Raw genomic sequence first — 288,358 nt, 5'->3', positions numbered from 1 at the left:
CCAAATAATTTTTTTAATATTGTGGATTTCTCATGTGCAATGGTTTGACAAACACAATGTACGGTGCTGGAATAGGCCTCTGCAGCCCTTCCACCGGGTAAATGAATACTCCTCTGGAATTCTGTTTTGGCGTCACCTACACACTCAATGAACTGCGCGACAACCGCTGTATGTTGGCACTAGTTTAAGGGATCCTTTCGTACATAGCGTGAACAACGCGTTATATTCACTTTGCCCTCTCTGGAGCAGTCTTGAATCTCACAGAAGAAAGAACAAACCTAAATTCAATGTAAAGTTTATGAAAATGTATAAAACAGTGCTTATTAAAGTGTCGCCATTAAGTTTAACAGCTAAAATTAACAATGAAATTTTCCACAAATCTGTTTTGGTTCAATCCTGTAAGTGTTCTGCGTATTTATAAATGTCTGACTTACCAGACTTTCATTAAGCAAATAAGATCAACCTATTGTAACAAAAGAGCATATATATGTGCTTTAAAACAGCTGCTTTCTATGTTTCTGTCAACCCAATCCTCAGTCCAATAAATCCCCCTCTCCCCACACACACAATTTCGTTGATACTGATGGACGGTATGTCGGTCTGATGTCATCTGTTCATCAAATGTGGAATTTTGCTGCATGCAAATCTTTCCGAAACAAATATACGTACACTGTAGACACATATTGGTAATTGGTGGCGGCCATATCGAGCGCGAAATTCAAAATGGCCATAGGACAGAGGGTTGTGCTAATCCACGTAGATTTTCAAGTTACCAAACAAAGAATTTTCTCCGGAAATATAATGTACATGTCACCAAAAGAACCCTTCATCAGATGGTAGCTCCATAGCTGCAAAAATTACCAGAAAGTGTATAAAATGTGCACCTATGTGTGCAGCCAAAATGTTGAAGGTTTTGCGATATCAGCCCCTCAAACGCCAATCAATATCATCATTGGCGAGGGGCTGATTTATCGGCTTACCCAACCCCATGTGCCCGATGTTACGGGGAAAGGGGACATGATATGATCAATAAAAATATTTTTTTTTTGTGGTTGATCCAGTACACTGCTTTCCTTTACTCCGTGTGAATACGGGTAAACAATTCTGCTATTATAATATAAATTTGTCACAGTGTGCGAAAGACAGTTCCAATATTGTCAGACAAATCATTCTGTTTAAAGCGTACATGCCTGTACACCATACCATAGTATACAGTGTACATTTCTTTATAACTGTACTATAAGGAAATAATCTTTTACTGCAGGAAATAATAATCCGAAAATACGCGAATGTAGAGTCCCAATCTAACAAAGACGACGATCTAGCATCCACTAATAAGGAAACTAAAATAATAATTTTTAGTAAACATAATGATCTTATTCGCTCCATGATCATCGTTCTTAAAGTCAGACATATTTTATAGCGTCTAGAAAAGCACCTGGGACAGGTTATAAGTTCGGTTCAAAACATTTTTGCAAATTTTCATTATTAATGTTAGCAACTAAAATTGGGTGCGACATTTCAAAGAACAATGCTCTCTTAATATTCGTAGATTTCACTTCGCATTTTTTTCTATTCGATTCAAATTGTGAAAAGTCGTGATAATAAGATTGTGTTTCATGTAAACTGGCTGAACATCCCGTTTAAAGTTGACACGTACATAAAGCTTGATAAGTAGTATGGTCACTTGAAGCCGCTATGTATAGTCTTAGAAGGAAATAGCTTGTAGACCTCGAGTGAGATTTTGAGATTACTGAGAAGATGCTTGAGCGTTCCCACAACTTTACAGTTAGTTTTTGGCATCAGGGTGTTTTTGGTATGTTTTATTCTCTAAGCACCATATAAATGATTGTTCATTTTTAATAGTTTCGTCAGTTTTCTGCAAATAATAGATACAATTATTAAATTGCAGTTCCATTCTTACGGGCTATGCAATTTTCACGACACATTCAATCGTATGGAAATGCGGTGGGTTTGTTTTTAATCACGCATCTTGTATATATTATTGTGGATACTTTTCATCATTTGGCATGTAAATTTAATAAATAAAATTTCCGAGAGAAAAGAAACAAACAAACAAAAAGGATAACACAAAATGGCTTCGTTGTAGAGGTTACGGTTAAGAAGTAGAAAAACCGCAAAATAGTGTAGGCCCAATACTTCAAAACGGGTTCATCCCAACCAAATCATTGCTTGAAAAGGCGTTTTTGTCCCACACCAATACCACTTTCAGTAACCAAATATAACACATTTATAAATTAAGTTCATATATAATCTTAGAATGAAAACTATTGGATAGGTAATATCCAGACGATATTCCTACATGTTTCTTTTAACAGACGTTTCATTTCCGAATAAACAACATTAGTTTAATTACACGGGTTTCTTTCCCCCACAACACAGCCCGCTGTTCCCCTAGGCCACAGGAAAGTTAAATGCCGATGGGATGAACTAGTTTTAATGCACAGTAATGTATTCTCCAAAGAATAAAGCATTTTTGATCTGCTATTTTAGAGCAGTAAATAAAGCGAGTAGTTTGTTGTTTTAAAAAAATGTGGCCTCTCTCTCTCTCTCTCATTATAGCAGTTAGATATATCAAGGGATTATAATTACTTTGGCAAAGTACCGAGACACGCATCATGGTTTGTAACTAAATTTCCTAGATATTGCTGCTTGTATGGTCAGGATTCCTATATTTTTCGCAAATTAAGTAAATCTTTGATGCCCATAACAACTAAACATTGCATGCAATATTCTACATTTCTTGCTAGAATGGCAATGCCATGTTTTTGGATTGCGTACTGTACAAGCGAAGCGGGAGAGACACATCATTGAATATGATTCCTGTTGGTTTATTCACATAGGTGACCTTCAATTTTGTATCCATTTATACGCGTCAAAGATAAGAAACATCTTTCATTTGGATTGAGTTCATAAATGGAAAATACAACAAAAACTATTTGTATTCAATGTTTCACTCCTGTTCTCTCTGGTGCCCATTCAGTTCTTGTTATTCTATTAGATTGGGAGGTTGAAGTGATTGTAGACCAGCCTTGAAATGTTCAGGGTCTGGTCTATTTAACAGTTTAGAAGTAAAACGGGCAGTTCGAGACAGTGAATTCATATAAGTTCTACTACAGCTTTAGTAAAATACACTCAACAACTCTATGCTGAATCATTTAAATTTTGGTCAATGTGTCACAAGATTGACAAATGACTAAAATAAAGTCAGTGGTACTGCTGATTTAAAACGTATCGATACATTTAATCTGCGTTATTTCAACAGCAATTTCTTCTCATTGGGAAGATGTATTCGTAGTTCACAAATACTATAAATCAGTGTTATAATACAAATTTAGAATATATAATTATTTTGAATTATTTGTTCCACCAAGTATATTTGCTAAGCTTTCTTCCGAATCATTGAGAGAAAACAGACTGACTATTTGGATTAACGTCTTTTTCGCCCGTCAGGGCATGTACGACAAAAGAGAAAACAGTTTTCTCGCTTCAGCTTTATTATTTCCATAAGCAGATTGGTTTACAATTTTCAAAAAGTGGAATATATTCTTTTACAAAGTCTGCGAAGCAGTCAACTGTCATGGCGGCTTCCTCAAGTGTCGAGTGTTTGACAGTGAACACACCTCCGGAAGTTTGCACTCTTCATCTCTGTTGACCCTAATACAGTTTATATTTTGAACGGCCGCTTACCGACGTGGACTGATTTCGGCTTTTGGGTTAAAGAGCAGTCATCTTACAACTTTAAGTAACTTAACATTTAGCCCGAAAATATTTAAAACGTTTTTAAGTTATGGAACCTGGACAGGTACACTATTATTTATTGTATATTGAAGCACCCTTGTACAGTTTTAATAGTACCGATAACTTTACCCACATGGGCTCGTATCGTTGCTTACAATTTACCTCTCATACATGTACTGTTGTATAGTCTATGTATGACAAGTAAATTGTAAGCAATGATAGGAGCCATTGTGACTTTACCAAGGTGGTGTTCCTTGTCTGGATGCTCATTAACTGTTACCTCTTCTATACCTGTGATTCTCACAAATTGGATATAGTTTTAGCAGACACATATGTGGCTGAATTATGAAAGGCTGGACTATTGTTTTAGACATATGTGAATATTTTCATTAAAAAATATTTTAAAAATAATAGATTTTAACAACTTAGATTTTGCTATTTACTTTGAGTTATAATTTATGTTAAAGAAAATTGCATACATAATATAAATTTAATCCACGTTGAGTTTTAGGTCTGATTTTCATTAATTAACCAGAAAGATAGAAAGGCTGATTTATTTGGTTGTCTTAATTCTTTATTCTGAAGAATGATTCTAGGTTGATCATATGTTAAGCTTTTAAGCACAAGAATTAATTGGTTATGTTGTCATTTTACCTTACAGATTGGAAATGAAAATAAACCAATCTTTGACCATACAATCCTGCATAACTTGGATTTTTCCAAAAGTACAACACAGTACAACCCAGCTGTGTCGGTGCAGGACCCAGGGGAAGGACTCTGTATGAGGCCACTATGCAGGGGTGACTATGATAAAGGTACATCGATTGGAATTTTAAAGTATTAGAGCTGGGCAGCCTAACCACCTGCTTGATCTGTTCTGGGAGTTTCAGGGATGATTCTGCTAAATTACTTTGGGTCACCTTAGCAGCACCAATTTTCATTGGCATCCCCATAATTTTTATTTTGAAATATTGCAATCATAAGTTAATAAATCTTGCTTGCCTGGAAAACAGGTCATAGCAGTAATCTGAGTAAAAATTTGTCACTTGGTATGATTCTTTTTTTTCTTCTTCCTGGCTACTGTTTTTTATGGGATGGTCTTTTGTCTATCATCTGTCCTTTTGTTAACACAAGTTTGTTATCAGCACTTCTCCTAAACTACTTGGAGGAATGCCTTGAAACTTTACACATACATTCATCCCAGGGTCTGTGACGTGGTTTTGATTTTTAACATAGCTTTAACAATTTTTCAGTCGTATTGCTACAATGTCTGTAGTGTGGAAGTTTATAGTGATGTCTAGTACTGGGGCATCATGCTGCAGACATGTAGCATGATGTCCCACCCAGTCACATTATCCTGACACCGGGCTGACCAGTCCTAACACTATCCTCTTAATGCTGAACGCCAAACGAGGCAGCTGTTAGTACCATTTTTGTACGTCTCTGGTATGACTTGGCCAGGGATCCTCCTTGTTCCCATCTACTTAATGCGCATTTACATACAGTGTATTGTGCACATGATAAAATAATAAGCATTGATATTCATATATGGATATTTTGTAAAAACATGCTCCATCTAAGCATTTATATGGGAAAATATGAACGAGTTTTTCTCTTCACCTTCTGATGATCCATATCATGGATTTATGACCTTATGTTTCATACTTTTCTGTTGAATAGGGAAAATATTTTCTAGCCCATTCAGTCCTTCCAGCCCTTTCAGCTTTTTCTAGCCCCTCCAGCCTGTTCAGCTATAAATAGACCAAACTGGCCATCGTAATACATTGAATAAATACATGTATTTCTGTTCCTAAAATATGAACATCTCTTAAATCATGACCAACATATAGAAATACATGTATAAACTGCAGAAAATAAAAACCATCCATGAAATATATGCTACTCTCTATTTTCTAAGTCAATATAAAGCCATCATTAATTAATTACATTAAATCATTAATTTTCTATACCTAAATACTGTACAATTGTCAAGAGTTTTAAACTACAAGAATGATAGATAAAAAAAACAGTTTATCAGTATGCGGCATTTAAAATACAGATACAATTACAAATTTGATTTCTATTTGATCTACTACTTACCCTATGGCTGCAATACGTCATCTAGTATAGACACTCCCTGACATGATCCAGACAATCACTGTGCCTATATATGACAATATGTCACCTATAAATACTAAAAATAAGTATGCAAAACCAGAGGTAAAGTACCAGTGCACATAGTGATATATGGGCATCTCGCTGCAAGCGACCTACGATGAGATACGTGTATTACTCTTTCACCATTAGATGAACAGAAATAAAGGAAAACTACCCTAGATAATGCTGTATGCATCTACGAAATCAATTGCACAAGATTGTTCAAATGCATTACCAAGTTATTTTTTTGTCTTATTCCATGACACCCCATGCCATCATACTTAGGTAACACTAAAAATCTTTTCAGTTTGGAGAAAATTTCTGGGGCTAACCATCAGCCAGATCTGTTGTTGTTCATCACTCAGTTACAGTTAAGGTGCTTGCTGAAAGGTTTAGTAAGGGCCAGGAGTTTGATTAAAACCATAAGGGGGTGTCTGCTCCCCTCCATCCCCACATTGAGACCCTTGGTCTCTGCATCAAGCTATATGGTTCATAACCATTTCTTGGCCAATGAAACCTCCTTCCTTGGATGCTGAAGTGACTCAAGTGAATATTTCAATAGTACATCAGCCTGCCTTCCAGTATAAACACTGGAAACTTTAAGATAAAAGGCTAGAGCACTAGAAACATTAGCCTCCATACTGACCTCTCTTCAGAGACATCATTCTACCTACCAAGCATGGAATCTCTGTTGCCAATTGCCCATCATCATTTGTTTGAAGCAGTGGCAAAAACATCTTGGCATATTTTATCCTTGACCATGCCTTATCAGTGGAACTTTTCCACCTCCACATGGATTTTGCTCTGGACACTGTAAGAACCTTCTTAGGGCTGCTCCACTGGAAGCAGAGATTGTCTTTGCAAGGCTATCCCCGCCTTGGTTCATTATCTCAGAAACCAGCAGTTCAGATGTGCTTCTGGTCTATAAAATCAGCCAAGAAATTAATTCATCCTGAATGGCCATAGGGCCCATCAGTGAAGTTCTTTAAAGCCATGCAGCCCAGTCAAAGCAACAGCCTCATTTAAGAACTCGCCTTCTAAGGACACAGGTGGACATCCCTAGAGACTCACTCCCTCCTTTCAGAGGCTGGCTATGGCATAACCATAAATGGCTGGGTCCTTTCTATGATAATGGTAGTGGCCAGCTTTCATTTTAAAATCTCCCTTCTCTAGTTCAGTCCCTCATGTTCTTCCACCAGTTGAATCAGGTGTAATTAAAGGAAGAGGTACACTTTCTTCATCAGAGGGTTGCAGTTTTGTAAGGTTGCTCAGCCCATTTAAGGTCGCTATGTATCCAAGTCCTTTATCTATAATCCTTGGTCCACAATGGCCTTCTAGAGTCCTTCAGTCTAGATATGCCTTGTTGTTGGCCCATAGTGACCAGGCTGGATCTTCTACCCAACCTATATAAATTGGAGCTTATCCCATCTCTGCATGGGAATGAATTTCCTCACAAAGACGATTAGTCAACATCCTGTCCCTGTTGAGAACAATGACCATGTCAGCTGACTTTTTTTTTTTCTCTGTTGGGGACTTTTTATATGGATTTGATTATCCCAAGCAGATTACTTGCATTTTTGCCAGTTTCTTATTTTGGCAAACTGGAATCTGCACAGGGACCCAGTGTTACAAGAATGTACTCTTCAAATAAGTGTTATGTATATTTAATTTAATTGTTTGTCTGTTAGTTTTAATTATTTTTTTTATTTCATTACATGTTATTGTAATGTAACATTGTATGCAGGACTTGACCTTGTCCAAAGTTGAGTTCATTTCTGCTTGGCTTGATTGTCTTTTTAAAAAAACTTTTTTGTTTATTTCATTTATGTAAACAACTAATAATAGCTTCATTATTTTCTGTGTGTATTAGCTTATTATCGGGATTATTATTCAGGTAAACAAAGGAGTAATATGTTGATCAGAGTCAGGTTTTTGGAGATTCCTAAGTGAATTTTGTAGGCTATTGTGTTGTAATAAACAAAGCTTATTAGATCATTTTAGAAGGTTATTTTCCATTAGGTAATGGCTGTTTTTAGAAAAGGATAATTGTGACCTGAGGTCAAGCAGAGAACTATATTATCTTATGACTGTGAGAATTTTGCTAGTCGTGCTTTAACATCTAGCACATTTAAGTATTATGCTGTGACCAGTTTTGGGGTGAATTTTATTTTCTTAAAACTATTGAATTCAAGTGATTGTTTCCTCTGTAAATACAAAAGTGCTCTGACAAAATTCTTGGATAAAGACATTCACTGGAGTTTATACTGAATTCATACCTGGAATAATATTTCTGTGATTCAACAAGAGATGGTTGACACATCAGCACTTCGCAGGCCATAACAGACACGTCATCATCTTCAATTTTGGATCTCTTTGGGACTTGAACTGAGTTTTATTGAGGACTTTTTATTACAAGGACTTGTGTCTTTAATTCTTGGATTATTTTTGGATTTAATTCACAATACCGTAAGTTCATTTCTCATTTTTCACTTTGTATTCTAGGGAAATAAATTATTTGTTAAATTTTACAAAGCTTATTGTCTTCATTCTTTTCTGTTCCTTATTTTAAGTGCATAGACTCATAACATAAGTAACAGAAAAGAGTGAGGGAAATAAGTTTTTTAAAATTCAACAGATAACATGGTTTTCTCAATGTTTCACCGGGATTTTCAAAGAATTCCTCAAGGATAAGAAGCAGTGTCACTATTACTTGCAATGAAATGACGGTATCAATATTTTACTAATTGAACAATACAAAAATTGAGCTTCAATGTATAATTTTGTTTCACAAAGTAAATTATGCTAGTTTTTGAAAAAAGTAATCTTGTTTGGTGACATATCAAAAGTTAGTTTGGTTCCCTTCTTCATGACTCCCTGTTTTAAACTCAGTTACCACATACCAAGCAATGAACCAGACTGATCAACAACAACAATAAGCAGTGACATAATGCACAAATGCTTTCACACACACATGATGGTTGTTGAATCCAGTTGGAATAATGTTAATGATCTTTCAGATGTTGTGCAGTTTAAAATAAATGTAATTTATAAGAATAAAGAATAACTCTGTTATAAAAAGCACTTTATTAATAATGATTCTCAACACGATTATAAAACAAGTATTCAGTCATTAAACTGGTTGAAAATTGTTTTTCCACAATGATTTGTATCTGTGAAAGAAGCTTTTTATTTTACGAAGTAATCATTTCACTTGGTTGTCTTGCTATCTTTGATGACATTTATGACTGAGTAGGTTAATTTAAGGTAGTTTGATTATATTATTTAAACAATTATAAAACAAGCGATATATCAGAGTTTCAGTTACCAATTTTGATCATGATTTTCTTCAAGTTCAACGAACAGGGATTATTTTTAGGTGAGGTTTTCTGTTTAAAAAAATGGGATTCATGCCCAACCCCACATTACAAGTGGGTTCGCAAGTTATCAAGGGAGTGGTGTACTTGGCACAACAATAATACAGATTTTGTCAGCTTTATCTTAAGCATCGATGAATAATTTTTCCAGTAATAAGATTATGTAGACTCCTACTTGAACCTCAGGTCACAATTAAAATTTCTAAAAAAAAGTCCTTTACCTAATGGAAAATAACCTTGTAGAAAGTTTTTAATGTTTACAAAATAAAATGTTAGTTATAATTAGAAAGTTACTAAAATTATTAATATATAACCTGGACTATGTCAGATACACCGAGTAAATTGTAGGGGAATTCCAATAACCTAGACCCAGACTAAAATAAAGATATTTACTTCTGTTAATAATGATCCTGATATTAAACCCTTACCCATAGATAATATTTTAGCTTTGTATTAGTTATTTAGAGAACAAAATATATAAAAAATCAATAATTCAGGGCAAGTAGAAAATAAACTTGATTTGGACAGTGTTAAGTCCAACATGCAATGTTACATTAAAAGTGCATATAATGAAATTTAAAATACCTAAAAAATACCTAACAAACAATGCAAATTAAATATACATAACAGTAGTATCACATTGGTTATTGCTGAATTTAGCTAAAAATTGCCATTTGTATGTTTACTTACTGCATATCTAATGAGTATATTTGTGTCTTCCATAGGATATATGTCACTGTTGTCCCAACTGACAAAGCATATCTGATCAGTATATTTGTATATTCCATAGGATATGTCACTGTTGTCCCAACTGACAAAGCATATCTGATGAGTATATTTGTGTATTCCATAGGATATGTCACTGTTGTCCCAACTGACAACGCAGATCTGATGAGTATATTTGTGTATTCCATAGGATATATGTCACTGTTGTCCCAACTGACAAAGCATATCTAATGAGTATATTTGTGTATTCCATAGGATATGTCACTGTTGTCCCAACTGACAAAGCATATCTGATGAGTATATTTGTGTATTCCATAGGATATGTCACTGTTGTCCCAACTGACAAAGCATATCTGATAAGCATATTTGTGTATTCCATATGATATATGTCACTGTTGTCCCAACTGACAAAGCATATCTGATCAGTATATTTGTGTATTCCATAGGATATATGTCACTGTTGTCCCAGATGACAAAAGTAGGAGATGTATCCAGAGAAGAATTTGAAGGTAAGCCAATCATCAATTAACCAGCTGTTTTGAATACTTTTCTTCCTGTATTATATTATGGGATGTACAATATAAGATAATGAGATTGTGTACTATTTGTATAACTCACATACTGTGACCCTGGAATGAAAAACGTAGACCCTGCATATTATGAGATGTAGTTGGGTGTACTGCACACTCTTGTAGGTATTTTGTATAGCAGCACACATTGCTGTGATCAGTTTATATTATGGGATGCTGGGTTCAAAGTATACTTTCGTGAATTTGTTGTATAACTCATTTGCTCTGATTTAGATCCTGGTCTGCTGGCATATGTAATGTAGTGCCCAGTATATACTTGTACATTTTTGTATAGTGTAGATCCATATCAGCTGGCATATTATGGGATGTAGATTGGGGTGTAGTTTACACTTGTAAACTTGTTTTCAAGCTCATTTGCTGTGATGCATTTTGACATAAATATAGAAAAGTAGCAATATACTTTGTTTCTTCTTTCAGCTCGGTTCAATGCAATGGAGGCATGTCCAGATAGTTACTATATTGTTGTCATCGAAGACACAATGACAAAGCAGGTGATAGGATCAGGAACGTTGGTTATTGAGCAGAAATTTATACGGAAATGCTCATCTGTAAGTCATTGATGTTTACAGTATTTTTCCCTGGTATTAGGGAAGTGCATGCATAAACTACTCTAGGTACAACCCCTAGCATCCACACTGATAAAAGAATATACTAATATACACCTTCACTGAGTGTCAACCATTCTATTTTCCTAGGTCACAAGCAGCAGTTTGGAGTAGGTTTCATAGCAACTTGCTTCAGGGTGGGAACTGGGGTTCTAAATTTGTACATGTATATATGTTGCACCTTCTTGGCTAAGTTTTCATGTCTAGATTAGGTTTTTGCACACTGTATAAATACTGTTATACCTAAAGACATGAAACTTGATGAAGGGACACATCTTGATGAGTACTACTCGCTCACTGCAAAAGTATATCACTGATATATATTCCATACTTCACTGACTTTGGTTATATTTTTAACTTTAAGTTTATGTATTAAGCACTGTTCATGATCGAATCATCAGATTATATAAATGCATGTATCTCTGTTAGTATCACAACCTTGCCACAAAATAAAGTCATTGTGACCTTTATTTCTAATTTTGACTTTGTTACAGATATCTGTATTATATATTAATTTATAATATATTTTAAGTTATTTGGGTTTATTACATTTATATTTTAATTCTTTAAGTTCAGTGGCTGGCTTGTGTTACAGTAAAAGTTGGTGTACAGTACACGTAAAATCTCACTCATAAATCAAGGCTGATTGCCAAGGTCAGCCTCATACCCTTGGTATCCTCGACAGCATGTTACCTGTCTCCAGCTGACCAAAACTAGGCCATGTGGTACTTAAACAATTATAAAGCCATGTGCTACTGGTAACGATGAATATCTTATTGAATAGTTTTTACGACACATGTATGTTGACGATGGGATAGATCAAACGAGGACTAAAATTTTTTTTTACTTACAAGTTGTTATTTGTGCTTTCTAACATGATGTGAATGACATAAATTTTCTAACATGTGTTCCATACTTGACTTTATGGATTTTTCATATACGTGTACAGTACTTTACACATTATGGGTTCTTCTACACAGTTGTAAGTTGTCCATACACGTGTATTTCAGATCAGTTTTGTCTTTAATAAATCAAAATTTCAATTTGTTTATTTTCTCTCAGTGTAAGTCCTACTTGCTGACTTCAGGCCACCTCTTGCAAATTTCATTTGTGTGCAAAATTTGATTTGTGTAGTCCTCCCCCACTTACCTCTACATCCACATAAGTCAAGAATATTTCCTTGGTAACAGGGATATTGAGATAAATGGGTGGTACTGTATTGTGAAAATGGCAACATTTTTTTAAAAACTGGTGACAAATATTGAAGTTGCAGATTTTTTGGCAACAAATTTATTAATGCAAGCGCCATCCCTGAAGTCATATGCCAACATTATAAGAGTGAGGAAATCGTGATTTATTTATAATTGTTGGACTAGGATTAGTAGAATGAAAAATATTTATTCTAAAACAGACAGCACCTGCTTGATTATGTTAAATATTCAATGACTTATGTGATATTCTGCTTCCGTGGAATTTTCCTTGAAGTATGTACTTTTGGATTTAGAGCCATGATTTTTTATATTGGGCTAGCATGTTAGCACATAAGCACCTTAGAACCCTCATTTGGAATACTGTGGATGGTTTCCACATTAATGTTAGTACATTTTAGGATAATATTCTAGGAATTCACACCCTAAATTATTTTTAATTCTTTCACTTTGTTTGATTTTTTATTGTAGGGAAATCAATTTATATTTTGGAAAATTGAATGCTTTTTGGGTTTCACTTGTTTTGTTGCTTAATTTAAGTCTCTAGTCGTAACAGCATGCTTTGGTTATGTTTTTTTGCATTTAGCTTCTGACCAACTAGTTTTGCATCCTGTATATATTTGCTCTTTTAGCTAGATTCAAGAACATTGGTGAAGGGATGCAGTGTGCAATAAACCTATGCTAAATGCAAATACTAAACTAATAAATGTCACAAAAATGAGCACTGTGACCTATATTTCATGCTTCAGTGACTTCAGATTGTGTCTTTTAAGTTTATATCTGAAGAATTGTTCATGTTTAGCCTAGGTGATTGAATATATTTCTGTTTGCACCACATTTTTAATTCAAAATAACGTCACTTTGACCTACATTTTACATTTGACTGGTTTGTACAGTACAGATACTTAGAAATCATAAAATTTCACATTCTCAAAACAAATGAAAGACGTCAACTTACAAATTATCCGTTACCATGTCTTTGACACAACACGGCATCATAACTTACATTCCAAAATCAGAACAAATTTATGCCAAAATGTTTCAGTTCTACCGTTTCACCTCAAGTGGGAATGATCAGTGTATATTGTAATTCATGGTAAAAGTTTGTAAAAAGAAATCACCAATTGTTTTTCTTAGAATTTATCTCAGTTATGTAAATAGGTTTCATTTGAGAATATTACATTCAGAAATATTGATAGAAACTTGACAAAAGGCCAATTTTGTCATAATCAAGCTGTTTATTTTACAACATTAGTGTTTTACCTATTTATGAAAGTGTTACATCAGACACAAAGCATATGGATTGGAAAAATGGCAGATGAATAGGTGTAGTTTTATTATTTAAGAATATTATTTGAGAATATTACATTCAGAAATATTAATAGAAACTCAACAAAAGGCTGATTTTGTCATAATCAAGCTGTTTATTTTACAACATTAGTGTTTTACCTATTTGTGAAAGTGCTACATCGTCCACAAAGCATATGGATTGGAAAAATGACAGATGAATAGGTGTAGATGTATTATTTATGAAAGTGTTACATCAGACACAAAACATGGATTGGAAGAATGACAGATGAATAGGGTGTAGCTGTATTATTTATGAAAGTGTTATACACAAAGTATATAGATTGGAAGAAGGACAGATGAATAGGTGTAGATATATTATTTATGAAAGTGTTACATCATACATAAAGCATATGGATTGGAAAAATGACAGATGAATAGGTGTAGATGTATTATTTATGAACGTGTTACATCAGACACAAAGAATATGAATTGGAAGAATGACAGATGAATAGGGTGTAGCTGTATTATTTATGAAAGTGTTACATCATACACAAAACATATCGATTGGAAGAATGACAGATGAATAGGGTATAGATGTATTATTTATGAAAGTGTTACCTCATACACAAAGCATATGTATTGGAACATCATACACAAAGAATATGGATTGGAAGAATGACAGATGAATAGGGTGTAGATGTATTATTTATGAAAGTGTTACATCATACACAAAGCATATGTATTGGAACATCATAAACAAAGAATATGGATTGGAAGAATGATGGATGAATAGGGTGTAGATGAATTATTTATGAAAGTGTTACATCATACACAAAGCATATGTATTGGAACATCATAAACAAAGAATATGGGTTGGAAGAATGACAGATTAATAGGGTGTAGATGAATTATTTATGAAAGTGTTACATCATACACAAAGCATATGTATTGGAACATCATAAACAAAGAATATGGATTGGAAGAATGACGGATGAATAGGGTGTAGATGAATTATTTATGAAAGTGTTACATCATACACAAAGCATATGTATTGGAACATCATACACAAAGCATATGGATTGGAAGAATGACAGATGAATAGGGTGTAGATGTATTATTTATGAAAGTGTTATATCAGACACAAAGCATATGGATTGGAAAAATGACAGACGAATAGGTGTAGATTTATTATTTATGAAATTGTTACATTATACACAAGGCATATGGACTGGAAAAATGACAGATGAATAGGTGCAGATGTATTATTTATGAAAGTGTTACATCATACACAAAACATGTGGATTGGAAGAATGACAGATGAATAGGGTGTAGATGTATTATTTATGAAAGTGTTATATCAGACACAAAGCATATGGATTGGAAAATGACAGATGAATAGGTGTAGATTTATTATTTATGAAAGTGTTACATCATACACAAAGCATATGTATTGGAAAATGACAGATGTATTATTTATGAAAATTGTTACATTATACACAAGGCATATGGAGTGGAAAAATGACAGATGCATAGGTGCAGATGTATTATGAAAGTGTTACATCAGACACAAAACATATGGATTGGAAGAATGACAGATGAATAGGGTGTAGATGTATTATTTATGACTGTTTCATCATACACAAAGCATAATGATTGGAAGAATGACAGATGAATAGGGTGTAGCTGTATTATTTATGAAAGTGTTACATCATACACAAAACATAAGGATTGGAAGAATGACAGATGAATAGGGTGTAGATGTATTATTTATGAAAGTGTTACATCATACACAAAGCATATATTTTGGAACATCATACACAAAGAATATGGATTGAAAGAATGACAGAAGAATAGGGTCTAGATGTATTATTTATGAAAGTGTTACATTATACACAAATCATATATTGGAACAATGACAGATGAATAGGGTGTAGATGTATTATTTATGAAAGTGTTACATCATACACAAAGCATATGTATTGGAACATCATACACAAAGAATATGGATTGGAAGAATGACAGATGAATAGGGTATAGATGTATTATTTATGAAAGTGTTTCATCATACACAAAGCATAATGATTGGAAGAATGACAGATGAATAGGGTGTAGATGTATTATTTATGAAAGTGTTACATTATACACAAAGCATATGAATTGGAAGAATGACAGATGAATAGGGTGTAGATGTATTATTTATGAAAGTGTTACCTCATACCCAAAGCATATGTATTGGAACATCATACACAAAGAATATGGATTGGAAGAGTGACAGATGGATAGGGTGTAGATGTATTATTTATGAAAGTGTTATATCATACACAAAGCATATGTATTGGAACATCATAAACAAAGAATATGGATTGGAAGAATGACAGATGAATAGGGTGTAGATGTGTTATTTATGAAAGTGTTACATCATACACTAAGCATATGGATTGGAAAAATGACAGAAGAATAGGGTGTAGATGTATTATTTATGAAAGTGTTATATCAGACACAAAGCATATGGATTGGAAAAATGACAGATGAAAAGGGTGTAGATGTATTATTTATGAAAGTGTTACATCATACACAAAGCATACGAATTGTAGATGTATTATATATGAAATTGTTACATCATACACAAGGCATATGGACTGGAAAAATGACAGATGAATAGGTGCAGATGTATTATTTATGAAAGTATTACATCATACATAAAGCATATGGATTGGAAAAATGACAGATGAATAGGTGTATATGTATTATTTATGAAAGTGTTACATCAGACACAAGACATATGGATTGGAAGAATGACAGATGAATAGGGTGTAGATCAACGTTCCCTCTAAGCTGCGCACGCTCGCGCAGCTGCTTAGATATCCCTGCACAGCTGAATTGTTCTCCGCGCAGCAGATCAAAATTACCAAATATTCAATCCAACATTAATGATAAAATTATCGTAATGCTTGCACAGTGCAGCACACATAGTGCGCACATATACCATTCGCTTAGAGGGAACGTTGGTGTAGATTTATTATTTATGAAAGTGTTATATCAGACACAAAGCATATGGATTGGAAAAATGACAGATGAATAGGTGTAGATTTATTATTTATGAAATTGTTACATTATAGACAAGGCATATGGACTGGAAAAATGACAGATGAATAGGTGCAGATGTATTATTTATGAAAGTGTTACATCAGACACAAAACATATGGATTGGAAGAATGACAGATGAATATGGTGCAGATGTATTATTTATGAAAGTGTTACATCAGACACAAAACATATGGATTGGAAGAATGACAGATGAATAGGGTGTAGATGTATCATTTATGAAAGTTACATCATACACGAAGCATATGTATGGGAACATCATACACAAAGAACATGGATTGGAAGAATGACAGATGAATAGGGTGTAGATGTGTTATTTATGAAAGTGTTATGTCTTACACAAAGTATATGTATTGGAACATCATACACAAAGAATATGGATTGGAAGAATGACAGATGAATAGGGTGTAGCTGTATTATTTATGAAAGTATTACATCATACACAAAACATAAGGATTGGAAGAATGACAGATGAATAGGGTGTAGATGTATTATTTATGAAAGTGTTACATCATACACAAAGAATATGTTTTGGAACATCATACACAAAGAATATGGATTGAAAGAATGACAGAAGAATAGGGTCTAGATGTATTATTTATGAAAGTGTTACATTATACACAAATCATATATTGGAACAATGACAGATGAATAGGGTGTAGATGTATTATTTATGAAAGTGTTACATCATACACAAAGCATATGGATTGGAAAAATAACAGATGAAAAGGTGTATATGTATTATTTATTAAAGTGTTACATCAGACACAAAGCATATCTATTGGAAGAATGACAGATGAATAGGGTGTAGCTGTATTATTCATGACTGTTACAGCTCTTGAAAAAACTGTTTCTCTATCAAATGTTGCTCAAGACAGATGGAAACATTGCCTTTCTAGTCATAAATTGGCAAAGGATTTAAGTTACTTAGCATTTTGCTTGAAAATTGTTTGGAAGAGATTTTCTAACGACATTCAAGGAATATATATTTTCCACCTGCTGTTGGTACTGGCTGTTCTTGTTCATTGTTAAATGTTTGTTAGATTTTTTGGTGCTATTCTCATTCTTTTATATTAATTTTTATGATTGTTTTGTAACAGTATTTCCGTGTAAGGAAGAACCTGTTTGTCTTGTTTAGTTAGCATGAGTAAACCATCATGCCGAGTTCAAGTTAGATTGTGGATAGAGGATACGTCACATAGGCACAATCTAAAATGTCCTCATTTTGTGTCCATGTTTTCGTCTTCATTAAATTTTATCAATATAAATAACATTCTTATTCGTTGGTTTGGGTATATTTATTACAACTAATTTGTACAGGGGAAAAAAGATAACTTTCACATGAGGAGCAGTGTCAAGCACCAGTCCCACTGTAAAATCTGATGATTTTAAAAGTAAAGCATTACAATACTGCAAAACTGAACTTGTTATACAATTTCAAGCACACAGAAGTTAAAAACTGCATTTCCTATCAATGTTCAACCATAATGACTGTCCCCCCAAAAATCGTGTTTAGCAATTTTAAAGAAATTAGATATTCAATGAGATAAAAATTGATGCATCTGTCATTAGGTTTTCTCATACATTAAGAATTGCATGCCAACTAGAGGTATTCAGTCAGTTGCAGCATACCTAACCAGCTTTCATAATTCTGTGTATCATTTAATTTTGGTAACAAAAGAGAATAAACTTTGAAACATAAAGAGTTATATTTCTACTACTCAGAATTAATAATAAGCATGCATTGTGTGGCTACCAGTTTGCTCAATGGCTGGTATAGTTAATAAGCATGCATTGTGTGGCCACCGGTTTGATCAGTGACTGGTATAGTTCTTCCAAGATATAGCACAGACATTATTAGTATCAATGACTGGTATAGTCCTTCCAAGATATACCACAAACATTTATATTATTTATAGCATATGGAAAAAGTGTCTTGAACTTACTTAAATGACATATTGTTGCTATTGCTTATCCCATCTGTTGAATGTCCAAGCTGTTGCATAACCATTGACAAGATATCATTTCTTTCTACACAGTATACAATATTTTATCTTTTTCAGAGGGGCCGTATAGAGGATGTAGTTGTACATAACCAATACAGAGGAAAGCAGCTAGTCAAGTTGTAAGTATTTATTAGTCCTCGGGTACAAATTGGTATCCTTGGGTACGTATTTGTAACCTCGGGTACACAGTTGTATCCTAAATGTTTGTGTATCTGAATTAGGTTTCATTTGTGACTAAATCTTTAAATATTGTGAACTTGACAAATGTAACCTAATGTCAGATGAAATTCCTTGGTTGATTGACTGGATAAAAATAACCTGAAGTCAGCAGGAATTCCATGTTTGATGGACGGGACAAAAAGAACCTGATGTCAGTAGGGATTCCTTAGTTGATGGAATGGACAAAAATAACCTAAGGTCAGCAGGAATTCCATGGTTAATAGAGAATTTATGGGATCCGAGTTAGACAATGGCTTTGGAATGGCTGTGACTACAGCCTTAGGACAAGTAAAGCTTGATTGTATTTAACATCTTGAGATAAAATGTTACTCTTCCAGCACTCTAGTCATTTCCATGATAATTCCATATTTTGAAAAACTGTTTTCAAGAATATGATCAAAGTGTCGTTACTAAAATGCAGCAATAATTCATGGTCTCTCTCTCTCTCTCTGATGACAAGCCAGAATTCATGGTCTCTCTCTCTCTCTCTGATAAGCCAGAATTCATGCTCTCTCTCTCTCTCTCTCTCTCTCTGATGGCAAGCCAGAATTTATGGTCTCTCTCTCTGATGACAAGCCAGAAAACTGTAATTTGTCTTTTAAAAAACAGGATGCAGTAGTTTCAATAAACTATATATTTTGAAAAAATATAGCATTCAGCAATTTTATTTTTATTATTTGAATTCAGTTATTTTAATAATTTTACAAGTCACATCGATTAAAATCCTGTCCAGAGACCAACTTTATCAGCACCATGCTTCGTACAACTGGGTAACTGGCAAAAAGAAAGCAATGTGTTGAAGCAAATAATTGATTACATCTTTTTTAAACCTAAACATTAAGTCTTTATAACAGTACATCAGTGAAAGGAACATTATGACAGACTTATTTTGATGAAAACGTCTGTTATCATCAGCAGACATTAATGTAAATAAAATGGCAGCTGTTTACTAGCAACACTTTCAATTTAATGCTTATCACAGTTCATAGGAATGGGATAGTCTTAGCTGGAAGGAAGTTGATTATGGTATTTATTAATGGGGATGTATCAATAACAAAAGGCTGAATTTCACAGAGTCTGAAAGTTTTAATTTTCTGCCGGAATATATAATGTGCTTTTAATTTGGGTTGAAATGGGCATTACAGTCAGCTCCTCTAGTAAACAGGTAAATAAATTATCTGACAGCATTCTGTCGTGTGTCGGGTAGAGAAATTATATGATAGTATCCTGTCGTGTGTCGGGTAGAGAAATTATGTGATAGTATCCTGTCCTTTGTCCTTATTACAAATTGTTCTGGGCCTCATTTACCATTTGCCATTCGTTTTTTCTTCCAAAATCACTGTTTTTTGTACAGTTTAATTAAAGACAATATAATTATATATTATTCATTAAACTTGCACATAATAATGTTGACATACCGCTTGATGAAGAAAATCATCGATGGGAAGAGTGATTTATTTGCTGTATTTTTTCCAATCAAACAGCAGATTAGTTTTTCTCATCCTGATCTTGCATGGACATGAGGTGTATCTTGTATGTGGAAAAACTTAGAATAACACAAGAAAACCACTATGTCAGCTCAGATAATTAAAGCTAGGACATCAAGCACATTATTTAGACCCCTGAACTTAGACCATTAACTGATTATGTTGTATAATGTTTCTTTTTCATTGCTGTAAATTTTATGCAAAGAGGAAGAGAACAGTGGATGATTTATTACTTCAGGTGTTTTCTTTCGGAATTGAGTAGTAATGGATTTTGATGTATCATTGTTTAGCTGTTTGCCTCTTTATGAATAAACTAGGTGCATCCAAATTAGTACAAATTTAGCAGTGCAGATAGTGCATGTTGTACATGATGAACAGCTGTACCACCTAAACTTTGATCATGCTTCCCCTTTATACAGGGAGTAGAGTATATTTCTTGTTTGTACAAGATTTTTTGTTTCTCTGAGTATTGCATTCAGCATTCCTTGTCTAACTGCAAATCATTTGTTTAACATGCTACTGACATGGAGCATGGTAGAATTATCTGCCCATTATTTTGACTGTTTCTTTTATAGGGAAAAATGCCCTACCTGCAAAACGTACCCTATGGGGCATATTGATCCTTTCCGGGGAAAACTTCCTGTATGGCATATTCACCCATGTTACACATCAAGTTTTTGTACTTATCCTCAAGTTTTTGTAAGAACTCCTTGTGAGGACTTTCCATCAACTAGGTGATGGCATGAGCATTGTTTGTGAGTGGAGAGCACTGGTAACTACAGGAACCAGGAATTTGCCTTTGCTATCAGAAGGCTAATTTGCTTATTTTACTTTAATATACTGAAAGGTCAGTTATAATAACGATAAACAGTGCTCCCCCATCACTATATATTGCGTACAGTTTGTAAGTCAGAGAGCCAATTATCAAAGTAAAATTCTTGTTTTTTGATGGAACCAGTTAAAATGCAGCGATGCTGCCAGGCCATCCAAGTAAAGTTATTATGTAAGATTAAATGTCACATAGTTTGAAATAATCAGTGAGCAAAACCTCGCTCAATGAAATCTCAGCTCCTACAAATAAAAATACACACTGTGATAATAAACTAAATATCTGGCTCTGTTTTGCTTTGTGTTAAGTTGTGCTTTAGCTTTTATGTTTATTTGTCAGCATTTTTCATACATCTTTCACACAGTATGACTGGACATGACTAAAAATGCATTTAGATGTACTCAAGAAAATAGATGGTTGTTTGCTTTAAAGTTCCCTATGTTGGGACTAGGGTAAGGATACTAAATTTGTCATTGATAACTTGGAGACTGTTAATTCTTTGAATGCATCTCCAGGGACTTCTATAAGAATGGAAACAATTGAAGTCTCTCAGAATGGCATGTGTTCTAACCCCTTTTTAGAAGTCATGGGGCTAGCCATGCTCAACTTCAGCCGATTCCTCACAGCATCACTGAAACTGCAGTGAATGAAGTTTTCATAAGTTCAGAGCAAACTCAAATCTATACATTCTTTTCAACTCATATGAATTAGCTTTTTTACAATTTTTTTATATTATTTGTTGAATAAACAAGTCTCAGACTGATTTATTCTCACTGGAATTTTAAGATTTACATTGGTCCATTTGGTGATTTCCAAATATGCACATATAACAATAGAGAAAATAAGAAAACATAAATACATTGGCAACAAACATGAGCTATTTATGTACAAATAAAACCACAATTTCATCTCAAAATGATCACACTAAGGTATGCATTGTTTTCAAGACAGATTCAGTAGTGATGCACATAGATTATTTGTGTGAAAACAAACAACAGCATCATTGATCAGGTGGTCCCTGCCTATTTAGCACTAATCTGCCTCATTATTGATATTATGTGATTGAATATCACATTTTTTAAAAATGTTCTGTTTTGGGAATTCAAAAAGATTATATGAATTTCAGCAAGTAATATGACACAAATACAGACACTGCAACTTTAATCATCAATTTACTGTACTGTATGTTTTTGGTTAGCATAGCAATTTCCCCACATTTGAAATGATCCCAGGACTGTTTGGTAAAATGCTGGGGAAAATGTGAAAATATCTGGATTTTTTCATCATGTTGTTGCTTAGGCATGAGTGTCTTTTAGTCAGAGACATTGTTATAACTAATATTGTCATAATCATTATTGTCATAATCGTCATTGTCATAATCAGTATTGTCAACATCATCAGTCATAATCAGTATTGTCATAATCAATATTGTTATAATCATCATTGTTTTAATCATCATGGTTATAATCATTATTGTCATAACCATCATTGTCATAATCAATATTGTCATAATCAGTATTGTCATAATCAATATTGTCATAATCATCATTGTTTTAATCATCATTGTTATCATCATCATGGTCATAATCATTATTGTCATAACCATCATTGTCATAATATTGTCAACATCATCAGTCATAGTCAGTATTGTCATAATCAGTATTGTCACAATCATCACTGTCATAATCATCGTAGTCATAATCAGTATTGTCCTAATCATCAATGTCATGATCTGTAATGTCATAATAAATATTGTCATATCATCAATGTTATAATCAATATTGTCATAATCATCAATGTCATAATCAATATTGTCATAATCATCAATGTCATAATCAGTAGTCATAATCAGTATTGTCATAATAATCAATGTCATAATCATCAATGTCATAATCAATATTGCTGTAATCATCGGTCATAATCAATATAGTCATAATAAAAAATCATAATCAGTATTGTTATAATCATATTATCATAATCAATAATGTCATAATCATCAATTTCAGTATCAATATTGCCATAATCATCAGTCATAATCATCAATATTGTCATAATATCAATATCATAATTAGTATTTTTCATAATCATTATATACTAAATACCAAACTTTTTAAAATGTTTGTTATCAAAAAATATATTTATTCATTTGGTCTCTATTCAGATGTTCTTTTTTTGTGTACAGAATGATGGATACCTTGATGGTATTGAGCCAGCAGCTAGGATGTTACAAGGTGTCACTGGAGAGTGAAGATGACAGGGTTATGTTTTACTCCCAGTTTGGACTCATCAAGGAGGCGGGACAAAATTACATGTGTCGACGATTCAAAGAAATGTAGAACCACAGAATTGATCTTAAAGAAGATCTTGGAGCTCATCAAATCACACGCATGTTAAAGAACGGTGCAGCACATATATATAGGGTATTAAAATATCACCTGTTTAGTGTCATGTTTCACTTCATGGATAAATGTAAATCCTTGGCAAAAATGATGTATCATGTAACTGAGCTCTAGATAAGAATTTAATAAATTTTATGCTCTTATTTAAAACTGTGTTTTAAAAAATTCTTTGGATATTTTTCTAATATTCCAAAGCTCAAACAAATATCATTCTTAGTCATCTAATCATTCTTAATTATCAAAATGTTAATCATGACTTACCTAGATTATTAGCTACACCAGTTTGGAGTGCATATTGTTGATACAGGTGTACTTGATGTCACTGTTCTCACAGTGACTAACTACTGTCATTTCAAACATGCACAGGACATCTGGAACTTGTCTCAATAGCACAGTTGACATTGATTGAATGTGCTTTCATAAAACATAGACTTTGCTTACATGGGAACATTATAGTGCAGGAAATACTTTGTATTATATTGTTTTGCATAATTTGAACATATTAAAAAATTTCTTTATGCATTTTGAGTCATTTTATTTGCTTGAAATATGCAGCCGATCTAGAAGAATGTTATCAGTTTTACTAATAATTGGAGATCACCTTTACTTAATCAAAGATTTTGCTTGAAGAAAACGAAAAGTTTTGACCTCCATCCTTCTGCAGAATCCATTAAAACTAATATTAAGTTCCTTAGCTTGTTACTGTGGTTTTAGATTCATTGTCACACTTTATATAGACAGACTCTGACTGACAAAATTACTGACAGTTGGGACTAGTTGCAATAAATCAAAGACATGTCATATCCCAGTTATCTGTAAAATATTCACAAGCATTTCAAATACCTTGCCTTGTAAGTATATGACATCAACTTAGAAAAGTGTTCAAACATTTAAAAATAACAAGACTGAGGACACGGACCACATAAGTATTATCAGTGACTAAAGACAATAAAATACATGAACCACATAAGTATTATCAGTGACTAAAGACAATAAAATACATGAACCACATAAGTATTATCAGTGACTAAAGACAATAAAATACATGAACCACATAAGTATTATCAGTGACTAAAGACAATAAAATACATAAACCACATAAGTATTATCAGTGACTAAAGACAATAAAATACATGGACCACATAAGTATTATCAGTGACTAAAGACAATAAAATGCATGGACCACATAAGTATTATCAGTGACTAAAGACAATAAAATACATGAACCACATAAGTATTATCAGTGACTAAAGACAATAAAATACATGGACCACATAAGTATTATCAGTGACTAAAGACAATAAAATTGTACAAAGTAGTTGCTGGTTTGGGGCTTAAGAATGCTTCAAAAAGGAAAAGTCAGCTGTGACTCCTAAAATAATTTCATGAGTGACCCTATTCAAGCTTGTTGCATCTTTGAGAGGAAAATGGCTACTAGAATCTGTCTAAAACATTATTATTTTTATGGAACTTATCACATCCTATGTTTTGGTTAAATTAGCCTTTGATCCTACCTGTGCTTTATGCAGTGCAACCATATTGGAAGAGTGATTAAACCTTATCAGCAAGAGTAGCAAACATATATAAAGGGAGTTAACTCATCTAGCATGTATACAATGTGGTAGTGACCAGGTTCATACTTTTGTTGATGTACACTTGCTATGATGAACTTAAATGTCATGCAGATTACCCAGAAGCCCACTGTGGGGGTATTAAGTTGAACACACTGATTATTTTAATTTTTTTTAATGACTTAAAGACCTGGTTGAAGGGTCAGTCATAATACGTTCCTTTTTAATATATTAAGTTAAATACTTTATTATAACAAACTATATTAAAATAAAAGGTTTATATAACAAAGTGTATTAAATTAAAAGTCTTATAGTTTGTCTTTTTGAAAAAGGGTAAAAAGATATTTTTCTTAACAGTTTCATTATTACTGAGCAGGAGATATTTGATTTCCATATAAATATATTTTGCAAATTATACAAAAATCATCCATGATCATAATTATACATGTATGTATATCATCATTTCTCTACTGGCCTTGGACATGTAGAATAGGCTTAGTGATTCCCACTGCAAGTCAGTTGAGGATGCTAGTGGAAGCAACTTATATAATCTGGAATGCATCCTGTAATGAAATTCATGCTGAGAAGTGTTCGGCTCTTTAAGAGTCTGGTTGATATATACAAAATTTTCTTTGTACAATGCATACATATGTATGTATGTGCCTACCTACCCCTAACCGCAAACACCCATACATCCTGAAATTACTACGATTGCCAGACATGCCCAGCAGCAAGCTCAAAACAGTCAAATGACCTTCTGCTAACTTCTGGACATGGATATAAAGTGCTGATAACTATTCGATGCATTTCTAAAGTTAGTGTGTTACCTGATGAAATAATCTTCACCATCAAACTTTAATGGAAATGCCCATCAAATAGGTTATGTACTTTTGACTAGAATGTCTTCTTACCAATTAAAAACAGTACAATGAAATAAAATGCTGTTATTGAGTGAAATTTATTAAAATAGATTTTTAAAGGTAAAAATTAATTTTGGTCAATAATTTGAGAGGAAACCAGTAAATCAAGGAAGGACTATACTGTTACTAAAGCAGCAACAAATCCAGAAATAAAAGTCACACATTTTCTGGTATATTTGTTAGATATATCACAGTCAGTAAAAGTGCAAACAAAAACAATTCAATTTGTCAGCATATTAGAACACAAGGTCAATCATTTTGATCAACTTCCTGTTTCACTTCTACTTCCATGTAACTTCCAGTGTTAACATTTCCTACAAACTCCTCTTTCAGGAGCATTTAAATAAAATCCACTCAGGAAACTTTACTTTTTTTGTTAGAGAGGGAACATGTAGACTTCTTCTGGATACAACCTTACAATCTATGAATTTCAACCTTATTTATGTAATACAAAGAATGCTTTCCACAAAACTGTCATACACTTAAAATTAAAAATTTGTTCTTTTTCCACTGAGCTAAATATAATTTACCTAGTCTAGGGTGTAACTCAATCTTGATCTTGCAACCACTCAGACATATCGAATATTAATTCATAGTCATCACTTGTCCCAAATTACTATATAGCATCTTCTATCTTGTGTCACTTGTTTAGCCTCGAATAAACAGTAACACAAGAAAGAGTGAAAACATCAAGCTTTTGAAAAATACAATAATTTATTTCCCTGTGAAAGTTCTGTAGAACTGAAAAAATATGAACTTATGGTTTTTATAGAATCAAATCCAAGAATAATCCATGAATAAATTTTTTAAAGTCCTAATAACAAAATGTTCTACTGATCTCAAGTTTGAATCCTGATGAAGAATCAAAGATGGAAGACGATGACATATGGTGAAATCTGTAGTGTTGAATTCTACAGTTCCTTGTAGAAACAAGAATTATCACTCCAGTTTCTGATAGTTGAATACATTTTTATAAAAAATTGTCTTTGTTCAACAATTTTCCAGAAAAATAACAGAATTAATCCTTTTGAATCAAAGTAATTTGAAATAATTCCAATCCAAGTAATCTGAAATAACTCCAAACAACACAACATACAACTTCCAGCGTAACAGCCCAGCTTCTACTGAGAATAATTCTCCAAAACAGAGGTTATATGGTCTTCTAAACTGAAACAGCGGGTCATGTGATCATGTTCTGGAAGCTTATAGAAAATAAGTACTTGTTAAAGGTCATGTTCACCCAGTGTGACCCTGAAAAAAAAAATAATTTTACTCTAAGAAATAAAAAAAATGCTTTCATCTTAAACACGAAGTCCCATCATGACTTTGACAACAACCAATCATTTTAAAATAAAGATAGAACTTGTTTACGTGATTGCTACAAATTTTGAAACTAGATCAGGATCCAGATCAACACCTGGTGTTTATAAAACAAACAGTTAAGGTCAAACTATTTTCTGAAAAAAGTATCATCTCTAGTGAATACATTTACATTACAGTAGCATGTAATGAAATATAATACAAAAATTTAAAATGACAAACAATTAAATTTAAACAAATATATATTAAATCAGATAGACCTAAATCAAATATACATAACATATAATTTGGTCCAATGGAAGCTGATGTACCATTTGTAGTGACCAATGGTCATGTAAAGATGTTGATTTAATCTTTATTTTATTGGAACTGTTAACATTGAAAAGTACTTGGTGAACCCTTCATCCCAAATGCCATCCCTTTATATTGCTAAATTCCATCTGGAGTCACAAATGCTGAAATTTCCTTTGTTCTTTCTGTCAGTGGAATTTGCCAAAATCCTTTCAGGTCAAATTTGGTGACATACTTTGCATTTCCAATTTTATCAATGCAGTCATCGATTCTTGGTAATGGAAAGGAATGTTTTAGTCACTGTTCACCTTTCTATAATCAGTGCACATGAGGAAAGTATTATCTGGTTTCAGAACAAGTATACATGGTGAACTCCTGTCACTTTTACTTGGTTCTATGAAATCATTCTCCAGCAAATACTGAATTTCTTTTTTCAAGTATTCCTGTTTGAGAGGGTTCATCCTGTATGGGTGTTGTTTTACAGGTGTGGAATTCACAATTTCAGCATCATGGTAAATTTTGTTTGTTCTTGAAGGAACATCTGGAAATAAGTGCTCATATTCAAGTAATAACTGTTTAAGTTCATTCATTTTTTGTTGTTGCAAATGTGAAAATTTCTGGTCCAGATTACCGTACTTATAATTTCTGAGTTCCAAAGATTTGTTACTCCTAACTTAATAGAGTCTGATTGCATTCCCTTGCTTAAATCCTCACTGAGTGGGACAGGTACAACTAAATTAATTGCATGATTAACCTGACTATCTCAACATACTGGTACTCCTTTTAAATTATTTACATCCCAGGAGTACTATTATTAAAACTCATTAATTTCTTCTTTTCTTTGTATGGGCTGTAATACCTAATCTGAAGAAAATTTCGATGAATAAGCAAGAGAGACAGAACTCTATTACCAGATTCAAATGTTCTCTTTATTATAGTTCTGTCAAACCATAATTTCACTTTTGACTTGAATTGATGAATGCCAAATTAAGCATAATTAGCTGGAAAATTCCACACCTAAAATTTGACCCTTGATCAGATTGGACAGATTTGGAAAGGTCAAATTGTGTAAAAAAAAAAACGTTTCAAAGCTTTACTATAGTTTTAGTTTCAATATTCCTCAAAGGAATTGCCTCTGGGAATCTTGTTGATGCACACATTATGGTCAACAAGTATTGGTTACCTGACTTGGTCTAAGGTAAGGTGCCAACACAATCTACAATTATTCTGCTAAATGGTTCATCAAATGCAGGAATAGGTTGCAAATGAGCCATATGTATAATCTGATTGGGTTTTCCTACCATTTGACAAGTAAGACAAGATCTGCAGTATTTACAAACATCACTTTTAATTTTTGGTCAATAGAAGTGATTCAAGATCTTGTGATAAGTTTTATTAATCCATAATGACCAGCCAAAGGAGTTTCATGGGCCAGGCTAAGAAGTTCCTGTCTGTATGATTTTGGAACAAAATTTGATAGTTCACTGACCACTCATCACCAGCAGGTACCATAGGAGGTTTCCATTTTCTCATAAGAATCCCATTTTTAATGAAATAACAGACCGGTACTTCTGTGGCTTCAGTTTCACTAATGGCCCTTTGAAACAAACAGGAGATATCAGGATCTTTTTCCTGTTCAGCAACTAGTGATTGTCGTTTGTCACCCTGATTAGAATAAAGATAATGAGTCATTAAAAGAGGTTCACTGTCATCAATACCCTTTGATTTTTGTAAGTGGTTTAAACTGTTTTGCAATGACTCTAATAGTTGTGTTATAAATAATGGACATATGTCATCTTCTTTAGACTTGAAAGAGGATGTCATCAAGGAGATCCCCTTGCACCTTATTTGTTTATCATTGGGGTTTAGATTTTAGCTATAACTTTAAAGCAAAACGTGGATGTACGGGGAGTAATCTTTGACGCCAGTGAATATAAATTGGGTCAGTATGCCGATGACACTTTTATTCTTCTTGATGGATCTAGTTTTTCTCTTGAAGCAACTATGAATATCTTGCAAGGTTTCTCTCTATTATCGGGACTTAAATGTAATATAACAAAAACAAAAGCTATTTGGATTGGAAACAGGAAATTTTCTAATGAAATAATATGTCCCGAAATGGGCCTAATTTGGTCCTCTTTGAACTTTACACTCCTTGGCATAGAATTTTCTCCAGATTTACAACAGATGGTGGAAATTAATTATATGAAGAAACTAACAAAGGCAAAATGAATACTGGCAAGCTGGAGTCAAAGACATCTGTCAATAGTTGGTAAAGTAATTGTTGTAAAGACTTGTTCTGCCCATATTCATACATCTTTTTTCAGCACTCCCTAACCCATCAGCAAAAGTTGAAGCAGAACTAAATCACACGTTATTTAAATTTGTATGGGGTGGAAAAGTAGAGAGAATAAAATGTGATATACTAGTTTCCCCAGAAAACGAGGGAGGACTAAATATGATACACATATTTTCATTCATTAGGTATATTAAAATAAGATGGGTTAAAAGATTGCTGGAAAAGGAAGATGGAACGTGGCAGAACTTAGTCAATACAACTATACTCAGAAATAAAAAGGATATTTGGAATTTAGGGAGAAGGAAATTAGAAGAATTTAGTAAGTTCATTAAAAACAGTTTTTGGAGAGATGTAATTTTGCAGTATCTAAATGGAAAGAAGAACCGCAAAGTCCTAACGAGTATCTATCCATGAGTAAACAGGAACAAAATATTGTAATATCACAAAGGCCATGTCACCTAGATTGTGTGCCATATGCATATGTATATGCGTGTGTGTGTGTGTGTGTGTGTGTTTTCTTTTTTACTTTCTCTGTAGATTATATTTATTATCCCTAGATTATCTGATAACCAGAAATGTTTGATTGTAAGGTGACCCTGGGATGGTTCCCCAACCCATAGGTCAACCTATTACGGGGTTAATAAAAAAAAAATTTAAAAAAATACTGAAAAAAAACAAAAACAAACAAAATACCCTTTGATTGATCCAAACAAGTTGTGAAAGTGACCTCATCAAAAGCCTGACCAGCATATGTGTCAGCTAAAGGAATACTTTCCTGATCAACATCATTCTCAAGAGCTTTCTTTGCCATAGCTCTGGTAACAACACAAGTTGGGTATAAATCAGGGAATTCTTTTTCAATAGTATCAAATTTCTGAGCCAAACAAGGCTTGTCACTTACAAGTGGATTAACCATAACCTTGTCTCCAGCCAGGTCATTGCCTAGTAATAAATTAATGCCCTCAACTGGTAAAGAAGACACTGTTCCGACTGTCACGGGTCCTGAGACTAAGTCTGAGGGATGACAAATTTACACAATGTAGAGGAACATTTACAAAGCCGCACTCTACTCCCTGAATAAGAAGTCTCATTAGAAGAAGGCTTCTCAGAAAAACGCAAAGTACCTGACAATAAAAGACTCTGAGAAGCTCCTGTGTCCCTTCAAAGTTTAATAGGGATGGGACTGTCTGAATCACCCATGAGTGATATTGAACCCTTCAACTTGAATGGATCATAACTCTCCATAATAAAATCAGACTGGGGTTTATTAGACCCAACAAATGTACTTCTTTCAATACATGACCATGACCTTGACCACTTAGAAATAAGAGCATTTGGAATAGGTCTGTCTTAAATCTGTTGCTCATTTTTCAATTTGTAGCAATCAGAAATAATGTGTACTTTCTTCTTACAATAGGGACACATAGGAAGAGATAAGAATTTCTGATCATTCTTATCAGAAACTTGATTTCTAAAAGTTGTGCCAGATTGAAATTAAAAGGGCTTGTATTAGGCTGAAATACTTTTCTACCAGATGCAGATGATGGCTGAGTGGAAGACGTACTTACAAAAGAAACTTTATGAGCTAAGGAATACTCCTCAGCAGTATGAGCAGTATCTTCCAAGGTTTCGACCGTATGCTCATCAAGATAAGTCTTAATGTCACTATGGATACAGTTCCTGAAGTCTCCAAGTAATACGACTTGTCTGAGATTTTCATAATCTTTATTATTAATTTATAAAAGAGTACCACCTACCAAATTATCATGCTTTTTCCCATGCAAATTCGACATAGGTCTGGTCAGTTGATTTTCTAGAATTCCTAAAACCTTGTCGATAAGCCTTGGATACCAACTCATAACCCTTCAAGATACAGTCCTTAACCACATTATAATGAGCACTCTGCTGTAGTGACAGTGAAATGTAAATATCATGAGCTTTACCAGTGAGTACACATTGTAATAATAAAGTCCAGTACTCTCTTGGCCACTTACAAATTTCAGCAATTCTCTCAACATGAATAAAATATTGATCTACTTATTCTTCCAGAAATTGGGGTAATAACTTAATATTTCTTAAAACATCTCGTTTTCCATTTGCCAGCTCTAAATCTTTTTACCTAACTTTAAATCACATTTCTTCCTTCTCTCTTTGCATGTGCATTAGCCTATCTTCTTTTTCTTTCTCAAATTGCTTTTGTCTTACACTTCTCTCTTTTTTTCCATTTGTATTGTTTCTATCTGAAACTAAACATGTCTTATCTCTAATTCCAACTTTTTTAGCTGTACTTTCATTTTCAAAATATATACCCACTCCTAGTAGAATTCAAACAAATTTCAACTTTAGATGATGTTGTAAAAAGCTCTCTGATTTCACTAAAGATTTCTAAAATGTGAAATAATACTTGGAATTTAACAAATTCTGAAACTAGGGAAATTTAAATTTCAAAAACAAAGTTTTCTGGAATATTTAATCTAAAATTTGTATCCCAAGGATGAGTGCCCTGATTTCTGTTATGAGACTACACTCTTAAAATAAGTAACAGAAAAAGTGAAAACAATAAGCTTTGTAAAATTTAAAAAATAATTTATTTCCCTAGAATACAAAGTGAAAAATCAGAAAAAAGAACTTATGATTTTACTAAAATAATAATCCACAAATTAAAAAACACAAGTCCTATCAATGAAAAGTTCTAAGTGAATCTCAGTTCAATCCCGATGAAATTCAAGTTGGAAGGCGATGACGTCTGAAATAGCCAGTGTTATACTGATGTGTCAACAGTCTCTTGTTGAATCACAGAAAATTTTATTCTAGTTTTGAATTCTGTATTAATTCCAGTAAATGTCTTTGTCCAAGAATTATCAGAGCACTTTTGTATTTCCAGGGAAAACAATCACCTGAATTCAATAATTTGAAGAAGAAAAAAAAATCAGCCCAAACCGGTCACAACATAATACAACTTGTCAGATGCTAAAGCATGACTGATTGAACTTTTCTCAGAACATCATTTATAAACCTAATTAAGATGCAAAACAGATTCCTGGATGGGGGTCAAAAGTTCATCCTTCTGGAAAAAATAGAAGTTTGTTTACCAATTTAAACATGCTTAATTACACTTAGTCCAGGTATGACTTTAACTCAACTTACTGATTCTTATTCTGAAAAAAATTAAAAAAAAAAAAAAAAAGTTGTTTACCAAAACTGTCACTGATTTTGAAGGTCAGCAACTAGTTACAATATTTAAATTCTGGACAATGTATAATCCTGCAAACAATGTTACATTACAATATCATGTAATGGAATTTTAAAAAATTAAAACAAACAAACAAACAATTAAATTAAATATACATAACACATGGGTAGGTCAGTCCTGGCAGTACAGTGATATATAAAGGGTATATACAATAGTCCTAGCATTAACATGAGTGTATTCACCCTCTCTAGGACAGTTGCTGGAAATAACATGGAAGCATATAGTGTATCTAGTGCAGTCATGGCCATGCTGTGACATGATGTGAATGTAGTGTATATAGGACAGTTTTGGCAGTGACATGATAGGAATGTAGTGTATATAGGACAGTCTTGGCAGTGACATGATGTGAATGTAGTGTATATAGGACAGTCTTGGTAGTGACATGAGTATATACATTTTATCTAGGAATTTTCTGGCAGTAACAAGGGTACACATAATTTTATGATTCTATGAGCATGAACAAAGTAACAGAAAGACACAAAACCAACACGTTTGGTAAAACCTAAAAAATAACTAATTATCAAAGTAAAAAAATTAAAATGTAAGAGGACCTTACAGTATTATGAATTTAATCCAAAATAATCCTAAAAAGTTCAAGTCTGTTTTGACTCAATGGTCTTAAAGTAAATAACAGAAAAGAGTGAAAACCAGCAAGTTTTGCAAAATTAGTGCGTGTGTGTGTGTGTGTATGTGTGTGTGTGTGTGTAGGATTTTTAATATAGCTTTAAAAAAATTTCAGTCGTATCACTACGATGTCTGCAGTGTGGCAGTTTATATTGATGTCTTAGCACTAAGGCATCATGCCAGAGTCATGTGGCATCATGTCCTGCCCAGTAACATTATCCTGACACCAGATCGAGCAGTCCTAACACCAACCTCTTAATGCTGAACACTAAGTGAGGTACCATTTTTTATAAGTCTTTGGTATGACTTGGCCAGGGTTTGAACTCGTGAACTCCTGCATTTGAGGTGGACACTCTAACCACTCAGGTCAATGAAGTGGTTTGCAAAATTAAACAAATAATTAATATCCAAAGAATACAAGCGTGAAAATATAAAAGGAAAGTATAGTATTGTGAATTAAATCCTAAATAGTCCTAAAAGTTCTATCACAAGTCCAAATGTATAAGGTTCCAATTGAATTCCAGTGCTATTCCAAATAAGTTCAATTATTGAATTTGATGTCTCTAACATGCTAATGTGCCAGTGGCTGGATTGTGATAATGTACTAAGTCTTTGGATATATCACAATAATATAATCCAAAATGATCTTGTTTGAATTCACTAAATACCAAATTAATGTTCTGTCCAAGAATATTATTGAGCAATTTGTAATACCAGCGAATACTAATTTGAATAAATAAATCAACCTAAATGAAAAAATGAACACAAAAATAAGACTGATTTGGCTTCAGATGCAAATACAAGAAAGAATAATTTTTAAAGAAAACAACATCATATAAAAAGCTAAGACACAGTAATAGAGTCAGGATGAAGATCAACCACCTCTCTAATACATTCAATGTTGTCAACAAGTTCAGGAATTTCCAAGTGGAAATCTGATGTCCTAGACCAGGCCGAAATAATCATGTTTACCTCCATTGATAATGATCTGATTTTTCAATCCACACTCATAGAGAAATACTAGCAATGTATTATGTTGTTTACAAAATAAATTTCCCCGGTCAGGTAAACCATGAACTTGATTTTGAACATGGACAAGTACAAAATACAGATGTAAAAAACATAACCATTAATAAAAACCAACAAACAATAAAAATTAAAGTCCAAAAGAATTTAATATTTAATATTCTAAATGATGTTTAGATCCTTGAATACACAAGTCCACCAACAGTCTGGATGTATCAAAATGGCATTGTCCAGGACTTTTTTGAATAATTCACAATAGTCCCATAATAGTAGTTTTGCCCAATGAGCACTTTGTAGTACCTAGTACCAATGAATAATATAAACAAATGTTTCCTCTCAAATAATATCTAATAATAACATTAAATATGTCTGAAAATGTGATGTTACAACAAGAACATAAGAAGAAAGACTGACTAAAATTGTCTAGCTCCACATACTTATGCACAAACATATGGGGTGAAAATACATTTTGCTACTACTATTTGACTCTTTGCAAATATCCAGCATCTTAAAACAACCCACCTGACCTAACTCATCCAAGGAGAAATAACTTAATTCTTCTAAGAACCCACTTGACTCCATTAGCCCATGAGAAATTACCCCAAAGTTGTCAACAGGTTTTTTTATTACAAACCGTACATCTATTTATAGATCCTATGCAATCTACACACTCTTAATACCCTAATTTAGAATCTATACCTTTGTACAAAATTAGCTATGTGATATCATCTTCATAGATAATCACTACAATTTAGTCATGAACAAATATTGCACATAATATAGATTCAGTCATGTGCCAGGAGTTAAAAAAAATAAAGATAAACATAACATCAGCATCTAGGACAGTTCTGCAGTGTATTTAGAACAAACCTGGCAGTAACATGGTGTATTGCATGGCTTGTTATATCTAGTTTTGTCATTTTCACTGCTCACTAATGAACTATATCCACTATATCAGGTTCTTTTAATTAACTTTAATTTTGTTGAGCCCATTTATGTAGAAGCTAATTGACAGATAGATCACTTTGATGTCCATTTGTGTATAGACACTCATAATGAGGGTCCATCCTAATTTTTGTTAAAGATTAAGCTTGATGTTAAAGATTTTGCTTTCAAGCCAAATGAAAGGCAGACTTGAAAGAAATGGAGTTACCTATATATGTGTTATGCTTCCTGTTATATTGTACTAAAATGTAAAATTCAGAAAATAATTGTTCCTACGAATAAGCAATTTTATTCAAGTGCTGGTCTGTTGGGAATATGTTTAAGCTTGAATCTCATTCCATCATTTAGCCCATCTCTATGAAGTAGAATTAAGCTATTGTACAAATCCCATCATCAGCATCAACATCAACACAAGTTTTAATATATGTAAATCATCACTGAATGTCAAACACTCTTTCTTCCTAGGTTCTAGGCATGTTTTGAATAGATTTCACAGGGGACAGGAACAACTTTGTACATGTACATTAGTTTTTCCTTCTTGGTACCAGTCACAGTTTGGCACATATATCTGGTGTGTCTTGATATATACCACTGACCTTTAGTAAACACTTCACTAACTTTTCATAAATGTTTTAAGATTATATCCCAGCTCTGTACACACTACAGCTACCTCAGAGGTAGGTCACATTTACTGACTCGGGTCAAGTTTTCCATCTAGCTCATGAAAAACAAAAACAAAAGTTTTTTTTACAATACACACTGTATATTTAATTTGCTATGTTTGTTTGTTCTTTTTATAATTTTTCACAAATTTCAAAACACAATATTATAATATAACATCATATGTTGGACCTGATCTTGTCCAAATTTGAGTTCATTTCAGCCTGACACAAATTGGCTTTTTTTCTTCTTCTGCAAACAACCAATCGATAGCTGAATTATTCTCGGTGTGTGTGGGTTTAAAATTATTAATAGAAGTAAATATGTTTATTTGGGTCTATGTCTAGGTTTTGGAATTTTCTTAGTGTATTTGACATAGTCCAGGTTCTTTTTTCTAATAATAACAAAATCTTGATGCAAATTATAATGTCTGTTCATGGTAGAATAAATTTTGATGACTATTACTTCTACACCCTTACGAAAAATGATGGCAATGGTGACCTACGTATCACATTAACCATCTCAGGTTAAGTTTATGCATTTAAGTCATAACAGGTTTTTAGCACCATGTATATTGTTGTTGTAGAGTTTAACGCAATTTTTCAGCACACGATATGCTATACATGGCGGCCAGTATTAATGGTGGAGGAAGAACCCGGAAAAACCCCAGAAAAAACCACCGATTCACAAGAAGTTACTGTCAGACTCTGGGGATAAGCTCAAATTCAACTTGGGCATGCTCAAGTTTCAAGGTACTTGCCCATAGGCAAGTTTAAAAATTCAGAAAGAGAGAGAGTGAGCAGGGGTCATGTTCCATTCTTAATGCTTTATGTTCTGCATGCATTATACCTTGAGATCTAGCAACAGTACATATATCAGCACCTTTAGTGTTTTTATGTACTGCATTCTTCTATAACTGGCCAGTTTCTTTTGTCCATGGCTTGTCAAAGATTATTGTTATGCATGTTGCCAATTTCAGGGTGACTAGGTGTTAATTGTTAATAATATAACTTGTGAGTTTTCTTTGACAGGTATGTTTGTAAATAAATGGCAATTGTCTACAATGATTAACCACCAGAAAGATTTCATTCAAAGCATGACTGATGTACCTAAAATGGAGCACCCGCAAAATGTGTTTATGATCTGTTGTTTATATGATAATTGCAGGAGACTGATGCATACTTACTGCTGAAAAACAATTAAATGGATAAAATAAATAAAGTGTTCTCAGTCTCATTAGTCGGCATGTCACATGATGCATGCTGGATTTCAAGGTGACTAATTCTACTTGTCATTGGATACAGTAAGAGTTCACAAATATTTCAGTTGTGAGTGTAAATAAATACCAGTAGTCACGGTCTAGCTTTAATTACAGTTGCTGATAAGAAAAGTCTGTTATCTTTTCCAGGCAAAATAAGGAAATGATGAAGTTTTTAGCTCAAAGAAATGTAACCAGTATGATGCTATGCAAGAAAGTTCCAATACCTCTGTATAGAAATACATTATTGGTTGTTTAATTTTTCAGTTCCAAGTCTGACCTAAATATCATTCTCAATTAAATGTCCAAATCCTATTCTACCGATCCATTTATCTGTTCACATACATGGAAGTCTATTTTTGCTCTTCTAACTATATCTGCATTTGAATCCTTTTATCTATATATCTATCTACATGTATTATTTAAATAAATATTTTTGATATCTTTAATCATCAGGTAGGTACCAACAAAGATATAAGAAAACAGAAGTTAAAATATCCCACATTTTATTTAAACATTCGTAAATTGCTGGTTATACCATAACACATGAAACTTGGTGAGGGTATGTAATTTGACAAGTATTACACCTTTGCCACAAAAAGTCACTGTGACCCATATCTCATCCCTCACTGACTTGGAATTAGTTTCAAATACTGTTCATCCCAGAGTCATCAAACCAGATGATTGTATGTCTCTATGACCCATATGTTAGTATTCCACCATTACAACAAAAGGTAATAATGACCTACATTTCATATTTCATGGTTTATGTTAAGCTTTTGCATTTAGCTAATGACATTTTTTACATTTTTGTTGATCAGCTGTATAATACTGTTATACCAAGATTCAAGAAGCTTCGCATGAGGCTGGATCTTGATGAGCATTGCACCTCATCTTGAAAGTAGATCACTTTGATCCATATTTCACTGATGGTTCAATTTTATGTCTGTAATGTTCATGCTTTCACTATTAAACAAGATCGTTCTATGTACCACTCTTAGTTCTATACCCATACATAACAGGTCACTGTGACCCATATATTGAAATTTATTGTCTTAGGTCAAGTTTTACATTTAGTGCATGACAACATTGAGTTTTTGCATATCATGTACAATATTCTGTCTAAAATCACAAAACCTGGGAATGCATCTTGATGGATGCTTCTCCCACATTTCAGTAGTTGTGATGTATAGATTATATTTTATGCTTCACTGACTTGGGTTATATTTTGTGTTTCATCTTCATTTTTTAGGCATTGTTCATGCTGATATAAAACTGATAATGATACACAATTTCTGCTTCTACCCCACCCTTAAAAGAAAAAAGGCTCATCATACCGGTAACCCTTGTTTGGGGTTTTACTTGCTTTAAATTACATTTTTGCATTTAGTTTTTTCGACTGCCTAGAATCATGAAAATTGCAGAGTGATGTATTCCACATCCTTTTTGCCAAAAGGTCTCTGACCCATTTCAAGCTTAAGTGACTTTGTTGTAATTTTCGTCTAAACATTCATTTAATGGATACTGTTTATGTTTGAATCATAAAGCTTGAGAATTGGAAGCATCTCTGTTACTACTACATTCTTTAAACCAAAAGTCACTTTGACCTAATTTTATCCTTTGTTGAATTGTGTATTTTTGATTACAATTACATTGCTTCATCCATTCTAGATTTGTATATATCCTAGCCTATGTTCAAGGCATGTTCTGACCAATGCAGATAGAAGTAGAAGTAAATATATGTATTCTGTGGTAATCTTTCCATATTAATGCACTAAATATTAAATGATATTGTTCCCTCAGCAGATTAACTTTGGGTTTTACAGGAATTACACCAAATGACTGCATACCTTTCATGAGTCCTCTCCTGTAGTGGTTAGTCAATTAATGATGCATGCATTATGAAGTGCTGGATGTCACTCCAAGCCTGTGACTTTCACCAATAAAATCTGGTTTATAGATGTGGACAATATAGATAATAACTTGTCAGTTATATTGTAAGAAAATAAAATAACATGAAATCAAAATGAACAGCTGGTTTTTATATACTGACTACACTACTTCTATTGTGATACCATTGTAAAGAATCTTTCTTTTTTTAAATTATATCAAGACTTTTATTCCATGTCAGTAGACAGGAAGGCTATAAATTGCCAATGAAAAGTTCCAATTGTAAATTTTAAAATGATTAAACCTTCTAATTTATAAATAAAAAATTGCCAGAAAATCTAACTTAGAGAATGGGCCATAATCACCAGTCTAAATCTATCTCCGTAATGACATAATTTATAATAGCTACTCGATACTAGTAAAATCAGCGGCAAGCTATGAAATCATTGATTATACTCTGGTTGAATGAATTATTAGGGCTATATCAATAGTAGATCATTGTAAAATACATTTGACTTCAGAGTTGCATTTCACCAACTATGAAGTAATTCGTGATTAATATATAAAAAGTGCAAAATGTGATGTTCCTCATACAATATCACCGTAACAATCTTGCACAGGGGTCCCCAGGAGGCCAAGAGTAAAGATCACAAACATCTCATCTCTGTCTGCATTGGTTCAAGTCTTAGCGCAAGCCAATATGGGCATGTGAGAAAGCATGCCAGCAGCTGGCCATGGGTCAGTGGTTCTTTCTCCACCAAAATATACTGGCAACCATATATAGCCATTTTTGCACCGAAAAATAAACTCACAAAACAAAACGAACATTGCACAAGTCATTGAGAAAAATAAATAAGGGGCACAAGTGAGCCTCAGATCAATTGCATGACTGACATCAAATCAGTGCCAAATGCATGAGTAGTTGGCCATGAAATCAGGGTTGCATGACTGACATCAAATCAGTGCCAAATGCATGAGTAGCTGGCCATGAAATCAGGGTTGCATGATTGACATCAAATCAGTGCCAAATTCATGAGTAGCTGGCCATGAAATCAGGGTTGCATGACTGACATCAAATCAGTGCCAAATGCATGAGTAGTTGGCCATGAAATCAGGGTTGCATGACTGACATCAAATCAGTGCCAGATGCATGAGTAGTTGGCCATGAAATCAGGGTTGCATGACTGACATCAAATCAGTGCCAAATGCATGAGTAGCTGGCCATGAAATCAGGGTTGCACGACTGACATCAAATCAGTGCCAAATGCATGAGTAGTTGGCCATGAAATCAGGGTTGCATGACTGACATCAAATCAGTGCCAAATGCATGAGTAGGTGGCCATGAAATCAGGGTTGCATGACTGACATCAAATCAGTGCCAAATGCATGAGTAGTTGGCCATGAAATCAGGGTTGCATGACTGACATCAAATCAGTGCCAAATGCATGAGTAGGTGGCCATGAAATCAGGGTTGCATGACTGACATCAAATCAGTGCCAAATGCATGAGTAGCTGGCCATGAAATCAGGGTTGCAGGACTGACATCAAATCAGTGCCAGATGCACGAGTAGTTGGCCATGAAATCAGGGTTGCAGGACTGACATCAAATCAGTGCCAAATGCATGAGTAGCTGGCCATGAAATCAGGGTTGCATGACTGACATCAAATCAGTGCCAGATGCATGAGTAGTTGGCCATGAAATCAGGGTTGCATGACTGACATCAAATCAGTGCCAGATGCATGAGTAGTTGGCCACGAAATCAGGGTTGCATGACTGACATCAAATCAGTGCCAAATGCATGAGTAGTTGGCCATGAAATCAGGGTTGCATGACTGACATCAAATCAGTGCCAAATGCATGAGTAATTGGCCATGAAATCAGGGTTGCATGACTGACATCAAATCAGTGCCAAATGCATGAGTAGTTGGCCATGAAATCATTGTTGCATGACTGACATCAAATCAGTGCCAAATGCATGAGTAGTTGGCCACGAAATCAGGGTTGCATGACTGACATCAGATCAGTGCCAGATGCATGAGTAGTTGGCCAAGAAATCAGGGTTGCAGGACTGACATCAAATCAGTGCCAAATGCATGAGTAGTTGGCCATGAAATCAGGGTTGCAGGACTGACATCAAATCAGTGCCAAATGCACGAGTAGCTGGCCATGAAATCAGGGTTGCATGACTGACATCAAATCAGTGCCAGATGCATGAGTAGTTGGCCATGAAATCAGGGTCAGTATGATGCTTTCCTCAGAAATTTCTCATGAGTTCTGTTGTTGCATGGGTTGAAAATATGTTTCAAATTGTCAGCATTTTTGGTATCTTTTATTAATATTTCATATCAGCATCATTTAAGGTCTCTATTCCAGAATACTATCTGTCAAAGTTGGTCAAGTTCTGTTAAGATTTTAATATACCTGCCATAAGGCAAGTTTATGTCTTCTCCATCCATCCAAGGACACCTATTTTATTTCTGCACAGTAACTTCAGTTGTCCAGTATCTACAGTTACCAAACTTTTTGGATGGTTTGGGGTAAAGCACAAAGATCACACTCACTGTGACTAGCTGGTTCTAAATGAAAATGGTGTTGATCTTGTTTATTATAGCCACCACAGAGGCCATTTTACAAATCTTGTTATTGAAAGGATAGTCATATCAACATGGAGTTTTCAGTGAAAGGCTTCTTATGATATCTAGTTGGTCCTGAACAGTGCATCCCCTAGGGGTGCAAGACTGAGAGTCAAAAATATCCTTGGTGTCAAAACTGGGGGTCAGACTGAGTAAAAAACAAATTTTGGTATCAAAACTGGGGGTCAAATTAAAATTTTGGGGGTCTCTGAAGTGCAAATGAGGGTAAAGGGAAACACTGGTCCTGAATAAAATTTGAGCCATCTGATATCCACTGTAGACACTTCAGGACCATCCTGAAAATCTTGCTGCCACTGATAAAAATTTCACTTTGTCATTGATTTTTCAACAGAAAACTTCTTGTGTCTAGTTGGTCCAAGACGAAAATGGTGTCTCGCAAATCGCATATGGCTACCACTGCTACCATCTTAAGCATCTTGTTATTGCTATGTCTCCTGAATAGATGGTTGTATTAACATGGGGTTTTTCTTCACAGTAGCCATATTGAAAATCTTATTATGGCTATTTCTCCTGATCATAACAGCATGGGATTTTCAATGAATGACTTCTTATGGTGTCTAGTTCTTCCTAAATGAAAATTATGCAAATTGACCCTCATCTCAAAAATATTATTATTTCTACCCCTTGCAAATGGATGGTTATATCAAGGTTTTCACCATCAGACTCCTAGCTTGTCCTAAATGATCATACATCCAAAATGGCTTCCAAGACAGTTGTGTTGAAAATCTTGTTGTCAGTACTCCCCCTGAATGGTCATATTAACATGGAGTTTTCACTACAATGCTTATAACAATATCTACTTGCTCCTAAATGAAAATGGTACCAATCTGACATCCAATATGTCTACCACAGCAGCTAATTTGAAAATCTTGTTATCGCTGAAGAATATCAGAAAATGGTTTCAACACTTTGCAGTTAAAAGAAGGAATCAGCTCATTCTGAATTCCTTTAAATTCTGTTCAGCCAGTAAATCATCTATCTTATTAGGGACACTTGTTTAGAAATATTTTTAAAGGATTTTATGTTCTTTAATGGTGGCCATATCTGATGCATGGCTCTGATGGATTTTAGGTCCAGCATCAAATTTATATGGGACACTCAATGGACTCTTAGGTCCGGCATGAAATGAGCATGAAATCTGTATGGGGCACTCATTGGACTCTAGGTTCAGCATGAATTAAGTATGAAATTTGTATGGGACACTCAATGGACTCTAGGTCCAGCATGAATTAAGTTTAAATTTGTATGGAACACTCAATGGACTCTAGGTCCAGCATGAATTAAGTTTAAATTTGTATGGGACACTCAATGGATCCTAGGTCCAGCATGAAATAAGCATATCTGTATGGGACACTTGGTTGTTATCCATGTATCCCTAAGACATACTTCAATTTTACCATGATGCACCTGTTCTGATCATATCTATTTACTAATTAAGTGTCTCCTGCCTTTTTTCTCTATATTTACAGATGTTCAATCTGTACTTGTAAAAATTTGTTTCAGCAATCCCAGTTGTATTAGCAAATGAAGTTCAATCCATTGATGTTCCACCAGCAATCCCATTTGTTTAAGCAAATGAGTTCAATCCAGAAAGAATCCATAAGCAATCACAGTTCTTTAAGCAAAGTGAGCTCAATCAAGTGAGGTTCCACAATACCTGCATTGCATCAATGGGATTGCCGTGTTCCATTCTCAGTTTTGGCACATGAATCCAACTGCACAGACCCAAAACTGCTGTGCCTGCAGATCTTGATCTGTGCAGTTTTTCTGGTGTATGGAGAAAACCAATAACATATATCCTGACCTGCCAGTGTATTATGAAACAGCAGATTAGGGTATCTGATTGCAGTTCAATTCGACTTGTGAGTACATACAGAAGATCAAGTTTGTCCCTGACTCTTCTATAAAAAAGGGATAACTGCTATCATCAAAAGCCTCAATGTACTAGGTTCATTGTATACATCATAATTACCAATCAGACACAAACAAATGACTGCAAGGTGCTTGGTTCATTGTATGTCTTAATTACCAATTATAATCAAATAAATGACAGCAAGGTGCTAGCTTCATTATAAGCAACTTAATTACTAATTAGAACCACTTCAATGTTTGACAGCAAAGTGCTAGCTTAATTGTATACATCTTAATTACCAATTAGAACCAAAAAAATGATAGCAAGGTAATTACTTCATTGTATATGTCTTAATTGCTTAGCAGAACCAAATAAATGTCAGCAAACAGTATATCAATGACTCCAAGTTTTCAGCATTCTCTAGTTTCCGAATTTTCACCAGAACCATAGATAAGTAGAGTATTTGCATATTTTATGTTGACAATTTGACCAAATATGCATAAACATATCTTGTTATACATTAAAATTAAGCAAAACAGTTTAATCATTTGGTTCAAAGTTGCCAACAAAATCACAGTCCATTCTGGGTGATGTCACATCTGATCAATATAACCTATGCTAGCCTATCAGTTAAAGCTCTAGATGTTCAGTGTATGTCTGAAATGATATTACTTGATCACTGCGAGAACACATTCTTAAATAGTCATATAATAAAAAACATCCTGAACTAGTCATGGCCAACAAACCAATTTACACATTCACTCCTCAACTAGGCATGGCCACTAAACCATTCTACACATTCAACCCTCAACTAGGCATGGCCACTAAACCATTTTACACATTCAACCCTCAACTAGTCTTGACCACTAAACCATTTTACACATTCAACCCTCAACTAGTCATGGCCACTAAACCATTTTACACATTCAACCCTCAACTAGGCATGGCCACTAAACCATTCTACACATTCAACCCTCAACTAGGCATGGCCACTAAACCATTCTACACATTCAACCCTCAACTAGTCATGACCACTAAACCATTTTACACATTCAACCCTCAACTAGTCATGGCCACTAAACCATTTTACACATTCAACCCTCAACTAGTCATGGCCACTAAACCATTTTACACAATCAAAACACGATTAACATTTTGACAATTTAATTAAGACTCAGTCACATAGAACAAGTTTTGTGTTTTGCAGTGGTCACAAAATATTCCATCAAATTTAAATTTAAAAAAAACACAATTAGTTCCAAACCCTGAGAGAAAAATTTGCATAAAATTTTTATCTTGAACTTTGAGATACATCTCCATTCAATATTAATACAGGTATTCAACAGTGAGAGCCATTTCTTCACCATAAGTAAGAATTTCATCATTTTAAACTTTAATAATTTTTTATCACAATCTTTCAACAATAAAATAATGTTTATTTATCTGTGATTAAGTAGTATATTGATTTCTTGATTTATTAAGGAATAAATAAAATCATTAAAAGTCTGTGATGCAGTGAATTAAAATCCTATGTGAGATGGTTCTGCCTGATACATCTCATAAGCAAATTCTTCATCATGGTTTGTATCCAGTACAAGGCCAATATAGTCTATCTCCAGACTGAAGGGCCCATCAATGTTGTCACCCAGGGTAATGGATAGGAACCTTATGTTGTTCTGGGGAATTTGGCTCTGTTTGTCTTGTATTCTGCCCTTATGGGTTAGGAAGAACTTGGAAAATGGTATCTGAAAAAGAGAAGTTAAAGATGATTCCAAATGGTAACAAAGATGAAATACCATGTACATATTAATTTTGTATTGTCTTTCTATTTGCTGTCAGCAGGACAGCTAAAAAACCTATTGAGCCAAACTAGACCATATCTGATATTTAAATTTCTTTAGTGGAAAAAAAATCCTCAGTGTATCTGTTTACCCTCATTTGTTCATCAGAGACCCCCAAAATTTTAACCTGGACCCCATTTTTTATACCAAAATTAATTTTTACTCAGTCTGACACCCAGTTTCAATACAAAAGGGATGTTTTTGTTCTCAATCTTGTGGGATATACTAAAGCTTGTTAGCACAATAAAAGGAAACCATAAAATTGGCTAAACATAGTACTCATATCTGAATTTCATTATCAGACCATTACAGCTATTTCACAGTTGTGTTGTATTTACACATTTTAAAACTTTTTTTGACAATACCGTGTAAACTCAATTTAGCACAAAAAATTTGAGGCAGGCAAAAGAAATATGACATATTTTGTTGGCATTACAACTGTTAAGTTTATTCTACATTTAGTTTAACTTCTTTATTACAGTCAGCAGTGTTGTATGAACACAAATCAAAACTGATACTAATGTTTGCAAAACTGAAAGTTGTGTATGCTTTTTAAGTTGATGAAATAGAAAGGAAGATTAAGATCTGGGATTTTCTATATCAATCTACAAACAAAATCTCATTTTATTCACCTTTCTTGTTTATAACTTTCCTTCTGTCAAATGCCAGAGTGACTGTTACATAATGACACTGTCATGGAGGAGGGGGTATACATTTTTGTTTTCAAAAATAAAGATTCATCTTCTTTAAAAGAACCCACCACCACAAACAAAAATTAGCTGACACCTTTATCAATTAAAACACCTGACCTAAATGCAAAAAAAATGGTTTGCAAAAGGTATTTGTGTAACTATCATAACTTAACTTAAAATGCTGATTAACTGGAATAGACTGTCAACTGTAACATGTTGTTCAATTGTGTAATATTTTTATCTGGGTTGGCAGGAATGAAAATGCAATTTATAATCTGTACTGAACTCAAGCTTGTTATTTTGATATTAAAAAAATTCACAAAACTTCATCTGAGTTCTCGATGGTTGTATGATACTGGGGTTATTAACCTCAATCTTTCAAAAGAAGTGGTTTATAGGAAACTACAGAGCTGTTAAAAGAACATTTCACATCTGCCCAGTGTTCAAATTACCCCTCTATGGAGACACTAATAGGGTATTGTTGACTCTGCAGATTACTGAAAACTGGTCTCAGTGACCTTGACCTTTAGTCATATTTGATTATGAGCTAAATGTGCTATGTAGAAAGCATTATTTTCTTATTGACTTGCACAATGATTTGGTTTAAAGTCATTATCCCCAAAATCCAGTGGAGACAGAAGAGTGACGAAGTGGCAGGTATGGGTACACTGACAGTTGTAGCCACAGATTCGCACAGAGGCAGCTCAGGCCACATGGTCATTCTTCACTGACACAGAGCAGCAGTGGAGTTCAGCAGCCTCGTGAGTGACTGAGCAGCCCTTTTCATTTTAGGCTGCACACTACTCACCTCCATGGCATGAGGAAGGGGCTAAAAAAGGTACCCTAAAAATTGCCTACTCCATCTTTCCTTAGCCAGCTAACTGTGGCTGGCAGGTGCCCTACATCAGTGGTGGAAACACTACAAAGAATATGACGAATGGCATTATTTTTTAACAGAAATTATGCTGACAGACCTCAGAGGAGAACTGCCCTGATTTGAGGAGAGACTGAACTTTGTGAAAGGGGCGCTGGTTACAATTGTTTTGAAGCAGAAGAGGAAGTGAGGAGCAATGTGAGGCTAGAGTTGGCTCTGCAGTGAAGTCAGTGTTTGTTTGCAAGCTAGCTGGACTTCCAAAAGGTGTGAATAACAGGTTCATGGCCATGAAACTCCCCATGCTGAATGGAAGAAAGCATGTCAAGATTGTCTGTACCTATGATCCAACCATGACTAATCAGGAAGAAGTACAAAATTTATTATGAATTCCATTCTATCACAACCTCTGTTCCCAAATCTAACAAGCTCATCAACCTTGGAGACCTCAATGCAAGTGTTGGCTCTGAAAACATCTCTTGGAAAGGGGTCATTGGAAAGTATGGCATCAGCTACTGCAACAGCAATGGTCTTCTATTGTTTTGGACCTGCACAGAGCATGAACTGCTCATCACCAACACTGTCTCCTGCCCCCTACATGCAATAGAATGACACAGATGCATCCCTGATCAAAGCAATGGCATATCACTATCTGATAGGCTGTATGTACATGTGACCAATTCCATCTGTGGTGCAGAATGTTGGACTGATCACTGTCTTGTAGTCTCCAAGCTAAACATCCGTATCTAACCTAAGAGACGCCTGCATGGCAAGAAGATTCCAAAATGGCTGAACATAACCAGGCTGAAGAACTCTAACTCCCATAAAACTGTCAGCACTCTAGAAAACTGTCTTCAATCCAACCCTCTGGACACCCAGAATGTGGAGGCAGCCTGGGTGTCTACAACACCACTATATAGATCATAGAGCCATCATCCAGAAAGCACAAGGACTGGCTTGATGAGAATTGCAATGACATCAAGCAATTGTTGGCTGAAATTCATCGCCTCCAAAAAACGAACATAAATGATCCAAAGTCCATCTCAAAGAAAGATGCCTTCAATAACCTCCAAAGGACTGTTTAACAGAAACTCTGGCTAATGCTGGACTCTTGGCTGAGTAGCAAAGCAGATGAGATCAAAAGCTATGCTGACAAGCATGATATGATCTTTATGACCATCCCCTCTCCTCAGTGTGGATGGGAACACACTAATTACTGACAAAGATAAGATCCTCAAAAGGTAGGCTGAGCACTTCAACTACATCCTGAACTGCCCAACATCCATCAGTGATTAAGCCATTGATCGTCTGCCCCAAGTGCCAGTCAGTGAAACACTGGATGACACATAAACCCTGTCAGAGACCCAGAAAGCAATACATCTCCTCTCTGGCAGCAAGGCTGCTGGCTCAGACTCATAAGTGCCATCAGTTGTTTCAGCACATGTGGCAAAAATAAATGATTCCACAGGACTTCAAGGACACTACTGTTATACACCTGTATATGTGCAAAGGAAATCATCAGGCCTGTGACAAACATCAAGGCGTTTCTTTGCTCTCCATTGCAGGCAAGAGCCTTACCAGAATTCTCCTCACCCTTCTCATATTACACTTTGACCAAAGACTCTGACCAAAATGTGGATTCTGGAGGGAGCATGGAACCATCAACATGTGTTCACTGCTAGGCAGTTGCAAGAGAAGAGACAGGAGCAGAATGCTGACCTCTTCTCCACCTATGTCAAACTAACCAAGGTCTTTAACACTGTTAGTAGGGAAAGCCTGTGGAAGATCATGGCCATGTATGGATGCTCAAAGAAATGTATCACCATGGTGCAGCAATTCCATGATGGCATGGAAGCTGGAGTCTGGGGCAATGGCGAGACATCTGAGCCGTTTCCTCTCTTGAATGGAGTCGAGCAAGGTTGTGGACTGACTCCAACACTTTTCAGTCTAGAGTTCCTAGCCATTCTCACTGATGCCTTCAGAGGTGGTGACGTGGGAAGCAGTATCAGATAGTGAACACTTAGGTTATAACATATATCATCAGAGACTTATTTTTTGCTGGTGACCGCACCCTCAACACTGGCTCTGAAGCTGACATGCAATTCAACGCTGACAAGTTCTCTGATGCTTGCACAAGTTTCGGCCTTAAAATCAACACAACGAAGACTGAAGTACATAAAGTTTTGTCCAAATCTGTGACACAGAATCAATATTGTGCAGAAAATGTTTATCCTCTTTTGGTCAGTCACCTTGACCTTTTGACCACAAAACCAATAGGATTTTTCCTTATTGTTAAGTAAAAGCCATCCACAAAGTTTGGCCCAGCATTTATGGAAATAATTTTTTTCTGTCTCATCTACAGTGACCATGACTTTATGAACCAAAATGAACTGGATTCCACAAAGTTTGGTAATTGTTGATCATGAAGAATTGAAACAAACATGCACAAACAAAACTGGTAACAAATGAACAGACACACTAAATATAAAATGTAAAAGTATAATATGCAATGAGGTATACTAAAGTATTTAATAAATAAAACTTTATGTTTAAATGGTAAATATGCATACTTTTTTTTATATAAATCTCCAAAGTAATTCAGAATCTTCTTGGCAATGTTCTGTAGGAAATTGACATCAATATATTTTTTCTGTCTCAATTGTTAAAAATCAATATAACTTATCAGGATCTGTCTCTTTGTGATTGGTATGCAACACATTGACTGATGTTCACTCTTCAAAAAGGAAGATGAAATCTGATAAGTGTTTCCTATGTGAAAGTTACACAGAACAACTCCATCTTGGTCCAGGGATCTGTATGTATTACTTACATCTAAGTGCTTGGATCTGTCTGTGTTACTTATATAGTACAACTCCATCTCAGTGCTTGAGTCTGTCTGTATGTGGGCTGCCATCCACTAAGCATAGGTTTGAGGTTGTGGAGCTTATTAGCAGTTCCTGCATTTTAATTCATTTGCCAACTGTTCGTGAGATGTTTATTTATGTACAATTTATAGTCGTATAATCAGAGTATGTTTCAATCAGAAATAGACCAGCGAAGAAAAAACTGCTTGGACAGCTTTATTGTCCCTTTCATTCCCTCTTATACCATCCTGACTACGTGTTTCATTTTCCCCTCTGTGAGAAGCCTTACGTGTTTCATTTGGAGTACTATAGGATGATATGATCTTACATTTTTAAAAGCATATAGTGATGTTAGCTAGTCAGAGAAAATGACAAATCAGATTGTGGTGGAAGATCTATCAAATTCCATAATTTAAAAAAATAGTCAAGGGGATGTTCTGTGCTTTATCAGGTAAACCATTGGATGTAATTGGTAACTTGTTTATCTGATCCTACATTGGGTTCTTAGAAGCATTTCATTTACTGTGAGTAAATGGTTTGTTATGTTCCTCAACATTTCAAAGATCTTAGGTTCAGAGATTTCAATTCCTCCAGAGTTTTTTCAAGTGTTCTACACAGCTGCTATTACCCTTGCAGCTACTTTTTTGTGCTTCATGTTTTATTGATGGATGAATAAGATTTCAGTCTGGAGTTGTAGGATCTCCATGCATTCTCTCTTGATATCCCTAATTGTTCCATACAGTCTCTCTTGATATCCCTATTTGTTCCATGCAGTCTCTCTTGATATCCCTAATTTGTTCCATGTATTCTTGCTAGATATCCATAATTGTTCCATGCATTCTCTCTTGATATCCCTAATTTATTCAATGCATCCTCTCTTGATATCCCTAACTGTTCCATGCATTCTCTCTTGATATCCCTAACTGTTCCATGCATTCTCTCTTGATATCCTTAACTGTTCCATGCAAGCTACCCAACAGTATAAACAGTATAAGCAGTTATTCTATTAGGTTGGCAAGTTTATTCTGGTTTACTGAGGTGTGTGGTGGTATGTAGTTAAATTTCAGAGTGAAATTTGGCCGTGGGGAGTTTTACTATTGAGGGGAACTCCATTGGTGACCCTCTCAACATTTGCTGAAAGTGCTTGTCATGCTTTACAATGTTAACACCAATCTTACTGTTATCTGTTCGGAATGTTTCCTGAATATATAATGCTATAGATTTATGTTCTTTCCAAAACAAAGACTTATTTAATCAATATTTGCCTGTATAGCTCAACAATTCCAATGAATTATGGTGTTATTGTTCATTAGTACACCTCTCCCTCGACAAGTTGTGCACAACAGGGTCCAAAAACAGACTGCATTGTAAGCGAGGACACGAGCTACCAAGGGACCTCCAAAAATCCGCTAGACATCCAAAGAACTGTGGAATGGGGGGGGGGGGGCTGGGCTGTTTAATGATTTGATCTTTGTTTTATAATCGTGTTGAGAATAATTGTCAGTAAAGCACTTTTTCTCATAAAGTTGTTCATTATTATGTGTAAATTACATTTATTTTCAAAATGTCCAACATTCTGAATGATCGATAATATGATTCCAAAACTGATTTCAACAACCAACATGCATAGGTGAATACATCAGTGTATTACGTCACGGCTTTTTGTGTTGTTGACTAGTCTAGTTCCATGAGTGTTGTATAGGTGGCGCTCTACAGTAACTGTTTTGTATTTTGCATAAGGAGGGTTAGACTTTTAAAAGAAAAAGAATTTCCCTGGCTTTCCTCACTGGTTATACTGGCTATTTAAAAAAGACCTTGTAGATCTTAGGTATAGTTCAAAGACCCTTTAATTCCCTTTATTTTGGTGTGTGATTGATGGGTGTAATATGGATTATAGAGTATACAGCTTGGCCTTACTCCAGATGTGTACCTTTAAAAAAAATGCTAGCTCTGCTTTGTCATTTTCACTTCCTGAACCTCAGAGGTAAATTGTATAAAAAAAGAGCAGATAACTTTTTTTTACATTTTATATATTTGGTAATTCATTAATTGCACTTTCAGAAGCTGGACTGTCTAGTCTGGCAAAATTAATTTTCCCTATTTTAATAGCTACTACAGATAGTGTACTTTAGACTAATTCAGGCTGATTTTTTTTGTACAAGGGAACAGTCATTTTAGTTAGCAGTGTGCTTAGATCATGTACAATTTCCAAAAGTACAATATCCAAAAAAATATCATCCACATTATATTAATGTAGCATAGAGGTATGCCAACATTCTCTCAATTGTGCATGTTTTAAATACAAATGACATCACCTTACAAATGCACTCTCTCAAAAGTGCCTAATAACTGGTGAGTGCCTCCATAAGCATATTTTGCAAAACAAGGAGTTTACAAAGTATGGAACTAGACTATCAAGATTCCTTTTCATCAACAACAAAAAAAACCGCTACATTTCGTGAGACAATTGTGTATGTTGAAACTCATCTTTTGATTTGCTCAATTAGTAAAATATCGAAGCTGTGATTTCACTGCAAGTAACTTTTGAAACTTCTCATCCTTGAGGATATCTCTAACCGCCAATTCTGGAATTCTCTGAAACTCGTTTTACCCACAAAGGTCCGTATCTGTGAAACAAAGCTTTTATTTTAGGAAGTACTCATTTTGCTAGGTTGCCTTGCTATGTTTAATCAGCTATGATTGAGTAGGTTAATTTAAGTTTGTTTAATTAGATTACATACACAATAACATTTATAAGTGTTCAATTAATGAACTGAAATGAGTTACACAACATACGACCGGGACCGCTGGTTCTTAAGCATGTAGGATTTGTATGCCTTTTAAATTTTTTATTTATTCCACCTCCTTTATTTGATTCAAAAGATGTAATTTAACATGATAATAGAAAAGGAGGCCTGCTTTTTATTTAGTGCAATAATACAACAGATGCTTCTGCTAGTCTGATATGAAAACACGGTCAGCACTTAATTAGGTTCTCAGTGAAACGCTCGTGAACATAGTTGTTACGGTAGATTGACACATTTTACAATTAATTACAAGAGGACACATTGCATTTATGATTATTACATTTAAAACGAACTAAAAAAAACAAAACTAGTACACAAATTTCAACTTATAAAAAAATTATTTAATTGTTTTTTTTTTATAAGTACTGCCTCCAATAGGTGTAAGTGACATTTTCATTTATAAAAATTTCCTCGAATAGCGTTAATTATAGTGTTTGGAAAGAAAATGTAAAAAAACATTATGACTTTTTTTTAAAGTTGATATTTCCTAATGTTGATTACAATTTCTAGGTCCCATCTACCGTTTTCGAGGGGCCTCGAGTGGCTGAGTGGTCTAAAGCGCTCTTCATTATGGATCACTGCCATCTCACCTCTGTCTGCGTGGGTTTGAGTCTAGGTATCGGCCAATGTGGGTATGTGAGAAAGCTTGGCAGTAATTTCTTGTGGGTAGGTGGTTCTTCCCGGGTTCTTCCTCCACCATTAATACTGGCTGCCATGCATAGCCTATTGTGTGCTGAAAAATGGTGTTAAACCCAACAACAACAACTGTTTTGGATGATAAAACGAGCAATATATCAAAGTTTCCGTTACCAATTTTGATTACAGTTTTCTTCAAGTTCAACAAATAGGGATCAGATGTTTGGTATTTTTTGGTCACAAAAATGGGATCCATGCCTGACCCTGCGTTACAAGTGGGTTCACGAGTTATTAGGGCGCGAGTTATTGAGGGAGTTGTGGTGTAACATGATAGTAGTATGGTACTCCTGGGAGGATTTCCTGTTAGACAATCTGGAACCTCACCAGTGTTCATGAATCTAATCTTCAAATTTATTAAAAGACCATTCAGGAGTAATATAATAAGATTTTCAAGAGGGTTGCCATAGCAGCCATGCTGCATGTTAGATGGGCATCATTTTTATTTAGGATCTTCTAAATGTTCTAAGATCTTTTATTAAAAAAGACCATGCCGATATAATCATCCATTTAGAAAGAGTAGCAAAAATTGCAGACAATAGACAAGTTAGCAAATAATTTTTAATTTTGTGGATATGTGTACTTCACAGGGAGATCAAATAGGTATATACATTGAGGAAAGAGATCCATTCACATTATCCTTAATGAAAAGGTATTCAAGATATTGATGTATTCATGGGGACAAGTTTCAATTTCCTTTTAACATCAATTCAAAATCTTGGTGAAATTTATTTTGTAATCCTCAATTAATAAACCATGTCTAAAAAATGACATGTACATGAAATTTGATTTGGATCTTAGTGGGAAAAAACCTATCAATTTAAAAGGGGCCAAAAGGCATATTAAAAAAAAAAATTCAGGGGACAAAAGCCCTATTCAATGCAACATCATTCTCAATAATTACTTCTGAGATATTTTTCTTTAGGTTTCCTTACTTTGGTTATTTGCCAGTAAGGCCCTCCCCTGGTGTGTAGTGGAAATTGGTACTGGTCATTCCACAAGAGGTCAAAATAGTGATTCATGGCTAGTGTCACCATGTATGTCCGTCCATCTCCACGCACCTTCAGGTACAAGTGTGTGTACCTGCTCCAATCATAGCTCACTATCCTGTGGAACGACTTCTGTAAAAAAAGAAAAAAAATATTCAAAATAAGTACCATATACTCTTGATTATAAGTATGTACCACATACATTTGATTATAAGTACCATATATACTTGATTATAAGTACCATGTACACTTGATTATAAGTACAATATACACTTGATTATAAGACAATATACACTTGATTATAAGTACCATATACACTTGATTATAAGTACAATATACACTTGATTATAAGTACCATATACACTTGATTATAAGTACCATGTACACTTGATTATAAGTACAATATACACTTGATTATAAGTACCATATACACTTGATTATAAGTATGTACCATATACACTTGATTATAAGTATGTACCATATACACTTGATTATAAGTATGTACCATATACACTTGATTATAAGTACAATATACACTTGATTATAAGTACCATATACACTTGATTATAAGTCAAGTCCTAAATCTGTTTTGTGAAGGTCATGTCAATTTTTTGATCAGTATCTCTCTGTACCTTTATCCACGTCCTTTAAATCTGCATTAACTACCATAAGTATAAGACTGAGACAATGACATTAGATGATTTTGTTGTTGTATAAATGATGAATAATCATAAATATTTTATAAAAAATTTACACTAAAGTCAAGGACCTGTTCTGTTCAGACAGACAAAAACATACACTAAAGTCAAGGAAAAGGTATCTCCATGTGAGGACCCACTCTGTTCAGACAGACAAAAATGTACACTAAAGTCAAGAAAAATGTATCTCCAAGTGAGGACCCATTCTGTCCAGACAGACAAAAATGTACACTAAAGTCAAGAAAAATAGAGTATCTTAGTGAGGACCCATCTTGTTCAGACAGACAAGATACAGCATGAAAACAAGCTGCGGTGATTATCTGTAGGATGTATGCTATGCATACATATCAAGATGCATACAAGCTGGCAAAATGGTCAGCATGGCAGAGATAGTTTGTTTCATACACCTTGACTGAATATAATATTAAAAATCATGAGTATTACAATACAAATCTAAATATTTAGACACTAATTTCAGCTGAGTAATGCGTATTTTCACACTAATTTCAGCTGAGTAATCAGTATTTTCCCATTTTCACACTAATTTCAGCTGAGTAAAGAGTATTTTCACATTTTTCACACTATTTTCAGCTGAGTAAAGAGTATTTTCACATTTCCACACTAATTTCAGCTGAATAAAGAGTATTTTCCCATTTTCACACTAATTTCAGCTGAGTAAAGAGTATTTTCACATTTTCACACTAATTTCAGCTGAGCAGTGAGTAATTTCAGACTAATTTCAGGTGAGTAATGAGTGTGTGTGTGTGTGTGTGTGATTAGGATTTTTAATGTAACTTTAACAATTTTTCAGTCATATTGCTATGATGTCTGCAGTGTGGCAGTTTATATTGATGTCTAGCACTAGGGCATCATGCCGCAGACATGTAGTATGATGTCCTACCCAGTCACATTATCCTGACACCAGGCTGACCAGTCCTAACACTAACTTCTTAATGATGAGCGCAGTAGCTTCTCGTGGGTCGGTGGTTCTTTCCGGCGTTTTCCCAGGTTCTTCCTCCACCATTAATACTGGCCGCCATGTATAGCCTATCGCGTGCTGAAAAATGGCGTTAAACCCCACAACAACAACAACAACAATAATGATGAGCGCCTAGCGAGGCAGCTGTTAGTACCATTTCTGTAAGTCTTTGGTATGACTCGGCCAAGGATCAAACCCACGAACTGCCACTTCCGAGGCGGACACTCTAACCACTAGGCCACTGGAGCGGTTGGTAATTAGCATTCAGACATTAATTTAAGATCAGTAATGAAATTCTGACACTAATTTCAGCAAAGTATTGAGTATTTTCATATGTTTATTTTCACACATCAATAAGTTCCAATGATGGATTAACATTCACAGTTAATGTAGTGAAGAAATGCTGTAATAACCAACACATGTACAATATGAATTTATAAGATACCTGACAATCAACATAGACTTATCAAATTTCACACCATTTTCATCTTATGAAGTAATAATTAATTAGAAAAGTGGTTAGATTCAGATCATAATAAAGTGCAAAGTAACTGTATTAATGAGTGAATGCTAACAACTGTGTTTCAGAAAGTTCATTCTAAATGAAGTCAGTAAAAATCACATATATAAACAATATAGGCAGATGATGGAATTTACTCACAGACAATCACAAAATTAAATAATCCATTCAAAGTAGAGAGAGAGGGAGGGACTAGTAAAATGAATGAATACAAACCACACACACAAACACTGATTGAAGATAAAATTAAATAATCCAGTCAAATGTGAGAGAGAGGGATTACATTAATACTTGCTGGATAAAATAAATAAAATTCACACACAAATATGCCTGAATATTTATGAGAAATGATAACAATTACAGTCCTTTACACTTGACCTCATATGGACACTTGAAATCTGAAAAACCCAACAATGAACAATTTTTGATGAAATATTTTGGAGCACTTCAGTTTAAAGTTTTAAATAAAATTATCTCAAATACTGATTGACTTCTACATGTCATTATCTTTTTTGTAAAATTACTGTTTCTAATGCAACTGTTTTGTCTTTGTGCATGCTAACCTGTCTTTTGTTTCAAAATGACAGTTTATGTTCAGAGTAATGTACTGTTATATCAATTGTAAAATGTTTTGACTTCACTTTTTATCCCACATGTTAGTAAGAAAGATGCATGTAGATTTTGAAAAGACGAGGGCCTCAACAGAGACTAGATACGTCTGTATTCTAATTGAACTACCTTTCTTAAATAAATTATTATTATTATTATTATTTTAATGCATACACACAAGATTCAATAATCTAGTTAAATGATGCAGAGAGAGAGAGATTTTTGTACTGGGTAGTGTGCTGATTTTCTGTATTTAGACATGTGTCCTTGATATGGAATGCATGAAAATTCGAGTTTGGACAGGATTATAGATGTTAAATTACTCAAGTGGTGTAAACCTGGGTCAGTTTGACTTCAATTTTTAAAGTTTGTTAGATGTTTCAGCGTGCCAATGCCAAAACATCAAACTCCAAGCAGCCAAAATATCACAGAGAATTCAATGGTGGCTGAAAACGGGAATTTCAGTGATCACAATAAAGTTTTAAGAGCCATGAATGTGCATTCTGCTTTTCCTGTAAAGCTGATTTTAAAGTCTATTACAGTGGCAAGAATGACATCATGCACCATGCAAAATCCCCATCTCGAAAAATGCTGATTTTAAAGTCTATTACAGTGGCAAAAATGACATCATGCACCATGCAAAATCCCCATCTCAAAATGCTGATTTTAAAGTCTATTACAGTGGCAAGAATGACATCACGCACCATGCAGAATCCCCATCTCGTAAAATGCTGATTTTAAAGTCTATTACAGTGGCAAGAATGACATCATGCACCATGCAAAATCCCCATCTCGTAAAATGCTTCTTTTAAAGTCTATTACAGTGGCAAAAATGACATCATGCACCATGCAAAATCCCCATCTTGTAAAAAGCTGATTTTAAAGTCTATTACAGTGGCAAAAATGACATCATGCACCATGCAAAATCCCCATCTTGTAAAGAGCTGATTTTAAAGTCTATTACAGTGGCAAGAATGACATCACGCACCATGCAGAATCCCCATCTCGTAAAATGCTGATTTTAAAGTCTATTACAGTGGCAAGAATGACATCATGCACCATGCAAAATCCCCATCTCGTAAAATGCTGCTTTTAAAGTCTATTACAGTGGCAAAAATGACATCATGCACCATGCAAAATCCCCATCTTGTAAAAAGCTGATTTTAAAGTCTATTACAGTGGCAAAAATGACATCATGCACCATGCAAAATCCCCATCTTGTAAAAAGCTGATTTTAAAGTCTATTACAGTGGCAAAAATGACATCATGCACCATGCAGAATCCCTGTCTCATAAAAAGCTGATTTTAAAGTCTATTACAGTGGCAAAAATGACATCATGCACATTAATCACAACAACAAATATGCTGTCAATGAAATTCATGTTTGTGGAATCTCTATCAGACATGGATCAAGTTACATGTGACAATAGTATTTGCCAACTTTATAGCAGAAATTAATATGTTTCCGTTAGCAGATGATTTGTTTAGATTAGGTCAAAATAATGTTCCCTGAATCCTAAATCGTACAAAAGTTTTCATGCAATGGAGTGAACTACTTATATAGTAACTATTTTATTGTTCATGAGTAATCATAATCTTAACTGTGTAATAATAGTAGCAAGGAAATTTCGGGCAGAATCTAGAGGAAACCTGAATCCAATATTCCTAACAATATATAATCTCCGAAGTGTTAAGATCCAGCAGTGATATAAAAATGTTACTAGAAATGCTTGTGTTATTTATATAAGAGTATAAATGGCAAAAAGTTTGTGTGAAAGGACTGATCTGATGTGCATACTTTAGTTGATGGAAAAGGTTAAATGCTAAAAATCAGTTCGATGAAAATTCTCTCCCTTTCACGGTAAACACAGACCAAAATTTGGAAATCTCTTTTTTCCTTTGTCTTTTCTGTCACATGGATGATATTTTATCAATGTACAGATCAATGTACTTTCATGACACACATAACAAGTAGAGTGAGTTTCTGTAATGTAATCAATTTGTTCAGTTTTTATGTGTGATTGTTTTGTGACTGATTTTCTATCCAAATTATTTTGCTGACCTCATACTGGATGTAAGATCTGCACATCATTAGAAGAATTTTGGTAAAACCCATGACAGTATGACTATCCATTTACAAAGAATAACAACAAAGATTTTCAAGATGGCTATTGTGGCAGCCCTATTTGAGACACGATTGTCATCATTTGCATTTATGACCTATTATGAATAGTGACAGCAAGGTCTGTAAGGTGGCTGATATCTTTTAGGTCAGATCCACACCATTTTTATTTACGACCAAATAGACATCATAAAGAGTCCTCTGATTAAAACCACATATTGAGATGCCTTTCAGTTTATGAAAAGGAAAAACAAGATGCTTGTCAAGATGGTTGCTATAGTGTTAGCCTTAATCTATTAAGCTTTCAATCTCTCAAATGTTCTTGGCAGTAAAAGTAATCAAACATTCCAAGTTGGATTAGAAATGATATACCACCAATCAATGTGGATATATGAGAAAGCTTGCCAGTAGCTTCTCATGGGTCAGTGGTTCTTTCCGGGCTTTTTGCCAGGTTCTTCCTCCACCATTAATACTGGCTGCCATGAATAGCCTATCATGTGCTGAAAAATAGCATTAAACCCTACAACAACAACAACAACATAATACCACCAATAGCTGCTTTATGTTATGCCTTCACTTGGGTTTCAGTTCTAACAGAAAAATACTCTAAGGGCAGCCTTGTTCCTCTTCACAACTGATCTGATATCTTGTAGATATAGTATAGATCGCCTATTGGAGGTATTCTTCAGTAACAAATAACATTATAGCTGCCATATTTGATTCTGATAGGCACCATTTTCATTTAGCATCTACCATGTAACATGAAAAGTCTTTTAGTGAAATCATAATGTTGATATGACCGTTCAATTAGGAGAAGGAGATACATGATTTTTAATATAGCTATGTGGTGGCCATACTGGATGTCTGAACAGCACCATTTTCATTTAGGTTTAGTTTTGTTTCTTTCTCGGTTTAATACAATACTTGGCTGCCTGGATATTTGGTAGAGGAAGAACCCAGTAAAACCCGAGGAAGAACCAATGACCTACAGGAAGTTATTCAAAAGCTTTCTCATATACATGGTAAGAAGTGCAGCCAACCAGAAAGAGAAAAAAACCCAAATCGTTAAAATGCATTGATCTTACTCATAACTACACCCATTCAAAATCTTGAACATAGAAGCCTCTTTAATAAGATAGCTCAAACTGGATCGGTACCAAAATCGCCAGTGATGAAAAGATTACCTCATTACAGTAATATGTGTTTTTTTAAATAACTGCAATCCTACAGGATCTTAATACAAGCCTATTTACCAAGTTTCATTAAAACTGGCTTGCAAATATTCTCAGGTCACATTCTAAGTCAATCCAATGCAAGACAGTTTCATTGTATGAATGGATCTTGCTCATTATCAAACTCATCGAAAAGCTTGAACACATGACAACTTTGATTTAACTCAGATCAGAAATATGGCCTCCATAAAAAAGTAGCAAGCTAAGCCAACCAGAGGCAAGATCACCTCATTAATATGCTGCTCATATCCTAACTCATCTAAGAACTTGATCACAACTGAAACAGTTGTTGTTGTTGTTGTAGTAGGGTTTAACGCCATTTTTCAGCACACGATAGGCTATACATGGCGGCCAGTATTAATGGTGGAGGAAGAACCCGGAAAACCCCCAGAAAGAACCAACGACACACGAGAAGCTACTGGCAAGCTTTCTCACATGCCCACATTAGTCGAATCTGAGACTTGAACCCATGCAGACAGAGGTGAGATGGCAGTGATCCATAACGGAGAGTGCTTTAGACCACTCAGGCCCCCCAACTGAAACAGAAACAAGGTAGTAAAAAGCACAGACAATCAGATGCAAGATCACGTTTTCTATTTGTAGATCTGACTCATTATGGAACTCAACCAAGATCTTGATGTTATAAGCAAACACTCCAAGTGTGATCAAAATCAGGTCAGAAAAATGACCTTTGGTAACAAGCTCTTCAATCAGATTAAGATCACTTCCTTAATACAATCACTTCCTTAATACACAACAATACTGACACTGTCCAAGTGTTTGATGACATAAGCATACATGCCAAGTTTAATCAAAATCAGAGCAGTAATATGGCCCCCCGAGAGGTTACAAGCTCAGCCAAACTAGTTCAAGACTGTCTTATTAATATGCATGGATCTCACCCAATATGCCTTATTAATATGCATGGTCTCACCCAATATGCCTTATTAATATGCATGGATTTCATCCAATATGCTTTAATAATATACATGGATCTCACCCAATATGCATTATTAATATGCATGGATCTCACCCAGTATGCCTTCTTAATATGCATGGATCTCACCCGATATGCCTTATTAATATGCATGGATCTCACCCAGTATGCCTTCTTAATATGCATGGATCTCACACAATATGCCTTATTAATGCCACCTCTGTCTGCGTATGTTCGAGTCCAAGGCTCGGCTAGCGTGGGTACGTGGGAAAGCCTGCCAGTAGCTTCTCGTGGGTCGGTGGTTCTTTCCTGGGTTTTGCAGGGTTCTTCCTCCACCAGTTATACTGGCCGCCATATATGGCCTATCTTGTGCTGAAAAATGGCGTTAAACCCTATAACAATAACAACCTTATTAATGCATGGATCTCACCTAATAGGGAACTTGTCCAAGATCTTCACAATATTAGCCTACGTTCCAAAAATATATCAAATACACAGCAGAATTATGCCCTGCAAAGTGGTAACAACCACCTGTGGACCATGGATGATACATAGCAGATGAATGGATGATATATGGCAGATGCATGGACAATACATGACATGCATGGATGATACATGACATATGCATGGTCATAATAACATCCAGGTGAGCTAAACATTTTAGCCATACTCTAAAAATTATTCAGTCACTTGTCTAAGGGTGACTTAAGAATAAAGCAGACTAAATATTCCAACTGTATACAGTTTAAACATAACTTAAGTGAATGAAAAAAGCTTAGCAGATAACATGATCTGATTCTGAACAAGTTTATTGATCACATCAAATCATGTATTTTATATATATAAATAGCATTTCCTATGTGCACAATTTTTGGTACATATATTTCTAAGAAGTTGATTTGAGGTCTTTTATTGTGACTAAAATTGATGTGAAATTTCATTTCTACCCAACTCTTACAAAAATTATCAAATACAAAAAAAGCTGCACAGAAATGGACACTCAAGGGACCATATAATTCTGATCCCTTTTGGACTGTTGTCCTTTACATACACCCGAAATATTCAAGAAACTTTAAGAACAAAATGTGTCATTTACACAGAAGTGTCATTAAGGCAGGTTCCAATGTACACTTTTCTGTTGGGATATCTCTAACTAAATGGCATAAAATACAATCATAATTAGTAGTCACTCCTGTCATGATGTTCAACATACCGTATTGAATGGTGATCTGAGGTTCACATAACCAGCTCTTTTGATGATACCATCCTTGGGGACATCTGTAGACAGGTATCCATGAAAAAGAGCTTTATTGTTCTTACTGACAGTGAGATTACATGAGCTACTCCCTTCACTGTGGTCTTGGTCTGCTGTCACAATCCACGGGTCTAGACTTGCTTTACCATTGAACTTCCAAAAATATTCATAGTCCCCATGATGACTAATGTAATAACCATCACAGCTAAATTTCTCAATCACTTCCTGCTTAAAGCGCAGGCTTTCTGTGTAAATCATTTTAATTCCTTTCTTTATCATGGTAGGAATAGGTTGTTTCTGTCTCTTTGGGTCATAACCACTCTTTCTGTCAATTTCATACACTGTAACACTGGATGCTGCTGGCTGAACAAGGACATTGTGAATAGGACACAGAAATCTGTGTCTGTTTTTAGTGCAAAGACTGCTGATGTTTCTGCAAAGGCGAGTGGCCATGGTCTCCAGTTAGATGACACTATGCCTACACTTCACCTGAAAAGAAACTAAAAGGAGAATCAGTGCTCAAGAAAACAAAATACACTAAATAATCAGTCTTCTGGTCAATATGACTTTCCATTCAGGAGGAGCAGCTATAACAAGAGTTTCACAATGCCTGCCATTGTGGCAGCCATACTGGATGTCAGATTACTACCATTTTCATTAAATATGAACTAGATATCATAAGAAGTCTTCTGGTAAAAACCTAATGTTAGTATGACTTTTCAATCTAGAAGCAGTGACAAGATTTTCATGAGGCCACTGCTGTGGTCAGATCATCACATTTATTATTCAGGACTAACTAGACACCGTAAAGAATTGCCCAATAAAAACCACATGCTGATATTGAGTATAAAACCCCAAAAATTTTCAACATGCCAGCTGTGACTGCCATACTTAACATCAATCATACAGACATCATAACAAGTCTTTGAGTTAAAAGCTCATGCAGATTCGACTTTCTGTTCAGGAGAATGTATAACAAGATTTTCAAGATGGCTGCTGTGATGACCATACTAAATGCATGAGCATCACCAGTTTCATATAGAACAAACTAGACCTTGCGATAAATGTGTGGATAAAGTTTCAAGCAATCCTACAAGTATTTTAGTAGGAGTAGCAGTAACAAACTTGTGTTGCATAAGCTCTCCTTATTAATGTTCCCACAAAAACAGGAAAACATGCCCATCAACAATCAACTAAAATCATTAAGGGAAATATATTTCCCCTACCTTCATCTTCCCAAGTTACCTTCATGCCATTTTCGGATATCTCCTAACACCCTATATGAGACATTCTAGCTGTTTATATGTATCCATAAGAGATCACCATATCATCCAGCCTCTGCCAAATAAGGCTTGCTGTTTATACTCTCTTATACATCCAGATCTATAATAACATAATGCAGTCGCAGACAGAGCCCGTGTTGTTTGTTCTACTGACTAGTCCTAATAAACTGCTGAGACCAGAGCTGCTGACAAGTTATGCAACAGCAGATCTGGGTCTGTGCAGTTTACAGATGGATGTGACTTTAAGTGAGTATAGATATTTCATTTTATTTTTTGTATGCATTAATTTTTTGTACACCATCAAGCTATAAAAATAATAATAAAGTGCATCATATTACAAAGCTGTATTTTGTGTCAAATCTTATTTTTCATACAAAATTGTTCTACTGTGAAGATTCATGTCTGCCAAAGTGATCTAAAATATTGCCATTTTAGTTTTACAACAAAGAATAATAAAAATATAGTCATATTAAATTCATTTGACTTTTTTTCTTCTTCAGATAGCTTTAGCACAAGTATCAGTACATTAATACTGTCCTAGAGCCATGTCAAATACATTATCAACACCCCATGGGTAGCCTCATTTCCCTAGAGCTAATAGACATGTCAAACACATTATCAATACCCCATGGGTAGCCTCATTTCCCTACATAAAGCCTCACTAATTTGAGCTGTTCAGGCATATCTGGTCTTTAATCCATTATTTGCTGGAAAAGATCAAGCTAAAGGTAAAAGTGTATTTAATTAGCATGTATAATATATCTACATAGCCATGTGGCCTACTGACAATGGATCTCATAATTACAATACAAACAATTTATTTATTCAGATTTTAAATACAATGGAACATAATAGTGACCTTATAGTGTTTTACATAAGGAATAACACAACGGTCAGGTAAATGAACAATAATAATTACAATCACCATATAACTCTTCTCTCTCTCTTGTATGTACATAGACACATTCACTGAAACAAATATTTAAAATTACAAGTAACGTTACAAGCTGATTTGACTTCATGTGTCATCTTTGTAAATTTGCCCACAACAACAAATATTTTATAAAAATACACTCTCTGCATATATATAAAAATTTAAACATTAACCCCTCTCACATACACACATCAGCACATATTAATTTATAACATATGTGAGTACTTTAAAAAATAGTAATTTGGATGAAAGCAATATTACACAAAACACTATTGTTTACTTTTTAACATCAGTGCTGTTAGTGCCAAGCATCGTGTGTTACATAAACAATGTTTAGGTCTGAACCCTTTATTTCATACACTGTCAGTACTCCAAAATAATATATTTTTTTGCAGATAATTTTTCAGTCTCTGAAAAAAGTAATATTTTTCGACTAAAAAAAAAAGAAAGAAATACAGCAGTATTGGTGAACTTTTCTACAGTAAAAGTCATGTGTGAGGACCCTGGTGGCAGAGTGGTCTGTGGCACTCATCTTTACAGATCACTGACGTTTCACCTCTGTCTATGTGGGTTCAGATTCAGTCAGTATGGATGCTGAATGAAAAAGGTGCTGATCTGACACTAAGTATGGCAGTCACAGCAGCCATATTGAAAATTTTGCTATTGCCACTCCTGATATGATTGTCTTATCAGCATGGGGTTTTCACCAGACCATCTTTTCTATGGTGTCTAGTTGGTCCTAAATAAATGATTCTTCAAGGAATTTTCTAGGTTCTTCCTCCACCAGATATACTGGCCACTGTTATAGCCTATCATGTGCTAAATCATGGCGTTAAACCCAAAACAACAACACGACAAACAGGCATTCCAAACAGACTATTTATATTATATGATGTGATTACATATGCCTTTAAATGCCAACTGCTCACGTTCTTTAGATCCTCATACATCCATATTTCTTTGAATACATGCTAGAGAAACATCCTCAAGTATTTGGACATGTGGATGAGGTCAGCCTAAATGCATGATCCTGTACAAACTCGACTGAATGTCATGCACTGTGATGTGACAATGAAAGATGCATGTCTTTGAAAAAATTATACAACCCTGTTATTTGTTATGATAGATCTGACATCCTCTTGCCTTGACCCAATACAGTACCTGGTGACCATTGTAAAGGCCAATAGCAATAAAAAAAATTGTCAGGAAAATTTTGACGTTTAAGATGCCGAGTATCCATTAATCTTGATTAAACAGACTTCAATTAAATCATATTAGTATTTAATTTTAGAACAAAAATATATAATTTGAGTAAATGCACATATATGACCACACTGACATACAGTTAATCAGTTAATGTTAAGTAATGTTTAATATCTTTCCACACCAAGTTTTAACATCTCTCGTGCATTTAATTATATATATATATATATATATATATATATATATATATATATATATATATGTATGTATGTATGTATGTATGTATGTATATATATATATATATATATATATATATATATATATATATATATATATATATATATATACCCCACCATAACACAGTAGTTGGGAGCCATAGAACCAGGCTTTATTACAGACTGAACTGTGTTATATGCAGCAAGGTCAGTTTGCTGAAGAAAATAATGCATGTACCCTAAAAAATTTGAGGGGGAGGGGTGGGGTGTAGGTAATAAATGTGGGCAGTAAAAATATGTGCTTCATTGGCACAGTTAAGATCTTAAATCGATGCATATTAAATGAGAAATACACCTGTAGTGAAAACAGAGAAGGCATATATAATATTTTACTTTATTTAGGGAAACTATGGACTGGTATGTATATGTGTATAATGTTTATATATACATGTCTAATGTATAGCATGAAAAGAGTATCAACACCATGTACTCACCCGTGAATCTCATCACATACACTGAATCCACAAGTAATTCCATCAAAAATATGCACACACACACACATTTAAAATATTCAATAATTTTGTCACAGGTCATATAGGTCTGAATTCAGTGGAAAAACATAGCACAATCACATAACAAATCATGAAACACATTTACTTTTCAGTATGTCCCAAGTCAGCAAAAGTTAGTTTGCATTTTAAGCCACCGTTGGTAGCCTTTGTAAGCATAAACTTTTTCCCTGCAAAAAGGAAACTTTCATGGCACAGTAAATGTGTTCCAGTCACATTGGAAATAGATAAAAATTTAAGGGTGCATGCATTATTGAAGTCACCGATAAAGGACAGCTTTTGAGAACCAAACAAATGCCCGTTTCTTATTGAGGCAGCAACATCAAATAATTGTACTGCATGACTGAGACTGATTTTTTTCTCCATTTGCTTAGTTCGTTTTCATCACAATTGGTACATTAAAGGTAATCTGTTTTCTTTGAAATTTCAGCAAACTATTTTATCTGGATACAATTTTAAAAAAGGAAGTGGCCATCATTTGGATTTGGTCAATTTTAGTTACTTTTCCTCCCTGCCTATTGAATAGACCAACAAGTAAGATGTTTGTTGTTTTTTTCTCTCATTTTTTTTACATTTGTGGTAGGGGAGTGAAGCTGCCTTCCACCCATGTGTAAGAAATTTAACAAAGGGTCAACAGCCAATAGAGACACTGGTGTTCTGGTCTCATGACTGGAATTACTACAGAAAATGGGAGTGTTCTGAAGGATTTAATTCTGTGTGGAACGAAGAGGATTTTTACTTACCATCCACATACAAATGTCAGTCTATGCAAATATATTAATTACTAGTGAACAGCTGAAAAATCCGACGAAAGACAGATTATGAGATAATGCCTCATTTGGTTGATCTCTGCTACCAGAGGCGTCAACAACAAAAAAAAGCAGATAGCTGACAACATACATGCTAGATGTCAACATAAGCAGATTATGATACAATAATGCACTTTTTAAGATGGTTTGTCAATATGGACAAAGAATTTGTTCATGTAAAATAGATAAATTTCAGTGCATTTTATATCCAGTTTGCAGCTTCCTTTCATGGGCCTCTGAATTTCGCCACTCCAAACCAATGGTTGTATATAAAAGTTTAAACAGCCATCAATGTTGCCAATAAAAAGAACCACCAGATGGTATATTCTGCCTTCAAAAAGGAAAAAAGAAATCGCAGTTTGCGATTTTGGTAAAACCCTATGTGATAAACTTTTTCCCCTACTTTTAAGAAGAAAAAATTATAAAAAAATTTTGTGTACAAGAAAAATATATATAAAATTTCAGGAGCCATGCCACGATGTTGTATTATTCATGAGCAATCTCTTCCCCAAATTGATAATACAATTTTTATGTTTTTGTCTACTTTTAAGAAAGTTTTTTTTCTCGTATAAGAGAAAAAACAGATATATAAAATTTCGGTAGCCACACTACGGCCATGTAATATCCAAATTTGTGTTATAACAGAGCGTGCTGTAGCGGGGTCACACTGCAAGCAACCCTGATAAAAACTTTGTCCATATTTAAGAAATACAAGACTTTGGACAACTTAAACCATGCAGACATAAGGTGACAATCACACTGTACCTTGTGGCCACGAACTTCACAAAGATGTTTCTAGTTCCCTGCTAAACAGACCTTGAAATCATTCAACTTTCAAGTCTAAAAAGTCACTCCAAACAGAGAACAACCACCCACAAAGTCATTAATTATAACTGCATGAAATTATATACTCTAATTACTTTGCTGCAGAAAATCTGCGTTTTTGCAAATATCATACCCTGGTTTGGTTTTTATTCCATAGCTCATACCAATTCACAATGCCTGTTCAAGGGATTAATGACACTAATACAACCATGCAACCTTGCCTTTTCCAGCTGCAAAATTATATATTAGTAAGTTGCAAAGCACAACTGTTACATAAAAAACTTTCTGGCGAACAACAACCATTTTTTAAGTGTATACAAATTTGTGATGATAATATTTAGACATGTCCATAAACTTTAAATTCTTAAGATTGTTATTTCAATCCAAGAAAAGATCAAGAACCAAAAGTACAGTATTCCAATTAAGATGGTTTAAACTTTCACCTTCAGTCATTGTGTTGACACTTGATACTTTTATTCTAATAGGAGAGCTACTAGCTACTTTGACCATATATTCAAGCATAAATGTACTACAAGAAAAGTCAGACTTTATATTGTTGAATTATGTGTTAACCCAAATTATCATCAACCACTTTTGATTGATTCCGCTTTAACTTGCATTGATGTAGGTATGTATGTTGTTGTTGCTTTTGGGTTTAACACTTATTTTTTAGTGCATGATATACTATACATAGCTGCCAGTATTAATGGTGGTAGAAGAACCTGGGAAAACCCTGGAAGAACTACCGAATCACACGCGGAAACCGTGTCAAAGACCAGACCACTAGGGCCTGACTTAAGATTGGGACAAAGATGATGTTACTCTAACAAAGAGGGATTTTACTGTCCACATACAAAGGTCACACTCAGTGAATTTACTCGTGACAAGCCTGATAATCTGCATGATCAAAACAATGACACTCAAGCACAAATTGTACAGTTGGTCTCCGCCACCAGTGATGTCGGAAATAAAGTGGAGTAGAACTTGTTGGTCTAACAGAAAGCTACTGGCAAGCCTTCTCACACATCCACACTGGCCTAGCCCACGACTCAAACCTAAGCAGACATAGGTGGGATAGCAGTGACCAGTGAAGGCAAGCGCTTTAGGCAACTAAGCAGCCTTGGGATCCAATTATACATAAATTCATGTGTTACTAGTGTATTGTACGCAACCAGGACTGTCTTATATTGTTCATTTTAAGTATATGTCATTGTATGCAGTCCATTTATCTTTATACGCAGTATTAACATCTTTATATATAGTGCAGTTGTCATTATGTGCAGTCCATTTTTCATCATATGCAGTGCTAATGCCTTTATATGCTGTCCATTTATCAATATATGCAGTGCAAACACCTTTATGTGTAGTGCATTTGCCATTATATGCAGTCCATTTACCATTATATGCATTTATCATTATATGCAGTGCAAACATCTTTACATGGAGTGCAAAGGCTTTTATATGCAGTCCATTTACCATTGTATGCAGTACAAACACCTTTACATGCAGTGAGAAGGCATTTATATGCAGTCCATTTGCCATTATATGCAGTCCATTTATAGTTATATGCAGTGCAAACACCTTTACATGCAGTGCAAAGGCCTTCATATGCATTCCATTTATCATCATATGCAGTGCAAACCCAGGTGATTCTCTATGACTGAAAAAAAAGATCTGGGGTCTTCCTCCACCATTATAACTGGATGTCATATACAGCCTAATTGACCTGCTGAGAAATGATGTTAATCCCATCCCTTCTGATTAAACAATTGGGGAGTATGCTTCTTATCAACTTTTTCATATGTCCACCTTTTACATTATGAAGAGGGCACGACAAATGTTGTCTAAGTTGACTCTGTACTGATTAATATATAGCAAAATAAATAAACCTCTATTAGATATGGTTCCCCTAATGGCTATATCCAGAGTCCCATCTTACACCAATTTGGTCCTTCTTATTTTATCCTTTAGACTGCATATAATGATAAAAAGACTTCATATAAAGGCTTATACACTGCATACAATGGCAAATGCACTGCATATAAAGACTTCTACACAGCACATCATGAAAAATGGACAGCACATAATAAATAATGAAAAATGGACAGCACATAATGAAAAATGGACAGCACATAATGAAAATTATACTGCATATAAAAGTGCACAACATAAAATGAACAATCATGACTAATTCACTGCATACAAAATGGCGCTTGGACTGCAAATAAAAATAAGTGGACTGCATATAATAACCAATTCACTGCATACAAAATGGCGTTAGGACTGCAAATAAAAAAAAGCGGACTGCATATAATGACAAGTGAACTGCATATACTTAAATGAACAACACAAGGCAAGAAGTATTGCCAAATTCAAAGTCATGTTAATTACAGGCAAAAATATTACAACTGCCTTTACTTGTAGTCTATCTGAATTCTGTTCTTATTTGGGTTTTCGTAACTTTGGTATATTTGATCATAAATGTTAGGTGTGATATCTTGGCAAGAAAATGAAGCCTAAAATCGTTATTGGCATTGCAGTATCATTTACAGAATTATGAAGAATTAATCTTCTGTGCATAGCTTATGCTTGGTGAAGAATTGCCCTTTACAATAAAAACTCACATATCACAAACTCTACAAACAATATTATTTGAACTCAAACATACTCGTGTTAAAACAAACTCAAATGTCAGACCATAGTTTCATGATTTTTTCACACTGATGGATGTTGCTGCATGCATGCTTTGTTTTTCTCCGCACGCAGTAAAATAAGCTTCTAGCTCACTCGGAATGGTCTGGAATAATGCATTAAGCAAACTGTGATTTAAACAGCGGAATAGTAGCTACCACATGTCTTTTATGTTATTCACAGTAATTTTGTCTGCGAAAAAAATGCTTGAATGAAAAAGACCACCAATTATTTTAGTATATCTTTCCTACATGCATTTCTCCAAGCTAAACTCGGACCAACATTCCAATGACATTAGGATTCTCGGAATGACTGTGACATTATAGTTCATTAACACACACTGAAACTTCTCAGGAGCTAGTCTGCAGTTATTTTAACCACAGATGATTCATGCCTACTGGGGTCATCATGATTTAATTTCCAGTACAACAAGCACAGTAAAAAGCCCGTTTAAAGGGATGTAAAAATATATAAATAATTAATACTCCTTCCTAATCATTCCATTGGAAAAATAAGTCCCTGTAATGAATATTTCACATCCAAGCAACATCTCTAAATTTTTATAGAACTACTTGGCTACACACCAACTGGAATTATGATATTGTGGTCTGCTGCCTATATGTGGACATTTATGTTGGGGAGTAGTGGCAAGTTGGCCCCCCCCCTCCTTTTACTTCCTGTTAGGGTCCCTGATACATGTCAGAGTCTCTACCCCATGACTTTTTAGGCAATCAATATATCATGTGCAACCTATGGATAATTAATATTATTCTACGCATGTGACCAGTCAAGGGGGTTGGGGTAGAGTCTATTACGTATATCAGTGCCCCAAGACCCCCAAAAGGACAAAACCCAGCAATTTACCACTACTGTGCTTGTTATGGATGTGGTTGCATACGTTACTATTGATACTGCAAATCCACAATGAATTACTATGGCAGCAGTTGTTTTGATCGATAACCAGACCTATCTTAAGTATTATCAGTGCAAGTGAAAAAAAAAAATGACAGAATAACCTGGTGCTTAAATCAGAGCAGATCGTCTCATAATTTGGAGAAAGATAAGTTATTTTGATTAAATTCGGGGGTATTGATTTTGACATGCTAAGAAAATTCAAAGCGAAATTGATATACATGCTGAATTTGCACTGATTCTTAATAAAAAATAGTCTGCTAATATCATAAGATAACCAAGACTATTTTGAGTAAGCGTGCTGGAAATAGTCTAGTGGCATATCATATGATATTGGCCTCGTTATGGGAGGGCTCACCACATGTTTCTCCAAGCAATTTCTTAAGGTCCAAATATGAGAATTTTCATTCATTCTCTCAAATGTGACCATTTAGCATGAAAGTCAGGGCATCGTACTGTGAAAGACAATATAGCCGGATCGAGACTAACTTTTGGAGTAAAAAAAGAATTCTTTAAATAAATATGTAGACAACCAAATCCTGCTGATGAAATGTAGAAATGAAAGTCAATTTGATGATTGTAAAGTAGATAGTGACAGATGCATGGCACGCATAATCTTTTAATTGTATCTAAAACTGATCTAGACTACATGACACTAATTAACCATAAACCTCACATGAATTATGCTTAAAATTAGTTGTGTCAGTAAATTTAAAGAACTAATTCAAACAAGATTTCAAAGAACTAATTCAAACAAGCACAGCTTGGACGAAGAAATTACTTTATATAAATATCCATGGCCTTGGGACTTAACAATTTTAAAGCTGTCTGCCTTGCAAAATATGAACTCTTTGACAGAATATGTAATTACGAATAATGTCAAACACATACGCAGGTGTTGTGTAATGGTCCAGGTGTGCAGCCATGTCTTAAATGCAGCATTGGAGTAAAGTCATATAATCATTTTTGCTGGCCCTGTGGATCTGTTCATCAATGATATCAGGTGTTTAGAAATAAATTGCATAAGAAGCACAAACATCAGTGGCTGCAAAGATAAATAAAAAGAAAATAAAACAGAAATAAATAAAATAATTACTAGGATTGAAGCGATTGCAGTTTCTGATCTTGGTAAAATACAAAAATGAAAAGAAGTCATTGCCAGACTTATTAATTAGAGACGCCTTCCTTCTTATATAAGCATGCCAGCCATCCCTCAGCTTAAACAGATTGCACAACGACACAGAATGTACATGCCAAGTCATATGAGAAAGGCTGACATACTTGAATAATTGAGACCTATAACTGCTCTGAATCCACCACAATCAGCTGCAACTGCAACAACTGTTGGGTATAAAACTAAAAGAATTTGCATGTGAACATGATATCCAAATAATAAGAGGTGCAAGAAAAGCTGACATTTTTGTGATATTAGGTGAGTATGAACAAAACTGTCATTGTATTGAGGATAAACAAAAACGTCTTGCATCTACTATTGCTCTGAAATGGCTGACTTAAGTTCTTGCAAAAGCACAGCATTCACAAGTACTGAATTCAAATTTCAAGTTTGTAATGGAGAATTAGAAAATCAGGTGACGATTAACCCAACCTCATACAAACCAGGTAAAGACACTCAACAATATTAACAAATATGATTCCTGGAATTGTACCGGTTTATAAAACTTAGTTCACTCTGTGCATCAAAGCAGATATTGTCCTTAGCGCACATTTGGTTATATCACTTGAGAAGGATTAATATAAAAGGACTACCCCGTGGATTCACAGCGGTGCACTCGTAATCCTGAACCGCAAAGACAACAGCACCATTAGTGATGAAACTGACAAAGAAATTGATAAGATTTTCAAAACGTTGGAGAAATGTACCAATATAGGATCGGGATGGACTCTCAAAAGATGTGCCCAAGTTTAGAGGTGTATTTCTTACAGTATCAACCATTTTGTTGATCCAATAACATAGCAATATTTCCGTGGGTCCTGCCAAGGTCAGTGATAAATGTGAAGAATTTGGACAATCACTGGTTTGAATGGGTAATTTTAACAGCATTAAATCCTGCAAGTGTTAATCAAGACTTGCCTTGAAAATATCAACAACACCTGAGTGAACTCAACTTTGGTGCTATTTAATTTCCTGTGCAGGTTATCAAAGCCACACTGAACAAATTTTAAACACTTAACCCAGATGTCTCAGTTAATGTGTTCACTTACAACAAAGGCTTTTATATGCTTGCTCTATCCCCACATGGCCAGCATGGACGAGTCCAGATGGATTTATTGTTGCTGAGTGAAATGAAAGAATAAGACTTGGTATCATACTATATATGGATAAAGAATCTTGCTCAAATACTTAACCTACATGGCAAGTATAAGGTTAATTAGTTTCTATGCAGATGTTGCAAACATGTATTTAAATGTATTTAAGATCCAGCTACTGCTCACCAACGGTGACTTTTACTGTTGTGGTATCAGTAAAATAAACATCAGTGAAAAATAATGCCAGAGCCAGGTCAAAAGTTTGTAAAATTGACTGCAGAGCAAGGAAAGATGAAAGTCCCTCATATCTTGCGGATTTTGAATGTTTCAGTGGCAGACGCGAATGTTTCGAAGATATTAATGCTTCCGATATCGATCAAATAGTACACGTTGCTGAACAAATCCCATCTGGGTTCTGTAGTATAAAAGTTCGGTCTGATGGGCAAACAGAGCAACCAGTCCTTTATCGTGCCCAGAACGCTAGCGCTCTAAACACTGTTGAGGTGTTTTCTTAAATCGATCGAAGTTTCGGCAAATCGGCTTCTACAGCAGCTCTATTCACCAGCAGACATAATCATGACTCTATGGTTTTAAAATAAGTAATAGAGAGAGTGAGAAGCAACAAACTTTGTAAAATTCAACAAATAATTTATTGCCCTAGAATGCAAAGTGAAAAATGTTAAAAGAATTTACGCCATTGCAAAATAAATCCCAAATAATACAAAATTTCGAATACAAGTCCAAATAATTAAAATTATGAACAAACTTTAGTGGTATTCTAATATAAATCCAATGCTGTAAGTATTGATGTGCCTCTGGTGGCCCGTATCATAGTCATGTGATAACAGTCTTGGATCACAATAATAAAATCCAAGAATATATCCTTATTTGAATTTCACTGACAATCAAAGTCTCCATTTCCAAGAATGTTATTTTTTATCACTTTGTATTTACTGAGAAGAATCATTTGAATTAGATAATTTGAATAAATAAATTCCAGCTCAAATGAAACACTGGACACAAAAATAATATAACTGATTTTTCTTAGATCTCAAAACACGAGTGATTCATTTTTAGAAAACAGTTTATATAGTTCTCTACTTGACTTTAGGTCACAATTAGCATTTTCTAAGAAAAGCTATTAGCTAATGGAAAATTTCATTTTGGAAGGTTATAAAATATTTACAAGATAAAATATTAGTTACAGTTAGAAGGTCTGTTACTAAAAGTTTAATAAAGAACATGGAAAACACTATGTCTTCGACTCAGACCAAATTAAATATGTTTACTCCTATTAATAATAATCATAATATTAATCCCATACTCATAGGTAAAATATTAGTTATTATTAGTTGTTTACAAAATATAAAAAAGACAATGATTCAGGTCATGTAGAAAATCAGCTTGATTTTGGAAAAGTTACAGTCCAAAATACAATTATCCATATCATATAATGAATAATAAACAATACAAATTAAATTTACGTAACAGACGGATGAAAAAATTCATGAATTCTCTGCAGCCACATATTGCTGAATTTGTGAAGGTACTTTTACTTCCACTGATGCCATAGTTTGTAACCACTGTTGAAACACTGGCATGTGCAGAGGTGCCACACACAACTCATGCAATTTGCAGTTGAGAATTTACCATAACAAAACAAATATGCCTGTAGTGCTTCATAACCTAGATGGGTATGATGGTCACTTAATACCCAGTGCAATCTTGGCTTTCATACCTCCTTCAGCGACCCATCTTGCAAATTGTTATTCGAGTGTGCATTAATCGAAATAAAGTCATGGATGAGGTTGACATAGGATCGTTGATGTGCACGGATATTTTTTGAAGCTTTGTATGCAGAGTCATGTCTCTAACACACAGCATAAATGTGGTTGATAGGTGCTTGACCTGGCTTTGGCTGATTGTTAGAATCAAGTCGCATATCCAGCCATATACATGTACCAGGCCCATGGTAACTGTATCCAATGATTTGTTTTTCTCGGGGTATTTACTGCACTATTTCCCCTGCAATTCGTTTTAATGCAGCTGCGATATCACTGCTGGCATTTTTTAAACCCTGCACCTTTGCAGCTTTTCTGGCAAAAACGTTTTAGCTCCACATTGAACATAAGTTGCAATAATTGCTGTTAGTTCATTAGGTATCTGAAATCAAATTAGATTTGCGGTATGTGTTTTGGAGAGTCATCACACATAATATGAAAAAATGACCGTATTTTGATACTGTATTATTCCAATGCTATCACAAAAAAGGGAAATTGGCAGATGCTTTCAGTAAAAACAAAGATTTGAGGAAATAAAACCGAAAGATTTGAAAGGTCTTCTTTAAAAGTCATTGCCTTTTGTGCACAAGCAATACCTAAACCATTCAAGCATGGTGATGGAACCATAATTCCAAACTGTTTGTTTGTGTGCTATTCATTGGTCCTGCTGGATCAGGAAAAACTGAGCTGTTGCTGAATATGACTTTGCGATGGTTAACATGGAATCAGTTGTGCATGATTATGCAATCGGCTGAAAACCAGCCGAGGTATGATGTTTTAAAAGATTTTCAAAAAGCATTACGTGATAAAAGATTGCTGAGAAGTGGTAACACCATCAACACAAATTTCTTTACCATTATCGATGAAGCACCTACCATTAATGATTTGAATGCAAACAAAAACAATCTTATAGCGTGCGATGATGTTATGCTGAGAATTATGTTAATCCCGCACAAATATTCTCATGAGGTCTGTACAAAAAATACTGATATAATCTATTTGAATCAACAGTATGCACATGTGCATAAAGTAATTCATGTCAACCGTACCATGATGTTATTTCGTAGTGTTGACACACATAGCATATAAAGCATCTATTGGACTTGGTGTGCCGCTGACCGCACATGGGATAAATTATGAGATATGTTTGCGTGGATCACTTAGGACCTGTATAGTTTTTCGCCATTGATTTGACCAGAATTTGCAGAGGTAAATATCATGCAGCACGCTAATTTAACGATCAAGAACAATCATATAAAATGCCTGCCAGTGCTCTTATAAAAGAATGTGGGTAAGAATGCTGTAAAGCCTCTCAAGAGCAACAATAATTGATTCAAAATGAACAAACGTGATTGAACCCATAAAGGAAATTGTTGAACGTGCCAAGGATATTACAAATTATAGAAATGTTTCAGTGATACAAATGACAAAGCTAACTAGAACAGATAGCTAAGCATACCAAGGCCATCAAAAAAAAATAATTCAAGCAACTGCAGAGGTTATTACACACTTGTGAGAAGTGATGGCTGAAGCAAATAAAAGAAGAAGGTGGAGAACTTTAAGAGCGATCCATCAAAGAATTACTTCCACCATTACTCAGATATCAGTCATTGATACATACATGAAACAAAACTTTATTTAAATGGTGGTCAGTGGAACAAAATGATCTCTTCTGTGCAGGTCGTAGAATACACCCCCACCCCCCAATAGACAGATTTAGTGATCAAAGAACCATCAAATGTTATTAAAAAAGGGTTTTGGTCAAGTGGGTAGACCTGGAATTTACTGGATCTAAAAAGACTTTAGCAAGGTGTTTGATTTCTATAATAAAGTTCTTGCTTTGATGAAAGCTGGAAAAGGTAATGAAGCAGCTCAAGCAATGCATTATTTTATGACTTATGCATGGGACATAAGAATATCTATGAAACTGAGACAGAAGAATATATGTATCGATTAACCTTTGAAACTATGATAGAAGAATATTTTTATCACCCATTATTTACTCCTGAAATTGAAACAAAATAAAACTCCATGAAAGAAAGAAAAAAGCAAAATCACTTTAATCTCGTACATTGGAAGAACAATCAGAATGGATCATTGAACAGGTACAAAGGTTGGCACAGCAACTGTTACCAGAACGTTCACCCACAAAGGAAGAAAAAGTAAAGAAAAGTGAGGGCCCTTTTTAAATGTGTGACCCTAACAATCAGCCTGATGGACCTCATTAGGCCTTTGGTTATCAAACCAACCACGTGAAATCTTTCTTGGTACTGGTAAGTAAATTTGCCACAGTGCTTGTTTGGCCAACCATGTTACTGTTTGATCAGAAACACTCGCGGGATCAGTTTGTATGGGCAGCAATGCATCAGAAGTCACTAATAAAGCTGCGTTGATGTGTTAATGATTGCTCACTAATGGCATCATAGAGACACATATTGTGCGTTGATGAATGAATTTGTTGAAGATATTCATGATGTGTACAACACTGATGACGAGTTCTGGTGATATGCTTCATGGTGAAACACTTTCTGTTTTGCTTGCAACTTATGGTTCAATGCAATGGGTTGTTGTAAATACAACCCAGAGTGTTACCAAGATGATTACAATCTCATCAATTAAAATAGAATTCCGCGTGACCGTTTCTGCACCTGTTCCTGCTGGTGTAATTATGCATAGTTGAGATCATCCTCGCTAGCCAAGGTTCCTATGTGATAACCCTATCTACACCTTGGCGTATCAAGCAGATATTTCAGTGCTTCAGATCTGTGGATTTCATTGGATATTATGGCAAGCCAATGATGAATAAGTGAAAAGTAAAATCTCACCAGGGTTCTGTTCAAAGATATATCTGATCCAGCATTTGACATTGACGCTCCTGTATTGGTGGATCCAAGCAAGAGATATTTTTAATATTACTCATAACTGGCCCAATCAATTTAAAATAGAACTGCTAGTGCAGGACATGTTGAAGTTTACCTTCCCTGTAAGGCATTCTTGGATGTTGAGGGAGAACTGGTACAGGATGACAATAACAAGTATGGTGCCAGTGCCCTTGTGGGATTTGTCAACAGTGGTATGATGGCGTTGTTCAGCAGTGCACATTATTACACTGATGGAAAGGAAATTAATTCTTGACAACGTTGACATGGCCACAACAATTATTGGGCTTGCCAGATATAGCAATGATTACACAGAAACGTCTGGTCTAACAATGATGTTTGACAAGGATGCAACTGATCACGCAGATAATAGACCATATGATTAGATGACCTAATGACCGTGCTGGTCCACCTGACTCTGCAGCGATAGAAGATATGATTTTTATTACCAACCCAATTTCAACTTTGGATTTGCACTATGCCAATCACAACTCACTGGTCCAACATTGAGGTTTTCCTGCGCAATTCCCCTCAGTCAAATATTTGGGTTTTGCAGAGAAATTCACATGGTTATATTTGGAGCTAAACACACAGTCACCTTGTTTTGTAAGAATAATTCTAAGGATTCAGTTTGGCATGATGCAGATGCGCTGCTGGTAAAGTTGTATTAGATACACTAACTTTGTGGATGCCCGTGTTATCCCATTCATTGAGTAGAGAGTCACGCATGTTATTGTTTATGCAGTCAGGAACCATTTCAACGTTGTTGATTCTCATGCATGCCATGAATGCATACCGACCCACTGCTATTGTGGGACAGTTTACATGACAAATAAGTACACAACATGGTCTTACTGCACCAAAATGCGTGTTCTTGATGTTTCAATTTACAGCATGAGATAATGACCAGGCACAGAGTAAAATGATATTTGACAACTTAGAAGTGACTGAGGTCTCTCTGCGGTTAAACAATCATCAGGAACGTTTTGAAGAAATTCGGTTAACTATGTAAAAACCACTCCTCATATTGCACATGCATATCAGTCTGAGGTTGTACATGGACCGACATCAAAATGTTGAAACTGGTTTGCAAATTTCCCAACAGGATTTTTGTATGTTGTACCCAATTTATTATTTTTCATTGGAACATACAGAGTTGTTCTGGTAAACTGTTCTTGATATGTATTTTCATGCATGGGTTGGTAACGCTGGCATTGGTTATTGATGTTATGATGTGATAGTTTTTGACAAGACACTGTTGATGGATGTTACTGATGGTTGAATGAGGGTGATCGATGTACCTGTGGAACATTTATAGAATCCATAATTAAACTGTGAGGATTAGTTAGAGAAGGAAAAAAAACGCAACAAAAAACAATTGTATAGAAAAGGAAAAGACCTTCAGTTACCTGGAGTTAGTTGATGAATACTTTTGTGCAGAGGTCTTCCATTACCTGGTTGCAAAAGACCGAACATCTATTGGCAAGTGTTGATTTACTCATGATGGCTAAATCAGTCAAACATTTTCATGCTTTTTTTATGCTAAATGAACTTGCATCTACGGCATCATCAACTTGGTTTCATCAACAAGACCTGGCACTTAATAGGTCAAATACGTGGTAACACCTCAACATCGTTTGTATTTTGACTCATATGGACACCACCAGTTGAAAGCATTAATTATTTAACCAGGCATTGTGAACCTGGACGACAGTGTTCTCATCTACCACAGTTTTCTTCAGCTATGCCAGTCAAAACTCAACTCTGTTTTACCAAACCCTCATATGACTTGTCATATAATTTTTTTAAGGGTCAGGTATAATCACAACCAACTCACGGCCAGCTTGGAATCATCGCACATGAACGTATAAACACAGATGCAAAAGCATCCTCGGATAGCTTCTAAAATGGCTATGTGGTATTCACCGATGTATCCACCCTTGTTAGTTCAGCAACAAATATTTTGTACCAGCATTGACTCAGCTGAGAAAAGAAAGATGTAGACTGTATTCACTATAAGTCCATATTAATGTGCAGTCCAAGAATATTTTTTATGAGCACATTGTATTTATAGTGAATAATAATGTGAATAAATATTTCCACCAAATTAAAAAACTGCACACAACAGTAAGATTGATTCTGCTTCAAGATGTTAAAGCAATTATGAGTAAGTTTTAGATAAGCAAGACTTGATTTGGTCACAATTACGAAAATAGTCACTTTAAGAAATTGCCATTCAGGACGATTCTGTGGTCAGAATCAAGACTTATCTTTTACTTAAATTCAGGCAAACATGTTTACATTAATAATAATCTGAGCGTATAATCCACACTCATAAAGAAATGTCAGCTTTGTATTATATTGTTTACAAAATTAATGTCCCTGATCAGTTAATTTATTTTACTGTTTTCTCTTATGTTCACACAATGAACATGATTTTGGACAAGGCCAAGTACAAACTACAAATGTATTAAACATATAATCGTTCAGAAAAGCTAAACTATAATAAAAAATTAACTTTACATAACATAGGATATTTATATCTATGCATCTTGTTTGTTCCCACTAATTCTTTATCGGGCCAATTATTTACCGGATGTTATAGCTTTACAAATAAAATTCCACCGAAGTTAGAGTTAGTGAGTAATTTTAAGTTGCGACCGAAAAAATTTGACCTTGACCTTCTCATACTTCCTGTCTTGCAAGAAGAGAAGTTGGATGTTATAATTTTTTTTAAAGATAAAATGGGGACAAAGGCATCTATTCAACTTCAGGAAGAAGAAATACACGAAATACAGGAAGAAACAGGATGTGAGTAAATGACTTAACAATCTTTTAACTGTAAAGGGAATGTTCACTTACTTTGTATTGTACCTAGAAAGAATTACCATTGCAGTTTTCCAGTTGATGTCAGTGTTTCGTATTTTCGAGGACTTTTTTGAGCAATGTTAGCACGAATAATGATTCCATTCAAAATGCGAGCCTAAATATAGTAAAATTCATACAAATCATGTAAACGTATTTACTGGCATAAATGTAAAAATTAAAATGCTAGTTATATAATTTAATCGTACAGGTCTAACAAAGTGTTTACAATCGTGATTTTTTTGCGATCTGCACAATAATTGTGATACATAAATTTCCGTACGAATATTATCGATGGCTACAGATTTTTATAATAGCAGTTCGGAAATGGACTGGGTCAAAAAAAGCTAATATTGTATTGAACTACTGTCTTTTACGTATATGAAGGATGTATGAATTGAATTATATGACATGACATGAAATGACATATACAAGATCAATATATATATATATATATATATATATATATATATATATATATATATATATATATATATATATATATATAATTTCATTACCTACAATTTATTGGACTTATGTGCCATACTTTTTCCAGTGGGTGTTTTCCCAAGCATTGTTTATAAATGACAACATTGTTGCATCTCTGTTTATGTCTGTAGTGTAACTTCTTCCCAGCAGCAGGCACTTTCTCTGTTACTTCATAGCATAACATAAACTAGTTTAAACAGGATCACCTTGCTTGGTGACTGTAGCTAAAACTGTTGTATGTTATCATTGAATTTGACAGTAAGCACTTTTCAAGAAATTGACACAATAATCTTAATTGCTCTGGTCTCCTTGTGGTTAGAGCATCTGCCTTGGATGCGGAAGGTCATTGGTTCAACCCCCGGCCGAGTCATACCAAAGACTTATAAGAATGGTACTAACATGCAAATGCTGCCTTGCTTGGTGCTCAGCATCAAGAGGTTAGTGCTATGACTGGTCGGCCTGATGTCAGGATAATGTGACTGGGTGGGACATCATACTACATGTCTGTGACATGATGCCCCAGTGCTAGGCACTATAAACTGCCACACGGCAGACATCATAGTGATATGACTGAAAAATTGTTAAAGCTACATTAAAAATCCAAATCACACACACACACACAATAATCTTCTGTAAAGTTTGATGTACAAAGAGTGAAATAAAATAAATAAATGCCATTTAGATGTATGTGTAATCAGATTTTCCAAAATGACACCTATAGCTGCAAAAAGTCACTCAGTACATACATTATTTATGTGAGTTATACTATAAACACATGCTGCTGCTTCTCAACTACACCACAGTCAAGCTTTTGTGTGCATGTAAGGTTTCCATCACCAATATTGGCACAAAACACTAGTAGAATTCAACAGATTGATGAAAATAAAATACTACAGTGCTTAGGGTTTGAAAAACAGTTATTGTCACCAGAGCATTATGTTAAAAATAATACTACTTCTGGACACACGGTATACTCCTCATGTGTTTTCATGACTTGCCATATGTCGGCTTATTCTGAGCATATCTTTGAAAACATGTATGCTTATGCGTCTTTTTATTGAAAATGCAGCTGCTCGATTTACCTCAGCCTACAACAGTCCACTATAATCTGCCACAATCCACAGTACTATACCACAATCCACTACAATCTACAACAAAAGACTAAGAAAATACACAATCTTCTATAATCAAGCATGAAAATACCACAATCGACCAGTATACATACATACGTACGTACATACATAACATGCATACATACTCCCTCAATAACTCAGGTGTGGATCCCATTTTTTAAACCAGAAAATACCCCAAAACTGGATTCCTATTTGTTGAACTTGAAGAAAATTGCTTGTTTTATTGTCAAAAATGGTATAAATGTGGTGTGTCCTCTTGTAATTAAACGTAAAATGCATCAATCTACCGTAAAAGTTATGTCCACTAGCATTTCTCAGAGAACCTAATTAAGTGCCAGTCGTGTTTTGATAACTGACTTCCGGAAGTATTTGTTGTATTGTTACACTGAATTAAAAGCTCCTTAGTATTATCGACTTAGTTATATCTTTTGAATCAAGTAAAGGAGGTGGAATAAAAGAAACCTTAAAAGGCACTAAAATCCTACAAACTTAAAATCTAGCAGCCTCGGTTGTATGTCAGATGAATTCACTTCATTTGATCAATCAAACAGCAGCAGGGAGGGCGTACAGACCAGGTGGCTCAGATAAATTTAAGCCTCCCACCGAACATTTCTCCGTAGAAGCCTCAGAAAGCAGAAATAACGCCTCCTACGCAAATTAATCCGCAAAATTTCAACCCAAAGTGCATTTTCAGGCATAAAAAAAACCAGCATTTTTTGGGGGGGGGTATTGTAAAATTTGTTTGTGATTGCAAATTTCGACTGCAATTTTATGAGTAAATCTGATCAAGACCGACTCGATACCTACTACGCGGATCATGAAGATTAATCGTGACAAATCCGTGTGGTGTTGCCTGAGCGTGACTGAAGAAATTTTTGAATTTATTTATGTCCATGTCGCCGTTGCACCAAGTTTGATGGATATTCCTCAGCGTGTGAGTATCAACGCCATTAAAAACTGATAAAATATTACAATTATCTCTAATTACCTTCGGAATTTGCGTATATCGTTGTGTCACGTAAATCACATCTGTGTTCTTGTGTCGGCCACGCGAGAATATCCTAGCTGGGTTAGTTTGCTTATCCAGCATCACATCATCGAAAACAACAAGATTATTAGTATCGCCGTCTAAACTTTCCACTGATGGAGCCTCATTGATATCCGTTATAAATTCTATTGTGCCATCCTCAGTATTATCGCTAAATTCCTTTAGTACTTTATAACATCGCTGATCATCAACGGATGGCGCAACCAAATACAATTTATCCCATTTTAACCATCTCATTATCAAATTTAGCAACAATTGCGTTTTTCCAGAACCAGATGGTCCAATGATTATCATTCTAATCGAATTTGGTAATGACGCGATATGTTTTACTTGCTCGCGTTTCTTTGTGGCTGAAAAATCAATTACATTCATGTTATTAGAATATTATGGATTCATATTGTGTTAAGTGTCGCACTCGAACTGCTACGATAAATCCAATCGAAGTCGTTACACGCAACAACAGAAATGCAATCAAGGGAGAATGTGAAGTTTGCAAGACAATTAAGTTTAGATTTGTAAAAAAAAAAGTAGAACCGGAGGAGACATCGCAACCTCCTTAACAAATCTGCCTGGAGCTCCCTGGGCGAAATATCCCGGAGAGAAACATTTACCAGGATATAATTACTGCGGACCTGGTACAAGGCTAGATATAAGACTTAACGATAATAATCAACCAAATCCTGGCGAGGATCCAGTAAACGCCATCGATAACGCATGCTACTATCACGATCTTGCATATCGTAGCGGAGATTTACAACAAAGACATCTCGCTGATATTAAATTAATTCACGCAATAGATGCTATTCCTGATAAAAATTTCAAAGAGAAATTGGCAACTTGGTTAATAAAAGGCGCGATGAAAGGTAAATTAGTACTAGGTGCTGGTAATTTATAATGGAGCAAATATATTATTCTCCGCGAGGATTTTGGCGAGGAAAATCAGCAATAGACAAACTTGCTAAGGCAGCAAAAGTAAAGCAATCTGTCGCTGAATCGTGGCTATCGAGGCAAGCAGTCTGGCAAATTTATCTTCCTCCGCCTAAGAAAATATCATATGCGAGTTTCTCTGTCAGCGTCCCTAATGAAGTCCATCAGGCTGATCTTATGTTTCTTCCTTACGATACCGTTGACGGAGTTATATACAAATATGTTCTGACGGTTGTTGATATTGCAAGTAGGTACAAGGAAGCAGAACCGTTATCGAATAAAACAGCAACAGATATTGCTAAGGCGTTTAGCGAAATTTATTCACGATCTCCATTAACATGGCCGAAGCTTCTCCAGGTTGATCCAGGTCGAGAATTTCTTGGCGCGGTTACTTCACTGATGAAAAAGAATAATGTTAAAATCCGTCGCGGTATTGTAGGTGTTCATCACAATCAAGCTATCGTTGAGAGATTCAATAAAACTCTTGCAGAACGATTATTCGGATATCAGTACGCGAGAGAATTTATTCAAGATAAACGATCTCGCGATTGGGTAACAAGATTACCTCACGTGATTAACGCGCTAAATAACGAAGTAACACGAACAATATCAATGAAACCCGCAACTGCAATTACAAAACCAAATATACCACTAAAGCGAGATTCTACTATTCCACCTGTGCTAGGTAGCGTTATTGTAAGGTATTTGTATAAAGAAGGAGAAGCCGAGGGTGGCAAAAAAAGAGCAACCGATCCAAACTGGAGTGTTACAACACATAAAATATCGGCCGTAACAAGATCATCGGGAAGGCCAGCAATTTATTTTCTAGATTCATTAGCACCACAACGAGGATTTACCAAAGAGGAACTACAAGTAATTCCAAAGGATACTCAATTACCGCCATCTTCGTTAATGTGAAATCTAATTCTACCTAACTGAGATAATTTTCTTACTCGAGACACGGCCAGATAAACTAAATTTGACCAGGAAATTCTATCATCGACAATCCAAACTTGGCCATCTACTGTTAATCCCTGTGACGAGTGAATCGTTGCTGCGTATCCAAGTTTCCATGGCGATCTTTCTGCGTTTATCGCATCATTGACAAGATTAATATCAACGAAAATAATATCGTTTAAAACTAATATTTTTTCTTCTCCACATGGCAAAATAACATTAATATTTTGTTTTCTAGTATCAGCGGGCCTGTAGCATAACGGAACCTTCAACGTTGGAAATTTCTCACAGTGAAGTTTGAATAGTATTTCCTGAATAGTATCACGAATAATTTTTCTGCTAGCAACAATCAAATGATCTGGACGCCACAAAGTTAGAAAATTATCCATCGGAGTCTCATCAATTATTTTTCTCATCACATCACATTGAAACTTATTAGGTTGCAACCGAATCATTTTTTTAAACTCGGTTAGTAAAATATCATTAGATCTATAATCAGTATCAATCTCTTCATAATAATCCACAAAATTTCTAAGCCATCTATGAGGAGATTCGCCATCAATAGGATCAGGTTGGCCGTGATCGCCGCACATTATTACTGCGGTGTTTTTCTCTTCCAACCAACTTAGGAATGATTTTAGTATAACTAAATTTACTGTGCAAATTTCATCAAATATTATAATCTTATTAACGTACTTGTTTCCCATTCGAGCCGGATCCCACAATCCACCACTATATTTGAAATAACTGTGATAAGTACAAGAATTAACACCACGCTGCTTTATTTCTCTTGCTAGTCTGTGAGTTGGAGTTAACACGATCATATCAGAATTTGAAAATAAGTTTATTGCTCGTGTTGTTTTACCACTACCGCCAGGACCATTTAGGTAAACGAATTTGTTTCGTGAAATCGGATCAAACGCAGATGATGCTGTTGATATTTCATCACATTTATCTTTATGAAACTTATCGCAATCTTCTACATCCGCGTCCTCACAATAATCTAGAATATCCTCGTTTTTTATTCTCCAAGTTCCCCAAGAACCATCGGTGATTAAATTTTCTAATCTGCACTGATATTTCTTATCAATATAAAATGAATCCGTTGCAACCCTTACCGCGATATCAGAAAATTTATTTATCATTGACAGCAAATTAATACTCACATAAGCGAGCATCGATGATCTTAAATGAGTATACTGCGCGGATTCTCCATCGAGATAAGTGATCACTGTACCCAATTTTTCTCCATCAATAATAATATTTTCTCTACTGCAAAATATTCCACGAGACACTGTATCAGCAATAATAAAATCCATCTCGGCATCATTGATAAATAACCTAGCGTGGCGATGTTTATGATCAACTGATCCTCCTTGAGTAAATTTACCAATTATTTTTCTTCCAATATCTTTCGCGTTCTCACAATCCGTGGGTAACCACACCTCGGTCTGCTTTCTATACGATATAATCGCTTCACTTACCGTCAATGATATCAACATCGACGAATCCAACATAAATCTCAACAATACCGTAGGGACCCATCTGCGTTGAGATAAATGCCGACCAAACCAAATATAACAAATTTTATGCAAATTTTCAGCAAGTTCGAATGAAGTAACATGAGCGAATCCTGTCATTACAAAATCAGGTAATTGTCCGTTAATTGCAACTCTAGTCATCTCGTTGGTGGGATGGCCGAATTTAGCAAAGTAATCTGCACAATCGCCATACCCAAGGAAACTTCCAGGATAGCATGCGCTCATATCAACGGAAATCATATCTTCGAAATAGTATTTGGTATTCCATAGTCCTCCATGGCCGTATTCGATACAGCTAAGTTGAATATCATTGAGAAATTCATTTCTTGTAGGTTTCCACGAATTTCTTTCTCTAGCAGCATGAGCAGCAACAGACGAAATGGTAAAGCAATTTGTCAGTAATCGATCTGGATTTGATGAATACTTCACCGCGATATTTTTCATCGATTCATGTAATATTTCATCTCGGTAAATATCTCCGCGTGGCAAGATAAATTGATCGTATCTTTCTTCGCTCGAGAATAACCAAATCGATATTGGATCGGACTTGGCTAATAGTTTGATATATCTAAACATTGCATCGGAACTATCTTTGGATTCCACGGGATAAAACTTAACAACACGATCTCGTGGGAATATCATTACCGACTGACTCCACGCATGTGAATTATGATCAACAATTTCGATTGGTGTTCCTCGAGAATTATACGGCGATGAATATAATATTTCTCCCGATAGTGTTTTAACCGTAATAGGAAATTTAAGTTTCTTACTTAACGCAGCAACATCATCGATTGATGCGCCATCAGCAACTGTCTTTGCCCATGAATTAATTTTATTCAATCTCAATTGAGTTAGACCAGATCCGCGACGAGCATTTTTCATATGTTCGATAACTCGCTCAGCTACACAATTTATCATCGGAGATTCCCTCATCGCAGGTAGATTTTTCACATCAGGATTATTATTCAGCCGATAAATTCCATAAACAACAGCACTAGAAGGATACGCCCTAACATAATAAGGACCATCAATCCCCAGCAGCAATCCTGGTTTCGAATTTTTATCAAGAACAACATTTTTCTTACCGCCGCGTACCGGATCTCGTTTATCACGAATAATCCAAATGTCATCGGGCATTTGTGCAATAAATTTTATTCCGAAAATAAATCTCTCTTCTTTGTGTGAGTTTTTTATATGTTCGATTATCTTCTTCGCTCGCTCCAGATTCATCGTAGCATCAACGAAATTAGTTTTCCATGTCGACCAAACATGAATCGCTCCATCATCGAAAAATTCCTTCTTCGCACTATCAACTTCAGGAATGATATATTCTGCCTCATCAAGATCAAATAAATCCATTATTATATTTTAGACAAATATCTAAATATAATGAAGCAATGCGCGTGGATAACAGTTGGATCAACAAAATCATGTAACAAATCCTGCAGAGGTGAATATTGTGGCGCTCATATATACGAAATTCGACGAGGTAACAAAGGACCACAACGATGTTTAGTTTGCCAAGTTGGTATTCGAGGAAAAACAAGATTATGTTTCTCTTGTGGAGGGAAAAAATATCGTGAGTTACGGAGATATTATGAAAAAAGATCCTCGTCAGTGATAAAATGTGAGGAAGATTATATTAATCGATTCAAAGCAAATTACGATTTAAACAAACAGAATATCATATATGAATCACAAATCAACGATCCCTGCAATGAAAATCTCACACGAGTATAGATCTCATCCTACCATTAAGAATTACGAAGCATCTGCCGATGGTAATATCAGAAATATCAAAACAAAGTATCATCTCGGTAATGTTTGTAATTCGGGGTATTTGGCGTGTAACTTCAACGAGAATAAAAGAATAAATTATCTTTCTCACAGATTTATATTCGAGTGTTTTCATGGAATCATCAAGGATAATTTGGTTATCGACCACATTGACGGAAATAAACTTAACAACAAACTTTCTAATCTTCGCGCGGTAACTCCGAGTGAAAATGCAAGATTTGGTAATACCAGTAGCGGACGGCGACCAGCTAAGGCGGTTAAATCGATAAATCGAGAAACAGGTGAGGAGATCGCTTTCGAATCGATGAAATCAGCTGCGAAATATTATAATATTAGTTCAGCATCAGTGCGGCGAGCGGCAGAAAAAATAATCCACGCTACATTTTCATATAATCTCGGCAATTGGATCGAATTTTCTTATATTCCGATAATATTTGATTCGGAGAGTGACGAAGAATAATTGAATATCTCCGCAAAACAAAAAAAAAGATTAATTTTTTGAAAATTCTCCTGGGTTTTATTTATTTTTTTCCCCAGAAATATTTCTGGGATACAGATTTGGAAAATCTCACTTGTGATTTAAAAATCAGAGATTCTCACGATTTCACCAAAAGATTGATACTTACAGTTTCTCCTCGTATATCAAGTAAATTTCCTTTCTGATCCGTTAGTTTGAAATTTATTCTTGTCAATAATCGATTATGACATCGCAGGTAAAACGGATTCATTGGTTCTTTTATTATCAAAAAACCAGGAGATGCGCTAGGTGAAAATGAATATAAAATAAAACCCTGATGAGCTTGATTTGATTCTGACGCATCAGCATTATAACTACCCTCGACAACATCCGCGTGAAGATAAATCGCGATAACTTCCGTTATATTAACGATACCCGGCGATATATGCCGTCCACCTTTGTCAGGATCGTTATTGTGTTTAAGAATCAATTCTGAATGTATTTTTTTGGTCCATGTGGCATGTAATTTCGGAAATAAATCATCGATGGTATCAGTGACGGATTTTCTCATCGCATCAAAATCAGAATTAGGAAATTTAAATTTTGGTAGTGTTTCCTCGGTTAATTCAAATACTCTCATGAATTTTTGTTTCTCACCCGAGTTCTTGATCAACTCGAATTTGCTAATAGGAAGAACATAGTCGGCAATTGATATATCGTCGACTATCGCCTGAATAAACATATCATGATAATATTCAATATCATTCGCAAGTTGATTTAAAATTTTCACGTGCTTTATAATTTCGCTACATGAACCAGATTTATTTAGGATGCATTCATGAAATGATCCGCGCAATAAATTTAATTGTAATTCGTGTTCTTGAATAAACTCGTCTAGTGTTCTTCTTACCAAGATACCGTCTATGGGGGCTATTATCCTGTTAATGTGGGTAGCGTCGAAGATTTTCACATCTGGGGGGATTTTAGGAAGAGGCAACCATGAGAGAATTCTTTCGTTAATAAAAGTGAAAGCGAATATTACTAGGTTAATTTTGTGGTTATTCATGAGATTGATGGCGCTGTGGATCAGAGGTTTGTGTTTTATATCTCCATACCATCCTTCGTTGGTTGTAAAATCTTCCTTTTTTGGTTCCGGTAGTTCTGGAAGGGTTTCATCATACCAACCTGGAATAATAACATCCGATTTCTTTGGTTTTATCAGAGGTGCGACCTCGGGCCAACCTAATATATTTCTAATCGATGATTGGTAAATATCTACCACGTACGGTGATTTCACTTCTATCATTGACGATAGTGTTGGATCATGTGAAGATATCTTTATTCCCGGAGTAGCATCGCCGGTTAAATTTGATATTCTAGTGGTAAACTCATTATTCAGCTGATCAATTTCGTAACTACCGGTTGGTATACCAACGACGATCCAATCGGGTGTTCCATCGGGTTTATTCTTATTTGCAAAAACAAGTGAATTATTTGGCATCAAATTACCGAATGATTTCGATCTAACATTAGGCCAGCTATTGTAGACACGCAACTGTGTTAATGCAATTTCGTTAACGCTAATTGGTGTTGAGAAATTAATGCTAAACTCTGGTTTCGTTGAACTTAGTGATATTAACGTTGTTGTTGGCGGTGTCGTGTTTGTCACGATCTGGGCTAACTCGGACATTATTAATATTCATTTGTTCAATCTCCGAGTAAATACTAATCATTGAAGAAAATTCTAGATCGGATATAATACCATCGTTGAGACTCTCAGAAAGTAACAATGATAACTTCGAGTATGCGTCATTTACCTTAGTTAGTTTACTTTTGTACGATGATAATTTTTCACTTGTGCACGAGGATATTTTTTTCGCGATGATATTAAGAACACCCGCGATTGCTGTTGTTGACGAGATTATTATTGTTGCTACGATTGGCGTTATCATTGTTACCGCGGATAGAATTATTCCTGCACCAGCGACCACAGCAGATACTGCGTAAACAGCAACATCAATGATAACTAATTTGCGCTGGTATTTATTTATTTTTGTTTGATAATCGTCGAGGAGTTTTTTTAACGAATCCTGCCATGATCGCGCCTGATTATATCGGTAATCCGATGCGGTCATTTATTAATCTACGATAACAATTGCGGAATTACTGCCTATATTCGGATAAAAATTCGAAAATTGCAAAATAATTCACCGGTCCCATGGTGGTTCTATCTGGCGGTTCTAGCGTGAATGTTGGATTGCCATATTCACTTAACGAAATAATAAAAAATCCAGGGCAGAATTCATAAATTTTATTATTCTGATCCGGTTGTACCTTAAATTTTATATCGGAGATAATATGTGCTCGATATACGCCAGCAATTGGCGCGGTAAAGCTAAATGTGTTATTCTGGGGTGTCCAGGTAAGATTATTTATGGTTAACACAAATGTTAGATTGCATCGTATAATTCTGTCTATCAAATGATCTGGCACATAAAATTTCGCCAATCTTGGGATATTCAATGACGATATTTTTGTGTTGATATTGTTAATTTTTGTGGTTGTTTCGATAATTTCCCTACCTAATTGCTTTACGTCAGTGGCGTGACCAGTTTTATCGGCGGATTGATCAATTTTTGTTGTTGCAGCAAGAAGTTTCGTGTTTAAATCTCGAATTTTTTCGTCGTACGTTGATGTATCTAACTTTTGACGCGCCAATTCACGTACCACGTTAATTTCATCGTTGATGGATTTTATTTGTCCTTGCATCACGTTAATCCCCTTGGTAAATTCAGGAACAACAACATTACCGAGTTTAATAATTTCCTCGTTGATTTTTTTGTTGAGATCGTCGATCGATGGTTTCTGACCCATCGAGATATTTACTTCGTTAATTTTGGCAAGAATATTAGTAATTTCCTCGTTGATTTTTTTTATTTTTTTGTTGAGATCGTCGATTGATGTTTTATCGATTTTCTGACTCATCGAGATATTTACTTCGTTAATTTCGGCAAGAATATTAGTAATTTCCTCGTTGATTTTTTTTATTTTCTCGCTAAGATCGTCATGTGATGCTTGATCGGCTTTCTTATTTGCTAGTTCGTTTGCGGCGGAGGAAGTATCACTGGATGTTTTTATATTCTCGTCAAATTTTTTGCTAAATTTATCTAAAGCATCGTCAAGTTTTTTAAGGTCGTTATTTAGCCTATTAAGTCTTTTTATCATTCTATCCTGAAGATCGTCGTGTAATGCTTTATCGGTCTTCAGGGATAACTTTGCTATAATATCGGCGATATCAGCAATAGATTTTAATACCATCTCCGATTGGCGAGTAAATTGACTAATGTGATCGCGGTATTCGTCTCGCTTGATTATGTCAGTTATTTTAACGTTACTAGTTTGTAATCGCCCTTCGGTATTTTGAAAAACAGCAACTTCGCCAGGATCCACCTCTGACAGCGATAAAAGATTGTTAATATCACTCTTGGTTGCAAATTTTGATGTATCGATGTCGACTGCGTCTTTTTTTTCTTTCCTAAAGAGAGATCTACCGTAAATATCAACCATGATATTTATCTACGGTATATTCAAATAAAATTTTGCGAAAAGGACGAGATGATTTTGAAATTGCATCAAGGACGTTAATTGACTCCGGGCCGCATATTGGTGGATCCGCTAATGTTTGTGTTGGAAGTGTTGAATACCAAATTGGAAGTTTTAATTTTGACACATATTTGATAAATTCATTTGGCGGTGCTAATCCGTATGAGTCGAAGTAAATGATTTCGCGAGGATTAATCGCATACGCAACCCAGTGAGTGCCAGGACCAGAATTTTTATCAAGATTTATTATTCCTGTCTCGGTGGGATTTGGTTTATCTGGTAGTTGATCTCGCATAAATACGCCTCTGAAAAATTTTATTTTCTTTTTTTTTGCTTCACTTATTAAATCTAAATTTGAGGCTGGTAGACTCGACTTAGACCGGATCCGTATGGGGGTCGTCTTAGGTAAAGTCCTGATCCTTGTTGCGGCTGCATCAATTTTGCGAGAAGAGAGGGGAAGAGAAATCCTCCCTTTTTTTTGCGATATCTTCCTCCGACGACCTTTCTTCCTAATGCAGAACCTATCCCTCCAAGTGCACCTAATCCTACTGCCTTTGCAATCGCGGGAGCCGCCGCAGCTATCAATCCTGGAATAGCGGCGAATAAAGGAAAAATACCACCTACTTTGATCATATCTCTGATTGCACCTATCGAGAGATTCAAGCGAATACCAGTATTTGCTGATCTGGCTCTGGTGAAATGTCCATGTTGATTTTTAGTTAACGATAGTTTGTTAGGTCCACCGTGAAGTTGATTACTTTTTAAGGTTAAACTTAAACCTCGTCGCGCTGTTGTTGCTGCATGAAGTTTTTTCACCTGACCGGGGGTCAGAGTTACGCTGACGTGATCGTATGGCATATTAATAATCACTTAATCTAAATTTAGAATTTATTACATGTTCTCTACGGGTGCATCGATAACTCTCATTCTACCGCTGATGCCTTCCAGGATCATTGTTCTATCACTAAGAATAACCGCGATTGCTCTTGCTGGTCCTCCTGTGTTAATTCTGGCTTTGAAATGAATATCGACAACCGACTGCTTTACTAAATCGAGATGTTCCAGGGAAAAATAATAGATAGGATAGAGTGTATTAAAATCTAGTTGTGATATTTGCAATCCGGTATCAATATTTTGATCGCGTCCCATAAAACTTAATAATCGATGATACGCGCGTGCCGTCGAATTGTTCTCAAAATCGATGGCTATTTCCTCGGATGGCTCCTGTTGGCCATTTATTCTCAACGATACATTTGTTGCCTCTAATCTATCGAATATCATGTTACTATGTAATTGATCGTCTCTAATCATGCTTTGCAGAGCAACAAAGATATGTCTAGGTGCGGAAGAGCCTTGCTGTGAAGCAATTCGCCAAGTAAATATTCCGTCCAAATTAACATTTTCGTTGGAGTCAGTCATTGTTGTCAACCAAGACATGATGGATTTTCCTCCTTGATTCATAAATGATAATAATTTTTCTTCTATGATCATCGATGGAACTATTGCTGGCATCCACAAGGTAATTTTTTCAAGGACAACTTTACCAGGATCACCAGGATCTCGCCAAATGGCTCTGTCATCATTGGCATCTCGAACGAAAGATATCGTATGCTTCGCTCCGTAAATAACTTTTCTGAAATGTCTGCAAAATCCAAAAATATGAGATAATGGAATTGCACAGGAGAATTTTCGTTCATCTCCCTTCAACATATTTTTTCTTATGGCAAATCCAAGATTGTAATTGCCATTGGGGGCAATCATCACTGAATGAACATCAGCGGGTTGGCCAGCGGGGTCTACCGGTCTACCAATATCAAATGGTAAATGTTCAGGGTAGTTGGAATTATCCTTGGCAAACATCATACTAGGACCGGCTGATCTGGTAAAATCATCCGAGTATCTTGCTAGACCTATGATAGTCGTTGCTATATCAACGTTGTTCGTAATTGATTCAATCTCTCTTCCATCAATCATGTAAGTGGCATTCTTGAATAATGCCATGATACCATTATTGACAAAACCAACACCAAAATTTGCATCGTAGTTGGTACCATCAGCTGCCTTTACAATTTTTCCAACAAATTCGATATACGCCTCAGATGGAAGAAAATATCTTGTTGTATCGTGGACTTGAATTTCCTTCCGATTTCTTGAATCTGGCTCAACTACATCGTACGAGAAATACTGGAAATCTCGCACTGATGTATCCCTACCTACTGGCTCGTCCATATCAAATACTTCATTTGACACTTGTGCGAACATTTATTATTAATAATATCGTCTAAAACGAAGACCACTACCTGAAACAAAACTTGTATTTGCTAAATTTGTATTAGCAACATTCTGCGCTAGATTTGTCTTAGCAACTTCCTGCGCTAGATTTGTTATAGCAGCTTCCTGTGCTAGATCATTTATTTTTTTATTTGCCGCATCATTTATGACCTTACTAACTTCGGGTGGCATTTCTCTGGTAATGGGTAATTTAACAGGTTGCTTTTTACGTACTAAACTTAATATTTTATTTTTGATAGCGTTGAAGCCTTTACTGGCCAAATTACCGATACCAGAAACGGCAGTCTCACCTATCTTTCCTATCGCTTTTAATCCTAGTTGTTTTACCATTGGTCCAATTTTAGGTACTATTCGCGTAACGAGACTTCCAATGATATCGCCGAATCCATTACCGTGAATATATTTGTACACTGGCAATCGAGAGTTTACTATGCGAACCTGATTAGGTCTGCGTTGATGTTTATGAATAATCATATTATTTCAATTGTATTGATTTAATCGATGAGTTCATCAACAAACTCTTTATAAATATGAGAATCGATGATACCACCACGGAATAATCGCTGACAAATATCTGATGCTTCGTTGACTATCTCACGAGAATTATTTCCTGCTCGCTTTCCTCCGATTAATACTTCAAGGCGAGATACATCGTTGACAACACTATCGGGACAAACTGAATATCCACTTCCTGTTTTTTTTGTTTCTGGAGATTCCAATGGCGTTACGTAGAATAAATCGTCTGACGGCGATGAAGATTTCTTCTCCTCTGATGGTGATCCCGGCGATGTCCCTGACGACGTCCCTGGTGAATATTGTTCTAGTGGAGGTGAAGGGGTACCGCCCCTAAGTGTTGCACCCTCCCCGGGGTGAATTCCCCATCTTAATGGTTTTTCAGTGGGACCCCTGTAGTTTGACGCTGTTGGTTCCACAGGTGGGGGTCTCCAAGAGGGGAATGCAGAAGGTTCCCTTGGATATAATGTAGGAGAGAAAAGAGGAGAGTGGTGAGGATCAAAAGAAAATGATTCAGGACTATCACTTTTAGGCGGTGAACCTTTATCTTTAGGTGATGAACTTTTACTTCTAGGTGGCGAAATTGTCTTTTTTGCACCCGCAAGTCTGTATTTAATAACATCTGATGAAAATTTTCTAAAATTTTCATCATCATATTTTACTGGTTTTTCTATACTACCAAAATACATCATTGCTAGCCAATCAATTTCCTCAATTTTATCAACATCAATATCTTTTCGCAAAAGTAATCTTTTATTTTCCGGAGAATTATCCGCAGCCATTTGAACTGTTGAATCATAGTTGCGAGTTAAATGCAACATGTTTTCATCCAAATAATTTTCAGCAGATATTCTAGGACTAAGAACAAACGAACTACTAGCCGGTAATGGTACATATTCGGGTACAATTATCGGTTCATCACTTTGATCTTTTTTCTTTCTTGATTTTCTTTCTTTTTTCTGTGGTGGAATATCTTCCTTTGGTCTAGCTCCTAATTCCTCTGGTTGAAATATTGGCTCCTGTGGTTGAATATCTTCCTGTGGTGCTGCTTTTCTTCCTCGTGTTTTAGTTTTTTCCTTCTTCTCCTGTTGTTTTCTTTCTTTTTCCAGTTGTTTTCTTTCTTCTTTTTCCTGTTGTTTTCTTTCTTTCTCCAGTTGTTTTCTTTCTTCCGCCTCTTGCTTATTATATCTTTGTGTATCTCTTGCTGTTTCTAAAAATCTTCTGTAACGCGGATCCGTTGTCTTACTTATTGATGTTGTTTGTGTGTAAATTTTATATACCATATCATACCAATTACCGCGAGTTGCATATCTTTTTTTCCCCACTGCAGTCAAATATTCAGTTCGACCACTAAAATATTCCTCCGCAAATTGGCCAACCTCATCTATGTTATACAATGTCGAGAGGGGCTGCGATATTATTTCCCATCCCTCATCGGTGAAATTTTCTCTTAAATTATCGATATTAAACTTCCCTTTTATCATTAAAGGTTTTCCTCCAGGTTTTTTTCCTCCAGGTTGTCCTCCATCAGTAATTGCAAGTTGTTGCGCCGCTGCTGCTATTGCTAATCGCTCGGGTAATGTTCGTGATTGATCCTCAATACCTTTCAACATAGGAAAAATTCCACGTTTTCTAGCATCTGGATCTTTTTCGTCGCCATATACAACCTGTTCAATTGTTCCGGTTACTGGCTTCAACCATTTTGCCGAAGTTTCTGAAATTCCATGCTGCATATCTTCGTAACCACGAACATTTCTCTTAAATAATTGTTTTGTCGGAATGAACTTCTTTAATGCCGCTAATTGCTCTCGCGCTAATCTAGCAGAATGAGGTTCTCCAACTGTGCTAACTTTTCGACTCATCTTATTTTCAACGATATTGTTTTAATGTGAAATAAAATTAGTATCCGCAACCCAAATTCAATTACGGCAAATAAATTTTACAATACCCCCCCCCCAAAAAAGCTGCCATTTTTTTTATGCCTGAAAATGCACTTTGGGTTGAAATTTTGCGGATTAATTTGCGTAGGAGGCGTTATTTCTGCTTTCTGAGGCTTCTACGGAGAAATGTTCGGTGGGAGGCTTAAATTTATCTGAGCCACCTGGTCTGTACGCCCTCCCTGCTGCTATCAAACACTTATAAACATTATTATGTATGTAACATAAACTACCTTAAATTAACCGACTCTTTCATAATTGTGATCAAAGATAACAAGATAGTCAAGCAAAATGAATACTTCATAAAATAAAGAGCTTGATTTCACATATACGGACCACTGTTTCAGATAATTCTTGAACTGGCCCTTAGAGATGTCCTCAAGGATGATAAGTTTTATTATTACTTCCAACAAAATCACTACATCAATATTGTAATAATTGAACAATAAAAAAATTTAGTTTTGCCGTAGATGCTTGTCTCACAAAATAAATGGCTCATGTTTTTGAAGAGAAAAAAGGAAGATTGTTTGGTGGTGTATCAACAGTTAGTCAAGTTTCCTGCTCTGTGGACTCCCGGTTTGGCAGGATAATATTAAACACCAGTAACGGAACCAGACTCATCAAGAAAATGAAATGCAGTGTCGTAATACACAGATTTTTCGCATACACATGATGGTTGTTGAAACCAGTTGGAATGATCTTTCATATGTTGGACATTTTGAAAGTAAATGTTATTTAAACAGAATAAAGAACAACAAAATAGAACGAAAATAAACTTGGTCAGATTTGTGAAAAAAATCAAACAAAAATGAATACTGTGTATGAAGATGTAAACCAAAAAAGAAAAAAAAAGGATAACTTGCCCACTCCATCTGAAGCAAGTGAGGTTTTGATGAGTTCAGTGATGAAGATGTTTCAGAGCAGGCCAATTGGACAGATGCTTTGGGGCCATAGGTAAACATATGGCATCCCAACTCAATTTGTTTTACAGAGCATATTATGATGCCACAAAGGAGAGACAGTGCAATTATGTAATGAAATTTGTATATGCTCTCTTTAGAGACAAAGTGAATGAAATTCCTTGTGGGAGGTTTAGTATTTTATTGGGTAAATATGACATTCACCTGACAAAATTTATGTTGCTTTTGTACTCGATGATAACTCTTTTGTGCTTGTTGACTTGGACATGTTCCTGGAAAATGTTTTATTCAGCGTTGCAGGATGTATTTTTATAGATGATTGTGTTAGATTGTAGTGAATTGTGATAGACTATGGTAGATTGTAGTAAATCATGATGCCCATGGAAATATAAATATTAATTTTGACTATGTTGGTCAGCATTTCAGCCAGTGATTTATGTCAGGTTCATACACTGTAGTTGGTTTTAGAAAATTCAACATAACAAAATGGCAGGAAATATTAAACAAACTAAATCAATTTGAAAAAAAACATTAGTAGAGGTTCAACATTTTATAAATTTAACAAGTTATTAAGTTGGAGAGAAAAAAAACAGTAGATTGGATGTAATGTGTTCACATCTTGTTTATGGAGAAAAAAAATCTACTGAAGAATTTTGAAACACGCTATACGCCTGGGAATTTCTTGAAAATCTTGAGTGGCAAGTTGACAAGTTGTGACCAGACATTATTGTGGGTATGGGACAACTTGAAAAATTTAAACCTGGATTAAGATGTGCATTATTGTTCAAAACAAAATATTTTTATTAGATATGATTGTATGATTCTAAATGATAAATATTAAGTCAGTTTTGATGAATGGGAATGTATATGGTATAGATTCTGGTTCACAAGTTCAAGAAGGTAGGTTTTTGTGTTGACATTTAGAAGGTACGTTTTCATTTGCATTCAAAATAGAAATTGACATTTTTATACACTTTATGAATATCTACTACCTAAATTTAAGGACAATTGTTCTTTTTTTTTATACAAATTGGATTTCTGACCAAAAATAAGATGTGATCCAATGTTTACAGAAATGATGTATTGTTGTGCAGAAGAGACTGACATGTTGGTTATGTCAAAAACATGTAGGTTGATAGATTCCACTGAACTAACTGTAATTGTCAATTGTGTGTTTGAGGTTTCCATTTATTGTGTATTCAGTTTAAAAATGTGCAATATAGCGTGAGAGGCTACTTGGTGGTTGTTTGTTCACTTCATTTTACTTCAAAGTTAGGTTTAACAGTAAGTTATTTTGTGGCTTCTTAACACTGCAGTATTAACTGTAAAGCAGGCATTGTCCTGCAGTCCAAGTTTCCATTTTTTGCATCAGTGTCTTACTGCCTAAATAATGGTGTTGTGTAGCAAGTTCCCCAGTCAAATTACAGGGGAACAAGAAGCCAACTTTTTAGGAATATCTCACAGTTAGACAGAAGCTGGCACATCTTCAAAAAAGAGCATTTTGGCTAATATCAATCCAGAAAGAAAGCAAGGAAAATTTAGCTGGTAAGTTAAAAATATCACCTATTAAAGACTGAATCTGAGAAAAGCCAAATAAATGTACAGGACATCCAATAATAGTCGCTAGTGCTCCTGAATATTTACAATCACTATTCCAGTATAGGCTACCTGGCAATACTCCCAACCTGTGCTCGATGTCTACCAAATAGTATAAAATTCCCAAACCAAATAAGGAATTACATGTATTTTAAAAAAGTTTCCAATTCTCTGGAACTTTGCTTTGGAACAGTATTCCAGTTGAGATAAGAAATGCCCACTCTATTACCTTCTTCCAAAACCAATATAGCCAGTGGCTTCAGAGATGCAGCTAAAATAAATAAATTTCTTTGTATGAGGGCCTCGAGGTAGATTAGGTCTTATCTAATTGGTTACCCTCTTTAAATTAAGTCATTATTACAATTGACAGCCCGTATGGATTCTTTTCCATGAAGTTAAGTCATATTGTCATTGTATGACTTTGCTTACTCTAATGGCTTTTACCTAATGGATTCAAATTTTGGCACAAGCAGATCAATGTGTTTTTAAGTTCCGTTTACCAATATTTCAGTTGCCTGGAATGCAATGGAAGCCATTAATGCCAAAATTGGTTAAAGGGATGATATGTGTCTTCAACAAAACGAAGCTATCTAAATACTTTCTTCTACATGATTATATTTTTTATTCATTTCATTAATGATACATACTTGAACTTAGTCTGGTTTTGGCACTTCCAGTTTCCATCACATTCCAGCCAAATCAGCCAAATGAAATGTAGGTCAATAGAACTTTAAGCTTGTCTAAGTGAAATGCACATTAAAAAGTCCATTAATACCCTTTGATCCAGGTTAGTATAAAGCAGTGCAGCCAGTTATTAGATGTTATTTCAGAAGTCCAATTAAAGATTAAAAACAAGGATTATTGCAACAAATTCTGAAGTAATTAAAAAAATGATTTATAGAAAATGACTCATATCTGTTGTTCCTAGTCAGCAGAAAGAATGAGGTGGATGTATATTATAGAGATATGATGAGGCCAAAACATGTCTTATTCATATACATTATCAAACAAGTTATTTCACCCAGCTAATTACAAACACAAATGCAGTTTTGTATTTATTACACACCACATCTTTTACAAATATTTTGATCTGTACAGTGAATGAATATTTATGAGCAGAGATCAGAGAGAAATATGACTTGGGTGTGATATGGAACTATGAATTGAACATGTGTATGTAAATAGGTCACATTTGGGTATGATATGGAAATATGAATTGAACATCTGTATGTAAATAGGTCACATTTGGGTGTGATATAAAAATATGAATTGAACATCTGTATGTAAATAGGTCACATTTGGGTTTGATATGGAAATGTGAATTGAACATCTGTATGTAAATAGGTCACATTTGGGTGTGATATGGAAATATGAATTGAATATCTGTATATAAAAAGCTCACATTTGGGTGTGATATGGAAATATGAATTGAACAGCTGTATGTAAATAGGTCAGATTTGGGTTTGATATGGAAATATGAATTGAACATCTGTATGTAAATAGGTCACATTTGGGTGTGATATGGAACTATGAATTGAATATCTGTATATAAAAAGCTCACATTTGGGTGTGATATGGAAATATGAATTGAACAGCTGTATGTAAATAGGTCAGATTTGGGTTTGATATGGAAATATGAATTGAACATCTGTATGTAAATAGGTCACATTTGGGTGTGATATGGAAATATGAATTGAACAGCTGTATGTAAATAGGTCACATTTGGGATTGATATGGAAATATGAATTGAATATCTGTATATAAAAAGCTCACATTTGGGTGTGATATGAAAATATGAATTGAACATCTGTATGTAAATAGGTCAGATTTGGGATTGATATGGAAATATGAATTGAACATCTGTATGTAAATAGGTCACATTTGGGTGTGATATGGAAATATGAATTGAACATCTGTATGTAAATAGGTCACATTTGGGTGTGATATGGAAATATGAATTGAACAGCTGTATGTAAATAGGTCACATTTGGGATTGATATGGAAATATGAATTGAACATCTGTATGTAAATAGGTCAGATTTGGGATTGATATGGAAATATGAATTGAACATCTGTATGTAAATAGGTCACATTTGGGTGTGATATGGAAATATGAATTGAACAGCTGTATGTAAATAGGTCACATTTGGGTGTGATATGGAAATATGAATTGAACATCTGTATGTAAATAGGTCAGATTTGGGATTGATATGGAAATATGAATTGAACATCTGTATGTAAATAGGTCACATTTGGGTATGATATGGAAATATGAATTGAATATCTGTATGTAAATAGGTCACATTTGGGTGTGATATGGAAATATGAATTGAACAGCTGTATGTAAATAGGTCAGATTTGGGTGTGATATGGAAATATGGATTGAACATCAGTATATAAAAAGCTCACTTTTGGGTATGATATGGAAAAATGAATTGAACATCTGTCTGTAAAAAGCTCACATTTTGGTGTGATATGGAAATAATGAATTGAACATCTTTCTGTAAAAAGCTCACATTTGGGTGTGATATGGAAAATGAATTGAACATCTGTATGTAAATAGGTCAAAATTTGGGTGTGATATGGAAATGTGAATTGAACATCTGTATGTAATGTAATAAGAAATCCTAAATGAGGGCTATGTAAAAAAAAAAGTAGCAGTAAAGAAAGAAGTGCATTTAAGTTTTCTTCCAAGTTGACTGAAAGCATTTGTTTGATATGTAGTGTATGAATACATTTTGGTCTTACAGCCTTGAATCCCTATGCCAAATCAAATCTCTTCCTTCTACCAACAAAACATGTATTTAGTTTTAATGTACAAAATCTTTCTTTTACAGTTTCCCACAATCAGATTGAAAGACTATACAGCAGATTTGCAAGTTTGGACAAGAATAACAATGGTTTTCTGAGGTAAAATTACTTCTTTTTTTTACTCAAGTGAGCAAATTTGCCAGTTCTTATTGTATGTAGTGCATTTGACTAAATGGAACAGCATCTGTTATTGAAATCATAAATGCTTATTTGGATCTTGAATTATCAGACCTAAAATAGTTTGAAAATTTGCAGCAAATATTTGTTGTACATGTTAAAATGATAAAGATGTAAATCAGATAAATGAGATTTATGTACACTTTCACTGCAGATTTATTTTCTTGTATGCTTCTCGGGAAATCTTTGGTGATAGTTATGATTTCTTTCATTTTCCTGACTTGTTTAAAACTAACATTTAGCTAATCTTGCAGAAAATATTGGATGTTGTTTTGTGATTTCTTTAGAAAGAATGCTTTGAAGATAAAAAGCTATATTCTGTTGTTAAATGTTTTAAAAGAAGATACATTGATGAATCTAAAAGTGAATATATGTACTGTATCAGCATTTTTGCTTTTACTTTTGGCTCTTCTAGTAAAAGACCAGAAGAGTTAAAGTGATGGTCTGCCATCTGTTGTATGTTTAACCATATATCCATTTGTTATTGCTACTTTTCCTAAGCTACTCTTCAGATTGCCATGAAATTTAACAAGTGCATTCAACCCAGGATGTAGTTGGGCCTAATGAAAATGTATATGCCTATGGGTCATCTAATATAAAAATACTGGTCGTAAATGGATGGTTTTATCAACATAGGGTTCTCACTAAAACACATTTTAAGATGTCTAGTTGGTCCTGAGTGAAAATCGCGCCAATCTCACATTCACTATGGCTGCAATGACAGCCATCTTTGAAATTTTTTTAAAGCTACTTCCCCATAAAATATAGTTGTACTGACATGGTATTTTCACAACATGGCATACAATGTCTGGCATTGACATGGCATTTTCACTATATGACTTACGATGTCTGGCATTGACATCGTATTTTCACTATATGACTTACGATGTCTGGCATTGGCATGGTATTTTCACTATATGACTTATTATGTCTGGCATTGACATGGTATTTTCACTACATGACTTATTATGTCTGATTGGTCCTGAATGAAAATGATGATAAGCTGAGCCTCAATATGGCCAATGTGGCAAATGTTGTGAAAATATTGTTATTGCCACTTCTTCTTGACATATTTATTTTGACATGGGGTTTTCACTGATAGACTTTTTATGATACATAGGTTGTCTAATCAGACCTCCAATATGGCTGCTGTTGAGTCCATTTTGAAGTGCATTATTACTGTTTGTCCTGAAAAGATGACAACAGCAACATGGAGTTTCGCTAAATGACTTCTTATGATATGTACTTCCTAAACAGCTGCCTTGATGGCCCTCTTAGAATCTTTAAATGTCTGTTTCTCATAATGAGATGGTCGGCTTGATATAGGGTTTTTATTCAAACACTTAAGCATGATTTAGCTGGTTCTGAATGGTTTATCTGACCTCCAACATGACACCATAGTGCTATTTTGAAAATCTGGTTATTGCTGCTCATGAACAAATCATGGCATTGACAAGGCTCTTCCACTAAAATACTTGATACAATATGTAATTGGTTCTGATTGAAAATGGTGCACATCTGACCACCAGTATATCCACACTTTTGTGAAGGAGTTGGAAGATCAGATTTTATCTTGGTTTGGTGTTTGATAGCACAGCAACATAAGTTGGTTATTTAATGCAAGGCCAATTGGAGGAAAGTATTTTGTTGAAGAACACACCATGGTAGCTGACCCTGGCTGATTCAGTGATAGGATTTGAGTCTAGCATGCTAACCACTCAAAGCTTCACATCTGCTGCCTCCCTTTTATGACATTCAGAATAGCATATTGGACTTGCTTGGTATCCCCTGCAGGAGGATTGAAAACAATATTAATTCACCTTGGACTCCAGTCAGAGGTCATTGCTCTCATTTTTCACTTCACTGAACTTATGAACACTATAACTCGTAGATGTATAAATATATTTTGACCAGACATTGTGGGTTTTTTTTGCATGCCAATAGATACATTTATGGTCAGTACACTGACCTTGATTTTAAGATCAAAGATCCTTGACTCATGTTGTTCGCTTTACTGCTTCCTAAGCATAACATACACACAAGTATAAATTGATTTTTCTCAAGACAGTTTGCAGATGTATTTGAAGAATGCCTTGAATGATACAAGTTCAGAAACTTGGGTTCTTTCTCCCATAAATACTCAACATACTTCATGAAAATATTATTTTTAATCTGAAATGCTGTTAATGGTACTAATGAGAAACCTTGAAAACAGGCAACCATTTTCAGATATATGTGATTAATGCTTGTTTAAGGCAAATCAGACATCATTCTATTTTCTTTTCAGGTAAAATATTGGATAAGTGTATTCATTTGTCATATTCTGTTAGGTAGGTTTCAGATGTCAACAGTGTTTTCACCGAACTGCACATTTGTACCTTTTAGCTGTCAGATTGGAAAGTATGCATGAAAAACATCAGCTGTGTGTAATGAAAAGAACAGAGTCAGATTGGTGTGTTTGTGTGTGTAATGAAAAGAGCACAGTCAGATTGGAAAGGATGCATGGAAACATCATCTGTGTGTAATGAAAAGAACACAGTCAGTTTGGAAAGAATGCATGAAAACATCAGATGTGTGTAATGAAAAGAGCACAGTCAGATTGGAAAGGATGCATGAAAACATCAGATGCTTGTAATGAAAAGAGCACAGTCAGATTGGAAAGAATGCATGAAAACATCAGCTGTGTGTAACGAAAAGAACACAGTCAGATTGGAAAGGATGCATGAAAACATCAGCTGTCTGTAATGAAAAGAACACAGATTGGAAAGGATGCATGAAGACATCAGCTGTGTGTAATGAAAAGAGTGCAGTCAGATTGGAAAGGATGCTTGAAAACAGCAGTTTATAATTAAAAAAAGCACAATTAACAACTGCCTTGATGAAACAATGGGTTATGGCCCCTGAATGGTAAGACAGCCTAAATTCAGCTCAGGGGATAAAATGCTATCTTTTCTTACAAAGCTGCATAGTCACAAATGTTACCTGGTTTTGCATCTGTATGTAAATAGAGAATGTGGTAAGTGTTCATGGCAAGGTGAAGTCAATTTCACTTTCCTGACATGTTAAAGTGTAAATGGAGTGTGGGATAGATGTCTTTGGCAAGGCAAAGTCGACTTCACTTTCCTGACACATTGTTTAAAGTGAAATTTGAAGGAAACTAATTTGTTTGGTAGTGAGACTTCTTTTCAAATAGTTTGTTATCTGAAATTCTGTAAACAAGTATGACCTGTAAATTTCTTTTTTAATTAAAAAGTGGTGTTAATTTTTACAGCCGTGAAGATTTTCTTCGAATTCCAGAGTTGGCCATAAATCCACTGGGTGACAGAATAGTGCATTCCTTTTTCCTTGAAAGGTAAGGCATAATAAATGGTGTGGTATAATTCAGTTCAATCCTGTTTTTGAAAGCACATGTCATGTTATTGTTTCTTTTAGCTATATCATAATAAGACAAGAAGAACAATAATAAAAACTGCCATAGCAACATGAATGACATCATTCTCAACAACAACCATTACAACATAGGTTGTGTTATGCAGTATGCCTTATACCAGCAGCAGTAATAGCAACTCCAGATGTTAAATTCTTGAATGTAACCCCATGTGTCATTTGTTTATGTAACCTGTGTGTTGTTTGTTTATGTAACATCGGAATGCTTATTATTCCATTGCAGACCATCCAAGAAATAAAGTGGGTTGCTAAAGAGTGTTTTGTACAAATCAAATGACTAGCAAATAATCAAATGTAAACCTGTTTTAAGTTGTTGACAGTGACTCAGAGTTAAGTGGTTTCTCTTTTGAATACATTCCCTGATCACATTAATATAGGAAAATTGCTCCTCTACCTGTCAGATCCAGCAATTGTGGAAAGATGCAGATATTTTGTCTTTCTTATCTATGTACCATATCTCTTTCCCCCCACAAAAGTGATGTGTCCATTGCCCATGGTGACCATTATGCCAGGTCAGCTGTGGATGGAAAAACAAGGGGTTGTTGAGTTACCATTCACCCATTCTTCACATGTATTGTTGGAGACACAGATGCAGCAGATAGTTGAAAAGATGTGTATACAATTGCTAGTATCATGTCAATTTGCTTCTGCTGTCCACTTTGTTTTTTCAGTGATGGCTTACAGCCTGTGGGCTGCATTGGTTTGAGGCTGGGGCTCGGCCAATGTGTGTATGTGAGAAAGCTTGCCAATAGCTTCTCGTGGGTCAGTGGTTCTTCCCAGGGTTTTCCCTGGTTCATCCCCAACCATTTATACTGGTCATCATGTATTGCCTACAGCAACAACAATAGCAACCTGTGGGAGATTGTCCTCCTTTTTTCTAGGCTGCACAGTTGGCACAAGTCCCCTAGCATATCTCTGCATGGTATTAGGACTTGTAAGTCTGGGTGCATGTTTATTTTTTGCCATCTTTCAGGCAACAAGCCAGTCTAGTGATTCAGCTGGCTGTAATCAATATTTACCAGGATTCTGTCACATTGAGAAGTTGTTTCATATACTCGCCAGTCACAGAGTGATATGTAGTTTAATATGGGGATCCAGTTAGTTGATTCAGATGTTTTGCCCACATATACCAGCCAGCCAGACATAGTGCTGTTCATCCAGTTGATAGCTTAGCTGAGGGGCCAGCACACTGTCTGGCAATTTACACTGGCTAGAGTCTGGCAGTCGATGAACTGCTGGTTCAATTCTTAATGGCTTACCCATTGGCTAGATACCAAACCATACACCAGGGCGATGGCACTGCCTAGTCACTGCTGGTATGTTTTACTCTGATCAAGACAGAGTACCAGATGAGGACAATCGACATAGTTAGTGTTGGGATAACCTCCATGACTTGCTGTATACCAATCCCAAAATGGAGCAGATGAAATACATGTTTAAAGTAGCCATGGTGAAAATCTGCAAAGTTCCACCGATTTCCAAGTGCCCTGCCCTCTCAGCTGCAAGACAGGCTTATAAATTTAAGGCTTTGGTGGAATTGGAAGATAATGACATACAGCCATCATTCTGTATTCTACAGACAGTGAAGATAAAGTAAGTTCCAGAGTGCCTTACTGACAAAATACAGGACCCAGGCTATTCCGAGGCTTTCTTTCCTGAGAGCCAACTACCAGTGTCATTTTTACCATGCTGGTACTGCACATGTTAGCTGATGTTCAACACAGTGGTCTGTCCTTGTACAAGAACACTGTGGTGGTCAATATGACCAATCCACATTTTTTTTTCAGGTGCACAAAAATGTCTTGTGAAACATGGTTGCTTCTTCCAATATGTTAATTTGATTTTGCTAGCAATTTTTCAACTGGCTGACAAAGCATGTAGCAGTCATGCTTGGGAGTTATCAGTCTGGTTGTTGTTGTTGTAGGGTTTAATGCCATTTTCAGCACAAGATAGGCTATACATGGCGGCCAGTATAAATGGCAGAGGAAGAACCCAGGGAAACCTTGAAAGAACCACTGACCCACGAGAAGCTACCAACAAGCTTTCTCACATACCCACATTAGCCGAGCCCTAGACTCGAAACCCATGCAGACATGTGAGATGGCAGTGATCCATAACGGTGAGTGCTTTAGACCACTCAGCCACTCAGGGCCCAGAGTTATCAGTCTGGACTACCAAGATTATTAACAGAGTCATACACCACATACCAAATGCCCAGATGGTTTCAGCTAACCTGGATCTTGTTATATGAGACACCTGCTTGCTCTTATCTGCTTTTGTGAGCTGCATCATGGCTTGGCCCTTTGGTCTGCACTCTTTAACAGCCATTACTGTTTGGTGGCAAAATTGAGGAAGTGCACAAGCAGGCATGACAAGAAAGATCTGTTCAGCTCACCTTGCTACCTGCATCCACTTTCAGGCCAAACTGGTCTTAGCCATATTGGAGACAATTGTCTGAAGTGGCCAAATGCTGCTCAGAGGTAATGATTTCAAATTCAGTTAAACCAGATGCAGTTTAATAAAGGGGAACGAAAACAAGGTTTCTCCTTTGTCAATCTTCCTTGCAGCTGCCATTGACTTGCCACCTTGAATGCTTACAGACAGCCTTCTGATTGGCACCAGATACATCATTTTGAACCATGTTTCCCAAAAATTAATTTTTCATCCATGTTGTTTCAGAGAGGGTTCAGATTTTGTTTATCCACCCACCCCTCCCTTTTCAACTTCCCTTTCCATGATGGACATGCTGTAAAGTCTGGAGAAGGCAGGAAGTTTGCAGAAGGAGATCTGGTCTTTAATTGTCAAACGGGCAATAGAGATAGTTTCCAAGCTGAGCTCTCCAATGGTTTTACTCCAGCTATTTCTGGTACCCAAGATCAACTCAGACCAATCATAGACCACAGCCAGCTTAACAAAGTACATAGCCATGCTGAGGTTAGAGACAGTAAGATCAGTCAGCCTTTCTGTAAATAAAGTCTCAATTTGTATTCAGTTTGTTCTTAACTGAGGTATAAATCTATGTCCCTATACATGAAAGTTTCTTCTGTTTAATTTCCAAGAAACTATTTATCAGTTGCGCTTTCCCATTCAGTTTCAATCAGCCCATGCTTATACATCCTCCAAAAACATGTGGTAAGTTTATCTTTGGTCAAGGGCAGATATTATATTTCTTTTTTCAGTCATTTAGGGTTTCTGGTCAATTGGAACAAGTCGGGTCTCACTCCTTCCCAGTAATTTGTCCATCTGGGCATGGAATTTGTTAACAGTATTAACCTGGTTTGCATTCCATAGTTGCCCAGTACAGATTATCAACTTTGTGGAGTCAGTTTCCAGCAAGTTGTGGATTTCGGTAAGAGAGTTTTTGCAGTTCCTCAATCAGCTAATGTTGATCTGAAACAAATTGGTATCTTTCTTACATAAGGGGAACAACAAACAATGACTCACAGCAGAAATTTCTCAGGAATTTCCCTTACTGGACCTGACAATCTGATTGGATGCCAGTTTGGTTGGGGAACCCATCTTTTGCCCAGCTTCACCACAGGCTGAGGGGGGCCGGAAGAATAACCTTGCCACATGACCATTCTAGATATGAAAACCATAGTAAATGCATTTCTTTTCTGGAAGGACCAATTATATGGAAAGGCAGTTGTCATTTTGGCAGAAAATTTTGTAATAATGGTCTCCTTAAAACCGAAGAACAGTGACATCAGACCTATGATATGCATTCTGGTTTTTATGATTTTCAGCACTGGTGCACACAGAAGAATGTAATGGCCCAGATCAGACATATCCCAGGCAGGCTCATTTTTCAGACCAATTTAAGTATCCTGACCACTTCATTGTCGGAAGTGGACCAGTCTCTTCACACAGAGTGGTCCATCCATCGATCAATCTATCCACGGATTTGTGCACTTTGGGGCCACCTGGTGATAGATCTGTTTATGATAATTTAAAATCACAAACTGTCGATCTTCATCTGTCCAGTCCCAAACCAGAAGAATGGGCTGTTTGGAGTCTATTCCTACCCTACTCCCCAACAGTCCCCGCAATGAAAATAATTCCAAAAGGGAGGGAAAAAAGATGCAAAGTTATTCCAATAGCTCCCATCAGGTGCAACAACTACTTCGTAAATAATCTGCTCAGTATAGGTTCTCAAGAAAATTCCCCTAAAACTGAACATGCTCTAATAACTGCAGTTGCAGGTATTTCGTCCTTGCCAGAACAGGCTACTCCAGTATTCTTGGCATTTGACATCTGAGCTGTGCAAAGAAAAGAATTTAAACCTTCCATCAAGGAGAGACTCTCAGTAGCTAAGAATGCCTTCCACACTGCCATTAGCATTGTCCTTGCATCAGTTACACATTTGGTTAATATTTTTCTATGACATTTTGATGAGGAAAGTTTGCTCCTGCTATGATAAAAGGCTTCTGCTCCATGATCTCAGAAACGGGGGCCCCAAGTGGCCGAGTGGTCTAAAGCGCTCTCTGTTACTGATCACTGCCATCTCACCTCTGTCTGTGTGGGTTTGAGTCTAGGATTCGGCTAACGTGGGTATGTGAGAAAGCTCGCCAGTAGCTTCTCGTGGGTCGGTGGTTCTTCCCAGGGTTTTTCTGGGTTCTTCCTCCACCATTAATACTGGCCGCCATGCATAGCCTATCGTGTGCTGAAATATGGCGTTAAACCTAACAACAACAACAACAACCTCAAAAACATTCAGGCATCCTGGAGGAATGGATATTGGTTATGGTAAGGATTTATCAGACCTACAAGCCATTTTTGATCTGAATAAGCCAACATTTCACACCATGTTTCCTAAGTGGAATGTGTTATTAAAGTTGGCATGGCTTAATTTATATCGGTTCTATATCCTAGCCAGCACATCCTGAAATTTGTTAACAAACAAACTGTTTCTTGATAACTTTAGCTTTGACACCCAGAGTGAGCGAGTTGCATGCCCTCCCAATGGACTCAAACTGTCTCCATTTCAGATCAGATTGTTCTGTGGTAATAATAACACAAAAAGCTTCATTGCAAAAAGAAGTTGCAGTCAGCAGTAAATCAAAGAATTGTCATCTGTTCCTTCTCTATAGATGAGTCTAGAGAAACTTTGATGTAGGCCATGATCTGTGTACATAAACACTTTGTAAAGCACAAAGAAAATTGCCTTGGTGCTGGGTAAAGCCTCTTACTTCCAGTGTAGCCAGGGAAATGGTATATAACCACCCAAGCCGTGGTATTGTGGCTAAAGAGGGTTATACACTCGGTATAATCTGAGACCTGGAAAGATCAAGTATGTCTCATGAAAATCTCAACTTATCTTAGCATGAATCTTTCCTAAAAGGAACTGTTATTTTATTTGTGTGATCAAACTTTTCAGAGACAAGAAATGAATCTGGTTAGTTCTGTGGCTGCAGCTCAGCCCTCCAGACCAGTTTGAAGTCAGCATAGCCTTATCATGAGTGTACAACAGTACTTTTGCTAGATTCTCCCAGGAGTTTAACTTGGTGAGAAAAAGTAATTTGGTTTAATTTCTCTAAACCGGTTACTGTAGTCACAACTTAAATGACCATCAGTTGAAATGTGATTTAATCAGCATACAAGGAAGAAATCCTTTATTCCTGTGAAAGGTGACCATTGCCTCCTCTTATTAGTTATTTTTTAATGCTAAGGTAATGAGAAAATGTGTTCAATGCAGAAAATAATGTTTATAAATTATATTTCTCTAAAAAAAATAAAAGCATTAAGCCCTTCCACGCTTCTATGAAAATGCAAACATCCTGATTGATAAATCTAAACCTTAGTAAACAATTCTAGCTACCTAGAAATGGTAAAGGGAGTTAAAAGGAAATGTGGGGAATAATTTCTTCTCTATGTTTATATAGCATATAGACAAGAATGACAATTTTTGTCTTTCTCTGATTGCTGGATTCTACAAGGTAGCAAGAGCTTTTTCATACAATTAATAAAATCAGGTACATATTCTTCAACAGACATAATCTGATTTCTTGGAGTTATAACTTGGCTGATTCTTCCATGATTTTCCACAATATTGGACCTCATTTGGCCAGATGGTTAAAGGCACTTGCCTTCACAAGACGCTTGCACATCTCACCTCTGTCAGCCTGAGTTTGAATCTTTTCTCATCCAGTGTGGGTACATGAGAAAGCTTGCAGTATCTTAACATGAGTTGGTAGTTTTCCCCAGGTCTTCCCAGGTTCTTCCTCCACCAGATATACTGGCTGTAATGTTATGTGTTAAACCTTACAAAACCAAATCAAACTTCCCACAACATCCTTTTAAAACCTGTTTATCATCAGTGTACTGTCAGCACTTGTTACAATGACCAAGTTCATTTCAAAGGAATTTTACCTTTGTAGCAGATGTATCATAGAAATGAGCAGGCCTTTACTTAGATGAGTTATTGCCCCTGTTGTATCATTGTTAAACCAGCATTTATAAGAATGAATCATAACTATAAATCTGTACTCCATATCTTGTATTATCTCAATTAGTTTTTAAGTTTATATAAGTTTTTGTACATTTCAAACTCTTATTTATAAAAATGAAATGTTTACAAAACATCCTCTGATATATATTTCTAGTAAAATTAAACTCCAAAGACTTTCTTTACAAAGAATAAGATATTAAGGGAATATGCTGCTTGTGTACATGTACTTTGAAATTCATGCGATAGTCAATTTTAAAGATCATTTAAAACTTTTTAGGACACTTTAATTCCAATCAGTTTTCAGATGGAACACAAATATTTTATTGCAATGAATGTCATTGTAATGGAAGTTGACTGCATATTGATTTTTTTTTGCATTATATTATCAATGCGACATTTTAAATTGTGTGAGTTTATTTTAATTTGTATCAGTTGTCACATTTTGGGGAAAGGGTCCTATTGCCTCCTTAGAAGAATCATGGTTCATCGAGGATTGAAATACATTGTTTATACCAAGCCATGAGATCCACAAAAATTGACACCCTGTAAAAAAAACATTTGATTTCATGGTACTGTAATTCTCCAAGACAGTATTTCTCAGTGGTAAGCTGAAGCAGCCAGCCATATTAATTTGTTGAAAAAATGGGGATTATTCTTAATGAAAAATTGGGAGACTTTTTTAAAACTGGGAGTTGGTCTAATTATTATGCATAGGTTCATGAATAGAGAATTCCAGTATTTTCTTTGAGGCTTCAAGATTTATGAGAAGCCCAGTCATCCAGACATCAATGATCCAAACTTTCTTTTTTAACTATACTGTATTCATGATATCAGGGGACGGGAGGTAAATGTAAATAGCACATCCATTCCTGACAATACGGATGTCATAGTGTTGCAAGCTTTGAATTTTTCTGCCATCATGATCCATATGTTGCAGCCTTACAGATTATGTGATTTTCTTGCTTTTACCTACATCTGCTGTATCCTTTGAGGCAGTGGTTCCCAGCCTTTTTTTCCTGCAGCCCTAAATTGACCTCCAGCAGGACCTCCTGACCCTCAAGCTTCGGATATAATTTTTAAAATTATTTCCTTTGGAGACCCTTCATGACCCTGCTGAGGACCCCATCCCCTTTACCCTGATTTGGGTTGTGACCTGAGGTTGGGAACTGCTGATTTGAGGAAATATAATTAAAACAAAACAGTGAACACTGTATATTGCTGTTAGCACACTATTGTATAAAGGCAGAATAATGCAAATTCTTTTCCTGAATTAAATTTTTTCAATGGATTAGTAGGGGGCTTGAGTAATAAGTGGCAAATTTGGTGTCATATTTTGTAAATGAAATTAAATATTGTTCATCAGATATGAAAATAATAAGTATATTTCAAGTAATATCAGCATAGAGTTGATATCTCATATTGTTTTTCTTTTTCTTTCATGTTGAAATAGTAATGATGAAACAGTGAACTTCAGGCAGTTTATGAGGGTCTTGGCAAGATTTCGTCCAACCAAAAGTAATCACCACAAAAACAAGTTGAATACAAGGGAAGAGAAGTTGAAATGTGAGTTAGAGAAAATTTATGTATATTTTATGTTTTGTCTTTAGTGCATTATGAAATTTAAATCCTGAAGTTGTACATTTTCATTTTTTTAGCCCTATTGGCCCATCCATTAGCACAGGTTTGTTATCACTACTCCTCCTTAACTTGGAGGATTGTGTTGAAACTTCATGCATATGTTCATCCATGGTCTAGTTGAATTAAAAGTTAAACTAGCCAAACCTGTTTATATGTACATATGGATCTGATTTTCCTGGGCCAATTAAATCAGCTAGGCATGTCTTTATGCACATATAGATATGATCAGATCTGGATGCCATTTAAGGAGAAAAAAAAATTGGGTTTCAGACCATTTTTATTGTAAAAACCCTGTTCATGTAATTACTCAGAAACTGCTTGAAATGTGTGCAAATCACATTTGGTTTATTGTATTTGCCAGCCTATAAGACAATATTTTTTGTACCAGAAAATCTTAAATTCATCTTACACTTCAAATTGACATACATATGGATTTTGTCATCCGAATCGCATTATCATAAGTTTTGGTATGGAAAAAAGTTCTCCAAAAGTACAAAAAATAATGTGTTAAAAATATTTCATTTTGGGGAAGAAATCATGTATGAACAAATACAGGACCCCACATTGAGAAGGATTTTAAAAGTTACATGATCATCAGTATTAAAAACTAACATACATCAGATGTAATTGCGCTAAAACAGCATGCATTAGTAATATACGTTGTTTGTAATATATGTTGCCTAAATTAGATATATGTGCATTTGATATGACAAGTTAGAAGATGAATAACCATGACAAAGACATATGCCATAAAATTTTCTTATTGTACCTCATGATCATCTAAAAAAATTGCCCCATTGTGAGAGAGAGAGCTGGAGAGAGATTTCTTGATGATTGTACAGTAATCTGTATTGTTCACTTACTTGATGATTGTGATCTTACTCCTGTACAGAAGTGCAGTACCATATTCCATTATCAATTAATACCACTAGGTAAGCAATTCCTTCTTGTTTTAGTTATCACTTCCATTGTTCAAGAATCAGGTAGCTTTGAAGTGGCATTTACATGCTAATTAAGTATGATAAGCTGTAGTCTGGTTTTACAAGCTAACACCTGCTTGAGGTCAAGATTTGACAGACCAGATCAGATTAGTGAGGCTACCAATAGGGAAATGAGGTTACCTATGGGTATTATGAATACAGTACCATATAATGAAAAGAAATACCAGGTGCTTATTCCTGTAAATTCTCAACCTCTTTTGAACTTGCCAATAGGACTGATAGCAATTTAAAGAAACATATAGCATGAGCAGAGATCAAAGATGAAAAACAATTGCTGCCTATGTGCAGGAAGAGTACATGCACCTTAAAATAATATAATCATATTAGTTGGGAATGGAGAGGTCGTTGTACAGTGCGACATCGCCATAACGCGCCCTGTGATAACACAAATTCAGATATAATGCGGTCGTGGCATGGCTCCCGAAATTTCGTGGATTCATTTGCACATGAAACAATATTTTTTGTTCAAAGTATTTGAAATAGTGTATAATAAATTTATTATCATATTTGGGAAAGAGATCGCATATAAATTCAAATATAATAGATCATGGCATAGTTTCTGAAATTTAAATACATGTATATGTGTTTTTCTCATACCGAAAAAATATTTTTTTAAAGTATGAGAAATAGTGTGTAAAATGTTTATTATCATTTTGGGGAAGAGTTCGTGTATGAATTTGAATATGATATGATCGTGGCGTAGCTTCTGAAATTTAACAATTTCACCACGTTTTGAAGTGTTATGCCAAAATAAATATTATTGGAAAAGTTACTTATTACTGATTCTTGAGTAAAGCCCTTAAGTCGTCTTTGTGGTTAATTCAATTTATTCTGTATACAATCATTGCTCAAACAATAGCCAACATGTGTTTCTTCTTTAACTGCATACACAACCAAGCAGCAGACAATGCAGTGGTTGATAAAGTATTATCACAATTTAATACACATAAAAAACAAGCCACCAACATGTTTGCTGGGCTTGGTGGTGTTATTAGATGCAGTCAGTTGACTGATAAATAATGTCTGCTTTTTTCAGCTGGAAATTGAAAGGGTATGGAATTGTACATGAGTTCATGACATCTTGACCATTCTACGGCACTTAGTTCTCAGGTTTTACATGTGTATAGTGTTTGCTTATGAACTCGTTATTAATTTCCAGTTTTTTATAAAAATATTTTACCCTTATGGAAAAGCAAGTTCACAAATGCAATGCAAGTCATTCTTTGTACTTTGTGCAATGATTAGTATAGTAGTTTTTACACGTTTCTTTCAGTATTCCCAAAATATGAAGTAAGCATGTGTTGATTGCTAATTAGTCTTGCTGTAGTCATTCAAATGTACAAGCATTAATTTTTGGAAATTTACAATGGATAAATGTACACAGAAATACATATGAGAAAATTTTAGCAGTATGAAATTTGTACAGACACAGTTCATGAACACTAGGACAAAATGAACCGTACACATGCTTCATCATTCTTAACCTAATTTTGCTATTAAATTTTCCCATTGACACAATGATCTGTGACAAAATTATTGAATAGTTTAAATATGTATGCAATTTTTGAAATGGAATTACATGTATTATGGATTAATTGCCAGTCCCAACCGTAAGATATCAGATTGCTTATAAACGGTGTTAATACTCTTTTCATGCTATATATTAGACGTTGAATTCAGACACAATGATATGGGACAAAATTGTTGAATATTGTAAGTATGTGTGCAATTTTTCAATGGAATTACATGCATCATGGATGAACTGCATGCCACGATGGCATGATAGTAAACGAGTAAATGGTGTTGATACCCTATTCATCATATACATTAGATATGAATACACTTCTATGTGCCAATGAGTTGTTCTCTGAAAATAGTGCAAAACCCTGCATTAACACAATCCAAATTTTTTTACACCATTTATCATGTTATGGAGGGGTTCCACTGTACTTGCAGAGAAAATTAAACAGCATTTGAAATGGTCATTCTTGGAATTTAACCTAATTGGAGTCTATATGGATATAACTAATGTGAATATTTTAATCCTGAAGGAGTATGGTATGTATTTTCATAGTTTACATTTACTATTTAATTTATTATTGTTTTCTCTCTTTGACAAAAGCTGCAGCTAAATAGGGGCAATATGTTTTTTTTTTAAAAAAACACGAAGAGCTGGAATATCTCTCTCTCTCTCTCTCTCTCTCTCTTATATATATATATATATATATATATATATATATATATATATATATATATATATATATATATATATATATATATTTGATTTTGATCACTAGGTGCAAGAAGAAAAATGCAATGGAATACATATGCATCTCTGTATCTGTCTTCTAAACAAAATGTGGAAAAAGCATTATAGCATCATTGATGCAATTTCCATATTGCTGGTAATCTGAAATAGCATACAGTGACATTTTTAATATTTATGAAACATGGCATCACAAATTTTATCCTATCTGTAACTCAGTAAATTTTCGGGTCAGCATCATTATATGTGGCTTAAAGTACATAATACATTTAAAATACTTTAAAACGTTACGGATAGGATAAAATTTGCGATGCTATGTGGAATGAAGTAAAAAAGTAAAAGCCGCAGTATTGATCTGGCCCCTTCTTATAGTCATCATCGACTTATATATGGATGAAGGATGGAAAATTTACCAAATTTGCTCATTTGACTTATTCTCCATGTTGACTTATAGGCCGGCAAATACAGTACCTTTGTATTGGCATATTTGATATGATTAATTTTTGCCGTTTAAATAAATTTTGCAAGTTTTCTGAAATAGATTGTAAACTTTTGCTTTGTTTGGCTGGTGTCAGATTTTTTGTATCGTCTTGGATTCTAAACAAGTTATCCTTGTATGACATTATTACATTGTTTATCACATAAGTATGAATGTATTAATGACCTGTATATTGTTTTTGTCACCAGTTGCATTCCATATGTATGACCTGGACGGAGATGACAAGATCTCCCGAGATGAGCTTCTGGCTGTGCTCCACATGATGGTGGGAGACAACATCTCAGAAGAACAGGTAACAAGAACAAAATATATAAATAGAACATGTACCCTTTGGTGTATTTAGGACAAGCCCAGGGGATATTTGCCTGCATAGAACTGCACAGGTGACCATAAATTTTCCAAAGCCTCACACTTTAATCACTTTAGAAAAAGGGATGAAAATTTAATGAGGCCAAAGTTTCCGACCTTGAAAATTTCAGCTGGGACTTCTCATGGATTTAAGTCTTTTGGTTCTGTATTGATGACTGCATAAGCACTAGTAAGTACAGCAATCACTGTCTTGAAAGACAATACCTATTGCCAAAACTTGTGGTCTCTCAAGATCGGTGGTGTCTCAAAACAGGTTGTAGCACCATATAACCAATAAATCTTCATTAAGAATCTGGTATTTCCTAGCAGTGGTTTTTTAAGACAGGTTTCACTGTATGTTTTCTGGATACGTTATGTTACCTATATTATTTTACAGTATCTTTTTGTTTTGTTATCTGGCTTTTATGGTTTTTATTTATGGGGCCCCGAGTGGCTGAGTGGTCTAAAGTGCTCACCATTAAGGATCACTGCTGTCTCACCTCTGTCTGCTTGGGTACGTGAGAAAGCTTGCCAGTGTGTTGGTAGTTCTTTTCTGGGTTTTCCTGGGTTCTTCCTCCACGTTTATACTGGCTGCCATGTATAGTCTATTTTGTGCTGAAAAATGGCGTTAAATCCTACAACAACAACACCATCACCATCTGGCTTTTATAATGCATACTTTGACACAAACAGCTCTTTAAATAAAATATTAAGTTCCCATTTAAGGCAGAGTTGGCTATTGAAAATATTCCCCAAACTGTTCAGCTTAGATACAGAATTGTGCACTCTATGCATGCATAACTGATTTCTTTTGTAACATAATGTAGTACAGTTTTGTTGTTATTTCTTGATAACTACAATGAATAAGTCTTCTCCAGTAATATTCATTGAGGATTTGATGATTGCTAGTTTTCAGCATCCATTTAAGATTCAAATATTTTAGCAAATGACTTCTTTTTCCAGACAGAATAAGGTGTAGTTGCTGTGAAGTGAGTTTGGAAGCTCCAGTTGTATAAAACTGGGTGAAGTGAGTGTAGAAAGCTCCAATTTTATAATGTTGAAAATAGTCACTTTGAACTTATGCTTTGCATATTTTCGTGTCAGGTTATTAAAATACTATTAAATATTTTTTAATTTAAATTTTTTCACCACAGTTGAATTTAAAACAGCAACCTTGAAAATAGATTTCAGTATAAATTGGTAGCTTATTCTTTAGTAAAATCACCTCAATTCATGTTTATAGAATGAAATATTAGACAAAATGATTAATTTTTATTAGTAATGGAATTGGGTTTGTTCTGTGAGTTGTAATTTGCTTCTGATTGAGTTGCCAAAAATTAATTGTGTCCCCTTGTTTTTAATTATCATTAGTGAATTTTGGGAAGAAATTCTGTTTATAGCAGTGTAATTTCTGTTATTTATGATTATCAAATTAGCACCAGAATTGACTACAGGACATAAAACATCTTTTTTAACTTTCCAGTTTCCATTTTGAAGTGAAAATTGACATAAAAGTCAACATTTTACTCTAATTACTAATGCATCATATTGAAACAAAATGTGGGAAATAGTGTGAAGTTAAGGCAAGATGAAGTGAGCTTCACTTTTTGGGCATGTTGAGGTGAAATGAAAGATTGAAGGGTGACTATTTTGACATCATCACCCCCTAGCATAGAAATTGCTTGCCATGTGAGTATATATCAAAATAGTGGTATCACTTTCCACCAACTGCAGCAGCAACAACATTTCTGTTTTCTTTTTAACAAAATTAATCTACAGTATGATATTTTGTACAATGATTGTCCATAAATTGAAGTGTGGTAAAAGGATAGATAATGCAATTGTGCAATAGATGTGAACTCACGTGAATGGGGAATGGAAAGAAGAAACATTTATTAAAATAACAGCAAAAATCATTGATGCACAGATTTCAAGTATGTTCATTTTCTTTTGCAGTTGTGTAGCATAGCAGACAGGACCATTGTGGAGGCCGACCTGGATGGAGATAAGATGATCTCGTTTGAAGAGTTTGCCAAGGTTTATCATTGACAGTTGTCATTAATTATGTTGTAATTCATAATAGTATGTTGAAGGGAATGTTAAACACTGCTAAGAGACATTTTAGAGCATTGTGTTCCTAACATTTTGGCTTAGCCAGTTGACCATATGCAAGACAGGTGTCATACTCCAGGGACAGGAGTGGCAGCATCATTTTATGTCCATTTTTTCAAGGTCATTGTCATGCATAATACATGTAACATGGATTTTACACTGTATGATAGAGGTGGAGAAAATATTTAAATGTAGACAAAAGATTTTAAGTTGTTATATGGAACTGATGGATTTTCCTTAATTTAGAAAGAAACAGTCAAAGATGCCAGAACATTTGATGGCCATAGTTTTTAGCTCATCTGGCCATAATTCCATGTGAGTTGTTGGCATGGTACTGTGCCCTTTGTGATTTATCCATTTCCTGTCAACATTTCCTATTTCTTTCAACTTCTTTTCTAAACCACAAAAGCAGATTCAAACAAATTTGGCAGGGTGATACTGGTTTGCCATCAGACACAAGCACTGTTACTAAAAGTAGATAATCCTTTGCACAACTTTTTCTCTAATAGACCCACATCAGAATTTGACCCAGTTTAATAGCATAAATTTGCATAAATGATGCTGATCAGCCAATGAATATGGGCACCTCTACTAACAGTAGAAAAAAAACAAACTTAAAACCAACACTCATTCAGTGCAATTTGAACATTGGGCATCTTAACATAAAGCCTTTCAGGGTTGTACAAATGATGCCAAGTCACCATCATGTATGACCATTGTTACTCAAAGCTGAAAAACCATTAAATGACTTTTTCTTAAAAACTTGTCAGCAGAATTGGTAAATTGTGACTGAATAAGGCAAAACTAGAAACAGTAGTAAACAGTTACATCCGAATCCCATGATACTTTCTGGTCCACTAATTTCTCTGACCATATTATGACAATCTTCTTGAAAATTTAATAGAACCTTTCAGACTTCAAAACTAAGTACAGAAAATGACAAATTCTTTGTCTAATTACTAGATAAAAATGCCCAAGTTATTAGAGAATCGCCTAATTGAAAGACAGTTTGGTTTCGCTTGTCACATTTGAAAATTTCCTTGATATATCATCACAGACTAGAAAGGAAATCTGGATATCATGATTATATTTTCTTGAAAAGTAAAAAAAATGCAATATTGGAATAGTTTTATTTTGTTTTAAACCAGATATTTGTGTGTCAATTTTGTTACCCAATTTTGGACAGAATTTTTTTTCTTTCAAGGTCTTTACAGTGAAACACATAAATGCAATAAAATGTGAGGGAAAGGATCTGACAGCTGTTGAGATCATTATTTTTGACACCAATAGTTGTTTTTCTTTCTTCTGATTTTATATTTCTTTTGTAATAAACTCACGGCCATGTAGGAAGCTGGCATCACTTGTATTTGAATTTAGTCACAATCAGAATTGATGAAAGTGGGTATATTTGTTTTTTTTATTTTATTCATTTCCCAGTGTAGACAAATTTTTGCATTGTCATAGTAATATTTTGAATAAACTGAAATTTTATATTCAAAATAGTTTCACTCTTTAAAACTTAAGTTCGTTTCAAAATATGACATTGGTGTATGGAAGAGAATTTTGTTATTATTTGTTTATTTAAAATAAGTATTTATTTCATTACTTGTTTAATTGGTACATTTATATATTCACATTATGTTCAAACTAACATGAATTTTTTATAAAACTTTAAATGTTGTTGTTGTTGTAGGGTTTAACGCCATTTTTCAGCACGCGATAGGCTATACATGGCAGCCAGTATTAATGGTGGAGGAAGAACCCGGGAAAACCCCGGAAAGAACCACCGACCCACGAGAAGCTACTGGCAAGCTTTCTGACATACCCACATTAGCCGAATCCGAGACTCGAACCCAAAAACTTTAAATAATTAGCTGAGAAAAAATACATGAACGAAAGTGCAGGTATGAAAATTTTGACTTATTTTGGCTAAAGTGATTAATAAGGCCTAATTCTTGAAGGAAAAATTTCTTCTTTTGACCGTTTGACAAAATTAGTTAAATGATTCATAATTTAGGACTATTACCAACCATTTAGAAAAGGTTAAAGAACAAATTAATCAGTCTGAAATAAAAAGGAAAAAAAACTGAATGATAAAAGTAATGACACTGTAGCATACCCAATTCACCAAATTTATGTTTGCACAACTGATAATGATATGCAGTCCAGTATGACTGCATTGCTAAAAAAAAAAACTTTTGACCACATCTTTTTAAAATAAAATACACTTCAAATTTTGATCAGAATTTGACAGAAAGCATCATTGTATGAGGTCTAGAAAAATGTGTACAGCTGATGCAGATCAGCTGGCCAATATGGCAGGTTGTTCTTAAATACAGAAAAACCTTTTAATTACTTATTGGAAATGACAGGTACTCACCCCCAGCCACCCCTGGACAGTGACCCAGGATTTCCTCATACAAAATCTATTGTCTGGCTATAACTGCAAGCATAGTTTGATCAGAAAATTGAAGAGCTATTGTCATTTAAATGTTTTACAACTGATCGTTGACACCCTACCAGGGATTCTGGGTTTCAGCCAAGCATGACACCCTTCATGCAGATGGTTACCAGTAGCAACATGACTACAAAGTTGCATGAATTTCCACCTAGTATTTTAGGAGGTGTGCTAATGGACAGACAGAAGGTGTCACAATGGCTATCATTGAAGTGAGGGCATAATATAGGCTGATGATGATCCACCATTGAATATCACTAAAGATAGTAGAGAAACCTTCAGATTTTTTATCATCAGTCACAAGAATTTGAAGAAATCTGACAGTAAATACCCAACTAAACTTGATTTCTTCACCAATTGACCTTCCATTTGGCATTCATTGTTTTGTCAGACAATTGGATTTCTTTACTATTTGTTCTGGTATTGGCATTCATCGTTATGTCAGGCTAGTTGATTTCTTCACTGATTTCTCTGGCATTGGTATTTAGCGTTATGTCAGATTGGTTATTGATTTCAGACCTGCTCTGGCTTTGGCATTCAGTGTTATGTCAGACTAGTTATCTATATCAGACCTGCCTGTGCCTCTTGTTCTTTCATGGTCATGTTTTGTAATTTTTTGTTATATTTAATTCTAATATATTGTATCTAACATACTATTGTTTATTGTCACTCTGCAGGAAATATTTATTTTGAATTTCTTGACAGTAGCTAAATATTTTCTTAACATTTGTGTCATTTTCAGGTAATGGAAAGAGTTGATGTGGAACAGAAGATGAGTATACGATTCCTACACTAGGCACCAGGGGACTAGTCAGAGATAGAAAATCCATGAATGGGATGCTAGAAATCCAGATGATACTATAATTGTAAAGCAGGACAGGAGTCTTCTGTATAGTCAGAGAATATTATACAATTATTGACTTTTGCTGAGGTAAACATGAAATTTTATGAACCAGTTAGTCTTACAGTGACTGTAGTGAAATGCATGTCATGGAAATGGTGCACATGTTCATAAAACTTCCTGCTCACCTAAAGCATTCTGTATCTGTTTTATTTTGGTATAATGAAAATGGTTTTTCAAGGGCATCTCTACATAAAAATACTTACCATGTCATGACCCTACAGTATCATGAATTATTATATGCTCATTTTTTTCCCCGTTAACTTTACATTGTCAGAATCATTCAGTATTCCCCGATACTGAATGCGCGCGACAATACACATATAGCATTCACGTGAATAAAGGAACTACTTTTTATTGTAAACAAACAATGACACAGACACCAGCACTTTTGATTTTTAAACAAATCATATGCACTCGCGTAAGAGGCTCTTTACGTTGTGGTGGTTATTTAAATTTGTTTCTGAATGAACTAAAACATGTTTCGTGGACTGCAAAAAACCCCAGCTGTTTTGGCACATTCCGCATTGATACAATGTTACGGATTTAGGCTAGCTACATTATATAAAAGACGGACGATTATGTCCTTACAAAAAACATACAAGTGACCAGGCATATACTGTCTTCTTTATCTGGTGATAAGAATGGCAAAATAAAATATACTTACAGTTTTACATCCTGAATTTCCTCAAAATGTTTTTTCTTAATTCTGCAAATCCGAATTACATAAGCCATGTCATAGGTTTTCAATCTGGATTACACATTTCGAAAGTGTGCTGTAATTTCGATGATAAGTGCAATTGCATCCTCCTTACTGCACTCAAAATGAAATACACATTAAATTTCATAGCGTTTTTTTGAAAATTGCAATTGAAAGACTTCGTATTTTTCCCACGTTATGATTTCAAACATTCAGTGACAGAAACAGAAACACATTTGCAGATGTAAACAAGCTTCTCCCGCGCCACTTCAATCCAATGTATTTCATGTATAATTTGCACAGACGAATCCAGTCCAAAATCACAAACTTTCGTCGAATCGAAACAAAATACCAAAATATATTCACTCCAGATCAAATGGAAAAGTTGTTGCAATGCGCATTCATTCACAATATGACTGCAAATTGTAATTTTAACTAGACACGCCATTTTCTTTCGAAAGTTATGTCGACCGCGCAACAAGTTCAAATTTGTCTGGGCGGAGCTATATGCACATTAATGATGTCATTTTGTAATGTCAAATCTGCGCTTGTGTATTTAGTTTGGAATATGGCATTCATTCATTACGTTGTTTATTGTAGTGTATTTTGTTTATATAATTAAACCTTAGGTAGAATAAAAAAATGAGCATATAATAAAAAGGTTACTGCATTTGTATGGAAAAATATGAACTCGTTTTGTCAGAAGGATATACTGCACTCACAAGTTTGTGCAGTATTCATTCCGAAAACTCGTTCATATTTTCTGATACAAATGCAGTAACCTATAAATATTACCTATCACATGACATATCAGCCAGTAAAAAAGCATGGGAATCATGTAATAATCTTGTTATTCTATTTATTATATATGTTAAAGTGATTTATTATTTTTATTGTTTACAAAGAGAGAAATTGTTTATAGCAAAAATAAAGGCTTATAGTTCAGCCATTTATGCCATGCATTCATGATGCAGGTCTTTTGATTTAGACAAAAATTGTAGAAGTTGAAATGAGTCAGTGAGGACTGATAGGGTAATGGGTTATTATTACTAGTTAAATTTATGAATGCAGGAATATTGCATAAATTTATTATTATGAGTGCATGTATGTGCGTTTTTGTACTTGTTATCTGATAAGAAACAATGGATAAATGAAATGTTAAGATATAAAATGTTTATTTATACTCAGTTATGTCAACTACAGTGTCATCAGAGGCTTTTTATTTTCTTCACACAATTACATTGTCTTGGTTGAGATACCTCAAGCTACTAATGCATAAGGCAGTCACATTTTCAAGGCTCAATCAGTTTGGTTTTGTTTTTAAGGTAATTTAATACTCTGTATCAAAATTACTGTTGCTAATTCCATACCTGTAAAGGAGATGCTTAAATCTTATTTCTGTTGTACATTCAGGGAATACGACTAAAAGAAATTCTCATTTTTCATAATTTAATCACTCAGTATCAATTACAGATGTCACATGTATTATGCTGACACCATTTATCTTGTGATGTGTGATGATATATCCTGCCAGCATTTCCAAATTTTGACTTTTTGATTTGGTTAATTCTTATTGTTATCCCATCTTAGGTTCAACAGATTTGTTTTAGCGTTTAGGGAAAAATTATTGCCAATCAGGACTTTATTTAACTCTTTACCTCATGTGAGCGTATATTTGGATGCCTTTATCCCATTGTTATGGAAGCGCCTTTTGAGGCCTCTACCCACTTTGCATGGAAGTGAGTTTGGATGCCTCTACCCCCTTCTCATGGAATGCCTTTGGATGCCTGCTGTAAACATCAGCCCTACTAGATACTACATTCATTTCGGTAATTGACCATTATGTCAGATCACATGATTGCTATTTAAAATTTAGTCTTAATCTGCTAATTAAAGTAACTGTCTTGGATTATCCACTCTCCAGAAAGGAGACCATGGATTTCATTCAGTACTTTCTGGAGTTTGGATGCATGAAATCACCACTGAGAAAGCTCCAGTAATTTAGGTAAAGGCTTTGATGTTGATGTAGGCAACACTGAGTTTTTTTGACTTATCAAATTCAAATGATTTAGTGACGTAGACATTGACAAAGAACTGGTAGATTTTGATGTTGAGAAATGGCAGCTTCACTTGTTTGATGGTGAATGAGTTCTCTCAAGATTTTAAAGCACAAAAAGTTCTTCAATGAAAAATAATCATACATCTACAAAGATCAGATTTTTCTAAAAAAATTCCATACATAATGTGTACCAAAAATATAAATGGTTAAAATTGATGTTAAACGTAACATATACTACACTGCTATAACAGTTAATGGACATGCTTATGAGCATTTAGTCAAATAGGTAACGTGTTATATTTATAGCCCACTGCACAGTGTGAATTAGGTAAATGTGTATCAACTGCCTACAAAGCCATACACTCTATGAGGTAAAGGGGTAATGTGTCATTGTGAATTTATTTATGCCTAGACCAGTCTGTCTCATGATTTTTAGCTAAGCTACACGGACACATAAATGCTACATAGTGCTTCTAAATCCACCTCATCATCACTGATTTCTGTTCTGTAAGTACATCAAAAACTTTGAATGAATTCTTTTAGAGAAATTTTTAGGTGGTGTTAAATTCTAGAAGTATAGACATGAAATATTACAATGGAATGATGGACTTGGTCTGTACTTTACAGGCCATGTTTTTTTTTACATCAAGTTTACAAGAAGAAAGGATAAATCAATAACCAATGAAGAATCTTTGCATGTACATGGCACTTCTCGCTCATTACTGTGTCTGTTTTTCTAACATATCTGAGACGTTCCATTCTTCATATCCATGACATTTCTACAGATGTCATAACACCTGTAGTATTGGCTTATCTGTATGCTTCAAGGCAGAAGATGGTAATCGAATGATTGTTCTACATCAAGCTGTTCTTATGTTGTATATAGGTATATGCTATTTATTCCAATAAAGTATGACAATTTTAATATTTTGTTGATTTTAATACGTTCCAAGCCCTTCATCATGTTTTGGTCAGCCAGAAAGTCTAATCACAGCTCCATGCCAGTGTCGGCATAGGGATCTATAAATTGATCCTGTCAACATGCTTAATACAGTGTTGAGGTTACTTTAAATTCATTTATCTTTGTAGGTGACAGTTTTCAACAGTTTTTATAACACTTCATACAGTATCTTTATCGGGATCTATAAATTGATCCTGTCAACACACTTCATACAGTGTTTATATATGGATCTATAAATTGTTCCTGTCAACACACTTCATAGTGTTCATATAGGGATTTATAAATTGATCCTGTGAACACGCTTCATACAGTGTCCATATAGGGATCTATTAATTGATCCTGTCAACACGCTTCATACAGTGTCCGTATAGGGATCTATTAATTGATCCTGTCAACATGCTTCATACAGTGTCCGTATAGGGATCTATTAATTGATCTTATCAACATGCTTCATAGTGTCCATATAGGGATCTATTAAGTGATCCTGTCAACATGCTTCATACAGTGTCCGTATAGGGATCTATTAAGTGATCCTGTCAACATGCTTCATAGTATCTCTATAGGGATCTATTAATTGATCCTGTCAACATGCTTCATACAGTGTCCGTATTGGGATCTATTAAGTGATCCTGTCAACATGCTTCATAGTGTCTATATAGGGATCTATTAATTGATCCTGTCAACATGCTTCATACAGTGACCATATTGGGATCTATTAAGTGATCCTGTCAACATGCTTCATACAGTGTCTATATAGGGATCTATTAATTGGTCCTGTCAACATGCTTCATACAGTGTCCATATAGGGATCTATTAAGTGATCCTGTCAACATGCTTCATAGTGTCTATATAGGGATCTATTAATTGATCCTGTCAACATGCTTCATACAGTGTCCATATTGGGATCTATTAAGTGATCCTGTCAACATGCTTCATAGTATCTATATAGGGATCTATTAATTGATCTTGTCAGCATGCTTCATAGTGTCCATATAGGGATCTATTAAGTGATCCTGTCAACATGCTTCATACAGTGTCCGTATAGGGATCTATTAATTGATCTTATCAACATGCTTCATAGTGTCCATATAGGGATCTATTAAGTGATCCTGTCAACATGCTTCATACAGTGTCCGTATAGGGATCTATTAAGTGATCCTGTCAACATGCTTCATAGTGTCTATATAGGGATCTGTTAATTGATCCTGTCAACATGCTTCATACAGTGTCTGTATAGGGATCTATTAAGTGATCCTGTCAACATGCTTCATAGTATCTATATAGGGATCTATTAATTGATCCTGTCAACATGCTTCATACAGTGTCCGTATTGGGATCTATTAAGTGATCCTGTCAACATGCTTCATAGTGTCTATATAGGGATCTATTAATTGATCCTGTCAACATGCTTCATACAGTGACCGTATCGGGATCTATTAAGTGATCCTGTCAACATGCTTCATACAGTGTCCATATAGGGATCTATTAAGTGATCCTGTCAACATGCTTCATAGTGTCTATATAGGGATCTATTAATTGATCCTGTCAACATGCTTCATACAGTGTCCATATAGGGATCTATAAATTGATCCTGTCAACATGCTTCATAGTATCTATATAGGGATCTATTAATTGAGCTTATCAGCATGCTTCATAGTGTCCATATAGGGATCTATTAAGTGATCCTGTCAACATGCTTCATACAGTGTCCGTATAGGGATCTATTAAGTGATCCTGTCAACATGCTTCATACAGTGTCCGTATAGGGATCTATTAATTGATCTTATCAACATGCTTCATAGTGTCCATATAGGGATCTATTAAGTGATCCTGTCAACATGCTTCATACAGTGTCCATATAGGGATCTATAAATTGATCCTGTCAACATGCTTCATACAATGTCCGTATAGGGATCTATTAAGTGATCCTGTCAACATGCTTCATACAGTGTCCATATAGGGATCTATAAATTGATCCTGTCAACATGCTTCATACAATGTCCGTATAGGGATCTATTAAGTGATCCTGTCAACATGCTTCATAGTGTCTATATAGGGATCTATTAATTGATCCTGTCAACATGCTTCATACAGTGTCCATATAGGGATCTATAAATTGATCCTGTCAACATGCTTCATACAGTGTCCGTATAGGGATCTATTAAGTGATCCTGTCAACATGCTTCATACAGTGTCCGTATAGGGATCTATTAATTGATTTTATCAACATGCTTCATAGTGTCCATATAGGGATCTATTAAGTGATCCTGTCAACATGCTTCATACAGTGTCCATATAGGGATCTATAAATTGATCCTGTCAACATGCTTCATACAATGTCCGTATAGGGATCTATTAAGTGATCCTGTCAACATGCTTCATAGTGTCTATATAGGGATCTATTAATTGATCCTGTCAACATGCTTCATACAGTGTCCATATAGGGATCTATAAATTGATCCTGTCAACATGCTTCATACAGTGTCCGTATAGGGATCTATTAAGTGATCCTGTCAACATGCTTCATAGTGTCTACATAGGGATCTATTAATTGATCCTGTCAACATGCTTCATACAGTGTCCATATAGGGATCTATTAATTGGTCCTGTCAACATGCTTCATACAGTGTCCGTATAGGGATCTATTAATTGATCCTGTCAAAATGCTTCATACAGTGTCTATATAGGGATCTATTAATTGGTCCTGTCAACATGCTTCAAACAGTGTCCGTATAGGGATCTATTAATTGATCCTGTCAACATGCTTCATACAGTGTCCATATAGGGATCTATTAATTGGTCCTGTCAACATGCTTCATACAGTGTCCGTATAGGGATCTATTAATTGATCCTGTCAAAATGCTTCATACAGTGTCTATATAGGGATCTATTAATTGGTCCTGTCAACATGCTTCAAACAGTGTCCGTATAGGGATCTATTAATTGATCCTGTCAACATGCTTCATACAGTGTCCATATAGGGATCTATTAATTGGTCCTGTCAACATGCTTCATACAGTGTCCGTATAGGGATCTATTAATTGATCCTGTCAAAATGCTTCATACAGTGTCTATATAGGGATCTATTAATTGGTCCTGTCAACATGCTTCATACAGTGTCCGTATAGGGATCTATTAAGTGATCCTGTCAACATGCTTCATAGTGTCCGTATAGGGATCTATTAAGTGATCCTGTCAGCATGCTTCATAGTGTCTATATAGGGATCTATAAATTAATCCTGTCACCATGCTTCATACAGTGTTGAGGTTACTTTAAATTCATTTATCTTTGTGGGTGTCAGTTTTCATGGTTTATTTATACTTTTGTCTGTAATTATGCCTCAGACAGAAATGGCATTACCAGGAAAGAATTTAATCATTTAAATTTTGATTTGTAACCATGAAATCCATGCAATAAAGTATACACCATAGATACAATTTTGATCAATGTATTTGAGATAATTTATTTGGAAAAGGGTATGGCCATTCATCCAAGTAAGTGATTTGCATACAAAATTCATGTTTGTAGACTGACAAGAGGTTCTGTTGCATCCGATATTCACATTTATGAATAGGAATACATTTTATGTATGAAAGTATGGGATATGAATTTAGAAAATGCTTTGTTACTCAGAACTCTCCAGATAGAAAACTCTGACTTTTAAAACAATTCAATCTTCTCAAGTCTCTGAGGGTAGCATGGTTCCAGGCAAATTGTTCTCTTCTTCTGTCTGAATTTCAGAGTTCAAATCTACTGTGTCCACATGTGCATGCATGGAGATTTTAGTATGATGTTGTGTCATTTACACCTAGATATGGTCTAATTTGAGTTTGTGCTGAGCCTTAAATAATTTGAGATTACTATCTTTATTTTTGCATTTTTCAAATTCAGTGACCTCTTCCCACAAGCAACATTACTATTATAAATTTGTTAAAAAGATGGGATGAAAGATAGTTGGACCCACATGTTTGGTGCCTTGTATTAATTGTTATAGCAAACAGCTGAAATGGTATCTATTTTAGGATCACTTGTAATTGCAAGCAGCTGCTGTTCCCGAATGAAATCATATACTTTTTTATATATTCCCTTTTTAGATCACATATTACATTGTTCTTATATGAAAATGTTTAAACTATCATCTTTTATTAGAGTTTTCAGACATCCTCAATTATTTTCTTAAAAGTTTGCTTTCTAACTTCTGGACAGTCATGCTATGTAATTTGATTTTTGACCACAATAAGATCACAGACTGTTTTCATTAGGAAACCAAATTAATTTAAATCTGTGACTGGTATTTGATAAGCGAATAAGGCATATACTGCCACTGTGAAAATTTGTTGCAATTTTCATATTATCAGTCATAGTTTCACACAAATACCGTTTTTTTTTAAAGTTTGAAAATCATTTCAATTATACTTTATATAAATCTATTAATTGCAAGTTGGTATCAATTAATTGGCATGAGATAAGAGTGGTTCTTATTGGTTGTGTGTTGAAATTGTTTCCTTGAACATTCATAAAAAGTAAATTATAAAGTGATAAAACTGGTATGCATAAACTTTAATTATTGTCATTTAAATAAATTTTGGACATCATTTAATTTATCCTATGTAAGCAATGTCATGGTCAGTTCCTTGATAAATTGTATTGTTGGTGCCTTATCTTAATTATTAAATGTGCTCTAATAAATATTATGGATCGATAAGAGAAGTTGTGATTAAGTACATTATGAAATTCACATAACACTGAATCTTTTTGTAGATATGCAAATCAGTCAAATGAAATATTACTTCATTCAGGTAAATTACATTGGTTGTATATATTGGTTAGTGAAAGCACTTTCTTGAATGTTCAGTGAGAGAGCTTCTGACCATGGTGCTAGAACATGAATACAAACTCTTTTGCATGTAATCATGAAAACCTGAATTGTAAGAATAACACACAGCTTGCACTTCATGCTCATGTTCACACAACAGGCCATTTTATCAATGACTGTTACTTTGCAAGCTTTTTCTTCAGTCTGTTGGAAAATGAAGGTATACATCAGAGTGAACCATACTTTAGGTTACTGCATTCGTATGGGAAAATACGCACAAGTTTTTCTGAATAATACTGCGTGATTTTTGGAATGCAGTTTTAGTTCGTAAAAACAAGTTATAATTTGCCATACAAATGCAGTAACCTTTTTTTTCTATACTCATTTTGTTTTTCTATCTAAGGCTTATTAATAAAAATTAATACACTACAAAAAAAAATAATCGAATTTATGCTGTATTCCAAAATAAATACACAGCTGTAGATTTACCAGTACACAGTATCAATATTAATATACACATAGCACTGGCCTGTGACCTTTGAAATTTGTTGCGTACTCGACATTAGCTTTAAAAATTCATAGTTTGGTCTGCTTGAAATTTATTGTCATATTGTGAATGAATGTGCATTGAAACAGCTTTACCATTTGGTCTGGAATGGATGGATATTGTTTTTTGTCTTGATCCAAATCAGTTTTGCTTTTCTGCTTTTGATGGACTGGAATTATTAGCCGAGTCAATTCTGTAAGATGTAATTTGAGCAGTGGACTGGCATTGAATCAACTGCACCTCTGTTCCATCATTGACTGTTAGAATCATAATGTGTGAAAAACATTCATTCTTTTAATTGAAATTATCAAAAGATGCTATGGAATATCAGTCATTTCATTTTGAATGGAGTAAAGAGAATGTGATTTCTGTTGGAAAATGCATTCGAAATCACAGTCAAATTTTGCGGTATGTATCATATTTGGAACCCATGAAATGGGCAATGTAATTCAGATTTGCAGAACTAAAAGTTAATTGGAGGAAATTCAAGATGCAAAAATAAGTGCATTTTATTGCCATTCTTATTACCAGCTAAGAAAGATGTATACCCTGTCACTTGCATGCGCTCTGTTGGAGAGACCCCGGCTAAGTATATGACATGTATAGCTTCTATCGCTACTCAAAATCCAAACATTGTATCAAAATCTTAAATGGGGAAATTTGCAAAGCAGCTACTGTGTGACAGCTAGCAGAAATAAAACGTTTTATGTTGGCTTATTGGCTCTGAAGCTCATAATTTTCTACCAAAACCTTCAGTTCCCTTTTTTCTTTCTTTCAAATTTAGTATTTTGACTAACTTGTAAAATGGTATTATGTGATAGATACGTGATAGCCCATGGTCTCATTATACTATAGACCATATGGGTGTGATAGATGTGTGACAGCCCATGGTTTCAATATGCTAGAGACCCTATGTATGTGATAGCCCATGGTCTCAATATACTAAAGACCCATGGTATGTGATAGCCCATGGTCTCAATATGCTATAGACCCTATGTATGTGACAGCCCATGGTCTCAGTATACTATAGACCATATGGGTGTGATAGATATGTGACAGCCCACAGTCTCAATATGCGAGACCCTATGTACGTGATAGCCCATGGTCTCAATATACTATAGACCCATGGTATGTGATGGGCCATGATCTCAGTATACTATAGACCCTATGTATGTGACAGCCCATGGTCTCAGTATGCTACAGACCCTAGGTATGTGATAGCCCATTGTCTCAGTATGCTATAGACCCCAGGTATGTGATAGCCCATGTTCTTAATATACTATAGACACTAGAGCACTGGTTATAATTTGAACCATTCTATTTATAACATTTTTGAACATTTCTCCTAAATAACTGTTTAAATGATCAGTGGTATTTTCAATACTGTGTCTCATGTTTATTGTGGACATTGCGAATATCATGTTCATTTGTTGTGCTTGTTTTAAAGTTTCATTTGTGACTGTGAACTCATCTTTATTTCTTCTGAGTGACTGGTCATATCAGCATAAGGTTTTCACCGAAAGACTTGTTAGTAAATCTAATTGGTTGTAAATGAAAATGATGCTTATCAAGCGTCAAAAAGGACTGTCATAATGGCCATCTTGAAAATCTTATCACTGTTTCTCCTAGATGGCTGGTCAAGGTGACATTGTGTGTGTGTGTGTGTGAGATTTAGATTTTTAATGCAGCTTTAACAATTTTTCAGTCATATCGCTACGATGTCTGCAGTATGGCAGTTTATAGTGATGCCTAGAACTGGGACATCATGCCACAGACATGTAGCATGATGTCCCACCCAGTCACATTATCCAGACACCAGGCCGACCAGTCCTAACACTAACCTCTTAATGCTGAGCGCCTAGCGAGGCAGCTGTTTGTACCATTTTTTGTAAGTCTTTGGTATGACTCATCCAGGGATCGAACCCATGACCTCCTGCATCCGAGGCAGATGCTCTAACCACTAGGCCACCGTAGCGGTCAAATCAAATTAGGGACTTGTCCCACTGCAGCATTGGGTATGATGTGAGCTCTGGCTCACTAATAACTTTAATAGTTTAAAAAGTTGCTACTTGTACAACTAAGCATTTTTCTGTTTTTTAGTTTTAAGATTATCAAGGAAATCCACATTTGGTAAAATGCTGAAGTCTGTATACTTCTCTGAGTTGTCATCTTCACTCACAAGCCATCGCTGTCACCCTCCACAAGTCAAAACCTTTTACTTTTACATTAAATAAATGTTGGAATATCAACTTATTTATTGAAAAACATACAACCTCTAGTCCAAATTCATTTGGATGTGTACAAAATCAAGGTGTTCATTCGTTTAAGGAAATATGATAATGCCAGCAGTATACTTGGGAGCTGCCCGTGAGATCAAGCCTGTTTTTCAAACTTGTTCACAAGTGTGCAGACGTGTTGATAGTCAGATCTGAACTGTTTTGATCCATGATCAACTGCACAGTGCAAAAAGCTGTTGTAGTGAAAACTCCATGTCAATACCACCACTCTTTTAAAAAGAGTGGTGATAAGATGTTAGAGGTGGCCACTATGGTTCCCAAAGTTGGAGGTCAGATAAGTACAATTTTCAGTCAGGACCTTTTACATACTTTTTACCATCTTTTTGTTTAATGACTGTTGATAACACAAACCATTCAGTAGCCAAAAATTTCATGATGGCCACCAAAGCAGCTATTTTAGAGCTTTAATTAGCATCATTTTAATCAAGGACCAACTACACTGCATTGTGTTTTTGTAACAATCCCATGTCAATATGACCAGGTGGATTTTTATGATACTTGCTGAGGTGGCCATATTTGTGTAGTCATATCCAGCTGCACATCATAATAAGCCTTACGGAAATTTGCATGTCCATTGGACCATTCATTCAAAAGTAGCTACATATCACAGTAAGCCTTAGGGAAATTTGCATGTCTTTTAGACCATTCATTCAGAAGTAGCTACATATCACAATAAGCCTTAGGGGAAATTTGCATGTTCATTAGACCATTCATTCAGAAGTAGCTGCATATCATAATAAGCCTTAGGGAAATTTGCATGTCTATTAGACCATTCATTCAGAAGTAGCTACATATCACAGTAAGCCTTAGGGGAAATTTGCATGTTCACTGGACCATTCATTCAGAAGAAGCTGCATATCATAGTAAGCCTTAGGGAAATTTGCATGTCCATTGGACCATTCAATCTGAAGTAGCTACATATCATAATAAGTGCATGTCCATTGGACCATTCATTCAGAAGTAGCTACATATCATAATAAGCCTTAGGGAAATTTGCATGTCCATTGGACCATTCAATCTGAAGTAGTAATAAGATTTCCAAGACTGCTATCATAGCAGCGATGTTGGACATCAGAAGGTAATATTTTCATTTCAGACTAACTACATTTGTAAAACAAATAATTTATATAAAAAAGCCCATGCTGAATTGATCATATGGGCAGACAGAGTAGCAATGACAATTTTCAAGATGGCTACCATGTTGGGCATCAGGTTGGTATTTTGCTCTACTGTTTAGAAACCAGTAAAGCTTAATGCCCTTTACAAGCTATGTTCATCTGTTGGACAATCTGTTATTATTGCTTCGCATGAATTGTAGCGGCTCATTGGTTTGCATGCTGGACATGCAACTGAAAAGGTGCAGGCTCAAATTCTATCACTGCATCAGCTTGGGTCAACAACTGTAGCATGTCCTTGGGTAATGCACTTTACTCCAATTACACTGGCACAAAATAACCTACACGTGTTGGTGTGCTGTAAACAACAAACCAACAATAATTACAGCTCTTCTTAAACTACTGGGATGCTTAGCATGATATTTTACATGCACATTCATCCCATGATCTATTTAGTTCCAAGTGAAAATGGTGACTCAAGACAAACATCATGAAAGTCTTATCCATGACATGGCATCCATTTTTAATACTAGTTATAGCTACTCATCCTGAATGGAATTTCATACTGCCACGAGGTTTTAAAACTTCTTATGATATGGTACTTCTTATGTCTAGTTGGTCCTAAATAAAAACAGTACTAATCAGGTTTCCAATCTAGTGACGGACTTCAAAATCTTTCACTATTTCACCCCAATTTTTCATGGTGTCGAAAATGAGTATTTGCTCTAAGACATACGACATGTACTTGGTCCTAAAAGAAACTGGTGTTGATCAGACCTCCAATGTGGCCACATAATTATTACAATTACTACTTTTCCTGAAAAGTTAGTGCTATCAGTGTGATTTCCACTGAACGATTTCTTATATCAAGTTGGTCCTCAATGAGAATGGTGATAAATAAAGAAAATTAAACTGTCAGAGAAAGTAAAAACACTAATTTACGTGATACATCATTACTCAGAACTGATGGGTGGTTGAAGTTAAATGGAAGTTATTGAAAGAAGGGCAAAAACATTGGTTTTGATTTATTCACACAGATATATATATATATAAAATGTACATTGCAGAGTTTGGCAAGGAAATATATCTTACAATACCTTCATTGTTCCAAGAGATAAAAGATTGGTGGGCATGCACATGTAACTTATTACTTGCTCTTATCTAAATCATAAATAATATTTACATGGCATAAAAGCTTTGAAGCATAAAAATATTATCTGCAAGGGCTTATTTGTGAAGAGTGAAGCATTTTAAATACAGGATAAATTTAAATAAATATCAAAAATCTCTGAGGGATATGCCTATACTGGAAATAAATTTACTGTTATGTACACTGTTGTAAGTTGGATCCAACTACAAACAACACAGATCCTGTTTTGCCATAGCATACTGTGACAGCAGATCAGGGTCTGTGTGGCTTGCAGTAAGATAGCATACTGTGCCAGCAGATCAGGGTATGTGTGGTTTGCAGTTGGAAACACTATACCAGCAGATCAGGGTACATGTGGTTTGCAGTTGGCAAGCATACTATACCAGCAGATCAGGGTGTATATAGTTTCCAGCTGGATACCATAATGTACCAGCAGATCAGGGTCTATGTGATTTGCAGTAAGATAGCATACTATGCCAGCAGATCAGGGTCTATGTGATTTGCAGTAAGATAGCATACTGTGCCAGCAGATCAGGGTCTATGTGGTTTGCAGTTGGCAAGCTTACTGTACCAGCAGATCAGGGTGTATGTAGTTTACAGCTGGATAGCATACTGACCAGCAGATCAGGGTCTATGTGGTTTGCAGTTGGATCCAACTTATAAATGAGTATATACAGTACATTTTACTGGACTTGAACAAATAAGTTTTATTTTTATAAAGGATACTTTACAAAAATACCACATGATAGAATAGTCAAACATGTCCTAACAGTCACCTTTACTTATCTAACACCTCTTCATGATGGCCATTCTAATTTCACCATGGTAACTTTCCTATATAACTGTCCTGTGTGTAACAGTCAACTGCCTCTGCTAGATGTCTCCTAACCAATCCATGGTTTCTTCCTTCCTTAAGAGATCACTGGCACTTATCTACAGTGCCATCTAAATCTATTTTTGCATATTTTAGATAAATAATAAAATAATATATTTTATTATTTTACTAATTCAAGTTTCATTAGAGACTTGTGTATCTTTTAGATCCTGATATATATTCATATAAATATATATATATATAAAATTGTTATGATGATGCATATCATGTATGACGTTATGTAATGATGTAATTGTTGTTTTAAAATAAAAGACATCATCTGTTACTTTCAAAACATTTCGTGCCCAAAGAAACAGATTAAATGCGAAACTAGCTCCACAGAATTTTCGGCATTTGTGTGTTTTTTTTTTATATCACAATTGTTTAGATAAAGAAATATCATGTGAACTAATGTTCAAACATTTCTTGTCCTGGTTGTACTCTGTCCTCCAGGCACGCTGACATTGTAACTCAATATGTACAATTCAAAAGCGAGGCAGTTTTTATCATTAGAGTAGAAGTTGGAACAATTCATTTGCTGTAAAGTGGGAAAAATACCGTATTTTCGCGTATATAAGACGTGTCTTATACAAAATTTTACTTACCCCGCACCCAGGGTGCGTCTTATATTAATGGGCGTCTTATCTAAATATTTTTTAACACGAACGAACGGTACAGTGTGTGATATTGAAGGATGATTATTGCGGTCGATATTCACGTTTCACGATTATCATTCCTAGTTGCAAAAACAATTGGGTAAGTGTTCAGTAATTACCACGTGTACCAATCCAATGCAGGCCACTTCAAATTTCAAATCCTTTCGTTTCAACGTTTTGTATAATTATTGCAGATCTAAGTTTAGTAGGAGTAAATGTTTTAAATTTATATCATATAGTATGTTTAAATAGTTTTGTTTGTTGTTATTAATTATCACAGCAAAAACTACGGTGGCTATATTACCTATACATCCGGTTGGGTTCAAAGATACTTAAATTTTCAGTATCTTTGGCGGGTGCGTTCGAAAACAAGACAAGACTAAATAGTTCGAAAACAAGATAAGAATTTGTTCAATATAGGACTTAAATATGAAAATCAGTTCTACCATATATTTAAAAATTTTATTAAACACAATATAATAAACTGTTAGTAAATAGTGTTTGACTTGATCAAAAATCAATGTACCGTATTGTTCTCATTTATATATACCGGTAATAAGAGACTGTTCCCACGTTTACCGGTATATATGCTAACCGCATACATCAGGCATTTATTGGTCTATGTACGGTACTAATCCCACCCGCTGAAGACTTGGCCTAGCAGATCAATGAAGCCACCTTTATATCTGGCGTTTATTGTTCTAGAATCTAGATACCAGGTACTCAACCCATCCGCTATTGGCCCAGCGGGAGATAAGAATAAACGATAACTGTTGCGGTCCTGCCTCAGACAATTCTTTGATTTCAACTAAAAATGGTAATGAAGCCTTGTTTACATCCAACGGGTGATGAAACATTGGACAAATTTTCATTTATGATAAAGGAAAGGAAACCACTGGAGATAAATTGCTCAGTGCGGCAGATGGCTAGGCCGTGTGCGTCTTATATTTGTGGGCGTCTTATGTAAAATATTTTTTACACAAATCGTCAAAACCCGCGTCTTATATATGGGTGCGTCTTATAATTAGGTGCGTATTAAATGCGCGAAAATACGGTAACTGTATTATCACAGTGTCCTTTTGTTCCAGTTTAACAGTAACAATTCAATATGTACATCTGTTTGCTTGTGAACTGAAATTATTTAGCAGGTGTTACCTTTATGTTATTTTACATACACTTTACCGAATATCTTTAGATTTTATATTTGATCTTGCTGTACATAATTATACATTTCTTTGGAATGCTTTACCTTCATACATTTTTGTACACTTAAACTTAACAAGTTTTGTCACCAAACCTGCTTCAGAGCCACTTTTGTGCTGAGGTACCATTGAGCAACACGCATGCAGGCATGCACACACACACATTCAAGATACAAGTTACATCCATTTTCATTAGAGTCAGTGGTCATTCGGTGTTTAAAACTCATCAGTAAAGGCATGCAAAGTTTCAGTACATGGGTGATAATGAAAAACCATATATGGTTTCCTCCGATTTCCTATTCCAGAACTGCTCCATGGCCTAACTGGTTAGACCATCTACCTCGGATATGGGAGGTCGCAGGTTTGAACCCCATCCGAGTCATACCAAAGACATATCAAATTTGTACCAGCAGCTGCCTCGCTTGATGCTTGGCTTAAAAAAGTTAGTGCTAGGACTGGTTGGCGTTGTTTCACGATAATGTGACTGGGTGGGACATGATGCTACATGTCTGCAGCATGATGCCCCTGTGCTAGACATCACTATAAACTGCCACACTGCAGACATCATAGCAATATGACTGAAAAAAGTGTTAAAGCTATTCATCACAAGCTTTTTTACATCAGCCAACTGTCTTTTGATCTCGGTGAGATGAGTAACTAGTTTAAAGTTAGTCGAGATATTATTTTGTAGCTTGAACAGCTGTTTCCAACCCAACCTACACAAGCTGTTTTTCAAAATTGTCAGTCCTCTGTAAGATGTCCATCTGTAGTAAAATTATTGATTTGTCATGATGTGCGAAACAAACTAAGATCAGTGATTATTTCAAGTCAGTGATGATTTAACTTATAGGACGGATTAACAGGATACAGTGATCTAGTATTTAACATAAATTAGAAGAAAACAACATATGTGCTTATTTTATAATGTTGATGAATAGTGCATATAAAACAATTTTGATTAACAGAATTGTAATAATAATAATAATAATAATAAATGATAATGATATTCAGTACATGGAATTAGTTCCAAAACCAATTTTAAAAGGTGAACATGTGTACACAGGCCAGTTTTGCCTTTTCCAGTGGGTGGCTGCTATTGACAGGTTTAACTGTAATTGAAACAAGGCCTGTGTACACAATGATGGTTCCTGTTTCAAATATGTATTCCAATGTGAATAACGAAATAAAAATATTGGAAAAAAGTAAATTCAAATCCAGCTCAGCATATCCCTATTTTTCTAGACTCTGGCCAGGCGACAGTCATGACAGTCAATCTGTGCTGATCTTTATTGTCATTCTGATGTCAATTCTTCACAAGATATTTGACTCAAATTTTTAAAGACACCCAATGTGAGTATTCACAAATTAATTAAATATACTTAAACAAGATTAATACCCTAAAGGGAATTTTGTTCAATGTCTGTTTCAATTTTTCATAATTTTTGTACAAGTCTGAAATATGTATAATTTTAGCAAATGTACAATTTCCCAACAATTATTGCAATCCATTCTGCAAGTTAAAATTTGTCAATTTCAAGGCTGGTCAAAAAAAAAAAAAAAAATTAACCAAATGGAAATTTCCCCATACACAGTAGTAAAATGACTTGCTTTTTTTTTTCACTTACAGAAGAACACACTACCCACTTTTTACAAATGTGTACTTATAAATAACGTCAGCTGATTAAGTGTGTAATTTTTTTAATATAATTAACATGTTCATACATTTACCTTTAAAATAGATCTATGGAGTACTGTAATCACAGTTTTAATTAAGAATGTATACCACATAGTGAAAGTTTTCACACACTTGAAATAAAATCAGAAATCTTTACAAATACTTCCAATTTTCATCTTGTAATAATGGAGTTTTACATCATGACATTAAACATAATTATGTATGGCAATCAATTTAGATGAAAAGTCTACTGTAAGTACAAGTACAGTCTTACATCATGACATCAAACATAATTAAGTATGGCAATCAGTTTAAATGAAAAGACTACTTAAGTACAAGTACAGTCTTACACCATGGCATCAGACAGAAGTATGGCAATCAATTTAGATGAAACATCTACTGTAAGTACAAGCAGTCTTACATCATGACATCAGACATAAGTATGGCAATCAGTTAAATGAAAAGACTACTTAAGTACAAGTACAGTCTTACATCATGGCATCAGACAGAAGTATGGCAATCAATTTAGATGAAAAGATTATGTACAAGTACATTCTTACATCATGACATCAGACATAAGTATGGAGATGAGTTTCAATGAAAAGACTACAAGTACAGAGTACTGTAAAGAAAACCCTACTTCATGCATTATTATGCCATTCTATGTGATACAATTCAATATAAATGAATCACAGTAAAGTTGCCTGCATCCTCTAGATAACTATCAATAATAATATTTCTCTGTATAAATAAGCAAAATGGTATTTGGGTTCAAATTTATGAAGTACATATAAGTTTCTTAGTATTTTATTTGGAAGTGTGTGACATATGTTCCAGTGACAAGCAGTTATCCTGTATTCTGGTGACAAACAATTCACACTGACATGATGTGACATTACTGTCCCATTACAGAAGCAGTTATTATTGTCCTAAGGTACTTGTGACTAGCAATTGTCATTGAGATTTTGTGACATTACTCTAACAGTGCAGAAACAGTTATTCTCTAATGAGGTATTGGTGACTAGCAATTCTCATTGATATCATGTGACATTACTGTCCCAGTACAGAAGCAGTTATCCTGTAGTAAGATACTGGTGACAAGCAATTCACACTGACATGATGTGACATTACTGTAACAGTGATGTACACAGAGTTATAATCTAATTACCTTGACTCATTAAAAGTAGTCTGATATGTATCTTTCTTTCAAGCTTGTAAGTAGATCACTGGCAGTAAATTTCTGCAAAACTAGGTTTCCACAGATTATCTGGAGGTAATAAATCAATGAAATACATAGAGTTTGCAATTAACCAAATCTCACTAGATAAATAGTAAAGCAGCTTTAAATTAATATGTGGGTAATGTATGGGTACTAGGCAAATAACTGTTAGGTACATGTACAACTTCTATGCGCAATTTTATTGCATACTTTTGAAACAATTACTTATTCAAGACAATAATGCAATACCAGTAAAGTAAACTACACGTTTATTAACATCTATTGTAACATTTAATTATAGCTTTTCATTATGCAAATTATGTAGCAAAGCATTACAATATTTCTCATAATGATTTTCATAACAGTTAACTGGACAGGTATGTAACACTGGTTTAAACAACAGGATTGGAAAAATTGTCATCACTTCAAGTTATCCAGACAAAATATTAAATTCAGGGTCTATGAGCAAAATTTGTGCTAAATAAAAGTCTAGTAACCGCCACAATTGCACAGTTGTTACTGATCACATGAGTGTAATGGTTTTGTCATCGATGGGGTCTGCACTGATGTTACCATGACCACTGACATCACTGATCACCTGACCTGGTGACCTTCAGGAGGAGGTGGAGACAGCAAGCTTCTTAAGGTGTTCCATAAACACCTGCAAACTGACATCATCTGTCAGCACTGCTGCGTTGGCATCCTACAAGAGAAGAAATCAATACAGTAACACGAGTTGTACTGACCTGCAACATGAGTGACCATGGCATTTATGTTAAGGCTTAACTTACATAAAGACTGCACCCACTTGCACATTGCTTGGTGCATATGTAACTGGTGGAAAATATTGTTTAAATATAAGTTTAGAATCAAAGTCAATAATACGAATAATAATAATAAGAAAACATGACACTGCCTTTGAAAGACAAAATAACATGTACATGCACTAATATTTGAATCAGTTCCAAAGAAGAACTAGATTAGCATAGTTATTTGTGACATTCTTCTATCATCATAATGTAACGGATAAGTTTTCTGGATTTCCCAGAGCTTTAAAGCTTTTATCATAATGTAATTAAATAGTTTTCTGGACTTCCCAGAGCTTTAAAGCTTTTATCATAATGTAATGGAATAGTTTTCTGGACTTCCCAGAGCTTTAAACCTTTTATCATAATGTAATTAAATAGTTTTCTGGACTTCCCAGAGCTTTAAACCTTTCATCATAATGTAATGGAATAGTTATCTGGACTTCCCAGAGTTTTTAATCTTTGGTCAAATTAAAGTACTTAATTTCAGATCAACTTCAGGTGGCCAACTGGTTTCCATGTAAAAAAAATTACTACTCAAGACCCAATAAGGCAAGAGAAGATTATAGGATTATTTTTGTGCAAACTGAGACTTTATTGGCAAAGACACTTTCTGAATGAACAGATTCCAAGTGCTGATAACTGAGAGAATGATGTGAATTGCATGATGTAAGTTGTAATGATTCAGACTGAGGTAGAATTGCATGATGTATGTAGTAATAAGTCAGACTGAGGTAGAATTGCATGATGTATGTTGTAATAAGTCAGACTGAGGTAGAATTGCATGATGTATGTTGTAATCAGTCAGACTGAGGTAGAATTGCATGATGTAAGTTGTAATGATTCAGACCAAGGTAGAATTGCATGATGTATGTTGTAATAAGTCAGACTGAGGTAGAATTGTATGATGTTTGTAACAGGTCAGACTGAGGTAGAATTGCATGATGTATGTTGTAATAAGTCAGACTGAGGTAGAATTGCATGATGTATGTTGTAATAAGTCAGACTGAGGTAGAATTGCATGATGTATGTTGTAATAAGTCAGACTGAGTAGAATTGTATGATGTATGTTGTAACAGGTCAGACTGAGGTAGAATTGCATGATGTATGTCATAATAGGTCAGACTGAGGTAGAATTGCATGGTGTATGTTGTAATAGGTCAGACTGAGGTAGAATTGCATTCAATGGATGTGTGATTTGGATTTTTAACATCCAGTGGATGTAGATGCCTCGTTAATAATACCATAAAGCTTCACAAAAATGTGAAAATCAAACTTGTCTCGCATTTTCTTGATATTAAGGCTTTTATGTAACCTGATGTCAATCCATCAATCCTTAAAGATTCATCAAACAAATAGAATGTGTGTTGTAAGGGCAATTTTTTTTAGACAAACAGGGGCCATCAATTTGCCAATTTCTGTCATCCCCCCAGAGATAAGCATCAAACTGGGATTTAGTCTTACTGACAATAAGCCCTTTTCAAATATGGTTTGAACTTATGAATCTGTTTTCAGAGCAGAAAGAAAAGTCAAGTCTTGAAGAACAGATGTACTGATGGACTCACAGCTGTAACATTACCTTCCCCCCACCTTGATGGTGGGAATAATGAATTTGTTATTTCACCATAAGCTACCATTTTATACGATTTATACGTGCCCATCAGCTATAGGGGCAATCTAGAAAAATGATAATAATATGAAGATTTGAATGGATCATTATCATAAAAGTCAAGTGACACTCCAAGGACATTGCTGAAACCATCACCAATTCCCATGTTCCCAGGCTTTCTATATTGTACATGCTGTTAATGAATACCTGAACATCATCAGGCAGCAGAAAATAATATGCATTTTAATAGAGGTTAAAATATCTAGGGAATGTCAAATTACCTATCTCTTTTGGTTATATAGTAAACCTGTCTTGAGAGGCCACTGCTATGAGAAACCAGGGTCTTGAAAGACAAGGTTATCCATGCATAGATTTATTAATTATACAGTTTTATGACCTATCATGAGAGATTGCGTAGGAGAGGACTGGTCTTTCAAGACAGGTTATACTGTAATGATACTGTCATTACATTGCTGCCAGTATTTGACAAAACACTGCACTGTTTACCTTATTTTTAACAAATAATACTAATTAAATCACTGAATCAAATATTACAATACCAATATTTTAACCAAAATAAACCCACATTAAAACAAATGAGATAATGTTCTCTTCAATATTATCAAATGAGATTACAGCTCATAACTAATTTCTGGTTGTCAAACTTGTTTAGTTTATAACTGCTTGCAAGTCTAATAACTGCAGAGATCCAGATCTATTATCACATGTGCCAGCAGATGTGGGTCTATGCAGTCTCTTGGGAGTTCACAGTAGAACAAACATAATCTACTGGAGCTGTCTATGTTGTTTTTCTTTGTTGTTTGACTTGACTTGTACACAGGTAAAGACAGTACTTAACAGTAAGAAGTTGTCTGCTATCAATTCTGAAGCTGAAGTTTCGAACATCATACCAAAATTCCCTTCAGATTGAAACTAGCTAATAGCTGCAGACTGACAATAATTTTAAAGCAATTTCCCATTCCTATTATTCCATTTTGTGAAGCCCATTTTATGTCCATCACCAACAGACAAAGCATGATGTAATATTTGTACCTGAGCACCATCCCCTGCTACTGTCACTGGCTAATGATAGAAATAGCAATATAAATGTACATGAATGTGGCTATCTGCCCATAGTAGTTTGTATATACCCATTCAATACACTTGGTCCTTGTATGAGAGAGAGAGAGAGAGATAGAGACAGAGTTCAACTAGGAATATGCATTAAAAGCTGAAAGTTTAAAACAGCATTCTCTATGTTGTGGTTTAAAAAAGTGAGGTTGAACAGACCTTTTCATTGACAACTTCAAAAGGACATTGTATGATCTCATTTTAAATGCATGAAGATAAATGTATTCTCAAAGGCATGCTAATGTTTGCCTTTCACCAGATTCCAGTTCACTATATTCAGGGCTGATGTTTTGTTGCTGAATAATGATGCATTGGATACTACTCCCTAAAGTTCCTCTCCTACCTACCAATTAAATCTTCCCCATCTCCCAAATTGTTTACATGGGAGAATTTTAACTTCTCCAGTTTCAGAACCTCCCAATGAAGAGGCCTATTACCGACAGGACAGTAAATAAAACAAATGTTGGTAAAACACGTGATTTCATTCTAGAACTATCTTTTGTGGATGCAACCTGATATGTAAATATATGCTTGGAATATCCAAGGTAAAGTGTAAACCCTGCTAGTTGACACAGTACTAAATGTGCTAGCAGTGTTTTACATATAAATGCATGCTTGATCTTTCACATGCAAGACCACCTCTTCTTTCATTATATATGCACTTTCCAGATATTATAATTGGTCATGTCCATCTATTGTTGTCTACCCGTCACTAGACTCATTATGCAACCTTATCCATCTACACCAGTTGAGACAGGGTGATAATATATATTTGGTGTGTGTGTTTGTGATTTGGATTTTTAACAGATCTTTTATAATTTTTCAGTCATATTGCTATGATGTCTGCAGTGTGGCAGTTTATAGTGATGGCTAGCACTGGGATATCATTCTGCAGACATGTAGCATCATGTCCCACCCAGTCACATTATCCTGACACCAGGCCAACCAATCATCACACTAACCCCTTATTTAGTATGATGTTTTAGGAGGATGAACAGATAGCAATGAAGACTTGATATCTAAAATAAAACCAATGGGGGAGGGTGGATGTCAAAAGTAACATGCCAATGTTTTTTAGGATCAGATAGAAATCAAATGGTTCTCAGTGAAAACTCCATGTTTACTGTACCATCTGTTCAAAAGAAGTAGCTAAACAAGGCTTTTAATACAGATGCCATGGCAACCATACTCTGATCTGCTCCATTTTCACTTTGGACTAGTTAAATACAAAGTGTCCATGTGTCACTACAATTACTGATTTTTCTCTTTAGCAGCAATAACAAGAATTTAAAGACCATAGCCATGAAATTGGATGTCATTTAAACACCATTTTTTTAAAAATTAAGGACCACAAAACATTATAAAAACTATTACTGTATGTGTGATGGGAGCATTTTCATTTATAACCACCTAGATATCATAAGAAGTCTTGAACTAAATCCTTGCATCAGTATGTTTCATTAAGGAGAAGTATCATTAACATGATTTTTAAGATGGTTGCCATGATGGCCATACTGAATGTCAGATAGAAACCATTTTCATTTAGGACCAAGTAATCATTATAGGAAGTCTTTCAGGGAAAAATCCATGTTGTTGTAACCATAACAATAAGCAAGATTTAAGGCCATCTTCATCATAGTGGCCATACTGGATGTCAGAGTGTCACCAATCTAACTTAGAACCAAACAGACCCTGAATAAATGTATGTGTACAGTTTCATGGAAATCATCCAAGTAGTTTAGAGGTAGTGAACAAATCTTGTGCTAATGGACGGACAATGGATGGAGAGATGGTAGATAATAAGTAACAGCATATCATCAATATAAAGAAGTGCAGATATTTGCAATGGAATAGGAAATAAAAGAAAGATCAGGCATACATATTTTTAACTGTATTAGAATCTACTATTGCTTGCAAACATTTGTCAAAAATCTTGATAATTAATGTGTACAGTATCAAAATACAAACCCCTCCGCCAGTTGACTGCTCAAAATGAAAAAAGAGATGGGAACATTATATGAGACTTTCTACCATATAAAATATTGTTTTGTATACTTTAGTGTATGCTTGCCAGAACATTAGTTCAGGTTTTTAATAATTCTTGAACAATCAGAATAAAATAGTGAAAGTATAGATCATAAATGTTAAAGTAACTTTGATACTGGGAGAACTGGGCATTAATCAAATGCTCTAAATAGGATCAATGCACATATTTCAGATTTCGCCTTGGAGAACATTAAATGTCACATGCTGTAAAGCTTAAAAAAATGGATGTCATATGCAAACTGAATATAAAAAAGCCATTTAGTCTGATTAAAACTATTGGCAAAACAAATCAGGAGGCATGTATATAAATTTTATTTGCAACAGGAAAAGCAAACAAAGATGAGAAAATTTAGTTTTTTCAAAACGAATACCAATATATGCTAGAATGAGAAGTTAGAATATGTAGGTATATGTATGTATAACTTTTAATATCATGTCAGAACAATACTGGCTAAATGGTGATGTTTAAAGGTAGGTTCTAAAAATGTATGAGCAACAATTGCATCCAATAAAATATAGTGAGGAAGATAAACATACAAATATGTTGTAAACAACAACACAAAGAAAGAGGTAAAGATGTTCAAAACTATGTAAAACAGATACAGCAAAAATGAAGGTAACAAATACAAAGAGTCAGATATTGTTAGATAAACCATCTTCCCTCAAAACAAGTCCAATATTTTTTCTTTAGTGGTAAAGTTTCTAAACTGAGTTAAGAAGAAAAAACAAAAAGACTTTTTTCTCAGAGTGGAAAATAAAAAGAAATCTGCCTTTATAGCTTAGTGTTTGCCTGTACAACATTAAGTCTCTTAGCAACCTATTTTTTCCTTCTTTGAGACAGTTTGTTCCGATTCATTATATTTTTGAATTTTGAGAAAATGTCAAGTCTGCAACTATAGATGTGCAAAGATGATAAAAGTAAAATGTGTGACTACACCTGTGAATAGTTTTAAAGAAATTTTCAGGAAAAAGTTTCATATTGACAAACTAAATGGACAAGTATACATGGTGAGGCAGAACAAAAACATAAGAAAGAATGGCATCATGGGCACTTATGTAAGAAGCCAGTAGCAGACTATCTGTATTAAATGTAATAACTAAATCATATAAAGATTAAATTTCACTGTTTACAACCAATAACATTAAAAGTACAATTTAAAACATGAGGATTACTATAAGGGGAAAAAAATAAATGAAAGATTGTTTAAATGGAACAAGAGTCCCCAGTTTATATGTAAAGACTAGCTCTGAAATGAATGTCAGGTTTTACTATACAAATATACTTTGTTCCATTTTTAGTCATATATTCATGATAATGTTATCGTGTAATATTTATCATTGTCACTGCCAACTTTGGTTGAATCGGAAACCACGAAGCCAAAATTTCAAAATTCTATGAACAAATGTGGCCCATATGACTAGTGTTCTAAATTGCTGAATTACAAAGCTACATAACTCTTCCATGATAAAAAGAGAGAGATGATATTTTAAAAACATTTAGAAGAGATTTTATTTTCTGAAATATAGACCCGTTCTTTATAAACTACTGTTGCTGTATCTGCAAGGTTCATGACAATGAAAACTCAGAATGCATGGGAGTATTATTTGAGGGGCATTCTCAAAAATATCTTCCTGCATCAGTTAAACATTTATCATTTTTGTCTAAACCTGGCCCTGCTTTACAAAACATGTATAAAAACTTGTCAAAGCCTGGCCCAGCTTCACAAAATATTTCAAGTACATACTTATCTACTCAATTAAAAAAATTCTGTCCCAATAATGATAAGCAAATTCATGAACAACTGTTTTGAAAACTTAGTTACCTGCAGTTTATTTGTTGTAATTTTGTATAAGATCTGATCCGAAAGATTAAACTGGTTTTGGTTTTGAAAAGGATAGTGTGGTATGATTTAAGGCTGAACTGTGTAATATGCTGCAAGAATAATGTACTTACTCCTCCCCAGGCATACATGTTGTTATGTGTCATAGAAGGATTCACTCTGGATAACAAGAAGCGAGCCTGAAAATATAACAAAAATACCTCTTATGAAACTTAAGATTAAAATTCCTCATCTCTGTCATCTCTTATAATTTATTGAAAATAAGTTCTAGCTAGAGCTCTTAGCAGCAGGTGCCCCAGTCATAACAATTTGCTTAACAGTGCCTGTAAAAAAAATTTTTTTAGGTGAAGATGAGCATTCTGAGGTCATAAGTCTCCTAACCGACAATGTGAAATACTGAAAATCCAGCTCATTTAAGGTCTCATAAAAGTACAGGTGCACAACAACTCTGTTTAAAAATAACATTCCACTGTAAAGTTATGGTGCAGAAAGCAAAGTTACGACGATAGGCAATTAAAGGGGTACAACTCTTGTAAATCATGTTGTGGAATGTTGGAAATCTCATCAATATGAAGCCAATTTGGTTGAATTCTAGAAGTTGATATCTCCTTCTCATTAGCCTCATCAATTGTCAAATTGTAAATTTGCTGAACCAATAATAGTTCCACAGGTTAATGTGCAGAAATGAAAGTGGGTGGGTTTAACACTCAAGGGTTATAGTTCTTCTAAATGATGTAAAATATTGACAATAAAACTTGGGCAAGGTCTCATGAAAAATCAAGCTGTGGAAATTCGATAATAAATAATAAAAGTATCATATGGAAACAAAGGGGACTTATAATCAGGGGCAATAATTCTGCTAAAAGATGACACAAATGGCTCGAACAACAAACTCCACCAAAGTCACATCAAAATGTGAAGTTAACTGTGATGAAATCTTAAAAAAATAATTAACAGAGCTATTGTGCAAAAATGAAAGTGGGTGACTCCACCAATTACTAAAATATACATCTACACTAATAGCCTAAAACAGACAGAATGCTGACAACCAAACTCATAGGTCGTAGGACTGATAATCAGGGGAAATAACTTTGCTAAAAGATGACACAAAAGGCTGGCAACCAATCTCAGCTATAGCCTCATCGGTATAAAATTGCAAACCAAATATGAAAGTAGATTTAAGGGAGTTAACATGTGGAAATTAAAGTGGAATGCAGGAAAGGAATAAAGTAATGATTGAAGCATGAAAGGATTGATACACAGGCTTAATTTAATGTCCTTACTTGTAGTAGACAACAAAGCTTAGTAAAATTAAAATGTGGAACCAAATTAAGTTAGAAGAATAGAAAGGCCATAACTCAGGTAGATAATGCTGTGGAATGCTGGACATTAAATTTATTTAAGTTCTCATCAATCTGATGCTTCATGCCACATCCGGTCAAAATCCTAAAATTTTGGTGGAGTTATCTTCCAGAAACCAGGAGGATGAGGAATCAGATGACTTTAATTCATCTAAACAAGTCTAAATCCATATAAGGATCATGCAAGTCCACAAGACATTGTTCATACCAAATTGCTTCAGAATGTGTTGAATGGTTCTTGAGCTATGCCAGTTGCAAGCAACATTCTACGCAAAGATATGAAGTTCCTTGTCAGGGGCTATAACCTTCAAAGGCCACATCTACATGTAACAGACAATTCGTCTACCAAAATGACATCCAGTTATGTACAAGGGTTGTCGAGCTACTGGTGGTCACAATTGTGAATGGATAAATGGATGGAGGTGATTACTACTGCTAACCTAGAATGGCAAGATACACAATATATGTACTTTTAAAGTTTACTCTTCCTTTGTTTTTAAACTAGAAGACAATGTAAACACTTATTAAATATCATTTTATCACCAATAACTATTAACTCCATTATACTGAATATAATTCTTATCGTACCATTTTTAGTTACCTAATTGTTTTGCTAATAAAGTCTTTCAGCCAAGATCCTTTGTCTTGCATTAACTTGCTGAATAAACCCTGGATCTTGAATCCTAAAATTAATTTAAAAGTATAAATGCTAACTCACCTGGGAGCCCCCAGCATCAGTGTCTATATACCTCGGCATTGGGAAACGAGTCTGAAGGATTTCCTGTGCGTCATCCACTGGAGCTTGGAGTAGCTGTTTGAAATTCTCATACTCGGGCAGTTCATGATATCCCTGCTTTCTCCACTGGGCTATTGTCTGTAAGTCAGATGATAAATATTTACATTGTAACTATGATCCTGATATTTTCTTAATTCCATGAAAAATAATGCAATCATATTTTGGCATATCCTAAGACAGTCTCAAACCGATATTCACATATAACAAATGCACACAATAATATACAGAATATCTTTTCTGTTATTAAAGAGTTCACAAACATGTGACAACAGCATAAAAGAAGTGATGATCTATATTCAAAATGAGTAAACAACTTCAGTATACTTCTTTTCCACTTTATCACATACCTATTTTAAACTTGTTTTGGCAGATTATATCAGACATTAAACATTTTATCTAACATTTTTTATTACTGATATTAATTCTTCAATTTATGCCATAAATCAATGCCATGACATGATCAACATCTGACAGCTGTTAATTCACACAACTAGTAAAACAGTCCAGTTGTGAGCAGAATAGCAAGTTATCAGTGCTAAGAGATATTAAAAATTCTGACCTCTCCATGATAGATGACAATCTGGAAGAAAGTGTCCATCAAGAGAATCCGGTCAGGTTGAATACTGCTGGTGTCTAACAAAACTGGCTGAAAACACAGAATAATGAATTGCTTAAATTCCACCCATCAACCAGCAATTTATTTGCTTACACACACACACACACACACACACACACACACACACACTTATATAACAAGATTTTTTATCTGACCAGTACCAGTCTCCTTAGGACAAACTATATACCATAAGGAGTGTTTACATGAATAATCCATGTCAACATGACAATGCCTTCAAGACAAGTGACAACATTTATTCAAAATGACCATCAAGGCATCCATTTTAGAGTAAAGATCACCTAATTTTAATGTATGAATAACTATATACTGCAATGAAGATCTGTTTTTTTTTTATGTTTTTCAACAGCTGGTATGATCATCCATTTGAGAGGTAGCTGTCACAAGATTTTACAAATATAGTGAGGCCACATTATTTTTATTTAGGACTAAATACATGTAGTGTTCAAATGAAACCTTATGTCAATATGACTATCCCTTCAAGAGTAGGAATTAGCAAACTTGTCTGTTTTGACAATGGAGTTAATCTGACCAAATACATAAAAAGTATCAATAAGCTGGGGACAATGCGCATACCAAATTGCATCAGAATATGCTGAATGGTTTTCAGTTACAAGTATCTGATGCAGTGGTGATTTTATATTGATGAAAAGGGCAATCACTCTATCACAATCAGACCAAAAGAGGCAAAACATTTTAATGTTCGTATAATAGGCATCTCACATCCAAATTGTGAGCAAGAGTTGCAAAGCTATGCTGGTTATAAGTATGGCTGATGGACACACAGATGGAAAAATATAAATGATAATTATTGTAGATTTAGCACAACTCTATTTAGGACCATAATTATGAGAGAAATATTTAAGCGTACCAATAAATTGTGACCATATTTTCAAACTGAGTGATAGCTTTCATTTCAAATAATATATAAGCTCAAAAATGTGACTTTGTCTTAATGCTTTTTCTGGACTTTAAACATTACAGATGGCTAATTTATTTGTATTGAAATTTTACCTCAGAAATTCATGAAAAGATTCATGAAAAAGAGAAAAATAAAGGTCCTACCTCTGGTGTTCCACTGAAGGAATAGGCATAGAGAATTGGCTGTATCATAATTAATGACTGAGTCAAGTCTTCAACATTTAATATATGCCTGAAAAGAAATGAAAAACATACATAACTAATTCTAATTACAAGTTGGAATCAGGTAGGTTTTTATTCATTTTTTATGAGAAACATGGCACTTTATAAACTCACTATGTACAGGGATTGTAGAAAAAGCTTGAGGCATCTTTAGTGATAAAAAATTTAATGTTTCCACAAATCTGGATATCTGTCACCATTTAATGTTAATCCAGGGTTCCTGCAGACTTAACAAATACAAATTCCATGACGTTTCCAAAACCTTTTCCAGGCCATTTCACCAAGGACAACAATATCTTGCATTGTTGATTATAATATTGTCATGTTCAAACAAGTTTTTTTTTAATCGGTGCTGTGTGCTCATGAAATTAGCAGTTATCAATTTTGTTAATTTCAGTGACCAAAAACCAAAAATCTGCTCCCTGTGACCTGACCTTCAAGCTCCTTTGCTATCATCCACAAGAGATATTCCATACCCCTGCATGCATTTGTTGGCACAGTCTGATAATGATTCCCCATTGAATACAGCTCATATTGCCATTACAAAAAAATTTAAACTAAAGCCGATGCTTAATGGATGGGAAGACGGACTGCTATATCTTGCTTCTACCAGCATTTGTTGTAGGCCAAACAAAAATGATGCTCATTCCTTTTCATGTTTACACACTAGAAATAAAACTGAAAAATTTGTCAATATAAGATGGATATGAAACAAATGAATGCCAATGCTTTAAATGAAAACCAAAGGTCAGAACCCAAAAATGTGTGTTTCAAGCTTGACCTATCTTATTTAAAGCTTCATTTGAAAATCTTCTAAGTGCAAGAAGTCCTTGAACTGAGTGGAAATGAAATTCTGATGCAATGTAAGGCAATGTTCTGTCAATAATGAACTATAACTGTCCAATATGTTTGGAAACAAGTGAAAATCAAACTTATCACAAGGATTCTTAATGCAAACCTCATACTAAATTTGGTTTGAATCCATAAGTTCTTCGAAAGTTATTTTGTGGAAATGAATCTGCAACTGAAAGACAAGTTTTGAACATAACAGGGGCCTTAAATATATTATAATGCAAAATGATGGAAATATAACCTGACCTTGGTCTTTTCTTTTTTTAAGCCTAATACCAAATCTGGTTTCAATCCATGAAGTATGCAAAAACAAAATTATAACGCAACTGAAAAGCAAAGTTCTAAGTCAAACAGGGGTCATAACTCTATAAAATTTTGTTGGAAAATGGTGAATATCAAATTGATATAGGTCTCATTATAATGCCTCATAGCTTTAGGAATTTTTCATGCAAAGTACTGGGAAGTGCTTTGTAAAACAAAGGACCATAACTCTTATAACAAGTTGAAAAATGGTGAAAACTGAACCTAACCTAAAGCTTTTTAATCCCAAGCTTCATCCCAAATTTGGTTTGCATCTGTCAAGTTCTTCAAAAGCTGGCAAGTAGAGACAAAACAGACAGTTTGGGATACATCAACATGAACAACACATATATCCCCTAAAAATGATACAGCGGTACATACAAACATTTTAAACATGTAATAGATTATTAAATTAGAAATTCAGAAATATACCAATAAAGTACACAAACTATGTCCATGAAAACAATGACCATCTTTGGGCATAATGATTTCTGACATGCAAACAATGTTCCAATAAAAATTCTTAACAAGAAAAGCATTATTTGTGAACATTGTTATCAGGTTGAAACTCACATCAACCACTGAATGAAGAGTGAAGAAGATCATGTAATGTGCTAGATGATTTACCATGCTCGTTGTTTTAAGGATAACTCTAGATGCTAGAGCAATTCAGAACACAAACATATTTATGAACATGTTCTTGCTTTTTGAGAAAACATCCAGAAAGAGGTTAACAAGAAATAACCAATGAGACAATAAAGACCCATGATAAGTTTTGGACCTAGTTTTCATAAGTAAAATGATGATCACTGAGCATGAGCCAATCCCTTGTACTATTTATGGAAATAATGAAACACAAATTGATATGCAAAATATGATATAAACATCTTACATATAAAGCAGTGTATTTTCCCATGCATGACATGCAACCAAACACGATATCAACATCTTACATATTAAGCACTGTATTTTCCCATGCATATGACATGCAACCAAACACGATATAAACATCTTACATATTAGGCACTGTATTTTCACACGCATGACATGCAACCAAACACGATATCAACATCTTACATGTTAAGCACTGTATTTACCCATATGACCAGCAACCAACTGCAAACAGCATCTATCCAGACCCATTCACTTAAGACAGATCTATCCAGACAGTTTGCTTAAAACAGTAAGCAGAACAGCAGAGAACCTGATCTGCATTAGAGTTGGGTATGTTTTATTATATGTACCATGATGTCATCTATATGATATGCATCATAAATTAATAAACTGAAAAATATACAAGCTAGTCCTGGTTTGTAAAACAAATGCATTGTGGGGATATGCTTGTATAAAAAGAGCTTTCCTTTTCTTTGTTTATGTTTTTAAAATGTTCACCAAGCGATAATCAGACACACTATAATGACACTGGTCAACAGTGAAATCATTACTGACTTGAAAAGGCCCTAATCTGTAGTATTTTGGTGTGCCGAACACGAATATAACCGTGAAAAATTTGTATTGGCTCTCGTTTTGAAGATATTCATATACCTCATTTTCTATGTTTCACTGTGTAAATTTCTCCAGTAGGACTGCAGCAACATCCGGAATAATGATGTAACATTGCATAATACCATCATGCTCACATCATCCACAGTTGATTGCATCATTTTCTGATGCAATGCAATACTAATGCCATGCGGCTGCTGAAGTAAGTTGACGTCAGCAGTGTACTATACATGTGTAGGCCTATTATACTAATGCCAGGCGGCTGCTGAAGCTGACGTAAGCAGTGTACTATATAAAGCCCAATCAGATAGGTTCAGCATTTAAAATATTTTAGACGTTGTGCGAGACAGTTCAAGCTACTGTTACATAAAACTTATTATTTTATCCATTTACGTACAATAAAGAACAGTAATGCCTCGAAAGTGTGTTAATACCGCGGACAATTTTTGCTATATTTGTGGGGAAGTGACATTTGCCAACCAGAAGAAAAGTATCAATTCTCAAGTGAAGAAGGCATATCATCTTTACTTCGGATGCAAGGTTGGTGACCAAGACAAGCCTTGGGCTCCGCATATATGCTGTGCTACATGTACAACACAGCTTTCACAGTGGTTGAATTGCAAAAGGTCATCAATGCCGTTTGCAGTCCCAATGGTGTGGAGAGAGCCAAGCAACCACCTAAATGACTGTTACTTCTGCTTGGTTCCTCCTCTTTCCGGCGGAATAACGAAGCGAAAGAAGTCGAGAATAGTCTACCCAAACATTCCGTCTGCATTGAGACCAGTTCCACATGGTGAGGGACTTCCTATTCCAGAACCTCCAGCAGAATATTCTCTTGATTCATCTGACGAAGACAAAGGTGAGTCGACCTGTTCTTCTCCTGGTCCATCAGCATGCAGTGATCCAGATTTTCACTGTGGTGCATCATCAACCCCACACAGAATAACACAGGAAGAACTAAATGACCTGATTCGTGATTTGGACTTATCAAAGAACAAGGCAGAATTGCTAGGATCAAGACTCCAACAATGGAATCTTCTAGAAGAAGATGTCACAATTACTGCATATCGAAAGCGCCACCAGCAATTGGAGCCTTTCTTCAGAAAGGAAAGTAATCTGATATTCTGTTCCGATATTGAGGGCCTCATGAATGCTTTAAAAATCACTCATGACCCACAAGAATGGAGACTATTTGTGGACTCTTCGAAACTGAGTCTCAAGGCTGTGCTTTTGCACAATGGAAACATTCTTCCATCTATTCCAGTAGCGTATGCTGTCCACATGAAAGAGACATACGATAACTTAAGGCAGCTACTGAATTCCATTGAGTATAACAAGTACAGCTGGCACCTCTGTGGTGATTTGAAGGTAGTTGCCCTTTTAATGGGACTGCAGCAAGGATATACAAAATACATGTGTTTCTTATGCGAGTGGGATAGCCGAGCAAGGGAAATGCACTACATGAGGAAAGAATGGACTCACAGGCAGAATGTAGCCATTGGAGAGAAGAATATCCAACACCCAGCTCTGGTTGAGGCTCAGAAAATCTTGCTACCACCCCTTCACATCAAACTAGGTTTGATGAAGAACTTCGTGAAAGCCATTGACCGGACTTTGCCAGCATTCCGATACCTGCATGAAAAATTCCCTCGACTCAGCGAAGCAAAGATTAAAGAGGGAGTTTTTGTGGGTCCTCAGATTCGAGAGCTTTTCAAAGATGACCGGTTCAACAACTTGCTGGAAGGTGACGCGAAACAAGCATGGGATGCTTTTCGCCTAGTTTCTACAAACTTCCTCGGAAATGTTAGGGCAGAAAACTATAAGGAACTAGTAGAAGACATGTTGATGAAGTATAAGAAACTTGGCTGCAATATATCTCTAAAGATTCACTTCCTTCATTCCCATTTGGATTTCTTTCCTAGCAACTGTGGTATTGTTAGTGATGAACACGGCGAACGTTTTCATCAAGATATCGCAACAATGGAACAAAGATACCAGGGAAAATGGTCCACTACAATGCTGGCTGACTACTGCTGGACACTCCTCAGAGATGCTCCCGAACAGCTGTACAAGAGACAGGCGAAGAAATCTAAGATGTAGTCAATGACTTGATTTTTTATAGGTAGGCTATTACAGTTGACCTTTTACTATTGGAATGCATTTCGTTATGTAAACATTAATTTCTTGCAGATTACAAAAAAACTAGAGCCAATTTTGCAATTTGACTGTCATATTCGTGTTCAGCACATAAAAATTGATAAGAATTGACTAATTTTATTTCAGTAACATGACTTTTGTAAAAATTTGTTGTCCAGTGTGATCTAAAAACACATTTATTACTGTATTCTACCAAACAGATGCATCTGGCATATGACAATAAGTGAAGTCAGTATCTTTTAAATGGATGTAGATCAATAATTAATCTAAGTGGTAAGCACCTGTAAACAATATTCAGGTGGAAAAAATATTTACCAGAAAAAATGAAAATGTACATAGGCTATTATTTGAAACATATTTTCAAGGGACCATGCAACAGTCTTTCAATTTAAAAAGAGTAAATACCAGATAATTAGGAAGATATAGTGAGTACAACGAGATTATCTGTAAACATGCTGTTCTTTACTTTATTCCAAGGGATAAAAGAGACAATATTTAATTTGGACAGTTGTATCATTTAGTTTCATTTTATTATCAACCAGTAACATAATTTTGATTTATGTATTGTTGTGAGTGATATGTTCTGAGTAAATATTATGATTTATTGATACCAATTATGTCTTCAGTTTGTTGCTTCTTGTCCATGAAGAAATACAGCATGTGAAACTACCCTTCATAAAGTACATGCAATTGCCCTTTATGAACAAATACAATATGTAAAATTTGCCCTTCATTAAGAAATATAGCATGTGAATACCCTCTGTTGTTCCCTTACCTGTAGTATGATGTTTCATCAGGGCTGTTATTGAAAACTTGTAAGAACTGTGATCTTCTCAAGTGGAACATAAATTGGGGGTATAAAGAAAAGTTTTCTGAGAATCTAAACGAATTTGGATCATCTTTATGATAATCACCAAATTTCTGACACTGAAACAAAAAGAAAGAACAAGGTTCATTAGTATACATACACAGAAACTAACTATTCGCATTTGATGGGAAAGATAAAAAATATGTTGATGAAAAGATGTTTTGGAAAGTTCTATTACTTGATCTCTATCTAAATAACCTGACATCTCTTCTGACTGGTCAGATGATAGTACTAAGGGAAGAATGGTCTAATAGCTTGAAAGACCTTGTAAGATCATGTACCAGATGGGACCTTATCCCAGCCCTTCATCTGCATAATGTCATGTAAAACTAAGCATCCAGTTAATAGAACAAAATAATTTAACTTACCTATGTGAAACCATTTCATTTAATGGCATAAATTATATGTCACTTCTCTTCCAAATGTTGTGAGTGGGGGAAACTATTTTTTCCCCATGTAATTAAATGACCAGTGTGCATCAGAGATGCAAAACAACATTTTTAGTCTGGTCAGGCCAAGCCTGCTTTAAGGCATTTCACTTAAGGATACAACAGCAGACCCTGCCTGACAGGGGAATCAAACCCATTAGTCATGTGTAGGAATCCAGCACATTCATCACTTAGCTAAATCACTATTTATTGATACACGTCAGACAAACAATAACATTTGGTTTGGATGGACTAAGCCCACCTTTAAAAAAATTCTGAGCTTCACCATCATCTAGTTTTAATTAGCATTACTGCACTCTAACATCAAACTAGGTTTAAGAGGCATTACAGAGCTCTAACATCAAGAAGATTTAATTGGTGTCACTGAGCCATAACATCATCTAGTTTTAGAAGGAATTATGGTGCTCAAACATCAACTAGTTTCAGAAGACATCACCTTGATTTATAAGGCATTACTGAGCTGTAACATCATCTAGTTTTAGAAGGCATTACTGAGCTGTAACATCATCTCGTTTTAGAAGGCATTACTGAGTTCTAACATCATCTAGTTTTAGAAGGCATTACTGAGCTGTAACGTCAACTAGATTTAGTAGGCATTACTGAGCTGTAACATCAACCAGATTTAGATGGCATTAGTGAGCTGTAACATCAACTAGTTTTAGAAGGCATTACTGAGGTGTAACATCAACTAGTTTTAGAAGGCATTACTGAGCTGTAACATCAACTAGATTTAGATGGCATTATTTAGCTGTAACATCAACTAGTTTTAGAACGCATTACTCAGCTGTAACATCATCTAGTTTTAGAAGGCATTACTGAGTTTTAATGTCATCTAGTTTTGGAAGGCATTACTGAATTCTAACATCATCTAGTTTTGGAAGGCATTTAACATCAACTAGATTTAGAAGGCATTAATGAGCTGTAACAACAACTAGTTTTAGAAGGCATTACTGAGCTGTAACATCAACTAGATTTAGAAGGCATTACTGAGCTGTAACATCAACTAGATTTAGAAGGCATTACTGAGCTGTAACATCAACTAGATTTAGATGGCATTACTTAGCTGTAACATCAACTAGTTTTAGAAGGTATTACTGAGCTGTAACATCAACTAGTTTTAGAAGGCATTACTGAGCTGTAACATCAACTAGATTTAGATGGCATTATTTAGCTGTAACATCAACTAGTTTTAGAAGGCATTACTGAGTTTTAACGTCATTTAGTTTTGGAAGGCATTACTGAGTTCTAACATCATCTAGTTTTGGAAGGCATTTAACATCAACTAGATTTAGAAGGCATTACTGAGCTGTAACATCAACTAGATTTAGAAGGCATTACTGAACTGTAACATCCACTAGATTCAGAAGGCATTACTGAGCTGTAACATCAACTAGATTTAGAAGGCATTACTGAGCTGTAACATCAACTAGATTTAGATGGCATTACTTAGCTGTAACATCAACTAGTTTTAGAAGGCATTACTGAGCTGTAACATCAACTAGATTTAGAAGGCATTACTGAGCTCTAACATCATCTAGTTTTAGAAGGCATTACTGAGCTGTAACATCAACTAGATTTAGAAGGCATTACTGAGCTCTAACATCTAGTTTTAGAAGGCATTACTGAGCTCTAACATCATCTAGCTTTAGAAGACATTACTGAGCTGTAACATCATCTAGATTTAGAAGGCATTACTGGGCTCTAACATCATCTAGTATTAGAAGGCATTACTGAGCTGTAACATCAACTAGTTTTAGAAGGCATTACTGAGTTTTAACATCAACTAGATTTAGAAGGCATTACTGAGCTGTAACATCATCTAGTTTTAGAACGCATTACTCAGCTGTAACATCATCTAGTTTTAGAAGGCATTACTGAGTTTTAACGTCATCTAGTTTTGGAAGGTATTACTGAGTTCTAACATCATCTAGTTTTGGAAGGCATTTAACATCAACTAGATTTAGAAGGCATTACTGAGCTGTAACATCAACTAGATTTAGAAGGCATTACTGAACTGTAACATCAACTAGATTCAGAAGGCATTACTGAGCTGTAACATCAACTAGATTTAGATGGCATTACTTAGCTGTAACATCAACTAGTTTTAGAAGGCATTACTGAGCTGTAAAATCAACTAGATTTAGAAGGCATTACTGAGCTGTAACATCATCTAGTTTTAGAAGGCATTACTGAGCTGTAACATCATCTAGTTTCAGAAGGCATTACTGAGCTCTAACATCTAGTTTTAGAAGGCATTACTGAGCTCTAACATCATCTAGTTTTAGAAGACATTACTGAGCTGTAACATCATCTAGATTTAGAAGGCATTACTGTGCTCTAACATCATCTAGTATGAGAAGGCATTACTGAGCTGTAATATCATCTAGTTTTAGAAGGCATTACTGAGCTCTAACATCGACTAGTTTTAGAAGGTATTACTGAGCTCTAACATTGACTAGTTTTAGAAGGCATTACTGAGCTGTAACATCATCTAGTTTTAGAAGACATTACTGAGCTGTAATATCATCTAGTTTTAGAAGGCATTACTGAGCTGTAACATCATCTAGATTCAGAAGGCATTACTGAGCTGTAACATCATCTAGTTTTAGAAGGTATTACTGAGCTGTAATATCATCTAGTTTTAGAAGGCATTACTGAGCTCTAACATCGACTAGTTTTAGAAGGTATTACTGAGCTCTAACATTGACTAGTTTTAGAAGGCATTACTGAGCTGTAACATCATCTAGTTTTAGAAGACATTACTGAGCTGTAATATCATCTAGTTTTAGAAGGCATTACTGAGCTGTAACATCATCTAGTTTTAGAAGGCATTACAGAGCTCTAACATCTAGTTTTAGAAGGCATTACTGAGCTCTAACATCATCTAGTATTAGAAGGCATTACTGAGCTGTAACATCAACTAGTTTTAGAAGGCATTACTGAGCTGTAACATCAACTAGTTTTAGAAGGCATTACTGAGCTGTAACATCAACTAGTTTTAGAAGGCATTACTGAGCTGTAACATCATCTAGTTTTAGAAGGCATTACTGAGCTGTAACATCAACTAGTTTTAGAAGGCATTACTGAGCTGTAACATCATCACATTTTGGAAGGCATTATTGAGCTGTAACATCAACTAGATTTGCGTTCTAAAACATCATCTAGTTTTAGAAGGCATTATTCAGCTCTAACAGCATCTATGTTTAAGAGGTATTACTTTGACTGTTAACATCTATAAAGCTCCAACATAAAAAATTAAATGTACTGGTATTAAGTTTTGATTATAATATCTGATGTAGTTAAATTCTACCATAGTATAATATTATGAAAATTATAAATGTTGTTTATGTCAAATTTTTGTGCTTATCTATAATTTGTTTCAAGGAAATATATGCAAAAGTGCTGAAAATATCAATTTCTATGTATTCCTGATCAAATTTGTTTGGTAGAGATTTCTCAATCAAAGCTGTACTGCATGTATGTATCAGTAATGAAAATAATTCCAGTAAATACTTTTTTTTATATGAAAAGTGATCTAACTAAAACTACAACTCAGGTATGGAAGCCTGTAAAAACTATGCACAATATCTAACAATTAATACATTAAAAAAACAAAAACAACACTTCATGATTCTTAAAATATTAAATGTACATGTGTGAATCATCTGTCAAGAATACATACTACAAATTAGTCAACATGTCACAGCCAATATGATGCAATATGGCAATGTTTTATGTCAAAAGCAGGGACAATAATTCTGTCAAATTCGGTACAATCAGTGATAAGCAACAGTCTAGATCTGGATAATGCAAAGCCTTGTATCTAACATGGTTTAAATTTATCAAGTACTTCAAAAGTTACTGAGCAAAAATGAAATCGAAAGGAAATGTTTGAGACAAATTCTGTTTGAGAATGGTGAAAATCAAACTTGAAATAAATCTTCCAAATGTAATGCATCAAAGCAAACTTGGCTTGAATCCACAAGTCCTTCAAAGATCAACAAGTAAGAATGAAGATTTTTATGCAAATGTTATATTTTGTTGGAAAATCTAAAACTGGAAACTGACCTAGATATTCTCAATGTAAAGCTGCTTACCAAATATTGTTTAAATCCAGCAAGTCATTCAAGAGCTATTGTGTGGAAACAAAATTCTTATGCAATGAATGGAAAAGACTATAACTTCATTAAATTTTATTGGAAAAATGTTTAAGTACAAGTATGCTTTAAGACCACAAAAAATCCTTAAAATATGTATAAGCCAAAACAAAATTAGAAGGATATAACAGATGGATATGGGCAATGCTACTTGCCCAATCCACAGATATGGTAAGTTCATAAAAAAAAATATAGTGGTAGCATGTAACAGATGGGTATGTGCAATGCTACTTGCCCAATCCAGAGATATGGTAAGTTTATTAAAAAAAAAAAATAGTGGCATGTAACAGATGGATATGTGCAATGCTACTTGCCCAATCCACAGATATGGTAAGTTCATTAAAAAAAAATAGTGGCATGTAACAGATGGGTACGTGCACCACTTTACAACTCCTCCACATATGTGAGGACATACAAAAATATAATGGGACATAACAGATGGATATAAACAATAGATAGGGAGAGGGAATAACAACATTTAAAAAGGAGGTATTAACAATGTTGGGGACTCTCTAGAGAGGTTGGCACTTGTAGGTAATGGCAGGGGACTAATGAGCACAAGCTGGTGAATGTTCTGGAATCCTAATCTATAAATTCTGCTGACAGACCTGCATGTACTTACAAGTCTGATTAACATGCGATCTAGCCAACGTAAAACGTCTGGTCCATCATCTGTTTCTGCTCTGTATACAGCTATCCTAGCCATCAGTACTGCGGAGGCCTCTTGATCAAATCCTGCTGCTATGTGCTGAATGTTATTGCTGGCATCCGCCCAGCTTCAAAAAAGAAATCATACTGTTAATACATAGACCAGATATCCTGCACAGACAAAAGTACATTGAGAAATAAAAAAAAAAATGATCAATGGTAACTAAATTCACGTAGAAAATGTCATTGAATTCAAGTAATTCTGAGCAAATACGGGTTACTATATTTAATTAATTGCCACCAATATGCTAAAACTTATGCCAGTAAATCAAATCCCGATAGCTGATCCATGGATGGGAAAGAATTTTCTGTCAAACTTGTGTGTACAATGACTTGAAATAATACAAAATGACATTATGGCTCTAACTACATATGTCCTTAAAAACAAGAGTCTATCAAAGGGTCTAACAATCTACTGGCCAAAAAATTCCTAGACAAGTCCATTTCTTCTTTCCCTCTGCTGAATAATCTCTTATATTCTTGAGAAACTGCATAGAGTCAGAATTAACACATGCGAAGAAAATCAAAGATGACGATCTGAATGGCAGCATTTTTTATTTAGATATCATTTGTCCTCTCATGAAAACCCCAATATTGCTACAACTATCAATTCAGATGTAGCTATAACAAGATTTTCAATACAACCACCATAATGGCCACACTGGATATCATTGGCACCATTTTCATTTAGGGCCAACTAGACATTATAAAAAGTTTTTCAGTAAAAAAGAAGAAAAAAACAAGTTGATACAGCTATTCATTCATGAAAAGAAGCCATGATGAGATTTACTAAAGGACAATCATAACAGCCATGTTGCAAGTCAGCTTGGTATCATTTTCATTCAGGACCAACCAGACATGATAAGCCTCCTGGTGAAAACCATATCTGTCACCGATTAAGGAGAAGTAGCCATGACATAATTTGGTGGATGTCAGATAGACACTATTTTCATTTAGTTTCAAATAGGTATCACAAGTCTTTTATTGAAAACCTGATCATGACATGACCATCTATTCTGGAGGAGCACTAATAAGATTTTCAAAATGGGCACCACCACAACCATCCTAGATGTCCCAGGTGGCTATGTGGTCTAAGCTGAATCCCTTTATAGATCAATGACATTCCACCTCTGTCCACATCTGTTCAAGTCCTGACTTGACCAAAGTGAGTATGTTAGAAACCTTGCTAGTGGCTACACATGGGTCAGTGGTTCTTCCCATGGACTTCCCAAGTTCTTTTTTGCTCAAAAATACTGGCTGCCATGTATAGCCTGTTGTGTGCTGAAAATGGTGTAAAACCAACAAATACAAAACCAAAATACCCACAGCCCCACCCCACCCCCGAAGTTGGGTGATAAGAAACTCACTGCAAACTGTTGCCCTGGTATAAGGAATAAATTATGGCTGAGATAAGTGAAGCTCTTAGGATCAACTAGACATAAAAAATCTTTCGGTAAAATAGAAGAAGAAAAAAACATGTTACTACAGTTATTCATTCAAAAAAAGAAGCCATGATGAGATTTACTATGCTTATATTTGTGCACACATCTATGATAACATGGGGTAGTACAACAGGTCTTCTCTACCTTGCAGAGTTAAACAAATGTGAATTATTTCTTCCAGGCTCTATCTGGATAAAATATATCTAAATGTAATTACTTAATGTATGTATTTAAAACAGATGGAAAAAACAGCAGCATTTACACAGCTGCAATGTTAACAGGCAATATTTAGAAAATAATGTACATACTTTCTGGCCACTGTAGTAACTCTGACCCTTCTTTGACCACTGGAGTGCTGATACTGGGTAATGAATTGGATGTAGCCACGCCCACCCTGTGGGATAGGGGCATTGTGCTGTAAAATAGACACAAGGTCAGCATGCTCTATGATCAAAAGCCTGCAACAAGAAGGTCAACTCTTGCAAATATCCCATATATAGCACATAGCAAAACTAAATGAAAAAAGTTTGTTTCTATTTTCATCAGCACATAAACATCTGCATATGTGAAAATAAGTGAACACTGGTCCCGTGGCACATCTGTATTAAAGTAAAACACTTGTATACCATCATGTGTAAACAAGAAATCAAAGTATAAGATACAAAAATTTGCTTTTCACAAGTTTATTCTGCCCCAATTACATGACTGACTCACAGTATACAGTATTGTTGCTACCTGTCCATTTTGCTTTCCATTACTTTGTTTGATCATTTTGAGAAAATCTAGTAAATAATGTACATACTGAAATCTGTGCAAACAGCTGATCACAATGCATTTAATTATTGATAAATGCATAACAGATAAATACATACAAGCCACTCTAGTAAAATAAAATCAATTTTCTATGATTATCTGTATTTTACAGTATGTGAAGTAAATGTACTTATTACAAATAAATCTAAAGCAAGGCATTAATATAGTGTCTGGACTGCTCTAGTGGCCTAGTGGTTAGAGCATCCGCCTCGGATGTTGAAGTTCGCTGGTTCAGCCCCTAGCTAGTCATACCAAAGACTTATAAAAATAGTACTAACAGCTGCCTTGCTTGGTGCTCAGCATTAAGAGGTTAGTGTTAGGACTGATCGGCCTGGTGTCAGGATAATGTGACTGGGTGGGACATCATGCTACATGTCTGTGCTATGATGCCCCAGTGCTAGACGTCAATACAAAACTGCCACACTGCAGACATTGTAGCAGTATGACTGAAAAATTGTTAAAGCTATTTTACAAATCCAAATCACATACACAATTTTGTTTGGAGAGAAGTAATTCTATTTCTTGCACATAAATTCTGCAGCAAGATATTATTAAAGTGCTTAGTTACTCTCCTTAAGATCACCAAATAAGTGCACATTTTATATAAAGGTACATTACAGAGGATGAACACAACTGCAGACCCGCCAACCCTGATGAGTCAGTCTCAGTAAGGCAGTTGATTTTTTGTAAGATTGATCAGTTTTCAGTAAGGTGTAACAAAATATCAATAACTGCTATTGTAAAGCTGGAAAACATAATTAAAAGTTTGATGCATCGATGATAAACATTATTTTCAGCTAAAAAGTTTGTAAAGTATGCGTAGTTTCTATTTACTACTAGACAGTTGCACAAACTCAAGTTCCAAACCCTATGAAGCTCAATGGCTTGTTGCTATCTCTCAACCTGACAATTCTTGGAAATTCTTTTCCATTTCATATGACAATAGCAATATCACCTGCCATGACATACTCAAATTGATGTCCAATAAACATAATTGTGTCCTTTCCAGCTTTTATTCACAAGAATCTGAATACTCCTTTTATTCTTCTGTGTTGATTATTAACGCTTTTCTAGAAGCTTTTTTTGCCTTTCATCTTAAACATGCATCGCTTTCTGGATGCCATTTTTAAAAATTCTATAATCAACAGTTTGATCATGCAGATGCTTCACATGAACAAAGAAGTGCAGTTTAAAGCGTCTGGGGTGCTGCTGTAAAGTTAGTTCCCTGACTAATTTCACTAATTCTAATATGAAACCTGGATCCCAAAAAAACACAGATGAAATAATTATACAGATTTTTTGGCAATGATCATTTTCCATAGTTTTTGCTAGTATGCCGTAAGTTTGTATTTTAAGGGTAATCTTCATAAGACTTGCGACAAAATCGTAAGAATTGGCAGGTCTGCAATTGCTTACCTGATTAACAACTTCAAAGAATAATCCTAGTGTGTTATTGGAGTAGAGACCACACATTTTCCATTGAGATGTTCCACCTAATCCCATCTCAGTCTCTGCAACACTTGGTCCCTTCACTCCCAGTGATACACATGGACCTATGGCACCTGACACCTTAAGTTCCCTAGATGTCTGGAAAATAATTAGTAAATACTCTCATAGACAAACAATCCTGTTGTTTTCAGTAAATAAAAATTATTCACATTAGAGCTCTCTGTGTTGAATCAAGGGGGTGGTTGTTGTCAATGTGTTTGGACAATTGCTTTGAAAATTTGTTCATTAAAACATTAAGGTGTCCAAATGCTAAACAATTATATGATTTCCAATTTATGTTTCAAGTGTGCAAATCAAATTATCCAAAATATTATCTGAATTGTTTAAATTCATTACTTTATTTCATGAATCTATAATGTAACTATCTTCATCACATTTAGCATATTCGAGGAACACACTGATAGTTATCTTGCTTAGAAGTTAATAAAAGCAATTAACCTTACTGAAACTAAACGTTATCAATATTTCCAAATTTTGACTATCTAGACCTACAGTACAAACTTTTAGCCAACACTGATAGTAATCTAGCTTTTTCGATCATTTATTAATCAATGTGTAGCTTTTAAAGTTCAGCAGAACATTACAGTTGCCCCTGTGACAGCATGCTTACAGAATCACCCCCCACAACCCAGTTGCAACCAGCAAATGGCAGAATGATCCTATGTGGTGCAGGATTTTGCAGGGGCTAAGTTAATGCTTCTCAGCAACTGTTCCAGAATCAGGTCAGATTTCCAAGGGTCACAATGGAGGGTCTGTGTATTCTCCACGGGGAAGCTTTTACCAATGACTCCATAGAAGACAATAGGCAAACAAAACCTAGTTCTTTTATTTATTATTTTGTCATGAATCTACAGTTATTTCATGATATTTTTACAAATATATGAAGGGAAATAACCCTGTACTAGTAGTGTTGGGGAATGTCTAGCAGCAAGTTCTAAATTTTTAATCTAGATAATACAAAATTTTGCACCTTGATAATCTAAATTTTTTTAGGATATTTACTATTTCATCGTGATATTTAAAATCAATAATTTGCCTAAACAGCTGAAATGCATGCAGACATTACTTATAATGATCCTTCAAGATCACTTCAAGTGTTTCATGTAAACCCCTTGCAAAGATGATACTAAATACAGTTTGACAGATACAGGAAATCAGAAATAATAATAATAATAATAATAATAATAATAAAAATAATAATAATAATAATAATAATAATAATAATAATTGCGATTTTTATTGTATAACCAACTAGTGTTTCTCAAGACTCTTTTAATAATTTATATCTAGTATTGTAAAACTTAATGTTTCTCTAGGCTTTGTATTTAAGCTGACAGTTACAATGGTTAGAGTCAATGAATGTTTCTCAAGGTTTTATTTAAAGTTCAACCCATATAAGCATTATTAAATTTTAGTAAATGTTTCAAAGTCTTAATAATAAATTGATATCAAATTGTTACATTAAATCTTGTACATTTCTAAATTTTTCTATCAGAATCCTATTGAAAAAAACTACATTAGTTTTGCTAAAATTCACACCATTAGCACTGTGATCACAGATTAATGAGTTATTTTATGTAAAAGCAATCCAAGGTTTATAGGAGTCTTGAATTGTAAATCTCTTGAATTTTACTATAGATAATAGATCAAATGAATCTTAAGTTTGCATATGTGTTCCAATAATGAATAATTTGGCCAAAAAAGTATGCCACCATGGTGCATATTTATTTCATGATTAAATGACCCCAACATTTCATTAAAAACAAACTGACAGGAAGTGATTCCAAAACTTAAAATAACTTTAAATATAATCATTTACATTCAGAGTTTCAAATGTGTTAAAAATTTAGACTGCCAGTAATTACCTATATAAAGCAAACACAAGCAAATGGGTACCTTGACTTCCAGTGATGCACCAAATGCCATTTTGTACTCCCCTTTGACATCCTTTGCAAACACTCTCTGGAAGGTCTGCTTGAACAGAGAGGTGTTGAAGGAATCTGCCATCATCATGTGTCCTCTGATATCGTACAAAAGATTATAAATACCAATAAACTGACAATGTATAATAGATTGTAAGTACCAATAAACTTATATCTTACTTAACATAATACACAACAGCACCCAAATAAAAACATTAATACAAAATAACTCATTAAAATAGTAATAATTTAAAATAGCACCTAATTAAATTACCTGTTATATATACCTCTGGTCATTTACCAAAATATTGCTACTATATCCTAGTCCCACTTCTCTGTGCCCAATGAAACTTAAAAAGCTCAATCAAAAGTCACCATTTTGTAGACAATTATTTGTAAAAATTAAAAAATTCATTGATTTATCAAGCTAAACAAACACAGCCACTATATCAGGATCTTCTAGTTCAAGCCTAAAAAGCTGATTGAATTTCAACAGTGCTACTAGGCCAAAATCTTTGTAAAATCATGTGTACAAGTTTTAATTATCCAATGGCTAATCCATTAATCATGTGTGACACCCCAGAATGGCTATTTTAGAAAGCACAAGTCCAGTGTACCTGACTACTCTGAGAAACTGATGCAACATCCTAATCTGCACCCATTAGTAATTTTCTTAAGTTTGGAAAATGTCTTTTGAAAGGTTTGATGTGTGTGTGTATATATATATATATATACATATAGAGAGAGAGAGAGAGAGAGAGAGAGAGAGAGAGAGAGAGAGACACACACACAGTGTGTGTATGTGTGTGTAAATTGCTAGAGGTCCTAATATAGTAAATATAGTAATATAGTGCATGAAGATAGATGAATTCACAAACAGCACTTCTAACGGTTTCAATATTCATAAAACAAAATTTAAACAATATAATTGCATGATCCAACAATACAGACATGCATATAAAACATAGGTCACCATGACCTACTCTCAAGACAGATAAAAACTGACCCTCAAGATGAAAGAACCCATCAGGCCTCATGACTGCATATACCAAAGCATCAGAGAAATAAGGGAAAATTAAAAAACTTTAACAGTGCTGATATTAACAATAATTCAAGAAATGAATACATATATACAACCTGTTTTACAGGTGTGAAAAATACTAAGGAGATCATAGTGTTGGAGCATACAGTTTACAGGTGTGAAAAAATACTAAGGAGATCATAGTGTTGGAGCATACAGTTTACAGGTGTGAAAACTACTAAGGAGGAGATCATAGTGTTGGAGCATACAGTTTACAGGTGTGAAAAATACTAAGGAGGTCACAGAGATGAGCATACAGCAAGGGACGGCAGGATTTACCCTGTATATCTGGGACAGAATTTCATCTCATGTAGTCCTGTTTGATCCAAAGCACAGGAATAGATATCAATCACATGGCCATTGTTAGCAGCTCTATTTGCAAGGGCCTCATAGTGCTGAAAAAAACAAGTAATTTTCAATATGAAACAAATATCTACATATTTATTTCATATTTTAACAAGCTTATATGTCCCTAAATTTATAAAGCACAGACAAGACCCTAGAACTACTCTATAAAACTGTCAATTATCATTTGTAATCAACATTTAAGTAGAAAGAATACCACAACGTGATGCAGATTTTAGCATTTTCAAGGTCAAATGAACACCATTTTTATTCAGAAGCAGCTACATATTGCTCTAACAACGGTTTAGTGAAAAACTCACACTGACACGGTCATCTGTTCAGGGGAAGTGACCATATAAAGAATTTTGGATGGAAGTCAGAGCAGACATTTTGTAGGTTAAATCTGCATAATTTTAGTATAAGAATATCTGCAAATTGCTACACAATTTTTTGGGGTGTAAAATGCTCACATTACCATGTTTCAGATAAGAAGCTGTTACAAGATTTAAATTTTTACTTATTTATGGCATCACTGTCATGAGAAGTGTGTCAGTGAAAACCCCACATTGACATGACTATCCCTTCACAAGGAGTGGTAAAAAAATGTTCAAGATGGTCACCATTTATCAAGACCATTTGAATTTAGGACCAAAAAGATATCATAAGAAAACTTTCCATGAAAACATATCTGTAGGACCAGCTGTACAAAATTAGCTAAAACAAGATTTTCAAGGTGGCTACTACAGCTGCATTACTAAGGTTTGATTGGTACTAGTTTCAATTAGGATTAATTATTAATCATAAGTGTTTGCTGGCTGGTGTATAGTTAAACCATACTATGTTATGAACTCAAATAACCAACATCACTATTATTATTAAATGTATTCAATACATTTGTCTAACATTTAGTTACCCTTACACTAGTTTCTTACTAACAATACTAGCGTAAAATGCATCATATGCCTAAACTGCATCTATTATGATTCCTAATAGATACCTTCATTGCTTTTTTCATGAATTTGCAGTTGTCTTTTTCAATGTCATGATGGGACCTGATGGGGTATTTCAGCTCATCTCCCACCACCATCCCTGGGCCCTGGGTACATGCACCACCTGCAAACAGCATGATACGGGCTCCAGTGTTGGGAAATGTACACTGGAAAAGAGGATTTGAAAATGCATATCTATTATATAATTCCACTGTGCCAATTATGATGTTTTATGTCACTTATTTTAATACAATTACCAAATCTCTACAGAGCAAGATGAAAGAAGAGAGTAAAAACATTTCCTAGCAAAATGTCCAAGATATAAATAAATGTTTTTAAATCACAAAAATATATTGAAAAATCTAATATGCAGATTACTACACTAGGGCAGGTTGAAACACTGATTTTGGAACTTCCTTTCTGAATTCTCCTTAAATAATTCATCACAAGTAAAAAAAATAGCAGTGCAAAATCTTCTTTGGTTGTCAGAAATCATATATCTGAATAAGATTTATGAATTTAGCACAGTTTTATAAACTGTGTAATCACTGACACTAAAACTATATATGTGCATGCATCCATATAAAAGACCATTTAATTAATCTAAATATAAAGAATATTTTGTGACTCTTTTACTGTCTTTTTAGAGGCATTGATGATGATAAATATGATGATGATCTCATAACTAGATAGCACTGACAAAAAATTACTTTATTTGTTTGGTTCAGACATAATTCTTCAGAGAATATTGATACAATATAAAACAACATTTAATAATCTTGAAATTACCATTACCTTATAAAACAAATGACATTTAATAATCTTGAAATTACCATTAGCTTATAAAACAAATGATATTTAACAATCTTGAAGTTACTGTTAAGTTCTAAAACAAATAACATTTAATAATCTTGAAGTTACTGTTAGCTTATAAAACAAATAACATTTAGTAGTCTTGAAGTTACTGTTAGCTTCCCTTTTAAAAGTGAGCACCAGTAAATAAGTAATCTTGCAGACTCTAGAAAATGACTTTGTAATGGTAAATATATCTGCATTATAAGTATTTATTACCAATCAAGACCACAAACAATTTAAAACAATAACTTTATACCTACCTCCAGAAGACCAACAGCAATAGACAGTGCTACCCCTGTTGACCTGAGGGGTCTCTTTCCTTGAGCCACTGGCCAGGGGTCTCTTTGTAGTTCACCCAGTAGATCTGTCAGATTCATGTCACACTTGTGTACTGGCTGCAAAAACCTGCAAAAGAACCATTATCCATTTGTTCAGTTGAATTACTGATTGCAATGAAGCTATCACATACAAGAACAATAGGTCCATAATGGCCTGATGTAACTCACCTGGATGACATTATCAGGATATGTAGGATGCTTTCTGTAGAAATTCTTTTGATTGCTGCTGACTGCATTTATTATGAAAACAAATGTTTCAAGTTTCCTATTTGTGTATCTTCATCCATATTTGATGACACATCATCATCACCTTGTCCAATAATGATAGGTTGTTATAAAATGACATTATTTATCAAATTCAGTCACATTTCTACTGAGCATTTATCTGGCATAAAGTTATTTCAATTTATTTCTCTGGCATCTCTTTTACAAACCTGAAAGCCTTTATACCAATCCAATTTTTGTCAAATTTTGCTGAATACTTTATGAATAGAAGCTGTTCAAAGATTTTATATTTTAGTAACTGCAACCATATTTTAAAAGCAGATTGGAATCATTGGTATAAATAAGCAAATAGGCATAACTGGTATAAATAAGCACATTGGCATAACTGGTATAAATAAGTGGATTGGAATCATTGGTATAAATAAGCACATTAGCATCATTGGTAAAATAAGCACATTGGCATCATTGGTATAATTAAGCACATTGGCATCAATGGTATAAATAAGCAAATAGGCATAATTGGTATAAATAAGCACACTGGCATAACTGGTATAAATAAGTGGATTGGAATCATTGGTATAAATAAGCACATTGGCATCATTGGTACACATAAGCACAATAGCATAACTAGTACAAATAAGCACATTGGCACAACTAGTATAAATATGAGGATTTTGCATAATTGGTATAAATTTGAAAGACCTTGATGCAAGAATGCATTCTGTAAAATTTGGTGGAATCTGTTGATTGATTTTTTAGATGTTTAGAAGTTTTTCTATTATTAGTAATGGCATATCTGGTGGCAGATAGCATTTGTACAAAACTGAGTCTTCCATGCTAGATATAATTTTCTTAGGCACTTCATGAAATGATGTAATTTAAAACAAAATCTGTTTAGCATTGTTGCTATAATTTGCTGTTGGATCAGCATCATGTATACCAATTCGATATCCCTTCATGCAGAAATGTTTTCAAGCAAATTTGGCATAATTTATACCAATTCGATATCCCTTCATGCAGGGATGTTTTCAAGCAAATTTGGCATAATTTATACCAATTTGACATCCCTTCATGCAAGGATGTTTTTCAAGCAAATTTGGCTGAATTCTGCAATCAATTTTTGATAAGCTGTTTTAAGGTTTTTCTATCTGTTATAGTGGTAGCCATATTTGACAACAGATGGGCATCATCTGTAACCTGGAGGTCCTCCATGCCAGGATGCACGTCAAATTTTATTGAGTGCTGTTTGAAAAACGAATCATTAAAATGTTTTTCTATTTTAGTAATGGCAGCCATACTTGATGATGTCTGGATATATTTGCATAAACTGAATTAGACATACATCCATGAACTTAAAAAAACTACAGGATGGATCATGTGTAAAAAGTATCACTACTGAAATTCATATAAATCTGCATGCAACTCATTTTACTTTACAGAATACAAATGTTAACTTTACTCTGCATAACTCCATATATTCATAAGAAAGGTGTTTTCAAAGAAAAAATTGTTTTGAAGTTTGGCAAGTCCTTAAAAAATACCTACCACTATATAAAAGTACTGCATTTTTTTCTACTTATGCAGGTCTTTGTTCCATGCACTCCACCTTCAACGAGTTGCAACAGATGCTTGTTTCATCACTTTACTCAATACAGCACACTTATGACAACCCTACTTACTAAAAAGTCACTGGCACGCAATGCAAGCTTGATATAGGAAAGAACCACCAGCTCATATGAATCTTTCTCACATACCCATGCTTGCCTCAAAGCTTGTAAAAGGTAGAAAATGTACAAAGATGCTCTCATTGGGAATCAGAATCTAAATGACCCATGGAAGAGAAAGTAGTAAAGTTTTCATTGGCAGAGCCAATTTGTATGTGGTATAGATGAGATGGAGAGTTTTTTTCTCTTAGTCCTACTAACATGTGGTTGGTGCATTAATATAAAATTTCAATGCAATATGACCATGATGTGTATATTTCATGTCATTATTATCACTGAAAACTAGAACATAGATTCTGCATTGAAAACTGCCCCAACAGTCAATAAATTTATATGTATTTAGCAAGGTTACATATTATGTGATGTGATGAGATTTTGATTTTTAACATAGCTTTAACAATGTTTTCAGTCATATTGCTATGATGTCTGCAATGTGGCAGTTTATAGTGATGTCTAGCACTGGGGCATCATGCCGCAGACGTGTAGCATGGTGTCCCACCCAGTCACATTATCCAGACACCAGGCCGATCAGTCCTAACACTAACCTCTTAATGCTGAACACCAAGCAAGGCAACTGTTAGTACCATTTTTATAAGTCTTTGGTATGACTAGCTAGGGACTGAACCTGCGAACTTCAGCATCTGAGGTGGATGCTCTAACCACTAGGCCACTGGAGCAGTCCAGACACTATATTAACACCTTGCTTTAGATTTATATGTAAGAAGTACATTTACTTCACATACTGTCAAATACAGATAATCATAGAAAATTGATTTTATTTTACTAGAGTGGCTTGTATGTGTTTATCTGTTATGCATTTATCAATAATTAAATGCATTGTGACCAGCTGTTTGCAGATTTGAGTATGTACATTATTTACTAGATTTTCTCAAAATGATCAAACAAAGTAATTGAAAGCAAAATTGACAGGTAGCAACAATACTGTATACTGTGAGGCAGTCATATAATTGGGGCAGAATAAACTTGCTGAACACCCAGTGAGGCAGCTGTTAGTACCATTTTTGTAAGTCTCTGGTATGACTCGGCTGGGGATCTAACCCATGACCTCCCATATCTGAGGTGGATGCTCTAACCACTAGGCCACTGGAGTGGTCACACTTGTAAAGCAAGGTCACACTTGTAAAATTTAATGCAAATGTGAGTTGGGATTGTCAAAGGTTACTACTGCTGTACAAACTACCAAACTGTAATCAAAGATTTATCACAATACATGTTTGCTAAATTTACAAAAGGGGAAGATAAGCCTTATTATTTTTTAACATTGATCAAGACCACACTCACCTGTTGGAAGGAAGTGGCTGCTGCTGAGATGCACCAGGGCCTCTTGGCTGTTGCTGTGGCAAACCCCCTCTTCCAATCCCTAACATCTCCTGGAAGCATGGATCATAGCTAGTAGTTACTACCAGGTTCAATTTTAATTTGAGATGCAAAACTTAATGTTCAATGTAAACATATATTTATGCTATTTTTGTTAGTAGTTAAAATTCAATTGGGCGAATTAACTATATTGATGGATGAAGGCATCAGTAATATATATTTGTGATCCCAAAAAATTTTCACAACATTTAATGTTGAGGTTAAATACTTGTCAATATAAAAATATAAAAGGAGGTATAAAAAGTTAAAATAAAAAACAAAATATTGATTTTCTTATCATTAAATGCTTCACTAGTATTCTCTCGAACTATTTATTTCTTATCATTTAGAAAACTATACTACAGCATTTCAATGAACAATAGTATTTTATTTCACTCTATTACATATACAAATAAATTCATGCCTGTTTTTATTTTTGGCATTTTACAGCAACACTATGAAGATTATGTCATACCGAGGCAAGTAATCAAGTGTCTTGCCCAAAGATGCATTGTGGTAGCCTATCCAGATTTAGGTATCGACCTGGCAATCTTTTGGTCACAAGTCCAGAGCTTTACCCACTAAGCCACAATGGTTCTAAACTAATATTAATCCTAATTTACCATTACACAAAACTCAACTACAACTGTGCTTTTCAAAGTTCAACTGATACAGAACAAATGTAAATAGTACATAATTACATAATGCATAAGTAGTGCTAAAAGAAAAGATAATCTTATTTGCTTCCACAATTCTGCATCCTTAACTTTGTTATATGTACTGAGCTATCATATTTTCCTTTGGCACAATCATTATTGCACTAAATGTTTTTATCCTGAGCTCATGCACCTCTGGAAAATATGAACATTTTTCAATATCTAATAAAGCTGAAATGAGCCAGACAATGGAATTTTACTTACCGGATCCTGCTCTCAATTAACTTTAGTGTACACTCATTACCTACCAGTATTTATTATAATAAATAACCATGCTTTCTAAAATTTTCTTTTCAAAATTAATAAATCATTCATTAAATGACAAATTGTGCATTTTTTTGTCATTAATTTAGCCTGAAAATAAACTAAATCTTTGTTGTCTTAGGTGGGACTTTATAAAATAAGTTACACTAGTGGCCATCAAAGATTTTACACTATAACTGGGTCAACTACTACAAACCTTGAACCTTACAATAAGACTGGTTCCCTAACCCTCCGCTGTGGTACCCTTCATATAGCGGAATGGAACACATGGAAGAACATGATGCTGGGAAACAGACAATTATTTCATCAGTTGTTTACATTCAGTGTCCTTTATTCACCTTACAATGAAGGTTTGAACATTACTTTGCACATCAGTTTTATTTAAGATTATGATTTAATATCTGAACAGAATGAATAATCAAATTAGTTTTGAAGCTGAAGCAATCATAACTTAGCGTAATATAATGACTACCATATTTAGAGTCTTTCACACTACACAAATTTTAGGAATACCCACAATCCATTACACTGTAGTATTCCAGTTTGATGAACTGAAAACCAGTGTTTCAGGCAGTAATCTAGAAATGTGAGACCACTGAAATGAAATGAGATTACTTGCATGTGCAGTGACTTTCTTTCTTTTTATTTATGAAGGTCTTGTGTACTTTTGAAATTTTCCATGCTGTCCTTTCTGGGACAAGGAAATAAATCCATACTTCCAGAAGAGTGTGATCATTGTACTGATTTTCTGGAACAAATGCAGAGGGTCAACAGGCATGTCTGCATAATTAACACAAAACAATGACGTCATCCTTGCACATGCAATTGCACACAGCCATCCCATAATTAACATGAGACAATGAGGTCATCATGGCACACACACAAAGCCAACCCATGATTAGCATCTCAGACAATGAGGTCATCCTTGTACATGCAACTGTATAGTCAACCCAAAATTAGCATGAGACAATGAAGTCATCCTTGTATGTGCAACTGTACACAGTAAAACCAAAATTAACATCAGACAATGAGTTCATTCTTGCATGTGAAACTGTACACAGTCAACCCAAAATCAGCATGAGAGGTGACAAGGTAAAGTTAATACAGCACTCTCAATGTTCTCAAAGTCCAATTGCCACAATTAAATGATTTGTGGCCAACCTGAAACCTTTTCGACCTATCAAGGTGTAATAGACCCAATCAAAACTCAAGACGGTCATCGAACACAGTGCATGTTAAATTTAAGGAATGGAAGTTTCATTATTAAAATTCCCACATCACCGAGTGTTGTTGTGTTGGGCTTCATGCCATCGTTCAGCACATGATAGGCTATACATGGCAGCCAGCATATCTGGTGGAGCATGAGTCCAGGAAAACCCAGGAAGAATCACTGACCCATGGGAAGCTACTGTTAACACCACTGTGTGCAAAGATAATACATGTTTAGACCTACCACCACCAAAACAAGTTTTCCTGAAAATTAAATAAGCTATGATGTATCATTTAGATGTATTTCGGTGGCAAAATGATAATTTTCCATTGTTAAACATTGCAAAGAACATGCTTCTTTTGATAGTTTCCAATTTGGTTTTGGGAAGGCAGCTTTTTGACAGGGAAACCATCTTGTCTACAGAGTCTTCATGCAGTTAAATACCTGTACTTGTTTGGCTGTAAGATCTTTGGTTCCCCGGAAGACATAACTCTTAGAGCAGCCCTCACAACCCAGTTCATGGACCTGCACCATTTTACCATAGGTTATCAGACCTATTAGGGCATTAGGAGGCAGCAGGCTCAGGGACATCTGAAGGGACTCCTACAAATGATTATATGTATATATCAATTTAACTGTGTATCAAAATATAGCTTTATTTAAAAAATACTTCAGAATAGATTTTTAAAACAGGACTTAACCAATATGATAATCCTGGGTCATTTCATAATTTTTTTTATCAAATGTGCATATTAGCCCCTCATGGTGTAATAAATCATGCCAAGATATCAAGACATTCAAAGACGTAATATCCAAGGCATGCATGTGCTTCCAAGCGAAATTACAATAAAAAAAAGTCCAACTCACTATAATTTACTGGGATAGGCTTTAGACAGAAGAACCTGTCTTGGGAAACAAAATTAAGGAGAACTGATATTAAGTGGCAACAACTCAATAATGAAAAGTAATGCTAGAACAGTCTCATTAGTACTGAGGTTTATAATAAATTCTATTGAAATCCACCTTTCTAAGTAAATTTGTGAACCCAGTCAGGGGCAAGAACTGTTGTAAATGACAGCAGAACAAATCTAGATGGAATTCAATAAACCTTAGTAAAGTTGTCACACACAATCAAGTTTGGATGCATTACAACTGGGAGATTAACTCCTGCAAAAGACAGAGTAGAACACATGAAACTGGACTCATTTAAAGGGGATTAACTCCTGCAAAAGACAGAGTGGAACACTTGAAATGGGACTCATTTAAGGGGGATTAACGCCTGCAAATGACATAGTGGAACACTTGAAACATTTAAGGCCCTCGTCAATATAAAATTGCATACCAAATTTGGTTGAAATCCAACCATTCTTGGGAAAGTGGTTCTGCAGAAACCAAAGTCAGGAGACAAATCAATCAAGGGGCATAGCTCCTGTAAATGCTGAGAAGCACAGAAAATTAAACTCATTTAAGGTCTCTTCAATATAACGCTGCATAACAAATATGATTGAAACCCAACAAGCCTTGGTAAAGTTATGCTGTGTAAACCAAAGTCACAAGGATTGACATTTAGGAGGGATAACTCCTTTAAATGTCATGACATGCTGAAAATCAAAATCATTCAAGGTCTAGTTAATGTAAAGCTGCATAACAAATCTGGATAAAATCCATTAAATCACAGTAATCTTGCAGAAACCAAACTGTTGACAGAGTTATGGAGCATTAAAAGGAAAAACCAAAACTGCTGACAGACTTATGGAGATCTGAAAGGGACAACCAAACTACTGACATACTTGTGTAGGTCTAAAAGGGACAACCAAAACTGCTGACAGATTCATGGAGATCTAAAAGGGACAACCAAAACTGCTGACAGACTTATGGAGGTCTAAAAGGGTCAACCAAAAATGCTGACAGACTTATGGAGGTCTAAAAGAGACAACCAAAAATGCTGACAGACTTATGGAGGTCTAAAAGAGACAACCAAAACTACTGACAGACTTATGGAGGTCTAAAAGAGACAACCAAAACTAATGACAGACTTATGGAGGTCTAAAAGGGTCAACCAAAAATGCTGACAGACTTACAAAGGTCTAAAAGAGACAACCAAAACTACTGACAGACTTATGGAGGTCTAAAAGAGACAACCAAAACTAATGACAGACTTATGGAGGTCTAAAAGGGTCAACCAAAAATGCTGACAGACTTACAAAGGTCTAAAAGAGACAACCAAAACTAATGACAGACTTATGGAGGTCTAAAAGGGTCAACCAAAAATGCTGACAGACTTACAAAGGTCTAAAAGAGACAACCAAAACTACTGACAGACTTATGGAGGTCTAAAAGGACAAACAATTGGATGCATATGGTTGCTACAGGGCAATGCTGACTTTGTTGAGTGAGGCCCATAGATGCCATGCATAAAACAGAACCAATATTTTATTCATTCATGAATACATTTATAATTTTACATTTGTGCTTATTTCATGTGAAATCTATGCAGTTAAATAATTACAATTAAGTACTTGTCAATGTTTGCACCCAAAAGTTTCTACATTTATAATTATTTCTTTTCTTATTTAAACAAATTAAATTAAAGCACAAATCAATATTTTTCTGAATATGGTATTAAAGGAAACTATAGTACCTTGCCAAATACATTAACTCTAAATCTAAATTACAAATGAAGAAACTGAATGAAGGTCGATCTCAAGCTGTTTATATACACAATTTTTACTTCACAAAGTTTACATCCTCAAATGCATGTATATCTTGGAAGTTTTTTGTTAAAAAACATTAAGGGATTGTGTAATACTGGTGAGTTGCAAGTTCAACTGCACAAGCAATTTTAAAGGGAAGGCTTGGTTTAACCAGTCACACAAGCCAAACCAATAGATGTGTGTCTGTGTGGTTCTATTTACACATACTAGGAATCAACTGCAAATATGTAATAATGGAGCTGCAAAACAATACATTTTCAGGCAATACGACAAAATGGCCACTTGATCATTGCAAGTCTTGGTGACAGAATTTCAGATAACAAAAACAAGATACCTAAATACCAGAGTTGATTTGCTTTTTTTAAAAAGAAAAACAGATTTATTATGACCGCTTAACACTGATATAATTCAAACTAGATACGAAAGTCTTTTTACTTTACCCACTGCTTTCTATAGGAAGTAAAGCATAGGTGAAAATCTCTGAAATTTATCTTCAAAATTAAAAATGCTTCATTACAAGATTCTTCAGAGCAAAAATTGTGGAGGTACTCACTCTTGCTGAAGGCAAATATTGTTTAAAGTTCAATCTTGCACCTTATAAAATCAAATATTGTTTAAAATCAAACATGCACCTTATAAAATCAAATACTTTTTAAAAGTTCAATCATGCACCTTATAAAATCAACAACCAAACAACATAAATTATCTGATGCTGATTTATTGCAGCCAAAATCTATGCTGTAGTATCATTTTTTAAATAGCATATTTTAGAAAATTGAAAATATCCTTAAACATTTTATCTTTACATGATAAAACTTTGGCTTTAAAAACCAGCCTTTTTATATAGGAAAATGCCTATTAAGTTCAGTTTGTACTTCAGACACAACAAATAGCTATTAATGATGTCAATGAAAGTGAAATACAACTAACCTTAAGAGCCTGCAAATCCTCCTCATCCATACAGGTATCCAGAACAATTAGAAATACAGGTGGGGCACAGGTGGCTCTCTGAAAGAGTATCCATTAAAAAATCATTTTATAGCATCATATACTTGTATGAAGATTTAAAAAGAACATGTTGCAATATTTCAGCCAATTAAATTATGATGTGACTTTGAATATATAAGTTGCCAGGGACAATTTTTCCAAGTGTTTCTCATATGGTCTACAAACAAACAAACAGTAATGTAATCAGTTAAAATCTTTAATTACAAAAAAAAATGTGAGGATAGCATACTCCAATCAATTCACTGTTATTTCTGTCTACCATTTTTAATTTCTAGTCATCACTGCCGATTTGCCATCCTACTTTACAATGTGGTGTTACATTCCAGTTATCTAAATTATCATTATTCAAACAAGCAGTTTATCTTATCAAAACAGAAGAACAAAGTTTATATGTCAATTATTGGACAATCAGATGACAAAAATGCTGTAGAGCATGAGATTACACTTTACACATGTAATCCCAAGTGACTAATCACAATGCTAATGGATTATCAGGTTGTGCTGGTGCATATGTATGGTCATTGAAACAGCAAATGTGTCAAAAAGGTTATTATAACATAATGATTACAATGTTTGATGCGTAAGGTGAAATTTCTAAAGTCAAAATGATGCCCTGGGCACATTGCACACATGGGGTCAAAAATGCAATTCACGCATCAAAGCCTGGGAGTACATGTCCAAAGGAAACTCTGTCCAAATTTATATTAACCAAACTATTAAAAAATTCCAGTACAAAAACCTGAAGGGAAATGTTTTAATACTTATGAAATATTCAGTCCAATTTCATATTATAAATTAAAGGTGAATGAAATATTTTTGGACCATTAATTTACTTACAGTAATAGTGTACTCAATAGTGGAGAACTGTGGGATGATTTCAGCAGGTTGATGTTGTTCAGAAATGGCAGCATATTGAGGAGGAAACTGAAACATAAAAATAATATCAAAGCAAACAAGTTTTTATGAAATCAAGTAAGAAATAATATTTTCAAATAAAGTAAAATATAATGAAATATAACTGAATTACAATTTTGTTTTAAAAAATTTCAAAGTATCCACAAGATACACAGCAAAGGGCCAAGACAAAAATGCTGTTTGGTACAAGATTAAAGCAAGCTGAAAATATGTCAGTTCTTGCTGAAAGGCATGAATGCAAACTGAAATTAATACAAAATTTCCTATGTTAAGCACAATTAATAATAATTACTTTAATAATATATTGGTAAAAGTACCATGTTTGGCATTAATTTATATTCCAAAACCACTTAAGAATTCCCAGTACATGCAAATTCTTTTAACAAGTAAATGAAGGCCAGATAGAAATCTGAAAGTAACTCTAAATGGTGGTCAGAAAATGAAGAGTAACCTTGCCTTGTACAAACAGTGACACATAAAAAAACCTGACAAGTGTGACTGATACATGTGGCATTTGTGCATAATGCAATAGGAGGGCAACATGTCAATGAAACACTCACTGGATTTCTTTGGAAACAGAAATTGCATGACCAGATCTTTGCTCTGTAATCAACTTGGCTGCAAATATAATTAAAGAAAATCCAAATTAAGATAAATCAGTATATTGTTCTTGCTTTCTATTATTTATATACATGCTGCCTGCCATAACAATATTTTCTAACAAATTAGTTCAGCTTTAAAAAAATGCATCCATGAAAATGTGATTTTATTAGAACAATGCATAAATTATCACTGGCTAAAAATCTATACAAGTAAAAATGTCAACATAAAAAACAACATTTAAATCAGAGAAATAATGTGCCCATTAGTTTTTATCATTCAACTTTTCTTTTCTCTTGAAAACTTTCTTGATATAAGAACACCAAAGAACAATTTAACTACAATTTTGTTTAAAAAGGCACATATCCATTCTGTCCTTTTTGTATATAAGATTAATTTCACTCCCAGTCAATGAAACATTTTTGGGCACATGATGAAATCAATTCACACCATTCTAACAATGACACAAATAGTGAGAGCACATATCATATACTTTCCTTTAAAGAAACCACGCAATGTAGTTGATGCCAGTTTTATATGTCACATGTGCCTAAACTCAAAACTCTACCTCCACTCAAGGAAATATATCAAACCAGTAGCACATCTGGTTACTTTTAATCAGTGTTAAACTTTGAGCAAGCCCATGGGACTTGGGGTCAAACCAGGCTTGAATTTTAGGGATCAGTGACTTCTCTCTTTGGTCAGAATAGTGTTTGTTTTTGTGTATGCATGTGTGACACATTCTGGTTCTCTCACTTGAACTGATGCCACTATTTTTCACTGTGCATATTTGCATTTAACATTGGTTTTAAGCAATACTTTATCTTCAGGTAGAACATGTTCCATGTTGTATGTATATTTTAAGCACATTCTATAAATACCCAGTGTCCCCATAAATTTAACATATATGTAACATTCTTTTGCCTACCAAGGCCTAGCTAAGTGGAACAAATTGCCTAAAGACATAAGGACACTGTGATCTCATTCAAGAGTCCTTTTAATCTTTAAAGTGCTACATTGTTTTGCAGTACAAGATCCCTCAGTGCTGAATTGTTTGAGAATAAAACCTGAAGAAAACTAATTTTAAATTGCATGTATTTCAATAAATATAGACAACAGATGCACAAACCTTATATGAAAAATGATGGTGGCTGTCTAAACTTTAAGATTAGCATCAAGGCACATATGTAAGTTTAACATATTTGCATGTACATGTGCAAATATAGCTAAAATGACAAGTTACGATTATATTTCATGTGTATTTTTAATGTTTTTTTTTAATGGAAAAGTTCAAATATATCTAAGAAATCATATATTCTTTAGTAGTTCAACCATGTACATGATGTATATGTCACAAAGTTATATCTAAATTGTGAAAATCACAGGTAAACAGTTTTGTAAACATCCACTCCATGAATGTCAGAGTTTAGGCCTCCAGAGTCAGTAGTAAAATGTTCATGAAAATGTTTCACTTTTTATTTATTATAATAACATCAAAACTGAGGTTCATATCTGGTGAATAAACCTCAGCAAATGCTTCACTTTATTTTTCAATCATTGGGTGGATCTTGTGTAAAGGGTCACCGTGATTGTTCTCATCGTCTGCCATGTGTAAGTTGCATAGAATCGCTAGAAATCTATCCCATACTCATTTTTTGGCTGAAGTAGGATGTTTATATCACATCATCAGTAGCCCAATAGGAATTAAAATCAAATTTATTTACCAAACCCATTGCTATGATCAATGCTAAACAGAATTTTAGCTGCTCAGGTTTGACAGGCTGCCACCTCTTCATGTGACTCTTCTACTTCAAGTCTGCTCCATGAAATCTCTGATTTGCAGTAAGATTTCTTTGATCTACTATCAGATGCAATAACTAGTCATCAAAAATAAAGTCTTAAAAAGTCTATAGGTTCAGTATTCGCCATCTTGACATTTAATTTTGAATTACCAGTGAATGGGGGGTTGACAGGCATGCCATCTTTTCTTGTCCAGCCAGCATGCACATCAGACTCCAGTTCCACATCAATTCCTGGCTCAAAATCATTCATGGGTATTTCTATCAACACTTCACCAGCTCCAATAATTTCATCCTCCTCAAATCCTTCAAAATCATTATCACCATTGCTATCAGAAGCCAGTATTTGTGGCAAGAAATCACTATCGTATTCAGCATCTGCCATTAATTCTTTCCAGGTACCACATGCTCAAAAGCGAGAATTTGTAAAACTTTTTCTCTAAATAAATAGTAAAGTACAATGGAATGCTTGTTCTGGGCCTCTATAAATCAATCAAATATAGTTTTACAAGCAGTCATGCTAGTTGAAGTAATAGGATGCATACATTGTTGCTTACCTGGAAAAAAAACAATGTCGCAACTAGCACTATAAGGGTTAAAACTCTCCTAGTTTGACTATAAGAACAGAGTAAAAAACTTAATAATATCTATTTCCTTAATTATTGTCAGCGTGTTTTTTTGTTTTGTAATTTCACGAGTTGTTTTCTAGCTTGACATTGTATGTTTTTATATATTATCTAAGACTGCTGAAGTTGTTGTAGGGTTTAACGCCATTTTTCAGCACACAACAGGCTATACATGGCGGCCAGTATTAATGATGGAGGATGAACCCGGGAAAACCCCCGGAAAGAACCACTGACTCACGAGAAGCTACTGGCAAGCTTTCTCACATACCCACAATGGCTGAATCCGAGACTCGAACCCACGCAGACAGAGGTGAGATGACAGTGATCCATAACGGAGAGCGCTTTAGACCACTCGGGACCCTTCTCTACGATTGTAAAGCACTTAGATCTTTTAAAGATTAGTTGCTGTAAGTCAACATTATTATTATTATTATTATTATTATTATATGCAGTGTATTCATACTTGAAAGTGTGTATGTTTAAATGGAGAGAAACATGCAATGTATTTTGGCCATTTGACTTTGACACAGTAGTATATATTCTAATTAATTTTAACTGACAGCAATAATACAGTTTTGTAATTACAAATAGGTAAAATCACACTTAACTGCCACTTAAATAACAAATTTAACTAATGCCAAAGGGCCAGTCAGTGTCCCCATAAATTTAACAAATACCAGATAAATTGACCATTACTGGGGGAGATACACAAGATGTCTCCTTTACAGTTCAATCAAGATGCAACACATACAATAATTGTAAACTGTAACCCTTGCCCATTCTTCTCTCCAGAAATTAAGCGTATAAATCTGCAGCTTCTAAAAGAAATACTCTTTCTGCAAATATAACGTAACAAACTGTTACCATCTTTAACATATACACTTGATATCTACACTGCTCATTATAAAAATTATTTTTGTGTTCATGAACCTCATATGACTTTAACTTTCTTGATCATCAAAAACTGTCTGACTGCCATCCTATAGTAATTTGAAAATGAGCATACTCAACTTACCAGTAGGGATTCAGAATAGCTCTGCATGTTGGTCTAGTGCACAGCACTGGGTCATACTGTATTGGAGGCAGGTCTGTTCTTTCCTTCAATGGAGTGAATAGGCAACCAAGAGGGACAACCATTCGTGTAGCCTCCAACCGGCTGGAGGGCCAGACATTCCAGCTGAATCGGATCCCATCTCGATCTTCGTTTTGTTGAATGAACTCCTGATATGTAGCCATTCTAAAATATTACAAATATTATTTGAACTATTAAAGTAAAGAGACAAAAATCAAGAGATCTTAACCTTTCTAATGTATCTATGTTAGTATCATAAGTTATGCAACAATTTCCCTAAATTTCCTTGACCATTTCAACAATTTTACCCATGCTGGTCCATAAAGAGAAATCTTTGCTTAATGCGTTATTTTTCATGTGAAGCAGGTGTTGTAATTTGAGTAAAATGTTATTATAGTTTAAATTTTGTGAAACTCACTCTTTATGATTCTGAAGCTTTAAATGCATTTTGGAGTTGTACTCGGTACTCAGTACAAGTAATATTCACGTCGTAAATAATGATCACTTTGTAATGATCCGAAATATTAAAGTTCTTGTGTTTTTAAACTGTAGAGTAGTTGACTATGTTATATCTGGACAATACTTCAGTCAAACAAAAATTGAAGGAATATAGTGGTTAAGTCAATTTATATTTACAATAGGGCTGATTACCTACCTGTTTTTGGCCACAATGACAGTTTGAGCAACAACGATGCCACGTCCAGCGGAAATGACGTATATCTGGCTGATATCAATTTGTTGTTGAAAGAACTGTAAATAACTACATCAAATATTATAGAAAATAACAAACCAGTCAATCATATTTGTCGTCAAAGGGAATCCCACATTGAATTTCCCCCCATGGCCGACGGTGGCATTCTAATAGCTGTGCATGCAGGTCATAACTTAATTTCAGCGTCAGAATATAATAATATTAGATTCGCACATTAGTCAGTATGGATTGGAAATAAAGGCTCCAACAAAAGTTACGATTTGATTTACAGGAGGGTCTGTTTTGGTATTGGTATGAAAGGGGAATTACCCTGTTTAAGTATATTTATACAATGTAATTGGGCAATTTTTTTTCTCCTGCTGTACTGGTTGTTTAAGTAAAGTTTCATATGTGTCAGATTAGGGGTGAGACTGACTTGAGTACAGTATTAGGCATGAACCTGACTTGAGTAAAGTTTGATATGTGTTCTACAGACGTACCACATGTTATTTATGTTTTAGTGCTACGCCCAAAACAAATATTAGCGTCGATGTCTTACATGTAGGATTAGAGTGAAGTTTGATATGTGTCAGATTAGGCCTGAACCTGACTTGAGTAAAGTTTGATATGTCAGATTAGGTATGAACCTGACTTGAGTAAAGTTTGATATGTATCAGACTAGGCATGAACGTGACTTAAATAAAGTTTGATACGTGTCAGATTAGGTATGAACCTGACTTAAAGTTTGATACATGTTAGACTAGGCATGAACCTGACTTGAGTAAAGCTTGATATGTGTGTGTCAGGTTAGGCTTCAACCTGATGAGTAAAGTTTGATACGTGTCAGATTAGGCATGAACCTGACTTGAGTGTGTTTTTGTTTTCAGATATGTGTCAGATTAGGCATGAACCTGACTTGAGAGTGTTTTTGTTTTCAATGGTGTTAAATAGAATAAATGTCATATATGCTGTTATTGTGTACATTTTAAAACTATTTTCTGAGGTTTTCAGTTTGTATATCTGTTTTCTTTTAATTTGATCTTTTTTTCCGACAGGGGCAGGTTACCACTCTCTCAGCAAAGAAGTGGAATATAAGGTAGTCTGTGCCAAGGCTTGCAGTCAGGTATACAATATCAAAATATAATAATATACTGTTTCTGATCTCCTGCATACCAAGTTGCAAACAGTATTAGTTCCTTAGGTGGCACTCTACAGTTTCACATTTTGCATAGGTTAGGATTTTAAAGAAAAAGAATATCCCCGGCTTTCTTCACTGGTTATACTGGCTGTTTAAAAAAGACCTTGTATATCTTAGGTATAATTCAAAGAAACTTTAATTACCTTTATTTTGGTGTATGATTGAAGGGTGTACTATGGGTTATAGAGTATACAGCTTGGCCTTACTTCAGATGTGCACCATTCAAAAAGTGCTAGCTCTACTTGGTCATTTTCACCTCCTGAACTTCAGAGGTGAATTGTATAAAAAAGAGCCAATAACTTTTTTTTACATTTTATATATTTGGTAATTCATTCATTGCACTTTCAGAAGCTGGTATTGTCTAGTCTGGCAAAATTCATTTTCCCTATTTTGATAGCTGCTATGTATAGTGTACTTTAGACTAATTCAGGCTGATTTTTAACACAAGGGAGCAGTCATTTTAGTTAGCAGTGTGCTTAAATCATGTAAAATTTCCAAAAGTACAATATCCAAAGAAATATCATCCACATTACATTAATGTAGCATAGAGGTACGCCAACATTCTCTCCATTGTGCATGTTTTAAATGCGAACTACTTCACCTTACATACATCACTCTCTCAAATGTACATATTAACTGGTAAGTGCCCCCTTAGGTTTGCTGTTGCATATTTCAACAGCAGATCAGCATATAATAGATTCATTGCTGTTTGTCTCCTTTTGTAATTTCCAACTGACCAGCCACAACACATGACAACATATAGGTATGTGTTTTACTTAGATGGGTGTATATTATTCATGGGTTAATATGATATATTCATGACTTGGATTTAATGTACATTAAAGGTGTTATGTATATTTGATTTAATTTATATTTGATTTAATTTAATTGTCTGTTTGTAAATTCTACATTTTTTAAAAATTTCTTTACATGTTAAAGTAATGTAATTTTGTTTACTGGAATTTGATATTTTCCAGAAATTAGTTTGACCTGACTGCTTGGTCAAAAACACCTAAAAATAGAACTTTGTAGCTTTTGCTGACCTAGTTTCTGACCTAAATTGAGAATCAAGTAAACAACTTCTTTTTAAAAAATTCATTCTTAATGTGAGGATGATATTAGTGAAGTTGAGGCTGACTGCGACTACGTGACTTTAGACGTAAATAGCTTCCACGATGTTCAAGAAACTCTGGTTTTACTGGAGGTTGACCATCATCTAGGAATCTGTTTTGTGTCTTGAGGTAATGTATAACGTTTGCCTATAGAGAATTTAGTTAATCAGGCTTCTAAACACTTAATGCCAAGGTGTTCATTTTGTTGTGACCAGTTTGATTTGAAATTCTATTTTATGGAATTATTAATTCTTTATCCCAAAGAAGATTTAAGTGCTCATACAGAATTCTTGGACAAAGACATTTCTTGAAATTTTATTCAGAAATTCAAACACTGGAATATTTTCTTCTGTGATATAACAAAGAACTGTAGACACATTAGTCTTAAAAAGGCTACAGTATACATCATTGCCCTCCATTTTGGATTTTTCGTTGGGACTCGAACTTGAATTCATTAGAAAAATTTATTACTAGGACTAATAATTTTCAATTCTCTGATTATTTTTGGAGTTGATTCTTAAATCTGTAAGTTTTTATTTCATTTTTACCTTTTTTTTTCCCAGGGAAATAAATTATTTGTTAAATTTTATGAAGCTTGTTGTCTTCACTTTTTCTTTGTTACTGTTTATTTGAGCCTAAACACATAACAGTGGAAATGTTTTAGTAGATATCAATGAAATTCAAGTGTTTTAATTGTTTTGGTGTATTTGACATTTTAATAGACAGGCTTTGAGCTGGAATAAAATTATGTATTTGTAGTGGCTCAGTAGTTAAGATGCTGAACTTGTAACCTGGAACATTTAACTCGGATCAGGCAAGGCTAGTCATAATTGTGTCCCTCTGGCAAAGTACATTACTCCACTTGCCACAGTACAGCATAATCCTATAATATACCGATGTGCTATTAAACACCAATCAACTCAACCATGTACTTTAGTTGATTTAAACACCAATCAACCAAACCATGTACATACCATCAAGATCATCCAGTTCTTCTATGATGACATGAAAGGACAGGTCCTCTCAAAAATTGACCCTTCTGAACCCTTCCAGATCTCAAACAGTAAAAAACAGAGTTTTGTCCAGGCACCAATTCTATTCAACCTCTTTTTTTTACCAGCGTTTTCAACTATGCTGCCGGATCTGCAAAAGTATATGTAAATCAGATACCAGCTTATCAGTTCACTCTTCGACCTGCGAGGACTCATTGCAGAAACAAAGACACTGGAAGTTTTCATCTGTGAAGCCCTGTTTGCTGATGACTGTGCCCTCATGGCATACAATACAAGTGACCTGCAAACAATGCTTAACAAGTTTTCTGAAGCCTCCAAGTTACTTGGCCTCACAATCAGCCTTGGCAAGACTGAAGTTCTTTTCTAGCCAGCACCAAGCACTAGTGTGCCATAGCCAGTCATCACCATTGGTGTCACTCGGCTGAAAATTGTGGACAGCTTCAAATACCTAGGCAGTGTCATCTCCAACACTGGTTCGTTTGATAAGGAGATCTCCATAAGAATCAGCAAAGCAAGTCAGCCAGATTACTTGACCATCACAATATTATCCTATCCATTAAGTTGAAGATGTATAATGCAATGGTTCTCTTGCTACAGCTGTGTGACCTGGACTCCATACCGCAGACACATGAAGCAGCTGGAAAAATTCATTATTGAGCTATCTGCGCTATCCATGGGATCATCTGGCAAGAGACAGTTACCTATCTCGAAATCATGTATAAGGCCAAGACAACAACTGTTGAGGCATTGCTGATCAAGGCCCGACTTTGATGGTCAAGCCATTTCATCACAATGCATAGTACCTACCTGCTTAAACAGAATTTTGTTGGGGAACTGGCACATGGCCAAAGAAAGCAAGGCCAACCAAGCAAGCTCTACAAAGACACCCTGACAGACAGCCTAAAGTGATGTGGCTTCTAACCATCGGAGCTAGAAAAAAACAGCACAGGACCAAACCAGTTAGCATCCCCTCAACCTCAAAGCATCAACCAACCTTGAAAATGAACACTGGAAGCTGATGGATGAAGCCAGGGAGCATTGCCACAGGTCAGAGTCTGTCCTTGTAACTTAACTTGATCGGACCTCCAATGCCCCATCTGTCGATGGTTATGCAAATCAAGATTGGGACTACAGAGCCATCATTGTGCCCATAGATGATTGCATAGAAGCTGTCCTCTTCTGATTCAAAGGACTACCATTATTATTATTATTACTAATATCAAATACTTTTGCAACCTTGCCTTTCATTGTAAGTTTTTAAAGATTAAAATTTGTTACATCCAAATTATCGTTAAAAAACCACAACATTTTTTTACACCTATGATGTATGTTTTGGTGATGTTTCAGGCACTTCTTTGGGGGCAGGGTTTATAACCCTGCTTAGGCACTTGGGGATATATTTTTATGCCTTATAACCCAACCCTGGCATTTGGGGGATGTATTTTTATGCCTTATGACCCAACACAGGCACTTGGGAAAGAGAGAGGTTTGAACTGAAATTTTGTAAAAATTTAAAAGTCAGTTACTGAGTTTGAAAGTTGTTTTATTGACCTAAAATTTGTTGCCATTTTGCATTCCATTGGAAAGTCAGTTACTGAGTTTGACATAAAACAGTTTTATAAAGATCTCAAAAGTCTTTTCTTTAACAGATGACAACATTGTTAGCACATCCATTTCTTGGACTTGATTACCTAGGTCAAGGGGCACTATGATGTTTAAAATCCATTCTGTGCATAAATACTTTCTCCAAGATCTTTGATTTGACACCAGATAACATGTGTTAGTGATGTCATATTCTTTTTACCCCTTGATTCTGCTTTTCTCCTTTGTCGTCTCTACTTAATTTGTTTTACTTGTTGGCTTTTCTTAATGATCATATGTTATATACATCTGTATTTAGTACTTGACCTTGTCCAAAATCAAGTTCACTGTTTGCCTAAAACTTGGATATTCATTTTGTAAACAACATAATACATAGCTACAGATTTCTCAATAATTGTGGAATAAATATTTAGGTCATATTATTTGGAGGTAAATATGTTTATTTGAATCTGAGTCTTGGACATGGTTTTTCATTTGGAAATTTCTAAACTTGTTGACAGTTTTGAATGTTTTAGAGAGGAAGCTGACCTACATCTGAGCTCTTATTATTGTGTCTTAGCTGAATATATAATGTTGTTTACTTGAGGATTACTGATTCATGCCATAATTTCTTGAGCAGAATTAGACTTATTGTTGTATTCAGATTTTTATTTGGTTGGTTTTATTCAATTTATTATTCACTGGAAATGCGAAGTGATCGTCGGTAGTATTCTTGCACTGGAATATTAATTTGGAAAAATAGTGAATTCAGACAGGGGCATTTTGGATTATATTATTGTGATATATCAAAATACTGTTAGCATATTATCACAATCTGTGCCACTGATACATTAGCACATTAGACGCTACAGACACAACACATTGAATATTGCATTTTAATTTGAATAGCACTGACATTTGATTAGAGCTTCATAGATTTTTACTTCTGATAGAACTTTTAGAACTATTTGGGATTTAATTCACTATAATGTAAGTTCTTTTAAAATTTTCACATTGTATTCTTGGAAAATAAATCATTTGTTGAATTTTACATTTTTTTATTCTATTTAAAACAGTAGAGTCATAACACCTTACCCTATCGTATCTCTGGTCAGCCACGAACAACACTTTACATGTATGATATATTTTGAATAATTTTAGAACTGAATTGAAAATGAAAAGTATAATTAACAGATAAAAAGAGGATTCTGTGTATTATTATTACCTCTTTACCTCAAACCCATGACCTCTGGAACTATAGAATATGGCATGTCTAAATTCTATCAAAAAGTACCCTGCTAAGTTTGAGCATTGTATTATGAACATTTATAAGGTTTTTATGTTTACAAGAAACCTGAAGGACATATCAGTGATAGGGCAGACACTGAGATAAAACTAATATACTTTTGGATTAGGTATAACCAGACAGAACTCACATTACTCAAAGGGATCAAGGGAAACTTGATGCTCATTTTAGATTGCTCTCCTTGGTCCAAAAAAGCTGCATAAATTGGCATTTAGTTTCAGTTTCTTTTTCCATGCAATTCTGAGCCTGACACAATTTCCATGTAGGTTTATAAAGCCCACTGGTAAAACTTACATGTTGGTTTTCATTGCTAACTCTAAAATAATTTCCAAATGTCTCACTTCAACAAATTTAAACACCTTTCACAGTAAGTTCAAGAAAAGCTTAGATTAATGGAATTCAATGCTTGAACTTGCATTGAGGATTGAAATATGTAGGATTTAATTGCAGCTGTTAGATAAATGAACTTGGATTGCCAAAGGGTGATTATGAAAGAGAGAAGAGAGAAATTTGAGCTAGGAGGAATATGATCCTATAATTCAGTTTACTCAAGAATTTATGTTCCATGTGAAACATAAATACAAGGAAAAAATTGGGAGTAGAAGTTAAAATTTAAAAAGTCAAATATATTTTAAACACTTGATCTTTATTATGGAAAGCTGTTTCTTTAACACCAATGTGCATTTTTTGTATATGTACAATTCTTCAAGATGTGTTATGAAGGTCTAAAGCATTCTTCACATAAGGAAAAAATAACTCCTCACTATTGGTCTTTCCTTATAGGCAATGAAGATCCTTAAATCTGGTGGCAGTGCTTTGGATGCAGTAACACTTGCCATACAATCACTGGAGGTAATTTCCAATGTTTTACATCAAGTGATATAATGTATTTCATTTAGTGATTTCCATTGTTTTACATGAAGTAATATCATGTATTTCTTCTAGAGATTTCCAATGTTTTACATGAAGTGATATAATATATTTCATATAGAAATTTCTAATGTTTTACATGAAGTGATATAATATATTTCTTATAGAGATTTCCAATGTTGTACATGAAGTGATATAATATATTTCATATAGAGATTTCCAATGTTGTACATGAAGTGATATAATATATTTCTTATCGAGATTTCCAATTATTTTACATGAAGTGATGTCGTGTATTTCTTATAGGAGGATGGATGTAAAAAATCCTGATTAATTATCAGGTTACCAAAGCTGCTTCTTCCCTCTCATCGCTAAATTTAATTATAATAGTTATTTTTGTGAAAATAATTTGAATTTTTACAAAATAATGTTTAATTGTTGATATCTTTGTTAACAACATTTGATATAAAAAAATTAATTTATTTTTGCAGTTACCATAAAAGTTTTGTAATTAGCACATTCCCAAGTATTTGGTTTCTTTTTGACTTTATTTAGGACTCTCCTCTAACAAATGCAGGCCATGGGTCCAACCTGACATTATTTGAGACTGTAGAGTGTGATGCCAGTATCATGGATGGACAGTCATTGTTACATGGAGCTGTTGGGGCTTTGTCTGGTATTAATGCTGCAATTTATGTTATCCCTAGTTTGACATTTTTTTTTTTTTTATTATTATCACAAAGCCTCAGATTACTTGATAATTTATCTGACTACAAAACAGTGCAGAGGTAGCATAAAATTAAAGTAGTATAATGGTAGTTACAAGACTTGCAGAGAATGGCACTTCAGTTTTGACCATAACGTAACTTTGAAATGAGTTGATATTAAAGGAATATGACAAACACAAGAAAGTATTGAATGACAAATGTTCTGAAAGTGAAATATCTTCCACATTTCCATTCTTAATGTTTATATGACATTAAAATTATATGCTTGCTTATAATTCAGGTCCAACTGCAAACTACATAAACCCAGATCTGCCATCATATAATGCACTAGCTGATCTGAATCTATGTGTTTGCTGGAAATAATCAATAGAACAAACAGCATAGACCCTGATCTTAAAGCATATTATACAATTGGTAAATCAGGATCTCTGTTGTTTGCAGTTTAATCTGACTGGTAAGCAAGTATATATGGGTATCATGTAAGCTGTATCTGCAGAGATAGTGTTATGATAATTTCAGGCATCCAAAACCCTATCGGTTTGGCTAAGAAACTGGTCAACGTTCAGAAACAAGGAACATTGTTACTGGGAAGAATACCACCAAGGTCAGTCAGTCATTGGTTGAGTCCATTCTTACAGTATATATTTCAAAATATCTTTTAAGACAAAAATCTGAGTTTTCAATTTGTATGGTCATAAGTGGATTAAAAATAAGTAACCTCTGAAAAATGTCCTACTGATGGCAATAAAGAATATAGGACAAACACAACTTACCAATAATATGTGAATTTAACTCCCACACCATCCCCTCTTACAACAGGGGAATTTGAAATAAAATGAGGGAGGATTCACGCTGAAATAAAATGAGGTGGAGTCATACTTAAGTAAAATAAAGGAGGAGTCATACTGAAATAAAATGAGGTGGGATCATGCTTAAGTAAAATAAGGGAGGAGTCATACTAAAATAAAATGAGGGAGGATTCACACTGAAATAAAATGAGGTGGAGACATACTGAAAAACAGAAAAATATTGTCAAGACTTGGGAATACCGATAGGTTGTAATCAACTTGTGCTGGTTTAACCAAGATCTATGTTATCTTTTTCAACAAAATCAAAGAATAAACTTTCATTTTTTGTTTGCGTCAGACCTGCCTCAAAGGTTGCATCTTTCAAGCAACCACATGTCTTAAATAGACACATTTTTACAACAATAATTTATTGTATAAACTGAATTTGCATTAAGATTTTGTACTGTTGGTATAAACAGTTTAGCATGCATTTTAAAATATTCACTGTAACATATGCCAGTATTTATACCATACTATCTGCCATCTGTAAAATACTTTCAGCCACTGTTTCATTGGCATTTCAAAACTTAATTAAATTTCATGTATGGAAAGCAAAAATAACTACATGTAAACATCTGAATTACACTGGACAACAAATTTTTACAAAAGTCATGTTACTGAAATAAAATTAGTCAATTCTTATCAATTTTTATGTGCTGAACACGAATATGACAGTCAAATTGCAAAATTGGCTCTAGTTTTTTTGTAATCTGCAAGAAATTAATGTTTACATAACGAAATGCATTTCAATAGTAAAAGGTCAACTGTAATAGCCTACCTATAAAAAATCAAGTCACTGACTACATCTTAGATTTCTTCGCCTGTCTCTTGTACAGCTGTTCGGGAGCATCTCTGAGGAGTGTCCAGCAGTAGTCAGCCAGCATTGTAGTGGACCATTTTCCCTGGTATCTTTGTTCCATTGTTGCGATATCTTGATGAAAACGTTCGCCGTGTTCATCACTAACAATACCACAGTTGCTAGGAAAGAAATCCAAATGGGAATGAAGGAAGTGAATCTTTAGAGACATATTGCAGCCAAGTTTCTTATACTTCATCAACATGTCTTCTACTAGTTCCTTATAGTTTTCTGCCCTAACATTTCCGAGGAAGTTTGTAGAAACTAGGCGAAAAGCATTCCATGCTTGTTTCGCGTCACCTTCCAGCAAGTTGTTGAACCGGTCATCTTTGAAAAGCTCTCGAATCTGAGGACCCACAAAAACTCCCTCTTTAATCTTTGCTTCGCTGAGTCGAGGGAATTTTTCATGCAGGTATCGGAATGCTGGCAAAGTCCGGTCAATGGCTTTCACGAAGTTCTTCATCAAACCTAGTTTGATGTGAAGGGGTGGTAGCAAGATTTTCTGAGCCTCAACCAGAGCTGGGTGTTGGATATTCTTCTCTCCAATGGCTACATTCTGCCTGTGAGTCCATTCCTTCCTCATGTAGTGCATTTCCCTTGCTCGGCTATCCCACTCGCATAAGAAACACATGTATTTTGTATATCCTTGCTGCAGTCCCATTAAAAGGGCAACTACCTTCAAATCACCACAGAGGTGCCAGCTGTACTTGTTATACTCAATGGAATTCAGTAGCTGCCTTAAGTTATCGTATGTCTCTTTCATGTGGACAGCATACGCTACTGGAATAGATGGAAGAATGTTTCCATTGTGCAAAAGCACAGCCTTGAGACTCAGTTTCGAAGAGTCCACAAATAGTCTCCATTCTTGTGGGTCATGAGTGATTTTTAAAGCATTCATGAGGCCCTCAATATCGGAACAGAATATCAGATTACTTTCCTTTCTGAAGAAAGGCTCCAATTGCTGGTGGCGCTTTCGATATGCAGTAATTGTGACATCTTCTTCTAGAAGATTCCATTGTTGGAGTCTTGATCCTAGCAATTCTGCCTTGTTCTTTGATAAGTCCAAATCACGAATCAGGTCATTTAGTTCTTCCTGTGTTATTCTGTGTGGGGTTGATGATGCACCACAGTGAAAATCTGGATCACTGCATGCTGATGGACCAGGAGAAGAACAGGTCGACTCACCTTTGTCTTCGTCAGATGAATCAAGAGAATATTCTGCTGGAGGTTCTGGAATAGGAAGTCCCTCACCATGTGGAACTGGTCTCAATGCAGACGGAATGTTTGGGTAGACTATTCTCGACTTCTTTCGCTTCGTTATTCCGCCGGAAAGAGGAGGAACCAAGCAGAAGTAACAGTCATTTAGGTGGTTGCTTGGCTGTCTCCACACCATTGGGACTGCAAACGGCATTGATGACCTTTTGCAATTCAACCACTGTGAAAGCTGTGTTGTACATGTAGCACAGCATATATGGGGAGCCCAAGGCTTGTCTTGGTCACCAACCTTGCATCCGAAGTAAAGATGATATGCCTTCTTCACTTGAGAATTGATACTTTTCTTCTGGTTGGCAAATGTCACTTCCCCACAAATATAGCAAAAATTGTCCGCGGTATTAACACACTTTCGAGGCATTACTGTTCTTTATTGTACGTAAATGGATAAAATAATAAGTTTTATGTAACAGTAGCTTGAACTGTCTCGCACAACGTCTAAAATATTTTAAATGCTGAACCTATCTGATTGGGCTTTATATAGTACACTGCTTACGTCAGCTTCAGCAGCCGCCTGGCATTAGTATAATAGGCCTACACATGTATAGTACACTGCTGACGTCAACTTACTTCAGCAGCCGCATGGCATTAGTATTGCATTGCATCAGAAAATGATGCAATCAACTGTGGATGATGTGAGCATGATGGTATTATGCAATGTTACATCATTATTCCGGATGTTGCTGCAGTCCTACTGGAGAAATTTACACAGTGAAACATAGAAAATGAGGTATATGAATATCTTCAAAACGAGAGCCAATACAAATTTTTCACGGTTATATTCGTGTTCGGCACACCAAAATACTACAGATTAGGGCCTTTTCAAGTCAGTAATGATTTCACTGTTGACCAGTGTTATCTGACTACAGACACCATGCCAAATGGATTGTAATAGAGATATTAACTTTAATGTCAAATAATTTTGTGTTGAATTTTAATAAAACCTTATTTTGCATCATTAACCTCATATACCTTTCATTTAGAATATACTGAGTTCAGTAATACTGTACTATTACATCATTGATCTCACATACCTTACAGAATATACTGTGTTTAATAATACTGTACTATGACATCATTAACCTCACATACCTTACAGAATATACTGAGTTCAGTAATACTGTACTATTACATCATTAATCTCACATACCTTACAGAATATACTGAGTTTAATAATACTGTACTATCGCATCATTAATCTCATAAACCTTACAGAATATACTGAGTTTAATAATACTGTACTATCACATCATTGATCTCACATACTTTAAAGAATATACTGAGTTTAATAATACTGTACTATCGCATCATTGATCTCTTAAACCTTACATAATATACTGAGTTCAATAATAATGTACTATTGCAACATTAATCTCACATACCTTACAGAATATACTGAGTTTAATACTACTGTACTATTGTATCATTGATCTCACATACTTTAAAGAATATATTGAGTTTAATGATACTGTACTATTGCTTCTTTAATTTCACATACCTTAAAGAATATACTGAGTTTAATAATACTGTACTATCACATCATTGATCTCACATACTTTAAAGAATATACTGAGCTTAATAATACTATACTATTGCATCATTGATCTCTTAAACCTTACAGAATATACTGAGTTTAATAATAATGTACTATCGCATCATTAATCTCATAAACCTTACAGAATATACTGAGTTTAATAATACTGTACTATCGCATCATTAATCTCATAAACCTTACAGAATATACTGAGTTTAATAATACTGTACTATCACATCATTGATCTCACATACTTTAAAGTATATACTGAGTTTAATAATACTGTACTATCGCATCATTGATCTCTTAAACCTTACAGAATATACTGAGTTCAATAATAATGTACTATTGCAACATTAATCTCACATACCTTACAGAATATACTGAGTTTAATACTACTGTACTATTGCATCATTGATCTCACATACTTTAAAGAATATACTGAGTTTAATGATACTGTACTATTGCTTCATTAATTTCACATACCTTAAAGAATATACTGAGTTTAATAATACTGTACTATCACATTATTGATCTCACATACTTTAAAGAATATACTGAGCTTAATAATACTATACTATTGCATCATTGATCCCTTAAACCTTACAGAATATACTGAGTTCAATAATAATGTACTATTGCATCATTAATCTCACATACCTTACAGAATATACTGAGTTTAATACTACTGTACTATCCCATCATTAATCTCACATACTTTAAAGAATATACTGAGTTTAATAATACTGTACTATCGCATCATTGATCTCACATACTTTAAAGAATATACTGAGTTTAATAATACTATACTATTGCTTCATTAATCTCACATACTTTACAGAAAAATAATGAAATATTGCATCATTAATCTCATAAAACTTACAGAAGATACTGTGTTTAATAATACTGTACTATTGCATCATTATTCTCATTCTTTTACTATTAGTATCATTCAGTTTATAATCAGTCTTTAGACAAAAGACAAGTATGGAAATATGTAACTTCATTTCAGTTTTCTTGTGGGCACAGGGGCAGCAATGTGGGCAAAAGAAAATGGAATTTCTGTGATTTCTGAGGACAAACTAAAATCCGGTATTGCATGAATTCTATTATTGCAACCAAAACTTTTTCAAAGTCATTATTATTGAGTTGAAAATTCATTAATATATTATCAGTTACTTTTACAAAACTTACGTATACCAGTTGAATATGTTAGTTATAAATATAATCATGGTAAACTGTATTAAATATACATATTAATGATTATTTTGACCTAAAATAAAACTTTTTTACTAAGTAGAATGTCTTTGCTATGTCTGTTTATCTTTGATGGCTTCAAATGCATGTTTCAGATTCTAAGAAGAATATACTGTGAATAGTTGCATATAACATGTAGAAGTCAAGTCCATTTGCAAACTGCATAGACTTAGATCTACCATGTAGAAGTTGAGTCCATCTGCAAACTGCATAGACTTAGATTTGCCATGTAGAAGTCGAGTCCATATGCAAACTGCATAGACTTAGATCTACCATGTAGAAGTTGAGTCCATCTGCAAACTGCATAGACTCAGATTTGTCATTTTTGATGAACTAAGAAATCTACAAAAATTGGTACCCAACATAAATAGTGAATTCTAAGTATATGAAATTATTAATAAAACTTGAATAAGAACAATATTATGAGGTCAAATATTGGTTTCATGCAATGGCATGGTGTCAGATATTTCATACTGTACCATGGGGTCACTTGAGTTTGTTTTTTTACTATACCATTGGGTTACATATGAGTTTCATACAATACCATTGGGTTACATATGAGTTTCATACAATACCATGGGTTTCATATGATTTTCATACTATACCAAGGGGTCACATATGAGTTTCATATTCATTATTAGTTTATCATTGGCACATACTTACCCACATATTTTCTTTTTAAAATTCATTCAAAGATATGGTGCTATAAGCAGCACCGCAAATGGCATTTTCTTTGTATCCTCTGACCTCAAACACCTTTATACATGTATTACGACACGTTGGTCTTAAAATTAGTAACAGAATAGAGTCAAAAGTAAAAAGCTTTGTAAAATTGAACAAAATAATTTATTTCCCAAGAATACAAAGTGAAAATATAAAAATAACTTACAGTATTGTGAAATAAATCCCAAATAATCATAGAATTTCTAACACAAGTCTTAATGATTAAAGTTCTGAATAAACTTAGTAGCATTCCAGAATAAATAATCCAACACTGGAAGTGTTGATGTGCCTGTGGTAGCCTGTGTCTTAGAGATATGCCAACAGTCTTTTGTTGAGTCACAATAATACAATCCAATACATTCTTATTTGAAATTTTGCTATAAATGCAAGTCTATTTCCATAAACGTTATTTTTGAGCACTTTGTATTTCCAAAGAAGAATCACTTGAAATAATTTGAATAAATATATTCCAGCCCAAATGAAATACTGGACACAACAATAATGCAACTGATTCTTCTTAGATCTTACAGCATGAATACATAATTTCTATAAAAACATGATTATTGTGTCCTCTACTTGACATCAGGTCACAATAAACATTTTCTTTAAAAAAAATGGCAAAGTTTATTCTGGAAGGAAGGTTCCAGATGTTTGCAAGATAAAATCTTAGTTATAATTAGAGGGTCTGTTTCAGAAATTATAATATAAAATGTAGTAAACAACAGGTAGACCTGGCTTTTCTTTGGGAATTTCCAAAGTTCTAGACTCAGACTGAGATAAACTTGTTTATGAAACCAAAATCAGTGTTTTAGGTCAGATAGAAAATGAACTTCATTATGGACAAGGTCAAGTCCAAAATACTATTATTCATAACATATAATGAATTTAAAAGAACTAATATAGAATGCAAGTTAAATATACATAACACATGCAAGGAGATCAACCTAAGGAAATCATGAAATTTAACAAAAAGCAGACAATAATATTTAGACTATAAGGTTAGATATAGAATACAAAATTAGTCAAGGAACTTTCATCAGAACATGCATAACTCATATATATCATCCTAAATCTTACGAGAAAAATTCAAATGACAAAGTAACATTATATGGATAATATAAGCTGTATTTCATACTTGCATACAGTTGACCCCCACCCATCTCTTAAAATTCCTGTCTTACATAATACCACAGTACAAAATCAAGAAATAGTCATTATGAATTGCTGATTTGACAAGATGATACACAGGAATACTCTAAGCAAGTCATTATTTTCATATCATTTGCAGAGAGTGCAATGAAAATGTTTAATGACCACAAGAGAAGGTTGGAGAGGCAAGAGGAAAAGATGCTTTGTAAGAAGAGGAAGACCAAGTTACACATTCACTCTAATAATCCACAACAGGTACTGCATGCTGCATGAATAGCAGATATTGTGGCTATAATAACACTTGTTATCTCTTGACTTTTCCTTGAAATAAAAGCAGAAATTAGTATAGTGTGTGATATAGTCCATCTGAATATCTTTTTATATGTAATAAAACCAGCTCAAATTCAAACCTTTTTAGGAATTAAAACATGGAAAATTATTAGGAAAAATACATTTTTGCATGAATTTGAACTTCAGTTATTTGTCAAATTTACGTTTGGAAAAGCTACGTTAAAAATCCAAATCACATCACATCACACACATGATCATTGTTTGCACATTGCTTAATACAACTGATCTTTTGTAAGAACTGTAACTAACTTTGCATTTATTAAATTATTGGTTGGTTTATGGAAATATTTTGGTATAATGCATCATAATAAGGTGTTGATTTGTATATGGGAAGATTAAATTCTGTCACTATCTCCATCTTGTAGCTTATCTTTGTATACATTGCTTTCAGGTCTCAGATTTGTCAGATACCAGAGAACATGCTGATGAAAATTGCTCTGAAGACAGCCCAGTAAATGATATCCAAGACACTGTTGGTTCTGTTTGCATTGATTGCCATGGCAACCTGGCTGCTGGGGTCTCCAGTGGGGGAATTTCTCTCAAGCAGCCAGGAAGAGTTGGACCTGTGAGTTGTTTTAGCAATCTTCTAGTTTATTTTCAGTCATATTACTGCAATGTAACTAAGATATTGATATAAAGAACTCATCCCATCAGCCACTCTCAGACCAGACCATACTCAGCTTAGCAAATACTGCTGGCCAGTCAACTTGTATGTGTTGAAATGACTTTGCATGACTTTGCATGTTACAATCTGCTCATGGTAAATTTCATTGTAACTAATTATCCATAGTAAACTCTATAAAACTTTTGCATTTTTATTTACTTTCAACGTAATTTTTCAAGCCCATTATATGCATTGATAAACTAGTACAGTCTTTATCACAGATAAACAACCCATACATTAGATCAATGTTCTGCTTATTGAGATAACATCAACCCGCCTGTTTCTTCAAATACATTACCCAATCATACTTATTTGTGAGTAAGACCACTAAATCTCAAACCTAGCCCTTCTATGCAAACATTTTAGCTACAGAAGCAAACAGTTGTCTGCCCATATAGTTGGGAGTCAAGATAAAGTGATCCCTGCCTAAGATATAGGGATTGGTGCCAAATTCCTTCATACTCAAATGCGATGTGTTCAGAAATAAATCCATAAAACAAATCTCCTATTTTCAAGTTTAAATACAATTCACACTATATACATGTACTACCTTTATGTTACATTACACATGAAATGTCCCTAATCCAAAGCATCACACTTACAGCTATCTTATTTCATCATAATACTTTAATTGCTACAGAGCATATTGTTTCTCATTTAAGAAAGTATACTCAATCTATATTTCAAACTATTTCTTACTAATTTCTGTAGGAGGTGAATTTCTGTAGGAGTTGAAGTTTTGCAATTAGTAAAATAGCTTGATCATATTGGCATCATTTTGTGTTACGTGCCCTGGTCATTAGTAAGTAAATTCAATAATATGCATTTGACCAATAGAATCCATTGGTCAGTAAGGGTGAAACGATTCATCCATATATCAGTGCATCAATATTTTTTCTGAAAAAAATCACATATGGATACAAGAGATGGAGAATCAATACAAAATGATACTTACCCTATGCATGTTAGTTTAGTCTTCAGCAGTCATGAGCAATTATTAATAGTTTGCCTGTTATTCTGTAAAATTATAATCCATCTGAAACAGCATTTGCAGTCACAGGCACTCGTTTTTTTTAAAAAAAGGTAAAAATGAAAGATTATTTGAGAATACCTTACTCGCCAATCTACAAGTTAACACAAAGTGACATGCTGATTTTCTTAAGCCAGAAATATGTTCAGCATATACTATACATTCCAAATGTGTTCCACATGTATAATGAAGTACTTTACTTATAATTTGATAACCACTTTCACACAACGTTTTTCTACTTTGAATTATATATTGACTCCTTTGGTAGATTTGAAAGCTATGCTACTGGTGTGTTTCACATTGAAATATGTTACATTGAATTCTCTCATTTGTTGTTATTGCTTGTTTTGCTGCAGGTTAAACAAAAACCACCAATCAGAAATCAGTGTAGCTTATTCTCTGCATGACAAACAGGAAGTATTGACAAAGCAACAGAGAAAATTCACTGGAAAGTCATTAGATATTCCATGTACTTAAGCAGAGATGCTGTCAGGGTGTGCCATTGTGGGAATCATGCAAAATTTGTATGAATTCATGTGCTTGGAGAACAGCAAAATACAAAAACTCCAGCAAATTTGTTGAAAGTCCCACATATGAAAATATGCTCAGCAAAGTATACAATTTTTATTTAACCATTCTTGTCGAGACTTCTGTTTTTCAGGTTGCAACTGTTCCACATCTGGGTTTTTCAAGCATGACATGAATGAGTGTGAAACAAAATTTTATTAGAACAGCATGCATAGGAATACAAATTATGGCATAGTTTGAACCATTCATGAAGAAAGTTTTACAAACTCATGTTTAAAATATGGCCTACCCAGAAAATACAAAATGTCTGATTACCAGCGATATGACTGAAAAATTGTTTAAGCTACATTAAAAATCCAAATCTCACATACTGTACAAGTGTGGTACACTTTTTAAGGCAGAATGTCAAAATGCAGCTGTGATTTAGGAAAGATGAGCCATCTGCAAAACAAGAAAAGCCCAGACAGAAATTTACTTAGTAAAGCAAAGCAGTAAGGGGGAGCATTTTAGTTTTAGCACACATTACAAATACTGTTTTAGTATCAGTACTACAAAGCTTGTCAATTTTGTGTACTTTTCTGTGTGGAAAATACCCTGAAGGTATGATGAGAGTCATCCCTTCATTAGGGTGAACCGGAAGATTCTATAACCCCATAGTTACCTTGCCGACGTACATTGCCCTTGATTCTCTTTCCAGTTCCAGCCATTAAGGGTTTCTTAAATTGCATGTCATAGAGAAATGGCCTTCACTTTATGTTTAACATCATGGTTGGAAGTTGTTTGGTTTTTTTGGATCATCTTTATAATTTGGAATTATCCCTGATCAAGAATTTTTCAGTTTGAATTGAGCTTTTTCAAGAGCTGTTCGTGCTTTTCTGGTTACATTTGGTATAACCTTGTATTTAGACTCCTACCCCACAGGGGGTGTTAACATAACTATTATTGTTGAGAATTTAGTTCTAGCTTGGGTAGGTATTTAGTAAATATCCTTATCCTTGCTGAAATTAGTCTTTGTATTTTGTTTTGTTTTTTATTACAGTAATGATTCTTCATATTTCACATTTAATTTTAAAGTGACTTGTACTATTTTGATCTTGGAAAAGCAAGTTGCACACCAGTTTTTCCCTTTTTTCTCTTTGTTCTAATTCTCATAATTAGTATCAGATAGTAATCTTTATTTATTACACTTATTATTTGCAATCTAACCTGCCTGGTGTTTTACTAAATTAGTCTTCACCAGTTCTCAAATAAAGCTGGTTGACATCAGGATCATCCCTCTGGCACTTCGCAATTTCTATTGCCTTTTAGTCCCTGTGGCTCATTTCAGTGATGGGATCAAACCACTTGGTATGGGGATAACTCAGGTCTGAGTCTCTCAGATCTGGGGAAAGGTCTTCCTACAGATATCTGAGTTGCCTCAAAAATCATATGGGATGTTGGCCATTACTGTGCATAAAGTCATGGCCTGCAGGACCTTGGTCACATGTGTCACATTTTCCTACATCTTCTTCTTGCAACCTCGGGACAAAAATGGATGGGATGGGCCTTTTTGACACAAATACCCCAGCAAGTAGAGAGTCACTATCCCCCACCTGCTGAAGCTGCTACTAGGGACAGTCCATTTACAACATGTCACAAATTAAGATTTGGGTCTCTCTTTTCCCAAAGTCTTCCCTGTATTGGAGAAACATTGGGTAGTATAGTCTTGCCTCCTAGGTGCAAGAATGGGATGTACCTGTATAGGCAGTCAATTAGCCTTTTCTACAGGTAACTTCAAATAGAATTGTTGTTTTAGCATCTATAGTAGTATTTATAATGATGCTCCAAGATTCTACACATATTGGCTGCCATGTGCACCCTTTTACAGGTAAATTGTCATAGTGTGTAGTTCTGCATCTCCATGTGTTCAAAAAGCAGGACATGTGATGAGCTTCACCTTTGTGTACTGTCTGCTCTATTTTGTCTTACAGATTTAGACTATGGGCACAACCAGGTGTAAGTTTTGTAACACTGGAAACTCACAACTACTGTACATGTATAGCTTGCTCCTGTTGACAGTCAGATAATACATGTCAGGCATGCACACTGTGGAGTGCAAGTCTGTCTGCTGTGGTACTTTGGTTACTAAAAGACAAGGCACAGAAGTGCACCTTGAGGGGTGAAGACTTCATCTGTATGCATGCTGACATCATGGCGGTGAGTAATTTGCTTCTCAATGTGTATTGCACTCCACATGGTTCAGCAATCAAAGCTATCTTGCTCAGTGACAGCTCAGACTTCAACCTCAGTGCTGTGTTATTTAATGAATTGTATCTTTTCCAGATTCTTCTTTGGACCAGGGAGCCTCTGAATGCTCAGATTTCTTGAGGTGTGGGTTTCCACCATTATACAATTGGGTAGAAAAATTGGGACCAGAGTTCCCATATATGCCTTGGAACCCTACTCCTGTCTCTTTGCAGATGTGTCAGATTCAGGGTGGGACACTCATCTGGAGCTTAAAGGACTGATTATTCAGGGTTTGTCTTTCAAGAAGAATCTTTCCTCCACCTCAGCAGTTTGGAAATGAGGGCAATCTTAGCCTGTAATGGTTGTTTCCAAAAAAAAGAGTTTGTTGCATAAAGGTCTCCTCCAACGATATATCTGTGGTTGTGTACATCATGAGACAAGGAGGCACACATACCTCTTCTATCTGCATGGAGGTTAAGAACCATTATGCCTCATAATGAATTTCCCTCCAAGCTAACCATATTCCTTGTCATATATATTTTGGAGGATAGACTGTTGAGGAAGGGAAGATAGTCCTCTTGGAATGGCCTATACACCAGTCCATAGTGGATTCCCTGTTTCAACTTTGGGGGACACCATTAGAGGTCTTGTTTGAAGTCTAATCAACAGGCTCCCCATTTTTGTTTCACCAGTCCTCATCCTTACAAATTCGGCAGTGGATGTTTTTAGCCTGAAATGGGATCATGCTGTTTGCTTAAACCTTCACATCCTTCCATATCATCCGTCTGGTATTTCACTAGTAAGGAACTCCTTTATTCAGATAATTTTGAAAACCCCTCTGTGATCCCAATGATAGAACTTTTTTCTGCTTCATTAGTTACTGAAGCATAGACAGGATTTGGTGCTAATTACTGTATCTAAGGGGGAGATCACTCTGTCCACTTCACCTATTTGGCAGACAACATTGAGCTTTTTAACCAAACCTTTAGCTATAGAGGGCAGGAACTTTCCTAAGGTATTATGGTCGGGTAAGTATTATTGAAGAAACTATTTTAATTTTATGGTTACTACAAACCCTTTAAAGAGTTTAAAGACTTATCAATAAAAACAATATACCATCCACCCTTCCCTTTCAGTGATTGTAAGTAACCAATAAAAGTTCATTTTTGTTAAGAAAACCCCCCAAATAAATATATAATATATAAATAACAAAATTCAAAGCATCCTTTACTGACTTTAATTGTCGCACTCCAGGCAGCTGTTTATGGAGCTGGATGTTGGGCAACCAACACATCTCCCGCTGGCAGACCAGGAGTAGCTGTAGTTACATCAGGTAAACAAAGATTGCAATGTGAAGTATGGGTAAATTTCTCATATTGCAAATTTAATTCATATTTCCACGTGTATTTTATTTCTGTTGAGCCTGGTTATGCAAAATGACTTTTTAGATAATACATCAATAATTGTCTTTTGTCTCTTATTTATGGATGTGTGAAATATTAGGATGGCAGATAAGACAGTTTCACTCATAATTTTATGACATCATTTTGCTACAATATTAGTAGATCAAAAACTTGAGGGAATTGCCTACTATGCTTGCCACAGAATTTATTCAGATAAGGTTACGTTAGTCAACTTCAAAATCAGTATATTTCATAAAATCTCATAGTTTTGTTTTAATGTAAAGTCTTAGTTCTGTTTTTAATGGAGTTGTAACTTTCATAAGTGATAACAAGTTTTTTTTCCACAGCCAATCTTGAACAATTAAGACTTGAACCAAAATTGTGTATTAGTTTCTATTTTATCAGACCCAACAATTTTTTATATTACTCTATTCATGTCAGAAGTACATGAAACCAGATACATCAATTGAAAAATCGACGCTAAGTGGACCATTTGTTTCATAAATGTTTAGTTTTAAACTCAGATACTAAGGAAATGACACAATCTAAAGACATCAAAGGAAATGACACAGTCTAAAGACAGCAAAGGAAATCACACAAGATAAAGACAGCAAAGGAAATGACACAATATAAAGACAGCAAAGGAAATGACACAGTCTAAAGACAGCAAAGGAAATCACACAAGATAAAGACAGCAAAGGAAATGACACAATATGAAGACAGCAAAGGAAATGACACAAGATAAAGACATCAAAGGAAGGGACACAAGATAAAGACAGCAAAGGAAGTGACACAATATAAAGACATCAAAGGAAATGACACAAGATAAAGACATCAAAGGAAATGACACAATCTAAAGACAGCAAAAGAAATGACACAATATAAAGACAGCAAAGGAAATGACACAATATAAAGACAGCAAAGGAAATGACACAATATAAAGACATCAAAGGAAATGACACAAGATAAAGACAGCAAAGGAAGTGACACAATATAAAGACCGCAAAGGAAATGAAACAAGATAAAAACATCAAAGGAAGTGACACAATATAAAGACATCAAAGGAAGTGACACAATATAAAGATATCAAAGGAAATGACACAATCTAAAGACAGCAAAGTAAATGACACAATATAAAGACAGCAAAGGAAATGACACAATATAAAGACAGCAAAGGAAATGACACAAGATAAAGACAGCAAAGGAAGTGACACAATATAAAGACAGCAAAGGAAATGACACACTATAAAGACAGCAAAGGAAATGACACAATATAAAGACAGCAAAGGAAGTGACACAATATAAAGACAGCAAAGGAAATGACATGATAAAAACATCAAAAGAAGTGACACAATATAAAGACAGCAAAGGAAATGACATGATAAAAACATCAAAGGAAGTGACACAATATAAAGACATCAAAGTAAGTGACACAGTATAAAGATATCAAAGGAAATGACACAGTCTAAAGACAGCAAAGGAAATGACACAATATAAAGACAGCAAAGGAAATGACACAATATAAAGACAGCAAAGGAAATGACACAAGATAAAGACAGCAAAGGAAGTGACACAATATAAAGACAGCAAAGGAAATGACATGATAAAAACATCAAAAGAAGTGACACAAGATAAAGACAGCAAAGGAAGTGACACAATATAAAGACATCAAAGAAAATGACACGAGATAAAGACAGCAAAGGAAATGACACAATCTAAAGACAGCAAAGGAAATGACACAATATAAAGACAGCAAAGGAAATGACACAAGATAAAGACAGCAAAGGAAATGGCACAGTATAAAGACAGCAAAGGAAATGACACAATATAAAGACAGCAAAGGAAGTGACACAAGATAAAGACAGCAAAGGAAGTGACACAAGATAAAGACAGCAAAGGAAGTGACACAATATAAAGACAGCAAAGGAAGTGACACAAGATAAAGACAGCAAAGGAAGTGACACAAGATAAAGACAGCAAAGGAAATGACACAAGATAAAGACAGCAAAGGAAGTGACACAGTATAAAGACATCAATGCTTAGACACACCTGATATTTTTTTTCTTTTCATATACTTAATTTACATCTTTTACCCAAGAAAGACATTTTTGGGATGGGTAAACCTAATATTAAATTTTAAAAATTGGTCTAAAACCATCGTGCTAAGTTCATCAAATATTGAATGGTTATAACAAAATGTTTATCATTTTAAAGTGGAATGATAATAAATTGAGGAAATGAGATCTTGGAAAACCATGTCTCTTGATTCATCACAAACACTAGTTATCAAGGTTACCCAATATACTCACTTACAAGTTGAGCCCAATTACAAACTGCATGGACCAGGGTCTATGTTATCTTGTTCTTCTGATTACTCATAAAACTGCATAAACCCAGATCTTTCGAATTACTCAATGGAAAATCAGAGTTTGTGCAGCTTTCAGATGGACTTGACTTCTAAGCAAAAATATACAGTAATACAAGCACATGTTAAAATAAGCAATCATCAGCTAGCAGTGTCAATAATAGAGATGTCTTTTCATGGCTGATGACATTAACTGCAATGACAAGCATTTCATGAATGTTTCTTCTATCCAGCATTCAGTAAATGTAAACCAAGCAAACATGTGCCTCACATCTTGATTAATAAAAGGCATTGATATTGTTCTCTTGTGTCGTGCCATTAGGAGAAGATAAATTGAGTGAAAAGCATGTCACAGAACAACATAATACTCTCCAGAAATTTAGGATATTTGCGATTGTTGGTTGTCGAAAGTGAAATTTATTGTGTTACTAAACTATTTTGAAGCAAGAGATGGTAGTTGTTACAGCTTGTATAGAATTTGAATTTAAGAGTGAAAAAATGTTTTCTTAAAACTACTTTTTGATGTTGTTTCCTCTCATCCATGCACTAAATTTTACTCTGTATTTTCATATTTACAGGTACAGGGGAACACTTAATGAGAACATTGCTTGCTAAGAGTTGTGCTGAACGTCTGTATAGAGATGAGGACACCCACAGAGCAGTACAGCAGACATTAACAAAAGATTTCTTGGGTATGTTTAAAAGCAGAACAAAACGAGATCATCCATACCAGTTCATTGATTTCAAATTTTAAGTTATAAAATGAAAATTTAAGAGGAATTTACAGAATTATGAATTAAATCCAAAATAATCCTAAAATTTATAAGTCCAAAAAGATAGAGTGTTCCAAATGAATTCCAGATCCTGAATGTGCTATGTACCAATATCCTTGAAAGTGCTAACCAGTTATTATGTACTTTTGAGAGAGTGATGTATGTAAGGTGAAGTTGTTTGCATTTAAAACATGCACAATGGAGAGAATGTTGGCATACTTTGGTAAATTGTACATGATCTAAGCATACTGCTAACTAAAATGATTGCTCCCTTGTGCTAAAAAATGAGCCTGAATTAGTCTAAAGTACTGTATCCATAGCATCTATTAAAATAGGGAAAATGATTTTTGCCAGACTAGACAATACCAGCTTCTGAAAGTGTGATGAATGAATTACCAAATATTTAAAATGTAAAAAGGTTATCGGCTCTTTTTTTATACAATTTACCTCTGAAGTTCAGGAAGTGAAAATGACCAAGTGTAGCTAGCACTTTTTTGAAAGGTGCACATCTAGAGTAAGGCCAAGCTGTATACACTGTAACCCATATTACACCCATGAATCATACACCAAAATAAAGGGAATTAAAGGTTCTTGAATTAAATCTAAGATAAACAAGGTCTTTTTTAAATAGTCAGTAAAACCAGTGTGGAAAGCCAGGAAAATTCTTTTTCTTTAAAATTCTAACCCTATGCAAAATGTGAAACTGTAGAGCGCCACCTAAAGTGCATACAGTCTTGATACACCACAATGGTATTGAACAGAATTCACAATAATCCCATAATGTTAATTTAGTACAGACTCATAACTTTGTAATTAAAATGAATAACCCAGATAAATGAATCATCTTAAGTTAAATCTAAACATAACATTAAATACATCTGCAGACTAATGTTAAAACAAGAAAAATACTAGAAAATAGGAATTAGGGATGAATCATTCACTCTTTGTATATGTCTCCATGATTCTATAGCATATGCGTATGTAGTGCTTTATGTCACCAATTAAGTGGCTCTGTAGTGCCAACAAAAAGGTTATGTTCCAAAAACTTATTTCAGAATAAACCTGTAATAAGCAATCACCTGTCTTAAGACTTAAGGTTTGACTGTAATTAATTATTCAATACTGTTTCAGTAGATACATGATGTGTACTTTTTTTTTTGTAGAGTCAGGATTCCTCTCAGGAATCACGAAGAAGTATGCTGGCATACTGGCAGTTAAGCAAGCCGCAGATTCAAGTGGAGACTCCCATTCAAATGATGGTAAGGTAGACACCATGTTCAGAAGGAACTGATTATGAAGTTTATCATTCTACACCTGACACAAGTTCAGCACACCCATATATTTCATAATAATAATGTAAGTAGAAGAGCAATCATATATAAAAAGTAATGAATGAGGACTGGTTCAACCTATAAAAGAAGTATGGATTCAATAACTAAGGAAAAGAAAAAATATGACTTAAGTAATCTAAGAAAGAAGTATGAATTCAAAAATATAATACTTTTTTCTTCAAGTTATACTTTAAAGCATCTGCACCATGTGTTATTAGTTAGGTGTGTGAAATAAAATAATTTGAAGAAAAAAAAAGTCAAACAGCCAATATGAGTATGCCACATTCATATTTCATTGACTTTCCATGTTTTTTTCCTTTTAGACCTAACAACTGTTTAGAAAAATTAAAATATAAGATTATGTGCATGTATTTTTCTGATTTCAAGGTAAAAATAATTCTACATGTCAGCCTAAATAGTTCAAAGATGCAAAGAATATGTGTATGGATTTAAAAACTCAAGCACCTGTTTTTATATTCACTTTTTTCCCCACTACGGTTCTGTTAAATTACAGTATATTGTGAGAACACTTAAATATGCATTGCAGTGGATTTGATCTGGTCCCATACAACTGAGAGCATGTGTATTGCATATATGACATCAAAGGAAAAGAGAGCAAAGGTAATGTGTGATTTTCTTTTTTTCATCATGTGGGAAGAAAACCACAAGATGACCTAAAGTGAGATATCAGTAAAAATAAATGCAAATTCTAGAGCAAAAATGCTAATCTTGAAAATAGAGTAAAGAAATTTGTCATGTTGGTATGTACATATTCACAAGAAAAAATAATAGAACCATTTTTACTTCCTGAAAGATGAATCATGACAATCATGTCATTTTTGCCACTTTCTGTGCTTAGTCTCTGTACACTATATTATTCCTCAGCTTGCCACTTGCTGTGCTTAGTCTTTGTACACTATATTATTCCTCAGCTTGCCACTTTCTGTGCTTAGTCTCTGTACACTATATTATTCTTCAGCTTGCCACTTTCTGTGCTTAGTCTCTGTACACTATATTATTCCTCAGCTTGCCACTTTCTGTGTTTAGTCTCTGTATACTATATTATTTCTCAGCTTGCCACTTGCTGTGCTTAGTCTCTGTACACTATATTATTCTTCAACTTGCCACTTTCTGTGGTTATTCTCTGTACACTATATTATTCCTCAACTTGCCACTTTCTTTGCTTAGTCTCTGTACACTATTTTATTCTGCAACTTGCCACTTTCTGTGGTTATTCTCTGTACACTATATTATTCCTCAACTTGCCACTTTCTTTGCTTAGTCTCTGTACACTATTTTATTCTGCAACTTGCCACTTTCTGTGGTTAATCTCTGTACATTATTTTATTCTGCAACTTGCCACTTTCTGTGGTTAGTCTCTGTACACTATATTATTCCTCAACTTGCCACTTTCTGTGGTTAGTATCTGTACACTATATTATTCCTAATCTTGCCACTTTCTTTGCTTAGTATCTGTACACTATATTATTTCTCAGCTTGCCACTTGCTGTGCTTAATTTTTGTACACTATATTATTCCTCAGTCTGTAACAAATCTTGGAAGAAGCAAATGTAAACTAAAACACAAGCAGGAACACATTTTTAATGTTTAAAAACGTTGCCTTTTTAAAGTTTTTATTTTAATTAGGTTCATCATTATATAAACGGTTTAAAAGCAACAAATGTGTTGTTTCCCTAATTATAAACACAAACCAGCATTATAATTTCTAATTTTACTGTTTTCTTTTCCCTAGAGCCTGATATCCCGACTATCAGAGGACAGCAAAGCAGGACAGAGCTTAATTATACAAGGGAAACACTTTGTTTTATGACATTAAATGTAGTTTAGTTTTAAAATAATTTTACAGGTTTTTCTGTTCTTCAACTTTGGAATTATACCAGCTGCCTTTCTGAACAAAGATTCTTTCCATGTAAAAGTGAAGATTCTCATATTTTACGGGTTTTTCCTTTTCTGAGAATAACTTTGGTAATCAAATGATCCAGAGGTCAGTGATAACTACACATAACTTCTTTATAGCATAAAACGATCACTTGCTGATGGCAGTTTTAAAGTTGCCATTTTTATTAATCAGGGTTCTGCTCATGTGCAATATACAATCAGTGTTTCTTGTCACCATAAACTTTACAGGCTACTGAACATGGGCAGCAAATTTTCTGGTCACCATTGTATCGTAACTAGTCCTACTCACAGGCTGTTAATCTGAATCACAAGTTTTTTTAAAGCTTTATTTGGAGGATAATTAAGATCCATTTTGTTCTTAATTGAAGTGTCATGGGTGATTAAAGTGTCGTGGCTGACTGATTTGTCGTGGCTGATGAAGTGTCATGAGTGGCTACATTCAAAGCACATTAAAGAAAGTATGCTACCAGGTTTTTGGTTGACCTAAATAATAGGTAGAACTAAGGAAACAATTATGTGTTAGGCCAGCCAGAACTGAACAAGGCATCAAACAAATTGCTTTTATATTCTTATTTCTGTACTTTTAAACATAATGCAAATGTAAAATCTATGTTTCTTTATGTTTTGCAAATAAATAATTAAAAATAACATTTTCATTGATCAAGTTTCATTTGTCTGCAACCTGTACATAACTGGGTACATTTCTTTTTTTTCCCTGTCCTGACTTCTTTTTTTTTTTTGAAAAAGGAGGCCGAGGACATATCCATATCTATGTACATCCATGCATCACACTTGCATTTCTAGTCTTTCTTTTCAAAGCCATTTGTAATGAATTTTTTATGTCATCATTAGAAGGTGCATTACATACCACATTGGGAGGCATAACAGCTCAGTATTTTAAGTTTTGTGTTATCCTTTCCAGTCTTTAATTTTAAAACCATTTAAGATAAAAAAAATTAAAGTTTATCATCACTAGAAAGTATTACATAACATAACATGACACACTTGGGGTAGGTCCTGGTCACAGCAAAATATTTTGCATTGTCATTACACTTTCACATGCACACCATAAATTTAAAGCATTAGGAAATGACACTCGGTATAGTTGTAAATCATCACTAGAAAGTGTGTCACATACCAGATTGGTAAATTTAAAGCATTAGGGAATGACACTTGGTATAGTTGTAAATCATCACTAGAAAGTTTGTCATATACCAGATTGGTAAATTGAAAGCATTAGGGAATGACACTTGGTATAGTTGTAAATCATTACTAGAAAGTGTGTCACATACCAGATTGGTAAATTTAAAGCATTAGGAAATGACACTTGGTATAGTTATAAATCATCACTAGAAAGTGTGTCACATACCAGATTGGTAAATTGAAAGCATTAGGGAATGACACTTGGTATAGTTGTAAATCATTACTAGAAAGTGTGTCACATACCAGATTGGTAAATTTAAAGCATTAGGAAATGACACTTGGTATAGTTGTAAATCATCACTAGAAGGTGTGTCACATACCAGATTGGTAAATTTAAAGCATTAGGAAATGACACTTGGTATAGTTGTAAATCATCACTAGAAGGTGTGTCACATGCCAGATTGGTAAATTTAAAGCATTAGGAAATGACACTTGGTACAGTTGTAAATCATTACTAGAAGGTGTGTCACATGCCAGATTGGTAAATTTAAAGCATTAGGGAATGACACTTGGTATAGTTGTAAATCATCACTAGAAAGTGTGTCACATAACAGATTGGTAAACTGAAAGCATTAGGGAATGACACTTGGTATAGTTGTAAATCATTACTAGAAAGTGTGTCACATACCAGATTGGTAAATTTAAAGCATTAGGAAATGACACTTGGTATAGTTGTAAATCATCACTAGAAGGTGTGTCACATGCCAGATTGGTAAATTGAAAGCATTAGGAAATGACACTTGGTATAGTTGTAAATCATTACTAGAAGGTGTGTCACATGCCAGATTGGTAAATTTAAAGCATTAGGGAATGACACTTGGTATAGTTGTAAATCATCACTAGAAAGTGTGTCACATAACAGATTGGTAAATTGAAAGCATTAGGGAATGACACTTGGTATAGTTGTAAATCATTACTAGAAAGTGTGTCACATACCAGATTGGTAAATTTAAAGCATTAGGGAATGACACTTGGTATAGTTGTAAATCATCACTAGAAGGTGTGTCACATGCCAGATTGGTAAATTTAAAGCATTAGGAAATGACACTTGGTATAGTTGTAAATCATTACTAGAAGGTGTGTCACATGCCAGATTGGTAAATTTAAAGCATTAGGGAATGACACTTGGTATAGTTGTAGATCATCACTAGAAAGTGTGTCACATAACAGATTGGTAAATTGAAAGCATTAGGGAATGACACTTGGTATAGTTGTAAATCATTACTAGAAAGTGTGTCACATACCAGATTGGTAAATTTAAAGCATTAGGAAATGACACTTGGTATAGTTGTAAATCATCACTAGAAGGTGTGTCACATACCAGATTGGTAAATTGAAAGCATTAGGAAATGACACTTGGTATAGTTGTAAATCATCACTAGAAAGTGTCACATACCAGATTGGTAAATTTATACATTAGGAATGACACTTGGTTTAATTGTAAAACATCACTAGAAGGTGTGTCACATACCAGATTGGTAAATTAAAAGCATTAGGGAATGACACTTGGTATAGTTGTAAATCATTACTAGAAAGTGTGTCACATACCAGATTGGTAAATTTAAAGCATTAGGAAATGACACTTGGTATAGTTGTAAATCATCACTAGAAAGTGTGTCACATGCCAGATTGGTAAATTTAAAGCATTAGGAAATGACACTTGGTGTAGTTGTAAATCATCACTAGAAAGTGTGTCACATACCAGATTGGTAAATTTAAAGCATTAGGGAATGACACTTGGTATAGTTGTAAATCATCACTAGAAGGCGTGTCACATACCAGATTGGTAAATTTAAAGCATTAGGAAATGACACTTGGTATAGTTGTAAATCATCACTAGAAAGTGTGTCACATACCAGATTGGTAAATTGAAAGCATTAGGAAATGACACTTGGTATAGTTGTAAATCATCACTAGAAAGTGTGTCACATACCAGATTGGTAAATTGAAAGCATTAGGAAATGACACTTGGCATAGTTGTAAATCATTACTAGAAGGTGTGTCACATACCAGATTGGTAAATTGAAAGCATTAGGAAATGACACTTGGTATAGTTGTAAATCATTACTAGAAGGTGTGTCACATACCAGATTGGTAAATTTAAAGCATTAGGAAATGACACTTGGTATAGTTGTAAATCATTACTAGAAGGTGTGTCACATGCCAGATTGGTAAATTTAAAGCATTAGGAAATGACACTTGGTATAGTTGTAAATCATTACTAGAAGGCGTGTCACATACCAGATTGGTAAATTGAAAGCATTAGGAAATGACACTTGGTATAGTTGTAAATCATCACCAGAAGGTGTGTCACATACCAGACTGGTAAATTGAAAGCATTAGGAAATGACACTTAGTATAGTTGTAAATCATTACTAGAAGGCATGTCACATACCAGATTGGTAAATTTAAAGCATTAGGAAATGACACTTGGTATAGTTGTAAATCATCACTAGAAGGCGTGTCACATACCAGATTGGTGGTGCTTTGTTCAAGGTTAAGGGCACAGCTCAATACTTAATCCCTCACCTTTTCCTGTCAACTCTTTAATTGTTGGAGATTAAGCAATGAAACTTGGCATACTTATAGTGTGTCACTACCACATCGTGTGTATATGTGTGTGTGTCCTATCTTTATGGTCAAGCAAACTATTTTACGTTTTATTCACTTTGTCCTTTCCACTCCATAACCTTAAACAATTTGAAGTGATAAAATTCAAAATACTTAGTGCCTCCAATGTAGTATCTGACAAACCTAGCGATGTTTTGTAAGTATTTTAATGTGTATCACTTTATTTCAAATTGTTTAAGGTTATGGAGTGGAAGGGACGATGTGAATAATCACTAGGTGTGTCAGATACTACATTGGAGGGGCTATCTTCAATATCATGGTCACAGCTCAGTATTTTGTTTTCCTTTATGTTTTCCACCTTCTGCCCAAAAAATTTAAAGCCATTTGAAATCATTGGATGAAAATTTGTGTACTTATACAGTGTCATGTACCACAGTAGTAATGGGCTATTTTCAAGGTCAGAGTTCAGTGTCATACTTTTTCATCACATTTTCCTACAATTTCCACAACTTTTAAAACAGTTTTGTTTTGTTTAGTGGTTTCTGGCACAGAAAAACAAGTAGGTTTTTAAGTATGAAGGCAATTGGGGTCAATTACATTTCACAAAGACATGACAGACAACCTGAGCTGATCCATTAGTAGGACAGGAATACCACACTGCGGTTTGCTATCTTTAGGTCACAGCCCAGTATTTCACATTTTGTATCAAACTTTCCATCCTGCTCTTTAACGCTACAGCCATTTGAGATGAATGGTGAAACATAGTATATTTGTACATAATCACTAGAAGGTGTGCTGTATACCACATCCTGGGATGGATGGATCCTATCATCACTGTCATGGTCATGTCTCAGTAATTTTAGTTTTCCATCATACTTTTTTGTCTGATCTATAACTTTAGAGCTGTTTGAGAAGAATGGCTGAAACTTGTACATTTTATGTCCCACAAATGGATGTCTATCTTCAAGGTCAAGGTCACAGTTCAATATTTTGAATTTTTGGTCATGCTTTATATCAAAATAGCTATTTGAAGTACAGAGATGAACCGCGCTACGTTTATGCTTCTCAGGTTGATGAAGTCTTCTGTACCAGTCAGTTTTTAACTTAAGGCCAAGGTCACTGATAATTTTTTATAACTCCTTTTATGCAAGTTTTTCATCTAATGGCCTTTGAGATGGTGCAGTGAAACTTGGTCTCTTTTCATGTCTTCCCAGTAACTTATAGCTCTGTCATAGAGTTCATAGTCATATTTCATTATTGCAATTTTTTTATACCTTACTAAAGTAGGTGGGGGACAAAAATTAACTGAATTTGCTTGTATTCTATCAACAATGACAATGAAACAGTGCAGTGGATGTTGTGTTATCGCATTAAAACATAAGATGAGACACCATGTTCTAACTGTCAATAACTTTAATATATACAAACAACTACTGTGAGGTATTTACAGAGTCCATGTGTTGAAAATATCTCTACCTTTGTCTCCTACCCAAAGTAAAATATAGTTGGCTTTGTCTGCATCACTTCCTTTGCTCATCGGTCCATTAAATGCTCAGTGTTGTTGGAATTTAGCCCATGATGTGGTAAGGTTGGAATTTCCCCAGTCCATGGTAGGGGTTGGCATGCCCAAAAGATCCATTTTACAGGTATTAAGTTTATATGCAGAATTTTCAACATTTTTAAGATTTGAAATTCATTTAAAATATTACGCGGATTGTAAAACTATTTTTTCTAAATATCCATTTACGATCCATGTGCGAGCTCAATTATGATCACTTCTGACACCATGTTGTGTTATCTTCTGTTTTAATGCAATAACACAGCAGTCGACTACAAACTTGGAACAGGGTTTCTTCAAAGAAAATGGTACAAATTGAATGTTTTCTTGATGAACGTGTTTTTCAGAAGTAAATATAGTTAGCTTTATCTGCTAATTAACCTGATGTGCTTAATGCTATGCAATACATCCAAATTCAATGCAATACATCCAAATTCTAAGCAGTCATCCAAATACTATGCAGAACATCCAAATTCAATACAGTACATCCAAATTCTATGCAGTCATCCAAATAATATGCAGAACATCCAAATTCTATGCAGTATGTCCAAATTATATGCAGTCATCCAAATAATCTGCAGAACATCCAAATTCTATGCAGTATGTCCAAATTCTAAGCAGTTATCCAAATTCTATGCAGAACATTCAAATTCTATGCAGTACATCCAAATGCTATGCAGTCATCCAAATACTATGCAGTATGTCCAAATTCTATGCAGAACATCCAATTCTATGCAGTATGTCCAAATTCTATGCAGTTATCCAAATACTATGCAGAACATCCAAATTCTATGCAGTATGTCCAAATTCTATGCAGTTATCCAGATTCTATGCAGTACATGCAAAATCTATGCAGTACGTCCAAATTCTATACAGTCATCCAAATACTATGCAGTCATCCAAATTCTATGCAGTGCATCCAACTTTTATGCAGCACATCCAAAATCTATGTAGTCTTCCAAATTCTATGCAGTACATGCAAATTCTATACAGTCATCCAAATATTATGCAGTCATCCAGATTCTATGCAGTATGTCCAAATTCTATGCAGTACATACATCCAAATTCTCTTTATCTTTGGAGTGCCAATATAAACGTAAATTTTAAGTTTAAACTAAAGGGTGTCAACATTAAGCAGTGGAAAACCTGTATAAAGTTATTGTCCTATATTAAACTGTTGCTTGTTTAACATTGTACATAGTCACTTTAGATGTTCCCAAATATTGTTTATGAACAGTCGGTTAAGTTTCAATAGGTTTCTCTGAAATTTGTGGAAAACTTATGCTATAAACAAATTTTACAGAATATTATCTCTAATAAACTAAGATAATGATGATTCATTTGCTCATATAAATTTACCAGCCAACTCTTCTCCATTATGGAGATGAATCTACAGTCAAGAAAAGCTAAACACTCTTCTGAAAACACTGAGTACAATGATTTGTCAACTAACACATCTTCTGATGATGGCCATAATATGTCATACAGTTCAAAGGTATCCAACAGAAGCTGCAAGAGTAGTTGTAGTCACAAACAATCTATCATACAATACATTCAGCTGCAAGTAAAAATGGGCAACAACTCTTACAAAAACCACAAGAACATAATATGCTCATTTTTAGATGATGGCAAGAATATGTATCAAGTTTCCAAGGATTCATTAAACATAAGCAAGACAAACACTTTTTAAGACTATGTCAGCTGCTGCATAAATCTACAAGATAACTATTTTTTAAATATTGCAATTCAACAGTATGCACATCTTCACCACAGCAACCCATTAAGAACCTGGACACTAGATGCTGCTGTTGTTGTTGTTATAGGGTTTAATGCCATTTTCCAGTACAGGATAGGCTATACATGGTAGAGGAAGAACCCGGGAGAATCCCGGAAAGAACCACTGACCCACGAGAAGATAATGGCAAGCTTTCTCATATACCCATACTAGTGGAGCTCAAGACTCGAACTCATGCAGACAGAGGTGAGATGGCAGTGATCCATAATGGTTAGTGCTTTCGACCACTTGGCCACTTGGGACCCCCGAAACTGGATGCATTTTCAAGACGGTCATACACTGTTGTAAGACAAAGGCGAATAACTCAAAAGAAAATTGCAAAGTGATCTGTTAATATGCACATCTAAAGGTGATGACCACAATAGTTACCAAATTGTACGGTAATCAATGAAAATCTGCAGGACTTGTTGCGCTATTGAGACTGTCGTACACTGCTACAAAGAGAAAAAGGACAACTCCTGCAAAGCTTGCAGGACTAGCTACACTAACAAGTGCTGGATGGAACAGGCATGAGGATTAATACATATCCCTGCTGTGTAGAGGTGGGGCATAAATATGATGAATTGGGACCCAAATGCTAATCCAATTCTCATCTTGCTTAACCTTGCTATTCTTCCAGCTATTGTTTAGTTAGATGACCCTGATGACACAGACTATCCAATATATCAAAGTGTTCTTTTGCTAGTCTTTAGGTAACACTCTATATACAGGATATCCAATATATCAAAGTGTTCTTTTGCTAGTCTTCAGGTAACACTCTATATACAGGATATCCAATATATCAAAGTGTTCTTTTGCTAGTCTTCAGGTAACACTATATACAGGATATCAAATATATCAAAGTTGTCTTTTGCCAGTCCTTAGTTAGATGACCCTCTATACACAGGCTATCCAATATATCAAAGTCGTCTTTTGCCAGTCCCTAGTTAGATGATGCTCTATACACAGGCTATCCAATATATCAAAGTTTTCTTTTGCCAGTCCTTAGATGACCCTCTATATACAGGCTATCCAATATATCAAAGTTGTCTTTTGCTAGTCCTTAGTTAGATGACCCTCTATACACAGGCTATCCAATATATCAAAGTTGTCTTTTGCCAGTCCCTAGTTAGATGATGCTCTATACACAGGCTATCCAACATATCAAAGTTGTCTTTTGCCAGTCCCTAGTTAGATGATGCTCTATGCACAGGCTATCCAATATATCAAAGTTGTCTTTTACCAGTCCTTAGATGACCCTCTATATACCGGCTATCCAATATATCAAAGTGGTCTTTTGCTAGTCCATAGTTAGATGACCCTCTATACACAGGCTATCCAATATATCAAAGTCATCTTTTGCCAGTCCCTAATTAGATGATGCTCTATACACAGGCTATCCAATATATCAAAGTCCTCAGGGTTATCATTTTATATGGAATAGCTATGTGGTCATTTTTTCAAGTAAATGCATATGGAGACTGCCAGTACAATGTGGAATATGGAATTCTGGTGAACAGCAAACAAAAGACTCTTTATTTCCAATAAATTTAATTATACTTGTATTCATTCCCATTTAAATTATTAACATTTAGGGACTAAAAATGTACAATATATGCTGACAGATTCGTAAACTATCCTAAAAAAATAGTTAACTGCATTAACAAATAATAATAACTCCTTTTCAAGAGGATTTCAGATAAATACAAAACTGCAATTACCTGGTTTATTTTTTCAACTTCAGGCAGAAAATACACAGCAATTATTCTTTTTAAAATTCGGCTGATAAACTGTCAGTCTTGACAAAGTGCCTGTTTACTTGAAATTAAAATGTACAAGATTCAATTTTTAGAAACCCAAGTTGTCCTGCAACTTATAAATCAACAGTAGTCAGCATCTTATATTCTGTTCAAGACATTCAATGCATATTCCATGCCATGTAACCAGTTTTAAAAAGGTACACAAGCAAAGATTATACCTTTATATCATAAAAAAGGGTGGCACTAAAATGGTGAAAATTACTGTAAACAGGATAAAGAATTTCAATGACATAATAATAACCAATTGTTGTAGCATTTACAATCACCCCTCATTGTTTCTTCCCCGGATCTTTGTTATCACTCAGTTTTCCCAGGTCCTTAACTAGTTCATTCAGCTTGTCTATATCCTTCAGGGAGACTTGACCTGATCCCCGAGCTGCAGACTTGGGCTGAAAATCAACACGTACATCATATAATTATTCTGTCTATATCCCATAGGGAAACTTAACCTAGTCCCCAAGCTACAGGCTTGGGCTGAAAATCAAAACAAACATCATATACTTATTCTCTGTCTCTGTATCTTGCTCTCTCCAAATAAAAGAAAACTAAATGTGTAAAAAAAAAAAGGTTGGATTATGGACTAAGACTCCCAGTAGGAATGCCTATTCAGAAATGTGACTTATCCTACATCCTATTACATCCAGAGTGTTTTGATGGGTGCACCACAATTCTTTATGATGCCATTACATTCATATTATATCATCTGTCATTATTGCTCTTAGTTTAATTTCATAACTTCAAACCTTGTGTTTCTGAGTTCATACTAAATTTGTATAGTTTGCCAATAGATGAAGCCTACAATTTATAATGTTTTCCTGTTTTGTTTCAAAACAATAACTGGAGCTCTCTGATATCTACCATTACAAAACTTAATAAATCAGAGGGAAGTCTAATGATTTCTTGCTAAAAAAATGATCAATGTTTTATGCCAAAAAATTTAAGTTCTAAACCACATACCTTCACCAAATTGTGTGGATTGTTTATAGTTTGGGTAAAATTATTATCAATTATAACAGGATTCAGTTTGTTGAAAATGTCTTTGTTAACGTATGATAACTTGGGTAAAATCATCATCATATTATTTTGTGTTACTACACATATCATATATGTATGTTAATAATGACTGAATCAATAATGCAAACATATGTATTACCTAGACATGAGCACATGATTTTTACAATGATTGACGAAAACTATGCAGTGACTGCCAACTTTAAAATACTTTTTTAAATAAAATGATTAGTAATTCAACCTGGTGTACTATCGTGTAATGCGAAGTACAACCAATTCTCATCAAATTAGGCGTCTTTTCCTAGTGATGCAAAAAAGATCAATACTTTAAGAAAAAAATTAATAGAAAAATCCAACTAAAGCAGAGATGTTAAAATATATATTATATATTTAATCTGAATAGGTATTTCCTGCATCACTGTCAGTCACATGCATATTCTCATTTACACGGTCACCAACTTTGTAAGTGTTTACAGACAGTAAATTAAACTGCCATTTACACATGTAAATAGGGCAGCCAAAATCAAGTTAATCATAAGCTAGCTCATCTCATCATTGATCTTGTCTGTGACCTTGAAGATATAAGCATACATTCCAAGTCTAATCAGACTCAGATCAGAAATATGGCCCCCAGACCAATCTCAAACAACGATACACAAGATGACCTTATCAAGATGCGTAGATCTCTCTCATATTTTAACTTGTCCAACGTAACGATGATGTAAACCTGCATTCCAAAATCAGATTAAAAATGATAGTTCCAGAGCAGTAACAAGCAAATGTTCATGGACAAGAGACATAAAGACATGCCATAAATGTTGATGGACAATGGACAACATACAAAAAGACATGCCATAAAAAAGAGTGCTGCAAATAAGTTTTGCTTGACAGCAAGTTGACTGTCCAAATGTTTTGGATGGCTTGCACTTAGGGAAATAAGGCAACATATAATGGTTTTTGAACAGTAAGTTTAGTTCAAGACAGTATATCTTAACCAAAGGTAATAATTTGTGGGCATGAACTCAGCAAAGCCCCCTTTTTTAATGCATATATATTATATTCCTTCAGGCTGGATTTCCTTATCCTACATCACTATATATGATAGGTTTTAATATGGATAGATTTTCAAGATGGCTGTTGGCTGTATTGGACATCTATCAATACCATTTTCATTTAGACCAGCTAGGCCATGGGATGAATGTGTGTATAACATTTAATGACAATCCTTCAAGTAGTTTATGAGGGACAGCGATAAAAAGCTTTTGCTAACAGATGGACTTGTGCTCATAAGCTCTCGTTTTAGTACTAAACAAATGAACAGCAGAGACCCTGATCTGCTGATGCATAATCCAATGGCTGATCACAGTCTTTATTGTTTGCAGTTGGACTTGTCTTTTTTATATTATCAAAGACTGAGAGCAATACAGCCAATACAAGACAGGAATACAGCCAACACAAGAAAGACAGAGCAATACAGCCAACACAAGAAGAAGCAATACAGCAAGCACAATATACGAAGAGAGCAACCTACACAAGACAGAGAGTGCAATACAGTCAACATAAGACTCAGAGAGCAATACAGCAAACACAATACTGAGAGAGCAATACAGCCAACACAAAAGAGAGCAATACAACATACACATCACTGAGAGATCAATGCAGCAAACATAAGACTGAGAAAGCAACATAGTGAACACAAGACAGAGAGAGAGCAATATAGCCAACATAAGACTGAGAGAGCAATACAGCCAACATAAGACAGAAAGAAACAGTCAACATAAGACAGAGACAGCAATACAGCCAACACAAGACTGATAGAGCAATACAGTCAACACAAGATAGAGAGTGCAATACAGCCAACACTAGACTAAGCAATACAGCCAACACAAGATAGGAAGCAATACAGCCAACACAAGACTGAGAAAGCAATACAGCCAACACAAGTGACAGCAATACAGCCAACACAAGACAGAGAGCAATACAGCCAACACAAGACTGAGAAAGCAATACAGCCAACACAAGTGAGAGCAATACAACCAACACAAGAGAAAGCAATTCAGCCAACACAAGATAGTGCAATACAGTCAACACAAGACAGAGAGTGCAATATAGCTAAGACAAGACTGAGAGAGCAATACAGCAAACACAAGACAGAAATTGCAATACAGTCAACACAAGACAGAGACAATACAGTCAACACAAGGCAGAGTGCAATATAGCCAACACAAGACTGAGCAATACAGCTAAAACAAGACAGAGAGTGCAATACAGTCAACTCAAGACTGAAAGAGCATTACAGTCAACACAAGACTGACAGCAATACAACCAACACAAGACAGAGAGTGAAATACAAAAAGCACACGACTGAGAGAGCAATATAGCCAATACAAGACTGAGAAAGCAATACAGCCAACACACATGAGAGCAATACAACTAACACAAGAGAAAGCAATATAGCCAGCACAAAATAAAGCAACACAGCCAACACTAGACAGAGAGCAATACAGCCAACACAAGACAGATAGTACAATGTAGCCAACACAAGACTGAGAGAGTAATACAGCCAACACAAGACAGACAGTGCAATATAGCCAATGCAAGACAGACAGAAATACAGCCAACACAAGACAGAGAGTGCAATAGTGTAAACAAAAGACAGAGAGCAATACAGCCAATACAAGACAGAGAGCAATACAGCCAACACAAGACTGAGAGTGCAATACAGTGAGCACAAAATCGAGAGTGCAATACAGCCAATACAAGACTGAGAGAGCAATACAGGCAACAGAAGACTGAGAGAGGAATATAGCCAACACAAGACAGAGAGCAGTACAGCAACCACAAGACAGAGAGAGAACAATACAGCCAATATAAGACTGAAAGGGCAATATAGCCAACACAAGATGGAGAGAGCAATACAGCCAACACAAGACAGACTGAAATACAGCCAATGCAGGACTGAGACAGCAATACAGCCAACACAAGACTGAGGAAGCAATACAACCAAGACAAGACTATAGAGTGATACAGCCAGTACAAGACAGAGAGCAATACAGCCAATACAAGATACAGGAAAAGAGCCATCACAAGACCGAGACAGCAACACAGTCAATGCAAAACTAAGAGAGCAATACAGCCAATGCAAAACTAAGAGAGCAATACAGCCAACACAAGACAGAGAGATCAATACAACCAACACAAGATAAAGCAATACAGCCAACACAAGACACAGCAATACAGCCAACACAAGACTGAGGAAGCAATACAACCTAGACAGACTGAGAGAGCAATACAACCAGTACAAGACAGAGAGCAATACAGCCAGTACAAGACAGGCAGTACAAGACAGAGAGCAATACAACCAGTACAAGACAGCGAGCAATACAGCCAATACAAGACAGAGTGGAAAGAGCCAACACAAGAGACAGCAAAACAGCCAACACAAGAGAGAGAGCATTACAACCAACACAAGACAGAGAAAGCAATACAGTCAAGAATAACTGAGACAACAATACAGCAAACACAAGACAGAGAGAAAAAACAACCAGTACAAGACAGAAAGCAATACAACCAACACAAGACAGAATATGTCCCATAAGCAATTTACTTCCACCTATCATGTATTTACCTGGCTAGGATCAGGTTTCCAACCAATAAAATAGATGATCTGGTATGTCGCCAAAACTCCTTCTTCATCCCCATACATATCTATAACAAGGAGAACAATGAACATAGCATTATACATACCAGTCTTTTTGTATATGGTTTTAGTTTAGATGATAAAATATGCAATACATAGTTTTTGGAAAAAGATATTCATCCTAGTGTGTTAAATTGATGCATGTAAAGGAATGGTTCTTTGTAAGAATGTAAAATAGAGGGTGAATAGCTAGAATGTTGGTATCAAAAAAAGTTTGACTCGTGTGAATTATAAAAAAGAAAGATGAGTTTACTGAAGATATACCTATTCATGAACAATGGAATGATCAGATAATAATAGTTCTTCCAGGCAAAAAACCAACAACAACTTTTCTTTCAAACAAGTCTTGTAAGTTAAAACTAGTCATAAGAGGAAAGGTTGATTCTCACAGACCAACCATTACTATTACAAATGTAAAATGAACATAATTTTATTTTCAAATGACTTTGACCTATAGTTATCAAAACCTGACATTGTGTAACAAATATTGCAATTTCAGTGCCAGACAATTTGACTTTAAATGTAACTAGGAGAGCTGCAGTACAAATGTATTAGAGCTTTGTCTTCTGTATTTGAGAGCCAACTTGGAAGTGCCTCTGCATAACTTAAGGCTGCCAATGAAGTATTATGAAATCTAGATCCAGGAAACTTGACTTGTCAAGTGGAAACCAAAACAATTACAATGTTGGAACAAGTGACCTTGACCATTCACAACTCAACCTTAGAATGAAGTTTGATAAAATGAAGCCAAGTAAACATAACTGATGCAGAAAGGAAAAAACACATTTTCAGCTTTAGTGACCATGACCTGAGACTTAGCAGTTCCAGAATCAATAGGCCTTTGGTTGGTGTGTTGGGTGGGTGGAAGATATTTATCCTCCAAAACCCTAACACGTCACATTTTACAAGGGAAGCATTTGACATTCTTTGATATTTTGAAATAACTCTATTTGTAATAAACACACCTCATGGGTGGAAGTACTTACATACAGGTAACAATTTGTTTCTGCATGTAAAAAATTAATTATTACACTTAATTGTTTTACAAAATGAACTAAATATCATATTAAAGATATTTGTTTTATTACCTTTATATATAGCTGCTGCAGCTGCCATAGTGTTTCTGTGTAGCATGGGTTTTCTGGACCAGGAGCAGTTATTTTCCCCCATACCTGATTTTATATACAAAAGTAATCACTGATTATTGTCAATAACTGAAAGAACAAATCCTATAAAACTCTGAGTAACAATATAATTTTTAAAAGAATGTTTCCTCTCACTAGGAGAAAATGTCTGTACTAGAAATGCCTTGCAACATCCAGACTAGGAGGTGAATTGGTACAGTAATGCATACAATGCTACCCTGCATATTCAACATCAAGACCAAGAGGTGAATTGGTACAGTAATGCATACAATGCTACCCTGCATATTCAACATCAAGACCAAGAAGTAAATTGGAACAGTAATGTACACAATGCTACCCTGCATATTCAACATCAAAACCAAGAGGTGAATTGGTACAGTAATGCATACAATGCTACCCTGCATATTCAACATCAAGACCAAGAGGTGAATTGGTATAGTAATGCATACAATGCTACCCTGCATATTCAACATCAAGACTAAGAGGTGAATTGGTACAGTAATGCACACAATGCTACCCTGCATATTCAACATCAAGACCAAGAGGTGAATTGGTACAGTAATGCATACAATGCTACCCTGCATATTCAACATCCAGACTAAGAGGTGAATTGGTACAGTAATGCACACAATGCTACCCTGCATATTCAACATCAAGACTAAGAGGTGAATTGGTACAGTAATGCATACAATGCTACCCTGCATATTCAACATCAAGACATACCAAACTTTCATTTTCAGTCAGTAATTTGTATTTAACATATACTCAATAAACAATGTTGTTCCCTTCCAGCTGAAGTCTATATTCAGTAGTGTTAAATACCTCTGACATCCCTTGGTTTATATATTCCATACTTTCCTTATTAAAGTTTATTGCATAGACAATATAAGTACAATTAGCTGCAGGAATCTATTTAGTTAGTAACCAAAAAAGACAGCCTGTCATGTAGTTTCTTATTTTTTTATGATACAAGTAATTCAAATGCATAGGATGTCATATTTTAATTTTGATATAAATTTATCAATATACACAGTTGTCCATTATTATACCAAATAACTTGTAAAATTGTCTTTCCTTTAGTTCCTTCTCAAGATGATCATTTATAATTAAACATTCCATGCAAACAGCATTGGCGACCCTAAAAGGATGTTTGTTATACCCACAAACTTATCTTTTGCCAGAGCTGATGTTTACTTATTGGCTTATAATGTTGTATAGAATCAAATAAAGAGGGGAGGACAATCAATTAATCAATGTGTGTGTGTGTGTGTGTAAACAAGAAAACTATGAATGGCATGCAATCTTACACTCCTAACCTGTGTTTAACAGTTCCTATCAATACACTAGTATGGAATGGTTGATTTACCTGAACCTTTTAGTCACGTTATGTGGTTTAGACAGTAAACTTACTTTGAGGAAACCATTATTTTCTTATTGTCTTTATTGAGGTTGTTGTTGTTGTTGTTGTAGGGTTTAATGCCATTTTTCAGCACATGATAGGCTACGCACGGCAGCCAGTATTAATGGTGAAGAAAGAACCCGGAAAAACCCTGGAAAGAGCCACCGACCCACGAGAAGCTACTGGCAAGCTTTCTATCATACTAACATTGGCCGAATCCTAGACTCAAACCCATGCAGACAGAGGTGAGATGGCAGTGATCTGTAACAGAGAGCGCTTTAGACCACTCGGCCACTCAGGGCCCCCTCTTTATTGAGGTAATGTAGGCCAAATAATAAACATGTGATTGAAAAAAATAATATACATAAACATACAGTCCACTACTGTATATCATTATTATTCATCAGAGTTTCTATTACAAGGTTCTTGATCTTTCATTTCCATGTTAAAGATTACAGAATTTTTTTAGATTTACTTCTACTTTGCAGGGTAGAAAACAAAAAGTAACAAGCATGTGAATGAGACTGAGAGAAAAAAGAAATCTATATAAACAAATAATGAGCTATTTCATTATTATCTGTCATAATTTACATTGCCATGCTTAAGTGTAATTATTAAAAATGTATGTATTGAGTACAATGTAAAAAAAGGTTTTTTTAATAAACATTTATCAAATTTTCAAAACCCTGAAGTAACTCAAAGTTTGGTCAAGGAACATACTCTTGATCCAATGTGATTTTGCTAAACCCATTTTTCTTTAAGCTACAATGACCTTGACCTTTGACCCCTTAAGTACAAGACCTCCACATACTTTGGTCAAGGTACATTATGCAAAAACCATTTTCTTCTTTCAGTCACAGTGGCGTTGATCTCTAACCTATTGACCCCAAATCAATAAGCTTCTTTACTACCCAACTCGTAAGTTACTCCACAAACTTTGCTGGAGGTACAGTCTTAAGAACTGTAATTTTTGTGCAAACACCATTTTTCTTCTTTTAGTCAATGACCCTGACATATGACCCGCTGACCCCAAAATGAAGAGACCTCTTTCAATACTGAAAATGCATGTCAGCCCAGACTTTGGTCAAGGTACATGGTCTAATACTGATGTTATGTTTCTTCTTTTAGTTGCAGTGACCCTGAGCCATGTCTTCTTGACCATAATCAAATGACCTCTTCTAGGTATGCTTTGCAAAACTAATGTTATTGTGTGGAAACCATTTTCTTCTTCCAGTCCTTGACCTTTGTTTTTTTTTCATTACCCAGCATGAATAGACTTTTTATTTGTCCAAAGCAGAAGCCATTAAAGTTTGGTAACTGTAGACTGTGTTACTGTGGGGAAATGAAATAGGAAATGGGATGTACCTTCATACGGATGGAGTGACAATATTATAACATAATATGATCCGACAAATGTTTTATAAAAATATATGGAAAATGTTGAAGTTATGCCCATTTGAAGTTGTAAATGATATTTAGTGATGGTCGCATATATATTAGATTGCGAAGCTTTCAATGTGCTGGTGATAAAAAAAATGCCCCACACTATGTTATTGATATGTCTATATTACACTGGTCAACAGTGAAATCATTACTGACTTGAAAAGGCCCTAATCTGTAGTATTTTGGTGTGCCGAACACGAATATAACCGTGAAAAATTTGTATTGGCTCTCGTTTTGAAGATATTCATATACCTCATTTTCTATGTTTCACTGTGTAAATTTCTCCAGTAGGACTGCAGCAACATCTGGAATAATGATGTAACATTGCATAATACCATCATGCTCACATCATCCACAGTTGATTGCATCATTTTCTGATGCAATGCAATACTAATGCCATGCGGCTGCTGAAGTAAGTTGACGTCAGCAGTGTACTATACATGTGTAGGCCTATTATACTAATGCCAGGCGGCTGCTGAAGCTGACGTAAGCAGTGTACTATATAAAGCCCAATCAGATAGGTTCAGCATTTAAAATATTTTAGACGTTGTGCGAGACAGTTCAAGCTACTGTTACATAAAACTTATTATTTTATCCATTTACGTACAATAAAGAACAGTAATGCCTCGAAAGTGTGTTAATACCGCGGACAATTTTTGCTATATTTGTGGGGAAGTGACATTTGCCAACCAGAAGAAAAGTATCAATTCTCAAGTGAAGAAGGCATATCATCTTTACTTCGGATGCAAGGTTGGTGACCAAGACAAGCCTTGGGCTCCGCATATATGCTGTGCTACATGTACAACACAGCTTTCACAGTGGTTGAATTGCAAAAGGTCATCAATGCCGTTTGCAGTCCCAATGGTGTGGAGAGAGCCAAGCAACCACCTAAATGACTGTTACTTCTGCTTGGTTCCTCCTCTTTCCGGCGGAATAACGAAGCGAAAGAAGTCGAGAATAGTCTACCCAAACATTCCGTCTGCATTGAGACCAGTTCCACATGGTGAGGGACTTCCTATTCCAGAACCTCCAGCAGAATATTCTCTTGATTCATCTGACGAAGACAAAGGTGAGTCGACCTGTTCTTCTCCTGGTCCATCAGCATGCAGTGATCCAGATTTTCACTGTGGTGCATCATCAACCCCACACAGAATAACACAGGAAGAACTAAATGACCTGATTCGTGATTTGGACTTGTCAAAGAACAAGGCAGAATTGCTAGGATCAAGACTCCAACAATGGAATCTTCTAGAAGAAGATGTCACAATTACTGCATATCGAAAGCGCCACCAGCAATTGGAGCCTTTCTTCAGAAAGGAAAGTAATCTGATATTCTGTTCCGATATTGAGGGCCTCATGAATGCTTTAAAAATCACTCATGACCCACAAGAATGGAGACTATTTGTGGACTCTTCGAAACTGAGTCTCAAGGCTGTGCTTTTGCACAATGGAAACATTCTTCCATCTATTCCAGTAGCGTATGCTGTCCACATGAAAGAGACATACGATAACTTAAGGCAGCTACTGAATTCCATTGAGTATAACAAGTACAGCTGGCACCTCTGTGGTGATTTGAAGGTAGTTGCCCTTTTAATGGGACTGCAGCAAGGATATACAAAATACATGTGTTTCTTATGCGAGTGGGATAGCCGAGCAAGGGAAATGCACTACATGAGGAAGGAATGGACTCACAGGCAGAATGTAGCCATTGGAGAGAAGAATATCCAACACCCAGCTCTGGTTGAGGCTCAGAAAATCTTGCTACCACCCCTTCACATCAAACTAGGTTTGATGAAGAACTTCGTGAAAGCCATTGACCGGACTTTGCCAGCATTCCGATACCTGCATGAAAAATTCCCTCGACTCAGCGAAGCAAAGATTAAAGAGGGAGTTTTTGTGGGTCCTCAGATTCGAGAGCTTTTCAAAGATGACCGGTTCAACAACTTGCTGGAAGGTGACGCGAAACAAGCATGGAATGCTTTTCGCCTAGTTTCTACAAACTTCCTCGGAAATGTTAGGGCAGAAAACTATAAGGAACTAGTAGAAGACATGTTGATGAAGTATAAGAAACTTGGCTGCAATATGTCTCTAAAGATTCACTTCCTTCATTCCCATTTGGATTTCTTTCCTAGCAACTGTGGTATTGTTAGTGATGAACACGGCGAATGTTTTCATCAAGATATCGCAACAATGGAACAAAGATACCAGGGAAAATGGTCCACTACAATGCTGGCTGACTACTGCTGGACACTCCTCAGAGATGCTCCCGAACAGCTGTACAAGAGACAGGCGAAGAAATCTAAGATGTAGTCAATGACTTGATTTTTTATAGGTAGGCTATTACAGTTGACCTTTTACTATTGGAATGCATTTCGTTATGTAAACATTAATTTCTTGCAGATTACAAAAAAACTAGAGCCAATTTTGCAATTTGACTGTCATATTCGTGTTCAGCACATAAAAATTGATAAGAATTGACTAATTTTATTTCAGTAACATGACTTTTGTAAAAATTTGTTGTCCAGTGTTACAGATTAAATGACATAGGTAATAGTTCAGTTCATACTAGCATACGCCATTATGACAAGGGAGTAATGTAAATGAAATTCTATTTTCCTACAAAAAAATTTTTGATATGTGGATAAATATGTATAGTAAGTTGGACAAAAATCTTAACTTTCATTGTTTTGTTTGGTTTTATTGAATTTAACACCATTGTTTAGCACATGATAGGTTATATATGGCAGCTAGTGTATCTGATGGAGGAAGATCCCAGAAAGAACAACCAACCAATGGGAAGTTACTGATAAGCTTTCTCACACAGCCATGCTGGTTGAGCCTAGACTAGAAGTCTTCCAGACAGAGATGAGACTTATGAGTAATCTGTAATGACAAGTGCTGTTGACCACTTGGCCAACTCTTTCCTTTCAGATCATGCATACATTTTATTGGTGAGTGGGTAATTATGCATAGTAAATTGGTCAATCTTACCTTTCAAATCATGCATCAATTCAAACATTGATGGATACTTCATGATTATCTCATCTACATCCTACAAAGAGACAAAGTAAAATGAAACATAGCTACTAATTTGTCGTGTGTTAATGAGTTTACTTTAAAAAGAATTTTTTTGAAATTGTTAATTCCTTGAAAAGAACATATTCAATGAAATAACACTAATTTTTACCTGCAATTAAGTCTTGACATATCAGAGATTATGGCAAAATACAAATACTGACAATAATTATATTAGGCCAACAGTTGCAAGAATCCAATTTTTTTTTATAAATCTAGTTTTCTTTTAGAATCACCCAGGAAAAAAATGAACTTTTTGAATTGTATATCATCTCTGCAAAACGCCTCAGACGTGTATTAAGATCTATTTGACCAGCTAACCTATTGACATAACTGTCAACAGATGGCTCATTTGTCCAGCTAACATATCAGACAGCACATGACTCATTTGTCAAGCTAACATATCAGACAGCACATTATCCATTTGTCAAGCTAACATATCAGACAGCAAATGAATCATTTGTCCAGACAACATATCAGACAGCACATGGCTCATTTGTCCAGCTAACATATCAGACAGCACATGGATCATTTGTCCAGGTAACATATAGCACAGCACATGGCTCATTTGTCCAGCTAACATATCAGACAGCACATTATCCATTTGTCAAGCTAACATATCAGACAGCAAATGAATCATTTGTCCAGACAACATATCAGACAGCACATGGCTCATTTGTCCAGCTAACATATCAGACAGCACATGGATCATTTGTCCAGGTAACATATAGCACAGCACATGGCTCATTTGTCCCGCTAACATATCAGACAGCACATTATCCATTTGTCAGGCTAACATATCAGACAGCACATGGATCATTTGTCCAGACAACATATCAGACAGCACATGGATCATTTGTCCAGCTAACATATCAGACAGCACATGGATCATTTGTCCAGACAACATATCAGACAGCAAATGGATTGTTTGTCAAGCTAACATATCAGACAGCACATGGATCATTTGTCCAGCTAACATACCAGACAGCATATGGATCATTTGTCCAGGTAACATATAGGACAGCACATTATCCATTTGTCAGGCTAATATATCAGACAGCACATGGATCATTTGTCCAGGTAACATATAGGACAGCACATTATCCATTTGTCAGGCTAACATACCAGACAGCACGTGGATCATTTGTCCAGGTAACATATCAGAAGTACATGGCTCATTTGTCCAGCTAATTTATCAACTTAACTGTCAGCACATGTATCATTTGTCCAGCTAACATATCAGACAGCACATCATCCATTTTTCAGGCTAACATATCAGACAGCACATGGATCATTTGTCCAGACAACATATCAGACAGCACATGGCTCATTTGTCCCGCTAACATATCAGACAGCACATTATCCATTTGTCAGCTAACATATCAGACAGCACATGGATCATTTGTCCAGACAACATATCAGACAGCACATGGATCATTTGTCCAGCTAACATATCAGACAGCACATGGATCATTTGTCCAGGTAACATATAGGACAGCACATGGCTCATTTGTCCCGCTAACATATCAGACAGCACATTATCCATTTGTCAAGCTAACATATCAGACAGCAAATGGATTGTTTGTCAAGCTAACATGTCAGACAGCACATGGATCATTTGTCCAGCTAACATATCAGACAGCACATGGATCATTTGTCCAGGTAACATATAGGACAGCACATTATCCATTTGTCAGGCTAACATACCAGACAGCACATGGATCATTTGTCCAGGTAACATATCAGAAGCACATGGCTCATTTGTCCAGCTAATTTATCAACTTAACTGTCAGCACATGGATCATTTGTCCAGCTAACAAATCAGACAGCCCATGGACCATTTGTCCAACTAACATATCAGATGGCACATGGATCAATTGTTATGTATATTTGATTTAATTTATATTTGATTTAATTTAATTGTTTGTAAGTTTTTAATTTTTTTATTTCATTACATGTCAATGTAATGTAATTTTGTTACTAGGAACTCAATATTTTTTCAGAAAATAGTTTGACCTTGATTCTTCAGTTGTAAACACTTAAAGCTGATCTAGTTCCCGACCTTAATTCAGAAATCACTGAGATAAGTAAACAAGTTTTTATTTTTATCTTATTCTAAGAGTAAAATGATTGTTTTTTGTCAAGGTCATACTAGGACTACGTGCTTTTAGACGTAAATACTTCTAGAAGGATCTGAAAAGTTGACCTGTATCCACGAAATTTGTTCATTTCGGGTTACTGTATTATCATTGTTTATATAGATATCTCTCAGTTGGGCTTCTAAACACTGCAATGTAAAGGTGTTTCATTTGTTGTGTCATTATGGGAATTACATTTTAATGCTTATTTGAATAATTTGGATTCAAAAGGATTAATTCTTTTTCCTGGAAATATTTGAATGCTCATACAGAATTCTTGGACAAAGACATTTCAATAATTCAAACACTGGATTATTGTTTGTGAATAACACAGAACTGTAGACCTTACAACACCACAAATGATACAGTATACGTCATCGCCTTCCATCTTGGATTTTTCATTGGGAATCGAACTTGAATTCATTAGAACATTACATTACTAGGACTTCTAAAATTTAATTCATGGATTATTCTTGGAATATTTTTTGATTCTTATATTTTTTCATTTTTATTAGTTTTTCCAGGGAAATAAATTATTTGTTAAATTTTTTAAAGCTTATTGTTTTCACTCTTTCTTCTGTTACTGTTTATTCAAGCCTAAATAAGTAACATAAGACATTTGTCAAGCTAACATATCAGACAGCAAATGGATCATTTGTCAAGCTAACATATCAAACAGCACATAGATCATTTGTCAAGCTAATATATCAGACAGCACATGGATCATATGTCCAGCTAAGCTATCAACATAACTGTCAGCACATGGCTCATTTGTCAATCTATTATTTCAAACAGCACTGTCAGAACATGGCTCATTTGTCAAGCTAACATATCAGACAGCACATGGCTCATTTGTCAAGCTAATATATCAGACAGCACATGGTTAATTGTCCAGCTAACCTATTATCATAACTGTCAGCACATGGCTCATTTGTCAAGCTATTGTTTCAGACAGCACTGTCAGAACATGGCTCATTTGTCAAACTAACATATCAGACAGCACATGGCTCATTTGTCAAGCTAACCTATCAACGTAACTGTCAGCACATGGCTCATTTGTGAAGCTATTATTTCAGACAGCACTGTCAGAACATGGCTCATTTGTCAAGCTAACATATCAGACAGCAAATAACCATTGTTAAGCTTACATATCTGACAGCACTGTCAGCACATTATCCATTTATCAAGCTAACATATCTGACAGCATATTATCAATTTGTCAAGCTAACATATCAGACAGCACATAGCTCATTTGTCAAGCTAACATCAGACAGACAACTGGCTCATTTGTCCCGCTAACATATCAGACATCACATTATTCATTTGTCAAGCAAACATATCAGACAGCACATGGCTCATTTGTCAATCTAACAAATTAGCACATGGCTCATTTGTCAAGCTAACATATTAGACACCACATTATCTATTTGTCTTGCTAACATATCAGACAGCACATGGCTCATTTGTCAAGCTGACATATCAGACAGCACAATATCCATTTGTCAAATAACATATCAGACAGCAAATAGCTCATTTGACAAGGCAGACAGCTGGCTCATTTATCAAGCTAAAATATCAGACACCACATTATCCATTTGTCAAGCTAACATATCAGACAGCACATGGCTCATTTGTCCTGCTAACATATCAGACAGCACATGGCTCATTTGTCAAGCTAACATATCAGACACCACATTATCCATTTGTCAAGCTAATATATCAGACAGCACATGGATCATTTGTCCAGCTAACATATCAGACAGCACATGGCTCATTTGTCAAGCTAACATATCAGACAGCACATGGCTCATTTATCAAGCTAACATATCAGACACCACATTATCCATTTGTCTGGCTAATATATCAGACAGCACATGGTTCATTTGTCCAGCTACCACATGAAAAGCACACTCATCTCCTATAATCATTCATGTGTACAATACATAGTTAACCATGCGAAGGTAATCTATTGCAATGTAAAGTAAAGTCATTAATATGAAAATTTTACCACTGGATAAACATCTATTCCTACTTCCAACTGCACTGGTCAGAACAGAACTTCTGTGCAGGCTAGGATGTTGCATAGATAAATCTATGTGGTCATCAGTTAAACACAAATATTGAATCCATCTTAGTAAAACACAAAATGTGGGTCACATTGACCTTTTGTGGTTGAAATGGTGTAATACTAATAAAGATGCATCCAAAAATCAAGTTTCACGATCATAAGATGAACAGAACTTTATCAATGAACTTTAAACAAAACATTGAAGCAAAGTAGATAAAACACAAAATGAAAATCACAGAGACATCTTTTTACAAAAAATAAGATGTATATCACAGAGACCTCGTTTTGCAAAATGGGTATAGTACTTATTAAGATACATCTCCTTACCTAGTTTTGTGATTTTAGGTAGGATACTATAGTATGCCAAAAACTCATGTGAATAACAGTATTTATACATGGTGCAGAAAACATGTTGCCATGAGTAAAATGTAAAAAAACAACAACTTAAACCAGTAAGATGCAATGTAGGTCATGGTCACATTTGTTTGTTGTAACTGTATGGAAATAGATGCATACAATCATCTAGTTTGATGATTCTAAATTTCATGAACAAAGCTTGTGAAATAAAGTTAAATTACAATTTTTGCTACTCATGAATATGGGCCACAGTGGCCTATTAATCCCCTCATCAAGTGGCATGATTTCAGTATAACAGTATGTATACAGGGTGCAAAAATCTATGCGTGTACAAAGTTAGCCTCTACAATCTACATACATATAAGTTTTAATATATTTGGATACCAAAATTGATTCCAAAAATTATACACTACTTGCAGATAGTTACCACATGGAAAATGTATCAAGTTTGGTCAATTTTCACCTAGCTGTTTAAGAGCTGAGTCATGTACTGACAGATGTATGGGCAGCTGGATAGAGGGTATCACAAGATATTTTTTGCTTAAACCTAAGGAAAATAAACTATCATATGACATAAAGTACAAACTGAATTTAAACATCAATAAAATGAAGTGTAAGAATAGTTGCAATACAAAGCTGTGTTGACACTTACAATTGTTAACATGGTGTACCCTGCACTACTTAGGACATTACCCAAGTCTCGGACATCTGTGAAAGGGGAAATGTGTGGTGCAAAGCCCTGAAATGAATAAATACACAATCAACTGCTGGCAGGCCTGCTGTATTGTGTTCCCTGAAAACTCATTTAGAGTGTCAATCATCTTCATCTTGAGTAAAAATGAAACAAACAATGAACACAATGCACTCTGCTAAATACAAATCAGGTCTTACATGTGCTGAATTTACTTGCCAATAAACTCTGTAGGTAAGGTTGACTTACTGCTGAATACAAATCAGCTCTTACATGTGCTGAATTTACCTGCACATAGACTCTGTAGGTAAGGTTGACTTACTGCTGAATACAAATCAGCTTTTACATGTGCTGAATTTACCTGCCAATAGACTCTGTAGGTAAGGTTGACTTACTGCTGAATACAAATCACGTCTTCCATATGCTGAATTTACCTGCCAACAGACTCTGTAGCTAAGGTTGATTTACCGCTGAATGAGATATGAGTTCAGTATGTGAGGTTTATTACTACAACAGAATAATCCTGTCCGAATTTAACAGTACAATCACTATGTCCTTAGAAAAATGTTTGTTGCAAGGATGCACTTAAACTGTAACTCAGTATCACCCATCACTATCATAATAATCTCATTTTAACTCGGTATCACCTGCCACCATCACAGTGTAACTCAGTATCACCTGTGATCATCATCTCAATATCATTGTAACTCAGTATCACCAATCACAATTATCAGAATATCAATGTAACTCAATATCATCTGTCACCATCATTTCAATATCATTGTAACCTGGATAACTTGTCACAATCAACCATAATACCATTGTGATTTCTATTGTGAGCTGAAAAATTTAAATTTTTAAAAGTACACCATATATACAACCAAGTCAACATTCTCAAACCTTTTTCATTTAGCCTTGACTTAGTTACTGGCAAACCCATAAATGGGAGTGACAAAATAAAAACAAACTCAGCCATGTCAAAAACCAAATATTATCTAGTTTTACAAAACCAAAGTGTGTGTCTATGTTTTCTATCAAAATAACTCAGATCTGTTCCAGAATTAAAGGAGAATTGGTTGGGATTGGAAGGCACTTAATCTGATAAATGTGGTGGTGGTATGCAGATGTGAGACTCAGGTTAATGATGGGTATGATATGAAAATTGCTCTAATGCTGATGTGAGACTTGGGTTAATGACGGGTACAATATAAAAAACGCCCTTCTTTTGATGTGAGACTATTGAGTTAATGATGGGTATTATATCAAATTGCTGTTATGCTGATGTGAGACTCTTGGGTTAATGATGGGTATTATATTAAATTGCTGTTATGCTGATGTGAGACTCATGGGTTAATGTGAGTATGATATTAAAATTGCCCTTATTCTGATGTGAGACTCTTGGTTAAATGATGAATACAATATTAAAATTGCCCTTATGCTGATGTGAGATTCTTGGTTAAATGATGAATACAATATTAAAATTGTCCTTATGCTGGTGTGAGATTCTTGGGTTAATGTTGGGTATGATATGAAAAATTGCCATATGACAACCTATAAATTCATGGAAATACAAGAATTTGGCATTTACAACATCATGCAACATTGACCTCTGACCTGTCAACCAGAAGGAAAGTTACATGTCATGTAGTCACATTATAAATGTGTATACTAAACTAGTTCAAGGAAAAGTTGAAAAGAGCACTTTAAAAAAATGTCAAATTTTGTATATTTTCCAACAGAAATAGAATCTTTGGTAATTTAGCTGCCAATTGGTAAAATTAGAGTCTTACCCCCTCTCTTTCAGTTTCTGCTAACTGTAAAGACACCCTCAGTTCATACAGAGTATCACCACCAAACAAGCACCCAATAAAGACTCCATCATTCTTGAGGGCATTATGAATCTGAAATTGACAGCAAAAAAAATTCTATAAATTTGTTAACAACATTAAACAAGTTTAAGGATATTCAAAATGATCTGCAAGTGGAAAGGATACAAAGGGTATGAATTTAGCAGGCATTTCATTGAATCAATACAGAACAAAGATAGATTTATAAGGGTCTTGTACTAACTCTGTATTTCCCCACAAAAAAAGAAAAGGTTGAAGTCTACTCCACCTAATTCTATCCCCTGTTGAACCTGATATGGTCAATGCCTATTTTATTGACTGACATGGTCAATGCCTATTCTATTGACTGACATGGTCAATGCCTATTCTATTGACTGACATGGTCAATGCCTAGTTCTACTGACTGACATGGTCAATGCCTAGTTCTATTGACTGACATGGTCAATGCCTAGTTCTACTGACTGGACACATCTGTCTCATGTCAAAGATTAAAATATCAATACATATTAATGCTTAAATAAAATTGTCATTGTAAAAAGAGATTAATAGACCACATCTATAACAAGAGGCCCAATGTGTCCTAAGATCACTCGCATTAGTCTCATTGCCCAATGCAACAGCAATTGGTCAAATAATCTGAAATAATTATAACTGCCATATTCAATGACAGAGTGGCATCAATGTGTAAATTTTAAAGGGCTTGATAACAGGCTGCCCTCTGATCACTTTGGTCAAATTATAGTGACCTGCTTTTGAGAAGAGGTTGCTTAAATGATTTCAGAGTTATATTTATCTGCATGGTAACATTCTCAGTAGTTTAAATAGAGAAAATATAAAAAAATAATAAAATGTAATAAAGTTCATTTGATTTGACCACATTGGTGGAATAGGTTAAAAGAGGAACCCTCTTTAGACCATCTGTTTACATGTAGTGTGAACGATGCTATGTCAAATATATTGCTGACAATGTAACCAGTCTAAGTAAATTGTCTCTGTAAGTCAAATACTCCTCCACACAATATACCCTACAGGAAGAGGGCTAAATTCATGAACAGGAATATGGCTGCAAAGATATGAGAAAATTTATGCCAATTATTTTGACAATGTCATATCTGTGCTGGCCACGAAACATTTTTTAGCACCTGGCACAAAAACACAGCCTAGACTAAACATTAGATTTTAAATTTTTGGGTTTAATCGCCATCATATTTGATGGTCAATATGCATCAACTGTGGAAAATGGATAGGTCTTGAAGCTCACTGTAAATCTGGGTTCAAATTGGTTAAGTGACTCTTTTAAAGTTGAAAATAGTAAATGTTGACAGACACATGATGCATACCAGATGAATGATGAATAACAAACACATGGTTAAAACCAGGAGCTTGATGCGAAGGTAAACTAAAATCATTATATATTTTCTTTCATAGGTTACCAGTGAAGATGAAATTCACAAATTGGAGACCTGTCTTGTAAAAAATTATGTTCATATACTACAGGACCCTTACATCCATTACATACAATGAAGTCAAATTAATCCAAGTGAATATGTTCATATATTACAGGACCCTTGCATCCATTACATACACTGAAGTAAAATTAATCCAAATGGAATACAACAAATTGTATGATTAAAGTATTACTGACAGAGCCCAGGCAAAGTCTGCAAATAACCACCTGCACTGTAGCTCAAGAAATGGATCTGGATATTATTTATGACAATTAGATGTTGATCTTGCAGGGATTAACGCCATTTTTCAGCACAAGATAGGGTATACATGGCGGCCAGTATAATTGGTGGAGGAAGAACCCTGGAAAACCCCAGGAAAAAAAACCCGACCCACGAGAAGCTACTGACAGGCTTTCTCACGTACCAACGTTAGCCAAGGCTGAGACTCGAACTCACGCAGACAGAGGTGAGATGGCAGTGATCCGTAATGGCGAGCGCTTTAGACCACTCGGCCACTCGGGGCCCCTATGACAATTAGACGATGATTTACCATGGCAAGGCAAAAATGGAGGTTTTCTAACTTTATCACCCAATCAGGACAATTTATTAGATTTGGTAGCTGATGACATTAGATAGTGGCATTCATAGGATAATATGAATCAGAAAAATGTGGACATAACATTTATGTGTGGTATTAATATTTACAGAATATTGTGAATTGGATCATTTAGGACTACAGTTTCTATGCTGGTAAGTGACCTATAACTGAATTAATGGATTTGTCATATAAATCTTTTTAAAATGTCAATCATTATGGATTTTAATGGATTTCTGGATTTTATTACATGAAGATCGACAAAATGTAAGTTGTCATTTTATTTACAATATTGTCAACTCAGTAACAGTAGTATAACTGTATTTAATACTGGTTTTGTTCTTTTCTTCCTATCTATCTTGCAAAATACACACCAACTTATATGATGGTCAAAGAGAATTGGCTTTTGTATCCCTAAAATGGGGAGAGGTTGAGTTAAAGCTGAGCTGACTCATAAGTGAGTATTATGGTATCAAGTTATCTATTTATAACATAATAATGTGTGTAAAATTTCATGGTTCAATAATTAATAGTTTTTGTGCTATCATGTTAAAATTAATTCAGGATGGCCTCATAAACATTGAGGTGTGCATGTGTATGGACAGACAGCAGCAAAACAATATGCTCCCTTCTGCTATGCTCCCGGTGGGGGATAAACAGTACTGGTTCTGTACACTTACCTGTCTAAAACATCCTGGAAGGTCATTTACCCAGTGTAAACTGAAATATACAAATAGACTCTTAGGTAAACTGAAATCTAAAAACATTAGCCGTATTTCACACTAATGGAAAAATCTGTCAAAAATCTAAAAAACATTAGCCATATTTCACACTAATGGAACAATCTGTCAAAGTAATAAGAATTAATGTGTCATGCACTGATCAACATTTTTAATACACTACAGCATACACAACAGGGCCCCGATTGGCCGAGTGGTCTAAAGCGCTCTCTGTTACAGATCACTGCCACCTCACCTCTGTCTGCGTGGGTTGGAGCCTCGGATTCAGCCAATGCGGGTGTGTGTGAAAGCTTGCCAGTAGCTTCTCGTGGGTCGGTGGTTCTTTCCGGAGTTTTTCCCATGTTCTTCCTCTACCATTAATACTGGCCGCCATATATAGCCTACCGTGTGCTGAAAACTGGCGTTAAGCCCTATAACAACAACAACAACAGCATACACAACTTGCTGTTATCAAATTAAATAATAATAAATTGAAACTTTTATCTTTACATTAATCAATTTATGGTTTAAATTTTATTCTGTACTATATAGCCAATATTGTTTTGACATACCATTCACACAAACACACACATGCATTCGATGGTGAGTAACGATGGTAACTAAGTACATAATCATGTGATAAGGACTGAGAGATTAATGTCAAAATATTCTCAACATGTTGAGCTTTTTTGTATGTGAACATGCAGTTTACGTCAATGTACACTGACTCTATGCATACTTTAGCATATATAACAGAATGGCCTGAATTTTTTAAACCTTACCTAAGTCTGTGGGCAGATAGTACATCACTTACCTCAAACTGCTAACTACCAGGTCTAAGGAATTATCTTTAAATGGGAAGAACTCCTCATCTGCAATGATCCTGAAAGTTTGCACTTCGGGAGAAACTTCACTTTGTCTCTAAAAGATCAAATGATTGACTTACTAAAACAAAAAAATGTGAGTTATTTGAACTAGGATGCTAACAGGTTTCCATAATGATTGGTCACCAAAAGAACATCAAAAATAATTTAAAATTCTTTCATTTTTTCAATTCGTGCCAGTACTGTATACAGATCAGCAAAATAAATTAGATAACAAATGTCACATCAGTGGTTTTCTTTCTTTCATTTAGGACCAACTTGAGATCATAAAAAGTCTTTTGGTAGCAATAAGATTTTTTAAATGATCATCATCGTGTCCATATTAGATTTTCTGCATTTTCACTTAGAACCAACCAGACATCTGAGGAAGTCTTCAAGTGAAACTCCCATGTTGATATCATCATCCATTCAGGAAGACCAGCAAATAAATAATTTTCAAGATGGCCACATTCGATTCATGGCTCCTCCAATTTCATTTTGAACAACTTTGTTTTCAACCTAAATCTTGTAAAGTTTCACAGCAATAATTTAAGTAGATGTGAACTTGGAATGATAACAAACTTGTTCTAACAGACAAACTCTTAGTCTCAGACCAGGGATTGGAAATCTTGAAAGCAGATAAAACTGTCAGTCTCAGGCCAGAGATTGGAAATCCTGGAAGCAGGTAAAACTGTCAGTCTCAGGCCAGAGATTGGAAATCCTGGAAGAAGGTAAAACTGTCAGTCTTGGGCCAGAGATTGGAAATCCTGGAAGCAGGTAACACTCAGTGTTGGAACAAAGATTGGAATTCCTGGAAGCAGGTAAAACTGTCAGTCTCAGCCCTGGGATTCAAAGTCCTGGAAGCAGGTAAAACTGTCAGTCTCAGACCTGAGATTGGAAGTCTTGAAAGCAGGTAAAACTGCCAGTCTCAGACCAGAGATTGGAAATCCTGGAAGCGGGTAAAACTGTCAGTCTCTAACCAGAGATTGGAAGTCCTAGAAGCAGTTACTCTCACTAATGATAATTTTTTCTGTCAATTTCATAAATTAGTTTTAGTGTTTTTTTAATGTCAATAAAGGTAAAGAAATGCATTGTGCAGAGTCTTCCCTACATAAGATGCATTGAGAATAACCTATGGTACAGTTATGGCTTGGCTACTAATTTCATCAAGACTTGACCAGTTAAAGTATGCTTACCAACATTTTCTCTGAGAGTTCACATTGATAAATTGTTGAGACAACATCTTTTAGGAGGTGTTTGGACACATAACCTCTTGCACAACCTAAGTCAACAGCTACATTAAATTGCCTGAAAAAAAAAAAATACCAAGCATGTGATGCTATGGATGGCCAAAATGTGTCAGTACAGTGATAATTGTTTCAATAAGTGTATTTATAAACTTTCAAGGATCATAAAGTATCAGCATTTAAACAGGAAGTCATGATTACAACCTTAGTTCGAGTATAAGGCAAGAAGTTTATTAAATATTACTTTAAGTCAGATGAAAAAAAAGTTATTAAAATGTATCATAGAATAGCTACAATTTATAAATAATAATATATTGATTTCTGAGTTAAATAAAAGCAGACATATTTTAGTACTGAATGGGTTGTTGTTGTTAGTTGATGTTCTCACAAGCTAACCAGCTAACCTAATGCTTAGGGCTACACCAGGTATTAATTAGGACTCAACACATTTTGAACAATTATGAATGCACATACAGTGAATTCTACCAATTAAGACACATGTTCATTAAAAAGCACTTTAATATAAATGACACTTTTACATTAAGGACATAATTTTATAATAGACATGTGTTCATCAAGCATACCTTTATAGAAAGAAATATGTTCCTTGCTGGCACTACTGTATCAAGGGCACATATCCATATAAAAAAAAAAACTGTCTATAAAGAATACATGCACACAAATGGTAAATCTATATAAAAAAGAACATGTATTCCTGAAGGAAACAGCTACATTAATGGCATATATTCATTAAGTACACTTCTGTATAAAGGACATAAGCATAAAAAAGACTCCTCTATATAAAGAACACATGCCCATAAAGGCCTTCACAGACAGGACATAATGGATGCTCCTGTATCAAGGATGTATACCTATAAATGGCATCTGTATACTAAGGAAACATGCCCATAATGGGTGCTCCTCTCTTCGTCTCTTTACATACATACATACATACATACATACATACATACATACATACATACATATATACATACATACATAGACAGACAGACAGACAGAAAGAGACAGAGAGGGACACAGAGACAGGCAGAGAAAGTGACAGAGAGAATACACCAAACAGAATGGAAAGTTCTATCCCTAGCTTCTACAGAAGAATACTGGACAATACTTGGCAGAATTCATATTTAATGCTAATAATACTACCATACAAGTTAGGGAATCATTAATTTGTACTCTACAGAGAATCAAACCCTGGTCTGCAGTTAAACAGCAGCTATCACCTTGCCTGAATGCACAAACAAAAATATATATACACACATAGCACATGTCCATAAAGGACATATATACATGTATAGAAAGGACACGTGTCCATAATTATACCTCTTTATAAAGAAAACATGTACATTAATGGCACATACATTTAAGGAAACAAGCACATAAAGGACATATCTACATGTATACAAAGGACATGTATCCATAAATTATACCTCTTTATAAAGAAAATGTGTACATTAAGGGTGCATACGTAAAAATGACGGGGGCCCTGAGTGGCCAAGTGGTCTAAAGCACTCACCGCTACGGATCACTGCCATCTCGCCTCTGTCTGCATCGGTTCGAGTCTCGGATTTGGCTAATGTGGTTATGTGAGAAAGCTTGCCAGTAGCTTCTTGTGGGTCGGTGGTTCTTTCCGGGGTTTTTCCGGGTTCTTCCTCCACCATTAATTCTGGCCACCGTGTATAGCCTATCTTGTGCTCAAAAATGGCGTTAAACCCTACAACAACAACAACAACAACATAAAAATGACACATGCACATAAAGGTCATCTCTATAAAAAGGAAACATGTTCATTAAGAGTGCTTCAATGTAAGGAATATATAAATGATGACTCCGTACAAAGGACACCTGGCAATACAGATTGTTTTGTTATACATATATATATATATATATATATATATATATATAGTGTGACCCTACTATAGCATGTTCTTTTATAACAGGACTCTTGATTTCAAACACGTGTATTTTTCTTGTACATGAAAACAATTTCTTTCATAATGTATGAAAAATAACATGTAAAAAGTTTATTATCAGTCTGGGATGATATCACGTAATAATTCTAATATAAGAAGATGATTACTGAAATTTCATGTTCACGTATTTTTGTACACGAAAAAATAGTTTTTTTTACTTCTGAAAAGAATGAACAATAACATGTAAAACGTTATTCTGGGATTGTGCTGTGCTTCGCCAATGTCACAAATTACAATTTCTTTAACCTTATTGGCAAAAAAACATACCATCTGGTGATTTTTGTTTTTGCAACGTTGTTGGCTGTTTATACCTGTATCTTGGCCTTGGAGTGGGGAAATTCAGATCCACCATGAATGTGAAGCCACAAACTTGATATAAAATGCATTGGAATCTGTTGTTATATAAACAAATTCACTGTTCACATTGCCAAACCATCTTAACAGTGCATGTTTATATCACTGTCTGCTTATGCTTACATTTGGTCTGAGTAGTGTATGCTGCGATACACTCCAAAAGTCATAGTGTATGTAAAACCAATCCATCCTGTTCAAACTGGTACTAGCCTACAAATGACCAACCATTGATGGCAGGAGCAGTAACTGCTACAATCAATTAAGCAATGGCTAATCCCTTTTTTTTAAATGTATCTAGAAAAAGTAGTTTTGCTGAAACTTCAAAGAAAAGTGATTACCTTTGAAGCACCAATTATTCTGTATAAATACAAAGCAAATTAAAACAAATTCAGTCTAAATCAATGTTCAATAATTATATGATGTTACCACTGCAATAACATATGAGTTTTGTTTGGTCTTTAAAAGTTGTCCTTTAGCAGTGAATTCAAATACACATACACCCTTCAAAAGAAAGCTGACTACAATCTTCAATAAAAACAAAGAACCTCTCATCACATGAAGTCGTTGTTGTAGTTGTTGTTGTTGTAGGGTTTAATGCCATTTTTCAGCCCACGAATGGCTTATATGACGGCCAGTATTAATGGTGGAGGACGAACCCGGGAAAACCCCGGAAAGAACCACTGACCCATGAGAAGCTACTGGCAACCTTTCTCACATACCCACATTGGCTGAATCCAAGACTCGAACCCACACAGACAGGTGAGATGGCAGTGATCCGTAACGGAAAGTGCTTTAGACCACTCGGCCACTCAAGGCCCCCACATGAAGTCAGCACCGAACTTAAATAAAAGCAATGGAATCTGATAGATTGTTGCATTTACAAAAATGATTGCTAGATGTTTATTGTGCATGAAAGTTTCCGTTTTGCAGGAAGACAGTTTATGTTTATGATTGTTACCAATGGCAGCATAAAATCCAAATTAAAACTGCAATCTTTTGAAATCATAGATATCTAGCCATCAAGGTAACTAAAGAAGTATCTCACAAAGAAATCTATAAAAAAAAAAAATTTGTTCACATTTTTTCATTTCCCTATGAATAGCCTCATGCCCTGGGTAGCCTCAGCAAGATGATAGCTGTCTCCAGCTAACCAAAATCTAGGCCAATTTAAGCACATGTACATGTAGCATGTGAACAACTATAGTCATGTGCTACTAGCATCAATACCATAGTGAACTGTTTTGTGACAACTGGAAATAGATCAAAGGAAGACTACCATTTTTTATATATGTGTTATTTGTGTTTTCTAACGGGATGTGACTGATACATGAATTTTATAAAGTATGATTTATTCGCAATTCCATGGATTCTTCTATATACGTTTACAGTACTTAATGGATTATTGATTGTACTACACAAATGTAAGTTATCAATAAGTGTATTTCAGACTATTTTGTCTTCCTTTATTTAAAAGCATGTATTTTTGCACCCACTTTTATTACCCCGCCCTGGCCAGTTTTCTTGGTACATGTATCATTTTCTTCAGCTAAGTGACTTAGTTAAACATGGTTTGGTCTATAACAAGCTCAGGTTCTAATGAACCCAACCACTGCATTATAGTAGGTCATACTATATATGTATGACACCTGTTCATAAGCATAACTGCAGGAATCTCCAGTAAACATGCCTAAATATTTCTGACATACATTTATAAATGCATATAGTTTAAATGTATGTCAAAAAAACTGTTACAAAATGAGACTGAATTATCACATTGATGAGTTTATATTTACAATTACATACATGTTCGTGTAAATGCTCCAGAGTTCTGCAGTTTTGCACAGGAGTAATAATTTAAGAGAGGAGATATCCCATTTATTTTCCACATTTGTAATCAATGCTATGAAAAAAGGAATATGGATATCCTAGGATGTGTTTTAAAAACATACAAACTGCTTTATTTGATATCTGAATGAAGGGGTTGATTTGGGTTAAACGAGTACACAGCTAGGCCTTACTTCCAACCCGCATCTCATACAAGACTGCTAGTAATGCATGGCTACTTCCACTTCAGGGGTAAAGTATAAAGATAAAGTGTGAAAAAAAACCAAAAATAACTTATCTAGTTTTCTGATACTATTAAATTTAATAAGTGCATTTTCACAAAATAGTAATGCATACACTACATAAATTAATTTCTGTATTAAACAGGAAAGCAAAATTAATGTTGTTTGTGAAATTGCAAGTACGATTCCTACACACACAAGAAGTAATTTTCATTCGATGTTCTGTTGAGATCGCACAGCTTTCCTAACAGTAATGAAAAGTAAAATTCAGTTCATGTAGGTGAAAGACATGTAAATAGTGACTTTCTCTATATTGCTACACTGTTATGCAAGCAACTTTGCCTTGTGTTTTGTCCACTATCTATGCTCCAAAAAACATTGAATATAACCATAAAGGTCCAAATAAATATTTCAATTATATGATTTATTTTGGTTGTATAACTTAAAAATGGATATCACAAGCATCTAAACAGCCCAGCTGATTATCATGCATTTCTTCCATAAAAAAGTATTAGTACCTGAGCCTCACACAAGCAACCTCAAACCATGCTCCAGTACCATATGGTTTTGAAAAGTGACCTTTTCGAATATGTGCATTAAGTTTTCTCAACACAGCAGCCAAAGCTATGCTAAACGAAAGGAAACTGAAATTTGCCATAATTATTCACAAGATGTGCTACAAGATGTGCTGATAAATTCTAGTTTGAACAGGGATGGACTGGTTGTACATACACTATGAACATGATGGATGGGTTGTACACACACTATGAATGGGATGGATGGGTTGTACACACACTATGAATGGGATGGATTGGTTGTACATACACAATGAACAGGATGGATTAGTTGTACATACACTATGAACAGGATGGATTGGTTGTACACACACTATGAACAGGATGGATTGACTGTACATAAACTATGAATGGGATGGATTGGTTGTACATACACAATGAACAGGATGGATGGGTTGTACACACACTATGAATGGGATGGATGGGTTGTACATACACAATGAACAGGATGGATGGGTTTTACATACATTATGAACATGATGGATTGGTTGTACATACACTATGAACAGGGATGGATTGGTTGTACACACACTATGAACAGGATGGATTGACTGTACATAAACTATGAATGGGATGGATTGGTTGTACATACACAATGAACAGGATGGATGGGTTGTACACAAACTATGAATGGGATGGATTGGTTGTACATACACAATGAACAGGATGGATGGGTTGTACACATATTATGAATGGGATGGATGGGTTGTACATTCACAATGAACAGGATGGATGGGTTGTACACAAACTATGAATGGGATGGATTGGTTGTACATACACAACAGGATGGGTTGGTTGTACATACATTATGAACATGATGGATTGGTTGTACATACACTATGAACAGGGATGGATTGGTTGTACACACACTATGAACAGGATGGATTGACTGTACATAAACTATGAATGGGACGGATTGGTTGTACACACACTATGAACAGGATGGTTTGGTTGTACATACACTATGAACAGGATGGATTGGTTGTACATACACAATGAATAGGATGGACTGGTTGTACATACACTATGAACATGATGGGTTAGTTGTACATACACTATGAATGGGATGGATTGGTTGTACATACACAATGAACAGGATGGACTGGTTGTACATAAACAATGAACATGATGGGTTAGTTGTACATACATTATGAACATGATGGAATGGTTGTACATACACTATGAACAGGGATGGATTGGTTGTACACACACTATGAACAGGATGGATTGGTTGTACATACACTGAATGGGATGGATTGGTTGTACATACACAATGAACAGGATGGGTTGGTTGTACATACATTATGAACATGATGGATTGGTTGTACATACACTATGAACAGGGATGGATTGGTTGTACACACACTATGAACAGGATGGATTGGTTGTACATACACAATGAACAGGATGGTTTGGTTGTACATACACTATGAACAGGGATTGATTGGTTGTACATACACTATGAACAGGGATGGATTGGTTATACACACACTATGAATGGGATGGATGGGTTGTACACACACTATGGATGGGATGGATGGGTTGTACACACACTATGAATGAGATGGATTGGTTGTACATACACATTGAACAGGATGGATGGGTTGTACACACACTGAATTTAATGGATGGGTTGTACACACACTATGAATGGGATGGATGGGTTGTACACACACTATGAACAGGATGGATGGGTTGTACACACTATGAATGGGACGGATAGGTTGTACACACACTATGAATGGGATGGATTGGTTGTACATACACAATAAACAGGATGGATGGGTTGTACACGCACTATGAATGGGATGGATGGGTTGTACACACACTATGAACAGGATGGATGGGTTGTACACACACTATGAATGGGATGGATTGATTGTACACACACTATGAACAGGATGAATGGGTTGTACACACACAATGAATGGGATGGATGGGTTGTACACACAATATGAATGGGATGGATGGGTTGTACATGCACAATTTAAGGGATGGATGAGTTGAACACACAATATGAATGGGATGGATTGGTTGTACATACATAATTAATGGGATGGATTGGTTGTACATACACAATGAACAGGATGGGTTGGTTGTACATACACTATGAATGGGATGGATGGGTTGTACACACACTATGAATGGGATGGATGGGTTGTACATGCACAATGAATGGGATGGATGGGTTGTACATACACAATGAACAGGATGGGTTGGTTGTACATACACTATGAATGGGATGGATGGGTTGTACACACACTATGAATGGGATGGATGGGTTGTACATGCACAATGAATGGGATGGATGGGTTGTACATGCACAATGAATGGGATGGATGGGTTGTACATGCACAATGAATGGGATGGATGGGTTGTACACAAACTATGAACAGGATGGGTTGGTTGTACATACACTATGAATGGGATGGATGGGTTGTACACACACTATGAATGGGATGGATGGGTTGTACATGCACAATGAATGGGATGGATGGGTTGTACATACACAATGAACAGGACGGGTTGGTTGTACATACACTATGAATGGGATGGATGGGTTGTACACACACTATGAATGGGATGGATGGGTTGTACATGCACAATGAATGGGATGGATGGGTTGTACATGCACAATGAATGGGATGGATGGGTTGTACATACACTATGAATGGGATGGATGGGTTGTACACACACTGTGAATGTGATGGATTGGTTGTACATACACAATGAACAGGTTGGATGGGTTGTACACACACTGAATTTAATGGATGGGTTGTACACACACTATGAATGGGATGGATGGGTTGTACACACACTATGAACAGGATGGATGGGTTGTACACACACTATGAATGGGATGGATGGGTTGTACACACACTATGAATGGGATGGATGGGTTGTACATACACAATGAATGGGATGGATCGGTTGTACATACACTATGAACAGGATGGATGGGTTGTACATACACAATGAACAGGATGAATGGGCTGCACACACACAATGAATGGGATGGATGGGTTGTACACACACTATGAATGGGATGGATTGGTTGTACATACATAATTAATGGGATGGATTGGTTGTACATACACAATGAACAGGATGGGTTGGTTATACATACACTATGAATGGGATGGATGGGTTGTACACACACTATGAATGGGATGGATGGGTTGTACATGTACAATGAATGGGATGGATTGGTTGTACGTACACAGTAAACAGGATGGATGGGTTGTACACACACTATGAATGGGATAGATTGGTTGAACATACACTATGTTGTTGTTGTTGTTATTGTAGGGTTTAACACCATTTTTCAGCACACAATAGGCTATACATGGCGGCCAATATTAATGGTGGAGGAAGAACCCGGGAAATCCCCGGAAACAACCACCAACCCACGAGAAGCTACTGGCAAGCTTTCTCATATACCCACATTAGCTGAATCTGAGACTCGAACCCACGCAGACAGAGGTGAGATGGCAGTGATCCATAACAGAGAGCGCGTTAGACTACTCGGCCACATGGGGCCCCGAACATACACTATGAACAGGATGGGTTGGTTGTACATACACTATCAATGGGATGGATGGGTTGTACATACACTATGAATGGGACGGATGGGTTGTACATGCACAATTAATGGGATGGATGGGTTGTACACACACTATGAATGAAATGGATTGGTTGTGCATACACAATGAATGGGATGGATGGGTTGTACACACACTATGAATGGGATGGATTGGTTGTACATAATCAATGAACAGGATGGGATGGTTGTACATACACTATGCACAGGGATGGATTGGTTTGTACACATGCTATGAATGGGATGGATGGGTTGTACACACACTATGAATGGGATGGATGCGTTGTACATGCACAATGAATGGGATGGATGGGTTGTACACACACTATGAATGGGATGGATTGGTTGTACATACACAATGAAAAGGATGGATGGGTTGTACACACACTATGAACAGGAATGGATTGTTTGTACATACGCTATCAACATGATGGGTTGGTTGTACATACACTATGAATGGGATGGATGGGTTGTACACACACTATGAATGGGATGGATGGGTTGTACATACACTATGAATGGGATAGATGGGTTGTACACACACTATGAACAGTATGGATGGGTTGTATACACACTGTGAATGGGATGGATGGGTTGTACACACACTATGAATGAGATGGATGGGTTGTACATGCACAATTTAAGGGATGGATGGGTTGAACGCACAGTATGAATGGGATGGATTGGTTGTACATACATAATTAATGGGATGGATTGGTTGTACATACACAATGAACAGGATGGGTTGGTTGTACATACACTATGAATGAGATGGATGGGTTGTACACACACTATGAATGGGATGGATGGGTTGTACATGTACAATGAATGGGATGGATTGGTTGTACGTACACAGTAAACAGGATGGATGGGTTGTACACACACTATGAATGGGATAGATTGGTTGAACATACACTATGTTGTTGTTGTAGGGTTTAACACCATTTTTCAGCACACGATAGGCTATACATGGCGGCCAATATTAATGGTGGAGGAAGAACCCTGGAAACCCCCGGAAACAACCACCAACCCACAAGAAGCTACTGGCAAGCTTTCTCATATACCCACATTAGCTGAATCTGAGACTCGAACCCACGCAGACAGAGGTGAGATGGCAGTGATCCATAACAGAGAGCGCGTTAGACTACTCGGCCACATGGGGCCCCGAACATACACTATGAACAGGATGGGTTGGTTGTACATACACTATCAATGGGATGGATGGGTTGTACACACACTATGAATGGGACGGATGTGTTGTACATGCATAATTAATGGGATGGATGGGTTGTACACACACTATGAATGAAATGGATTGGTTGTACATACACAATGAATGTGATGAATGGGTTGTACACACACTATGAATGGGATGGATGGGTTGTACATGCAAAATGAATGGGATGGGTTGGTTGTACAAACACTATGAACAGGGATGGATTGGTTGTACACACACAATGAACAGGATGGACTGGTTGTACACACGCAATGAACAGGATGGATGGGTTGTACACACACTATGAACAGGATGGATGGGTTGTACATGCACAATGAATGTGATGGATGGGTTGTACACATACTATGAACAGGATGGATGGGTTGTACATGCACAATGAACGGGATGGATGGTTTGTACACACACTATGAATGTGATGGACTGGTTGTACATACACAATGAATGGGATGGATGGGTTGTACATACACAATGAATGAGATGGATGGGTTGTACACACACTATGAATGGGATGGATGGGTTGTACACACACTATGAATGGGATGGATTGGTTGTACATACACAATGAACAGGATGGATGGGTTGTACACACACTATGAATGGGATGGATTGGTTGTACATAATCAATGAACAGGATGGGATGGTTGTACATACACTATGCACAGGGATGAATTGGTTTGTACACATGCTATATATGGGATGGATGGGTTGTACACACACTATGAATGGGATGGATGGGTTGTACATGCACAATGAATGGGATGGATGGGTTGTACACACACTATGAATGGGATGGACTGGTTGTACATAGACAGTGAAAAGGATGGATGAGTTGTACACACACTGAACAGGAATGGATTGTTTGTACATACACTATCAACATGATGGGTTGGTTGTACATACACTATGAATGGGATGGATGGGTTGTACACACACTATGAATAGTATGGATGGGTTGTATACACACTGTGAATGGGATGGATGGGTTGTACACACACTATGAATGGGATGGATTGGTTGTACATACACAATGAACAGGATGGATTGGTTGTACATACACAATGAACAGGATGGATGGGTTGTACATACACAATGAACAGAATGGATGGGTTGTACACAAACTATGAATGGGATGGATGGGTGGTACACACACTATGAATGGGATGGATGTGTTGTACATACACAATGAATGGGATGGATGGGTTGTACATGCACAATGAATGGGATGGATGGGTTGTACATGCACAATGAATGGGATGGATGGGTTGTACATACACAATGAACAGGATGGATTGGTTGTACATACACAATGAATGGGATGGATGGGTTGTATATACACAATGAATGGGATGGATGGGTTGTACATGCACAATGAATGGGATGGATGGGTTGTACATGCACAATGAATGGGATGGATGGGTTGTACACACACTATGAACAGGATGGATGGGTTGTACATGCACAATGAATGGGATGGATGGGTTGTACATGCACAATGAATGGGATGGATGGGTTGTACATACACAATGAACAGAACGGATTGGTTATACATACACAATAAACAGGATGGATGGGTTGTATACATGCTATGAATGGGATGGATTGGTTGCACATACACAATGAACAGGATGGATGGGTTGTACACACACTATGAATGGGATGGATGGGTTGTACACACACTATCAACATGATGGATTGGTTGTACATACACAATGAACAGGATGGATGGGTTGAACACACACTATGAACATGATGGGTTGGTTGTACATACACTATGATCAGGGATGGATTGGTTGTACATACACTATGAACATGATGGATTGGTTGTACATACACTATGATCAGGGATGGATTGGTTGTACATACACTATGATCAGGGGAGGATTGGTTGTACATACACTATGAACAGGGATGGATTGGTTGTACATACACTATGATCAGGGGAGGATTGTTTGTACAAACACTATGAACAGGGATGGATTGGTTGTTCATACACTATGAACATGATGGGTTGGTTGTACATACACTATGATCAGGGATGGATTGGTTGTACATACACAATGAACAGGATGGGTTGGTTGTACATACACAGTGAACAGGATGGGTTGGTTGTACATACGTTATGAACATGATGGGTTGGTTGTACATACACTATGAACATAATGGACTGGTTGTACATACACTATGAACATGATGGATTGGTTGTACATACATTATGAACATGATGGGTTGGTTGTACATACACTATGAACATAATGGACTGGTTGTACATACACTATGAACATGATGGATTGGTTGTACATACACTACGAACATGATGGGTTGGTTGTACATACACTATGAACATGATGGATTGATTGTACATACACTATGAACAGGATGGATTGGTTGTACATACACTATGAACAGGATGGATTGGTTGTACATACACTATGAACATGATGGATTAGTTGTACATACACTATGAACATGATTGGTTCGTTGTACATACACTATGAACATGATGGGTTGGTTGTACATACACTATGAACATGATGGGTTGGTTGTACATACACTATGAACAAGATGGGTTGGTTGTACATACACTATGAACATGATGGGTTGGTTGTACATACACTATGAACATGATGGGTTGGTTGCACATACACTATGAACATGATGGGTTGGTTGTACATACACTATGAACATGATGGGTTGGTTGTACATACACTATGAACAGGATGGATTGGTTGTACATACACTATGAACATGATGGGTTGGTTGTACATACACTATGAACAGGATGGATTGGTTGTACATACATTATGAACATGATGGATTGGTTGTACATACACTATGAACATGACGGACTGGTTGTACATACACTATGAACAGGATGGATTGGTTGTACATACACTATGAACATGATGGATTAGTTGTACATACACTATGAACATGATGGATGGGTTGTACACACTATGAATGGGACGGATAGGTTGTACACACACTATGAATGGGATGGATTGGTTGTACATACACAATAAACAGGATGGATGGGTTGTACACGCACTATGAATGGGATGGATGGGTTGTACACACACTATGAACAGGATGGATGGGTTGTACACACACTATGAATGGGATGGATTGATTGTACACACACTATGAACAGGATGAATGGGTTGTACACACACAATGAATGGGATGGATGGGTTGTACACACAATATGAATGGGATGGATGGGTTGTACATGCACAATTTAAGGGATGGATGAGTTGAACACACAATATGAATGGGATGGATTGGTTGTACATACATAATTAATGGGATGGATTGGTTGTACATACACAATGAACAGGATGGGTTGGTTGTACATACACTATGAATGGGATGGATGGGTTGTACACACACTATGAATGGGATGGATGGGTTGTACATGCACAATGAATGGGATGGATGGGTTGTACATACACAATGAACAGGATGGGTTGGTTGTACATACACTATGAATGGGATGGATGGGTTGTACACACACTATGAATGGGATGGATGGGTTGTACATGCACAATGAATGGGATGGATGGGTTGTACATGCACAATGAATGGGATGGATGGGTTGTACATGCACAATGAATGGGATGGATGGGTTGTACACAAACTATGAACAGGATGGGTTGGTTGTACATACACTATGAATGGGATGGATGGGTTGTACACACACTATGAATGGGATGGATGGGTTGTACATGCACAATGAATGGGATGGATGGGTTGTACATACACAATGAACAGGACGGGTTGGTTGTACATACACTATGAATGGGATGGATGGGTTGTACACACACTATGAATGGGATGGATGGGTTGTACATGCACAATGAATGGGATGGATGGGTTGTACATGCACAATGAATGGGATGGATGGGTTGTACATACACTATGAATGGGATGGATGGGTTGTACACACACTGTGAATGTGATGGATTGGTTGTACATACACAATGAACAGGTTGGATGGGTTGTACACACACTGAATTTAATGGATGGGTTGTACACACACTATGAATGGGATGGATGGGTTGTACACACACTATGAACAGGATGGATGGGTTGTACACACACTATGAATGGGATGGATGGGTTGTACACACACTATGAATGGGATGGATGGGTTGTACATACACAATGAATGGGATGGATCGGTTGTACATACACTATGAACAGGATGGATGGGTTGTACATACACAATGAACAGGATGAATGGGCTGCACACACACAATGAATGGGATGGATGGGTTGTACACACACTATGAATGGGATGGATTGGTTGTACATACATAATTAATGGGATGGATTGGTTGTACATACACAATGAACAGGATGGGTTGGTTATACATACACTATGAATGGGATGGATGGGTTGTACACACACTATGAATGGGATGGATGGGTTGTACATGTACAATGAATGGGATGGATTGGTTGTACGTACACAGTAAACAGGATGGATGGGTTGTACACACACTATGAATGGGATAGATTGGTTGAACATACACTATGTTGTTGTTGTTGTTATTGTAGGGTTTAACACCATTTTTCAGCACACAATAGGCTATACATGGCGGCCAATATTAATGGTGGAGGAAGAACCCGGGAAATCCCCGGAAACAACCACCAACCCACGAGAAGCTACTGGCAAGCTTTCTCATATACCCACATTAGCTGAATCTGAGACTCGAACCCACGCAGACAGAGGTGAGATGGCAGTGATCCATAACAGAGAGCGCGTTAGACTACTCGGCCACATGGGGCCCCGAACATACACTATGAACAGGATGGGTTGGTTGTACATACACTATCAATGGGATGGATGGGTTGTACATACACTATGAATGGGACGGATGGGTTGTACATGCACAATTAATGGGATGGATGGGTTGTACACACACTATGAATGAAATGGATTGGTTGTGCATACACAATGAATGGGATGGATGGGTTGTACACACACTATGAATGGGATGGATTGGTTGTACATAATCAATGAACAGGATGGGATGGTTGTACATACACTATGCACAGGGATGGATTGGTTTGTACACATGCTATGAATGGGATGGATGGGTTGTACACACACTATGAATGGGATGGATGCGTTGTACATGCACAATGAATGGGATGGATGGGTTGTACACACACTATGAATGAAATGGATTGGTTGTGCATACACAATGAATGGGATGGATGGGTTGTACACACACTATGAATGGGATGGATTGGTTGTACATAATCAATGAACAGGATGGGATGGTTGTACATACACTATGCACAGGGATGGATTGGTTTGTACACATGCTATGAATGGGATGGATGGGTTGTACACACACTATGAATGGGATGGATGCGTTGTACATGCACAATGAATGGGATGGATGGGTTGTACACACACTATGAATGGGATGGATTGGTTGTACATACACAATGAAAAGGATGGATGGGTTGTACACACACTATGAACAGGAATGGATTGTTTGTACATACGCTATCAACATGATGGGTTGGTTGTACATACACTATGAATGGGATGGATGGGTTGTACACACACTATGAATGGGATGGATGGGTTGTACATACACTATGAATGGGATAGATGGGTTGTACACACACTATGAACAGTATGGATGGGTTGTATACACACTGTGAATGGGATGGATGGGTTGTACACACACTATGAATGAGATGGATGGGTTGTACATGCACAATTTAAGGGATGGATGGGTTGAACGCACAGTATGAATGGGATGGATTGGTTGTACATACATAATTAATGGGATGGATTGGTTGTACATACACAATGAACAGGATGGGTTGGTTGTACATACACTATGAATGAGATGGATGGGTTGTACACACACTATGAATGGGATGGATGGGTTGTACATGTACAATGAATGGGATGGATTGGTTGTACGTACACAGTAAACAGGATGGATGGGTTGTACACACACTATGAATGGGATAGATTGGTTGAACATACACTATGTTGTTGTTGTAGGGTTTAACACCATTTTTCAGCACACGATAGGCTATACATGGCGGCCAATATTAATGGTGGAGGAAGAACCCTGGAAACCCCCGGAAACAACCACCAACCCACAAGAAGCTACTGGCAAGCTTTCTCATATACCCACATTAGCTGAATCTGAGACTCGAACCCACGCAGACAGAGGTGAGATGGCAGTGATCCATAACAGAGAGCGCGTTAGACTACTCGGCCACATGGGGCCCCGAACATACACTATGAACAGGATGGGTTGGTTGTACATACACTATCAATGGGATGGATGGGTTGTACACACACTATGAATGGGACGGATGTGTTGTACATGCATAATTAATGGGATGGATGGGTTGTACACACACTATGAATGAAATGGATTGGTTGTACATACACAATGAATGTGATGAATGGGTTGTACACACACTATGAATGGGATGGATGGGTTGTACATGCAAAATGAATGGGATGGGTTGGTTGTACAAACACTATGAACAGGGATGGATTGGTTGTACACACACAATGAACAGGATGGACTGGTTGTACACACGCAATGAACAGGATGGATGGGTTGTACACACACTATGAACAGGATGGATGGGTTGTACATGCACAATGAATGTGATGGATGGGTTGTACACATACTATGAACAGGATGGATGGGTTGTACATGCACAATGAACGGGATGGATGGTTTGTACACACACTATGAATGTGATGGACTGGTTGTACATACACAATGAATGGGATGGATGGGTTGTACATACACAATGAATGAGATGGATGGGTTGTACACACACTATGAATGGGATGGATGGGTTGTACACACACTATGAATGGGATGGATTGGTTGTACATACACAATGAACAGGATGGATGGGTTGTACACACACTATGAATGGGATGGATTGGTTGTACATAATCAATGAACAGGATGGGATGGTTGTACATACACTATGCACAGGGATGAATTGGTTTGTACACATGCTATATATGGGATGGATGGGTTGTACACACACTATGAATGGGATGGATGGGTTGTACATGCACAATGAATGGGATGGATGGGTTGTACACACACTATGAATGGGATGGACTGGTTGTACATAGACAGTGAAAAGGATGGATGAGTTGTACACACACTGAACAGGAATGGATTGTTTGTACATACACTATCAACATGATGGGTTGGTTGTACATACACTATGAATGGGATGGATGGGTTGTACACACACTATGAATAGTATGGATGGGTTGTATACACACTGTGAATGGGATGGATGGGTTGTACACACACTATGAATGGGATGGATTGGTTGTACATACACAATGAACAGGATGGATTGGTTGTACATACACAATGAACAGGATGGATGGGTTGTACATACACAATGAACAGAATGGATGGGTTGTACACAAACTATGAATGGGATGGATGGGTGGTACACACACTATGAATGGGATGGATGTGTTGTACATACACAATGAATGGGATGGATGGGTTGTACATGCACAATGAATGGGATGGATGGGTTGTACATGCACAATGAATGGGATGGATGGGTTGTACATACACAATGAACAGGATGGATTGGTTGTACATACACAATGAATGGGATGGATGGGTTGTATATACACAATGAATGGGATGGATGGGTTGTACATGCACAATGAATGGGATGGATGGGTTGTACATGCACAATGAATGGGATGGATGGGTTGTACACACACTATGAACAGGATGGATGGGTTGTACATGCACAATGAATGGGATGGATGGGTTGTACATGCACAATGAATGGGATGGATGGGTTGTACATACACAATGAACAGAACGGATTGGTTATACATACACAATAAACAGGATGGATGGGTTGTATACATGCTATGAATGGGATGGATTGGTTGCACATACACAATGAACAGGATGGATGGGTTGTACACACACTATGAATGGGATGGATGGGTTGTACACACACTATCAACATGATGGATTGGTTGTACATACACAATGAACAGGATGGATGGGTTGAACACACACTATGAACATGATGGGTTGGTTGTACATACACTATGATCAGGGATGGATTGGTTGTACATACACTATGAACATGATGGATTGGTTGTACATACACTATGATCAGGGATGGATTGGTTGTACATACACTATGATCAGGGGAGGATTGGTTGTACATACACTATGAACAGGGATGGATTGGTTGTACATACACTATGATCAGGGGAGGATTGTTTGTACAAACACTATGAACAGGGATGGATTGGTTGTTCATACACTATGAACATGATGGGTTGGTTGTACATACACTATGATCAGGGATGGATTGGTTGTACATACACAATGAACAGGATGGGTTGGTTGTACATACACAGTGAACAGGATGGGTTGGTTGTACATACGTTATGAACATGATGGGTTGGTTGTACATACACTATGAACATAATGGACTGGTTGTACATACACTATGAACATGATGGATTGGTTGTACATACATTATGAACATGATGGGTTGGTTGTACATACACTATGAACATAATGGACTGGTTGTACATACACTATGAACATGATGGATTGGTTGTACATACACTACGAACATGATGGGTTGGTTGTACATACACTATGAACATGATGGATTGATTGTACATACACTATGAACAGGATGGATTGGTTGTACATACACTATGAACAGGATGGATTGGTTGTACATACACTATGAACATGATGGATTAGTTGTACATACACTATGAACATGATTGGTTCGTTGTACATACACTATGAACATGATGGGTTGGTTGTACATACACTATGAACATGATGGGTTGGTTGTACATACACTATGAACAAGATGGGTTGGTTGTACATACACTATGAACATGATGGGTTGGTTGTACATACACTATGAACATGATGGGTTGGTTGCACATACACTATGAACATGATGGGTTGGTTGTACATACACTATGAACATGATGGGTTGGTTGTACATACACTATGAACAGGATGGATTGGTTGTACATACACTATGAACATGATGGGTTGGTTGTACATACACTATGAACAGGATGGATTGGTTGTACATACATTATGAACATGATGGATTGGTTGTACATACACTATGAACATGACGGACTGGTTGTACATACACTATGAACAGGATGGATTGGTTGTACATACACTATGAACATGATGGATTAGTTGTACATACACTATGAACATGATTGGTTCGTTGTACATACACTATGAACATGATGGGTTCGTTGTACATACAATGTGAACAGGGATGGACTGGTTGAAAAAGACCTTGTATAGCTTGGATATTCTTCAAATAACCTTTAATTCCCTTCATTTTGGTGTATGATTAATGGGTGTAATATGGGTTATAGAATATACAGCTTGGCCTTACTCCAGATGTGAAACTTTCAAAGAACCTTTAATGTGCTTTGCTCATGTACAATTTCCATAAGTACAATATTCACAGAAATGTCAGCCACATTATATCAAAGTAGCATAGAGGTATGCCAACATTCTCTCCATCGTGCATGTTTCAAATGCAAACAACTTCACATTACATATGTTACTCTCTCAAAAGTACATAATAACTGATGAGCATCCCCTGAATGATAGGGTACATTTGGGTTTGAGAGCAGGCTTTACTTTTTTGTGCATCTCATAGAAGATGCTTGCGCACTGCAAGCCTATTTTCACTTCATGAACTTCTGAGGTAAATTGTTATTAACCAATTCGGCCCTGATCCCGTCTGTAGGCGTAATGAGGCTGTACCCTACTTCTAAGCTCTGCAGCATCAAGGTCATTTAAGATACACCAACGTGGGTGGTATTTAAAAAAATCAGACAGATTTAGCTCTAAAATGATATAAAATAATCTGAAAGTTCTAGTTGCACTACAAAATACAGAGAGAAAAACCTCAATTTTTGGACCCGGTTTTTTTTCACCCAAAATTCACTCGAAATCAGAATGTGATTTTGTGTCTGGATTTTAGACCTTTTGGCCTCAAATCTAAGGCATAACTGTCTTAACTGCACACAGACAGGTGAACCTTTGCAAAAGCTAGGATAAGGTGGGCATTTGGAATAAATTGCAGTCTCCATACAAAAATGATGGGTCCATTAGGCAAAAAAAAAAAAAAAAAACTCCAACATTTACCCTTCTGCTCATGCACAAGCAAAATAACCAATGGAAAATGATGTTTCTAATACAACTAGGCATTAGTCTCATGGAAAATCTGTTGAAAGCCGATGTATTACAATGTATTCAGACATAGCCCTCGCCCATGTCTTTTCTATGCACATTTCAGGCAAAAACGACAAAAACCTCTGGGGCCGAATGAGTTAAGAAAAGGCAATAACTTTTTCAGTTTTTTTATGTTTTAAAAATTTAAAAAGTGCAGTTTCAGAAAATAGTAATGAATACGCTGTAAAAATTAACTTTCAGTATTTCCTGTATGAGTCCCTAGCACAATAAAGTAGCCATTTTCACCAGTGTTCCAAAACATTTGAAGCAAAATGATAATAAATGGAAAAACATGTTGAGTACAAGTACTTTAGACAGTTTCCATTATATAAAGGACACATGTCTATAAAGGACAATATTGTCAGGTCCATTTCTAGACATAGAGTACTGAAAATCAACAGCTGCCGCATCCATTTTACCAAATGTCCCTGTCCCCCAATGCATGTGAATGTTACAATTTTGTGATAAAACTGATGATTTTTTTCTTTGAATGTGGTGTACAAGTTTGTGAAATATAAGTCTACATTCAGAATTAGAATTAATAAATCATCAAACCTTTTAACATCAAACACTCTGTCAGCTACTCTGAATCCAACCTGCAAACATAATAAATGAAACTGTGACCTTACAAATATTAAAAAATATAAATAATTATTATGAGAAGAAGAACTATGACTTATTAGCAATTAATATATATAATGATAATATACTAATTTTTACCCCTAATCAACTTTAAAATTAGGATTAAGGTCATGATTAAAGACAAAAAGCTCCAGGGGGTGGTGGTGATTGGAAGTGATAGTGGCAAATCTGGGGAAAGGAGGCATGGGGTGGGACAGAGCCAGTGCACATACACCAACCCCAAAATGAGTGCAAAACAACCAGAACGTTCCCATGGAAAAAAAGGGTTCCATCACACAGACCCCATTACCTACTTGTGTAGACCTCCACCACAAATTATATTTCTGGATCTGTCTCCTGGGTGCAATATGAACTCTTAGGTTTTCTCCCATTAGATATTTCAAGTGGGTAGCATAACAAGCCTATAAATAGATAATTTTTAAATTGGTTTGCATTTATAAATGCCATGAAGAGATAAAAGAAATTTACTTGCTATTTTTGTATCCAGTAGCAGATTTTGTTGCATTTCAGGGATTACCTCAATCCTTATCTTAGACTAATAGGGATTTCCCTTGTTTTAAAAAAACAAACTGAGTCAAAGAATCTTGGATTAAAAAATGCTGAGTCCCAAATAAAATCCTGGGAGTCCCCAACCAAAGCACAGAATCCAGGCCTGTGTAAGAATTAAATTTGTTCCAAACTATACTTTACAGAACACAGCAATTTAACACAATATTTTATATTTCAGCATAAAATAAAAATATTGGTTTTTAATGTGCACTGCACAGAGAGATCAAGATGTTTAAAAACTCTGCAAAGAAAATGTACTCAAGATTCAAAGGATAATTTAAAGTAATCTGCATCTAATTAATCAGGAATATATACCACTGCTGTCTAATTAATCAGGAATATATACCAGTGTCTAATTAATCAGGAATATATACCACTGTCTAATTAATTAGGAATATATACCACTGTGATGATTGGTGGATTGCTAGTACTCAGTGATATCTTTATAATGCCATCAAGTTTAAGTTACAATCAAAACAAAATTATTTGGCAATATTATATAACTTGTTGAACCAAACAGACAGCAAAGACTTAAATAAAAATAGCATTATATAACAAAGATAGCGCTAAATCTTTAATCTAATCAACAGGAAGCCACAGGGTCTATGCATATTGCTGAGTGTTACTAGTAAATTCCACTTGCATGTGAGTTCTCATGAACCTTAAATCCTTACTTTCAACCTTGCACCATGCTTTTCGGAGAGGAGTGTATGGTTCACTGATTTAGGGCACTGGTACACGAGAGTTGTTGTTGTTGTTCTAGGGTTTAACGCCATTTTTCAGCACAAGATAGGCTATACATGGCGGCCAGTATAACTGGGGGAGGAAGAACCCTGGAAAACCCAGGAAAGAACCACCGACCCACGGAAGCTACTGGCAGGCTTTCCCACATACCCACGCTAGCCGAGCCTTGGACTCAAACCCATGCAGACAGAGGTGAGATGGCAGTGATCCGGGTATACGAGAGCTATGTTCTGTTACTCAATGCACTGGTTTGACTCCTGGTTGTATTAAACAGTATCTATCTAATCTGTTTCACTATTAGTGTCATTATATAATTATAACTTCAGGTATATACTTTGCATTTCTCAACAGAAATCCATTGAGTCTGTGCATATAGCAGTTTAAAAGTCTATTTACACTGTGAGTTCTCATGCACCACAAGTTTTTACCTTCAACCTTGTTCCATGTGGGTTTAAGTTTTAGTTAGGTGATGGTTGCTGTTACTCATGGAACTTGTTAAATTACTGGTTGAAAATTAACATGTCAGATTTTTTATATGCATGGTAAGTACATTGTATCAATGCTATACCATGAGATTTATCAATTTTCATTAAAAGGGAACAAGGCTTATCGAGTTTCCTTTTAATGAAAAATGTATACAATGAGTGGTATATCATTGATACAGCATACATATTGTACGTTTAGTTTATTTACATCCCATAAAAATACATGTAACTGACCCTTGAACGATGTTTACGACTGACTACAGGCAACTGTGTATTGACCGAGTGAATGAACTCACATCCCTTTAGAGTGTGTCTGCTTCAAAATGCAGGTCTGTGCCTTTTGTTGCTATTTACAATCACCTTTGCATATTGATAAACTGATTGTTTTCTTTTTTGAGTTTTAGTTTTATTCACATTGATTAAATCAATATAGGACACACTTATGATTTAAAAATGAATGGTGGTTTTAATGAAAAAAAATGGAGCACTACAAACACATGGTTAGCTTAGCCAATCACATACTTTAGCATGGAATTTAGTGTGGAATAGAAACTAAACGAAATGATGAACCAACAAGAGGTAATTAAAATATTTTATTATATTTACAGTCAATGATCTAAGTCATTATTCTGCCTGAATAACAGTACTACTGACCATAAAACTCTCTCTCTCTTCCTTTGGTCGGTTTGACTATCATAGATTTTCACCCGTACCTTGCTACAGAGGGGGCTTTGGACATTTTCATATTTAATCAATTTTTAGAACATTATAATAGGTTTAAGAAACAACAAAACATTAAATACATCACAGTATGTGTACCATGTAACCGAGAAATTTACCATATAATGCAGACTGGGTTTGCAACTTTGTATCGTTGATTATATAAACACTGTAGATAAATCTAAAGGAAAGTGCACACATAACCCTTACGAGGAACCATATTCTTATATGTTACTTGGTGTAAGTTCAATTTCAAGGTTTGTATCAGCCCAAATTCTTTTTCTCTCTCACTCCAGATATCTACATATTTTGTCCCTTATACATGAGGGGTAGGGAAATGAAAAGCTGAAAGGACTGCAATGAAACTGTGTACCATATTAAATTCATTTAGTTAATGGGTATTATTAATACTTTTTATTGTTTTTTTCATATATCACTAATTATTAATGAGTGGAGAGTACACAGTTGTAAGGGCACCATTGTAAGAATGTTTATATATGTATATCATTGTACCATGGACAGATCACAATTTGATATAACAATAGTATTGATATATCAAATTGTTTTATACCAACACTTTAAAAGCCATGTTATCTTTAATATTATGAGATGACATGATTATTGGACTCATTCTTGAGACACACATTACATATATATTAATCCCACAACGTAAGACACATCACCCAATAGTTTTGTTCTGTGGAGGTAATGGGTCTTACTGCCTAAATAACGGCACTGTGTAGCATGTTTTGATGTTGATTAACAGTGTAACAAAAGTCAAATTTTCAGGAATATCACACACAACTGGCAACCAATAATGATGCTTTTCTACAAAGTAAAGTTATAATGTTTTTACCAGATGTTATTTACCCTGATGTCTTTTCTCTAATAAATTCAAATTCTCACAAAAAAAAATGGACCTGTTTTCAAGTTGAGTTGGCCTACATTTCAGTTTGCTGGAAAACGATGAAAGCCAGGAATGCCTAAATTGGGTTAAGTTGAAATATTATTCTTTAATGAAACGAATAGAAATATATTATGCCTATAGGAACTGTAAGCAACGTTTCGTTTCGTTCAAGAAACATATCCCCCACATGAACCTACTTAAACATACTTCGGCATACCTCGACTACCGTCACAGTGCAACAAATTAAAATGTATGTCAACAGAACATGAAAATGCTTTCATTTGCTAGTGTCATATTTTCATTCCGCCAGCATAAAGACTGCACAGTAAGTATATTAATTACACATAAATTAATGGAAGTGTGTCCATATAGGTGGCCAAGTGTGTGAGATATTCCTGAAACTTTGACTACTCATTCCGATGTACAGGCTATACAAGGTCGTTATTTGGGTAGTAAGACATAGCACTAAAACAAAAACATGTGCTATGTCTTACATTATAGGACTAATATATATATATATATATATAAATACTATATAATATATATATATATATATATTATTCTTTGACGAAACAAATACAAATGTCTATTGGAAATGTAAGCAACGTTTCATTCAAGAAACACCCATATATATATATATATATATATATATATATATACATATATATATATATATATATGACCCGTCAGTTTAATAAGCACAGATCTTGGTCAAAGGATTTTGAGTTTTAATTTGCATTTTGCATGTACCTCATCTTTAAGATATTCGTAAACTTTGTAATCAGGCAATATTGTAGTTCGATCTCGCTGGATACGCTTTGCTTTCCTGTCAAAAACGTTCATTGTCGTTTGTCCTCTTTCAGTACTAAGCAAACACCGCCAACAAGCTATTGATCCAACTGGGCCAAGTATGCCACTTTTCATGGCTACATATCGACTCCATGACATGATTATTGGCCTCATTCTTAAGATATCATGAACATTTAGAAAACTTATCATTTGGGTGCAACAAAATCTACATAGGCGCTGCCATATTGACAGTCTTGAAAAAAATGCAGAGTGCGATGATGATTGGTTAATAATACGGGACCATTCGTTATTCGCTTAAGAATACTCCAGATGAAGTGGGGTGGGGGTCCGATTGTATCAAAATGTATTAATAGTTTATCGTTGCTAATTATTAAATCAGAAAAATGTGACTTTATCATATTTCTGGAACACTGTAATGAAGTACAGCACTGTAGGATCTCGTACGTTTAGATTTTTATTACAGTAAACATTTGGAGAATAAAATACATTTTACGAGTTTTACGTGCTTCACTTTTGTACTTTTTTTTTCTCTTTACTTTAATATCCTACCTGGCTTGATTTCTCTCAGAGAGAAACATGACCTATTTGTTGTTGGGGAGATTAGTGAAATATATAGAAAAGAACTAATGGTAATATAGCAAATGAGAGATTGCAATTTTGTCTCCGCCTTTAATGAGAAAAATGCTTCATTGGAACTGACTTTCATTTCCAGTATGGGTGCACTGACCTTGCACACATTATCAAGGCTCAGCAATGCATAGAGGAATCACACATATTATCCTTTCCTAGTCTTTGTCATAAATATTTATATTTTCACCAGAAATAACTATTGTCTCTCTCTCTCTCTCTCTCTCTCTCTCTCTCTCTCTCATGCATTACGAATAATATTGTTATTTATCAGTTGGTCTACAGCAGTAGAATGGATTCTGCAGTCCTACAAAGTTACGGTGACTTTGTACAGTTCTACAAACACTTTATTTATTCAGGAGTATAACTGTAAAGATTTGATTTGATTTTAAAGAAAGTAAAATTGCATAGGATCTGTAAATATATGCTTACTTACGTGTTGACTATTACTAATAATATAATTATTTATACATATGTTTAGAAGATTCGGCCTATTTTCATAGTGGAAAGATTGATCAGATGGTCTTTTAGAAGAATTAATTAAGCTAATTCCTGTTGGATGAGTTAGGTAAAATGAATAGATATTTTTAAACATTAAACTGAGTAACACGATCTGTCACGTTGGGTATATTGCGACATATAATCGTAATAGACACTTTCAATGTGTATGTTAGGAGAGAACTGAGCAATCAGATTTCATAAATACTTTGGAGTCATTTACATGTCTTGTGCTCCTGTTGTAACATCAAGTCTGCAGACGTGTTTTATGTTATACTTAGATATTATCTGAGAGGAAAAACATTTATTTGGATTGTTCAATGGAAATAGAAAGTGCTCATTGGACTACATAAAATTTGAAACTATTGTAAATTATTCAAAGGAGTTCTGGAAACGCCATTTAGACAAGGTAACGATTCTTGGCCGACCAATACTTTTCCGGTTCTGAAATTTATACGAACTTTTAATTCTTTTTTCACTTTAATATAACACTTTCAAAATTAATTTGGATTCACTTCATAATGCTGTAAGTTCCTCTAAACTTTTCATTTATAACTCATTGGACTATAATTTATTTTGGAACTATTGTGCATTATTCAAAGGAGTTCTTCTGGAAACGCCATTTAGACAAGGTAACGATTCTTGGCCGACCAGTACTTTTCCGGTTCTGAAATTTATACGGAACTTTTCATTCTTTTTTACTTTAATAGAACACTTTCAAGCTTATTTTGGATTCACTTCATAATACTGTAAGTTTCTCTCACCTTTTCATTTATAACTTTGATAATTAGATTATTTGTTATGTTTTACAAAACGTGTTGGTTTTGCCTCATTTTGCTACTTAATTTATGACTACAGAGTCGTAACAATATTGAAATAGACTGCAGTAAATTAATAACTATTGAGAACATCAATACAAATACCATGATAGATTTGGCGCATGTCAGCAGATTTGCATATCTTCGTTCTCTTGAAGCTTGTCGATTTGCTGTCCCATTCACACGCAGAAGAACTGAGAAAAATATGCGTGATTTATTTCCGAATCTGGAATTGTTGGTGTCAAGAAACTGTCTCTATTTTATTGGGGTTAGAGTATCGTATCCCCATATGGTATCGAATAAGACCAAACAGCACTTCCATACTACTATATCATGCAGTGATCGTGGAAAGGAAAATACTGTAGAGAGTGATGATGTTGTTCAGACCTGCAGGCAAATCTATGGTAGCGATCAATATTTACAGTACATGAAGATTGTTTAGTTTGTTTGTTGTAACTCGATTTTTACTTTCTGTAACTCTGCAACCGCACGGTCTCTTATTTGTGCTTGAAATTGTCTGTGATTTTCATTTCCGCCAGGAAAGTCTCAAACTCGACCGCACTGATTATTTTATCCTCGATTGCTACCGAGTACAATTTACTGATCGTATTGAGACTGATATGTGTGGTCACGTGCAATTCGGAATAGAAGCGTACTCGTTAATGCAGTCGAATAGAAATTAACTTGCTCTCTCCATCAGAGACACCAGTTGCTTCGATACAGCTTCGACAACAATACCGATTGTTGCACCTACAATGGATGATGTCGTGATTCTAGCCACACCAATACCGACAGATACTACCGCAACGAGCCCGCAGATAGCATCTGCGATGAAGCATGTGCGTTTGTACTTTAATTACTTCGATTACTTTTTTTTCACGTCGGTAAGACTGAGGCTCTGTCATAGTTCTTCCATTAATAATATCGTATTTTATTTGCATGACAGGTAGACCTTTTCCGATCTCAGCATATATGCACTTATAACGAGTTATTCTTTACGACTTGCATACTTGTCATGCAGTAATAAGAGCCCTCTTCCTCGGGAATACTTAAATCTCCAGCAGTGGTGCGTTCTGGTGGTTTGGCACCCCTTTCATTAAAAAACATTCCGATTACGCTAGAATCTTGCAAGGATCATCTTTGTCCAGTATCTCTTACCCGAACAAGAACGTCCTTGTTGAATAGCAGTCAAGCTCATTCTTTTCTCAGCTGAGCCAATGTTGGTTTAAAATATTCGATGGTGAACGGAACTGAGAGTAATATAGTGGGATACCCTACGGACAAGGGAAATCTCAGTCAAAAAACCATTGTGAACGTTTACGGACAAGATTTTTCAGACTCCCTTGGGAACGTTTACGGACAGTGGGAATCTAACAAGGGGAATATTCGGACTGTATACGGACAAAGGAAAATGGGGTTGTTGTATCGGTTAGCGGGTATCAGATAAGTTCAGCTAGCTTAGCGGGTAGCGGGTGGCGGGTAACTACAGATAGTCCAGAGGATAGCGAGTAGCGGGTGGTGAGTAAATTCAGCTAGTTCAGCGGGTAGCGGGTGAAGGATAAGTTCAGCAAGATCATAAACTATAACAATAAAACAGCGCTTGGCGGGGTGGGACATAGAACTTCTTTATAGACAGAGACAGATATGTATAATATATACAACATACATAAATAGATTGATGAGCATCAATCTATCACACAAGCAACTATACAACCGACTACAAAATATTTAGGCAACAAAGCAAATCTTTTCGAGGCATATGAGTGTCCCTGAATATCTCCTTTGGGTTCCTTCTTTTTCTTCTAATTTCTTCTATTCTTTCACCAGCTTCTTATTTTCTTTCTTACACTTTTTGTTTTCTTATTCTCATTCTTTTCCTCCTCCTGTTTCTCCTTCTCCTCCTCCTCTTTCTTCCTCTTCTCATTTTCTTCTTCTTTTTCTAGGTTTTCGTTCCAGGCTCTCGTTTTTCTTCTATCCTTTTCATCCTCCTTCTCCTCTTTTTCTTTTTTCATCACTTCCCTTAGGTTTTCCTTAGGCTTTCTCAAATTGTTCATTTCCATCTTGATTCTATGGTTCCTGTAAGAACAGTGATCCTCATCCAGTTTTACCAGCATCTCTTCTATGATCCCCAAATTGTCCACCACTTCCTGTAACAGAAGAGAAGGGTAAAAAACCCAAATAAAGTACCAAACACCCCAATATCTACTATCCACACAAACTTACGCGAACACATACAAACCCAAAATATGCTATAAAAAACCTCAATATGTACTATCCACACAGAAAGGAAAGGTATTAAAAAAATATATATACTATCAAAAAACCCAATATCTACTATCCACACTAACGTACCCGAACACATACAAACCCAAAATATACTATCAAAAAACCTATATCTACTATCCACACAGGGGAAGGAGAAAAAAAACACAATATCTACTATCCACACACGGGAAGGAGGGAAAAAAAAACACTATCTACTATCCACACAAACGTACGAGGGCTTGCGCGCACACACACACACACACACACACACATATATATATATATATATATATATATATATATATATATATATATATATATATATATATATATATATATATATATATATATATATATATATTAGGAAAGGAGTTAATGTTTATAATCACACTACTCCACATTCACACAAATCGGAAACTTGAATGGTCTCTTTTCTAGAGTATTGGGGTAGTCCTGAGATGGGATGTTGTTTTGACCTCCAGATGCATCTAGGTAATGGTAATACCTTCCAGGCCAGGCACCACAGACACAACGGCGGCTCCAGTCATTGTTCCAACTGACTGAAGCTGCTAGGAGTGCAGAGGCAGCTTGAGTGGCATCAGCACCCCAATCTTCCGTTTCTGGGATAGCGAAGGCTTCCCTACTTCTCCAATGCCACACCCGGGGATGATCTGGCCTCCTTATTTCTTCTTCACAGTTTTCCGTTTGGAGGATCACGGCTCTTGGTGCTGGTTGTAGTGGTTGTCGTGGCTGTGGCTGTAGCTGACATTGCACTGGAAGCGTCCTTACTTCAGGCTTGACCTCATACAGATGCCTTAGCATGAGGTGAGGCAGAATTCTTTAATCCTTTTCTTTCTTATTTTTCCTCTCCTATTCCTCTTCAATTCTTGCAATTTCTGCAATCGCCCCCATGGCCAGCTCGTCCAGGAGGCGCCTGGCATACTCCAGGTGAATTTGGAGTTCAAGTAATTTGGCGAATCTGCTCATCTTCTTTTAGTTGATGAATCAATGATGGGTAGCCAGACTGACTGATTGATTATTTAAATTTACGTCGTTTTCGCCCGACTGGGTATGTACGACGGTTGCACCGCAAGATGTTTAATTGATCCTGGGGGAAGGAATTAGTGCCTCATCTCCCCAGGCATTTATGTGTTCAAAGAACACTTATTAAATTGGGCATCAGGTCCTAGGACTAATTAGTCCCTAACTACCTGAATGTAGAACCGTCATGAGTAGGAATGAACCCAACACGCACTCATGATAAAAGTTGGTATTCAGCCGAGATTAAACGCACCAGGTGTCAACCCAAGCAGTATGTAACGTCTGCTACGATTGGTCAGCAGTAATGACGTCACATTAGGACACCTGTTTTGTTTTTTTTTTGACGGGTGGAGATGGTTCCACATATCCGTCAATGTACGATGTCCGAGAGAGGCAAGGAAGCAAGGAACTCGGCAAGCTGGCCATGGATGTCGTGTACTCCTAAAAACGCCAGCCCGTACTTATTTCAAATTAAGTCCAGTTGTATAAATGGACAATACAAAAGCCAATAATGTGTAAGCCACATATGCAATTGTTCAAATCAACTGAGTCCAAAATTTTGATAATGATTCATTCGAAAGTTGGAATTTAGTGTACAGAGTGTACATTCAATATGCTAATTAAATACCAATCATCATGTCAAAATGACTTATGAATAGTTTGTATTACGCATAAGGGAAAAATAGGAGAATAAAAATTTTGATGGCGGTATCGAAACAGGTCAAATTAGGATACCGAAAATAGAGATATAATCAAAAGCAGTTTCCAGCCAAATGGAAACTAGATGACTCCCTAAGGCAATTTGTTAGGCACGAGGGATCCAAACAGCAAACGGACTGCTGATTCCCAGCTGGTATGAAATGGCTTGTATACTTGGAGTGTAAGGTCACACTTTTACATCTGTAGTACTCTCCATTATTATTCAGTAGTGGAGACCGTTGACATGTATGTATTTATCGGCCATCTTTCTTTGTTCCTCCGCAATTCTGCAGGTCCCCGTGCCAGCTCATGTCTCATGAAATTTCATGGACCTAATGCAACATTGACAAGTACCAGTCTGAGGCTCTGAAAAAGGACCCTTAAATGGCGCCGTAGGAAATCTGATTCCATCCGTCCCCAAGCCGTAGTTTTCCGGTGAAGTATTTTGGCAATACTCATTGCCGTCCCGGGCAAACAACTTAGTCCGTTTATGGCAGGTGGCTCATCATTATCACCATTCTTCGTGGTAATTTCATAGGCGCCACGTGGACGGCTCCTAAGTAGAGCTGTGCGATGTTCACCGGTCGACGTCTTGAGCTTGAATGATGGAATGAAGCCAGACTGATGGTCAGTCAGTCGTTTTGATTATAGAATAATTGATTTTTAGAAGATGAAGGAATGGTGCCACTTCTACCCAACGTATTAATGCACATAGGAAGTGCTATTTGGTAGTCCGATTTCGAGACATTAAAGTCTCACGGGACTCGTGAGGAATGGTCCACACGCACTCACCTAGATGGTACATGTCTGGGGTTGGAAAAGGAGGATCGGACTCAGTGGAAGGGATGCGCCCTACATCCGGTATCAATTTCCGAATAGTAAGAGAGTCGTTTTGCCGTATTTATAATTTGGAAAATCATTTGTGCTGCTTGTAGAAAAAGATACAGATCTGGATGGCAAGATGAATCTCCTAGTCTATTTTAGGCAAAAGTTATTTAATCGAGTAATATTTGGTGTTTCTATTCTAAATATAATTATTTCCGCCTTGTGCGGGAGCCTGATGACTGGAATTTAGTCACCTTACAGTTCAATATTTTAAGGACATATTTCCTAATTATATAATTTGGTAGCACATGTGTGGCTGATCTTGATGGCTTTGGGTTTTTAGCCACCGTATAGATCTAATTTTGGTTTGTTACTCTAATTTCTAATTATCTTATGAGTCAATTTGTTGCCGCATTGTACAGCGGACCCTGAAGGCTTGGATTTAAGCAACCGTATAATTTTAGTTTTTGTTGGCCAGTCATAATTAGTATATTTTAAGACGATTCGTCATGAATGATGGTTACTTAATTACCGACCACCTATTGCATTGCTTAATAGATACATTTGGACAGCTCAAGGCGTCGAAGTGGGTGATAAGTGGAAGTGTAGCATTGGCCCGCGCACTGTCGGTACTAGCCCCTACTAGGGCTGTAAACCGTATGCTACTCCCACTCTCAATTTCCCACCCAGCCGCACTAAGAGGGATGTGCGATAATGCACAATCTAATGTTATATGGATGTATATTGGTTAAGTCCTACTTCTAAAATTGTGACTAAAGTACATTACTTATGTAATCACTGTAGGTGTCAGGTCGGTTTGAGTATATGGATTGGTTGGCTTATATTTTATTGATTTTGTCAATCTCCTTATGGAAGATTAGCATGGCATCATTTGTTGGATTGGGGTTGGGATTGGTTTGGTAAAGAAGTTCGGGATAGGTATATGATGAACCAATTTTTTTTTTCATGTATTGTTCCAATTTTTCCTTTGTTCGTCATATTTACGGGCATATATTGAAAATATGCCTGAGGTCTTCATCATCAATGCAATTGGCGCATTTTGCTCCAAATCCACAATTAGCCAGGACATATTTCACCATACTGCTTGCAAGTAAGGTTTTTCCTGTATTGATTCGCTTAATGATCCGTTAATGATGTTTGATATTGGTTTTCGGTGCTTTGGTATTGCGACTCACTGTTTTTTTAAATCGAGTACAGCGTACGTCAGTAAAGGCATGTATCTCATTGTGTTTGCCATTTAGAGACAATTTGTTTGGTTATCATGCTGTATAATGCTGGGACGTTGTAATCGATGTGGGCTGGTTCTAGTTTGTTAACTGCGTTCTTTGCTGCTTGGTCGGCCTTCTCGTTACCTGGGATGCTTATATGCGATGGAACCCACATGAATTCTATAATTTGGTCTTGTTTTTCCGTGTTGTTAAGCAGCAAGTAGATTTCGTTATGGACGTTTTCACGACCCTTTGAGTTGCCTGTTTCCAGTGTTTTAAGCGCACTGAGTGAGTCGCTTATTACTAGTATTTTCTGAATTCTCTGTTGATATGCTGTCTTTACTGCTTCAAGTATGGTTCAGAATTCCGCTGTGGATATTGAACATTTATCTGGGAGTCGGCTTCCTATTTCGTTATTCAGTTCCGGGAAGTGAGTGCTGCAGCAGTTCTGTCCGGGTTGTTTGATTTAGACCCTTCTCTGTATATTTTGACAAAAACCTTTATAAGAATTATCTAATACAGTAAGGATTTTTTTTCAAATCTTATTTCTAAAGGATGTTCTTCTTTGGATCCGAAGGTTATTGCTAGGGTGTTGATGATTGGTTTTTTCCTTGACCATGAAGTAGGGTCTGGATATCGTATTATTTCTGCATGAAGCCAGTCGAGTTGTAGTTCTTTACATAATGTGTGGTTCATTTTCCCAGATGGTGGGAAAGGGACGAATCTCTGGCTAAATGGGATGTTGCCTTTGTTAATGATGTTCCTTGTTGGATGGCTCGGATTTTGTATAGAAATTCTGGCTGCATATCTTAGTATCAATTCTTCTCTCCTTAATGTTAAAGATGTTTCGCCTGTTAGGATCTGTAGTTCTTCTTTAGAAGTATTTCGGAGTGTGCCTGTACATATACGCAGCGCTTTCGCTTGCATTATGTCAAGGCGTTTGAGAATTGATTGTTTGGCAGATGCATAGATCTGACATCCATAATCCAGACTGGATCTGATTAATGCCCTGTAAAGTGTTAGCAATGTATCTTGGTCTGCACCCCCTTGTAAAGCTTTGCTGTTTTTCGGAAGGTTAAGGTATCCGCTACATTTCGGTATTAATTCAGTGATGTGATGGTTCCATGTGAGATGTTGGTCGTAGTACATGCCTAGAAATGTTGCCACTCTTTCAAATTGGATTGGTTCGCCTTGGATATACAAGGGCTCTATGTTGTATCCTTTATGGGGGGAGAATAGTATCCCCGTTGTTTTTCCTTTTGATAACTTGAACCCCCATTTGTCGGCCCATTTGACGATATTGGTTAAACTGACTTGTAGTTCTGTTAATAGTTGTTGGCTGCGTGGGTTGCCCGCTTTCCATTAGCAATGCATTAGTCGTCAGCAAAATTGCGATAGGTCTATTTTGCTGAGGTCAACAGAGCGTTCTAGATCGTTTATCGTGATGTTAAATAGGGTCGGACTCAGGACATTTCCTTGTGGGGTGCCATTCTCTAGCACATATTCTTCTGAATAATGTGCCCCGATTCTGGTTCTGATTTGTCTGTCTTTTATAAAGGTTTTAATCCATTTATGCATGTTGCCATTGATTCCATAATGGTTCAATTTGGCAATTAAAAAATCAGTCCAAACTAAATCGAAGGCTTTCTCAAGGTCTAAGAAAATAGCTATGAGGTGTCTATCTTTCTTTTAGCATTAAAAGCAAGTTTGATGCGGGACTCGAGCCTTATTAGTTGATATAGGGTGGATCTTTTATTGCGGAAGCCACTTTGGTTTTGTGAGAGAAGATTGTTACTTTCAAAGTGATGTTTGAGTCTGTTGCTTATCATTGTCTCCGTCACCTTGCATATGGTATCACTACGGGAGATCGGTCTGTGGGAGGATATTTATGTGGCGTCCTTGCCAGCTTTAGGGATCGGGATAACTATAGCCTGTTTCCATTTGTGGGGAATTAGTCATGTCTGCCATGATTGATTAATCATATCTAATATGATTTCTTCCATGTTGGGTGCTATTTTCTTATATATTTCATATATTATCTTCTCATGGGGAGGTCGATTTCTAATTTCTAACTGCTGATTTCCATTCATCCAAGCTAAACAGTTCATTCAGGGGAGAAATCCTTGGATAAAGGTCAGTAAATAGGTAATGATATTTATACGCTATTTTTATTATATGTGCTTGGAATCTGGCTATGTGGATGTCATTTTTGCTCATTCCAGCGAAGCTGCTAGTTGTTCTGCGTCTTCTTTGTCAGTTATTACACCCCTGATATTTGGAATATTGTTACTTTTGTGCCTCGCATTGCTTTTAGTTTATTCCAAACCTGTATTGAATTGCATTGATTAATTTCAAGGGCGGAGCAAAATTTATGCCAAGATTTTTTCTTTGCTCTTTTAATGATATTCTTTACTTGTTTTCCTTGTATTTTATAGTTTGTATAATCAGTTAAATGACCTGTATGGCGAAATTAATTGAGGGCTTTCTTTTTTTTCCTTGATTATATTTTGCAGTCGCCGTTCCTCCATGGGATCGGTTGTTTTGCATTCGCGGTGTTTTTGGTTCCAGTAGTGGGAATACTTTGAGTGGCGGCTGCATTGATCGCTTCAAGGTTTTTTTGATTGTATTTGTTAATGTCGTCTTCCCGTAGGTTGGCTATAACTATTCCGGCGAGCAAGGAATTAAACGAATGTCAGTTGGCTTTGTCCAATCTCCACTTGGAAATTTTAGAGGAAGTGGCAACTGGACTAAGTTAAATTAGTAGTAATAATTATGGGGAAATGGTCACTGCCCAACGTGGAATCTCTATC

General features: G+C 35.3%; 6 protein-coding genes across 14 annotated transcripts; 3 read left to right on the top strand and 3 right to left on the bottom strand.

Annotated features, from left to right (window-relative positions):
• Positions 1-3,584: 3,584 nt before the first annotated feature.
• Positions 3,585-24,279, top strand: LOC149804740 (glucosamine 6-phosphate N-acetyltransferase-like). The gene is made up of 6 exons (XM_089943756.1): positions 3,585-3,826; positions 4,424-4,577; positions 10,466-10,528; positions 11,027-11,157; positions 18,881-18,942; positions 23,541-24,279. Exons 1-6 carry the CDS (start codon positions 3,812-3,814, stop codon positions 23,692-23,694), a joined length of 579 nt encoding a protein of 192 aa, XP_089799882.1. The 5' UTR covers positions 3,585-3,811; the 3' UTR covers positions 23,695-24,279.
• A 21,189-nt stretch (positions 24,280-45,468) lies between these two features.
• LOC149804739 (complex I intermediate-associated protein 30, mitochondrial-like) lies at positions 45,469-72,055 on the bottom strand. 5 transcript variants are annotated; one of them, XM_089943722.1, is made up of 4 exons: positions 71,937-72,055; positions 63,389-63,919; positions 55,025-55,210; positions 45,469-46,066 (listed from the first exon to the last, which is right to left on the bottom strand). In XM_089943722.1, exons 2-4 carry the CDS (start codon positions 63,881-63,883, stop codon positions 45,842-45,844), a joined length of 906 nt encoding a protein of 301 aa, XP_089799848.1. In that variant the 5' UTR covers positions 63,884-63,919; positions 71,937-72,055; the 3' UTR covers positions 45,469-45,841. The 5 variants fall into 5 exon arrangements, with proteins under 5 accessions (XP_089799848.1, XP_089799861.1, XP_089799844.1 ...); XM_089943735.1 differs by having other exon boundaries at positions 63,389-63,930; positions 71,937-72,048; XM_089943718.1 differs by having other exon boundaries at positions 71,893-72,046.
• Positions 72,056-82,489: 10,434 nt separating this feature from the next.
• On the top strand, positions 82,490-129,667 carry LOC149804738 (calcineurin B homologous protein 1-like). Its single transcript, XM_089943707.1, has 7 exons — positions 82,490-82,610; positions 104,715-104,787; positions 108,137-108,217; positions 116,211-116,323; positions 120,353-120,456; positions 122,469-122,549; positions 125,825-129,667. Exons 1-7 carry the CDS (start codon positions 82,544-82,546, stop codon positions 125,876-125,878), a joined length of 573 nt encoding a protein of 190 aa, XP_089799833.1. The 5' UTR covers positions 82,490-82,543; the 3' UTR covers positions 125,879-129,667.
• A 9,824-nt stretch (positions 129,668-139,491) lies between these two features.
• On the bottom strand, positions 139,492-191,892 carry LOC149804737 (protein transport protein Sec23A-like). 3 transcript variants are annotated; one of them, XM_089943670.1, is made up of 21 exons: positions 191,816-191,892; positions 191,104-191,325; positions 187,624-187,681; positions 186,986-187,072; positions 186,071-186,148; positions 182,871-183,029; positions 180,162-180,250; positions 176,833-176,977; positions 175,726-175,884; positions 174,663-174,778; positions 173,277-173,400; positions 171,288-171,458; positions 169,367-169,473; positions 167,531-167,684; positions 162,210-162,361; positions 156,545-156,632; positions 155,405-155,491; positions 154,768-154,923; positions 152,802-152,867; positions 150,770-150,784; positions 139,492-145,958 (listed from the first exon to the last, which is right to left on the bottom strand). In XM_089943670.1, the coding sequence occupies exons 2-21, from the start codon at positions 191,322-191,324 to the stop codon at positions 145,869-145,871; spliced, it is 2,322 nt and encodes a 773-aa protein (XP_089799796.1). In that variant the 5' UTR covers position 191,325; positions 191,816-191,892; the 3' UTR covers positions 139,492-145,868. The 3 variants fall into 3 exon arrangements, with proteins under 3 accessions (XP_089799796.1, XP_089799787.1, XP_089799804.1); XM_089943661.1 differs by lacking the exon at positions 150,770-150,784 and adding an exon at positions 148,724-148,753; XM_089943678.1 differs by lacking the exon at positions 150,770-150,784.
• A 27-nt stretch (positions 191,893-191,919) lies between these two features.
• Positions 191,920-220,537, top strand: LOC149804736 (threonine aspartase 1-like). Of its 2 annotated transcripts, none has more exons than XM_089943698.1 (13): positions 191,920-192,037; positions 192,907-192,947; positions 198,845-198,913; positions 199,487-199,607; positions 200,179-200,263; positions 205,182-205,261; positions 207,438-207,553; positions 208,041-208,214; positions 213,352-213,430; positions 216,444-216,557; positions 217,802-217,897; positions 218,517-218,590; positions 219,723-220,537. In XM_089943698.1, the coding sequence occupies exons 1-13, from the start codon at positions 192,001-192,003 to the stop codon at positions 219,798-219,800; spliced, it is 1,164 nt and encodes a 387-aa protein (XP_089799824.1). In that variant the 5' UTR covers positions 191,920-192,000; the 3' UTR covers positions 219,801-220,537. The 2 variants fall into 2 exon arrangements, with proteins under 2 accessions (XP_089799824.1, XP_089799817.1); XM_089943691.1 differs by having other exon boundaries at positions 191,921-192,037; positions 192,907-192,974.
• Positions 220,538-228,529: 7,992 nt separating this feature from the next.
• On the bottom strand, positions 228,530-277,783 carry LOC149804735 (arginine-hydroxylase NDUFAF5, mitochondrial-like). Of its 2 annotated transcripts, XM_089943635.1 has the most exons (11): positions 277,487-277,783; positions 273,245-273,285; positions 252,511-252,622; positions 251,266-251,372; positions 250,413-250,452; positions 247,633-247,743; positions 245,804-245,890; positions 240,505-240,565; positions 234,615-234,698; positions 233,455-233,534; positions 228,530-229,204 (listed from the first exon to the last, which is right to left on the bottom strand). In XM_089943635.1, the coding sequence occupies exons 1-11, from the start codon at positions 277,733-277,735 to the stop codon at positions 229,085-229,087; spliced, it is 1,092 nt and encodes a 363-aa protein (XP_089799761.1). In that variant the 5' UTR covers positions 277,736-277,783; the 3' UTR covers positions 228,530-229,084. The 2 variants fall into 2 exon arrangements, with proteins under 2 accessions (XP_089799761.1, XP_089799772.1); XM_089943646.1 differs by lacking the exon at positions 245,804-245,890.
• Positions 277,784-288,358: the final 10,575 nt, after the last annotated feature.

Source organism: Sinohyriopsis cumingii, chromosome 2 (assembly GCF_028554795.1).
Source record: "Sinohyriopsis cumingii isolate HCF-2022 chromosome 2, ASM2855479v2, whole genome shotgun sequence".
In the NCBI taxonomy this organism is placed as follows: domain Eukaryota; kingdom Metazoa; phylum Mollusca; class Bivalvia; order Unionida; family Unionidae; genus Sinohyriopsis; species Sinohyriopsis cumingii.
The sequence above is the reverse complement of the archived record's forward strand: the minus strand, read 5'-3'. Positions and strand labels throughout refer to the sequence as shown.

Bases quoted from the DNA above. Each gene is read 5' to 3' on its own strand.
- LOC149804736 (XM_089943691.1), top strand. From the start codon at position 192,001: ATGGCCGACGGTGGCATTCTAATAGCTGTGCATGCAG. The intron at 192,038-192,906 runs GTCATAACTTAA...TTTTTCCGACAG, and splicing joins TCTAATAGCTGTGCATGCAG to GGGCAGGTTACCACTCTCTC. The intron at 208,215-213,351 runs GTGAGTTGTTTT...GTCGCACTCCAG, and splicing joins AGCCAGGAAGAGTTGGACCT to GCAGCTGTTTATGGAGCTGG.
- LOC149804737 (XM_089943661.1), bottom strand. From the start codon at position 191,324: ATGGCTACATATCAGGAGTTCATTCAACAAAACGAAGATCGAGATGGG. The intron at 180,251-182,870 runs GTATTTAACTGC...CCATGCTTCCAG, and splicing joins TTACAGCCAAACAAGTACAG to GAGATGTTAGGGATTGGAAG. The intron at 173,401-174,662 runs GTAAATCCTGCC...GTACGATATCAG, and splicing joins TTCTGTCCCAGATATACAGG to AGGACACATGATGATGGCAG.
- LOC149804738 (XM_089943707.1), top strand. From the start codon at position 82,544: ATGGGGACAAAGGCATCTATTCAACTTCAGGAAGAAGAAATACACGAA. The intron at 82,611-104,714 runs GTGAGTAAATGA...TTTCTTTTACAG, and splicing joins AATACAGGAAGAAACAGGAT to TTTCCCACAATCAGATTGAA. The intron at 122,550-125,824 runs GTTTATCATTGA...TGTCATTTTCAG, and splicing joins CGTTTGAAGAGTTTGCCAAG to GTAATGGAAAGAGTTGATGT.
- LOC149804739 (XM_089943722.1), bottom strand. From the start codon at position 63,883: ATGGCCACTCGCCTTTGCAGAAACATCAGCAGTCTTTGCACTAAAAAC. The intron at 55,211-63,388 runs GTATGTTGAACA...CTTTTTTTACAG, and splicing joins TCAGATCACCATTCAATACG to AAGTCGTTCCACAGGATAGT. The intron at 46,067-55,024 runs GTAAGGAAACCT...TCTCTTTTTCAG, and splicing joins CTTACTGGCAAATAACCAAA to ATACCATTTTCCAAGTTCTT.
- LOC149804735 (XM_089943635.1), bottom strand. From the start codon at position 277,735: ATGATAAGTTTTCTAAATGTTCATGATATCTTAAGAATGAGGCCAATA. The intron at 247,744-250,412 runs GTAAGTGTACAG...TGTCAATTTCAG, and splicing joins TTCCAGGATGTTTTAGACAG to ATTCATAATGCCCTCAAGAA. The intron at 229,205-233,454 runs GTAAATACATGA...GTTGATTTTCAG, and splicing joins GGAAACCTGATCCTAGCCAG to CCCAAGTCTGCAGCTCGGGG.
- LOC149804740 (XM_089943756.1), top strand. The intron at 11,158-18,880 runs GTAAGTCATTGA...TATCTTTTTCAG, and splicing joins TTATACGGAAATGCTCATCT to AGGGGCCGTATAGAGGATGT. The intron at 18,943-23,540 runs GTAAGTATTTAT...TTTTGTGTACAG, and splicing joins GGAAAGCAGCTAGTCAAGTT to AATGATGGATACCTTGATGG.